The sequence below is a fragment of the Sceloporus occidentalis genome, unplaced genomic scaffold (genome assembly GCF_023333645.1).
Source record: "Sceloporus occidentalis isolate IW3139 unplaced genomic scaffold, rSceOcc1.0.p SCAF_2, whole genome shotgun sequence".
In the NCBI taxonomy this organism is placed as follows: Eukaryota; Metazoa; Chordata; class Lepidosauria; order Squamata; family Phrynosomatidae; genus Sceloporus; species Sceloporus occidentalis.
Window position 1 is genome coordinate 227,448,312 of NW_028316982.1, and position 288,358 is coordinate 227,736,669.

The window sequence follows — 288,358 nt, forward strand, 5'->3', positions numbered from 1 at the left end:
TCAGCTTGCTTTCCACCTACATACGTTTAAGGTGAACACTCACTTCAAAGCTTGTTTCCTTTTCAGAGTCAACTTTGACCTCCCTATTTGTATATAGAAACCATTTTACTGGCAGCTGGATCTTACTGCAGTGTGAATGATAAGACAATATTAGTCTCTTGTTCCCCTAGCAAAATTGCCTGTGCATCATGAAGCTTTTGGTTCTAGCAGACCAGCCCCAAATTTATTTGTTTTCTATTACTTTGTGTGGAAAAATTGAAGTAATAATATGGCATTTCTGGATATCAACATCTGAAGTGTGCCAAGTTCTATGTAACGCTACTTCAGTTTATCACACCATTTGAAACTCTGTGTTACACAAATGCAGGTTGAATTTGTAACCTAATGTAAACAGTCCCTCCATTTATCCTCCTGACATCTTCCAGGCCATTCAGATAAATGAGGCTGTGGTGTGCCCAGAAGCATAGCAGTAAGACAATATCAAAGATATGTGACCTTTTCGGTGAATAACTTATCTTGCTTTAGTGGTTCCCTGAACATCTATTCCAAGGAAGGTTGAACAAGACTATGCACTTCTTATGCAGCATGCGTACAATTTGATCTGGAAAGTCTGTTTATCTTCAGAAAATATATTTTCTAATGTATAAAAGAAGCACTGACATGAAACTTTGGTGCTGCTGGTTTATTTAGCATTATTCTGATTAGGGATGTTGATACTAACTAAAAAGCAGAGACTACAATCTGTAGCTATTCTGAATTATTACCGAAATTTGTACTTTTGAACACATTCAGTACCCATTTCATTTGGTGACATCCTTTCTTTCTTTTCTTTCTTTCTCAAATTTAAAAACTACCACCTGTCTCCAAATTAATCTATGCATACACCCAGAAACAACCTAGACAGTGTAGTGTAGTGGGTGTTATATGGTGGGACACCTTTTTATACTTAAGTGATCACCTTGAAGCAACAAGAAGCAGCAATATTTCCTTCTTATGTATATATGTAAGAAAACGTGCTCAAAATACATTAGTGACATAAGGACGGTATTCATTACAAATAGTACTGAACTTAAACCCCCAAAATGGGTTGGATCTAAGGTTTCTTGACACTCTCCCACCCCTGCTATATTGGCAGCCCTCTTGTCCAAACTCATGCTATTCTTCATCGAATCCTGGCTTTCTGGAGCAGAAGATGCAGTCCATTGCAGAGACAAGGGAAACCTCAGTCTGCAAATGGGACAGTGCTCATGGTTCTCTGGTAGCAGCCATATAAATGTGAATTTATAAAGAGAAGGAATTCATACTTCTGAAGCTTACAATTGCTATATATTACAAATAAATGAACTCTTGGTGTTTCTTCAAGGCTACTGACCTTTCTCTGGCTATCAGGCAATAATTGGCTTTATATTACTTTCTTTAAAGTTCTCGTGGAAATGTGGTGGCTTCATCTCTTTCACTACAGTGCTGGCTTGAAGGCTCATTGGCTGATAATGCCACTCACCTGAGAAATATGCTGATGGTCTTTCAGTATCCAGCTTGAGAGTTGGCAGATAATGATGGATTGCACATCCCAGCTGCCCTACCTAGCACACCTAATTGTGAGAAATGCTGGGAATTAAGGTCTAGCAGAATGCAAGATTCCTTCCACTGTGTTACACGGAAATGGAGGTAATGATGGACTCTGGAATCAAGATATTTATCCAGAAACCAGTCCCAAAAGAACAGTTCCTCTTAAATATTTCCCCAACAGAACCAGGATTTTTGACTCAGAGTTACTATTTTTGTATGACATCAACAATTTTGCATACAATTATCTGAGATTACTTCCTGTTGAACAAAATGAGACTTATTTTTGAAAAGGCAAGGCTAAGATTGAACTCTCAAATGTGGTACCCCTGCTCATGATTTTCTTGGATCTTAGAAGAGAAAAGCTAGCAATTTAACCGTTGTTTATTGCTCCATACTTCCCTTTACCATATTCGCCATCTCTGAGTGTGATATCACCTTTATTACAGTATGACATATGCTTACAATACAACTAGGTTATCTTAGCTTCTCAAACAAAATTACCTGCTGGTTTCTATTCTTTGGGAACTAAAATATCATCCTGATTCCCACTGTTCCCTTTCTATCATGCAATGCTTAAAGAAATGATAAGCTGGAATATCTGTTTCCTACAAGAGAGAAGATGTTGCTGTGGTTAAAACATTTTTCACAATTTAAATAAAAAGCAAAGATAGAGCAAGGAGCTATTATAAAGTATGATGTGCAGAGATACGACTTTCTTTTGGCAAAGCAGGTTTTATTATACAGCAGTGACATTTGATTTCTGACAATTGTTCATTTAAGGAGCATGCTGGAAATTAAACATTGCTTTGCTTCAGCGAGGGGGGAGAGAAGTAACATGGCTTCCTTGATGTTCTTAGCTGTAACATTTCTTAAGTTAGGCTTCAGTGTTCCTTTCTATATACAATCAATGCTCTATATGCATAGATCCACAGATTTAAACATTCATGGCTTGAAAATATTCAAAAAATAAATAAATTCCAAAGAGAAAATGTTTGTCATTTTATATAAGAGGCCACCATTTTACTATGCCTCTGTATATAATGGGACTTGAGCATCCACAAATTTTTTGGTATCCACAAGAGTTCCTGGAACCAAACCCCAGCACATACCAAGAGCCCACTGTACATAAATATGATATGGTGTAAGTGTTGCACTGCACTGTTTGGTGGGATGATGATGATGATGATGATGATGATGATGATGATGATACTAAATAGTGTGGAGATGTGCTCCTTCTGTGAAATGTATCCAGCTCTGCGTTTAAATCCATGAGTTGCCAACTGTTGCTGTTTTTCAAATCTGCAGGAGGCAATTTTTTCACCCATCCACAATTAAGAAGCAAAAATAACAATCCCCAAAAGACATTATAGAAAAATTGTGAAGAACATTTGTAGCCCATGTGTGATATTGTGCTAGCATTAAAGTAATGTTAATTCCCATGTTGTCCGTTCTCTTATTTGATTTGCTAAAAAGAAAAATACTTGAAAGTGATTTACAAATTGCAGCAGGTGAACGCCTCCAAATTCTGCCATTCTAGGTGTAATATTACCACTTGGATACTTGAAGCAATGCTTGGAGCACCTAGGCAGGTGTTTATTTCTTTTTACAAAATATAACTTGTGTAATCCCCAAGCTAGCATTGATCAAACTGGCTGGGAGATTCTGGAACTGTAATTTTAAACACCTAACTTTTCCAAACTCCACTTGTAACATGGAATGATGGCTTCAGTGGCCCAATAACTTCAAATATATAGAATCGGGGGGGGGGGGGGGGGTTCCAGTAGACAAATGAATCTGGGACTCTGATACTGACAGGCATCACATAATGTCAAAAACAAACGGCTCTTGTTAATTGAATCTTAATTTTGTGAAGGATATATATTCTTGAGCATGTGCAGTTTGCTGTGGAGCTTTGTAGTATGTACTAGAGAAGTGATGGACAACTGTGTGGAGAATGAGGAATATTTCCTTCCTGCACCCCCATATGTGCTACACCTGCTGTCCATATCCTAAATATCTGGCTTTTTAGCTATATATTGCCCAGAATGATGATCTAAAGTGACACATCACTTCTGATTACCATTTTAGTTGATGTGTGCCTAAAAAAAGATGTTTTGGAGGCAGTAAAGCTATGGAGGCCTCATATATTGCTGGATATTTGACAAAATATGTGGGCCAGGCAAGGAACTAAAAATAATATGAAAAACTAATTTCAGTACAATGTTTACTGACAGTCAATGGGACTTGTTGAGGGCAGCTTCATCATTTTAGACAATATTAACTCAATACAAAGAGATCACAACCCTGTACAAATAGGCTACACTGAAGGTGCTTCAAAGGTGCTACAACACTCAAATCAGACTTCAGAATTTCAAGAAGAATACAACAAATACAACTACAAGAAGAAAACAGTAAGTTAAACAGGACTGCCATCATATGTGGTAAATTGAGCAAATTAATGCAATAAGCCTTTCCACAGATCAGCGTAAGTTGTATATGCAGGAAGGGAGATACAATTTATTGAGTTAATACAATTGATGAAGGGGAACCATTTACTTTCAAGTCATCCGTTCCATTCATGTATCAAAGGATATATTTGGGAGATCAGTTTATTGATAAGGACTATGTGTCATCCCCTAGAAAACCATTGGAGATATTCTTCTCTTCACTCTATTTTGATACAATCACGCAAAGGTTTAGTTTAGGCTGAGGACAATTAGGTTCTCATGGAGAAAAAAAGCATTTACATCCATAAAAAGTGAAAGCAAGCCCAAAACAATTTTTCCCCTGCTTGTAAATATTGCTTTCAACTCATGAAAGACTTTGGAAGAGAAACTAGAAACCTTTAGGCAATGCCAGCACATGTGCATATATGAACCAAGACATCTACAGTTCCTTCAGTATTTGGGAGTTCCATGAGTATCATAATAATGAAAATGAAGGGGCATTGAAAAGTTTCTGTGTGCCATAAGGGGTATGGAGCATTTGATTCTCTGTTAGAATTGTGATTCTTATGTCCCATAGTATTGGTATTCTGGAAGGTCACTTGGACCATTCATAAATTATAGGATTTCACTGACTTTGTTATCCACTGCTGAATGAGCGAATGTCAACAGAAGCACAAAAGACAAAACTCTGATTAAAAATGCTATTACATGCAGTGAATCCTGAAGGTGGTCTGCATCATGAAGCGTAAATTTTAATACCGATTGGTGATTAAAATTTCAAGAAATTTAGCATTTCTCTTAAAATATCCAGATTTCTGAAATCATTTTTATGTTTAAAAAAACCCTCCCTTTGGAATAAATCCCTGTTAAATTTATAAGCAGATATAAGATCTGATAGCCTGACATTTATTGATTGGTATATCCTGGCAGCCAATCAGTGTAGTACCAAAAATAGCTTCATTCCCCCTGACTACTGGAAATAATATCTCAGCATGCTTGAGCTAGCTCCCTCTCCTTCACTCAGCTAACTAGCTTATGTACAGAAAATGACAGTATGAAGTAAGGTGCTCTGGGGTTTGTAGTTTTTGAGCATAATGCCATTCAAGAAAAGAACTGTATTTCAAACCTATTTGAATTCACTCCTGGCCAGTATGATTAATCCAATCTACACAGACAGAAAGAGAAATTAAGAAAGGTCATGAATATTTATTTAGAAAAGGATGTGTGGATAGAAAACAAACATTTCCTCTTCTTTTTGTGGCAGTGCACTAGAACTCTTGGCTACAAATTCTAAATACCCCTGCCTGGTTTGATCAAGTATGGCTCTCCCTATATTCTTTTGTTCTCAATCACTTTAACAGAAAATGAGATCAGTGACCATACCAGCCTATTCTTGGAGGGGAGCACTGGGGGGTATTTGTCAATTGGCCCCTCATAGTGATGATCCTGGACTGATGTGAAGTGATTGCACTCCCCGTCTTTGTTGGAATTACCCTTATTTATACATTACTGCAATTCAGTGAATATTGCAGGGTGAATTAAAACAGGAAACAACAATCATCATGTTAACTCAAACTCTACAGAAATAATGGCCTGAGTAGGAGGAAAAAACTATCATTTCTTGGTTCTATATATAAAGAGCACTTGCATTATTAATTTGTATCAATAATTAAAAAAGCACTTGCCACCTACATATTAAATACACAAACACATGTGCGTGTGTGCACACACCTACACAACCTCACAGAAATTATGAAGTCTAGTCCTCTGAGATCAGGCTCTCTAAAAGCAACCAATGTGTACTTCAATGGGTTCAGTTTCTCAGGAAATAAGAAAACACAATGGTATTTTCCTATCTTTGCATTTTTCAGGTGTCAGATTGCATCAAGTTTTCAAAGGCATCCTCTTTAGGTACTAAAGATGTCAAGGTTTGTTTGTTTCTCAGATAACTATGGAAAAAATAGTTGGAAACCACCTATATAGGTTTTTTAGAAGACTGTCAATTGCCCTTCTCTGACACAATGTTCCCCACTAACCCTCAAGCTCAAAAAGCAACTTCATTCATCATGTTTTGTAACTCCTTCTATTGTTGGAATAGAAGTGTTATCCAGACACTAAAGCATAGAATTAAAAAAAGAGACAGACTACATACATTTCAAGGATGCCTTTGGAATGGAAAGAATATTTGAAAAATGGAAGAAAAATATGCCTTTGAGTATCTAGAAACCTAATGAAAAGCACACGGTCTCAAAATGGCTGCCAAGCAGCTCCTCTCCTTCTCCTCTCTCTGGCCGGACTGTTCTGGAAGGCTCTGGAAGTTGGTATATAAAGCTAGTCTGCTAGCTCCGCCCCCTTGTGACTCACAGATGTGACTCACAGAAGCTCCTCCCCTTCAGCAACGAGCACACGGTCTCAAGCACACGGTCTCAAAATGGCTGCCAAGCAGCTCCTCTCCTTCTCCTCTCTCTGGCCGGACTGTTCTGGAAGGCTCTGGAAGTTGGTATATAAAGCTAGTCTGCTAGCTCCGCCCCCTTGTGACTCACAGATGTGACTCACAGAAGCTCCTCCCCTTCAGCAACGAGCACACGGTCTCAAGCACACGGTCTCAAAATGGCTGCCAAGCAGCTCCTCTCCTTCTCCTCTCTCTGGCCGGACTTCTATTTTGTTTTGTTTTATTTGTAACAAATGGAATAATAATCTCCTGAACTTTGGTTTTGCTAGTTTATATGGAGGAGGCAAAAATCCCATGAAGAAATCACAATATTTGTAACAAAAAAAAAACCTTATATTTTCTCTTCACGGTATCAATTTGTGAAAATTTCCTTGGAATACAAAACCAGTAAATCTCACAACCTAGTACAGAGCAAGGACACAAAGAAAATGCAACTAGGATTTGGAGAAATTCAATGCAATCCAAATTTTCACATCTCTATCTGTAATGATGACTGATACATTTTTGGGGGGGGGGGGGGCAGGGGGAATTGCATGACTTTTTTTTCCTGACTCATTCCTCTCATCCAGCCCTGCAAGCCATATTTCTCTGCATCCCTGAAAAAACTATCTGAGTGTGGAGGAGATGAAGGGGGGGGGGGGGGGAGAGAGGAAGAGAAATATCTGTCCAGTAAGTAGCCTTCCGTTCACAAGCTGTTGGAAAGCATGTTTGATGTGATAATAGAGATAGAAAAGACGTCTTGTTTAAAGTAGCCTCTTCACATCTCCAGAGACTCATTGTGAGAAAAACATGCCTTGCCTGAAGAATTCACACACTTGCAAGGCTTAGAGGAAGTTTTGGAGAAATAAAGCATACATAAAAGAATATGAACTTTTAAAAAATGCAGTCAGCCAAAAATACATACAATTGAAAAAAATACATGTGAGCCTGCATTCATGGGGAAAATGCATATATTATGTAGTATGTGTAAATAAATTCATATGGTAGGAAAATGCATTAATACTTGCCCAGATTTCCATGCAAGGCTCTTTCAGCTGCCATGACCAAAATCTCACAACTTGATATGAAATGACAACGGGAAAAAAGTTCAGGTGCTATCTGTAGAAACTGAACAATATCAAAACAAGGACATTTTCTTATCTTTATGCACTGATGAATAAATAATTATGTTACTGAACAAGACATGCAATCAGAAAACTATACAATTGGGCTTTAAAGGATTATCTTCTTCTTTCAGTTCAAACCTGACATCTCCCAGAATCAAGCAAACATGCTTAATGTATCATGTTACTGCCAAGAAAGCATTAAGCTACTAATTGGGCATACCTGTAGAAACTACACAGCTTCAGAATGTGGAATGATGAATGCCTCTGTTGTTCTAGGTCATTACTGGCCTAGGTAATTTCATTGCCTTGTGCTTGTCACTTTAGACTGGAGAAAAGAATTTAAATGAGATGAATTGGAGAGAAATGAATAGACATAATTGGCACAATAGGCTATTACACTCTTGAATTTGAAAATTAACCTGTAATGATTTGCACCAGATGTGAAGAGGAGTGGTTGATCATATTGATATATCTAGCGTGGTGACAGTGAAGCTTTGGGGCACAGGCAGAGATCCTTTTTTATGGGGTAGAGTCCTCTTTATCTACCACTGAGTCATATTGAAACTACTGGCTTAAAATATAAACTCCTGTTCTCTAATCACAATCTCCCTCTCTCCTTTTTTTTTTTTTAAAAAAAAGGAAGAAAGCATTGCAATAATGTCAACCAATGTGATCCTCAAACCATTCTTGCAGCTCCCAGTCAATCCTTGATTATGATTATTGTGCTAGCATATTCGTTTGGGGATAAGAGTGAATGTTAGTAATTTGGTATTCTCAAAGCCTGTCTGCCAAACAACCCCTTGTAAACCAACAATACTTTAAAGTGAGTGGTTCCAAATTACTGACAGGTAAAACAAGACATTTGTTGAAAAGCAACAGCATCATAAAGAAAGCACTCGGCACCAATTATTGCATTCACATCTACTTGGGTTTCACATGCTTGAATGTAAAACAGGTGTTCAGTAAACTGACAAGTATTTGGCGAACGTATTATTCAACATGAGCGTCATAGAGGAAAGAACAGCTTTTTCATCTCTCATTAGACTCAGCAGGCAGACTTTGCTTTGCTTCTCCTTTAATCCATGACAAAAATTTAAAATAACAAGACACACATAGAGAGAAACAAGCTTTAAAAATATACTGTCTCTGTCTAAGCTGATAGCAATTACTCATGCTGGTAAAAGTTTGGTGTTTTTACTTTAGAATATGAATGAAGGCCACCCTACACCAGTGATGTTACTTTTCAGTTTACCAATTCTATGACTTTGCCATTTCTCACCTGTATGGGGAAAAGGTAACATGACATAAGTATGAAAACACACAGCTAGAATGGAGGAGACCTCTGTTTGAATGAAACTCATTTTGGCTGGTTTCTTTTGGTGCACTATACTGGTGTATCTAAGCTGGCATCAGCAATGGTAGTAGGAAGAAAGGGGTAACAGATACAATAGTCATGAAAGAAGTATCGCATTGGATAATTGGGTGTAGCCAACATGACACAATGGTTTCAATGTTGGACTATAAGTCTGGATGCCAGGGTTTGATTCCCTGCTCATCCATGAAGCCCACTGGGTGACTTTGGGCAAGTCACATGCTCTCAGGCTCGAGGGAGAGCAATGGTAAATCACCTCTGAACAAATCTTCCCAAGAAAACCTCATGATTCATCTTAGGAGCACCATACATTGGAAACAATTTGAAGGCAAACAGTAACAACAAGCCACAATGCAGAATTAAAGCAGTTTGACACCACTTTAACTGCCATGACTCTGTCCTACAATAATGGGATTTGTGGTTTGGTGAGGTATTCAGCATGATCTGTCAGAGAGCTCTGGTGCCACACCAAACTGCAAGTCTCAGGATCCTATAGAATAGTTATGGTAGTTAAAGTGATGTCAAACTACTTTAATTATGCATTGTGGGAACACCGATAGGATGCTTGGAGGCACTGGATTGTGCTCACTTTCCCCCATCACTACTGTACAGGCCATGAATGATACACGCATGTTAGGTTTGCACAGAAACCTTCTACTCAGAAAATATTGCTTACTGAATAGGGAATTCTGTTTTCTGCATAAAATGTGAATTTTAATTTTTCACACCATAAATAAAATTGCTAAAATTATCCATTGCTTCCATTAAGAAGAAAATTCATGAAGAATTATATCCCTAATCTCTACACAGCTCCATTACAATGATAAAATGGGGAGGCAAGGAAGAATCATATATGCCACCTTGACCCCAAGGGGTATATCAGAGGTGGGTCCACTTCCCTTCCAAATGAGAATTATGCACCCCTTATCAATTATTCTCTCACTCATTTCTGGCATTGCAGAGCAGAAGACATTGAAAACCACGCAAACATATTGTTCATATATTTCTTATATTTCCTGTGTTTGATTTCCTTAGGAACTTTGCCTGTCTCTTTTCTTTGGATTTGTCTCATTTAAATTAGGTTTTTCCCTGTTGAGATTTTATAGTTTTTGTGTATGTCTTCAAATCACTTCTAATTTATGGCCAGGCTATTATTGGGTTTTATTGACAAGATGTATTCAGAGAGGGTGTGTCATTGCCTTCCTCTGAGGATGAGAGTGTGTGAGGTTTCCATGGCCAAGTGGGGATTCAAACCCTGGTTTTCCAGAATCCTAGTCCAACTCTCAAACCACTACCTATTTCTCTTCCATACATTTATCTTATACTTGTAAATCTGTTAAAAAGTGCCTGTTTTCTCTTATAGGTGGAAAGCTTTGATAAAGATATACCTTCCAGGACCTTCTGTATTTCATTGGGGAGGGATGAGTACCAGATCCAGAAAATGTGTGGTAATAATGGAGTTTTAGTGAAATTGGGGCACATTCTCTATACATTTATGTAACATTCTGCTCACAAAATGAGTACAGTATTTGCCCTGTATTGCTAATACTGTTAAACTATTATTTACTCTACTGAAGCTAGACTTACCAGTCGCTGATTCAGCTGGTAGGCTCCAATAACCTCTCAGGGTATTCTTGGTTTGTAATCCAAAAAGTACCTTTTTGCAGATTGTGCCCATTATCACTCCTTCCATGGAGGAAAAGTTTTGTCATGTGATGAAAACAAGTCCAGGGCAGCATAATGTTTAATTACCAGTTGAACAGGTCACACAAAAATGGCTTCATTGGCATTCTTTTAAGGCAAAATTTGTCAAGGTTATATCCACAAGAGTTTGGGGCCAGGACTGTACAGACGTACATCCATTACTCAAGCAGGTGTGATTTTGAATGATTACACCAGCCGACAGCAAAAATACAAAGTTGCCAAGAAGGTAGCTAGCTGGCTAGCACAGACCAGCTGATGCTATTCAGCGGTCCCTTTGGAAAAAGTGCTCTGGAATGCAGATGGATGTTCTTGCCTGCCAAAAGATAAAGAAGAGTAATGTGCAGCTATTTGACATAATGGGAGCAGTGAGCTTATCTGAAATATTCACAGCATGGCTGCACTCCACGGAGGTTTGTGAGGAGCCAAGAAGGAAACAAACCAGTCCAAACACTTGCCACTATACAGACGAGGCTGCCTGCCAAAGAGCTAAAGGTTAACTGCTCTGGGCAAAGGCTGTGATGCCCATGTCTATACCCACAGTAAATGTACCAAAATTATCTATCAGAGAGTTTATGACAGCTTTCCCTATAGATTAGAACTCCCTTTCTCCCAGAAAGCATGGTAAATCATAGTTTGGCATGATGGAAATTACAGTCTAATATGCCATGTTGGATGACACCAGGAATATGAGTAGCGTATCAGCAGATCTAATAGAATGGCCCTGTTTTTCACCTTGTCTCCCTCCAATGGTGGGAGAGATGAAGGGGAAGCAATGGAGGTGGTCTTTCAGCAGCCATGGTTGATTTCCTCCCATCCCATCAGCCTCTGGATACATCTATGGGAAAGGTGCAGTGGGAGACCCGAATCTCTGTCTTGTTTGGGTTATTGCTTTTGAAAGAGATTATCATCTGATCACACCTTTATATTATGATCACAAATTTAATTACATCCAGGATACAGGATTTTGGGAGCTGTGTCTCAGAAAAGTGATATTCCCAAGCTGTACTTATGATAAACCCATATAATTGTGCATATTTTTCTTTTTAAAAAGAAAAATAAACAACAGTGTCTGAAAATGCAAATTGTGTCAGTCTCCAGTTTTCAAGTGCACAGTAGAAAAAAAAAAAGAACTTAACAATGTATGTCTTCCCCATCCCCCATCCCCAAGTCTCCACTTATATTTCCCAACTCCCCTCTTGGGGGGATATAATTAAAAGGTTTAGGAGGCTGTAGGGATGTAGTAATCCAAAACAAAAGGCAGTGATGAATGTGATGGGTTTTTTAAAATATTCTTTTGTCAATAAAGGCATGGCAAGGCCAAGAAGAGGATTCCAGGCTAAGTGGGTCATGCTTTAGACCCATTGAAATCAAAGGGTTGAGTGAGTCAAGACTAAAATCCCATTCATTTTTACAGCACTAAAGCATGACTAATATATTCTGGACCCATGTCAGTGCTGTCTAATCAAGAGCAACACTAACATGGATGAGATTCTCTTTTGAGATGAAACCTTCCCTAGTTGCTGCCATTCACTACCCTTATATTTTATGAAGCAGCAGAACAATGTACTGATTTTTAGACAGATTTCAAGATCTGTCTAGTACTGCCAAGAAAACTAATTAACATCTTCATTGCTCATATAAGAGCTCAGAACAGAGAGAATAAGAGAATGTTTGGAGGAAAAACAGTTTCATATGATTGGACATAAGTGCAGATTTGAAGCATGTTGAATGGGGCAACATCTTCCACTGGATGCTGGAATCTACTTTGTGATGAGGAGAGGGGGAGAGGAGAGGAGGAAAGAAAAATATGAGAGAGAAATTTGTAGCTTTCATTCTGATTGCAAATATAGCACCATGCAGCACCATTATGAGAACATTCTCTTTGGAGCTTATCACATGACACTGTTATACCACAAATACACTGTGTTAGATCCATCTTTGCCTATTACATGATGCCATGGCTCTCCCATGCTGTACTGCTGTCATATCTTTGGAAATTGTTTCCCAGTGGAAATAATCAATTAATGACCCTTTATCACACTACTTTTTAGTAACTATTTGGGAGTAAATGCCTCTTTCTACTTCATTGCAATATTGGGAACATAATAGGCATAGTGTAGGTGTGGTTTCATTGCTGCTCTGTTACTCCAAGGTCTGGCCTCCCTCTACACCCCCTCTTTTTGACATCAGTTTAATATTAAAGGGATGTTTGAGGCACGTAGCTGACACAACAAACTATAATTTCCAGAATTCCACAGCATTGAGCCATGCCACCTAAACCAGATGTGAATATAACAACTTTCTGTCTAATTATTGTATATGTGTGGGATTGTGTTTTTGTGTGAAAGTTGAGTTTCCATTTGCTGTTATAAATACTACTACTCTTGCTTTCTGGAGTTCTGTTTCTTGGAACTGGAATACACAGGCTTGACCCCAGCTTTTAGTTGCCCAAAGCTTTCTCAGCAGCTTCACATAAGCTAATAAAATCCCCACTATTAAATATTAGGGACCCTGGCACTTTGGGTAACAGTTCCTTGGGGGATTTCTGAACAATCTCCAGCAGGAAAACACCAGACTACTTCTTGTGGCTGATTCACAAGAGTTCCCAAGAGAACTGCTATACTTCAATTTCTGATCTTTGGCATTTTTTTTACATTATTTCTTTTTTTTTTTTTTTAAAGGAAGTAGCACAATAGTGCAATTATTGTTCAAATGCACAATTACAGCTTCCTGTTTTGTTTTGTTTTGTTTTTAAAAGCATGAGTCATGGAGCAGAAGGTGGAGCAAATGGTATTGTGTTTCAAGTGTGAGAAAGGGTACTAACAGCATTGAAGTACAAATGCAGTGATTGTGCAAAAGACTGCATTTCCATTCCACAACCTTTCTACATATTGGAGAAATGACTTGCAAGCAGAACAACCCAAAACAACTGACTAGTATGATAAGCACCATTATCATCTGCCGGTGTTGCCTTGGACTGCCCCTGCTGCCTCAACCTATGTCAGCTATCTTTGACATAGTGGGCTTTTTACTCTACACACAGTGTTTGGTGACATAACAGCTTTCCAGCTGCACTTAAGGTGCATCTACACTGCAGTAATAATGCAGTTTGACATGACTTTAACTGCCATTGCTCCATTCTACAGAATCCTGGGATTTGTAGTTTTGTGAGGCACCAGCATTCTTTGGCAGAAAAGGCTTATGAAACTACAAATCCCAGGATGCCATAGGATGGAGTTTCACCACTTAGAATGTCAGACTGCTTTATTTCTACAGGGTTGATGCAGCATCAGTCAACCACCAGTTCCAAATCCATTAAAATCTATGGATGTCCTGTGTGGTGTTGAAAGCGCAAGAATCCTCACACAAGAATAATAGACCTGTCTGTCATGATCCCTTATCTAAAGAAAGATAAAGAACAGTTTGTGGAGTATTTGTTATATATAAATGCACAATACATCTATAAATCTCTCCTTATCAGAATGAGCTTCAGCTAGAAAGCCTTACCACTGGGATGGATGTTACTAACTATTTCAAAAGACTGAGATGAAGGAACAATTATGAGGTGTCATTATTAAAGTCTATTTTATTCACATATTACTTTTTAAGGTATACCATCATGAAATTTTAAGAGTATAGCTAAACATGTAAAGTGTGAATGTGTGAATGTGATGAACAAATGTTTGCCGAGAGAGAGAGAGAGATTTAAAGAGACAGAGAGAGTGAGAAATATACAGGAACATTTATCACAAAGTCAGTATTAACTTGATACCTATATAGTTTCCCTGGGGTTTCAGGGACCTAACTGAGGGCCATTAACACCCATAAGCTCCATGTCTCTTTGTTTGCTTGGTTCCCTGCTGTTGTGGTGTCTACTGCCACCAACATTTTATGCAAATCATGATGGCTTTCATCCCTTTCATCTTTTCTTATCCTTTACTGTTGCTTAGAGAAAGCAAGTAAATACCCACCAGTTCTGATGTAGCAGGATATTGTATCATCTACCTCCACTATTGGAGCTATGGCAATTGTCACCAAAATTATTTAGGGGGGAAAAAACATGGCATGCGGGATCAGGAGAGGCAGCTTTCTTGATGGTCACCTCCAGCCTCGGGCATAAGGATGAAAGAATATGTGAAAATTTTTCTTGCCTTCAGTGAGAAAAGATGACCCTGCAACAAAGTAAAAATTCCTTTTTGAATTTCGTGTGGGCATTTTTGTGCAAAACATTGTATTTTTGCACAAAAACACCATAACAGACTTTTCACACAAAAAGGAATGCGAGAGAGAGAGAGAGAGAGAGAGAGAGAATCAGAAATGAGCAAGAACTCTTGTAATCTTACCTAGCACAGAGAGAACTGCATCCCTATATTTTTAACTGTTTTTATATGATGTTTTAACCTAATATACTTCTGATTGTATTTTATATTGTAAACCATGTGCTGTATAGATGCTTTGAATTTGTAAACCGCTTTGATCCCAGGAAAAGAGGTATAGAAATAAAGAAATTATTATTATTATTATTATTATTATTATTATTATTATTATTATTTCCCTATATGCAAAAATGAGACAAAAATTTACATTGTGACTCACCTTTAGTCCATCCTGCAGGTTTTCTGGCTGAATGAATATTCTGATCCAGTCCAGCTTGTTACTCTTATGGGCCCCCTTTCCCCCCAACCTTGGATTTTAAGTGAAGTTCATAATATTTATGAACTTATACTTTATGAACATATACCTAGCATAATGGGGAGCTATGTGTGTGTATGTTTTTGGGAAATGGGAAAGGAGTGTAGTTTGGGGACTTCTGTTTTAACCTTTACCATTACTACTACTGCTTAGAGAACTATATTGGTTAGTTTAGTATGCCTTTCTCTTTCTCTTTCTTGATTGCTCATAATGCCTTTGTAGGCCCTCAAGATAAGCCAAACAAAGTAGAGACAGCATTATCTAAACATATTTGCAATTGGTGCAAAGCTGTATTAACCTTTCAACTGATAAGAACGCCCTTTTCCATGAGAACTGGACTCTTATTTTCTTGTAGTCCCAGAATCACAAGGAGTGGTGAGATTTCCTCTTCCACCTGTGGGTTTTACTGTACCTTCTAGAAAATAAGCTCTACAGGGGTATATAACCCTTCCACCTGTTGGGGTACCTTTTGTCTCAGTCCAAAAAGGAGGAAACCAACAGGAGATAAAGAAGGAAATAAATTTCTTTGTTTTCATTTCAGTTACTGTATCCATTTACCATCTACTTTTGTCAATAAAACTGTATTTTTTATCACCAATAACTTTTTTTTACTTCATTCTACTCAGAATTTGCAAGGACCTGAATAGATTAGCCCTCCAAACTAATTACACCTGCCACCCAGTGTCTACAGACTGCTGAGCACACACATGGGTTCACCACACACTCACACACTTACAAAGGAGGAGGGTTCTGAAGAGGAACCTCTACATATCTGAGAGGAAGTGTGTGTGGGTGCACCCATTCCAAATGGGTTCTATGAACCTATTGAATTCAATGGAACATATTTTCTGAAACTACAAAAGAACAGGAAGTAAATCAAGAATACAGCTTAACTGCCAACGAATGCTAGAATTTGGTCTTCACTAACATTTTGTTAGAGATGTGCAGTGTCACTGACTCCCATCAACTTCTCCATCTGTATCACATCTGCTTACAGCTTTAATTCAATCCAAACCACAAGCCATCTAACCCAAATCAAACCACTCCAAACTAACAATCCGCATGTGACCTATCTCCTGGTCCACTTATATATAGTATTGGTTATGTGTCATCGCCTGGTGCCACATAACATGATGCAACCTCAGCACAGTTTGCATCATGCCATGTGCTCTGACTCAATATTCTATGGCAGTCCCACAGGATATGATGTTACCTGTCAATCAAAATATTTTCATAATTATTTAAAGGAATATTTTTCTAACAGTGTGCACTGTAGTTTATTTAAGAAAGAGGCACTGCCACTGGACTGGCTTAGAAATCGGATTGGATGCAACAGGACTCCCATTTATAACAAAGTGGCCCCAGAAATAAGGTACAGTGTTCCATTCTGAAGAGATGCATGCTTATGCACTTTCTTTTCAGAAATGGCCAGAAAAGAGGTCTCAGTGGAAAAGAGGTAGGGAGCAGTGGAAAGCAAATTATCTCAGTGCCAACTAGATGGATGTGTGAGTTTCTACATTGAATGAAATTCTACATTGTCTCTATTTAGAATAGCCAAAGACAGAGCCTCACTATGCTTCCACTGCAAAATCCCTATACTGAATACCATCATAGGACAATGTATAAGAAATCATAAATGTGTATAGCTGTAATTTCATTGCAAATTCTGCAATGCAAATGCAGAAAGGCATTGCATAATGCTCATTCACACACTGTTATAGGTGTAGTATTGTGCATTTGCAATAGTTCCACATGTATAACTCCTCTCCCATGACCATCAGTTGGACCCATCCATTCTGCATGGTCAGAAAAGTCACTTCATATGCATAGCACAATTTGCACAGGCAAACATTACCAAGTTATGGCCTTTTTTATCTCACCCAGCTGGCTCAGGAATCCCTTCACTCCAGAACAAAGTATGGACAGTTTTGAAAGCATTGTAACCACTGGCAGAAATGTTTCCATAACTTTTTGTGAATATTTTGATGGCTTGCATTTCTAGTCACCTGTCCATGGATACCATACCACAAGCATCCCTTCATTCCATGTTACATAACTTCCAATTTGTCAAACATCAAATATATGAGTAATGAAATCATTTCAGATTCCTCTGGCATTCCTGCTCTGGAACACCTTATCAGGGAAATCTAGGCTGGCTGTCAATGTTGTTCATCTGATGGCATTCAAAAACCCTTTTGTTCAGACAGATATTTGGCACTTAAGTTGTATCACTGTTGATGGGACTCTGAATTTGTTGGGTGTTGTTGTTTATTACTTCATGTATTGATGTGGTTTAAACAGTATTTTTAATCTGTTTGCTATTTTGACTATTTGTTTCTATTTGAATTTTCTTTGTCCTAGTTGTTTCAGAAAACTGATATAAATTAAATAAATATTAAAGGAATAATAAGTCCTGGTTTTATTTAAATCCTTGAAACATAACCATTTTCATTTTATTATGTAACAAGAATGGTCAGACATATTACTAAAGCCTGTTGCTGCACTGAGCTAGTGGTTACACATTTTTCAGGATTGCATAGTGGTGGTGAGGCAAAACAAATCTGGTGCTTCTGAGCAGGCTATTTCTACATGTGCACTACACCCACAGTCTGTTCCTCTCATTGCCACTGCCAAAGCATTAATATAGTCACACTGACAATGTGCATTGATAAGAGTCCAAACTAAGGGCATGTCTGCACAAGTCAATTACACTGGCTTCCCCCTGCCCTCATTACAACCTGTCTATACAACATATGCAATACAATTTGATGTCTTCATAAGGGAAGACCAGTTCCATACCAATTCTGCCCTATTCCTGGCTGAATCAGATTTTAAAAACTCACCATTTGCCCCAGACTTTCCTGAATCACTCCAGAATGATGCCAGAAGGCTGTTTACATTTATCCCACTGCACCATCCGGTACCACTGCTGCTGCTACAAGTCATTCCCTCTGAGGTCACAGTGAGGTGGCCAGCCATGTGATCAATCCTGGGTGCCTTGTTTCTGACCTCAGAGGAAGACTTGCATCAGCAGCAGCAGCAGCAATGGGTGGCACAGCAGGATGGGTGTAGACAGTTGGCCAGCATCATTCCAGAATACAGAGGTATTGAGGGGAAAACAGACTCACAATATTCTAGGAGCAGCCAGGAGTATTCTGGCTTGTGTAGACCAGCTTTGGGTGTCTCAATACTTTTAAGGGATCTTGTATGTGGGGCAGGAGACAACTGTATCAGATAGTAAAATGGAGTAATGTAAGGATGCCCATTGCTTTTATACTTCAACTAGAATGTCACATTGTAATAATTTCTAGAGTACAGGTGACTCTAGTTTTGGAAAGTATCACAACAGTGGGCTTGTCATAAGAAGATCAATTTTCTTCCAATCAGAGCATATGTATAGATACAATAACATAGAACTTAATTTCTCATTTGCATTTTCTGTAGGCAATAATATGCTCTCACTATGCGCCACAGCCAGCAAAGCCAAATAAATGTCATTCTTGGTATTTCTATTGCTTTAACCTTCTAGGGCTATAGCAGAAATTGGTGTCATGATTAATATTTGCCTTGGGTCCCCTCTCTTTAAGTGGCTCCCCATGCTGGACATTGATGACTATTGTGTTCCCCTTACATATGCATGGAGTTTCACCTTGCTTAAGACAGAAAGTATACAGTATATCACAAAACCAGATAGGAATGCTGTGTAGGCCCATTCTGTGGAAAGTATTTATATTTGAGCTTTGACTAATACATCAAGGTCATCAATTTCAGAAGGAAGGATCAGACTGTAGGGGGAACAAAATATATTTTATTAATATCAGGAATGCAGACCACAGCAAAACCAAATGGAAGAAGTAAGAGAGAACTGGAAATGATGTGAAAGCAATTGAGCACATGGGAGAAATGTAACTTGTTCCACAATGCAAAATTAATGGTCACCTCCTAGCAATAAATTTACTTGAAGCCACTTTAAAAATAGAACTGAGGAAAAAGTTTTATTTTCCCTGGGACATAGAACCAAGCAAGACAGGATTTTGAGGACACAGATTAGGCTCTGGCTATCTGCTCTATCTGTTTAATCTAAAGAATTTAGTAGGGTCTCTTAGGAGAGATGAGTCAGATATTGCTCGGGTTTCAGCTTTGGTGGAACTATGTTCTTTTCTTTATGTTGCTCTGCCTGACAGAGGATTGATTGAAAATGACGGCCTTACACTTTCCTTATTAGCATCCCACTGCAACAAGGAAATAATAATATTACACTATGTATTTAGTCAACACTAGCCCAGCAACTAACTTACTTGCTTAATTTCTATAATGAAAATTCTGCTCTGGTCCATTCCCATGGGCTCACCACACAGCAGGATTTTGTTTTGCTTTGTTTTTTTCTCCTGTGTCAATAGCTGCCTCTCTTTCCCCCAAGAGGCTCCACATCTAGGGAAATGAAACAGTCTTAAGGATAAAAGAGGTTAAATAAAATTAAACCTGATGTTACTCAGCATGAAATCTATTTCATAAAAAAACCACAGGGTTATCCCAAGATGAACTGAAGGGCAATATGACATCCTTCCCCGTGCCATGTATGTAACCTTACTGGGACTGGCAGTTTAATCTTATTTCAACAATGGTGATGAATAACTGATGTATCAGTCTAATTTTAGAGAGGACATGTGTTGCAGAGGGTAATAATAGCAAAAAGGCTGCCACTGTCATCCTTCAACATCTTCAACATCTTACATCAGAACAATCATCTCATTCTTCCTAATGGAAGGGCTGGTTACACCACATAACCACCCAGCTAAAACCCATCAAAGGACATTGTTTTTTGCAGACAGACATTTGTTAACTTTGGTTATGAGGTGCTGCCATGCTGCAAACTGATCATGCAGTTAGTCTGTGCTTGTTGGCTGAGTAGAACTTGGTGGTTCCAAATATAGTAATGATGATGGTGTACAAGACATGAGGGTATCTTCCATTTCAGATTCTGGAATGTTCCTCCTCTTCAAATGCAGCATCAGTCTAATCAGTTTGTGACCTTTGGAGAAGGTGTAGCTTTGTTGGATTGGGAGAGAGCTAATGCTAACTTCTAGGCATGGTGATGATGGGGTTTTTGAATAATGTTTCTTTCCCAGAGGGGGAGTAAATTTTAACTTCCGAGACACGGGACACTCCTCTGTTCCTGTAGCAACACAACCTTGGCATATGGTGTATTAAATATGCACAAACTTTTCAACCAGGCTGTGATCCATGTTAATGTACTAGCAACTGAAATTTATGTGGCACTGTCAATCCAGTCCTTTGAACCAGATCAAAAAGGAGTGGATTAAATCTGCCTCCTGGCAGCACCAGTTTGGGATCATGGCAACAGCCTGCTTCAGAAGTGGGCTGTGGTCACTGTCATCCTAGCCTGATCCTGGCCAGAGCAACCTCTGGCCACTCGTTACCAGCCATGTGCTTCAGTGCATACACTCTGAACCATTTGCCATCATTTCATAGAAATCCTTAAGAGCAAATGAGGTACCAGAGAACTAGAGAAGAGCAAACATTGTGCATCTCTTCAAAAACAGCTAAAAAGAAGATCCGGAAAACTACAGACCACTCAGCCCGACTTAACACTAGGAAAAATATTATAAAAATATTATAAAGGCATCTGTAAGTGTCTAGATGACAAGTAGTAGAAGCCAGCAAGTGTTTGTAAAAAAATAGTCCTGACAAACTAAAGTTACATCCTTTTTTCATTGGACCAACCTATGTTAGACCAACCTGTGCTAATAGTTTATTAACAACTCTTTTACAAAGATAGGAAGGGAAAGGAAGGGAAAGGAAAGGAAAGGAAAGTTGTCAATAACAAACACCTTACCACTTCCAGACCCAGTAAAGGCATGAACATGCCAAGTCCTGCCATGAAATACTTAAACTGCTGTGTAAGACACAGCTTGCCAAAGATACCTTGAATATTATACAGCTCCTCAGATCTTCCAGACAGTATGACGATTGATTGAGGGATTATAGAAGTCATAGTCCCCTAAAATTGCATTTCCAAACTATGAGATAGACCTGGTTTTTGCTGCAAGAAGCATCAACTGGTACAGGGTTTTTTCATTCCTATTTCTGTTCCACCATGAAGAGAACATGACACATCAGAATAGAAATAGCAACCTCACACCACTTTTTGTTCCTGTATGAGCCATAGAAATCCAAATGTATCAGAAGGTAACATCTATACTTAAGTAAAGGAACTACAGCTAGGACAAAATCAGGCTACAAATTGAAATGTATCTTAAGAAGATGAGAAGAACCCTGCTGAATCAAACTAAACAGACATCTACTCCACATAATGTTTTCCACAATGGTCATCCTGTTTACCATGGGATCCAAATACTGGTTAGATGGTAAGAGGTTATAGGAGTAGAGCATATACCTTACATACAAGAGTTTCCAGCACCTGGTGTCTCCCATAAAATGAATCAAGCACTCAGTGATAGGAACAACTCTACATATTATCCCAGAGAATTCTGGGGGTTGTAGTCCAAACAAAAGGCATTTCCTAATCTATGCATTATACGGAGCCAAAGCATCTAAGAATATAAGAAGTTGTCTCAGACCAGGTCAAGTAATTTGTCCAGTTAGACCAACATTGTTCATTCTACTACAGAATGAACAACAGCAATCTAACTGGACAAATTAATAATAATTTTTTTAAAAAAAATGAATTTTTAAAATCTTTAAAGTCTTTTTAAATTTTCTTCAAAAATGTGAAGTCGAAGGCTTTCATGGCCGGCATCCATAGTTTTTTGTGGGTTTTTTCAGACTATGTGGCCATGTTCTAGAAGAATTTATTCCTGATGTTTCGCCGGCATCTTCAGAGAATGCTGACTTGGAAGAGAGTGGGTATATATATATATACTGTGTGATCCTGGGTAAGGAGGAGTGGTTCCCATGTTAATCTGTGTATTGTTCTGTTGATGGCCAGGCCTCAGGGTAGGAGGATATGCAAAACAGGATTAGTGTCTGCTAATTGGTGATCATTGTCTGCTGGGAAAGCCTCTGACCCTGAGTGATTTCTCATTTGCATTTGCTGAGTCCTGGTTTTGGTGCTAAAATGAGTACCTAGCTTGTTGGGGGCAATTAGCTTACAGTTGTAAATGGCTTAGAGACTGCTTAGTACATAAATGAAGCTGCTATTGCTACTGCTATTGCATCACTGGAGGTGCAGGGGCTGTGGACCACACCAGATGACACCCGAAGAGGAGGTGACACCACTGATCCTCAAACATCTGCCTTTTGGCAGAAACAGGCTGTAGCATTCAGCTGGGTTCCATTAAAATGTTGAAGAGACTGTGTGAGTGGGTGAGCCTCAGTGGGAGGAGAAAGGAGGGGCTCCAGATATTTTTTTTAATATAAAATTAAAACTTCGAATTTCAAAAAATTATTTTTTATTTTAAGAAAATTAAATATTTAAAAACATCACATTTAACAGATTTTTACTTTAAACACATGGTATTATGTATATGTAAATATATTTAGGCTGTGCATATTATACTGTAATTTAAAAGTATGATTTTAATTATGCTAACTGTTTATGCCACAACTATTACATTCAGTGATATATGGGAATTACAATTGAGGAGCAGCATTAGTACAAAACCTTTACTAAGGATTCTGTATGATATGATATGTGAGAAGGTCCCTCTGGACTCCCAAGAGTACTCTTTTTCTGATCAAATCAAAAGTATGAATGGCAACTCCTGGACATCTTTGGGAAAAACAGTTCACTGTTCAAAAGGTAGCTGGTACCAGCTATACCATTTAAAACCAAAATCTCCTCTTTTTCAAAACCAGAAGTAAATTTGCCACTTCTGAGTTGGAGTTATTTTCATTTATTTATTTATTTTTGACATTTTTGGCAGCCTGTGTGGCTTCTTGAGGGAACAAAAAAAATTGTTGCCCTGACCCACTGAGGTTGCCCACTTCATCTTATAATTTTGAAGTATTCCAATAACTGTGCAATTACATTTTTCACCCTGTAAAAATCTCACTAATGCATTGTTTTCCTTCCCCTCTTTCCCTGTTTCCAGTTACTTCACCAAAAGTCTGGCCTAATTGGGTGAAACCTGTGCTCAGCAAGGTTGATTATCATGGACTAATTTTGATAATGTAGTATATAAATGTATTTCACCTTTTTTTTCTTAGAATGCTTGTGTATAGTAATTAATTATGATAAGGAAGCAACACACTACTACCAGAAAGTGACAAATATATAGCAAATGAGTGATTTGGAGTTCCAGTGTAACAGTTATATTCATGTTTGCATTATTTGGCGATTTTAATATTGTATTTTATTCTTTAATTTATAAATGGTTTCCTTTGCATAAGTCACTTTGGAAATTTATTGGTAGACTGATAAAAACAATAACAATGAATTAAAGTATTTCGTTTCTTCTTATCTTCTATACTTCATATTCACCAAGTATAATATAGAAGAACTAATCAAGATCTAGATTAAATCTTTAAGAAAGGCAGTTTTTAAGAACCAGGTAATCTTTAATTTTATTGCTTTCTCAGATATAATGTGAAAGAAATTGTCAATCTTTAACAGCAGTGGATGCAAAACCAAGGGGCCTGAACCTATAATTCAGCTGAACAATTGATTGCGCCCTATTCTGTCAATCTGATTCTATTTTATACTGAGAAATGCTTCTGATAAATAATCAGCATCTGTGCAGCCAAAAGAGAACTCTCAAATTCTGCCTGGTACCCAAGTCAAGTGTCATTCCTGCTACCCCATATGCTTCAATTAAATATCCGTGTCTTTTTCCATTAATATGTGCTGGCAAATAGTCACATCTGTTGGGATTTATTCTGGAAATGTGATAAATAAAGCAAGTGCTAATGAAAAACCTGTGTATGTTTTTTTTCCCTACTAAACCATTCATGTGTAAGAAATCACAGTGTTATATAATCTTCGATGATGAATAGACTCTCTTCTGTTCTTCTGCCTCTTTGTTGAATCAAAGCTCTTCCAATACTTGTTTGTTACTAGGAGGAAGTAATGAGGGACACAAGGGAACATTGAATTGAATCTTCATTCACTAAGGGCATATCTTCACTAAAGACAAAAACTAGTTTAATCATACTTCCTTCTTCACAAGGATCCCTGAAATCTGCAGTTCTGTTATGTAGAATTAATGGATAATTCCCAGTATCCTCCTAGGATTTTCCCCCAGCCCTGCTCTCTTACACCTTTTTTTCACTAGAAATACTACTTACTGATCCTAGGACACTCTGCATGTAAAGCATGGATGGGCAACCTCCACAGGTTTCTGGGCCAATTCTCCACCACCTGATCCTGTTGTGGCTCTTGAACACACACTAAAAGTTGCCATCGTTTGGCAGTATGGTTTGCTGCTGAATTATGCTTATGTCATGGTGAGAGCTGGAAGACACTAAAACAGTCTTGTGATGGATGGCATGTATTTAGCCCTTTACTTATTTTAATTATTATTTAAAATAGTTCAGAAACATAGCTGTGTTAGTCTGGAATATCAATATGCAAAAGTACGCTACACTGGGCAAACAGGCCAGTCTCTGGCCAGAGGATAAATGGATATAAATCAGAGTTCAATGATGGGAATACAAGAAGCGTGTTGAAGAGCACTTCAGTCTTCCTGGGAGTTTTGTCTCTTGACCCCAGGATAGTGGTCCTTGAACAGAAAAACTACAAAGGAAGATTGGAAAGAAAAACAGCAGAATTAGAATGTATTCAGCAATTCCAATCCATTAGCAGTGGCTTGAACAAAGACAATGGTTTCCTGGTACACTACACATAGTATAACACTGGATACCCTTAGCCAGATTAACATATCTCTTTTCTGGTTCCCAGGCTATACAAGCCACAATCCAAAACTCCTCCCAGCATTCATATAGTCATCCACCCACCCTGACCTTAGACTTCATCTTTCCTCCTGCCTTTATCCCTCACTGACCACAGGTGAAGCTAAACTTATCATCATCATACCCACAAATTTTTCATTCCCATGGCTATTCATACAGTGTAATTATAAAGATCCTTCCTGGGCATTAGTTCACTCCATGAATGAGACCAAAGCTTATGCTACAAAGTTCATACAATTAGTCTCAACGGTGCTACAAGTTCCCTTTGATTATATTTAAAACTGTGTTAGAGGTAAATAAAAACAGAGCGGCGAGCATAAAAGCCGGGCGTCCCGGACCTTCCTGCCACGCCCCCTCCGCCTCCTCACCGGACTTCGCAGCCAGAGCCGCGCCTCTGCCGGGCGGCCTCCTCCCAGGGTGTCGGAGGTGCGCAACTGCGCACCGCCCCGGGAGTGCCGCCCACGGACTGGAAGGGCTCCGTTGCGGGACTCTTTTTTCAGGCTGCTTTGGCGTTTTGCGGCAGCCGGGAGTGGGCCCTTTAAGGACACCTGGGGGGAAGACAGGGAGAGTGCTCGCCAGGTGAGTGCCGCCCATGGACTGGAAGGGCTCCGTTGCGGGACTCCGCAGCGGTACCATTGCGCAGCTGCGCAGCTGCGCAGTTTTACTGGCTTTGGGAGGTTGTGGGTTAGCCTAGAGCAGAGGATGCCTGAGGTGGCTAACCTCTGCTCTTTAAATTGCTGGAGAAGGGTGGGGGGAGGTCATGGATGCGGGGGATGCATGGGCTGGGGAGGAGGGGGATAACATCGTTTTGAGCGGAGCTCCCATTGAGGTGGTGTGGGGCAGGGGGAGGTATGGCGGTGGGAGGAGGGACTTGCGTTCCAGGGGAAGGCGAGATCGATGCCTCATATCTATCTCCCCTTCCTGTCCCTCTCCCAACTTTAGGGACCTGAGGGTCACTCCAACCGTGCCACAAACCCTGTCGCTGCTCCTATGCAATGCCAGATCGATCAACAACAAGTCCCACATCCTCCACGATCTGTTGGAGGACCAAGGTTGCGATCTGGCTTGCATTACCGAGACCTGGCTTGGGCCTGAAGGGGATGCTGTGTGGGCTCAGGCCCTGCCTGCCGGGTTCTCGGTGAAGGACCAGCCCAGGTTAGGTGGGCGGGGGGGGGGGTGTGGCCTTGATACATAGGAACACCTTGTCCCTCACTAGGAACCACATCCGACAGACGTCCTATATCGAGTGTATTTACCTGACCCTAAAAGCTAGGAACAGTCTAGGGATTCTGTTGGTGTATCGGCCACCCCGTGCGCTAACGGACTCCCTTAACGAGCTGACACAGCTGGTCGCTGAACTGATGCTGGAGACGCCCAGGCTACTTGTCCTGGGCGACTTCAACATCTCCCTCACGGCCAGCTATGTTCCACCCGGTGCAGCTCGCGATTTCATGGATACCATGGCGGCCATGGGCCTGTCCCAGCTGATTTTGGGTCCCACGCATTGTGCGGGTAATACTCTCGATTTGGTCTTTTGTTCTGATGCGGAAAATCCGTGGGCGGAAATAACTAATATTTCCCCCCTGCCATGGACGGATCACTTCCTGGTTGAGGCAAAAATCAAGGTCTCTACCCAGATCCCCCCCGGGGGTGGTGGACCTATTAGGATGGTCCACCCTCGAAGGCTAATGGAACCCAAAAGGTTCCAGGAAGCCCTAGAGGGACACATGGTTGGAAGTGACGGCAACTCTGTTGATGCCCTGACTGGTATCTGGAATACCGGTCTCTCGAGGGCTATACACAGTATCGCTCCCAAGCGCCCTCTCAGACCTGCTTCCAAACGTAAGCCCTGGTATACGGAAGACCTCCGGGCAAGGAAGCGGGAGCTGCGACGGCTAGAGTACCGTTGGCGGAAACACTGTCGCTTACACGACAAGACTCTCCTAGCCCAACTGTTAGAGGACTACGGAGAGGCGATACGAGCAGCAAAGAATTTGTTCTATGGTGCTCGTATCGCGTCCGCGGAGTCGCGTCCAGCAGAGTTGTTCAGGGTAGTCAGGGAGCTAACTCAGCTCCCTCCTGCCCTGAACCAGATCCTTGAACCTTCTAAGGCCTGCTGCGACCAATTTAATAACTTCTTCGCGGATAAAACTTCTCGGATAAGCGAGGGTCTTAACGCCGACATTCAAGCAGAACCTAGGGTAGAGGCATCCAGAGCCTCCGTGGACTTAGTTAGACTGGATCGGTTTGAGTTGGTAAGTACCGATGATGTGGACAAGATCCTCGGAAGTGTTCGGAAGACAACCTGTTCTCTTGATCCCTGTCCCTCGTGGCTAGCAGCCCAGGGGGGACCGGCTGTGACTTCTTTGTTACGCCGGATTATTAACACATCTTTGAGGGAAGGGCAATTTCCATCTGATCTTAAATTGGCCATTGTAAAACCTTTATTAAAAAAGCCCTCCCTCGACCCCCTGGTATATAATAATTATCGGCCAGTTTCACTGCTGCCATTTTTGGGGAAGGTGATCGAGAGGGCGGTTGCACTCCAGCTTCAGGCGGTCTTGGATGAAACGGATTATCTGGACCCATTTCAAACTGGCTTTCAAGTGGGTTACGGGGTTGCGACGGCCATGGTCGCCTTGGTCGATGATCTCCGTCTGGGCATCGACAGGGGAAGCGTGTCCCTGTTGGTGCTCTTGGACATCTCAGCGGCTTTCGATACCATAGACCATGGTATCCTTCTGGGGCGTCTAGCAGAGGTAGGAGTCGGTGGCACTGCGCTCCAGTGGTTCCGCTCCTATCTCTCTGGAAGGTCCCAGATGGTGCAGCTGGGAGACGTGTGCTCCGATGAGAGGGCCCTTAAAACTGGGGTCCCTCAAGGAGCCATTCTGTCTCCTATGCTATTTAACATTTACATGAAACCGCTGGGAGAGATTATCCGGAGACATGGGGCGCGGGGTTATCAGTACGCTGATGACACCCAAATAATCTTCTCTATATCTCCGACTGATGCAGTGACTGAGGATGGCGTCTCTCCTCTCGTGGCCTGTCTGGAGTCAGTAATGGGCTGGATGAGGGAAAACCGACTCAAGCTGAATCCAGAGAAAACGGAGGTACTCGTGATAGGTTCCCCTGGTCCAGGAATGGTGGTGGTTCCACCTGTCCTGAACGGGGTCACGCTCCCTGTGAAGGACTCCGTGCGCAGTCTGGGGGTGCTTCTTGACTCGTCCCTTCGCTTGACTACTCAGGTGAATGCAACGGTCAAGAGCACCTGTCATCAACTTCGGCTCATTCGCCAGCTGCGCCCATACCTGGCCCAGAGGGACCTTGAAACTGTGGTACATGCTCTGGTAACCTCGAGACTGGATTTCTGCAATGTACTCTACATGGGGCAACCCTTATACCAAACCCGGAAGCTACAAATGGTGCAGAACATGGCAGCCAGGCTGGTCACTGGTACTTCCAGGGCCAGCCATATAACTCCGGTGTTAAAAGATCTCCATTGGCTGCCCATTCGCTTCCGGGCGCAATATAAGGTGTTGGTGATGACCTATAAAGCCCTAAATGGCTTGGGCCCAGGATACCTGAAGGACCACCTCTCCCCATACATTCCGCCCCGCACCCTCAGAACATCTGGGCAGCAACTACTTAGGGTTCCCGGGGCGAGGTTTGTCTCCACTACTAGGAGGACATTTTCCATCGCCGCCCCGGCCCTTTGGAACACGCTGCCCATAGAGCTCCGCTCGGCCACCTCCCTGGCCCAATTTAGACGGGATTTAAAGACCTTCCTGTTTGGGATTGCATTCCCTGATTAAAGTCCTCTGGGCCACCTTCCTCCACACTGGCAAAAAGGATTGGCTGACCCGGGGCTTTTCTGTTTTTGTTTTTATGAAATTGTGTATGAATTTTATTGGCTGTTGTATTGCTTTTAATCTGATGTGAACCGCCCTGATCTATTGGAAGGGCGCTATATAAATAAAAATTTTATTATTTATTATTTATTTAACATATAAGCAACTTTTAATTCAAAACTTGTTACAATGGCTAAAATATTGGTTCTTCAGATGCACACACAGACACATTGACCAAAGAATTCAAGTGTGATGAAGTGGAGGGCCATTCCTTTTTATTCCCCCAATTGGAGAGGGGGGCTTCTCTTCTCTGGCACCCTAGTTGTGCAATGCCCTCCACTTAGAAATCTGATTAAGTGCCAATATTGACTTCATTTAAGTTATAACATAGCATTTTATTAAATCCTTTCAGGTCTAATTATTTTATTGCATGTGCTTGGTTACAGCTGTTTGAATTTGTTAGATAGTTTATTAAGGTTTTAGACTCTAAATTGTTTAAATTGGTTTTATTGTACACCACCCTGAGATCTTTGGCTATATGGCATCAGTTATCATACATAGGACTAATGGCATCACTACACGAGTAACACTGCAATCGCATTAGTTAATTAAAATGGAAACATACCAGTTTCAGAACAGCCATTAGCACACCTCTTCGCAATAGTGTGACCGTGGTTGTTTCTGCCGTGGCACTCTCTTTCTTATCCCCCCCTTAACCCTGCCTGCCACCCTATGCCCTGGCCAGCATATCTTTCAGGTTTTTAAATATTTCATTTTATTTTAATTTCCAATTTTTAATGCTGTTCCAGAGTTATACTAATGAAATTTAAGTTTTTAAAAAGAAAATAAATAGAAAATAAAATAAAACAATGAAAATCAGTCTCTTTGAGGGGGAGTGGGGAGAGGAGGAGACACTGACAGCACTTGACTGTCAATAATGGAAATGCTATGGCAGAGATATTTCATATCTGTGGAGTAATGGAAAAGAAACATGATTGGGAGCTTATTGATAAATTTCCTCCGTAAATGAAAAGGGATGTCCTAACTCATAGTATCTATGAGTTGAAGGCAAAGTTATGTGATAGGTATTGCCAAAGGCATTATTTTTGAACTGTAATTGCCATTTAAATCTTCATGTAGTAATATCCTAAGACTCTATAAAAATCCAAAAGACTGTGAGTTGTATTGACATGTCAGCAAAGTTCTTTAAATCTAGAATGTGGATTTATCTGGCAGAATGCAACTTTTGCCAGTTCTCCTACTCCCTTCTAATACTACCTCACATATGTATTTTGGTGGGTCCTTCCAGATGTTCAGTGCATGCAAAGACCTGAAAGCAGATATGCATTTGTCCTGAGCAAATCTGCCTTTCCCATTCATGGGGGAAAAGTCTAGTGACATGCCTTATTGGCTTTATCTACTCTGATTATTTAGATATTACTGAAATGGAGAAAAGGAAATGAGAATAGCAAACATTCTTTCCATCCTATTACAAAGCATAATGCACAATATTTATAAAACCATTGTTCAGGAGTCATGGAAGATTTCTTACTTGCTGTCTTCTTTATTTATGACAGGCTGTTCTTGTTCCTTTAGCAAGCTATATTAAGTTGACTTGTTTTAAACTGATACAAGTATATTAAAATTGAAATGTCAACCTCGGGTTCATTCCTCAGTCTCCCCAAAGTATTCAGAAAAGTGTTTTTCTTCATGGTGTAGTTGCTTGAACTGAGTATTTTAGTCTACCAACAAACACTTTATATTTCCCTAGACATGCCTGGTTTTGTAAAATTCAGGTGAAAATTTGGACAAATAATATTATAGCAGTTCTGCTGCACTGAGATCACACAGTAAGTTCAATGCAATGGCCCAGACTCAATTATCAACAGACTTTAATACAGAAGGGTTTTTCTCCCACTACAATAGCGTTATTTCTAAAAATGCAATCCAGTCGTGGTCTCTCCTAACACCATTCTGGAATTAGAGTGTTCATTTGTCCTAAAAGCTTATTGCACACTGCCAAGACATTATCCCTGCCCCTTTTGGTACACAGGCACACATACACACACACTCACATGCAGATACCACACTGTCCCCCCTCCGATATGACAGAAATGAAATATAAATTAAAACATGTCTACATGTAAAAAGACCTTTTTTCCCCTAAATGCTGGAAGATGAAAGCAAGCAGCAACTGATCTATCTATCTGGTATGTCTGCCAGTGCTTAGTCTGATCAAACCAATCAGAAAGCCCCCTGTATTTTTAAATGTAGGACTGTTCATATTTTATTTATATTTGAAGGTACTGTAGTCTGAAGGAAGGCTTTTTTAAAAAATATATATTTCTTACCAAAAAAAAGGCAGAAAACAATAAGGAAGTCTTGAATCCATTTTGGGAGAAATCCAATAAATTAAAAAAAAAAAGTTTGAAGGTAGAATAAAAGCAAGAAAGATGCTGAGAGTTAATGAAATAATGTTTTGTTTAGCTCTTATATTTCCGTGTGAGAGAGAGAGTGTGTGTGTGTGTGAGAGAGAGAGAGAGAGAGAGAGAGAGAGAGTCCAGAACAGAACTGGAAAAGGGGGCATGTGGGGCAGTGACCAAAGTTTTGGCTTCCCTTCCCTTCTCCTTCACACCTTATCACTAGAGTCCCACACCCAAAGCATTCAAAGCACACCCACTGACCACCCCAACATCACCCATGATCACCATTAAAGCAGAATTGAACTATCACTTTATAAAGTGAAACACAACAGTAGTAGCAAGGGGGGTCATTAGCAGAGGTTTTGTGTAAATGAAAATAAACTCTTTCCAAGCAGATAGCCACTGGAAGAACAATGAGGGCCAATTTGATATGACAATCCCTGGCCCAAAACATAATTATCCATCTCCAGTTATGATTATTTGCTTTGTGTGATAAAGTCTGAGTTATGGGGATAATGTGAGGAGGGACTTGAAATCTATAAGCCATGACCCAGATATCCCTAATGTTATCCACCCTGAGGATCACAGCCTTCTTATAAAAGTTGTATCTAAAAGGAGTAAAACAAAATGGAAAGGACATGGTGGAACCCTATAACCTGAGCACTGGTAGGCATGTGAGGTTACTGATGTGGCACTCACAGCTGGGCTGGATTGAGACAGGGGTAATGTTACCCAGTGCCCATGTTTACTAAGCATTATGATTTATATCAATATTGCCACAGTAAAGTTTTTGAAATCTCCACAATTATGCACGTAGGGCCTGTGCAGACTGGTCATTAAGGCCAGCCGGGGGGCAGAGTTGGGGCATGGCATCCATACGATGCATGCCATAACTCTGCCCCCATGGCAGCGTGATGCCACACACCACTCTACATAATGCATGGTGTCACGGCACTCATCTGGTGCTGTATTTACACAGTGCAGCACCAAAGGAGCGCCTTAAAGCAGTAGTGCCATGGGTATCACACCCTTTCCAGGGTGCAAAAAGGAATCACTTTTTGTGGCTCCATTTTGTGCCCTGGAAAGGCCAGATCAGAGCTGTGGCATGCAATTGCCAAGGCCCCGAACCAAGACAGCTGGAGACAGCTGCAGGCTGCCCCTTACAGGTGGTCTCCACAGCCCCTTTGTGATGGCCAAAATTATGGCAAATTGCAATGGTCAGTGACAAGGAAATAAAAGAAGTAGTAGCTGGGAAGTATCCAGTAAAAACCAAATATGAAATGGAACATTCCTGGTCTACAAATTTCTGAAGTTTGAAATTTGAAATAAATACCTCCCTTAGGAAGGACTTAAGAATACACACAGGCCAAAAGATGTTAGGCATCTTTAATAATAAAATAACCATCTTTTGATCATGTTGGGATGTATCACCAGTTGTTCAAGAGACACAAAATAGTGAGGACAAGAAAGTGGTCTACTGAAAACTTATCAGCCTCATTTACTGCTATGGTGGTGGGTTGTAGAGTGTGTGCTATCACAATTAATAGGTTATATCAGAAATAGACAACTTGCTATCCTACAGATTTTTTGAATTACAAATCCTATAAACCCTAATCACTATGGCCAATGAACAGAGTTAATGAAAGCGTAGGAGGTATTAGTTTTCATAGCGATTTGAGTGTTGGACTACAACTCTGGAGACCAGGGTTTGATTCCCCACTTTGCCATGATACCCACTGGGGGATCTTGGGCAAGTACATGCTCTCAGCCTCAGGGGAAGGCAATGGCAAACCTTCTGTGTACAAATCTTGCCAAGAAATCCCTATGATAAGTTCACCTTAAGGTCACCATAAGTCAGAAATGACTTGGGGCACATAAAAACAACAAACACATCAATTTTATGTTAATGGTCCTTATTGTCTTTACTTCTTCCCTTCCTCTTCCCATCAGACCCACTATCTTGCTATCCATAACTGAACCTAGGTAACACTCAACCTCCATTACTCATATATAGATATAGATTTGATTGTTGTAATTTTAGATAAATTTGTGCTTATTGTAATAGTAATTTTATCTGAAGTACTCCCGCCTTGATCCATGGGGAGAGGTGGGAAATATAAATAAAGATATTTATTAATAATAATAATAATAATAATAATAATAATAATAATATCTTTCCTTTGTAAGCAGTTATGAGGTTCCAGACCCATGCAGTGCACATCACTGTGGGGGAGTGGGCACCTGTGATGGCCTCCATGGAGAGACCAAGGCTTTTGTGTTGGGTGCAATGCACCCATAAACTGTGCATGGGGAGTGAATTTGATGCAATAAAAGGTCTGTCCCCCTCTCTTTCCAGCAGGGGGCGATCATAGGAGTTTGGATGTTCACACTGGCACCTTTTAGTGTAGGTTACGGCTCTGGGACTGCCTCTCTAGGGTTCTGTAACCTGGGAGTGGGAAAAGGGTCTCCACTTGAGGTGTTCCATAGGATTTCATTCTCAGTTGTAGTCCTGCAGTTTGCCTTACAGTAGAAGGCCAGTCAGGGAGCAACTCAGTTATTAGATTGCAACCAGGGTCAGGTATTTCACCCAAGGGAAGGCTGAGGAGGTAGTCAACGGATGACACCTGGCCTCAGCTGAATCCACATCAGGTTGCTCCCTGCTCTTGCTTCTTCCAGGATCATCACAATGTGAATAAATTCTAGGTCAATAAAGTGGTCCAATACAACTCAGGTCTGGGGGTGGGCTGGTAGCAGCCTGTTTCCCTCTGAAGGGACACCGCAGCAGCCAAATGGCACGGCGTCCCTCTGGAACAAAAAGAACCCAAAAAGAAAAGTGTGTCTCATGTTTATGCTGTGCATCGCTTATGCCAAGATGGCAGCCCCCGTGTAGACAGGATGCTGGCATTAGGCTGCCGCCATGCCATCCACAGTCCCTAACCCTAGAATTGGCAACGGCACGACACTTCAGGACTATCTGTCCCACACCTCAGTTTATGTGGTCGCATTATTCCATGGTAGATCATTAATTCCTAGTAGCAGAAGTACATGAGGCACAGCAGAGCTGGAAAACAAGAGGGGGACTCTAATTAAATTAAGCATTTTGTACTTACTTAAGCATTTTACTTAAGACAACTGCTGTACAGTCAAAGCCCAGCCTAACATGGAAAACTGTCTTCCTATATCCTTGAGGAATTCCAAATTGTTAAAAGAAAAAGCCCAATCGCAAGGTATCCGTCTGGAACTGAATTGTTATATAGCTTTATATGCCATTGCATTAAAAAGAAAAATCCACCTGGTAGTGAATAAGCAATGTGAGCAGTTCCCTCATCAAGAAGGTTATAATGCAAGAACAAATTGGGAATCGCTCTCCCACAAGGCCTCTAGCTTGGATGCAGGATTGTGATGAATGAAATATTTTAAGTATGCATAGATAAGGATAACATTGTGCAAGGAATTACCTGAAAGCCACATTGGCCTCAATGGGATTTATCAGCAGACTGATAGATTTATCACATTGAATGATTTCATGATGAATTTCCTTTAGATGACAAAACATTAAGGATACAGGAAGACAGTTTTCCATGTTAGAGCATTAAAGAATTATAGTATCTTTGTAGTTTACAAATATGCAAACAGTGCCTGTTCAAATGTAGCTACAAACAGGTACCTACAGCCGGGGGAATGACAGATTGTTAGAAAATGTTCCTGAATTCTCAAAGGTGTTTCATCAACAAAGTCAGAAGACTTTCTTTCTTCTCTCCCTGTGTCCTAGTTTAAGCTGAAAACTATCTCCAAACTGCTTTTCTGCTCTTCCCTTCAACTTTTGTATGCCTTCTTCCAAAGACCACGGGAAAGGTTCCCCTTTCAGGGGAACATTCTTTAATTCTATTTAATCACTTTCTTAATTCTGTTTAATCGCTAAGGAAATGTATTTAACACTTATACAAAGGTTGTTCATCCATAAACCTTAATAGTACGCATGTAACAAAACTGCACTTATGCAAATATTTAGGCTTCCTTTTTCAGAAAAACCATCTTTATACTACATGATTATTATTTTCAGCCCATATATTATGGCCATTTCCCTTTCAGAAACAAAAAATAAAATCAACTGACAGTTTAACCATTTCTGCAAAAAGATGGGAAATAGTATTAGTGCTCCCTCTAGTGAACTGTGCCTAGACACAAAACTGTACTCATTGTTCATGCTGTTAACTGTGCCTGTTTATTAACTCTTTTCACTTTGTGGTTAATAGAGCTATTATGGAGCAGAAACATTTTCAAGAGAGCTATTCAGAAAAACTTGGGCAGGCAAGTCATATTTTATTTAAATCAGTGGGATATAAATTAAATGCTGACATTTCTTCATTTGCTTTTTTTCCCCATCAGCAAGAGCATGGTTTGAATGAATATGAGACAGATGTCATGTGCTGCTAAGAAGACCTGGCTGTAGCTAATGCCTGGATGGGAGACTTTTGAATAGAATGAAGCTGGTATAGAAATGTACTAAAGGCAGCGACTCTCTGACTTCACCCATATCTAGGATTAATGGTAATAGTTGCAAATTATCTGTCCTGGTTTTGAGCTGGAACTATGTAGAGTTAACTGAACCATTTTAAAGCAGCCCAGTAAGGGGTGGCTCTATGCCACCCCTGGAAGCACTGGGTTGGAGATACAGCAACCACACGCCATGCCCCAATCTGATGTAAAAAGGAGCTGCAAAATGTGGCTCCTATTTGTACCATAGAAGGGGCGCCCTGGCATGGCATTATGATGCCCCTCATGTGCAGTGTCATTTGAGCACTGCACATGAGGGACATCCTCATGGTGTGTGCCATCTGGACAGGTGAGCATCATGATGGCAGTTGAGCGGCGAAAGTAGGGCTCTGAGCATGTGAACACTCAGCCCTATCGCAGTCCTAGTTGGGGTGCAGGCTGGCATAAAGTGCTGGTCTGTACACCCTCTAGGTTATGTCTGAGCACAATTACAAGCTCTCCACAGATCACCAACACACGCTAATTCATATCCCTGGGAGTATGGCATGGCTTGAATTCTTTCCTCACATTTTCCCATGGAAATTCATTGCTCACTTCAAGTTCCTCAGGCCTCTCTACCTTCATGCCCATTACCAGATGGTGGCGACAACATTAACAAAAGAACAGAAGAACTATTCCTCATTTCTCTTCTTTTGCCATAGTGCTTGTAGCTGTGGCAACAGTGGGGCATAGCCCCCTCTCTCTCTGTCTCAAACATCTGTGCTGTTGTGGAGTACTGGCTCAGGTGCCATTAGTGATGGAAAGGACTTGCTAACTCTTTACCAGAGCTCTGGAAAGTTGTTTTGGTATGTTGTTGTTGTTGTCGGTGGTGTTGTTTAAAAAAGACTACAACTTCCAATCCCCCATCAGCATGGTTAAAGGCCATAATGGCTGGAAGATTTTGGGAAGCTGTGATCCAAAAAAAAAGGGGGGGGGCTTTTTCCAAACACTGCCAGGTTCAAGGAATGGAAATGTAGAATGCCAAGTCATGTGTGTATGTTGAAGCTGAAACTGAATGAATTGAAGTATGGAGGGGAACAAACACTTCCATAGCATATATTGCAATCTGAGAGGTCATCCAAACTCTGGGTGTCATTATGATGCTTATCTAAGGTTGGTGGTTAGCAATACACATAGGTTTTGAGCAGGATTGTGGCCAGAATTATGTAGTGATTAAACTGGCTTTATTAATGGAAAATATCTTTGCAAATTTTAAGAAAGTCTCTTTGCTACTGTCAACATCATTCATGCTATATTCTACAATTAAAACATAGATCTGCCACTGTCACTAAAAATGGTAATGAATTCTGAATCTGGTAGCAGTATACTTGAATGTTAGTGGATAGACTCCACCTCTTGTGAGCCTAGACAGAATAACTTGTCAGGGATGATGAGAGTTGTAGCTCTTCACCTCTGGCTCGAACTCACCACCTTGTTACGCACCGGCGCTGACCAGTTTTGGCCAGTGGTTAAAGCTTTGCTCTAAAGCAGCAGAGTTACAGAGAATAGGCTGAAGACCCTGACAAACTCTCCAAGCCTTCTCACTCTTGCTTCCACAGAAGTCTTCACACTTCTTCAGGATCCTGCTGGCTCTTGTATCTTCACCCAAGACACCTGACAACTCAGTAGTCTTATATAAAAGATCTACTTTATTCTACTATATACAGCTCCAAAACTATCCAACACAACTCCAATACTCCACAACTACTACCCACAAAATACATTGGGACTCATAGCCATTATTATAGCCCTTGGAAAACACCACCCACTCTTGTCAGTTTCCACCCAGTGGGTGTGTACATCCATTTTCATTGGTTCTCTTGGTTCATCCCACAATTAATGATTTCATCATCTCACCTTGTCCACTTAACAATTCTCAGGTGTGTTCAATTATCCACTTTGCATTTCTGTCCTTGGCATTTAGGACTTGCTAATTACATTACCTTTTACACCTGTGTGGCTCCTAATTGCTTTTGCTGAGTCATCCTGACTCTCACATACATGTTTTATTTCTTTCACTGTATATCCCATGTTGCTTTTTCCTTAACATAACTAGTGGTCAAGGTTAATGAAAATTGCAGTATAACAACATAGGGAGGTACACAGGTTCTCCACCCCGGACAGAATCCTAGATGATGGTGGTGATGACAATGATCCTCACTATGATTGCAATTAAAATATTTTCAGTGTTATGTGATAATTCCCAGAATTCCTCCATGACTATACTGGAAATTAGAAGCAAGCATGGTCTAGTAGTTTGAGGTTTGGACTGGGACTCCAAAAGATCAATGTCTGAATTCTCTCATAGCCATGGAAACCCACTAGATTACCTTAGCCAAGTCACAAACTTTCAGCATGAGAGAATGGCAATGACAGAAGTCCTCTGAATAAATCTTGCCAAGAAAACCCTATGACAGAGTCACCATAATTCAAAAGTAGACTTCAAGGCACATAACAGTAACAGCAAAATGGGGATTGTTGGTACTATCTTCCAAAAATTATAACTTTTTGAATACACATGATCACATTGTTGAATGTGCTGATTTTTCACATTCAAACACATCTTGTGCATTTGGAGCGGGTGAGTATTTGTGAAATACAGTTTTTACAGATAAATTGAGTTTTTGATCAAGGTCACAGCATTTTATGAAACAAGCACAGCCTTTAAAACACATGGGATTAAAGATCATGCAAGTCAGATAATAGATATGAAAGTTGTGGGTGTTAAAAGGCCATATTCAACACACACACAACAAAGCATTTCAAAGGCATGAAGATGTCATCTGACAAATAGTACTGTGGTAGCAGAATCCAGATTTACTCACGGAAAGGAAATATTACCAGAATGACTCCTTTTGTTCCTAAGTGTCATATGCGATCAGCTGTCGCTGGCACGCCAGGCATCTATTTTCTCTGTCAAAAGGGAAGGGGTGCACCCATTCTTTTTTTGTCTCTTGTTTCATCGTTCCTGATTACTGATGCCAAACACAAGCCCCTTGATGTTCCCAGAAGTGAAGGCAGTTTTAAAATCTTTTTTTCATATCAAAATGGGTTTTTTTTTTAATTTAAGAATGAGGTTCCTCCTGTTAAGAATGAAAGAACTATATCTGCCTAAACAGGCCAGAAGGCTGCCTGCTTGATCCAATACAAACACTTTGGGGATTTTTAAATATCTGTCTTATGGATAAACAACCAAAAGTATTGTGGCTTTTTGAAGACTAACAAATTTTAATTGGCATATGATTTTGTGAACTACAGCCAACTTCATATGAAGAGTGGATCTAATGAAGTAGCTCTCATCCAGAAAAACTTATGCCAAAAACATTGTTTCCACTGTTAAGATGCCATGAGGCTGTTGTATTTACTCTAATAGATTAATACAGCTGACCAACACCCACACAATGGAAATTGCCTTATGGAAGTCAGTTCTTTAACAAAAAGATGTGACACAGTTTCATAAAATCCTCGGTCAAGCTCCCTCCTCCTCCAAATCCATTTGATCTAAAACTGATGTGCTAAAGAAGACTCTTTCTTACTTTCCCTGAAAATGTTTTCAGAAGATTTAGTTTTGTAGCCTACAGTTTTCCCTCTCTTCCCTCTATGTTTTAAGAGTAGGTATTAGCTGAAGCTCTTGTTATGAGAGATTACAGCCTGGTACAGACTGATGCTGTGCGCTGGCCTGGGGCCAAAATTAGGCCTCAGGAAAGCAGAGCGTCTACATGCTCCTGAGCCCTACCACGCTGTCTGGGTGCCATTTTTGCACACCATCATTTACAGAGCACACATCACAATGACATGCCTCATGCACCACGTCCAAATGGCGCAATGCACAAGGGACATCACCGCATTGCTTCAAGGCATTAATGGTGCCTCAGCAGTGGCGGAGAAAGGAGCTGCATTTCGCGGCTCCTTTTTCCAGGTGCATCGTAGCCACGCTGTTTGGTTGGCGCAGCCACAATCTGGGGATTGTGAGCCACTATCAATAAGAAAAATGGCTATTTCCAGTTCCTCCCCTTTTTGAACTGCTTCTCTTCCAGCTGCTAGTAAAAGAAGGCCAATGATATCTTACTCCATTACAATTCTCTCACAAGTGATCATTATAAGAAACCTGATGGCACACAACAAAACAGACCAGCATAAAAAGCCAGCTTCTAGCCAGCTTGGAGGACGTACAGACAACACATGCCCCCAAGATGCCCATAAATTGGCTTCAATCTGCCTGACACTCCAAACATGGACTGACTTCCAGATGCTCCGACAGCATGGCATTTACACACTGCACACCACCGGAGTGCCTTAAAGCCAGCTTCCAGCCACAGTAAGCAGGAAAAGCCACCTTTTTGCAGTCCAAAAAAGGAGTGGTTCTTTGCCGTTAATTTTTTATTATTATAATATTTATTAAAATTTAAACAAAATATAAAAGTTCTCATATGTACATATAAATAAAAACAAAAGAAGATTTGGAACAAGAGGGGACAAGAGTTAATTAGTTACATTATGAACAATTGAAACAACAATTTAATAAAGATTTGAAAAATAAAGGAATAGAAACGAAAAGAACGGAATTTGACAAAATCATAATGAGAAAAGAAAAAGGATTTATTTAAAAAATTTACAAAGTACTCTTAGACAATGAGTTGAAAGAAGAAACTGTGAAAGAAACCATGATAAAATGGATGGAAAATATAGGAAGAACAATACCTTTAGCAATGTGGATACAATTGTAGAAAAATAACCAGAAATGTACAAAATGTAACATATTAAAAGAAAACTACTTCAAAATCCTACACAGATGGTACCTGGCCCCCTCAAGACTAGCTAAAATGAAAAAAAAAATGTGGATGGTAATTGTTGGAAGTGTAGGAGGAAAGTAGGAACAATGTATCATGTATGGTGGGAATGTGAAGAAATTCAAAAATACTGGAAGAAGATACATCATAATAATAATAATAATAATATGTTTTATTTATAAACCGCTATTCCAAATAGATCATAGCGGTGTACAAGAAAATTATAAAACAGTACAAGAAAAAATCTACAATAGATATATAAAACTAATAAAACATTACAATTATGGATAAAATACACATTAAGATACACTGTGTCTTCAGGCTAGCCCCTGATGACGCTGGGCCAGCCTGTTCTCTCCCTCAACGGCCGAAAGATAACAGTTATGGAGGGAGGGCACTCTGAAAAAGAAGTAATACAAGAAGTAGTAAAGATAAACATACCCCTATCCCCTGAATTATTTTTACTAAATATTGTAGGCGTGATTCAACAAAAACTGGACAGTAATCAGATTAGTATAATATTGTACTTGATCACGGCAGCACAAATGGTTTTTGCCAGACACTGGAAAACAAGGACAATACCAGACATAACAGAATGGAAAATAAAGGTTCATGAGTTTAAAGAAATGTATAAACTGACAATGTATACTGCAGGGAAAACAAAGCAAGAATTATTGGCTTTTCCTACCATCTGTATGCCGATGACACCCAGCGGTATCTTTCTGCCCCTGACCTTTCTCCAAGGCTTGAACAGCAAGTCTCGTCTTGCCTTACAGCTGTCTCACAGTGGATGCGCCATCGGCGTTTGAAGCTCAACATGTCCAAGACGGAGCTTCTTGTCTTTCCTCCTAAGCCCAACCTTCAACACTCCTTTTCTGTCTCTGTGGACAACATTTCCATTCAACCAGTCCAGCAAGCCCGCAGTCTTGGCTTTATCTTTGACTCTTCTCTGTCGTGTATCCCTCAGATCCAGACCACAGCCAAGGCTTGTAGATTCTTTTTGTACAATATTGCCAAAATCCGACCTTATCTCTCCGCCTCTTCTGCCAAGATCCTGGTCCATGCCCTAGTGATCTCACGACTTGATTACTGTAACGTCCTCCTGGCTGGACTTCCTCTTTCTCACCTCCGTCCTTTAATCTCTGCCCAGCATTCAGCTGCACGCATTATCACTTCCACCCACCGCTCTGACCACATCTCTCCTGTGTTGGCATCCCTTCACTGGCTCCCTCTCCCTTTCCGCATTCAGTATAAGCTCCTGCTGTCGACATTCAAAACCCTCCATGGACTGGCCCCTCCTTACTTATCAGACCTTCTTTCTCCTCACCTTCCCACCAGGGCCCTCCATTCTGGTAGTCAAGGTCTTCTGTTCCAGCCCAGGATTTCCTCTGCCCCATCCTGGATTCGCCCCTTTTCACTTGCTGCCCCTCACTCCTGGAACCTTCTTCCTCCACAAGCAAGAGTCATCACTTCTTTAACCAGCTTCAAAACAGAGTTGAAAACCATCCTGTTCAGAGAAGCCTTCCCAGACATCGCATAATTGTCGCTTACTATCTGATGTTCTGTTGTTGACTGTTTATTGATCCATTTCCTGTATTGCTATGTACTGTATATGTATTATCCTACTTGTGAGTATGTATTTTCCCTGGATAATGATTAACCTTCCATTTTGGAGCCAAGCCCTCCCTCCAGTCCATCTGCCTTGGTCCAGGCCTCGGAGGTTGAGAGGAACTGCTGGACCTCTTACCCTTTCCCGTCACCACTCCCTTCTCCTTCTGTGTCATGTCTTTTTAGATTGTAAGCCTGAGGGCAGGGAACCGTCTAACTAAAAAAATTGCATGTACAGCGCTGTGTAAATTTACAGCGCTTCATAAATAAAGGTTAATAATAATAATAATAATAATATGAGAGGAAATGGGGAAAAATTAGGGAAATGTGGTATTAATAGAGAATGACAGATAAGATCACAGGGGCAGAAAAGTCAAATCCGATTCTTGTAGAATTCTTTTAATTGGCTGTATTTCTCTTTTTTACATTCTGGTACCAATAGTTACAAGCTTAAAAGAACCACCATGTTTATATAAATACATACAAAAAAAGTATGTTGCTGACAATCTAGTGGTCTTCTTTGTTTTCATATTTAATTTTTTTATATAATTTTCTCTTTTTCTATCTTTCTTCTTTTTTGCTATGATATATATCTTTTTTTTCTTTTTCCTTTTTCTTTTCACTTGTAAATTTGCCATTAATTTTTGGGGTGGATTCAAGATGGATTGGGGCTGCAGCATAGAGTCAGCCTGCAAAAGGGGCAGCCTGTTCCCCCCCCCCCAGATTTTTTGGGATTGTAACTCCCAGATTTCCTCAGCCACCATAGCCAATTTCACACCAAGGTTCCTTTAATTACCATGGAAACATTCTGTGGAATCCTAGGGTTAGTAGTTTGGTAGAGCTCTCTGACTGAGAATTGTAAATGTTCCTCTTGTGTGCACTCAGGTCATTTCTGAACTGTCACGACCCTAAGGTGAACCTATTATGGAGTTTTATTGGCAAGATTTGTTCAAAGGGCTTTACCACTTCCTTAACATCAGCATAAGAGTGTGTGACTTGCCAAAGGTCACTCTGGTTTTTCATGGCTAAGTGGAGATTCAAACCCTGGTCTCCACAGTCATAGTCCAACGCTCAAACAACTAAATTATGCTTGCTCTCTGAGCCCCTTTCTAAACTTCAGATTCCAGGATTCCATAGGATGATACCAGTGCAGTTAAAGTGGAATCATAGCACTATACTTGTGCAGTATGAAAAGGCCCATTACTGTATCTAAGAGATTAATATTTTTCATGCTATGTATAGAATTGGTGCCTGATTTTTAAAATATTTTTCTTCTCCTTCCCCATATCTTTTTCTTTTGATATTAACAGTGAACCCTACTTAGCAGAAACTTTTAAAGAATTTTCAAGCTTGGAGAGATATAGTTAAATGCTCCATCCGATTCATTGGCTCCCAAACAGGACAGACAATTTTGAGAGGGTGTTCTAGGAGGAACTCTATTACAGATTATGAAGCACATTTCAAATGTGTCATTTAATTTTTTTAAAAACCTGTTCAGTCACTTTAATCAGGCAGTTTTAATTTCAACTTCATTTATTTCATTCTAATGCCATGCTAGAGAAATATTATATACAAAATAAATCAACGCACATATTTTAACTTCTTACAATTTTTCAGAAAAGGGATTAGTAGTAAAACTGTAGATTTGCCTATTTCAGTGATTGCTCAAGAACATCATGATTCAGTTTATAGAACTTGCTTCATATTTATCTTATTGCATATGTATTTAAATGCTATTTTGAAATAAGAAAATGACCTTTAATAATATTTTACTACTTTAAATAAAGAGCTATTATGTTTCAGTGAAAAAAGTAGCCCAGAGTATTCTGGTCCCACAGCTGACACTAACTACCCCTTCCAATTACCTGGGACCCTCCAATCTTTTTGCTAGCAATTGTTTGCATATGCATCCTGCTATTCCACCCAGCACAGCAATAGAGGTGGTACATCACTTGCTCTGAGGTCAGAACAAGGCACCCAGCATTGATCACATGGCTGGGTGCCTCATTCTGACCTCAGAGTAAGCAGTGTGCAGCTGCGGTGGCCATGCCAGGCAGCACAGCAGGAGAAATTTTAAACAGCACCTGGCAATCTAATAGAGGGCTCCAGATCTTCCCGGAAGATCCAGAGCAAATAGAGCCTTGTTTACTCCATTTTAAGAGGAGTTTACCCCATCGGGCCGGACATCATGTGGACTGTTCATGTCACATTTAAGGATTGGGTCCTGCATCATCCAGACTCCCCACTGTGAGGACAAGGGGAGACCAGTTTATTTGGCCTGTGAACAGGTCCCAAATGTCAGCAGTTAAATCACTGTGGATGGAGGCATTAGGGAGTTAGACCTTTTCAGCATGTGATCACTGTTTATCTTGCAGTGCCCTGGTCGCTCATTTGTTTTCAGTCCCAAGTCAAAGTGTTAATGTTAAACCCTAAATCCCAAAAACAACATAACACATGGATATTTTAAGGATTTCCTTCTTCCATTCATTTATCCCTTTGTACCTTGGTTATCGTTAGAGGCACTTGTTCAGATCACCTGAGCTCATGAAGCTGAGTGAGTAGTCACTCTAGACCAAATCCCCTCTACCACAGCCTCCCAGCAAAAACTGCTTCAGTTGTGTATTCCAGCATGGCAGGGAGTTGTATTAGATGGTCCTTGTGGTTCCTTCCAGTTCTAAGCTTCTATCTACATGACAGCATTAATGCAGTTTAACACTGCTTTAACTACCATGACTCAATACTATGGTATTCTGGGATTTGTAGTTTTCTGATATATTTAGCCTTCTCTGTCAAACAGTTCTGGTGCCACTACAAACTACAAATCCCAGGTTTTCATAGGATGGATCCATGACAGTTAAAGCAGTGTCGAAGTGCATTAATTCTGCAGGATGGCAGCACCTGCAATTCTTTGATTCTATTATTCTAATAATTTTTCCAGATTCCTACAGGTAGTATTGCTGGATGGAAGATTTTTGGAGTTATAGGTGAAAAAGTAATTTTCTAAGCTCTGGTTATGTGTTGCAGGTAGACTGCAGGTAGCCAAACATTCTGCAACAGCTGAGGACTACATACTGTTGAAATCCGACCCCCCCCCCCCCAAACTTTTTCTACTATGAACTACAAAAGGAATGACTACCCTTGCAGCACGGAGAACTATTTCTTGTTACCTGCCAATGGGAACCTTGCAAATGCAATGTGAACCACGCAGCTTTTTTCTTCTTTTTGGTTATACGTGCAAGACTCTCTAATCTGCTGTTGCATCTGTTTGCTTGCTCTTTAAATGGTCAGCTTAAATGAGACACAATTATGCCTAATTGGACTAGCTGGGAAATAATAGTATCGAATCTAACTCTTTCCCTCTCCCCCAGGGTGTAGTGAGGATTAATTAGTTAATGCTTGTAGAAAGAAAGAGAAAAAGCTTTGAAGATGAAAGAGCTAAGCACAGTTAAGTAGAAAAGCCTGTAGTATCATTCCTGCTGGTTTTGCTAGTAAGCATCTCGTTGTGGTTAACAAGTAGAGCTGTTGCTCTCTAAGAGTGGTTCACATAAGAATGAGCAGGAAGCTGTTTTGTGGCTTATCTCAGATGGAGGAGGGTGACAGGGTTGGGCATGTGCTGGGTAGGATCAGCCCAAGATATTTTTCAGACTGAGACAGAGTAGGAAATGTGTCCATTCTCTTCAACCCTCTAAATCATAAACTATAGTACCCAAAAGCCAGTCACGTTATTTAAATATGTAAGGCAAATACATGATACACAAGGCAAAATATCAGTCCCTTTTCTCTACCTCTGGGAGTAAAAGATACAAGAAAAACAAAATAAGGCCCAGTACACACAGCAACCAAACCACACAGCAATGATATGCCAGCAGGACAAAGCTGCCCAGAGCAGCTTCTTCTTTAGGACGTCCTAAGGGCTTCGATGCAGCCTTAGGACGGCCCTTCCTGGCACTGGCATTTGGGCACTCAGATGCCCGTACGTCATGGATACATCTCCTGTGTGGGCGATGCCGCTCAATAATGGCGCCGCCAGCACGTACTTGGGCTCAGGATCATGCGGTTGCTGCGCTCTCCTGAGCCCTAGTTTTGGGCCCATGATGGTGCTTCCCATCCGTCTGTACTGGGCCTAAATGAACAATTTGCTGCTTATTCATGACTCCCAACAAAGCTGCCTTCCTCTTTCTAACATTAGTACTATGGCTTACTGTTAAGGGAAAAGGAGGCTGAGACTCCATCCTTCCCAACTCTTCTCTCTCTAATTTTGTGTATGTACGGTTGCCTGTTGACTTATTGTAAGCCCATAAATTCCTTAGAGTTTTTTTTAGACAAGGAGAGATGGTTTTGCCAGTTTCTTCCTCTGAAATATAGCCTACAGCACCTGGTATTCACTAGTGTCTCCATCCAAGTAGTAATCAGAGCTGACCCTGCTTTGTTTCCAAGATCAGACCAGTTCTGGTGCCTCTAGGGTATTTAAGACCAGATCTTCTCTACTTTTAGATCTTTCGAATTCCTACAATGCTTTGGAAGGTCAGGGAAGAAGGAGCAACCTTTGCTGCTTGTATAACTCACTAGGTCCAGCATGGTATAGTGGTTTGACTACAACTCTGGAGACCAGGTTTTGAATTCCCACTCAACCCCATGATATGGTTACCCTAGAGCCACTATAATTCAGAAATAATAATAATAATAATAATAATAATAATAATAATAAATTTTATTTATATACCGTTTTTCCCTAGATCAAAACAGTTTACAGACTATAAACTATTAAAAACATCTCATAAAAATAGATAAAAACAAGTAATACAATTATACAAATACAATCATTCATAGGGTAAGGCAGAGAATCAATGGCATCAAGAGTGCTCAACTTCATTCCTCGGCGGGGGGGAGAGGCTTGGCAAAAAAAAAAAAGGTTTTAAGTCTTTTTTAAAATGTTTCTAGCGGGGTCATGAGACGGAGCTCCTCAGGGAGACTGTTCCAAATCCGCGGGGCCGCCACTGAAAAAGCCATCTGGGATGTGGAGACATATTTGGAAGATGGAACCTCCAACAGATTCTTCCCGGATGTTCTGAGTGTGCGGGGCGAATTGTGTGGGGGGATGCGGTTCCTCAAGTAACTCGGGCCCAAGCCAGGTAGGGCTTTATAGGTAATAACCAACACCTTGTATTGCGCTTGGAAGCGAATGGCAGCCAGGGAAGATTTTTCAGAATAGGTGTTATGTGGTCAAACCTGGATGCACTGGTGACCAGTCTGGCTGCCATGTTTTGTAATAACTGAAGATTCCGGGCTTGGTACAAGGGTAGCCCCATGTAGAGTGCATTACAGAAATCTAAGCGAGAGGTTACCAGAGCATGTACCACCGTTTCAAGGTCCCTTTGGCCCAGGTAGGGTCGCAGTTGGCATATCAACCAAAGTTGATAGCAAGCACTTCTGACCGTCGCATCTACTTGAGATGTCAACTGCAGGGACAAGTCCAGAAGTACTCCTAAACTGCGAACTTCATCCTTCAGGGGAAGTGTGACCCCATTCAGGACAGGTGGATAAATTTCCTTCCCCAGGCCTGGGGAACCTATCACAAGTACTTCCGTTTTCTCTGGATTCAGGCTGAGTTTGTTTTCCCTCATCCAGCCCATTACCGACTCCAGGCGGGTATTCAGAGAAGAGACACCATCCTTAGTCACTGCAGCAGTCGGAGACACAGAGAAGCATATTTGGGTGTCATCAGCGTACTGATAACACCACGCCCCGTGTCTCCGGATGATCTCTCCAAGCGGTTTCATGTAAATGTTAAACAAAGTGGGGGACAAAATAGCTCCCTGAGGGACCCCAGATGTTAGTTCCCTCTTAGAGGAGCAAGTGTCCCCCAACTGCACCATCTGGAATCTTCCCGAGAGGTAGGAACAGAACCACTGGAGCACAGTGCCCCCGATACCCAACTCCCTCAGGCGTTCCAGAAGGATACCGTGGTCAATGGTATCAAAAGCCACTGAGATGTCCAAAAGCACCAACAATGTCACACTTCCCCTGTCGATGCCCAGACGGAGATCATCAACTAAGGCGACCATGGCAGTCTCAACTCCATATCCCGATCTGAAGCCAGTTTGAAATGGGTCCAGATAATCGGCTTCATCCAAGATTGCTTGGAGTTGGAAGGCAACCGCCCTCTCAATCACCTTACCTAAAAATGGCAATAATGAGACCGGTCTATAGTTATTTCTCACCAGGGGGTCCAGGTGAGAAATGATTGAAGTCACGTAACAACAACCCAAAAACAGATTATTTACAGCAAGAGGAGAAATGGGTGGATTTTTGTGTGTGCTGGCAACACAATTTCCATCTGCAGTTGCATAAAGCACACACCAACTACAAGGACAAGGTATGGGGGGAAATATTTATTTGTTCATTTATACATTCAAATAGTCTTATCCCACCCTATTATCATGAGATGTCAATGCAGTAAATAGATAAAATAAACAATTTAACCAATTCCAAATTAAAATCAATAAATAATTTAAAACATATACAATTCAAAAACCTATACAATTCAAATAAGTTAAAAGGTTGGAACAGTTAAAAGGCTGAACATGCTCAGAAGTAAATTAGGTCCCACGAGTTTTAATAAAACATCATTTCTTGACCTGGCACTGAAAATAAACCAATGAGCTCAAATGGGAGAGCATTTTATAAGTAGGTGCCACAATTGAGATGGCCTTCTCACATGTCCTTCCCCATCACATTGCCCCCTATAGTGTGACACAAATGTAAGTCCCCAGGCAAGCATATCTAAAGAGAGAGATTCCTTCAAGTATCGAGGTCCCACACTGTGCTATGGTTTCATTTCCATCTAAACGTTAGGAATAATTTCCTAACAGTAAGAGCTGTTTGACAGTGGAATATGCTGCCTCAGAGTGCGGTAGTTTCCTTCTCTGGAGGTTTTTAAACAGAGGCATGATAGTCATCTGTCAGGAATGCTTTGATTGTGTATTTCTGCATGACAGAGTGTTGACCTGGATAGTTCTTGTGGTGTCTTCCAACTCTATGAGTCTATGAAGGAGTAAGTAACTGCATAAGCTAGTTGCTTACATAATAAATATATCCTCTAAAATTATAAAGCTAAATGTTTACTGTCCTATAGTATAAGCCTCCTGAAATTTCAAATATAAGATATTCCAAGATTTAGAAAATTTACCTCCAACACAATTTTCCTGAGAACTCTGCAGATCTAAAATTAAACAGCAACTCTAGGATATTAGCTAACTGGCATAGGATGTTATTTATTAAAGCTACCTGTATTAATCATAATAATACTTTGATTACAGGAGGCAGGTGGATGGTCCCAATGTCAATCAAGTGAAGGGTCTGGAAACCATGCCTTATGAAGAGAGACTTAGGGAGCTGGGTATGTTTAGCCAGGAGAATAGAAGGTTAAGAGGTGAGATGATAGCCCTGTTTAAACATTTGAAGGGATGTCAGATTAAGGATGGACCAAACTTGTTTTCTGCTGCCTCAGAGGCTAGGACATAGAACAATTACTGCAAACTACAAGAAAAGAGATTCCACCTAAACATTAGGAGGAACTTCCTGACAGTAAGAGCTGTTCGGCAGTGGAACACACTCTCTTGGAGAGTGGTGGAGTCCACTTCTTTAGAGGTTTTCAAATAGAGATTGGATGGCCATCTGTCAGGGATGCTTTGATTCTGTGTTCCTGCATGGCAGGGAGTTGGAATGGAGGGCCCTTGTGGTCTCTCCCAATTCTATGATTCCAGCCGTGAATTTGCTCCAGTTTCTAGACTGCCTCTTAAATGAGATATCCAAGGTGCTGAACCTTATTTGCAAAGTAATTCAGGCTAAAACCTTGCATGGATTCACTGCCCCAATGAAATTGGAACTCCTGCCTCAAGACTGATTGGCCAGATCAAAAGAGCAGTGAGATGGCTGAGAAGCAGCTACTTTATTTACCTGCTGTTGTTCTCTTCAAACAGGGCCTTAACTGAGATGAAGGGAGGACTTTATGCTCCTTTTCTTTTTGCAAGGCAGGCAAAGACTTGACTTTGTGTATATGAAAAGAATAACTTCACTCTTAGTCCAAGTTCCATTGTCCAGCAGAGCCAACTAAACAGTTTTGTGAATATTCTGCAAGGCCAGCATTTCACACAATAGCCAGTCCTTTCTGCTTCGGCAGCCTTGCCATACTGCCAACTTGCATCTTGCTTCATTTCCAAGCTTTTAGGCCTCTCCCCTATAGAAGTATGACCCACATAGATCCATTTATACAATGAAACTTCTATGTGAAAATGTGAGCTCCACAGTCCCCTGAACAGGAGCGCATGTCTTAGAAGATGAAAATATTGCAAATATATTGCAACATTTTGGTTTGGTTTATTACTTATACCTCTTGGGAGCTGTACAAAAATAAAATATTACAAAAGCCTTGTTTTCAGACTTGCAGGCTACAGAATAAATTATTGTAGTTTCATAAACAGACAGAAACTTGACTAAATTTTCACATACATAACTAACTTCAAGTTCTGAAAATGTAAGAAGGATAATGGGTAATGCTTGACTGGGTTGGGGCAGAGCGTGCGTGGGCTTGGTCATTGTGACAGAAAACCTTTCTGCTAACTAGTTTTCCATGTTTGCATCCTTGACAATAAATATCAGCCATGGATCATGTGTACTAAAATGTCTGCATAGTCATTTTAATGCAAGTTTTATCATTACTGCACTTGGTAGCTCAGTACCATCCCGATATATATACACCTGTTGTTCAATGCCCAGTAATCTAAAAATGGGGCAAATTCCTACCAACAGAAGTGCCTTAATGTGAACATTATATACGGAAACATTTGTATGTTGCAGTATGCTACATACAACACATATAGAATCAGTAAATTATACAATTGGAAGAGACCACAGGGGACATCCAGTCAAACCCCCTGCCATGCAGGAAGACACAATCAAAGCACTCCCAACAGATGGCCATCCAGCCTCTGTTTAAAAACCTCCAAAGAAGGAGACACCACCACTGTATGTTTCACAGCTCTTACCATCAGGAAGTTATTCCTAAAGTTCAGATGGAATTTCTTTTTCTGCAGTTTGAATCCATTGCTCAGTGTCCTAGTCTCTGAAGCAGCAGAAAAGAGAATACTAAAAAGCACGTTAGAAGCAGAAAACAGTAAGAGGACAAGTTCCATCTGCTCTGAGGTGGTCTACTGTTTGTTTGTTTGCTTGCTTGCTTGCTTGCTTGTTTTAAAGCCTAATGTATTTTGGCCTCAATAAGAAAAGGTCTTCTTCAGGGGCCTCCTATAAATCACTGGGGATGAGAACACTCTCCAAAATACAGGACCAGTGAGTCTCTGTGTGTGTGTGTGTGTGTACTCAGCCCAATTCAGAGCAAGCAGAGCTTGTCTCCCTACTATTTTCTAGTCTCTGGAGCATCAGAAAACAAACATGTTCCATCTTTAATATGATACGCCTTCAAATAATTAAACATGGCTGTTATGTTACCTCTTAGGAGTTTAGGTCACAACTAAATATTTCATCTTTCTTTGCCCGGTTTGAATCCTCTTCCAGGATGCAGGCGGATATTATCATATGCATTTCGCCACCGATGCTCCCAACCACGCTCAGCCAGCCGGATTGCAAATCAGCCAGCTTCCCAGCTTTGTAAATCAGCTGGCTGAGCTCAGATTCCAGTTGGGATTTATGCGGGGTTTGGGCAAAATTCATATGATAATATCTGGCTGCATCCCAGAAGAGGATTCAAACCTGGCAGTGTAAAATGGATTATTTATCTGTGCGCTAAACTCCATTATCTCCTCTTGTCCGGACTAAACATACCCAGCTCCCTAAGCTGCTCCTCATAGGGCACTCTGGTGACTCATGTTCAGTTTGTAGCCCATTAAGACTCCTAGATCTCTTTCATATGTACTGTTGTCAAGCCAGGTGTAACCCATCCTATGTTTTTGCATTTCATTTTTCTCTAGAGTGTAGTACTTTACATTTCTCTTCATTGGAATCCATTTTGTTAGTTTTGCCTTAGCTCTGTAATCTACTATAGTCATTTTAAATCCTGATCCTAACCTCTGGGGTATAAACTATCCATCCTAATTTGGAGTCATCTGCAATCTTGATAAGTATGCCCTCTCTTCTAACATTCAGGTCATCAATAAAGATGTTGAATAGAACTGAGCGCAGGACAGAAGCCTGTGGCACCCCACTAGTCACTTTTCTCCAGGATAAAGAGAAGACATTGATGAGCACATTTTGTAGACATGTTAACATATGTACAATAGATGTATGTCAAATGCAGGGGGACACAAAACAGTCTGGTCTTTAAAGTTACAGTTTGATCAACAACTTCAACCCATCAGTTATCAAAACAAACACACCAGTAGCAATCTTAGAGGGAGGGATGATGCTCAGTGACAAAGTTCATACTTTATATACTGAAGACCTCCGGTTCTTTCCAAGGGTTTCCAGTTATAAAGATCTCAAGGTGAAGTGAAAGACCACTGCAGGAAGTGTCAGGAACGCTGGTATATCAGCTCTTTCCTAGACAATAAAACAGCTCCTGAACTTTGTCAGACAGGACAGTTTATTGAAAGGAAAAGGAAAACAGAACATAGCAGGACTGTGGCTCTTTGGACAGATCTGAAATTACAGTTGTAACCATAAATATATATACAGTTCATTTAGGTTCCCATCTCCAAATTCTAAAGGCAGTCACCATTCATCACTTTATTTCAAAAATTCCCACACACTCAACTTTGTCACCAAAATGTTGTTGACAGTAGTATTCCAAAACATCAAATTCTTTGGAATTTGAATCGTGTTATTCCCTATATTCCCTTTCACACTGAGGCTAAATGGCCTTCAAATATTTTGAACCATAAACATGTCTCTCTTCTCAGGCTAACAGTTTTCTACACCTGGCTGTATTTTATAATATTTTATAATCCCATAAACTCACTAACAATCAAACAAAACAAAACATTCTTATCACATTTATATAATACTTAACTTCAAATGAAACTAATTGGAAACAATACATCATGTCAGCCAAATCCATACAGTCATACAAATATCTCAACAAATACATTCTCAACCATAACAACTTATCTCACAACTATACAATAACACTATATCCATAAAACGTAACTATTAATAAACTCTTTTCATAGCTCATCACTCATGGCTTGGCATAAAACAATCCTCACCAGGCCAGTTGTCCCAGAGCTGTTCTAAGGCCAACCATGTCCAACATTCCCTTTGACTCCTCTATTCAGCTTTGGCTGCAGTGTCCATCAATACAATCACATTATAACAAAATTAATCAAATAAAATCCAAACATAACCCTGGGTTCCAGAACCCAAAAACACAGTCAAAACATGATAGCAAAAATTATCAGATTTATTTGTGACAGAAGGTTTACCTTTGCCTTCTTAAGATCAGAGGATGTAACTTGCTCAAGGTCACCCAATGGGTTTCCATGGTCAAGTGTGGATTCAAATGCAGTCTCCAGAGTTGTAGATGATGCTCAAACTATTACACAGTGCTGGTTCTTCCTTGTAACCATACTAGTAATTCAAACATTACAATTACATCACAAAAGGGGTAGAGGTATCCCTCATTAAATCACACTCATAATGTAACATATTTGTGCCTTAATTATTGCAAAAAATAATTAATTATTTCTAAATAACTATCTCCAAGCTCTGCAGAAGAATAACTGCTAACACCTGCCCTTTTCAGTCTCAGGCAGTCATTCACTGCAGTTTTGGCCACATAAGCTCTTTTTGGCTCATTTCTTATTTGCCATTCTTCCAAAAGGACTTATGTAAAGACAGCACTGGAGCTTTGTGAGCTATTCATCCTATGACTTATCTTCAGCTTCTCTTGCCCACTGAGACAGTGATCACCTACAGCAACTTTTGTTTAGATTTCCAGTTAAATGGAGCTGAATTCTATGCCAGATGCTTCCCAGTTGGAAAACTGCTTAGCTAGTACAGTGACAATCTGTGCATTGTTCTCTTAATCTCAGTGTTTTATTGACCACAGCTTGTTTCTTTGAGTAAAATAGTTTCACACTATTTCTTTGTCATGTCTACAGCTGGCTAGCTGTATGCCTTGTTTACTCTTTTGCATGAAAGAGTAGAGCAGTGTAGTATTCACATACTACTGGGGACAGTTCAGGTTCAAATTCCCATTTGGCCATGAAATTCACTTGGTAGTCTTGGGCCATTGGTTATCACTTACCCTAATCTACAACACTGTGTCTAGACTGTTCAACATGCTAGGGCCCTGTCTGCATGGACCAAATAAAATGTCCTCCCCTCGTCCTCTTGGTGGATGATGTAGAGCTCAATCCCCAATCTTGGTATGAACAGTTCAGTACCAAAACTAAGGTATAACACACATAGCATGAATTAAAGTAACTCATTGTTTGCTCCAGATCTTCCTGGGTGACCCAGAGTCCTCCATGCTGTGTGGCTGTTTGCAATCACATTCCACTGTGCCAGCCTCTGCCACCACCATGGTGAGTTGCTCGCCCTGTGGTCAGAATGAGGCACCCAACCATGTGATCGATGCTAAGCACCTTGTTCAGACTTCAGAGTAAGTGACTCACCACAGTGGTGGCTGTGTCAGAAGCACAGCAGGATGCATGTGTGAACAGCTGCTCGACCTCACAATGAAGGACCCCAGGTAACAGGAGGAGGACAGGACAGCTTTTGAACCAGAATACTCTGGGCTGCTCCAACATTATTCTGGTGCATGCAGACACCACCTGAGACCCTGAAGAGTAGAATGAAATATATTAGATGAATGACTAGAATAGATCTCAAATGGGCTTGGAAAAGTTACTTTTTGGCCATGTTGGCTATAGGAACCCGGGAAAATGAATAAAATAAACTCTTAACTTTTCCAAGCTCTGATGTCAAATGAATAAAAATATGTAGGCTATTGTGGGGATTCTAAGAAATAGTAATCTCCACAGTGAGCCCAACAAATCATTATTGAAATGTAACTTTCAAAGTTTTATATACTGCACCTTGTTCATCACAAATGACTGTGAAATGGGGAAAAATCTACAGCAAGAGTTTAGAGTTTATTGACTTTAAAGGTGATATTGTGTAAGGCTTTGATGAAATATGTTATATTGCTCTTCTCACTCAGCTTTAACATATATACTTTGCTATCTGTATTTAATCTGGTGGGCTGTGAGCTCAAGTGGCAAATTGGCTAAAGTAGTATCACCTTTTATTTTTATTTTAAAATGAGATGGTGTATGAGACAGCAAGAAATCCATTTACTGCCCTGTGCAGCAGGATAAAGAATGATTTGTCTTGTAGCTGACTTCATTTCACTCACACATAAATATAAAATTTACATTTCAAAGACCATATATTTATTTATAAGTGTTTTTCTATCATACAGAATAAAAACCTTTAGGATTTTTGGGAATGATTATACAAATTAAGATGAAAATTAACACTGATTAGCTATATTTTTATCCTGCTACCAACTTATGTTGGTACTGCTCAAAGGCAATGTATAGGGAATAATTAGATGCTGTTCTTTAGTTATACAGGGAACAAAGATAATTTACAGACACATCCTAACCCAACAAAGCCATAGTTTGGGCAGATTTCCTTTGGTCCAGGACTGAGCAACCATGCTGGATCTGGGGGCTAATCTCCCCCACTCCCCATGTAATCATCCATTCCAAGATTTCACAGATGAAAACCAGAACACATCCAATCAAGATGGCCAAAGTTATTAATCAGAAAGAACACACAAGCTAGCAGAGGCTAGTTTCCTTTTCCCTGATCCTTGAGGAAAGGACAAAATTCCATCATCTTTCTCCTCTTTCACTTGCTGAGTAATTTATTTTTGTGCTTTGAACTCAATTTGCAGCAACTGCAGTAACAGGAAGGCAAAGGGGAAAGTAGGAAGAAAAGACAGAAACTGGGACATTTTAAAAGTAGCTAAAAAGTGGAATGTCAGAGAATTAATCAGGATTGTCCCTGCCAATTCAGGACACCTGGAAGGTACGTGCAATGACTCTGGCAGATCTATTCCTTGATCAAGGTGAGATATTTTTTTTTATTGTTCTGGACTAAATATAGATAGTTTTTTGTGGGTTTTTCAGACTATGTTCTAGAAGAGTTTCTTCCTGACGTTTTGCCAGCATCTGTGGCTGGCATCTTCAGAGCCACAGATGCCAGCCAAAGATGGTGGTGAGACATCAGGAATAAACTCTTCTAGAACATTGCCACATAGTCCGAAAAACCCACAAAAAACTATGGATGCCGGCCATGAAAGCCTTCGACTTCACATTAAATACAGGTAGTCAACTCAGTTTTTCAAGTGGGTGGCTGGGCAGACTAGGGAGATTATCGCACAGCCAAAATAAGTGTCCTATCCCAGAAGGGATAAGGTCTTGTTGCTCTTACTTCTGAATAAGTTTCTATAGGAGTGAACTAGTTCCTTAGTCCAATTTCAAGAGACCTCTAGAAACAATGATTTAACACCAATAACAGAAACAACCTTTCTCTGCTGACCAGAGAAGATAAGGAAAACAGTATGTGAGAGGTAACATGGCTCTGTTCACTGCTAGTTTTGTCCCTGTCCAACACTGGCATGAGGTCTTGGATAGGCCCAGACAAAGGGCATGCCTACACAGGCCATTTACACCAGTCTCCTCCTGCCCTCATGTTGTCCTGCCCAGATGACACAGTACCAAAGCCCCAATTTGGGTTCAAACTGTCTTCACATGTGAAAGCCAGTTCCACATTGAATCTCGGCCACCCCTACCTAGCCTGTGCTCTGAATTTTCCAGGAAAATCCAGATTGATGCTGAGCGACTGTTTACACAGCGTCCCACTGTGTTGCCTACCACTGCCATCATTAGCATGGGTCATTCCCTGTGAGTTCTCCTCCAGCACATGCTGGAACACTGAATATGGAATCCAACCAGGCTTCAGTTTGGTTTTAACATACATCCATTAGCATAACACAATGTAAATTAAAATGTAACACTGTTTAGGGAGTTTTTACTATATATATATATATATATATATATATATATATATATATATGCATATTGCATCTTCTATTTATACTTAGTCCCTGATATTCTATCACTGCATAAATAATATGTTCTCTGTACTAGTGGATTATGTGAACAAACAAATCCCTTCCATTACTTATAATTATCATTTTTGCTTTTGAAGTAGGAAAGGCAGGGAAGTTTTGGTCTTACATAAAATGGTTCCCTGGAGAAGACTCTAAAGCCTGGTGCGATAGCTATAGAGAAGTCGCAGATGTATCGAACAATTTCTTCATTTCAAAAAGCAACTGAAGAAAGTGAGCACAGATGTAATTTTATGTTTATTCATATGCTAGATTGGGTATTTGTTCATTTTAGATTAAAATCCTAAAGACCAGCACTTCTCTTTGTTTAGGGAACATCTATTTCAAATGATGCCTTCCTTGCTCAGTCCCATGGGATGTGTTGCTTGCTTCAGAAAGCAGAATGTCTACCACGGCCAATTTGACATATAGAGGAGAGATCATTCCTTAATTGTTGTCCAGATTTAGTACTTAAAAATCACTAGGAGAGCGCTTTATTTTCTAGACTCTCATTTTCCTGAAGTTGTTGCACAGAAATGTTTTAAAGTATTCTTAGGATTGAAACTGGAGTACAGCAAAAGCAGGATTGAAGACTATGCACCTCCAGGAGGCAATAGTGGTTCAGAAAGATAGTCAGGGCCACATGGATGATCTACATTTTATTTTCCCAGATCTGTCTCCTCTTCATGTAAATTGATATTTTCAGGGTAACTGTATTTCCTTCCTCTCAGTCCCATCCTCTCCCTCCCAAGCATATAACTAATATTAATATCTCAGGAAGAACACACTACGGATGCATTGATTCACCCATGGCACTGAGTTTGCAAGATCTGAGCAGGCTGCAGGATACTTGATGACCAGGAGTCTTGGTGGTCTCTCATAAGGTCATAAGTTAAAGTCAACTTGATGGTAAATAGCAAAAACAAATAAAACCCCTCAAGGGAGGAGGGAAAGGCCTTTAATGTACTGTGTCATTTATTTCTTCCTTTTAATGGTTATGACGCAACATGCTTTATTTATTAAAGCCTTCTGGGCCTAACTGATGTTATCCCATTTGTACGTATGCTATGGTCTACGTTACTTTAAATTGTTTTCATTGGGTTTAAATGGTCTTCTTTTCAGTGATACACAAGTTAATACACTTTTACTCTGTCAAAATTGCTGTTATTGATTAGAATTGATATTATTATTATTATTATTATTATTATTATTATTATTATTGGTTGCCCTGAGATCTTCAAGCTTGGATACCAATGTGAAGTCAAAGGCTTTCATGGATTGGGCCTGTGGCATGCAGTTGCCACAGCCCCGATCTGGCACTGAAAGGGGTGGCAGGATGCCACTCTATTGAGGTAGTCTGTTTTGCCCCATTGTCACTGAGCTGCCTTGATTCTGTTTGAAAAAGTCCAGTTATATAATAATAAATTATCAGGTTTTAACAAATTGCTCCATGACCTGGAATGGCATTGGGATCCATAGTTTTTTGTGGGGTTTTCAGGCTATGTGGCAATGTTCTGGAAGAATTTAAACATCAGGAATAAACTCTTGCAGAACATGGCCACCTAGCCCAAAAAACACACCAAAAAAAACCCCTTTGAATCCCAATGCCATTCCAGGTCATGGAACAATTTGATAAAACCTGTTAATTTATTGTATATATAACCTGACCTTTTCAAACAGAATCAAGGCAGCTCAATGACAATGGGGCAAAACAGACCACCGCAATAGAGTGGCATCCTGCCACCCCTTTCAGTGCCAGATCGGGGCTGTGGCAACTGCACACCACAGGCCTGATCCAGTGCTTTGCTGGTTCTAAAGGAAATTGCAAAATGCTGCTCCTTTTAGAGCCAGCAAAAAGGCACCCTTACCGCCACAACACTTTCCTGTGCTCCTTTTGGTGTGTGTCATCTGAACATGCAGTTGGTCAGGCGACATGATGATGGCATGGAGGCATGTATCGTGCAGTTGACCCCACTCCACCCCAATGCCGCGATTTCCAGCTGGTCTGTTTTGCCCCATTGTTTTTTCTTCCCACATCACTATGGCAGCTCATTCATTGTAACTCATTCCTTCATTGTATGAATGCACCTTGTGAGTGATTATTTAAAAATTATATTTCAACAGAAACTTTTAATTTTTTCTGCTCTGTAAGCAATACACATGGTATAGTGGTTTCAATGTTAGATTATACTCTGGAGACCAACATTTGAATTCCAGCTCAGCCATGTAAACCCACTGGGTGACCCTGGGAAAGTCACAGCTTCAGAGGATGGCAATGGCAAACACCCTCTGAAAAAACTTGCCAAGGGTTGCTGTAAGTCAGAAACAACTTGAAAGCACACAGAAACAAAAGCAACACACATACTTCAAGCTGATAGCAACTTCTGAAAATGAGTCTCCCCTCACATTAAGTAATAGTTTACAAGATGTTCACCAATGGCATTAGTTAAATTAAGCAAAAGAAATCAGTGTAACAAACTGTATTTCATTATTCGTTAACAGAGAAAACGGACCACCATATCTTAGTTATGCAGATTGTCATTTTAAATAAACTTCTCTGTAGGGATTCCCAAAGAATTTAATCTTTAAAAGAAGAAAAGAAAGGGTTTGTTTAGAAATGCTTTAAGTTAAAAATAGACAGCCTGCTAAAAATATCCAAGACTGAAGAATGTAAAGTTTCCAATTTAGCCGTGTCTGCCAGGTAGCATTAAAGCAAACTCCTTGTATTCATAAGTTTTAATTTAGTATGGCCATTACATCTCATGCTCACACTGTGTGAAAAACTCCTGAAGGGCAGAAAATGATGATTTGCAAAAAGTAAAGTTAAAGAAAGCAGGGTGGAAAAGGCAACTTCTTCAGGCTATCTAATGAATTAAGTGGGGGGACACTTCCTATTAGCATAGCTAGTGGCTGAAAAATGGCAGAACATTGTATGGATAACTTACGTGTTTTTTTTAATGTCAGTAGAGGAAAATCTTTGAATTGGTGACATTTTTTAAAAAAAATCTGAGTTGTGAATATAGTAATCTCTTTTTAAAAAATGCATACACAGAGAGATAAAATAAGAGTACCTAAATACCTGCCTAAATAGCCTAAATATGCCATTTTCTGCCTGATCTTGCAAGCTAAGTAGGGGCAGCTCTGGTTAGTGCTCGGATGAGAGACCATCAACAAATATCAGGTACCACAGGGTATATTTCAGAGGAAGAAACTGGCAAAACCCTACACAGAGGTTTTAGCTGAAGCTAGCCAGGGCAAGTATGCCCTTATTCAGCACTAACGGTGGTCCCATTCAACTCAGAGAAGCTACAGGAAGAGCTGTGGGAAAGTCCAGGGAGGATTTGTCACACCCACATCAGTGGATCCAGTGGTTTCCCCTGAAGTTCAGTTACTGCTGCTATTTCTATCTTTCAGCATGTGTGCTTCAAGCTCTCATCCTTATGAACACACAGGCAGGGAGAACCACGGGTAACAAGCATGCTTAACAGTGATAAGTGACTTGGATAGAATGAGCTGGAAATAGGCTGATTCTGTTTTCAGAGCAAGATATTTCACAATATGTCGGTTATCTGTTCCTTTCCAAACTTACAAGCACAGAGGTAAAATCAACATTTTCAGGGTAGAAATTGACCATCGTAGCATCAGATATCTTAATGCCTGGGGAAGGGATTTGGGAAAAGCTCAAAGAAGAAGCAATAGGTCTTTCACTACCTACAGACATGCTCTTAGATCGGTCTTCCTTGTTTTTTGTTTCTTATGTGAAAACTTCTCAAGTTTCACCATTTGTATCCAATCACAGAGCAAAGCACAAAATGCTAGTTTTAATCACAAGATACCAGCAGGTGTGTTCTAGAATAAAAACATTGCAGGAACATACCTGCTGGTATCATCTAATATTTCTTTGCTTACTACAGTAGTGTTTACATTAAAAGAAGAGATGCTGCTTCTTTTTACTGTTTACAATAGTCGAAGAAACTGCAGGGTTTGGCTTAAGCATTGATCCCAACAGTCTCTCTCTTCATATCTGAAAAAAGGAGCATGTTTTTACAAACCTCTGCACCACTTGGATACCGAAGACCTAAGACACTTGTGATTAACATCTGTAATGTTTGGCATGGCTTTCCTCTTCAGCAACACATTTTCAATGCAATTGTTAGGTGTTTTTGAAAAACAATTACATGTGCTTTTTCTTTTTGCCTAAGTCAAAGATGTCCCAGCACTGGATCATGAGGGAATGAAGTTCTAATGGGAGATTGCCAAGCTGATGGAAGTAGAAGCCAAAGACTATTTAAAAACAAAATAAAACAGGGCTGTTCAGAGCATTAGCTTTTATCAACATAAATCTTCACATCAATATCAGTGGGTTGGTTGTTGTTGTGTGTCTTCTTTTTGCTATACTTTGGTGCTGGCCATGTGCCTTAAATAAATTCATTCATCCGTTGTGTGTCTTCAAAGTGTTTTCAATTTATAGCTACCTTAAGGTGAATCAATCACATGGTTTTCTTGGCAACATTTGCTTTTGCCTTTCTCTGAGGCAGAGAGAATGTGACTTGCCCAAGGACATCCAGTGGTTTTTAGGGCTGAACTGGGATTCAAACCCTGATCTCCAGAGCTGTAGTCCAATGCTCTAATCACTATCATAAGGCTACCCACTTCTTATTTCAAAAAATGTACTGACATTTTGCAGTTGTTTGCAGCAATATCTTCATTAGCTTGTTGCTACAAGATGAAAAATGTCTTCTGACACTTTGCCATATCCTAAGCCCACATCCTGCCTTAGCCTAATGTTATGTAGCCATCTTCTAGTCATCAGTTGAGACCTGTAGCAAGAAAAATCTATTCTGTTCTTGGCAACTTACTTAGCAGGGAGGAACAAAGGAGAGATTGGTGCATCAGAAAGAGAAAAGCTGGTGGAAAAAAGAGGGGGGAAGGGGGGAGCTCTGCCAACTTTTGGTTCTAGTTCAACCTATTTAGGGGCTAAACAGATCACCCTGATAGAGCAGCATCCCGCCACCCCTTTCAGCACTGGATCAGGGTCACAAAAACCACACATCATGGCCCTGATCCAGCACTTTGCCAGCTCTAAAAGAAACGGAAAAATGCCGCTCCTTTTAGAGCCAGCAAAAAGCCACCCCTGACACTGTGGCAGAACTTTTCAACACTCTTTGTAGTGTGCGGTTTATAAACACTGCACCAAAGGAGCACTGTGACACTGCCTGCCCAGTGGGCAGGTGGAAAGGGGGCATGACATCGGCATGGGAGTGGCATGGGGGCATGAGTTGGCCAAATGCCATGCCCCCATGTCATCTTCATGCCAGCACTTCAAGCCAGTCTGTACAGCCCCTTAGTCATCATCAGCCCCTTAGTCATCACTATGGTCTTCCTGATGTCTTCCCTTTTTACTGTAATAGTTATGTTTGGAGACACAGAAAATCAATGCAATTCTATGTCTGTTAAGCCATTTCCCCTTTTTTTGAGATCTTCAAACAAAGGCTTCATGGTCTTTTAAAGGGGGAACATTGTAGTTCTGCATCAAGCAGAAATCTACAATCTTCCTCCAGCTCTTGTCTAAAAATTCCCTGATGCAGATATTCAAAATGCATTGGAAGCCATTACTAAACTACAGCTGTGCCTAAAAGCAACAAATGAGTAAAATGACACAAATTCCATATACTATATATTTTTTCCTAAACAAGTGATGATTCAAGATAAAAATGGTTACTGTTCTTCAAAGAGTTTTTCAATAGATGGTAGTTAGACAGACAGACTAAGATATTGTACAAGAATAGCCAGGCAAAAGTCTTGAAACAGGCCCTGAAGCCCGGGAGGATCTGGCTGCACTTGAGAAAGATTATGAAGAAGTGGGCACAGACTCCCTGGATGGTGAAGATGAATGCGAGGAGTATTAAACTTCACAAAGCTCTGTTGTGTAGCTGTGACCATTTACTGCATTGCTTGTAATAAAAAATAAAAAGTAAACAGATCTTTGTATAGTTTTTGCTTAATGCTTATTTGAATAGTCTTTCATACTGTATTTCACAATCTTGCCAGAATTAGGACAGGAGATTCCAGGCTTGTACTTTCAAAAAGGTAATGAATATTGTACTGCTGCTAAAAGGATCTGCCCCTTCCAGTGATGCATGCTGGAAATTAACTGGGAGACATCACTTATCAGTCATATTCCTATCTCCATATCTTCAGCAATTTTCAAGCAGTCACAAATTGAAGAGCTGGTTCTCATTCAAGTAAGTCGCTGCTGTGCAAAGAAGACATGTTTAGTACAAGTAGGTTTTACTACACTTTTAAATTAAAACAAACTTGAGGACACACAGATATATATACTCACACACAATGTGCAAGAAATTAAGATTGCTTTACATGCTCATGTTTTAAATATATCAGAGGAGAAAGTAATTACCTTTGCAATGAAAGCTCATTTTATTATTATTATTATTTATATTTCCCGCCTCTCCCAAGTGGATCGAGGTGGGATTACAGCCCAACACTAACAATAAAATACAAAAATAAAACATATAATTTCAAACATTAAAACAGTTAAAAACAATGCAGTCAACTTTTATAAGATAAAATGTTCTGGTAGAAGAGTGAATGATGTCTTTACAGAACATTGGGTGGATAGGCTTGCAAGAAGAGATCCGTCTTAATTGCCCTCTTGAAACCCTCCAAGGAGGTAATAAGACGGATCTCCTCCAGGAGGTTGTTCTATAGTTTAGAAGCTACTGAGGTAAAGGTTCTTTGGGAAGTTGAGACCAATCTGGTTGGATGTGCTTCCAGCAGATTTTTCCCGGAGGTTCTGAGAGGGCAGGGCAGATTATACAGGGAGAGGCATTCCTTGAAGTAATAATAATAATAATAATAAATTTTATTTGTATGCCGCCCTTCCTTCGATCAGGGCGGCTCACAACAGTAAAAACAGACAATTTTAAAATACAGATCGATAAAAAAATTATCATAAAAATACAAAAAACATCCAATACACCATAAACAGCTTAAATCCAACAAATAGAAAAAAAAAGTCAAAAGAAAACCCCATGACCCAACCTCATGGCCACGAAAAGAGGAGGGAGGCCCGCAGGATAACTATTCGGGGAATGCCTGTTGAAACAGGAAGGTTTTTAAGTCCTTCCTGAATTGGGCCAGGGTGGTAGACGAGCGGAGCTCTATGGGCAGCTCATTTCAAAGGGCTGGGGCAGCTGTGGAAAACGTCCTCCGCGAAGTGGAGGCTAACCTAGCCCCAGGCACCTTCAGTAGCTGCTGCCCAGTCGATCTGAGGGTGCAAGGCGGAATATACGGGGAGAGGCGGTCCTTTAGGTATCCTGGGCCCAAGCCATTTAGGGCTTTATAGGTAATTACCAACGCCTTATATTGAGCTCGGAAACGGATGGGCAGCCAATGGAGGTCCTTTAAGACCGGTGTTATATGGCTGGTCCTGGAAGCGCCAGTGACCAGCCGAGCAGCCATGTTCTGCACCATCTGCAGTTTCCGAGTTTGGTATAAGGGTTGCCCCATGTAGAGTACGTTGCAGAAATCCAATCTCGAAGTTACCAGAGAGTGTACAACAGTTTCTAGGTCCCTCTGGGCCAGGTATGGGCGCAGCTGGCGAATCAGCCGAAGCTGATAACAGGTGCTCCTGACCGTCGCACTCACCTGAGCAGTCAGGTGAAGCGACGAATCAAGGAGCACCCCCAGACTGCGCACGGAGTCCTTCACAGGGAGCGTGACCCCGTTCAGGACAGGTGGAACCACCGCCATTCCCGGACCAGAAGAACCTACCACAAGTACCTCCGTTTTCTCTGGATTCAGCTTGAGTCGGTTTTCCCTCATCCAGCCCATTACTGACTCCAGACAGGCCACGAGAGGAGAGACGCCATCCCCAGTCACTGCATCAGTCGGAGACATAGAGAAGATTATTTGGGTGTCATCAGCGTACTGATAACCCCGCGCCCCATGTCTCCGGATGATCTCTCCCAGCGGTTTCATGTAAATGTTAAATAGCATGGGAGACAGAATGGCTCCTTGAGGGACCCCAGTTTTAAGGGGCCTCTCGTCGGAGCACACGTCTCCCAGCTGCACCATCTGGGACCTCCCAGAGAGGTAGGAGCGGAACCACTGGAGCGCAGTGCCCCCAATTCCCACCTCTGCCAGGCGTCCCAGAAGGATACCATGGTCTATGGTATCGAAAGCCGCTGAGATGTCCAAGAGCACCAACAGGGACACGCTTCCCCTGTCGATGCCCAGACGGAGATCATCGACCAAGGCGACCATGGCCGTCTCAACCCCGTAACCCGCCCGGAAGCCAGTTTGAAATGGGTCCAGATAATCCGTTTCATCCAAGACCGCCTGAAGCTGGATAGCAAGCTGGATAGTAACTCTTTATCCTGCTGTGCTTTCTGTTTTAATGAAGGGATAATGAGAGCAGTGACACAAAGACTCTAGGTGAGGGGAAATATTTGTACAGTATCAGCCTATTCACCATCAAATAGGGTGTGACAATGTTAAAAAGAATGGGAAGGCCATGTCCTATAGGTTGAATCTTCCTTTTCTAGAATTCCAAAATCCAAAATATTCCAAAATCCAAAATATTAAAAATCCAAAATGATTTTCATAGGTGGCACCTTTGCTTTCTGAGGGTTCAATGTATACAAACCTTATTTCATGCACAAAATATTTAAAGTCCTTTTAAAGGTATTTAGCAGCATCTTCAGGCTATGTGTATAAGGTGTATATGAATCATAAATGAATTTTGTGTTTAGACTTGGGTCCCATCTCCAAGATATCATATGATGTGCATACAGTGGACCCTTGTTATACACTGGAGTTTGGTTCCAATAACAAATGAATAACAAAATCTGTGGATGCTCAAGTCCCATTAAATATAATGACATAGCAAAATGATGTCCCTTATAAAAAATGGAAAATCAAGGTTTGATATTTGAAATGTATACTTTTTTTAACATTTTCAAACCATGGATGTTTGAATCCGTGTATAAAAAATCTGTGTATAAGAAGGGCCAACTATGTATGCAAATACAGGTATTCCACAATAAATTTTAAAAAATGAAATCCCAAATGTCCCTGGTACCAAGCATTTCAGATAAGCGAGATGCAAGATGTACCTTAATTTGTCATTTCCAGTTTGTAAGAGGTTCTGAGACTTCCAGAATGGAGCATTGGTTCTATCATTTGTTCCACTTCAGTTCAAATTGGAGGTCCTAGTATGATCCATACTGAAGCCCATTTCATTATGAGGCTGGTATCTTTCCCAGACACAACTGTTACTCTGGAGACACATTCATGAATACAGAGCAGCATCTGCTATGGTTATGACACCATAAATTGCCGCCATACAAATACATAGTACTGCAATTGTAGAAGAACCCACAATCCACTTCCACCCTGTGCATGCAACTTTTAGTAATAGCAAGATCTAGTATCCTTGAAGGAAGATCTAGCGTCCCATAGCTGCCCAGGTAGAAAGACAGACTGTTAGTGCCTGCATAGCCTGCCCACCATTCTTTTTAAAAATAGGTACTGCACTATTTTGGTTTTCTACAATGTCCCCCTCCACTCAGGTCCACCATTTTAATTTTAATTCACTACAATATCCTACAACAGCATTATGTCAGGGATATTGTGGGAAATATACATGGTTAGTTTATGTATTTATGGCATTTATTTATCACCTCTCCACCCACCAGGGCCACCAGATTAATGCCTAGCCCTGATTCAGAGCACTGCCACTGAGTCTTCTCACCACAGCCTTCTGAGGTCTAAAGAGCCCAGCCCAAATATACCTTGCTGACGGTTTCCAGATGCAGTTTACCTGGAGGTAATAAGCTCAGGGCTAGTCTTACATATCACTGGGTAAAACAGTTAGGAATACAGTGCAGTATTTGAAGTGATGAAGAAAAGAAGGGTAGAAGGGCTGGAATTGTAGAATTTTTCAGTACAAGTGACTTTGTGTTATAGTAGTTTTATATGTGTGTTGCAGAAGTGGTTTATGAATTGTGTGAAAATACTTGCTTTCACAGTGTCATTAGCTAGTGTTGCGCAAGGCAGCACATTAGGCAGAGTGTTAAGCTTGGCTACAGGAAGTCTTCATGTGAGTCCTGTATGTCAGACACAGTCTAGCTTCCTAACAATACAGTCCTATACATCATGTTTAAATAAATAATAATAAATAAAAATTTTATTTATACCCCGCCCTTCCGAATGATCAGGGCGGCTAACAAAATGCACCGAAGCGCAGACAGAATACAGAATTAAAAACATACACAACAATATCAATCCATAAAAACAATAAAAAAACCCCTTAGCCCAACCTCACGGCCACGAGAGAGGAGGGAGGCCCACAGGATGTGTTTAGTCGGGGAATGCCTGATTAAATAGGAAGGTTTTTAGGCCCTTCCTAAATTGGGCCAGGGTGGTGGATGAGCGGAGCTCCGTGGGCAGCGTGTTCCAGAGGGCTGGGGCAGCTATGGAAAAAGATCTTCTGGCCGTAGCAGCCAGCCTAGCCCCAGGCACCTTCAGGAGTTGCTGCCCAGATGTTCTGAGGGTGCGAGGCGGAATGTACGGGGAGGTTTCTCCACAGAACTGACTCAGAACATTACTAAGATTTTGTTTTCTTCATTAATACCTTCCACTTCAATGAAGGATATTTTGCAGAAGAAGAAGAAGAAGAAGAAGAAGAAGAAGAAGAAGAAGAAGAAGAGGAGGAGGAGGAGGAGGAGGAGAAAGAAAAAATAAAATTTAAAAAATCTGAATACTTTCCACTTCTTGTGTGTGGCAATTGTCATTCCTCTTGCCCCATATTGGAAAAATGCTATTTCTGAAGTACTGCAGAGAATACAAAATTGTTCCAATTGCAGCAGCAATACCCTCAGCACACATGGACTCACGTACACTCTTAATACCTTAGGAGAGAGAGAAAGAATTGCATAACTGTCACTTCTAATGGTGAGAGTCATATCCCAAGAAGCAACTGAAAAAAAATTCTAGTTAGAATTTTGCAAAGCTATTTACACAGTTCCTAAGTGCATCCCTTTTAGAAAAGTAGTCTAATGTAGAATATTTAGAGTAGATTGTCACATCCTTGACATTTTTAAGGCTTAGCTACATGCTATGGTAAATATCTAGTGTGCATTTAAAATCCCTCACTGTTCTATTATACATTAAGCATGTGCAGTCCTGCTCTCACATGGACCAATAGAGGAGGGGGCAAAACCTTCACCTTCATGTGGTTTTAATTTCAGAAACCCAACCCGCTTGGCTTGATGACTGAAAAAGGAAAAAAATCCATTAGTGTCAACAAAGGTTTCTCTTCTCTTTGATTGTCCTCTCTGTGTCCTGGGTGGTGATGATGGTGGTGTATTTGTGAAATAAAGAACTGACTGGGAATTCATGTGTTTTGGTCCCAATCCAGATTGGGACTAGAGATTTTACCTTAGTTTAAAAAACAGGGGGGGGGGGGGGTCTTAAGAAGGCAACACTACATTTTTAATATATTTAATTTAATAAATTGCTTTTTTTAAACTCCTTTCCATATAATCTACATTTGAGGAAACAATGAGCATAACCATTCACAGACTGGACTATTGATACAAGAAGCCTCCACTTATCTGACAGGTTAGGGATTAGAGGACTGTCAAAATGTCGAACTGGTTGCAAAACTGAACATAGACTGCATCCATAGTGTAGAAATAATCCAGTGTCACAACAAACTACAGTTCCTAGAATTCCATAGCATTGAGCCATGGCAGTTAAAGTGGTGTCAAACTGAATTATTTCTACAGTGCATACACAGTCTTTTTTTTTTTTTAGCTTGCAAATATAAGCCTGAACACTAGATGTCATTATCAACCAAGAGGAAAAAAACAGCATGTCCATCATCACTGAGAGAAAAACAACAACAGTATGCTAAGTCAACTAAAAGCTTTATCACTTTATTAAACAAACCCAGCCGGCAAATGAAAAGACACATTTTTTCTCCCCCCGCATGACTTTCATTCTCTTCAGGTTTTAAAAGCATCTAAGAACATTGCAAAAGAATCATTTTTGCCAAACGGATTATTCCAGCTTGGCAAATGGGACACTTTTACAACACTTTTATGATCCTCTCCCACTGTTTTAGAAACAGAAGGAAAAAAAAAAGAGAGAAAAACTGGATTTGTTTAATTATACGATAAGACTCTGAGAGAGAGAGAGAGAGAGAGAGAGAGAGAGAGAGAGAGAGAGAGATGGCAGCAGCAGTGGTCAAAAGAGCAGACCAGGAGTCAAAAGTATGGTATGTGGCTAAAATTTAGATGTGTTGAAACAGTGGAAAATCCAAACCATCAAAACCATGGGGCTTCCTGTATATCGTAACCCTGTAATAGAAAAAGAAGAAAGAAAAAAGAAATTGTCCCAGACTTAAGTTGACAGTTTGCAATCTGCAGCAGGGAAGGGGAAATGGAGCCTCAGAACTAATTCCCCCCCTCATCGTCAGTGTTTCCTTGCAAGCATCTCATGTATTTTTTGTCTGCTTCTTGCAGCAGCAGGAATAACTAGTCAAACAGATTTGGAGTGGTTATTCCAGGGTCATTTGTCATGGGATCAGATCCATTTTGAGAGCAGACAAAGCTTCAGGAGTTCCCTTATAGGACCTTGATGGTGAAGGTGAACTGAGTCACGTCCATCTTGAGAGCAGGAGAATCTGCCTCACCCCACAGGGTGGAGGATAAAACACAGGTTTTCACTCACATGGCTTCCCATTTCCATTACTCTAGCAGCACCCAGCACACTATCTGAATTTTGGTGTTCATCAGTTGACAGGCAGGTGGCTGATGTAGGGATCCAATCCCATACAAGTCAAGCCTTCTACTGGTGTAACCAAATAAAAGTTGTGGCATTTCTCTATTTCAGCTCATGGCTGTTAAGTGTATTAATTTGCCTAACATCACCCCTCACCGTTTCACTGCTGAACACCACAATAATGTTTGGTCAAAATCATCATCATCAGTTTTCAGTCTATCAGGTATGACTCTCTGGAATTTTGGATCATCAGTTATTTTGATTCTGTCCAAGAATCTAGGAATGAGTGAAGTATCATAAGAGTAGTGTCACTTTTTGTAGTTGTGCTGTTGTGATTCCAGCTATGCCAATTTCATTCAAATGCTTTGCAATCCATTTGGAATTGTTCTCAAAGCAGCTATCACAACTGGAAGCAAATGTGATTTCCATTCCCAGAGGAATGGAAATATTTCATAATATTTGCTGAGCAAATAACAATAATAATTTTCAAAAAACATTATTTATAGTCTACCTTTTCTTCAAAACTAATAGCTGTTACACATTTATTGCTAATTCAGTTCCAGACTTATCATTACGACAAGATCCTGTGCCTGTGAAAAATGTAAGCTACAAACAAGATGCTTTACTCCACATTGTCATCATATTATAATAAAAATCCCATAAATATAGAATGAAAATCTCAGTCTCTGTGCAAGAATATTTCCCAGATGAAGAAAACTGAGTGGAGACAGCATGCTGCATTACATTTCATAAGTAGATATAGAAAGGATGGACTGTCCCATAAAGACAATGTACAAGACTTTTCCTTAAATTAATGGATATTTTCTGATATGCTCTTAATTGTTTGCAGTCACGTGGAACCATCCCAACTGCTTTCCACATCCACAAGGAGATAGAAGGAAAGAGAGAGAAGCAGGTTTATTTTGCTGTGTCCACAATTAAATCATAGGCCAGACATTAAAATTATGCTAAGCATAATTTTAAAAGGACTAAATGGCAAGTTAAATATATATATAATACCATAATGCAAGAACCCCACAAATTTCTACAACACTCTTTATTAAGAAACCAAATATTGCCAAAGCACATATGCATAGTGAGTAAAATCATTCATGCAGTTAACATTGAAAGCTCTTAGCTCAATATGTTACATTGGAACTGTTATTTTGTTATTTGAGAGGCTGTTCAGACTGCCCCTAACGGGTGGAGCTGCATCCAGCTGGATTGGATCAGGGCCGCAGCAACTGCATGCCATTGCCCCGATTTGTTCAAGTTCCAAACAGATGATAGACTCTATCACATATGATATGACTGGAATTATATGTGTTTTCAGCAGCCCATAAACAGCACTCGTATGCAACAAATCTTGTCATTGTTTGTAGTTTGTAGTCCACTGTATATTTGTGTATGGTCCGCTAAATAAACTGAATACAGGTACCATTATTAATTAAGAATTGGGGAGGGGAGCAATGCTCAAATATTTAATATTCAGCAGAGCCAAGAAGTCCTGGAAGAACGTCAACAAGACCCTTAGTGCTCTCCTCATAAGCCAGAAAGGTAAGGAAGCATGACAGTAATTTAATGCATAGAGTGTCTGAAGTAGAATAATAATGTCAAAAGCTGCCACTGTTGATGAATTGGACACCTTTGTAATTTGGATTGGGTTGCAGCGTTGACAGGCGACATGCGTTCTCCTTGCAGGGGTTGGCCTGCAGAGTTTTAAATCCATAATTAATGTGGCAATGAAGCAAGTGTTATCTATAGTATTAAAATTTATCATGGCATTACGTGCAAAAACGAGTTCCTAACAAGTTGTGGCCCATCAGTAAAAATTAGGTTTTCTGCAATGAGCTCTGTAATAGAAAGTACTGTGTGATTTAGCTTCATGGTATTTTATTAGCAGTTTTTAATTGCTATGGCAGATAAGTAGCTGTGGCTATTATCTTGGCAAAACATTTGTATTAATAATGTCACATCAGTTGCAGAAATTACTAAAGTATATTTCAACCATATTAAAGGGTGCATTGAGACTCAAAGCCTATTTTTCCTGTGTGACACATATTATAGAGAAGGCTATAATAATATGCCTTTGCCACCAGGCTTCCTTGGCAGAAATAATAACCCTTTATCAAGTTTCTCTACAGAAAGTCATGTAAGTTACAAATTACCCCATCTGGTTTTTGTTTTTATTTTTTTGTCAGTATTTATACTTTTGATTTATACAATAATTTTTAAGATGAGAAAGCCAGTTATAGAACCACAGTGTGTAGCAATGCAGGGAGTAACTGATTTTGCTGGGCCCACGGTGGAGGAGACCTAGGAGAATCAGAGAATCATAGAGTTGGAAGATACCCCAAAGGCCATCCAGTCCAACCCCCTGCTGTGCAGGAATACACAATCAAAGCAGATGCCTATACACACTCTGTTTAAAAACTCCCGAAGAAGGAGACTCCACCACACTCTGAAGCATCATATTTCACGGTGCACAGCACCACGATGTTGAGCATATCACGGACCAGGATCTGCAGGACTGGGACCTAGAGGAAGAGTCTGATGGGGAGGTTGAAGAAGGGACCCAGGCAAGTCTCTCAGGCAGAGAACAGCCTACAGCTCTCCCTGTTACAGAGCAGCCTCAGCCAGCTCCCCCTGATAAAGAGCTGTTGTCCAAAATGCTGGGGGTCCTGAGAAGACACCCACAAATTAATATGTTTAGAGGAATTTTAATCGCTCCAATATTCTGGCTGGAGCAACAGTCGACCTTGGGATCTTAACCCTGTTTCTACCAGTTCCAAATAATACAGAACTCCAGAGGCAATCTCAAATAGTTTTTGTAGTTTTATTAACAAAATAATCAGCACACAGACTCATGCACAAGAATTAATGAATTCAAAGGCAGTAGCTGCTGGTAGCGAGATTAAGGGAGGGCATGTCGTTTACCAGACCAGAAGAGGAACTCCAGTCAGGGGATGATGGGAGTGACAGTGGTTCAACCAGGCTGCCTGGAACATGGGGGGGGGAGGGCGGTCAGCCTGTGTTGAGGGGACAGTATGAAATTCAGCAGCTTCCCTGCCTCATTTCAGACAGAGCCAATGTGTGAGTGCAGGCTTTTTTTACAGTCTATGGATTCCCAAAACAATGGCATTTCCAATGTGAAGTCGAAGGCTTTCATGGCCGGCATCCATAGTTTTTTGTGGGTTTTTCAGGCTATGTGGCCATGTTGTACAACAGAGGAGATGGTCTCATGTTGTTTTCAACTGGGAATACAACCCTGCTCTTATTTCTAGTCAGTGATCAGAGATAACAAGGGAATTCCCCAAGAACAGAAAAGGCTGAGAACTCTGTGCCCTTCTCTGTATGACGAAATATAAATGGGCACTGGTGAAATGGAAATATCAGGTGAGGGGTGGAGTTAAGAGTAGAGCACCACCATTCCCTCACAATGCCATTTGACCCACTAGTTTGGTCAGAGGGACTTTCACACACACACACAGAGTTGTATACATATGTGCACACACACACATCTCAGCACACAAGAATGAGGAGGTTTAAAGTATTCCTGCATTCCTGCTGCAATGTAAGAAATATTGGGAGCATACCCTCTAAAATTTCACCAATTAAAATGTGTGGCCAAGCAACATTAGCGTATGGTCAAGATGGGAAAAGCTATTAATGAGGAGTGACACACAATGGGGGAGCAACTGAAGTTGTTTGCTTTTGCCTTAGCCACTTGGAAGGTTAAGATTCTGCTCTCTCATCTCCCCCCCCCCCACAGAGTTAATGGAGTACAAGCTACTTTTGTACATTGAAATTACTTTGCAGCAATTGAAATAAGCTGAGGATAGAGGGGGAAGTGAGGAAAGGAGAAAGAAACTGGGACATATTAGAAACCATTGAAAAAGTGGGATGACAGAGACTGTTCTTCCCAAATAAAGACAGTGGGAGGGTATGGGGGAAGCAGCAGAGGCAGAAGTCTTTTCCATCTCTCCCTTGATCACAGTGCTACTGTTATAAGCAGGAGGGAGAACTGAGATATCAGCTCCCACCACAACCACCTTTAGTGTACACAGACTGTGGGTCAATCCTGAATCTGTATGGAAAGAAAGTTATCCTTGATCAAGGGACTCCTCTCCCCTCCCAAACAGAACAGCCCGGCAGTCTATGAGAGCAGAGAAAGCAACTTTACTGATAGGATTCCAACATTTATAAGTTTGCAAGGAGACATTATAGATGACTAGAAATTTGCGTGTACATTATCGGGATTCCCATGACTTCATTTAGTATATATTATAACAATCAACAATAGAGCATTTATTTCTCTTTAGTTAGCCTTTGTACATAAAATGTATTAAAAGGGATACATCTCATACTGGGAACTTCAGTCTTCAACAGTCCTGCAGCTTTAACTGTATCTTTCTCAGTTCCCCTGCTCAAGGTTGTTTCTCAACGGTCAAGACTGTACTTGGGGACCCATTCTACAAATATTAATATCTTTCTCTATTGATTATAATTAGGGAAGGGGATCAAGTTTCTACTTTCACTGTTAACCAGAATGCAGGGATTTGAGAAGCCACAAACAACTGGTCTTCAGGAAAAAAGGGTGCAAAGTCCTTCCACCTTTGGGAACAGCACGGGAAGCAATCGAAGGCTAAATGACTCTTGTAATTTGTGCAACCTTGGGATACAGAATACAGGGTTGTACCATGAAGAAACAAAAGTGCTAGAGGAGCTTTGTTCTCTTGGGGAAGGTCCTATCACTTCTAGAAGGGCTTGGACAACTTCCCGGCATCTTGTGTCTTTGTTATTATTTGAGGCAGGATAGATATATTTCTGTGGAGGCTAATGGATGCTGGATGTCCATTAGATAACACTCTTTGCCTGCAGTACTAATATTCCAGGGAGTGCTCAACAGATATAAGAAGTGTCTGGACAAGGTTCAGTTTCTGTTGGAAGTCTCTGTATATGATGTTGCCTTCTTTCCCGCTGAAGACCTGCTTCAGATTGGTGTAACATATCCATATAAGAGCTAATGTGGTTCCTGTGAATAGAATAATTACTGTGGTCAGAATCCTTCTCTTACATTGTGGAATGACATGGCTGAAGGGCTCTGTATGCTTTTTTTTTTTTTTTTTGCATTTTTTAAATTTTAAATCTGCATAAAGTTACCATGATCCAGTAAGAGCCAAAATAGTGTCAGATACATAAAACTGAAGTTATTTCATTTCTGCCGGCCACTTAGCCTCCAACATTTCACAGATGAAAACTGATCAAGCAATGTCAACTGGTCAAGATGACAAAAGTTATTAATAAGGAAGGACAGACAATCCAGGAGAGGCTGCAGCAGTTTGCTTTTGTCTGAACCTATTGGAAAGAGCAAGATTCCCCCTTTGTAAGCTCAGGACATAGGGGAAGTAGGAGGAGAAGAAAGAAACTTGGATATTTTAAAAGCAGCTTAAAAGTGGGATAACAGAAGGGTAATTAGAACTGTCTCTGCTCCATCCAGGGTAGGTTGCTTATCCAGTTCCTGGACTTGAGCAGCACTTCTATCCTACTGGTTTTCAGCTTCACTTTATTGGTCCTTATCCTGCCCATTGTAGCATTCATGCACAGATCCAGCACTTGTACAGTCTGAGTGGACTCTGATGACAAGGAGAAGCAGAGCTGGGAATCACCCCTCATGAGCTCCTCCAGCAGCTTCGTATACATGTTGGATAATGTTGACAAACTGGAGCCCTGTGGCACCCTACAGCTTAATGGTTGTGAGGCTGAACAAGAACCCCTAATGCAGTGGCTCTCAAATGGTGGGGTGGGAGCCCCAGGAGGTGCACAAGAGTTGCTCAAGGGGTGTGTGAGACATGGAGGCTCTGATCCTGCCTCCTCCTCTTCTTTCCAAGCATTTTTATGTGTAAATTTTACACATGCTTTGAGTTAAATACTGAATTTATTTAAACAAAATTGTTCTAGTTTCAGTGATATTGTTTCCTTATAAAACTGTTAAAATATGAATATACATGAATATGCGAATGAAAATACGCACACCAAATAATCAAAATATTTTTATTCATATACTATGCTGAGTTTAGGGGGGAGCAATGTCCACATATAGGTGTAAAGGAGGGGTCCTAAGGGTAAAACGTTTGAGTACCACTGCCTTAATACTACTCTTTGCAGACAGAAATGGAAACACTGTGGAGTTTATTGCATTGGCTTTGCTCCCATGATAGATGTGGGGTGTAGCTTAAAGAAGTTGGATCTTCAGAGGGTGAGAAAGACAAGCCAGCTCCATCAGGCCTTGCCTGGAAAGAAGAAAGCCCTCCATCATCCAGAGGGAGAGAAGGACAGGCCAGCTCCATCTGGCCTAATCAGAGTAAGAAGAAGGGCCTTCCCTCCAGTCCATCTGCCGTGGTCCAGACCTCTAAGGGAGAGAAGATCTGCTGGACTTTCCCCCTTCCCCACTGCCATTCCCTTCTCCTTTTGTGCCTTGTCTTTTCAGATTGTAAGCCTGAGGGCAGGGAAATGTCTAATTAACGATTTGTAAGACACTCTGATAGCCTTTTGGCTGAAGAACAGGAAATAAATTATTATTATTATTATTATTATTATTATTATTATTATCATCGCATTTCCCTGTCACTGGGGAGTAAGCAGCCCATGGGATTTTCCTGTCCTTGAAAAGATGCGGCAGAAGCCCGGGTTGTATATGGGCTGCATACTCCCCAGTGATGGGGAAATGTGATAAGATCCGCCTTCTTAAAGTTATATCCCACATCTATCGAGGGAACAAAGCCAATACAATAAACTCCTAGAATGCAATGCCTTCTTATCTAATAGAGCCCGTCCAGTAAGATATCATGATCAATTGTATCAAAATCTGCTGACAGATCCAGAAAGATTAAAATGATAGTATCCCCACACACACACACCTTTCACCCAGAGTAAGATTTCAGTCAGAGTGACTGAGGTCAATTCAGTTCTGTTCTCTGATCTGAAACTAGACTGAAATGGGTGTTGGAATGTGGTGGTAGCAACACCAAGAAAGGATATCATCTCAATGGCATGTGAGGACTATTAGAACTGGCACAACTATTGATGCCAATTAAGTGTTGCCACACTGAAAAACTGGAGGAGGCTTCTACACCTTTAATGGCTGTAAAGAAGGAGGAAATTTCAATAGGTGTTGCTTGTCATGCAACACTTGTTGAAATACCACTGGACAGAAGCCTTCTCCAGTTTTTACTCTGGCATCTCTGGTGCCATCTTTCTGTCCTCTTCTGTCCATGCTGTGAAGGCGCAGAAGAGTGTGCATGTTCATAGATGAGGAGTAGCTATTATGTCTGTTTTTTGTTTTGTTTTGTTTTGTTTTGTTTTAAAAAAGCAGGCCTTCCTGGGGAGTAGTGACAGCAGCAGCAGAATCCCCTGCTGCATCCCTGGAAGAGTCAGTCTTTAAATGTAAATTACCTGGCTGTAGTCAGTATCAAATGTAAACAATCGCAAATCCATGTAATGCTGTGCTGATCTCTTCAGTGCAGTCCAGGTTTCACTAACCTATTTAGAACACAATGTGCATTTGTTTAGCCAGGAAACCTATTCAGTACAACATTTATAAATAATTCCCTCCCCGCAAGAGTAGTCAAAAAGTATATTTTTATAGCAGCAGCTAAAAGCAGTAAGTAACAACCAGTGTGGTGTAGTAGTTTGAATGTTTTCTGGACTGGGACTCCAGAAAAACGGGGTCTGACTTCCCACACAACCATGGAAAGCATTGGGTTGTCTTGGGCAAGTCAGAGGACCTTATCGCACACACAATTTTCAATGTTTTGGGGATTGAAGGAGGACGCTTGTGTGCACACGCGCTCTGCAGAAAATGGAGTTTACCACACACGAAGACGCCCTCCAAGAGCCCCCATTCCATCCCCTGGCGCACACCCGTTCGCGTCCAGTCCTGACGGGCGTGATTTTTGCCTGACGGATTACCTTCCATCAGCAAAAAATCACGCCCATCAGGACTGGATGCGAACGGGTGCGTGCCAGGGGACGGAACAGGGCCTCTTGGAGGACATATTCGTGTGCGATAAACTCCGTTTTCTGAAGCACGCGCACGTACACAAGCATCCTCCTTCCATCCCCAGAACGTTTAAAATTGTGTGTGCGATAAGGTCCTAACTCACTAATCCATAGGAGACACATATTTCATATTAAAAATCACATTGTGGCTACTTTTCTTGAGATGATGGCTTGGTAAAGCTGGCTTCTAGCCGACTTGGGGGCATGGTGTTTAGGCACACCTCGCCCCCGAGTCATTTGGAAGCCATGTCAGCAATTATATGCTGACTTCTGGGTGACTTGGGAGCATGGTGTTCAGACGCCACTTGCCCCAGAGCTGGCAAAAAGCCGGCAATAGAGCCGAATGGGCAGTTTTTTTCTGCCCCAAATAGGAAGTGACTTTTCCCATTCCTATTTGGGGTGGAAGCTGGCTGGATTGGGGCCATGCCATGCAGTTTCCGCATCCCCAATTCAGCTATCTCGGGGTGGTGGTGAAGCCATCTGTTTTGCCCCTTAGTTTCTGAAACCTGCTGTTGTTCACAGATGTGCCATTTGGGGTGCTTAAAGAACTGACACATGAAGTTATCTGTTATTATTATTTAGAATATCCTGTCAAATGACTATTTGCATTGTTTCTTTAATGATGCAACTGCTTTTTAAGACTTGTTTCATTCATCTGGTAGGTAAATTGCTAGCTAATTTCAAGTATTTAGAACACAGAAAATGCTCTTACAAATGGGGAGGAGCCCCTTACTTACTATTTTCCAGATCTTTAAAAAGATACTCTGTTAAACTAAAAATCCCAAAATCCTCCAGCCATAATAACCACTGGCCAATTTGGCTTAGAGATTCTAGAACAGTGGTTCTCAACCTTACTAAGGCTGTGACCTTTCAATACAGTTCCTCATGTTGTGGTGACCCCTAACCATAACATTAACCCATACTTCCTCATTAATATGTGTTTTCCGGTGGTCTTAGGCAACCCCTATGAAAAGGTTGTTCAACCCCCAAAGGGATCACGACCCACAGGTTGAGAACTGCTGTTCTAAAAGTTCTAGTCCAAAAAATAATAACTTTTCAGAGGTTTGCAATGATCATTCCAATATTTCTGGCAAAGAAAGATGTATCTTCTGCCTTCCAAACCACACTAGTTATCTGAAAGCTTTAGTATGGGATCTTAAAACGATCAATACCTGTTCAGCCAAGGTATTCTGGCTGCTAGTTAGTTGCCAATAGTCCAGATAAGGTGTTTGTCTCTTTAGTCCTAAAAACTGATTGGCTTCTTCTTCAGAAGCAAACGGTAGTCCCAGGACCCCTGAAAGGCAAATAACTGGAATCAAAGATTTATAGACTATGCAAATTCCAAACATGTTTAACAAGCAGCTATTGTTATATATCCTAAATGTCCTCTCACGCGATAGTAAATTGTTAGGTACTATCCACGGATATGTTTAAAATTACAGTTTGGCAAGCTACGGGTGTTTCAAAGCATGCCATTAAACCTAACAGAAAGTAATGCATTATAAAAATCATGTTTTACAAGAAAAGCAAGTCACTCCAATATATAGGCAATCTGAGTTGCTTTCTTTATTCATCTGAGGGCTCCTCTGGAGTGGCCAAATGTGTTCAGAAATTGCTAGAGATTTCAGTACTTGAGAGATGCATTAGGTCTCTCTGGGCCCAGGGTACAAACCTCCACTCTGCCATAGAAACCCACTGGATGACCTAGGGCAAATCACACTCTCTCAGCCTCAGAGGAAGGCAATGGAAAACCCGTTCAAAACAAATCTGGCCAAGAAAACCCCATGAAGTATTTACCTTAGTGTCCCTATAGTTGAAAATGACACAACAACATTTTGAACACAGGTTAACAATCCCGACTTAAGTGTTTATGAAAACTAGAACTGAATAACAAGTGAAACACACCACCTAGAACCTATTTCTACGCAGATGGATGGATTTCAGCTGTTGCTATCAAGTTAGTCTTGCTCCTGCAATGTATGATCATCCCGTGACTGACTCAGGCTAATCCCTGCAGTATAAATTGTGTGAAAAACTAAGTATTTCACAAGAAAACAGTAGCAGAATGAATAGCTAAACCTGACTGAAAGGAAAGAATGAAACAGTCACACTATAAGAGAAGGGCATTTGTCTGCCCTGATGGAATTGCTCTCCTGTCAAATATTAGAACTGGTGAGGCTCAGTCTATGGAGTCTATCACACAGGGCAAATCCTCTGCAAAAATGGAAGTTTAAATTGGAAAAACCTGCAAAAGCAGGTTTATTTTAACACAATATCATTGTTAAACTAATGTTAACCCGAACAGAAAGTGGAGGGGAAAGTAGTCAAAAGCCACTCTTTTTTACTTTTGGAAAATCCCAAAAGTAAAAAGGATCAGCTTTTGTTTACTTTCTGTTTGGGTTTAACAATGCTTTTGTGGGTTTTTTCTACCTTTTAAATCCCGTTTTTTCACAGGATTTCCCCCATGTGATAAACTCCTATGAACACATGCAAGGTCTAATCAGTGATGACGAACCTTTTAGAAGCCAAGTGCCCAAACTGCAACCCAAAACCCACTTATTTATTGCAAAGTGCCACGTCCCTCTGGCTTTCTAGTAACAAACCCTGGCAAACTCTGTGCTGGGGCGACAGCACATGTGCCCACAGAGAGGGCTTTGAGTGCCACCTCTGTCACATGTGCCATAGGTTCGCCATCACTGGTTGTTGGGTACAACATGAAGAAGAGCTTGATAAAGCTTTTTCACTCTTATCACAAAAGTGTTTCAATGAAAAGAAAAAGCCTTACCAAATAATACAATGAATGTCGCATGACATTCTTGCTGCTTTGTAGCAAGATTATTTTGCCCCTTTTTTGAGTGACAATTCTTTCCTTTCTTTTTTGAACTGATATTCCTAGTATCTCCCAGCTGGTTGGGGCATTCTGAGAATGGTAATCCAAAAATGTAACTTCCCTAAACTCTAGATTTAGTAGACCATTAAATGCACCCCATTGAAATTGCATCAAGTAATTGTATGTCCAGTCATAGATTTGGGCAGTCTACTTGACAGAAATGATTTAACTGACAAGCTGTGTGTTTATATTTAATAGCAAATGTGTTTAGTTAAATAGGCCTCTAAAAGCTTACCTTTCAGTAACACAGCACACATAACCAGGTGGAATGTTGTCATTGTCATGGTGTGTATTCTGTGGGGAAATGTTGCACAGTACAGCTGCAAAAATTGGTTGCTTTCTGTACTTTATATTCTCTTTGCTTCATAAATGATTTACTACATCCAAGTTGCAGGCAGAGGGCACAGTCCACCATTGCATAGACATGTTTCATTGACCTCTTTCTACCCTTTGGACTTTTGACAAGGACGTTTTGATACTTGCCAGAAATGTTTTTCTCCCAAAGAACAGATGCTTAAACGCTAAGCTGCGCTAATGCAAAATATAAAATATACTCCCATTTTTGGCTATGTGAGTGAAGAGGTGACACAATGGGTCTGAGCATAAAGAGGACATGTGAATAAGCATTTTCAGGATTGGATTAATTAATTAATTAATCAATACACCACTTTCCCATTAAAAAAAATAAAAAGATGCTCAAGACAGCTTGTGTGTAGACAGATATACACACACATGCATACACACATGCATAGGGACATCTGTAGTAAACTGCCTTCGAATCATCCTTGACTCATGGTGACCCTATGGATGAGACGTCTCCAAGCCCCCCTGTCCTCCACTGCTCTGCTTAGCTCCTGCAAATTCATACTTGTGGCCTCCTTAATAGAGTCCATCCATCTAGCTTGTAGTCTTCTTCTCTTTCTATTTCCCTCCACTTTTCCTAGCATCATTGCCTTTTCCAATGAGTCATGCCTTCTTATGATGTGGCCAAAGTATGGCAGCCTCAGTTTGATCATCTTGGCTTCCAAGGAGGATTCAGCCTAGATCTGTTCAAGGACCCATGTGTTTTTTTGGCCATCCACGATATTCTCATCACTCTTCCCCAGCACCACAGCTCAAATGAGTTGATTTTCTTCCTATCCGCTGTATTCACTGTCCAGCTCTCACATCCATACACAATGATGGAGAATACAGTGACATATTCTCATATTTCCCCAGTGATGTCATGGATTTGTATGGAAAATATGGCTTAAATACCATAAAATATGGTATTGAGTGTATATTAGAAAATAAAGTAAGGATTTGCATAAGGCTGGTGAATGACAGTTGGGAGCTCCGTTACACAAAAGTTTGGTGCTACACAAGGTAGTTTTTGTTAGATTAGAGTTGGAGTGAGGGGAGAGAGTTTTGGTCAGGGGGTGGGTATGGTTGGTCTGAGTTAGCTTGAGAGGAGTATGAGAAAAGGTATGTGGTATTTCCAATGTAATTAATAATTAATCTGCTATGCTGTGATTCACGTCCATAAACAAAAAATAGTTTTTGTATTTATACACTTTGGGCTTCTGGAAATACTATCTGAGAGCTTGGATTAAGGCAAGTCTGTAGTGGCAGCAATGGCCCTTATCAGACGGAGGGTTTTGCAGCTCTGATCCGAAGCCACTGCGGGGTTTGGTTCCAGGATCCCCCGCGGATAACAAAATCTGTGGATGCTCAAGTGCTATTAAATATAATGGCATAGCAAAATGGTTTTCCTTATAGAAAATGGCAAAATCAAGATTTGATATTTGGAATTTATACATTTCTTTCAGCATTTTCAAGCTGTGGATGCTTGAATCCGTGGATAAAAAAATCTGTGGATAAGCAGGGCCGACTGTATTCTGAAAGCCAGCCTGGTGTAGTGGTTTGAGGACTCTGGAGGCCAGGGTTTGAATCCTGGCTCAAGCATGAAAAAACCACTAGGTGATACACACACACACACACACACACACACACACTTATACTGTATCTATAGGTATGTCTCTGTGTGTGGTCTGTTACAGTCAGCCTTCCTTCTCCACAGATTTTTTTATCCACAGATTCAAGCATCCACGGTTTGAAAATATTCCAGAAAAGTATAAATTCCAAATAGCAAACCTTGATTTTCCATTTTATATAAGGGACACCATTTTGCTCCACCATTATATTTAATGGGATTTGACCATCGTAGGGTTTTGTTACCAACAGGGGATTCTGGAACCAAACCCCAGCAGATAAGAAGATCATTCCCACTGTACTTCTGAGAGCCATGGAAAACCTCCCACCCCAACAACATATAGAATATAGTTGTTGGGGTAGGAGGTTTGCCATGGCTCTCAGAAGTAATATATGGGCAAGTCACACACTCTCAGCCTCAAAGGATGGCCATGGCAAACCCCCTACCCCAACAACTCTCTCTCTCTCTCTCTCTCTCTATATATATATATATATATATATGTTGTTATTGTTTTTTTTTAATTTTTACATATATATATATATATATATATAGCCAGTGTGGCTTAGGGGTTTGAGTGTTGGACTGCCACTCTGGAGAGCAGGGTTCCATTCCCAGCTCGACCACAGAAACCCACTGGGAGAGAGATAGAATATATATATATATATATATATATATATATAAATATTGAAATATATATATATCAGTAGGTTTTATATGTGTGTGTGTGTGTGTGTGTGTGTGTATACACACATACACACACACACACACATATACTTCAGTGGGAGATATCTATCTATCTCTCTCTCTATCTGGGGGCGGGGCGTTCCACCGTCCCTCCCAACGGCCGTTTGTTTCCCTCCTGGCGCCGCCACTTCGCTCTCCCTGCCGCTAGGGGACGCAGCGGGACTGGGGCGTGCGGCCTCGGCAGCGAGGCTTGAGAGAGAGAGAGAGAGAGAGGAGGGCGTGGCTTCTGGGCCTTGGGCGCCTGAGGCGGGCCAGGCTGAGGGAGGATGTCTGAGGAGCCCCAGCAGCCCTATGGCTCCCTTTGCCGGGCAGAGCTGCGCCTGGAGTACCTCCACGCCAACTCGTGAGTGGGGCCGCCTCAGGGAGCCTCAGGGACAGCCATGGAAGTAGTGGCTCCTTTCGCCACGCTTCTGGCTTCTAGATTCCAGGCTGCGTCCACATTGGAGAAATAACCTGGTTTGGAAGCGCTTTAACTCTTTCTCTGCCTTCTTGCTATGGAATTCTGGGAGTTGGAGTTTGTTGTGCCCCACAACGAACTCCAACTCCCAGAATTCCATAGCCATGAGCCAGACAAAGACCTAAAGCGCTTCCAAACCGGGTTGTTTTTCCAGTGTGGACGCAGCAGAGTTTGGGGATCAATGTTTCCCAAACCTAAGTCCTCCAGAGGTTTTGGACTTCAGTTCCCAGAGTTCCTGACTGTTGGCCAATCTGGCTGGGGCTTCTGGGAGCTGAAGTCCCAAAACACCTGAAGGACCAGAGTTTGGGGATCATTAGCTATGGCATCTACATTGAAAGAAATAATGATGCAGTTTGATGCAGGTTTAAGCATCCTGTGGCATCCTGGGATTTATAGTTTTACAAGGCCCTCCTCCCAGGATGGAGCCATGGCAGCTAAAGAGGTGCCAAAACTGCCTTGTTTCTGTGGTGTATGCCCAGTGTGGCATAGAGGTCTCAGCATTGGACTATGACTGGAGAACAAGGTTCGAATCAAAGGAAAAGGTCTGGGGCCATGGCATCCTACGGTTCCCAGAATCCCATAGCACTGAGTCATGGCAGTTAAAGCGAAGTCAAGACGGATCACTTCTCCAGTGCATATGTTTCCTTTTCCCATTCAAACTCTTCCATCAGTGGTTTTGTTACTGGGCTGGTCCCAGCATTGCCTGTTTCATCTTAAAAAGCATGGGGAAACTGGGTCTCCCGATCAGGAAAAACAGCAACAACAGACAGAACCACTGATGGAAGAGTTTGGATGGAAAAGCCAAATACTGAAGCCAGGGGTGGCGGCGGCGTGAAGCAGGCAGGGGCCGCAATCCTATAGCCATTGACTTTGGATCCAGAACACTGGCAAAAAAGACAGGAGCATAGAGGTATGTGTCTGTCAATATCGTGCAATCATGCAATGATTATCACACAATGTCTCACAACATTGCGGTTATCCTGTGAATAAAGAGGACTTCTAGCACCACTTTTTATTTGTGGGGATTTTCCATGAATAAACACCGGCACTACAATTCCTCTTTATGTTGTGTGATAATCATTACATTATCGCACAATATTGACAGGAGCATACCACTATGTTCCCGTCTCTTTTTTCTGGTGTGATAGTCTCCTAAAGTGCAAATCACACCACAGAAATAATCCAGTTTGACGGAGTCTCCTTCCTTAGAGGTCTTTAAGCAGAGGCTGGATGTCCATCTGTCAGGGATGTTTGATTGAGATTTCCTGCATGGCAGATGAAGGGGGTTGGACTGGATGGCTCTTGCAATCTCTTCCAACTCTATCATTCTGTGACACTTGAACTGCTCTGGCTTAAGGCTAGGGAATTGTGGTTTTGTGGGACATAGCCTTCTCTGTCACACAGCTCTGGTGCCACAAGGAACTACAATTCCCAGGATTCCCTGGCACTGAGCCGGGGAATTTCAAGTGGGCTGAAACTGGATTATTTCTGCAGTGTGTTTTTGACCTAAGGCTGGACTGCAGGAGGCTCCAGCCTATTGCTATCAAGGGTCTTGTTCAGCAGAAACAATCGCTGGTAAGTGGTAAATTAGTATCCACTCGCTTATAGTGTGTGAAACCAGAACTTGAAAGTCTGTTTGAATTGGAGGGCATCCAAAGGGGTAATTTTTTTCCAGGCTGCGGACAAAAGCACCTTAAAACAAGAGTGGGATTCCTGGGCTTCCCTTGCGTTGTTGGGCTGGAATTACCAGCAGTCCTCATCCTTGGTTATACTAGCTAAGGCTGCTGGGATGGGGGTCCAAAACACACTGCAGAAATAATCCAGTTTGAGACCACTTTAACTGTCATGTCTCCATGCTAGGGAATTCTGGAAACTAAATATCTCTGTCAGATTGCTCTGGTGCTACAATTAACTACAATTCTTAAGATTCCCTAGCACTCAGTCAGGGCAGTTAAAGCGATCTCTTACGGGATTGTTTCTACAGTGTATTTTGGACCTTAGTCAAAATCTGGAGAGCCACAAGAATCCTAACCATGCCTTAAAGCACATCTAGATCAATTCACATTCTGTAATTACAAAGAGGATGTACATCTCACAAACACAGACTAGTGCTTAAAATTGTTTACTTCTGTTACGATTTTTGACTTTGTCTTTCAAAATGGCCTTAGTATGTCCCTGTTTTCTTTCTAGCACAACACACGACTTCCTGTTTGGAGCCGTGGCTGAACTGATTGACAATTCCCGGTAAGCATTACCCCATTTATGAATTAGATTTAATAGAAGTTACAGAACTTTGTAGACTGGAGAGTGCTTTGTGGCTAGATCCATCTAGGGAGATTATCACATTACAAAAAAATGTGTCTTATTCCCAATGGGATACAGTCATGTTTTGGACTGCAAGTGTTTTTTTATCACACTCAAAACACTGCCACTGCTGACAGGCGACTGCAACCCACATGCAGCCCGGGTCCCAGCTGCGCATAGCTGGCTTAGACAGGTGCTTTCTGTGTTGGAAAATCAGCTGGGCTGCATGCCGGTTGCAGTTGCCTGGCGGCAGTGGTGAAAATTACAATGCGATTAAACCAATTTACAATCTGAAATGCAACTGTATCTGGTCGGGGATAAGATGTGTTTTTTTTGTAATGTCTCTGCTGCAGCTTCTCCAAAGGCCACAACTCCCATTCTCCCCATTCAATATGAGACAAAGATTATGGGAGTTGCTTTCCAGGATGCATGGAAGACATCAAGACAAGAAAATCCACTTTCTTATGACACCTGCACTTGAATTGGAAGGAAGACTCGTTGAGTGCTTCACGGTTCTAATCTAGGGTCATTGTTGTAATAGTTGTGTGCCTTCAAGTTATTTCCAACTTATGATAACTCTAAGTGGAAACCTATCAGGGGGTTTCCTGGGCTAAGAGTGTGTGACTCATCAAGGTCACCCAGTTGGTTTCCATGGCCAAGTGGGGAATTGAACCCTGATTTCTAGAGTTGTAGACCAACATTCAGAACACTACACCCCACTAAGGCCTTCAATGTTTTGATTAGATAATGGGATGGACAAAATCTTTATTAGGTCTGCAGATGGCACAAAAGTAATGGAATCTTTGATGTTCTGGAGTTTCAAAGCCTAGATCAGTGATGGCGAACCTTTTAGAGCTCGACGGCCCAAATGTAGTGATGGTCCACCACCAGATGTCACCAGGTGCTGTGGGTGGCACTTCCAGAGGCAGGACTTCTGGGGGCAAAACACACAAGGAAAAAATGGAGGACCTGACCAAATAAAAGTTTAAAATAAAAACAAAACAAAAAAAATCACTCATAGAAATAGTAAATCCATCCTTCTCACCGCTGCTCAAAATGGAGGACCTTTTGGAATCCTGCATGGACAGGAGATTGAAATGGAGGCCAGGTCCTGAAAAGGAGGAGGACCATGTCTGGTAGCCCTGAGCTAGAAACAGCCATATAGATATAAATCCATGCTTCTCAGCCATGCTCAAAATTTGAGACCTTTCCAAATCCTTCCTGGGCAGTTCCTGTTTTCCTTGCAGCAGCAGCAGCAGCAGCAGCAGATAAGCCTCACACCCAGAGCTCAGGGTGTGTTTGTTTCTGAGAGGGAAAGAAGACAGCAACCATGTTAGGCAGTGAGCTTAAGGACACTGCAAATGTTAAGTAGGTTTTTTCCCTTACTTTCAGCACAATGGACAAATGAAAGGAATGATTTAAATATAAAATAATATTAATATAATAAAAAATTTATAGACTCAGTCAAGAATTTGTGGCTAGTAAGTTACAATTTTAAGTCTGTATCTTGCTCAGTTCTAGAAGTATACTGCAAGCCAACAAGACATCTTAGCGTTCATAAAAAAAATGCAACTGCATACACAATAAAGTGAGAACCAGCATGGTTTAATGGTTTGAGTGTTGGACTATGACTCTGGAGGCCTGGGTTCCATTCCCAGCTCAGCCATGAAATCAACTGGATGACCTTGTGCAAGTCACACAGACTCAGCCTCAAATGATGGCAATGGCAGAAATCCCTTCTGAACGAATCTTGAAAACCTGAAGGCACAACAACTACATTTAATGTAGATGTAAATAAACCTGATGAACTGAATTTATATTTCTGACTGGTTTTAGCTTTTATGTTGTCATATCTTCCATTTTTCTTGAATGTCCCCCAGTGGCTAAGAAGCATGAATTTACATTTATATATTAATGTTTTTAGCTTTTATTTTGAATGAATGAATGAATCTTTATTTGTATACCGCTATTCCCATGATCACAGCGGTTTACAACAGTAATAAAAACATACCGAAACTACAAAATCCAATAGAAAGAAATTCCCCCACACACACACATTAAACAATACAGTACAGCAATAAAAATATCCATCATTCAATCACAGTTAAAAACCAAAGCACCAATTACATCCAATACAATAGAGCAACACAAGGGGAGAAGAATGGAATTAGGGAACACGGGGGAAAGCTTGACGAAAGAGGTGAGTCTTTTGTCATGTCCTGAGGTTTTCTTGAATGTCCTCCATTTTTACCAAGACTAAAAAGTATAGATTTATATTTATAGAAGTGTTTTTCAACATTTATTTTGTAACGTTCTCCATTTTGAGCATGGCTAAGCATGAACTGACATTTCTAGGAGTGTTTTTAGCTAATATTCCAGACTAACAGGGCTTGTTCTCTGAATTCATACCCAAGTCACAAGCCTCCCATCTGGCAATGGCATCTACAGCCCTTCCACCCACCGGGTTTTAAAAACTCAGCTCTGTGCCTCTTTCCTGCCAATACTAAATCTTGTGACGGTAACTCCATGGTAGTTTCTCCTTAGGGTCTCCAGGAACAACTTGAAGGCACCATACACCCCCAAGGCACACTCTCTCAGCCTCAGGTTATGAAACCCACTTGGGCAAGTCACTCTCTCTGAACCTTAGGGGAAAGCAATAGCAAAAATCCTCTCTGAACAAACATTGCCAAAAAAAGCCCAGGATAGGTTCTCTTTAAAGACACCATAATTTGGAAACAAGGAGTCACACTCTGTCAGCCTCAAAGGAAGACAATGGGAAACCTCTTCTGAAGCAATCTTGCCAAAAAAATGTTAAAAAATTAAATTTTAAAAAAACCTGGGACCCCCAGCTACTCTGAAGGAACCTGGAGCCCTAAGCTATGAGGCCCAGGCAGGCTGAGCAGAAGTCCCTTTCCCCACAGGGGAGCCCCACTGGACTCACATCCCTCTCTCAGAGGAGTCCCCCCCTCCATTAGATCGTGCCCTGAAGGGAGCCAGACTGGGGTGCAGAGGTAGCCAGCCTTTAGCTCTGGGAACCATAGTTCGAATCACTGTTCAGCCACCGAGGCCTCGAGCACCAAATTACACTCTCTTAGCCTTAGGGGGAGGCAAGGACAAACCCCCTCTCCGGCCCATCCTTGCCAAAGAAGCCCTTGCCTTGGGACTGCCACAGCTCGGTGGGGGCTTGGAGACCCCCAGCAGCCCAGACCCCCAAGAAGCGCCTTGGCCAGAGAGCCCTGGAAACGTCCTCTAGGAGGAAAAGGCGAGGGAGCCGAGGGGAGCTCCCCTTTCCTGCCCTGCCAGTGCCTACCTGGGAAAGGATGTTCTCCTGGTTGTCTCTCCCTCGTCCTGGACCAGAGGGGCACCGGAGGGGCTGAAGGAGTCCCCCCCCCCCCCAGCCGCAGAGGCAGAGGTGGAAAAGAAACACCAGCAGCCCACCAGCACCAGCAGCAGGACCCTCTCTGGCCCAGTCCACACCATGGGGGGTTATTGTGCAGTGGGAGGTGCAAAAGGCATGGGCTGGGGAGAACAGAAGAGGAGAACAAATGGCCTTGGCACTTACCCACTCACAGGTACCAAAGAGAAGGACTGGCCACCAGGAGAGGGAGGGAGGGAGCCTTGGGGGAATGGGGGCAGTGGGCATAACTGGAACGACTTGAAGGCCTACAACAACAATTAAAAAATGACATACGTATATCTGCTAGTAACCACCCTGCTGCCAGTGCCAGTTCCCTGCTCTTCCTACCTTCCTCTTCCTCCTCTCCATGCTCCCTTGCCACAAACTTCCTCTGGACAAACCTTGACAAGTAACCATTATGATAAGTTTGCCTTAAGATTGTCATATGTTGGAAACAACTTGGCACACAGCAACAAACTACAGTTCACAGAACCCCAATCACAAGGGTGGGATTTTCATTCAGAATGCTGGCGCTGCTGGCCGGCTCCTTGCGGCTCTGTTGTCCCAGGGCAAACTGGCCCAAGACGAGCCGGGCCACGCTCAAGTACTCACACCCCGACCCCTCCTCTTCCACAGGTGGCTGCTATGCCCTGGCGGACCAAGCTGCATGCTAGAACCAGCATGTGTGCCATGGGTTTGCCAAGATGGGCCTAAATGAAGGGCTGAGGAATGTATGGCCCTCCAGATGTAGCTATTCTGGCTAAGGATGGTGTGAGCTGCAATCTGTGGAGTCACACATTTCCCCCAATTGTCCCAGAACCTGGGTTTCCACACATAGCTCATTGTAACTGTATTACCAGTGTTGTGTTGTAACTAGTGCTAACACTAAAGCCTGGTATGTTGTATTGAAGCATGTTGCATTGACTTGCTTATTAGTACATTATATTGGAACAAAGTGACCTTGGAGATGGAGAGAATTAGATATGCAAAATACCATATTAGAGTGTCTCTCTCTCTCTCTCTCTCTCTCTCTATATATATATATATATATATATATTTGCAATGACTTGATTTTTGTCCCGTTGGCCTGTTCATCTTTGTTTTACCTTAAACTTTGAAGCTAGTCTTGGGCGAGTTGATATTACAGTAAATTTGGGTAAGAATCATGGAGACCTCCAGATGTAGTTGAACTACAATTCACAACAACTCTAGTCTGCGTAGTCAGCAATGAAGACTGCTAGGAGAGGCAATCCAACAATATCTGCAGGGCTACATGATTCTCACTTCTGCACTAAAGTGACTTATGAATACTTTATACTTATATTTATGTGTATTGTGATGTGAAAACTTCTTAAATACAGAATGAATTCTCACTAATGACTAAGAAGAATTTGCTTGTGCTAATTTTACAGTGTTTTATTTTTGTCTATACTTGTGTTAAACAATATGTTTTAGGGATGCTGGTGCAACCAGATTGGACATACTTACTGGTGAGTTCTATTTAAATAGTGTTTTGAAAGCATCTTTGCTTGAGTATATTAATTATCTCATTTGTCTATTTACTTTGAAAACAAATTGAATATTTATTCCTGTGTGAAAATGTTCCTTGGGCAAATTTAAGATGGCTGTGACATAAGCAAATTTTGACCTTTCTGTTAAAGTCTGTGGAGAAATACACCTGAATAGAAGTCACTGGTTTTTCTGTCTTATATGACAATGAACCTGTCAGTGTAGGTGAAAACAGTGGCATATGGAGAGTTCTGTAATACAATCCCTGTTAAAAGGAATTAGTCACGGCTTTGGCCCATTTCCATGCATGCAAATTGTACAAATCTTCAAGTGTCCATTGGCTGCTTGCATCTAACACAACAGTTTGCTGTTCATTAGCTCTGTAAAGTGGCTATCCTTTGTTATTAATGATTCTAAAATGATGCGACTACCACTGTTTTACTGCAAGTGATTTCAGACTGGAAATATGTAAAAGTATTAGTTATAAGTAAGACTTCCAACCAAGTGGTGTAGTGTGTAGAGGATACCAACCAACAGTGTCCTCTTTTGGGATATCTCCCACTCCAGTTTTCCATTTCCCCAAACTGTCAAGTCAGTATTCCCTGCTAGTGAGGTTGGGTTTGGAAGGGAGGGGTGCCCTGTCCCCACCACTTGCACCTTTACGGGTTTTTGGTTTGGTTTTTTTTGTAGGTAATTCATAGAATCACAGAGTTGGGAGACACTGCAAAGGCCATCCAGGCCAACCCCCGGCCATACAGGAATACGCAATCAAAACACCCCTGACATATGACCATTCAACCACTATTTAAAAGCCTCCAAAGAAGGAGACTCCACCACGCTCTGAGGCAGCATGTTTCACTGTCAAACAGATCTTCCGGTCAGGAAGTTCTTCCTAGTGTTGAGGTTGAATCTCTTCTTGTAGCTTGAATCCATTGCTCTGAAACGTTCAGCAGAAACAAGCTTGTTCCATTCTCAATATGACATTTTTTCAAATATTTAAACATGGCTATCATGTCATCTCTTAACCTTCTCTTCTCCAGGCTAAACACACATCTCCCTAAAGCCACTTCTCATAGGGCATGGTTTCCAGACCTTTTACCATTTGGGGCATCCTTCTCTGGACATGATTTCTTGTGCTTTTAACAGACCCTTGAATTTCCCAGGCTTGCTGATACATCCCTTTTGTATGTGGATGGTGCCACTTTGATATGTAGTTAATAGTGAACTAATTGTGAATAGTGCATAGGGTACTTCAGGATTAATGAGTTTTTATTACAAAAACCCAGGATCTAGAAGGCCCACAATTAGGGGATGACATGTTGCTGAATTTTAAAAGTGTTCATATGACTACATATTGACATAAGTAGTGGGCTAATGGAATAATGTAGTTACTCACTACTTCTTTAATTTTCAGATGCCTTCCCAAGTCTGGCTACCTCAGATGTTTTGGGTTGCCATGCTCATCTCCCGAATCATTGCTCATGATTACTGTAGCTGATGAGAATTGTAGCCCAAAGCACTCAGGAGGAACCAGGGTGGTGTCTGCATAGATTCTATGTGTATGTTAGCCTGTTGGAGTCTCCTGTACGTATGATCAAAAACTCTGATTTACATGGCACCTGATTATAGTCGATCCTCCATATCCAAAGATTCTGCATCCATGGATACCACCATCAATGGCTTGAAACTATCCCCCGTCCCGAAGAAAACCTTCCAGAAAGTAAAAATTGATTTTGCCATTTTGTATAAGTGACACCATTTAACTATGCCATAGTATGTAATGGGACTTAACCATAATAAAATGCATTAAAGTAGTGGGGCTAAACTGCTGTAACTGTAGTTACACAGCAGAAAGAGTGAAATTATTCAGTCACTTCATAACATAGTTACTGCAAAAAGGAGCTAGGTACAAGGGACTTCCATGTTCCTGTCAAATATTTTCACTTTAATTATGACTTGAAAATTTTTATTAACAGCTGTTTATTAAGTACTTTTGTGTTTTTTTATAGTGGATAATGTTAATCTACAAGGAGGATTTACGTTGTGCTTTTTGGATGATGGATGTGGCATGACCCCACGTAAGTTAATACCTGTATGCATTGTGTTGAGTGTTGATGTCGTCTAATGCTTAAAGTACTGAACTAGGACTGGGAAAACCAGCATTAATATTTCCATGCAGCCAGTGTGGCTAATGGTTCTTATGCTGTTAGGGTAAGGAATCTGCTGCAGGTTTTAATCTAGACCAGTGGTTCCTAACCTTTTCTTTACTAGGAATCTCATTTAAATATATTTTGTTGCCACAGATTCCACCTCCCCCTGACTTAACTCAAGATTTAAAACCCTAACAACAACAACACATTGAATCACCATTAGATTCTGGACTTGAACACTGAATCATTAACAAATACAGTTAAATTTTACCTCAGAGGTGCCAGAGAGGGAAGGAAGATTTTTCTCTTGCTTCTTCCCAGCTGTTTGCAGCTAGAGTGGGTTGAATGGCAGTGTGCAGACCCATCAAGCCTTTGCCTTGGCTCCTGTCATATGGCTGCTCTTCTGAGGAGAGGAGGTGGGCTGAGCAGACTTCATGGGTCCGCTGTGAGAATACTGTGGCCCCCTAGGGGGTCTATAGCTCACATGTTAAGAACCATTGGTCCAGACTTCAAAGGAATTCTCTTTAAAGGGTGCTGAATCACATTCCTAAATAGGTTCTTTGCCTTGGGTAGCTCTTATAAATCTATATAAAATCTGGAGTGACTTCACCACCCCACTGACCTGGACGGCACCATCCACCACTGCATGCAGCCATGAAGTTCATGTGTGCCCTTAGGCCTCAATGTCTTTCACTTTTACTTATTTCACAGGTTTGTTGTGAATGTAAAATGGGGGTGACCATGGATCTGCCTTGAGCCTCTTAGTGGAAAGTTAGGTTCTACATGCAATAAATAATAATTGTCAATATGTAAGTCCGAGCAAAGACATATATATGCAACAAGCATGAACCTGAAGGAATCAAGCCCTGCCACAAATCTTGGCAGCATCTCTATCTCCCAGTTTCTGTTAAGAGTTACTGGACTTCCAGTTCGCAACGTTCTGATAGGAGCCTGTTGATCTGAACTCCCATTAATGGTGTGTCTGTGTGCATGTGTGCATATAATGCTGCCAATCAAAATCTCAGTTTAGCTTAAAAAGAGGATTGTTTGCCATCTTTATTATCCTGAACACATCCACCTTATCCAATTTTGGAAGCTAAACTGGTCTGGGCATAATTAGAATTTAAGCAAGAAGAAACCATCAGTGATCTCCAGGTAGGGCTAGGAAAGAATTTTGCCTGAAATATTAGACATTTTCAACCAGTCAGAGTTGATTAAAGGAGGTTAATAATAATAATAATAATAATAATAATAATAATTTGTTTTATTTATATACCGATATTTGTTTTATTTATATACCGCTATTCCAAAGATCATGAACAGCAAGTAAGCTAATTAGCAAGCAAGCTAATTAGCAAGTAGCTAATTTGCTCCCAACAGTCTGGGTACTCATTTTAGCGACCTCGGAAGGATGCAAGCCTGAGTCGAGCTTGGGCCCTTTGTTGGTCTTGAACTCGCAACCTTGTGGTTTTGAGTGAATGGCTGCAGTACAGGCATTTAACCACTGCGCCACCAGGGCTTAGATGGACTAAAAGTATGACACAGTGCAAACCTGCTGCCTATATCCTTATGAGTAAGACTAAAGGCCTATTTAGTCCAACATGCCACCACCACTACCACACTGGACAAGTAGAAGTCTGTAGAAAACTCATAACCCATAGGTCATCAGGGCATTTCCACTCTTTCCCAGAGTGACATGTTGACTCTGACCCTGAATGATGCAAGAAGCCATAGTGTATGCACCATACATTTATCAAATTCTCTTTTGTATTGGTGGATACAACCACATTTTGCGGTAATGGATTCCACTGTTGAACTATTTATTTAGTTTAAACATATCTGTACTACCTTTTGTCAGATCAAATTTCTGCATAGTGTAAAACATCTGTAGAGAATGCATTTTTAAAATCCTAAAACAAAAAACCATAATGGAGTGAGCTTGTTTTCTGCTGCTGCAGAGAATAGGGCCCAGAACAATGGATGCAAGCTACAGGAAAAGAGATTTCACCTAAACATTAGGAGGAACTTTCTGACAGTAAGAGCTGTTAGACAGGGGAAACACTCCCTCAGAGTGTGGTGGAATCTCCTTTGGAGGTTTTTAAACAGAGGCTGGATTGCCATCTGTCTGTGATGCCTTGATTTTGAGTTCCTGCATGGCAGGGGGTTGGACTGGATGGCCCTTGTGGTCTCTTCTAATTCTATGATTCTGTGTATTTCTTAATCCAGTGATGTTCTCTATCCATTGTCAGCAGAATCAGGAATTCCTTTCTTTCACACTCCCACTCCAGTCTTCTGTGTGCTCACAGCCGCACTGAGCTGTCTTATAAGAGTGCATGGGGTGAGGCTACAGTAGGGAACGGGGGGCATCAACTCTAGTATTGGCAGTGGAATCCAGTAGAAGTACATCCTTGGATTCTGGACAATTCCATTAATAACCATGATAAAAAACAACAGATGAAAAAAATCACAAGACTGGCTAAGATATTATACAGATTAAAATATTTGGGTAGATACAAATGTATTGCTGAGAATGTTTGCACACTTGTTCAGGATATAGGCATAGTCATGGTCACAATACAGTTGTCCCTTCCCTTACGCGGAGGATCCGTTCCAGCCTCTCCCCCCCCCCCCACGTAAGGGAAAAAACACGGATGCTCAAACCCCATTCAAATGAATGGGGCTTGTGCCCGCAGTAACGCGCGGCGTGCACGCCACAAGAGCGCACATCACTGTTTTCTTCTGGCGTGCACCTCCCTTCCTTGCGGCGTTGACCTTAATATGCGGGAAAGGCAGTACTGAAGAAGGCATTCCCTTAAGTATTCTGGATCCAAGCCATGTAGTGCTTTAAAGGTAATCACCAACACTTTGTACCTTGCCCAGAAACTCATTGGCAGGGACTTCAGAAGGGACTTCAGAACAGGTGTTATATGATTGTTCTGGGAAGTACCTGTGATTAGTCTTGCTGCCATATTTTGTACCATCTGAAGTTTCTGAAATTGGCACAGAGGTAGTCCCAAGTAAAGCACATTACAGAAGTCTAAGTGAGAGGCTACCTGTGTATGTACTACTGTTTCAAGATCCCCTGGCTCCAGGAATGGGTGCAGCTGATGTATCAACCAAAGCTGGTAGCAAGTGCTCCTGACTGTCACATCCACCTGCGCTGACAGCTGGAGTGACAAGTCAAGGAGCATCCCCCAAGCTGTGGACAGAGTTCTTCAGGGGAACTGTGACCCCATCTAGAACTGGCTGACATAACTCCATTCCGGGGTTCGAGTTTCCAATAACAAGTACCTCCGTCTTATCTGGATTCAGCTTGAGTTGCTTTTCCCTCATCCAGTTCATTACCGCCCCAAGACAGGCATTCAGAGGAGAGATGCCATCCTTAGTTACTGCATCAGTCGGAGACATAGAGAAATATATTTGGGTGTCATCGGCATACTAATAACACCCCACCTCATGACTGGACAGTCTCACCCAGCGGCTTTATGTAAATGTTAAACAGCATGGGAGACAGGATGGCGCCCTGAGAGATGCCAAATTTTAGCTCTCTATTAGAGGAGCAACTGTCTCCCAGTGCCACCATCTGGAATCTTCTCGAGAGGTAGGAACAGAACCACTGAGCTTCTTCAGCTATATATAAGTTCTCCTCCCATTTGAAATCGGTTATCTGAACTTGTGGAAGATTAGCACAGTCATGGATTTTTTTTTCCAATCTGGAGTGTATATTATATGCATTTGAGAGACACACATGTGATCCAAAAGATAATACTTTGGTCTGTTGCTGCCATTTCTAGTTTTAGAAGTCATGGGTTATGAATTGCTTGAAGGCTGCAACTGAAGGGAGGGACATTTAACCTTTTCCCATATGCTGTTTGTTTGTTTTTTGTTTTTTTTCAAAATACTGTCTTCCTTTTCTCCTAGAGGATACAGTTAACCCCCTCACCCACCACCCTCAAGCAGGTGTTGAGTGGGTGATAGGTACCTGTGCTATGCCTCTACCTGCCCTACTCTACCCTGTTTAGCTTCAGGGGACCAGTTCTGATTGAGGAAACAGCAAGAGAGGAAAAGGTTAAGGAAAAAACAATAAGGGGTAGACAACCTTTGACTTGATGTTTTGGACTATAGCTCCTCAAATCCCTGGATTGGGCTTCTAGAAGCTGATGTCCACAGTTTCTGGAATTCCCAGTCCCTAGATTAAGTCTTCCTCCCTTCAATGCTAGGGCCCAAGCCAACTCAGCATACCCATGCAGTTTTGTATAAATGTTAAAAAAGAGAGAGAGACACTAGTTACTTGTATAGGATGGAGCTTGGATCTTAGCACCAATTTTGAAAGATCAGGTTAATATGCCCTGGATGTCAGGTCTGTGTCACATTTGTACCATTGGGAGCTCCTTTGCAGTGTCCATTTGTGTTTTCAGGAAACTTTTTGCTGCAGTGAAAGTAACTTGGCACAAAATGCCCTTTTGCTTCATCTAATTGTTTCCAGGAGAGAACATCCCTCCCTCTTCTTTTTGGGTGTTAAGTACAAACAGCTTATAGGGTAAGACGGGATCATGGCTGCTTCAAGCTGGTGCCAAGAAGATAACTGCGAAGCATGTCTCCTGCAGCTTAGGTTAACCAGTGCTTAAAATAAACTCTTCACATAATGTGTGTATCAGGTGTTCTTAGAATCCCCACTGTGCCAAATTAATTCTTTGAAACTTGGTGTGCCAGCTTCCTTCGCTGGAGGAGAAGGCAGCTTTGCACAGGCAGCAGTGATCAGCATGTGGGTCCTGGGGCTTCATTATGTTAAACATTTAAAGCAGATGCAAAAAAGATGGAGACTGGGGCTCACTATTTTTAGCAACCTAGGCTTGAAGGGGGTGGTTCTATTTCAAGCCTTGCCAGACAAATGCCTCCAACCCTAAGCAGAACATCTTAACAGCTTCTGGTTGCTCTGGGTGTGACTGGATCTGATGGTGACACCTGGCCTAATCTGACTTGTCACTACAATCACTACAAAATGCAAGGAGGAGATTTAAAGCACAGCCTGGACAAACATTGTGTGAGAGAGAACTCTTCCTCTATTGGTGCCAGTGTCCTCCTGTCCCTTCATAAGACAAATATCTTTAAAGAGTTGAGTCAGGGGGAAAACAGTGATCACCTGCTAACCACAAAAGTTACAATTTAAATCTCCAACTGTAATCCTTCTCTGTGATTCAGCAGTATCCCAGATCAGATCAGATCAGATTGTACTCTTAAAAGACATTATTACATCAACTTCAATATCAGCATGATTCACCTGATTATATTTCAATATAAAACCAAACTGAAGGGTTCTACCAAAGCAAATATTTATGTATGTAAAATATAACCTACCTCCAATTACCAAAACACACAACTGTGAAGAAATAAGGGATAAATTACGCCCTCAAATAGAAAAGCCAGTAAAATTTCTAAAAAGGTATAAATACCCCACTGAAAAATGAGCAGTAGTAAAGAATGAATAAAATGTCCAAACTCAAATTCAGACCCTGGAACAAAAAAGCCAGTAAAGGTGTCTAAAAGGGTAACAATACCCCACTAAGAATTATATAAATGCAAAATAAATCAAAACATAAAATGATATAAAACACTAGAGGCCAGACGCGTTTCGACAACTGTCTTCCTCAGTGGCCTGCAATTGTTTAAAATATAATATATCTAATAAACACAATGTGTCTGTGCTCAACTCAGAAGATTGTTGCTGGGAGAGGTGACCAATCACCCTGCAGCCTCTCCCCAGCCAGGCTGCCTCCATTGGGGAAATCCCAGTTGGGGACAGGCTTCCAAGGGCAAGAGATCGCCAGCAGCCTCTCCCCAGCTGGGCTGCCCCTTAAGTCGGGCCCACGACATATCCACGGGTCATATAAAAAGCCACATTTTTGGCCCCAAAAGTTGCCCTCGACATATAAACTAGGTCAACTTACAGATGAGTATATATGGTAACTAGAGGATTCTAACAAGCACCTCAGATAGAAATATTATTGTAAATCTGTTACAGGAGAAGCTACAGATCTTGTGTATTTTGGAAGATCTTCTAAGCGGTCCAACCCTACAATGATTGGACGCTATGGGAATGGCCTGAAATCGTAAGAGTTTTTTGTACAGTTTGGTTGTTTAGATTGTTGTATTTTAAATGTTTTTCAAATTTAGTCATTGAAGAAGATTTTGTGCTCCTTGGTGTTCAAAGGAAAAGAGTTCCCAAGTACTATTATAAAAGATGGTGTGGGATGTATTACTTATTAGTGTATTAAATTAGTATTCCCCCTTTTCACTAAATGGTACTCAGAGCAGTTTAATAGCAATGAAATACAAATACAATGAAATAATAATCTCTGATAATATAGTAATAACATTCTGAAGAAAAATTCATAAAAGTAAGGAAGGTAAAACAGATTAGTACAACTAATAAACAGGTTAAACCAATTGCACAGTTTCTGCTTTATATTGCTACTTCAGACTCATCGACAATTCTTTTGGCTGGGATGATAACATATTTGCAGATCAGTCTCAATGCTGTGGGTGTACACATGGTGACAAAATATGCAACCTAATATGACAATCTTAGAACAACACTGTTTTAGCTCCTGTCCCCAAAGCCCTCTTCTCCAACTGAGATTTATTACATTTGTCTTTGATTAGTGCGATTTTTTTTTTTTTTTTTTTTTTTTTGTTTTTGTTTTTGGTTACAGTATTTTAGTCAGTACCTTGTATTACTTTAGATATTTACAATTTTGGGTGTATGGTTTAGTGATACAGTAGAGTCTTGATTATCCGACATAAACGGGCGGGCTGATAGTTGGATAGCCGAAAATGTTGGATAATCCAGAGGGTCCAAGAAAAGCCTTGAAATCACTATGAATTGCAAACGTATTGAAGTTTTATTGCAGTAACAGTAAAAGTAACGTTGCAGTAACGTTATAGGAATAACATTGTAATGTATAAACAGTCCTCTAAAATGTAAAGAAATCACTGATCAACATTGTGATGTACAATATGTACTGTATAAACAGTTCAGTCCTCTGAAAATGTAAAGAAATCACTGAGCAGCGACATTGGATAATCCGGAATGTTGGATAATTGAAGGTTGGAAAATCGAGACTCTACTGTATTTGGATTGGTGCATTTAAGTATTTTCAGTAATTTGTTATTTTAACTAGGTTTTTAATGTTAAGATTGTTAATGTCCTAAACTCATCTAAGATTGTATACGTATATAACAAGTAAACATAGATAAATAACATAGATAAATAAAAATCGTATCAGGTTTATAGTGTCCATAATAAGTGAGCTTATAAAATAAAGGTCTGCATGTGGAAAGCCATTAAAAAAAGTTTAGATGGGCCTTGCGTGACAAGGAGCCTAGGAGCAGTGTTCTGGCTCTCTTCTGCCTATGTTAATATGCAGACAATGCACCTCTTTTAAAAATAGACTTTTCCTGTGTCTTTACTGCAGAGGTTCTATGCGTATAGGGAAAGACTTCATATTATTCACCAAGAAAGAGACAACAATGACATGCCTTCTTTTCTCTCAGACTTTCTGTGAAATGGAAGGTCTGAATGAGGTATGTATATTTATTCAGCTTAAAGAAACTTTCAACACAATGTAATAATAGTGCTTGGAAAAACTACTTTTAGCAAGATGTAACACACACACACATTCCCACCCAGAATTCCTTGTGAGAGTTTTGGATTCTGGTATTGTAGTCCAAAAAGTAACTCTTCCAAGTTTTACTTAATAGCCATTATTAATTAACTGATTGATGTTATGAGCATTATTTGTTTGAAACATAACAAACTTGTTTCATTCCACGCTTTTCATTTTCATTCCCTTGCCTTCTGAAAGATTCCTGATAACATATTTCATTTGTAACCCTTCTGTGTTTTCCTTTCTATTTTCTTACCACAGAAAACCTGTTAAAGAGTAGAAGGTGGAAAAGCTACACATTGTCTTTTATTTGGCAGAATCATCCAATTGGAAGAACCCAAATGAAAGACCTAAAACGTAGTAAAACTAGAAACAAGAAGCAGGAAAAATATTATTTATTGTGCATTTCTGGTATCCCTGCACTCAGTAAGGTATTCAAGACAGCTTCTATGATTCCCAACCCCACTTACAATTTGACAACAACAACTCTGGAAGAAAAGCATGGCCCCATTCATCCAGGGAGATTTACATCCCTTGTTTCAATTAATTGAGCATGTTGACATTTTGATGACCTGGCCACAGTGGCAGAGAATAAGAATAAGAATAAGAATAAGAATAATTTATTTATAGCCACCCAATCACAAGGAATCCAGGCGGGTTACAGCAATAAAAATATAAAAAATAAAAAATAGAGAATAAAATAAAATAAAATACAAAAAATAAATAAAATACAATAAAATTAAAGAGAACGATGTTAGTTACAGTAAATTTACAGTTAGGCCTGATGGAAATCGGTCGGGCCTGTCTTTTTTACTCCCTCCCAGGTCTGATGATGACAGTTGGGATAGAGGGAGGGCTCTTCATCTTGAGGCAAGAATATAATTTCATTAATTTTAATTTAATTCTTCTCATTAATTCAAGAGAAGAATTGATGGACAGAGTGACGTAAGTAAATGAGGAGAGGAACTAGGTAGGAAAGGCCTGCTGGAAGAGATCCGTCTTAAGAGCCTTCTTAAAGGCTGTAAGAGTAGAAATGTCACGGATCTCCTTCGGCAGGTCATTCCATAGCTTTGGAGCTGCGATGGAAAAGGCCCTCTGGGTGACTGAAGTTAGCCTAGGTTTTATTGGCTGAAGTAGATTCTTCCCCGAGGACCTTAGAGTGCGGGACGGACTGTATGGAAGAAGGCGTTCCCTTAAGTATTCTGGACCCAAGCCATGTAGGGCTCTGAAGGTAATCACCAATACCTTGTACCTTGCCCGGAAACTAATTGGCAGCCAGTGAAGGGATTTCAAAACTGATGTTATGTGATCGTTACGACGAGAACCTGTAATTAACCTGGCTGCCATACGTTGTACAAGTTGACATTTCTGAACTTGGCACAAGGGTAGCCCCATGTAGCGCATTACAGAAGTCCATTCGAGAGGTGACCAGCGCATGTACAACTGTTTCAAGGTCTCCCTGTTCCAGGAAGGGGCGCAGCTGGCGTATCGCTCCTGACTGTCGCATTCACCTGAGCTGTCAGGTGAAGCGATGAGTCAAGGAACCACCCCCAAGCTGCGGACAGAGTCTTTCAGGGGAAGTGTGACCCCATCCAGAACTGGCTGACATAATTCCATACCCGGGCTTGGGTTTCCTATAACGAGTACCTCTGTCTTACCTGGATTCAGCTTGAATCGGTTTTCCCTCATCCAGTCCATTACCAACCCAAGACAGGCATTCAGAGGAGAGATGCCATCCTTAGTCACTGCATCAGCCTGAGACATAGAGAAATAAATTTGGGTGTCATCAGCGTACTGATGACATTCTGCCCCATGTCTCTGAATGATTTCTCCCAGCGGCTTCATGTAAATGTTAAACAGCATGGGAGACATTATGGCACCCTGGGGGACACCAAATTTTAGCTCTCTTAGTAGAGCAACTGTCTCCCAGTGCCACCATCTGGAATCTGCCTGAGAGGTAGGACCGGAACCACTGTAGAACAGTGCCACTGATACCTAACTTTCTCAGGCGTTCCAGAAGGATACCATAGAATACTATAAGAAGTGAAATATCTCACAAAATTATAAATCCCAGGAGTCCATAGCATTGAGTCAAGGCAGTTAAAGTGGTTTCAAACTTCATTAATTCTGTATAGATGCATCCTAGTTTACCAAATGTGTTCCATGACTCAGGGTGTGGAACCAAACCTGAAACTGCTAGGTTTCCATTCAGAATTCTAACCACAATAGCTTTCTTCTTCATTTGAACATGTCTGAACTAGAAGCACTATTTCCCCCTGCATTTGTAGGTCGTAGTCCCAATTCCTTCATGGTCAAGTAATACAAGAAAGCCAATGGACAACTCTGAGAAATTCGCCACACAAGTGTCAATAATTTACAAATATTCTCCTTTCAAGAATGAAAAGGAACTGATGAAGCAGTTTGATGGCATTTATGGGAAAACAGGTGAGCTTATATATATATCCCATCAACATTACTTACCCAATCCATATATACTAATGTCATATATATTAAAGTCAAAGTTCAGGGGCAGAGTTCTTTGCTTTAGGTAGCCACTTGAGAAGGATAATTAAGCAAATCTTAGGAGAATAGTGATACTGGGATTAGGAAGGATGCAGAAATAGCCCAGTGGATTGGCTGAAGTGAAACTGAGGAGAAATGGAAATGGAATGGAGTGGAATATATGCAATCCTGAGAGAACTCCATTTTGGCCTCAAACAGACAGCCCAAAAGGGCTGCATGGGGGTGGGGGTGCATATGACGCACACTGACTGGAGGAAAACTGCGCCTAAAAAGGCCTTGCCTCAGCCAAAGTGGCCTTTCTCCAGCCGGCACAGCCATTTTCTCAGCTAGCATAAGCTTGCTCCTTCTGAGGCAGGGCCACTATGGCCTAAGGAAGGCTTTGCATCAGCCGATGTAACCTTCCAGCTAGTACAGCCATTTTCCCAGCCGGCACAACCTTGCTTCTGGCAAGGCAAGGCTATGCCTACCAGAGCAAGATCGCTCTGGCGAGCTGAAGGCTGCGCTGGCCGGAAGAAGGCCATGCCAGCTGAGACAAGGCCTTCCTTAGGATGGAATGGTTTTCTTCCAGCCAGCCTAGCCTTGCCTCGCCAGCTGGGAAGGCAACTGTACCAACTTGAAGGAAGCCGTGCTGGCCAGAGGAAGACTGCGCTGGCTGGGAAAATGGCTGACCGGGAAGACCATTCTAGCTGAGGCAAAGCCTTTCTTAGGCTGATGCTCCCTTGCTTTGGTAGGCACAGTCTTCCGGCCAGTGCGGCAAGGCTGCACCAACTGGAGGAAGGCTGCACTGACCGAGGCCAGGCTGTGCTCAGTAAAGTAAGGAGGGAGGGAGGGAGGAGTTGTTCCTTGGGCTTGCCATTTGCAAATAATCAAAACTGCGAATGGCAAGTCCACAGATACGGAAGGACGACTGTAGTCCTAGAGCAGATGTAGCATATTTTCTTCTTTCCCTATAATGTATGTAACCCACATGTCTTACCTTCATTGAGGTCAGCTGTGCAAATTTCACCCTTGTGAAACTATTAGAGTTCCTGTTTCACACATTATGATAGATGCACGAAAAGAAGCAGTAAAATGTATTCATGCATTTTCTGCTAGTGTTTCTTTGATCATCATGTCTCACCCTGGGCAAAGAACTGCATTCTGTTCTTTGCACTATTGGAATAATTGAACAGTGTTTATTCATGGGTGAGTGTGTCATTCTTTCAGTGATGGGAGGATTTGTGATTTTGAATGTAACTCTAGTGGTTTTGGATGCACTCTAGCTGATTTAAGGGCAGAATCTGATCTCATGAACAGTCCTTGTTTGCTGAATTGCAGTTACTGTAGATTCTTCCATTTTATTGGTTTCTGTGAGATTTTTAAAAAGAAAAGCTGCCTTTTTAATAATATCTTCTAACTTTCCTATTAGGGACTTTGCTGGTGATATATAATTTGAAACTCACAATCAGCGGGGAGGCAGAACTTGACATTCAAACAGACCAGATGGACATATTGATTACTGAAAGCACAGAGATGTAAGTTTGTTAGGCATGAGAATGAAAATAATTATTATTATTATTATTATTATTATTATTATTTCTTACCCGCCTCACCCCATGAATCAAGGCTGGGAACAACAACAGTGAACAGATAAACAACATCAGTGAAAAGACATCAGTTAAAATACACAGCAGAATATCTAAAATAGGTATGAATAAATGTTTTGGAGAATGTTTTGTACAAGCAAGCTGATTTGTTTGGATGCCAAGAACTAGAAAGTGCCTATCCATTAAATAGGTCAGTGATAGAATCTGACCACAATATGATTTGTACAACATATTTACAATCTCACATTATTTCTTTAAATGTCATTTTTAGTCTCCATAACACCAGATATGTATTAGAAAGTAAGTTCATTAAAAAAAAAACTAGAGGATGGGGAGGAAAACCTAAAAGAAACTACAAATAATGGGCATAATTAAACTTGTTCCTTGCATGTTGAGAGGACAAGATGTAGTGGCCTTTGTACATACACATAGGTCTCAGTGCACTTTTGTCTCTGAATCTGTGATAGCTAGATCCAGAGGAGCCAAAGTATTCCTTTGTTTGACTCCATCCTCCCAAGTATAGAGCACATCTTTCTTCCTTGCTTGTGGTCTCCCAGGTTGAGCACACCCGAAGCTACTTTGCATAGCAGCACAAAATGCAGCAGTAGTGATGTGATGTGGTCACTGACAGACTGGGAGAGGAAAATGCACTTGCAGAATTTGGCTTATTAATACTTTTGAATTCATAATAGTCACAAAAATAATGGTGGTAATTCATTGCTAATCCATGTTACATTATATTGTACTGTCTTATTTTTCCTAAATATAAAGAGAGTTTACCTGGATTTCTCAGTGAACAAATGGCAGTGTCATCCAGAACCAAAAAATTGATCCATGTAGCTCAGTTTTTAAAAGCCTTCTGCAGTACCTAGAGAGTATTCATAGCACATACTATTTTAACAAGTCTGTTTTCATGCTTCCAGATATTTATTCATATGTTCACTTTGGGAAAAGAATTGGATAGCATGTTATGGATTTTCAAGAACATTTAGCAAGAGCCTAAGAGTATGTTTGTGTTGTTGTTGTTCAAGCTAATTATGCACATAATTTCCTCAAACCAGTAGTTTTCCTTTGTGGTCTTAAAATAATTCTGCCTTAAACACTTTCCTGAACCAGCCTTCCAGAACAGTGGTCGCTGAGAGCCTATATAACTATATTATACTTTGACCCACGTATGAGGATATTCATTCAAGGCAAGAAAGTAGAAACCAAGCGCTTGCCTTATTGCTTTTACAGACCCAGGTGAGTCAGCCTCTCTTATGATTACAAAGCCAGATATTCACATTTCCAAAGCAGTGTGCTCAAAAGCAGTGGCAACACTTTTTGAGGCCATGGTGTGAAATTGATTTTGATGGCAGAACAATTTATAATATGAGCCAAGTTCAAATCACACTGGTAGGCTGGACCATTAAAAGGTAATCAGTTGTGACCAAACCCTTTGACCCAAAATATAGAACACTTTACATAAAATAATCACTAGACAGCTCAGGGGCTGATGTGTGTTTTGTTTTGTCTTGTTTCTGTGCATTTTCACTGGAGTGAAAGTTACTCAGGCAGTTCTGAAAAAGTGCCAATGAATAATTGCAGGCTATGTACGGAGTTCACTTTTTAATGGACTCCTAATCTTGTAATATGTAGCATGAATTTAAGGTTCAGTTGAGCAAGCCAAATTAATGTTCTGATAGAAGCTGTAATAAAGCTAGGAACTTGTCCAGCACAGTGCACCCTTTCCTTACGCAGGGGATCCGTCCCGGATCCCCCCCCCCAACGTAAGGAAAAAATGCATATACTGGAGCCCCATTGGAAGTAATGGGGCTCGTACTCGCAGCGCGTGCCCCATTACTTCTTCCGGGCACACTGAGGCTACTTCCAGCGCAAGCTTCTCGCATATGTTGGAAGCCGCGTATAGCACGGCCGTATATAACACAGGTGCACTGTACTAACTGCACTAAATAGTGGGAGGTCTATAAAGTGGGTGCTGTGTGAGGGGGGAGTTTATATATATACTGTAGTAGTCAAGTTCATTGTACTACATGTATGAAAAATAGATGACATGTATGAAAAATAGATGACTAGACCTTTTGTGTATTCCAGTGATTTGTTAACCAGAAACACTCAGGACAGGTTCATTGGGCCACAGACAACATTTTAAAAAGTGAATTTACCTAAACAGTGATACAGGCAGATACCACTTTGGTGATGAAAACAAACAAAATCTTACAAACTGTGCTTAATAATGCCATAAATAAGGAATGGTAAAAGAGAAGGTAGTTCAGGACAGATGAGAGTTTCTCAAAAGGGAGATATTGAAGGCATAATTTCAAACAGTTCCAGTGAGAAGGAAAAATGGGTCCATGTCTCAGGAAACCAGGATGGATAACTAAGGCCCAATACAAACGGGTGCCTTATAGCGCCCTCGGGCCAAAACTAGGGCTTGGGAGTGCGCAGCAACCGCAGGCTTCTGAGCCCTAGTTCGTATTGTGCCAAACAAGCTGGTAAAATGTGGGTTAAACAATGCAACTGTTAGATGGATTTGTATCTGGTTGTCCAGCTGAACCCAAAGTGTACTCAGCAGTGGCTCCTCTTCATCCTGAAGAGAAATGCCCAGTGGGGTGCCATAGGATTCTGTCCTGGGCCCAGTGCTGTTCAACATCTTTGTCAATGACTTGGCTGAAAAAATAGAGGGCATGCTTATGAAATTTGCAGATGACACCAAATCATGAGGTGTAGCTAATACCCCAGAAGAGAGAATTCAAATTCAAAATGATCTTAATAGATTAGAAATATGGGCCAAAACTAAGAAAATGAATTTCAGAAGGGAGAATTGTAAGGTAGTACACTTAGGGAGAAAAAAAATGAAATGCATAGATACAGGATAAGGGACAACTGGCTTGACAAGACTGCATGTAAAAGGGATGTAGGAGTCGCGCAACACCACCCTTTCCTAGCCAGATTGGGGGCCTGGCAACTGCACACCATGGCCCCAATCCCGTCTTTCCAGGCCACAAAAAAGAGCTGCAAAAAGTGGCTCCTTTTTGTACCCTAGAAAGGGTGCCATAGTAGCATTGCCGCAGCTTGGCAGCACTCCTTCAGCGCTGTGACATATGGACACAGCACTGGAGGAGCACCATAACGCCGCATGCTATGTAGAGTAGTGTGTGGCATCATGGCGCCCTGGGGGGTGGAGTCATGGTATGCATCATGTGGATGTGATGCCCCCACTCCGCTCCCAGGCCGGCCTTAATGGCCAGTTTGAACAGGGCCCTAGTAGACTAAAGTTGAACATGAATCAACAGTGTGATGCAGCAGCTTTTTTCCAGCCTTTGTACTCTGAAAATGCACTGAAGATGCTAAAAACAATAATGTCTTTGTTATATGGTGAGTGCAGATTTAAACTAAAGCAAGATTATTTTAAATATCCTATGTAAGTCAGAGGATTCTGTTTTTAATGGAACTCTGTGTGCCTCTAGGTCTATCTGATAAATGTAATGAAGCAAAAAAAAAAAAAAAAATACCAGCCCTGGTGGTGCAGTGGTTAAATGCCTGTACTGCAGCCATTCACTCACAAACCATAAGGTTGCGAGTTCAATACTAGCAAAAGGGCTGAAGCTCGACTCAGGCTTGCATCCTTCCAAGGTCACTAAAATGAGTACCCAGATTGTTGGGTGCAATTAGCTTACAATTTGTAAACCGTTTAGGGAGTGCTTAAGTTCACTGGTAAGCGGTATAGAAATGTACTTGCTATTGCTATAAAGCCAATGCTATTCTAGGCTGCCTCAATAGAAGTTTAGTGTCTATATTGAGGGAAGTAATAATACTGCTCTATTCTGCTTCGGTCTGACAGTGGAACACACTCCCTCGGAGTGTAGTGGAATCTCCCTCCTTGGAGGTCTTTAAACAGAGGCTGGATGGCCATCTGTTGGGGATGCTTTGATTTGGATTTCCGGCATGGCAGGGGATTGGACTGGATGGCCCTTGCGGTCTCTTCCAACTCTATTATTCTATGGTCAGGCCTCACCTGGAATACTGTATCCAGTTCTGAGCACTACAGTTTAAAAAGGAACAAATAGGAATACTGAATTAAATTTAATTATGTGTATTGTGTTTCCACTGTTTGCTGTCTTGCAAATGTGAAACCATGGATTTAAGAGATTACAACACTCCATCCTGAAACTCCAAATGTCACTATATCTTAGTCTTTTTGAGCCCGTTGAAGTGCCTGGTAGACAAGTCCTGTGTGGGCTTTGAGAACCTGGAGTCCAATTTTATGCATACTTACTAAGAAGTAAATTGCACCAAGTTTCATGGCTTTTACTCCCAAGAAGATGCGCAGAGGATTGCATCTTTAATGAGAACCAATACCCAGATCGTCTATCTCAGGAAGGGTTTAGAAATGGAAATGGGGGGGGGGGGGGGGGGGAGTGACTTTTCACCACCAGTTATTACAGGGAAAAACCACAATGAATTTACAAGTTCCTACATGGGGCTTGTCTGCCAGGCACTTCAACTGGCTCAAACACCGGAAACACAATACACATAATTAAACATAATTCAGTATTCCTACTAGTTCCTTTGTTCTTTGCCACAATAACTTGATACATGTTATGTAAAAGTTCTATGTTATATGTAACGTACACCTTAATGAACTAAGCCACAATATAAAGTAAATTCAAAATCTACCTCAGCTGGGGAAAGTGTGACTAGCTTTGGGGCAGTTTTTTATTCCTGAAAGTTGTGGAAGCTCTGCTTGCTTTGAGGCACAGGAATCATGTATATTCTGCCTTTACTTCCATCTGCGTATCTGATGTATGTACACCTCGAAGTCATCGGTCACATTATGGGGACCCCATGAATTTCAGAGCCTTTTCTAAGGCAAGGAATACTCAGGCATGGTTTACCATTGCCTTCCTTTGAAATACAGGCTAAAGCACCTGGTATTCTTTCGCATTCCCCCATCCAAGTACTAACCAGGGACCCTGATTCCAAAATATGATGCTATTTAAAGCGCCGTGCGCACACACATTTCTCTATGGGGGAGTTGGGCATCGGAGGCACTGCTTTGAAGTGGTTCCGTTCCTACCTCTCAGGCAGATTCCAGATGGTGGAGCTGGGGGACTGTCGCTCCGATAAGAGGGCCCTTACATCTGGGGTCCCTCAGGGAGCGATTTTGTCCCCTATGCTATTTAACATTTACATGAAGCCGCTGGGAGAGATCATCCGGAGACACGGGGCGTGGTGTTATCAGTACGCTGATGACACCCAAATAGTCTTCTCTGTGTCTCCGACTGATGCAGTGACTAAGGAAGGCATCTCTCCGCTCAACGCCTGTCTGGAGTCGGTAATGGGCTGGATGAGGGAAAATAGACTCAGCCTGAATCCAGAGAAAACGGAAGTACTTGTGATAGGCTCCCCCAGTCCCGGGAAGGAAATTTGTCCACCTGTCCTGAACGGGGTCACGCTCCCCGTGAAGGACACAGTTCGCAGTCTGGGGGTGCTTCTGGACTTGTCACTTCACCTGGCTTCCCAGGTGGATGCGACAGTCAGAGGTGCCTGTTATCAGCTTCGGCTGATATGCCAGCTGTGACCCTTCCTGGGCCGGGGTGACCTTGAAACAGTGGTACATGCACTGGTAACCTCTCGACTTGATTTCTGTAATGCGCTCTACATGGGGCAACCCTTGTACCAAACTCGGAAGCTACAGTTGGTTCAGAATATGGCAGCAAGGCTGGTCACTGGCAGCTCCAGAGCCAGCCACATAACACCTATATTGAAAGATCTGCATTGGCTGCCAATTCGCTTCCGGGTGCAATACAAGGTGTTGGTTGTTACCTATATAGCCCTAAATGGCTTGGGCCCAGAGTACTTGGAGGACCGCCCCTCCCCATATAATCCGCCCCGCACTCTCAGGTCAGGTGGGAGACAACTTTTGAGAGTTCCTAAGGTGAGATATACAGCGTCTGCGCATAGAGCTTTTTCTGTCTCGGCCCCGCGGACTTGGAACTCTCTCCTTGACGAGCTCCACGTGGCCCCCTCCCTCGAGTCTTTTAAGAAAAATCTCAAGACTTACCTCTTCCGCCAAGCTTTTCCTCACATGTCCTAATCGATATTTTCTCCTATGTATTGTGTGATTTGTTTGATCGGAATTGTTTTATTTCTTTTTTTTTTTTTTACTGGTTTTAATTATATGATTGAATGATGGATTTTAATCGATGTATTGTACTGTTTTTAATATGGGGGATTGTTGTTGGTATATTTTATATCTGGTATCTTTGTACTTTGTATTTTTACTATGTTGTAAACTGCCGTGATCGAAGGAACGGCGGTATATAAATAAAGTCTCATTCATTCATTCATTCTACATATCTCCTAATAGACAAGTCTTGCAAGATCGGGATCCCATACTCATAGGCATCTGTATATCTGCCATTGAGAAATTATTTTAAAATTGTGTGGACATTGGGTCTTTAGGAAATAAAGTATGCAGTATTGTGAATGTGCAAGTAAATATCCCTGTCTGTAAAATGGGAAAATAGCGTCTTCGTGATAGGATTGCTATTCAGATTCGTCTTCATGTGCTGTTACATAAATATAATACATCTGTATGTTATATGCCCTAACAGGATGTATCCATATATATCATCTTCATTCAAGCAAGTTGCTATAAATGAATTACGAAAGACAGAACTGGAAGTAAAGGCTGGTAGGAAGTCTCCTATAGCCTTAATAACACCATTTTAACGTTTATATATTGAAGTGTTACCCATGGTTAGTTATGCATAATTAGAAATATACAGGTTTTGTGGTTTAGTTCTTGATTTGATTTTGCTAAACAACAAATAACTTCTTGGACTTACGGAGAAAATTGAACTGCTGGAATGGGGAGGTTTTTATTTTTTTCATCTATTCCATGGGGACCTTTATCATAGAACTTGGAGAATCACCTACTGAATATATGGTCGTAAGGAGTCCATCACACAGTGAAGAACTTGAGCATCACACAGTGTATAGGCTACACAGATATAATGTGATATAAGTGTGCTGTCTTCCTAGATTTGGTTTCTTTCAGAAAGCCTGTGAAGAGTATAAACATTGCTGCACTTTCATTAAAATTGGTATGAGTTCCGCTCATGATATGGTTTATCTATTGAAAGTTGGATTAACAGAGTTTGGACAGTTATTCTCTTAGAAAAGCTAATACACAAACACATAAGTTTACATGGATTAGAATAACTGAAACATTTTTATTATATCTGGGACCCATTTATTTTCTTCTTAACAAAGGATCCATGACACTGGACCATCCTATCACAAATGGCTAGGTTTTGGTGAAACACATTTAATTAAAATTGACTGAATATATGCTGAAATGTTCTTACCCAATACCTGCTCAAATGTGATTATCATTGTTAAATATTGTATATTTTTTATATATTCAGTGTTCAAATATCTGTAAAGAAAGCTTTTTAAAATAAGATGAAAAGCTCTCTCTCTCTCTCGCTCTCTCTCTCTATATATATATATAGAATGGATTTGAGAAGAGCCTAAAATAAGAGTGAGTGGGTTGGAAAGAAAATAACACCATCGAAATATTACAGTGGGAAGGTTTGAACTAAAAGTGTCTTTGAATTAGTTTCAGACATTTTCAAAAGTCCCAATTAAAACTGGACTTACTTACTCAAGTCCTTTTAGCCCCTACCTTTCTCAATTGAGTGGCGGTGGCTGAGAATGCATGTGATAAAAGCATGATCGTGTGTTTGTCACCTAGTACTATATCCATTTCTAGTCTCAATTTAAATATACCCATTGAATCAATGGGAATTTGGCAAGTCAACACTTTGTAAGTTCCATTGATTCAGTGGATTTACTCTAGTCAACACTACTAATTGGATTTAGGCCCTGGACGTAACATTAAGTGTCTCATGGAGTCACTTTTAGTATTTTTACTTAATGGTGCAGTACACTAGTTAAATCTGTCCCTAGAATGGTTTGACAAAAACTTTTGTTTATCCTTGTAGCTGAAGAGGCTGTGAAGGAAGCAAAGTGCACAGTAAAATATTTGCAAGACTCTCCCTTCTGTGAAGACAGTGAGGTATTGTAACAAAGATAAACACTTTCTCAATGGATGGCTCTATTAAGTCTGTTACAGGAGAAACAACAGTCCTGTGGCACATTAAAGGCTAACAACTGTATGATAGCATAAGCTGTCCTGAACTTTACTATTTCATCAGGTGCATAAAGTGATCTCCAGGACACTTAGGCACAGGGTTACTGGGAGGACTGTAGACTGTCAGGAAAATTAAATGTATAATTAACCCTAAAACGGTTAGGAAAACTAAGTATAGAAAGTGACAGCAACAGCATTAGCATTGGCCATTCATAAAACTAATGTTGGTAACATAAACAGCACAGCACTGGGTAAACTAATTTACATATACAAGCCCTCTTCAAGTGTTCTATTTTATGTTAAACTGTATACGTGTGAGGAAATGTGCCTGCTCCGCCCCGATCATTGCTTTGGTCAAGCAAAAAGTTTCAAGTCAAGCAGAGAGTCTCCAGTATGCATGGACACTTTCAGTAAATTCTGTACTGTTTTCCAAGGTTCTGGCTCATATGAAGAGCTTCTGTGGGTCAAAAGGACTGTACTTTTCAGATCAGTTACATTTCCTGTAAGCAACATGGCAAAGGAGATAGCAGGACTAGTGCATATCTCTCCCTGCATGTTTTAGTAACCCTAAAATTTAATGCATGAATAGGGCTGATATTTCACTAAGAATCCTGGCCTGTGCCAATTTACGCCTCCTGTGGTAAACCTGTCAAATTGTTTTTTAGCCAGCATGGTGTGGTGCCTGGAGCATTAGCCTACAACCCTGGAGACCAGGGTTCGAATCCCCACTCGGCCACAGAAACCCTTGGTGACCACTCAGCCTGAGAGGAAGACAAAGACAAACACTCTCTGAACAAATCTTCCCAATAAAATCCCATGATAGGTTCACTTTAGATTTGCTATATGTCAATAATGATTTGAAGTCACAGAACAACAACAATCATCTTTAGAAGTATTCTTTTAGTCCACCCTAAACATCTCATGTGCAGATCTCAATGAAATAAATGGAAACTGCAATATGGAAAGAATCAATTTGAGTTGAAAGTTCCTTGGGGCACCTTCGGAGTTCCCAGGATCACTGGTTCAAACAGAATGCAGAGAAAGATGGGGGGAAATGCAGTTGCAGAATGTTAAGAGCAAGGTCAGTGAAGAGGGGTCAAAAAGTGACTGTGAGGCCTAAGCAGGATAGAGCTATGCTGAAGAAAATGTCTGCTTAGATGTAGAAAATGTTGTTAGCACTAGGAGACTTTAAGTCATGTTAACCATGGATAAGGCATTCTGAAATATATCTTGAAACATTTTACCATGTTCTGGTAAAGATACCAGTTAGAACACAAAGAGCAAATGTGGCATACATAGTTTGGAAATAGTGTTTGTTCATTATTAGTGAGTTTGTATCATTGTCAAAGCATTTTGTTACTCAGCTGCTGCCAATACATGGTTTTATCAGAATTCTGTATAAATTTAGTATAATTACATGGTAGCCAATAAACTCGAGCATGCATGCCAGACTGTGCATCTAAGTAAATTGGTGTATTGAGTCTTAAAGACTCTATTCATGGAGCCTGACATGTTAATTTCCCCCTACATCTAGTATTTTATTTTACTGTTACAATACTTGGCCAATACAGAGGGTTCGTATTGCCTACCAATCATAGCAATTGATGTTGCAAAAGTTGTTCTTTATATGCTTGTAGAGCCTTCTGAGGTAGGCTGGCTCTCCACCTGGACTCCTGTGCTCCTGAAATCCCTAATACCCTTTCTGTTCATTTAAGTGGCCTTGGAACAGATAATTTTCTTATGAATGCTGCCTCAAGCCCATATTTTACATAGCAAGCCACTTCTGTAGACCTACAACTCCCAGGACAAAGCATCAACATTTGCCACATTTGTCCTTGTTACCTGATTAGACTTATAAGTTAATTGCTTGAAAATATAGACCATGAACATTGATAATGCTAGGCTTTTGAAAGTTTTGCCTAGTATGACCTTTTAACAGTAGGGAAGATTTTCAAATCCTGTTAATTGCCTATTTACTATTGCTGAGGATTCTTAAAAGTCATTATTAAGCTGCCTTGACTTCAGGTTCAATTATTTCTGCAAGAATGTTTTGGAAGGCACTTTTCACTTCAGAGGGCTTACAACCTGATAATTATAACCTTAATTGTACCTGCACAAATTATCATTAATATTCATAGGGAAATGTTCACATCACTAATCCTCCAAACACTGAATTACCAAACTCCCATACATATGACTGTTATTAATACTTTGGAACAAGGGTGGAAAACCTCAAGCCTTGAGGCCAAATCCAGCTCTCCTACAGGCCTCTGGAGTTTCGCAGGTAGCCATGCCTCCCCAGCAACAGTGTTATTTGGTGGATATCCAGCTTTTTAGGTTTCCCCTCCCACCATTTTAAATTATTGAATTGTTTGTTACTTTAAGAGATTTACATAATAAATGTGCTTGTATTTTGAATCTCTACATCTTTGACCACATCCAGCATTGGAATATGGCCCACAAAAACCTTTCTGAAATTGAATTTGGCTCGTGGGCTGAAAGAGGTTCCCCATCCTTGCTGTAGAAGCCATTTGTTGTTGTGTGCCTTCATATAATTTCTGACTTATGGCAATACTAATACATCTCGAGCCAGTATGTTGTAGTGATTTCAGTGTTGGATTATGACTGGAGACCAGGACTGAAATTTCTGCTCAGCCATGGAAACCCACTGGGTGACATTGGGCAAGTCTTACTTTCTCAGCCTCAGAAGAAGGAAGTGGTAAAAAAAAACCTGAACAAATCTTGCCAAGAAAACCCTGCAATAGGGTTGTCTTAGGGTTACCATGGCGGGTTATAGACCACCCATTTGGGGCGGTCTGGACCCGCCCCTTTCCCCGGAGTATCGGGGCTTCAGCGGCTACACCGGCAGCCGCTGAGGCCCCGATCCGCCGCTTTTCAGGCTGCGGGGAAGCAGCAAAACGCTGCTTCCCCACAGCCTGAAAAGGGGTGTCCTTGGGACTTCAAGCCCCAAGGACACCCCGCGGCGGCGGGGAGGGGGAGAAGCCCCTTTCTCCCTTGCTTCGCTGGGCGCAGCCATCTGAAAGCTGCGCCCAGCGAAGCAAAGCGGCGCCACGGACCAGGAAGGAGCTCTGAAACGGAGCTCCTTCATGGTCCGCGGAAAGGGCGCCCTAGGCACCCTGCTGCGGATTGAGGACGTCACGTCCGCACCGCCCCATCTAGAGGCGGCGTGGCCGTGACGTCCTCATGGCGGCGGCCATATGGAAGGGCCGCCGCCATTTAGTGCGTGATGAGCACGCACTAGGGTTAGGGCGGTGCGGAAGCACCACCCTTTTGTAACCCTAGTGCGTGCTTGTCACACACTAAAGTGCCAGTGTGTAACCGGCCCATAGGTCAATAAAAAGATGATGGATACAATATACAGAAGAGTTACAGAAAAGTGATGACAGCATGAAGGACACATGGAATGAAGAGCCATATGAAGATGAACCCCCAAATTCTAAAAACTGAGGTGAAAGCTGCAATAAAGGAAATGTCAAATAACAAGAACATCTGATATTCCAATATAACTCTTGTAATCCAGATTGACAGAGTCCACTCTGTGCTAACCAATATATGTCAACAGATAGGGGAAACACAGTGATGGTCAACAGATTGGAAGCAATCAATATACATCCACAAAAAGAGGCACAAGAGACTACAGCAACTATAGAACCATAGCACTAATCTCCCATCCAGCAAAATCATGCTCTAAATTCTGCAACATAGGATCCGACCATACATAGAGAGAGAAATCCTAGAGGTCCAAGCAGAATTCAGAAAAGGAAGAGGCACCAGGGATCACATTGCAAATATACGATGGTGAATGTAGCATAGTAAGGAGTTCCAAAAGAAAATCAGCATGTGCTTTGTAGACTATAGCAATAGATCAGGTTATGGATCACCGTTAAAGACATGGGAGTGCCAACACATCTGATAGTCCTAATGAAGAATCTGTACTTAGGACAAGAGGCTACTATCAGACAGAACACGGAGAAACAGAAAGGTTCTCAGTTGGCAAAGGAGTCAGACAAGGCTGCATCCTTTCACCCTACCTATTCAACTGACATGCAGAACATATTGTAAGGAAAGCAGGCTTGGACATGGAAGAAGGAGGAGTGAAAATAGAAGGAAGAAATATCAATAATTTGAGATATGCTGATGACACCATAATACTAGCAGAGAACCTCACAGACCTGGAACAACTACTAAGGAAGATCAAAGAACAAACTGCAAAGACAGGCTTACTGTTCAGCATAAAGAAAACAAAAATAATGACTACAGAGAACTTACACACTTTCAAACTAGACAATGAGGAAATAGAAATAGTAAAAGGGTTCTCAAATCTGGGATCAAATATTGATTGGAACAAGGGACTGCAGCCAGGAAGTCAGAAGAAGATTAAGAATGGGGAGGGCAACTATGAAAGAACTAGAAAAGATCCTAAAATGCAAAGACATACAGCTCAGCACAAAAGTCAGAATCATACAAGCCACCATATTCCCTGTTACCATGTATGAATGTGAGAGCTGGACAGTCAAGAAGATAGGAGGGGAATCAACTCATTTGAGATGTGGTGCTGAAGAGTCCTGAGGATTCCATGGACAGCCAAAAGGACAAACAAATGGGCCCTAGAGCAGATCAAGACATAAATATCTCTAGAAGGCAAGATGACAAGACTTAGACTATCATAGTTTGGACGCATCATGAGAAGGCATGAATCGCTGGAAAAGACAATAATGTTAGGAAAGGTGGAGGGAAGTAGAAAGAAAGGAAGTCCACATGCCAGATGGATGGGACCCTATTAAAGAGACCACAAATATGATTTTGCAGGAGCTGGGCAGAGCAGTAGAGGACAAGGGTGCCTGGAGATGTCTCATCCATAGGGTCACCATGGGTCAAGATCAATGAGAATGTAGTTAAAAATAACAAAAGGGTCAGTGTGAAGGTGGACAACAAGTTCATATCATACAAAAGTTTAAAATATAATTAAAATACCATTTTTCTTCTTAAGCAGAGTGTAAAAGGCCTGTTTCCCTTGAGGTTGAAATAAAAAAAAAAGCATACCTATGGCAGGATAAAAAGAAGGGTGCACAACAAGGGGACCACTCCACCTCCTGGATGCCGCATTGTTTGTTTAATTATTGTTTGTTTTATTGTTTTCATACACTGAAAGCTGTGTCGAAAAAAGCGGCAGCATGCGCCAGGAGAAACAATGGTGTGTGTGCCCATGGTGCGTGTGCGCAGCCACACACCACCGCAAGCACAAGCCCCATTGCTTGTAATGGGGCTTGAGCATATGCACTTTTTCTTTTATGCGGGGGGGGGGGGGGGTCTGGAACAGATCCCCCGCGTAAAAGAAGGGTGCACTGTATTTAGCTGCTCTTAGTCCATCAGGGGTGCAAAGATTGTGTAAACATATAAAATATATGAGTGCTAAACATTTTAAAATATTTTTTTAAGCACAGATAGTTGAAACAGCCAGAACAGTGACCCCAAAGGTCATAACCTATTATGTATAGTGTTGGCTGTCTATTAGAAGATTAAGCCAGCTGACTTTCCTTGTATAGGGAGTTCCATAGCTGAGGTGTTCTCAGAGAGAAAGCCCTGGCCAAAATCTAATTTCCAAAGTTCCAGTAAATAAGAATGCTGTTAGAATGAGACTGGAGAACTTGGGTTTCTCCTGCAGCCCCAGGGCTGTGCTGTTTTGTGCCCCCCCAATCCCCTCCCCCAGAAGTCAAAAATATTTTTTTCCAAAATATATATTTTTAAAAGTTCCCCTCAAATGCTCCACATATGTGTGGGGGGCATTTTCACCACATGTAGGCAGGGCCTGGACCATTTTAGGGCCAGGAGAGGTCTTTTTCTGAAAAACAAAGTGATCAGGAAGTTATTTCCAGTTACTTTGTGCAGTTAAAAGAGACTCTAAGCCCCCTGATACCCTTGGACCCCAAAACATGGCAAAAATGCCTCCAAAAGGCGTTTGGGAGCAAAGAATCATCATCATCATTGTGGAGGGTACAGACAAAGGCATGGCCATCCAAGACCCCCTTGCTTCATACAGTTGCCTACCTCTTCCCTAACACAACCACTATCTATTTTATAGAATGTTCACATTTATGATAAAATAATGTGTTCTACTGTTTCTGTTTTTTGTTTTGATGCTGGGCTGGAAGTATGCTCAGCTTGCATTGCAGGATGCTCAGGAGAAAGAAAAGAGAATGAAGGAAAAACTGGAAGAAAAGCAAAGGCAAGTTAAGACTTGGAGTGATTTAGTTCTGTGATCTAGTGATGGATAAAATCGTGTGCCCACACACAGAGGAAAAATACTGTGACTGTCTACCTTAAATGACCAATGACAGCTGAAACATATAATCCAGTGGTGAAACAGCTGTGGATGTTATATTTCTGTCATGGTTTTTCAGATTCTGCAAATATACAGTAGTGCTTCTAATACCATGCTTCCTCTTTGCCTCTTTAGTGGACTGATTATAATAAAGAATAGACAGAACCAGCAGTTAGGAAATCATTTTCCAATAAAATACTCCAAAAGAACCTATTTGGATATAAGCGTGAAAACTAAAAGTTGGTATGATGGTGTGGTTTTCACTACTGAGTAGCTTTTACAAATTTGTATTTAAAATAATTTTCAAAATAATTTTAGTATCATAATGAAATATGGATATAAATCCCACTGCATTTGGTGGCGTTTATTGCCAAGTATGTGTGCATAAGATTGCAGTCCTGGCTGCAGTCTTATACACACGTCTGAGTAGAGAGGGAGAGGACAACCTCTAGTAGAGATTTCACGATCATGCATAAAATGAACCAGATTAAAGGAAGAGCTTCTTCAAATGCATAAACACAAAGAAGGTTGATCTGGAATAGTGAACCAGTTGTGTGTGCGTGCGTGTGCGTGTAAGTAAACAAAAATAGCCACAAAATGACAAACACATAAAATGTATTAGGACCAAAGGGTAAATACCTAAAGAAACAAAGAAGCATTCATATGTATAGCAAATAGCTGTTATGAACAAAAATAGATCTAGGGATGGAAAAATGATATAGGCAGTCCAAATATATTACAGTTTGTACTGAGTTTATAAACCCAAGGGAAATTCACTGCATAACCTGTGATACAAACAGTCCAATTATCTACAAGCAAATGAATCCAAACATGGTCACCAAACGACATATAATGCAATCAATTCCAATATCCAGATAATTAAAGCACTTCAGATCCAAGTGGGGATGATAACTCCACAAGGTTTTGATACCATTTCAGAAAGAAGTAAAATTACACAGGCAACAGCAGAGAATCTCAGTTAGTGGCACTGTAACACAGTTGAAGAACATTTGTGCAGACTAATAACTTTATGAAGCTCTACTAAAATAGCAAAACAGCAATTTGTAATGAAAGGTTTTTGCTCCATAAACTAAAAATAATCACTCCTAAAACTATACAGATATCCTGGGTTCTAATATATGTTCATACGCTCATTATTTTGTGTTGTTAGTTTTTGCTTATATATACTGTATTCTGGTTCTTTTTCTTATTCTTTTTCCAAGATTAGTCATGAGCCAGATTCCTGAAACCTAGAGGTGTATGTGGATTTTTCATTTTAACCTTAAAATATTGGTAGTGGTTTGCTCATTTCATCATTTAAATCTGTAATAATAAGAGCTTGGAAATAGTATCTTTGGACTACAGTGTCCATAATCCCCCACCCATAATGACCACTATGTACATGATAGTTAATTATGGCAGATTCTAGCCTCTAAATGATGACATCTACAGCTGGAAATTTTATTACTTTTTTAAAATGTTGCTTGTTTTCTTTGTGCAGAAACCTGAAAAGACCAAAAAAACTCTTTTTAATATTTGGAATCAACATTCAAAACAGAAGTCAAGATGGGATGCTTATCTATAGCAATAATCGCTTGATCAGGTTCTTTGAGAAAGTGGGAACCCAAACAAATATGGGATCATAGTAAGTTTTCTTCCTTTCTGCAAAAAAAGAAAATTTGACACCACTTTCTGGTTGTTTGGAAATTTCTTTGTTCTAGATGAGAGCAGGCTCCATAGTGCACTTTAAATGTCCAAACCTAGCTGCATAATTATGAGCATTTGTTACTCTTGTTATTGTTGTGTGCCTTCAAGATGTTTCCAACTTATGGCAACTCTGAAGCAAACCTGTCACAGGGTTGGCAAAATGTATACAGAGGGGGGTTGCCACAGCCTTCCTCTGGAACTAAGGCGCGTTACAGACCGCCCCTTTGGGGCGGCCTGTAGGCGCACCTTTCCCCGCCGGATCGGGGCCTCAGCGGCCAGAACGGCAGCCGCTGAAGCCCCGATCCGCCGCTTTCCGGGCTGTGGGGAAGCAGCAAAAGGCCCCTGCGCGATGGCAACCACAGCGGCAGGCCAGAGGAGGCCTGGCCACACTGGAGTAGGAGGTGGAGGCGTCAACAGCTCTGCATGATGGCGTCGGCGGCAGCAGGCCAGAGGAGGCCTGGCTGCGTTGGAGGAGGGAGGCAGTGGTAGCAGCCCTGTGCAATGGCACCAGTGGTGGCAGAAACCCTGCTTGATTGCGGTGGGGCTCCCAGAGGCCTTTGCAGCTGGATGTTCCACCCCTTCTTCCGGCTGACTGCCTCCCTGATTGGTTGGGAGGCTGCGAAGGGGTGGGATTTCTGGCCACAATGGCTGCTGGTGCTTGTAGGTGTCCAGAAGTCCCGCCCCTTCTTGGCCGCCGGCTGGAAGAAGGGGCAGATCTTCCGGTGGCAAGGAGGTCGCAGCCCTGCAAAGGCTGGGAACCGCTAAGCTAGAGGGAATTGTTTGATTAGATTAGCGATTACAAAACTAAAAACCTAAACTTGACTACAAATCATTTGGCTACCCCTTTGGATTGTGTATTGGAGATTGTTTATTGATCAGTTGACCTTTGGCTTGTTTACGACCTCAGCTTTTCTTACCGGACTAAAATTTACTCAAACAAGTCTCTTGGTGGGTTGAAAATGGTGTCCAGCTCGGCCTCTTTCAACCGGTGCGTTAAATGGGGGGGGGGGGGAGGGGGGCTCCCCAGGCCAAGATCCTCATGACTCTTGTCTCCTCTGCCTTAGTGATGGCCATAATATTTCCTCCTGTGCCTTGTGCAAGTCCCTCACACTGCAGGCCTGCAAGAATTGGGACACCCGCCTTAAGGCGGCTTTATATCAGCAGGCCCTTCAGCAGGTTAATCTGCCCAAATCCAGGGAAGCCTCCACTTCTAAGGATCACCCCCAAAAACCTAAATTTGGAGAGACTACATCCCAAAAATCAAGGGATCGCTCCTCGAAGGCTAAGGACAAAACCACTAAGGAAAAGTCCTCCAAAAAATCACAAAAGCCTGATCGGGATCGGGGCTCCAACCATGAGGCTACAACTCAGCTCTCCTCAAAGTGCAAACACCATGCAGAAGATGATTCTCTTTCAAAAAAAGGAGAAATTTTTGGAGCACTCATCTTCTAAGAAGTGGCGCTCCTCTTCACCACAACATTCGGGAAAAGTTGATTGACCAACAAAAACAAAAAAGCACCCCACCAGCATTGGGCTCCAACCCAGCACAGCACCGTGCCATGGTTGGTGCAGATCCTTTCAATCCAGTAGCTACCAAATCACGGGAACAATCTCCCGCTTAATCTCTCCATAATGTACAGATGGATCTGGGCTTGGAATCAAAGGAGGAAATCTGTGACACAGAACCCTTGATCCTTACTCTGAATCCAGAGGTCATGGCTTGAGCCCGAGGATCTCGGAACCGTCCTTCTACCTCTCCAGAGCCCCAACAGGCAGGTGCCACCATGGGCTATGTTGGCTACCACCATGACGGTCCTTGTGGCCACAAAACTGACGACCACTTCCATAATGACCCATTGTTCCATCAGTACCTGGAACTGGTATACAATGATGAAACTGATTGCTACTATCTGCCCTGGAGGCACCGATCCGCCGCTTTTCCTGGCCTCAGAGAAGCGGCAAAATGCCGCTTCCCCACGGCCTGGAAAGGGGTGTCCTTGGGGCTCCATGCCCCAAAGACACCCCGACAGTGGCGGGGAAAGGGAGAAAGGGGCTACTCAGCCCCTTTCTCTCTGTATCACTGGTGTGGCCATTTAAAGGCCGCACCAGCAATACGTGCAGCGGAAGGAGCTCCAAAACACAAGTGTCCTGCAGCGGCGCCAGGGCATCACGTCCATGCCACGCCGTTTGGCTACGGTGCAGCCGTGATGTAATGGCAGCGCCCATGTAGACAGGGCGCCGCCATTACAACACCATGGTTATGTGCTAGGGTTGCAGGGCATCTGGAAAGGACACCCCAAGGCAACCCTAGCATGTATCTAGGCCGGCGCTTTGCGCCAGTCTAGATACCGCCATAGCAATCATTTGCAGCTCAGCTAAGTTGTATTGTTAATAAGAAAATACTTATTTCAGATTGCACTGGGTTTCATGACAATCCCTCCTCCACTGACCAAAGCTTCTCTGTCTAACCCATTTGTGTAATTCACAGAGACCACAAAGAAGGACAGGTTGCTTACCTATAACTGTAGTTCTTATAGTAGTCATCTGCGAATTCACATGAATCCCACTCATCCTCCCCTCAGTTGTGTCCTAATCACTTTATTCCTTGTGATACCGCTACACGGCATCCTTATGGAATTGAGAAAGGCTGGGAATACTGGGGCTTTAGGGGGTGGATGAAACTACCGCCAAAAAGTCTTCCCTAGTGATTCCAGAAAATTCCTGAGCTAACTGCGCAAGCACAAAATAACCTGTTTATGTGAATTTGCAGATTACCATTCACAGAACTATAGTCACGAGTAAGCGACCTGTCCTTTTTGCACAAAACCCAATGCACTTTGTTTCTGTACATATTTTTGCATTTTACAACACTCTCTTAAATTATATAGCTCTCTTAAACTATATTTTGACAGTCAAACAAAAAAAGAAGTTGTTTTGCACAAACAAGTGTTTTACAAAGGGTTCTAAAGTGCAAAACCCCTTGTAAACATAGCTCCAGGGTAGGAAAAAAGACTTTTGAAATGGCTTGTTCTGGCATCTGGGAATGGAATAAGATATTTGTATCTCTAAATGTTTTCCTCACTGCAGTTTCGGAGCTGGAGCTGTGGGGATTGTGGATGTGCCCTTAGAAGTCATGGAACCAACGCACAACAAGCAAGCCTTTGCAAATGTTAAGGAATACAACCACTTGCTGAAAGCCATGGGAAACTGCCTTGTTCAGTATTGGAAAGATATAGGAATCAGTAAGTTTTTCTAGGAGCTGGTTCAAACAACTAACAGGCTTGTCACCATGTCCAGACATTCTATCTTAACAGGTTCCTTAAATCCATGTAGGGATGCACACTGATTCACCTCCAAAATCCTATCTTACAGCAGCCCTATCCTTTCAATCCCTGATTTTACCCACATTGGATAGGAAGGTCTAGAATGGGAATTTCTTTGACTAAGAGTGGATCCCTCTGTACATCTAGGAGCCTTGCTTACATAGAAGCAAGGAAGTGTTCTCTGACAGTCTTGTGGCACATGGTATCTGGAGTACTGGGCTGGATTCCACAAAAGCCTTGCCAAATAAAACTTGTTAGTCTTGAGTAATCTGTCACCAGAGTCTTTGTTGTTTTTGCTCCTGCAGGCTCACACGGCTACCCCTATTCAAAGCTGTTAAACCAGAGTTCCAATTTTGATCTAGGCTTCTACTAAGATGCAAATAACTGCATCAGAAGCTCTTTCCCAGTCAATGGGAAAGCCACAAAATAAGAGAGCACATGGCTTATCACTTCTGACACTTTTGAAGTATGTTGTTTAAGAGTCTCTTTGAAAACATAGGTGCTAGTCTGTGTAATGAATGGATCTTCTACTTTTTATTAGACTTTATTATTCTCCCTTCTTGGGAAGAATCTTTAGCATACTGGAAATAATGGATTTGTTTCTTGTAAACAACTGCTGTTTCATAAGGAGCTCTATTAATGAAAAAACTTTCCACACAAATAGCACCCCCCCCCCAAATCCAGACAAAAATCCTTACCTGTGCAGCAGATTTGAAGTCAGAATGGGGTTGAATACTTAGCTTTCCAACCTTGGCTAGCTTGGGCCTATCGAGCTAGGAAAAAATACTTTTATGGACAGAAACTCTCTGTAGTGGGTGGGAGAGTTTAGGAGGTGCAATCCAAAAAAAGTAACTCTTTCATTCTCTATTTCTGACATGACTGTGTTCAAGCATGGTTGTGTATGTAGGACCTCATGTACTAGAGTAGCTGCATGTATGTAGAGACCAGGCCTATGGAGGTTTTCCAGAGAGCCTGTTCATCTTTTTACCAGAAAAATCCAGAAAGTCTAGAGGGCGTGAGGGTCACACAAAGAGATTTGGGAGTCACGTGTAGCCCTGGGCCAACTCCTGATATAGAAAGTGGTATAGGATTTTTTTTTTCTTAATCTACTATTGGTGCTCTTCTGATGTGTTGGATTACATCTCCCAACCCTTTCCCTCCAACCAATGTGGTTATGGATGATATGGAGCTGTAGTTCCTCACATCTGGAAGACAATGAGTTGGCAAAGTCTGGAGTAGACATTAATTCAGAAAAGGACACTGAATCCTTGGTTTAAAAAAAAAGAAATTGTATAAATTCGACTGCTTCAGTAGTTGTACTCTAATTGTGACTAACTACAGGGATCTGGATCTGAGATTGCAGTGGTGGTAGTAATTTTTACATATTGGTAGAGGGACCAAAATATTGTAAAGACCAGCTTGGTTGGAGCACTATGAATGGTAACCTAAATTAGCATCTCCAAACTGGAGAAGCAAACATTGTGCCATGTGAACAAGAGGAGAATAAAGGGGGGGTGATATCAAGTTACTTCTTGTTCATAAAATTTGACAAGCAGCTATTATTTGCCTAGAGGAAAGAGTGGAACAGGCAAACATGTTTATGCATTCTTTTTGTTAAATTGCATTTGTGTGCATATGCAAATGTAAATTGTATGCTGCATTTTGGAATTTGAATGCTATTGTACTAATGCACATTTTTTTTAAATAGCTTTTAATCAGGGCATTCACAATATGCTAATTACTAATATTTAATACTTTAAGCAAGGTAGTGAAGTGTTTTGAGTTTGTGCCCTCCCAAAGGTTTGGTGGTTTTTGTATTCTCAGTTTTGAAAGTGAACATACAGCAGTCTCTCTTCCAGTGAAAGCCAGAGTGTATTATAATGTGTCCTTGTAAGAAATGGCATGTGAATAGTTGGGTGACCATAGCAAGATATCCACCTGGGGGGGGGGACTTCTAAAGCACTGGATGTTTGCTACCCAGAGCTGGTACTGTATATGGCTCTCGTAGATCACAAAAACCATATTCAGACTTCACAGCAAGTCATGGTGTGGTTTATTAAAACCTGGCAGCCAGTCTGTTAACCAGTCATGGCTTATTAACCAGCCATAGATCACAGTCTGAGTCCATGGTTTGTTGTTGGCTTAAGAACTGCAGCTTTTTAAAACTATATTTTGACAGTCAAACCTGAAACTGGCATACTTCTAGTGTATTTTATCCTAAAACGAAAAAGAGCAACAGAGAAACAAGTTAAAGTGTAAGCTAAGTAGGATTGGCCATGTTTAGTACCCAACTAGAAGGCTACCAAGAAAATATCAGAGACCAAGGTCTCCAGTTTGGGCTAGAGAAGATTATTCCCTGACATCTGACTGTCAACTCTGCCAAACAGAGTTGACAGTGCAGAGCTAGATAGGACAGGTCAAATTCCATAAAATTCGCCCTCCTATTCCATGGGGGATCCATTACAGACCCTCCCCCTCGTGCGAAAACAGAGGCTCACGCTTATTCAAGCCCCACAGACTTGAAAGGAGTGTGCCCCTGTGCATGTGGCAAGGGAACACGCACCATTGCAAATAGCGGAGGTAGCCCTTCCGCGTATATTCAAGGGTGTGGATCTCAGATCCCTGCATTAGGAGGGTAGACTGTATATGACAACTTTCTATGTTTCTAATATGAGTTTGCAATTGTCCTTCTAAGGTCAAAAAGGAGAAGCCTTGTTCTGGAATGACTTTGGATATCTGAGTGACAAGTGGTGTGAAAGACCTTCTGACACAATTCAGTACAAAAGAAGACGGGCAGTGGAGATTCCAGACATTGTTCAGTGTGGTGAGTTCCTACAGATTTAAAAAGAGAAGGGAGGGAAAGTAGGATTCAACAGGATGAAACGAGGACTCTGTTTTCTTTAGCACCAAATGTGTTAACTTGGGCTTTCCTCCTCATGAATGCTTTGTCTTTCTGTGTTTCTTACTTCTTTCTTCTTTGAAATAATCTTCTTGTAAATAACGTCTTTGTTTCTCCTTTTATTACTCTTAAAAGCAGATTGTGGACCAGCAAATGTATCAAATCTTCTTCATGTTTTTTTTTTAATAAAAGCTGTCAGTGGATATCTTAAGTGCCTTGTAGACCTCAGTGTGGGATAATGTGGATCATTGTCAAGTTGTTTAATGTTTCTTTCTATAGCTCAAGATAGAAGACATCTTTAAAACAATTGTTTTTGATGCCTCTGCATGAAGTTATCATGTGTGTGGACTGTTGGAGAAGAAATGTACAAATACAGAGTTTGATCATGAAAGCTAGAATGAAATTCTGGAAATACTCAAGGCCTTTCTCAAATGAAAGTGGCCAAGCCCTTGTTCAGTTTTCCTATAATCAAATGTAGACTTAAGACTTTCTTAACATATTTTTCCCCATTGAACATCATACCAGCTGAAACGTGGACAAGAAATCTGAGTGGTATTCCTTTTAAAGAGAAGATACTTTGCTAAAGTGACTCTGTCCAATTATCTATTGATGCTGTCAAGGCAGTGATAATTAAAAATAAATGATGCAGGCAATCAGTCACAGTGCCATATAAAATTAATTGTGTCATTACGATTTGTAATAATTAATTTTGATTTAACTCTATTAATTTCATTAGATATTTGCCTGAAATGGAGACTCTTGTCCCTTGACACTGATATAAATCATGGAGGACATCATGGCATCTGGAAATGTTCAGACAGTCCAAACCCTCTTGAGAAGAAGTAAGCTTTGATGTTTCAACAAAATCAGCCTTTGGCATCCAAGAGAGGTCCTTCATCTGTCACAGTTATTTTAGATTAGTGTGGGCAAATTGTGTCACTCCAGGTATTGCTGTATTAAGCCCCAGTTGGCATCCTAAGCTGTAATGAGAGTTGCAGCCTACTAGCATATGGAAGATCACACACTGCCTACATTGACTTTTAGATACATAGTAGAATATGATTTTAAAAGAAGAGGTATAGTTAGCAAGTATGTTGTGATCATAATAACTTTTTATGGTTTTTAATAATTTTAGCATGTGTTTTATTAACAATTCAAAACACATAAAATCACTGCTGGATCAGACCAAAGGCCCATTTAATCCACTGACTGGTTCCCACAATGTCCAGCCACATCTACAAGCAGGACATCGGTGCATATAATGGAAGAAATGTTTAGCCATTTTGAACAGTAGCCAGCAGTAGTCACATTCCCCAAAGAGACTTCCCTGCATTTGCACATTTACAGATTGAAATACAATGTTGGGGATGTAACAGCTTGAGTGTGTTTAATAGAAAAGGACGATAACCTGTAGAGTCGTGTACAGAATTGAACACCTATGTACATCTTACATTGCAAATGTTCGTCATTCCTAGTTCTGAAGACAGAAGCATTTGAAGTTTTTCCTTTCATAGTTCTGTGATACCAAATTATTCCACAGAAGGGTACCACTCTTAACCAGCAACAACCACAAATCATTGTCAGTGATGTCCATGCAATATGCCTAGGGGCTACTTTGTTCTCTTCTGTAAGTAGGGACAGAGTAATTACTTTAAAAGTCAGAACTCCAGGACTCCAGTGTTCAGCCATGGAAACTCATTTGGTGACCTTGGGCAAGTCACACTGTTTCAGACTTACAGGAAGGCAGTAGTAATCATCTTCTGATTAAATCTTGCCAAGAAACCCCCAGGATAGAGTTGCCATAAATTAAAGCTGACTTGAAGGCACATTACAAAAACCAGTCATGAGATAGGTCAGAGCACCCTCCACACACCTTTAGCACTGAATTTAGGGATGATTGTTTTTGTCCAAAATATAGCCTTCCTGGGCTTCACCCTCATCTGGCCTTGCAACTGGTAACTTTTAGTTCTCTGTATTAGTCATAGAAGAAGAGTATAGAAAGAGTATAGAAACCCACTGAATGACGGTTTTGATTGTGTGAAGAATAGTATGGCATATGCAGTAGATGTTGCAGTTATTGTTGAGAACTTTGAAGTCATTTCCAGCTTACGGGGACAAGGTGAACCTCAGATTTTCTTAGAAGAAAACTCATCTGAGATGTGGTGCTGGAGAAGGGTGCTGAGGATACTGTTGACAGCCAGAAAGATAAACGATGGGTCCTTAAACAGATCAAGACTGAAATATCCCAAGACTAAATATCCTAAATGACTAAATTGAAATTGTTATGCTTTGGACACATCATGAAAAAGTATGAATCATTACAAAAGACAATAATCCTGGGAAAGGTTATTGGTAGAAGAGAGGAAGACTACACACTAGATGGCTGGACTCAGTTAGGGAAGTCACAGGCATGAGTCTGCAGGACTTGAGCAGAGCAGTGGAGGACAGGGAGTCTTGGCAGTATCTCATCCACAGAATCATGAGTCAAGGTCAACCTAAGGGCAGTTAATAACAACGTGAACCTATCATGCTTTTTTCTTGGTGAGATTTGTTCAGAGGAGGTTTGCCATGGCCTTCCTCTTGGACAGAGAGGAGATGACTTTGACCAAGGTTACCCAGTAGGTTCCACAACTGAATGTGGATTCAAACTCTGTCCTCCCAGAGTCTTAGTCAAACACTCAAACCACTACACCACACTGTCTCTTAAACATTGCCAAATAGGAAAGCTTAGAGATCCCAGCAAAGATAGCTTCAAGATTGGAGCTTTTAAGTATACCAAGGGCTACTGCATACATCATATTATACATCCCATTCCCATCCTCGCCATGGTAGGAATTCATAATAGAATGTGCAGTGCCTCATTTAAGCCATAAGGAATTGGAAGGGACTAGAGATAAATGCATAAGAGTCTGAGAGCTCAATTAAGTTTGTTGCTATGTCTCAGTAGAAGGCACAATCATTAGCTGTGTAAGCATGAGTCAGCAAGTTACATTGCAGCCTATGATTGAAAAATGGCATATAGTGACTCCCAGAGAGCCTTGCCATCTGAATTATAAGACCCCATGGAGCAGGCCAAGTGACTTGTCTGTTGCTGTAAGGAGTTCCCAGAAACTTAACTGACATCTCTATATTTGCCTTCCCCCTTTCTTTGCACATTATGTTCCCTGTCCCTCTGAATAAAATCTGCTGATATTCTCGTTCGTTGTCTTGTTTGAATGCACATGCATATCCTTCCTGGCAGAACAGGGTGACTGACAGGGTGGTATTTGCACGGATCATTAGGACAAGATGGTGCTGCTTGGGTGCAATCAGTGTTTTAAAATTGCTAATATGCAGTGCAGATTTCTGGCATTATGTTGGAGGTTTCTAATACACTCAAGTCATGAGAATATCTGCTAGGAACAGATATACACATGCAGAGAGGAGTCATGGGCTTAGCCTTTTGGCATGGCCATCTTAAATGTCTGCATGCACATGGACACATTTAGCTATTTTTTTTTAACTTAGTCTCAGGCAGCACACATAAGTGTACACACATAGTCTTCACACATAGAAGGACCTGGTCTTGGAAGAGACTAAAAAAGAGAGTAATTTATTTTTCTGCCACTGATCAATATTCCTTGGTAGATGTGATGCACCAGAACATTTGCCTTCCATCCCTCTGGGAACTTTCAACCTGACAAAGTCATTGGATGAAAAACAAAAGCAACTCATAGAATCCATTCAAGAACGTAAAAGGAAGTTGGAAAACCTCCAGTCTCAGGTGAACTCTTTTCTTATCACTGGGAATCCGAGTGGTTTACAACAGAGGGGATAATAGACGGTTCCCTGCCCTCAGGCTTACAATCTAAAAAGACACGACACAAAAGGAGAAGGGAGTGGTGGGGGGGAGGGGATCAGGTCCAGCATTATTCTCTCCCTCTGAGGCCTGGACCAAGGCAGAAGGACCAGAGGGAGGGCTCTGCTTCTTCCAGGCAGGCCTGGTGGAGCTAGCCTGCCTCTCTCTCCCTCAAGATGGTGGATGAAGGGAGGGCTTGTCTTCTTCCAGGTCATAACCAACTGTAGGGGGTGGTTCTCATCATGGTTACTAAGCCAGTGTTGTCTGAGGACTGCTCTGGTGGTCATATGGCCAGCATGACTTCACCAAACGCTGTTACTTTCTTACTGAAGTGGTACCTCACTGAAGTAGTACCTATTTATCTACAGTCCTCCATACATTCTCACAGTCTTGAGACTCGTGTCCTTCACCTATGTACGAGAGACGAACGGAGGGGGGAAACAATGGAGTGCGTGCCAACAGCCAATGGGGCTTGAATTTAAGCGAAGCTCCATTTTCATGGAGGGGTCCGGAATGGATCCTCCGCAAAAAAGGAGAGGCAACTGTACTTGCATTTGCATTCTTTCAAACTTCTAGGTTGCAGAAACTAGGACTAGTGACAGGAGCTCACCCCATCATGCAGCACTCAGGCTTCAAACAGCCAACCTTCCAGTCTTATGATCATCTACTTCCTAGACCCGATAATACATTTACTTCCACACCAAAGGTGGATGACTAAGTTTTAGGTGAAATTTGTGGTGTAAACTTTCAGAATCCCTGGACTGTGGCTTAATTGTGGGATGGGACTGCAAAATTCTTCAAATTTGTGTGTGCATTCTAGTATAGTTTCAATACTGAACATACATGGAAACAAAAAGTATGCGTAGTATTGGGCAAAAGAACCATATTGGATCAGACCCAAAGCCCATATTCTGTTTACAAAGTGCCCAAATGTTGGCCTGCAGAAAGCTGACCAGTAGGAGATGAGTGCAACTGTGCCCTCCACCTAAATTTCTCTAGGAATTAATATGCAGAGACACAGTGCCTGTGGTACTGGAGCTAATATGTAGCCATCCTAACTAATAGCCAGGGATAGCCTGCATAATTTGTTCAATTCCCTTTTAAAGCCATCCAAGTTGACGCCCATAATTGCATCATGTGGTAGTGAATTACACTGTAATTATGAATGATGTGAAGAAAAGTGTTGCAGTGGATTGATCTGGGAATGCATCTGCATCCTGGATTCCTCAATGTACAATGGATTGTATGAATATCAGTAAATGTCTAAGTAGCTTGTGAATGGTGCTCAAACTTGTGTTACGTTTCTATATTTGGTAGTGAACAAATTGCATCATTTTATATACAAATTGTATATAAATAGTTTTTGTGGGTTTTTCAGGCTATAAGACTGTGTTCCAGAAGAGTTTATTCCTGACGTTTCACCAACAGATGCCAGCCACAGCTGCTGGCGAAACATCAGGAATAAACTTCTAGAACACGGCCTTATAGCCTGAAAGACCCACAAAACACTATGGATGCCAGCCGTGAAAGCCTTCAACTTGTATATATAAATGTTAGCAATACTTTTTTTATAAAAAAAAATACCATCTATTTTGAGAATCAACCTGGGATTTTCTTAAACAGAATTTAGCAAAACTTCTTCTTTACTGAAAACTATCTTTTTAGTAGGATGACTTCTCATCATTTTCTAAAGTTTCAGCAATAATGACTGCATTTTGTTTCATATTTTTTACCCTTTTTCTCCCCATATACTTTTGAGATTTGAACGCTCATTTTTCTGGCTTATATGGCCCAATACAGACCGCCAGGACATAACGTCTTGGCGGCGATAGTAGGGCTCAGGAGTGCGCACCAACTACACGCTTCCGAGCCCTACTACATGCAGGTGGTGCCATTTTTGAGCGGCACTGCCCACATGGGGGCCTTTGGGATGACGTGTGGGCATCTGAGCACGCACACGTCTCCGACAGGAAGCAACTTCATAAGGGCTCCAAGTACAACACCGCAGTAAAGAAGCCGCTCTAGGTGGCTTCTTTTTTACTGCGCAGCTGCACTGCACAGTTTGGGTGCTGTGGTGCAGTTGCACAGTACAAAGAACAGGAGTTTCCCTACTGGTCTGTACCACGCCAAAGTTACATAAGCATTTTCTTGGGAATTAGGGAAGTACTTGTGCTCAGAAAGTTTTTTCAGAAAATTCTCTTCTGAAAAAGGTAAACTAATACAGGATAAAAACACAGTATATAGAAAATATAAAAAGTGATTATATTAGTGGATGAAGGGCACACAGGATAGCATAGCTGTCATAGCTGCATTCAAAGTTTTTCACCGTGCAGATGGAATAGGGGGGATTTGCTGAATGTATTGCAGGCATGGGGCCAAGGGGCCAAACTTTTCCAACGGTTCCAATGGAGCTCAAAAAATATTGTTTTATGAGTAAATTATTTTATCAGCTATCTGTTTTCTGAGAAATTCTGCAGTTCCAGGATTGCACAAACATGCACATACTAATAGCATTACAGCTTCTGTTTGGGAAACTATCAAGGAATACAAATGTCCATTCCTCCCTCTTCTTTTTTTATTTTTACAGAAACTTCACTTGATAGAGCCACATACCGCTGCTGTTAAAAGTCCAAAATATGTGAGTAATTTGGATTATAGTGTGGCACATACTTTCTTGGGAATGAGTATCTTTGAAATTAGTGACAGCTTGAGAGGAGGTCCTTACCATTCTTTAGTACTATAACATTAAATTTCAGCAGAGAATTCTAAGTGCCCTGCCAGAAAATACAAATTCCAGGATTCCATAAGGTGGAGTCATGGCTTTTAAAACATAATGAAACTACCATAATTGTACAGTGCAGATACCCCCATAGTCAGAATAATTTAGCAACAGGAGGAGATCCCATTGGCAGAAGTGGAGATTCATCCTGTGCAGTGCACAGAATGGGATTTCACACAGCCGGTGAGCTTTTTTTTTTTTTTTTTATGAAAGTAGATTTCTTAGAAAACAGTTTTCATTGTGGCAGTGTGCTTCCATTTGTATCTGTGGGATTACATAAAAAACTAGAATATGGGATCTATTGCTTTGTATTCACGTAATATTTTTCTAAATCCATTTGCTACACTGGACTAGAGTAAGCCTATTGAATTATCTACTAAATAGATAGGCCAACACATAAATTCCACAGATTCAGTGAGTCTAATTTAGGTGGGATTGATGCTTGGGTTTAAGCCATTATATTTTCTGTCTTTCTCTTCTTCGGTAACATAGTGTAATTGCTTATGTTACTAGTATGGTGACACCCAAATACCAGAAGGAAAGTATCAGCAGACACAGGGAACCCCCAGCCCCCTTGTTTCAAGGCATACAAAAGAAATTTACAATGGGATGTACACATCAGCACACAGGTTGTTGACAATAATTTATGATTCTTCGGTGACACATGGCCAGTATGTCAGTCACTAAACCCTAAACCAAGGCTAGAATCTATGGTCCATACCACACATATGATTTTGTCTGAGTTTGGAAGTAGGGTTGGCCCTGGTTAATACTTGCATAAGAGACCATCAAGTGAATATCAAGGTTCTCTAGATATGATTGAAAAAGAATCCTGCCTGAAAGCCTATACAGCAACTGCCAGTCAAAAGTAAGAATACTGATCTGGATGACCCAATAATCTGACTATTTTCATAGTAATCTTCCTATATTCATATATATGGTCTGTGATCACATTTCTTCCAACAAATGCTCACTACATATGAACTGCCACAAAGTAAAGCAAAGTAATTAATTTGGCAAGCTATGGACTTTAGGATTACTTCTAAGGAGAGATTAGAGAATATACAAAATTTGAACAGTTGATTAGGCAAAGAGAAAGTATAGAGGCAAATGAAACTTTGAAAGGGGTCACAAGTGAAATATATAAATTATTATTAAAATATAATGAGAAAGAAGATTATCTTAGGACAACATGGGAGGAGGACTTAGCACAAAAAATAAACGTCCACGAATGGGGGAAAATTTGGAATCAACGCCATTTAAAATTTTATTCTATACGAATAAAGGAGAATTATTATAAAATAATTTGGAAATGGTATTTAACGCCTGTAAGGTTAAGTCATATAAATAAGAATTATTCAAGGTTATGTTGGAGAGGGTGTCAAGAGATAGGCACTTATATGCATATGTGGTGGGGTTGTAAAAGTGTAAGGAAATTTTGGCAAATGGTATTTGAAGAGATAAAAGAAATAACAAAAATTGATTTAGAATTTTGTCCAAAGATAGCTTTATTATCTTTATATGATAAAACTAACTGCACCCAAGTTATAAAGGATCTAATTACAAATTTATTAACAGCGGCGAGATTAATGATAGCAAAAAAGTGGAAAGACCAGGGAGATTTACAAATACAAGATTGGTATAGAGAGATATGGCAAATAGCAATTAATGATAAGTTAACTAGTGAAATTAAGTTTAGAAGAGGAATAATCAAGAGAAATGATTTCGAAGCAATATGGAAAACATTTGTACAAAAAGTTTTAGGAAAAGAAGGAGGTGTTTTACCACCAGAGGAAGAGTTACAATTCTGGAGATAGAGTAATAAGAAGATAGGCTCGGGTGATGGGGAGCACTTGGGGGAAGGGGGGAATTATGAAAAATATATGATGAAAAGAAATATGAATTAAAGTTAGATAAAGTAGTAAAGAATGGAATATAAAGGTATATATTATATGTATGGGGAATATAATGTAAAAGTTTTTTTATATATTATTGTAAGGTGAATTTAATCAATATTTTGTTTTATCAATTTATTATAATAACATTTATTAATTTCATTCTACCAATAAAATTATAAAATATATATATAAAAAAAGGACATCAGATTTGTCCTTGAGCAAATCATGCTGCACATTAGTTCATAAGTCAAGCCATCAGGCAGCTATATTTATTTTCCAAATGAAGAGTTCTCTTGAAGCTAAAAAAAGTGATGCCAGTTTTTCTCTCTTTCAAAAAAAAATAATAATAATGAAAATGTCAAGAAGACAGCGTACCAGAGGAAAATTTCTAATAAAGATCCATCTCCAGCCTGCAGACATTTGATTAAGAATAGAACAAATAAAGGACATGTACAACACAGGAGCCATCAAAAGCAGTCACCTGCAAAGCAAAAACCTCACTCTGAAAGGAGTCAGCAGCCTTGTCAGAAAGAAAAATATTTCCTCTCAGTGCTGGAAGAAAGGAACGATCACAGTTTGCCAACGGTATGGTATATTGTGGAATGTGCTGAAAGCAGTTAATGGGTCTCACAATATTTGGTATGCTTTCTCACTCTAATTCATATGTTACTTTCTAACTGCGTCATTTTGTTCAGGTAAATATGTTATTTGGATCGGGGATGGGAAACATCCCTAGTTCTGGGGGCCACACAGGTCTGACAGCCGTACCTCCTCCTATGCCTGGCTTTTAAAAAAAGTTACTAGAAAAGGCTCTTGCACTCTCAGGAAGGCATGGGAGCAATTTCACCAGGTTTGGAGGGCTTTGTTTTAGTTTTATGGCCCTTTTTACACTACATGATTTTATAGCACTATGATTCCACTTTAACTGCCACAGCAATATCCTATGGAATACTGGAAGCTGCTGTTCAGAGAGGCATATTTAGAATTCTCAACCAGAGAGCTCTAATGCCTCATGAAACTAGAAACTCCAGGACTCCTTAGGATACAGCCATGACAGTTAAAAGTGGAATCACTGGGCTGGTTTACATGTAAGTGTATTATGCAAATTACTGTTGATTTTTGCACATTCACATCAACAGTTAATTGTCTTCACTTTCCTGTGCAAATTTGCATCTATTCACATCTGTTCACTCTCCCTCTGTTGAAAATGTGCAGTCATCTGAACACATACAAAGCAGATGTATAGCTGCACGTGTGATAATGCACATTTCTTTGGATTTCCACATGTACTCTGTTAAAAACCATGAAGACATTTTCTACAAAGTTTAAGAAGTCCTCCATCACAAAAAGCCCAAACTCCTGTAAATCATGTGTGGCTAGATCACATTCTGTTCGACTGGAATGAGGAGTATTTTATTTGTGTAGAGAATTCCATAGTGCTATAATGGTACAGTATAGTGTTGAAAAGGCACCTTCCCCACCAAAAAGTCCCCCTAGAAAAAAACAGATTGGAGTGTTGCTTGTGGTCCCCCGGCACACTTTGCCCACCTTGCTTAGATGAACAAGCACACCCACATTCTGCTCTGGATCATAGCCTAGTTTTCAGTAACTACAGGGAAGTAATTATTCTAGTGTCACCTTGAGAGGACACAATATAGGTTTTATGGTGAAAGTTACATTAGGACTATGTTGTCGTTAAATGTGTGGGACAGAGCAAAATAGAAACCAAAGTGGAACATTTACAACCTGTGGTATCCTGCCCCTGATTCCGACCTGGGTCAGTTCCCAGGCCGGCACAATGACAGGTAGGTGTTCATATACCCACTCACTGCTGCACCATGGATCCACTGCCACTGCATGCCCCCTACCTGCCGCTGCTGCCATCATGTCTTCTTAGAAGGCCTCAATTTAGCCATAAGGGCAGAAATGAGGTGCTTGGCTACACCCATGTGTCCTGTCACCCCCTTTTGATATCAGAGGCTGTGGCGGGAGCCTTCTGACAAGACGTGGTGAAAGTGGCAGTTAAAGGCACATAGTGTGATGTGGTTTGGAGAGTTTCCACAAAACTCCATAGAAAATAGTGTTCTTTTTGATATGCACTCTTTTTGACATGCCCCTTTGAGCTGGGATAGGACCAGGATCATTGGATCACTGTCCCGATTGGCTGATCCCAGCCAGGGACATTGGCTTGCATCATCCAGACAGGATGATGCCAGGGAAGCATGGACCTTTGGGCCCGAGCATTACGGCAGAGAATCTAACTAGCATGGTCACTCCAAAAAGTAACCATTCTGAGCTCAAAACAGGGTAGTGTGTAGGTCTATAAGTTCAGAGAAAATGGCATATATCTAATAGAAAGGGAGTAAATTGAGTGGGTCTTCAGCTGTTTGATACATCCAGGTCACCTCTTGATCACAGTGATCATTCAGTGGCACTTGCATGTATAAGTGAGTATCACATACCTAATAGTGCAGCTGCTATTATACAGTACCATCCTTTAGATGTCATGCTCTTTCAGTTAATGTGGTTCTCACATTCTGGGTCCATTTATCAAGTGACTACCATGTCTAGAGAAATCAGCTTGATGTATCCAAGTGTGTGAGCCAATACTTATTTTTGTACATTCAGTGTATTAAGAATCCATTCCCCCATCCACCAAAAAGAAATATTTAGCAAGCAGTGCCTACATAGCATTGTTACTGTTGTTTTTTATAATCGCCAGTGCTAGAAAGCTGGGACCTAAACCAGATGAAAAGGTGCATTTTGAAGTTCAGTGAATTTCTCCACTGATATCAAGAACCTTAAAGGGATGAAAGAGTAGATACTTCGTTCTTGATTTATTTCAGAGATATTAGTGTATCCTCTTCTTGTTGCTATCTACACCAGAGTACTCTGGTATGAAATTACAGCCATACAATTGCCTAGCTTTTGTAACAGCAGACAATACATACAATTGTTAATCATGAGGTTGCTATGTTGATTCAATTAGCAAGTTATCTTGAGGAAGGCATTTCCTTTATTAATATGCTAAACACTTATGTGATTGATCTTTAATTAATTACTATCATTATTTTAATTCTAATGCAGGTGCTACCCTTTGAAATACAAGATGAACAGTCATATAATGAAGAGCCTCTGATCATCAAAATTGAATCGGATAGCGAGCCAGAAATCATTTCTGTATGACCCAGTTTGTTATTTTCTTGGGCCAATCAGTTGGTCAGTAGCTAGATGTGCAATGCTCAAACAGAGGCCCGGTACATACGGACCCTTACTGATGCCCTCATCATGAGCTAGGGTTGCCTGGGGCGGAGCACCCACACGCCCCGCAACCCTAGCACGTGGCGGGGGCGTAACAATGGTGGCGCCCTGTATACATGGGCACCGCCATTGTTACATAAGCACCATGCAGCACCATGCAGAGCTTACATAATGAGTGCACCAGTGGCACACTTGTTACGCCACCACCCGGTTTGAGAAGAACCCGCTTTTCACGGGTTCTTTTTCCACTGGCGGGAAGCAGCACGGTTTGGCGGCTGCAGCTTCCCTCTGTCAGAAAAAACAGGCGCTGGCAGGCCGCCCTTTTTGGGCGGTCTGTCTCGCACTAGAGTTTGAAAAAGTTCCTGTTTTGGATTATACATCCCACAACCCTCACTTGTCATGGTGGTTGAGTGATTCTTGTAGTTGTAGTCCTACAAAGTAGTTTTTCAAAATTGTAGTTTCTAGTTTTGGGTTCAATTTTAAAAACTATTGGTGCATATGCAGATGAAAAAGAAAATGTACCTTGTTTCTGACACATATTGCTTTCTTTTCACAGACAGATTCTGATAGGATATGATAGATTTGTCTGGTCACTATCACATGAGTGAGAGAGATCCAAGTTTAAACAAACCAGATCTGTCAGTACTTAAGCTAAATTTGTATTGAAATTCAGCACGGAACAATGCACACATATCATGCTTCTTGGATAATATCTGATTTTTAAAAGTATGTAATGTACAGTTGGCAAGAGGTTGTTGCTGTTGTTAAAAATGTCCTTGTGTGTCATTACAATAAATACCCTGGCACCGAAAACAATTTTGAAAATGGAGAGAAGATGGAAATTAAATTAGCTGACATCTCTAATACTCCTCTGGCTGCCAAAACCTCTGTTTTGAAATACTCTTTACCTTAATTACTTGTGGCTCATCTGCTCAACTCTTGGGTTTGTCTAGAAATACACAGTGCCTATGAAAAGGTTTTTTAAAAAGGCAAGGGAATCCAGAAACTATAAGGTGCTGTTATAATTAATAGATATTTATAAGTTTGCCATTCTCCATTAATTGTGCTCCTGCCACTTGTGTAAATAGCAGGTGGTTTATCCATAACAAAAGGAATGGTAGTGAGTGAGATTCCACTTAACATATGTCAGATCTTACCATTCTACAATTAGAGAGACTATGGTGATAGCAAATAGCATAATGAAAAGAATGGGAAAGTAATGCAAAACAAACATCTTAGACTCGCTTAAGATTAGACCACTGAGGGCTATGTAAGGGGTGTAATAATAAAAGATTAAAATCAATTTTGTTAGGGTTGCCAAAGAGACAGTTTGAAAGGTACTTAGGATTTTAACAAATCCTCTGTTGTTTTCTGTACTTAGTGTAGCTCAGGAAATTTACCTTGTTATTTGAGTGAAGCATTCCCCTACAAGAATAATAATTGATCATTATTAAAATGGAGGTGTCAGCAGGCACTCTTTAACATATTTATTAATGACTTTGGAAATCAATGAATAGATGATATCCTTGCAAAAATATACACATAACATTGTTATGTAGCAGATAACCTCCACCTGTAAGTCTTATGGAGTAAGAGATAGCTTCTGAAGAAGCTGCAGTTCCCCTAGCAACTGATGATGCATCCCAAAAGAAGTCAGTCTGGAAAGTCACTTAGTAGAGAGCAGCTACAACAGACTGAGATGGATATTATCTAGGATGAATGTGTTGAATACCACAAAAATAACTTTTAAAAAACATGCAAATACTAAAAATGGGATGGTGTGCAGAGTGTTTCCCAATGACTAGCTCTAGCATATGAAAAAGAAACAAGATAAGTGGCTTGGAACAGAGATAGACTCTACCAGCATATAGCAACAAAGAGCTGGAAAAGACCACAAGGCCAACTCCCTACCATGTAGGAAGTCACAACCAAAGCATTCCGAACAGATGGCCATTCCAAAGGAGGAGACTCCAGCACTCTCCAAGGCATGACATGGTAAGCCAGAGTAGGAATTGTGCAGCTCCCAGAGATTGCTGGACTGCAGTTCCCATCAGCCATAGCCAGCATAGACAATGGTGAGAGTTTCAATTTCACATCATCTGGAGGACTGCATAATTCTCACGCTTGTGAGACACTTATGAGGCACAGTAGTGCTTGAAGTGATCTCCCCCCAACCCCATTTCCTGAATAGCCAAAATCTTCCATTTTAGAATAATGATAGTTTGTTGTATTGTCTGGACCAGAAAATTGTGGTTAACACTTCTACATGGCTTGTTTAAAATAACCATAGTTCACATTAATCACAATTCTTAGTCTGAATAACCAAACAAAAGCATATGGGAAAGAGAGGAAAGGGAAACAAACATTGTAACAATGTCATACAACTCCTGTCCAATGGAGGGCAAAGCAGGGTGGCACTGCCTCTTCTCACTATAGGTTCCGAGGAAAGCGTAACAATGCTTGTCTTGACTTTCCATAACCCTGAAGAAGAATACTGATCTATGGTAAATCACACCAGCATGTAAAGAGTTTAATTTGGAGATAGTGGCATCAGATACCAACAAAAGATAAAGTAAAATGGGTAACGTACATATTAAGAAATAAAGAGAGGGCATTCAGAGGCTAACCTTTACAGCTCAAACTAAGTATTTATTGGAAACCCCCATGCGTGCTCTTCTAGGCATTTTAAGGAAAGACCTGTTTATAACCCAAATGCTATTATTTTACAGTTCATTTTATCTGACAGTGAGTCTGAAGATTTGTCAAATTATGAAGACAGTAAAGATGTTTCTTTCATGCAGAAAGGTAAATACTGTCATTTTTACATATTTCTGGATCAAAGCCAATATTTGCACCTGTAACTGACTTTCAGTGGGTATTAAAGACAAAAGTACCCCCAGTAAAGCTGGTCCATTAGGGCAGTGTTATTCAAAGTGGTAGTTTGTGGACATATTTAGTCTGTATGCCATTGGCTGCTGATCAGTGAAGTTTCCAAGGAAAAAGGGAAGTACAGTACTATAACCATTGGGGAAATATATAGTACTGGTGCCAGGCAGATTGGGGGACAAAATTGTCAGTCCCCTATATCAGGTAGTCTGGGAAGCACTGCATTAGGGTATGTGAGGCACCTCAGAGGTTCAGGTTCAGGCTACCTCTAATCAGCACAGTCCTACTTGATTTATTGTTTATTTACAGTCATGCAGTGACATTGGATGTTAGCTTCCACTCTCAGTCTGGTCTTTACAGACCTCGGGAGGGAAGTTCCTCCCTACAAAGGTAATACCCACAGGTTTTTTTTTTTAATCCATTGTAGGTATAGGAACACTGTCATTAGGAGAAGCCTTAAAAAAACAAGGATTTGGGAAAGCCAGGAGTTTGTCAAGAGATTCTTATAGAATAGGTGCCCAATCAGGGATTCATAAGGTCTGCCCAAGACCAATGAACTGTTGTCTGGACTGGGTGAATTGCTTTTTTCTTAAACATTTCTATTAATGATTGCCAGAGTCCTGCAGCTAAGTTCTGGAAAAGTGTGGAAAAGAAAAGTTTTGGTTTGTTTTATTTTCCTGTTTATTTCAAGGGCACAGACAGAAGGAAAGATGCTTTGAAGAACAAGCTTGTTTTATTGTTTTTGGTATGAGGACCTGCATATGCTTAGAACAGAAGCAAGCTAAAATTTGCACTGGGACTCAAGGTCTCACAAACCTGGCTTGCTTTGTTTGGTGTCCAGACACAGCTGCAGCAGACAAGAGTTTACAATTAGTGTGCATTTGATTGTTTTGCAGGGACTGGATGATTCTGGTCAGTATGTAATTTAACCAGCTTCCCAAGAGACTATTTGTATTCAGCGGGTCAGAAACGATACTGGGAAGGTCTGAGGGTGCTGTAAGAGAAAGTTGGGAGAAAGTGGTAGTGATTTTAATTCCAAGCAAATCTGCATGAGGGTGGCTCCTGCCCTGTATTTAGTTTAAACAGAAAATGGAGTTCAAGAGTTGAAAGCAAATGTCAATTTGAAAAGTTGCTTAATATGCCTGCCCTATCTCTTAACTTAGAGTGTTTTGTTTTATTGATATGTCACTGACCCTTTAAGAGAAGTTGCAACTAGGACTTTGTGAAAAGGCAAATCCTAGGGGAGTATTGCACTACAAGTTGAATCTCCTCTATCCATTTTTACTCAAATTCCAAAAGGCTGAAACTCAAGCCATGTGCTAGCTCAGGCTAACGTCCTGTTAGCATTGGATCCATGCATACAATCACCTTACCCTCTTCTTTTCACAATACCATAGTAGCATGGATGGCATTCCCTCTGTCCGATCCATATGTTTGCTGAAATCCATACCAAATAATTTTACTTGTTGTTATTGTAGTGTTTGATCCACATGAAGAAGAACAAGAGTACTCTGGTGAAAAGGGAGACAGTCATCTTAGTCTAATGAGTTCCTTGCCTTTAGAGGAAAACTTTACAAAAACAGTTTGGGAAGGGTGAGTACAATGGAACCTTCAACAAACATTTGAGTTCTTCTGAATTTATATTATCTATGACTTTACATGGTGTTACTGATAAAGAAATATGATATGGTTTTTTGTGGGTTTTTCAGGCTATGTGGCCATGTTCTAGAAGATTTTCTTCCTGATGTTTCGCCAGCATCTGTGGCTGGCATCTTCTGATTCTGAAGATGCCAGCCACAGATGCTGGAGAAACGTCAGGAAGAAAATCTTCTAGAACATGGTCACATATTTATTTTATTTATTTATTTAGGTATTTATATCCCGCCCTTCAGCCCTAATGGCTCTCAGGGCGGCTTACAATTCTTATTTTTAATCAGACAGTCCCCTGCCCTCAGGCTTACAATCTAAAAGACACGACACAAAAGGAGAAGGGAATGATGGAGGGAAAGGGGATGAGGTCCAGTGGTTCTTCTCTCCCTCTGAGGCCTGGACCAAGGCAGATGGATTGGAGGGAGGGCTCTTCCTTCTTCCAGGCTAGTCCTGATGGAGCTGGACCTGCCTGGTGAACTCCCTCTCAGGCCAGCCCGAAAAACCCACAAAAAACCATGGATGCCGGCCATGAAAGCCTTTGAATTCAAATATGATATGCTTTTTGGGGTCAGGCTAGAGAGCCATACAAGACTCAAAGGCCTGTTACAGACAGCCAAAATAAAGCTGCTTCAAGTCAGAGTGGAGGTATGGTGTTTCAATGATGCATGCATCCTAAGAGTCCAGAAGCCACACCAAAGTCACGCTCCAGTCCTTAGGCTGGAACGTGGCTTTGGTGTGACTTCTGGACTCTTAGGACGCATGCATCATTGAAACACCATACCTCCACTGTGACTCGAAGCAGCTTTATTTTGGCTGTCTGTAACAGGCCAAAGTTAGCATATTAGAAATCTTCCCTCTGACTAACTTGCGTCATGGTACTGTACTATGTGCTTCGTGTTCCTTCGAAAACCACAGCATCCTCAATCTTCCAAAAACATTCCTTGAACAGGCTGTGCTGTGCTTCTTGGAACACAAACAAGTTGCTTAAACTATAGAATGTTTTTGTAAAATTATTCATTGGAACAGCTAACTAAGGGGAAGGGGTGAAATAGGAGGAGAATTTGTTTCCTGTCTTTGTAAAAATTTCTATAAATGTTTGACAATATCTGGGGTGGGGGTTCTCTTGGCACCTTTTGCTACTAGAGGCCCGGCCGAAAATCGATAAATCCGTGTCTTCTGAACTTCAGTCGGTCTCTGTGGTTATTCTTGCCTGCCATTTTCTACAACACTATTTTAATGGAAATTATCATGATCACCCTCTAAAAGAACTACCAGGGTGCATGCCCATATCATTGCACATTACATTTTAAGACCAGTGTGGTAGGAGTGAGCAAGCATTCATAACTCTGGCTAGCTGGAAGCACTGGAGACCTATTTCTATCCTTACCTAAAGCAGTCCCTCTCAGGCTAGTCAGAGAGTTATGAATGCTTGCTCATGCCTACCACACTAGTCATCAAATGTAATGTGCAATGATATGGACATGCTCCCTTGTAACTTTGACAAAAGGTGAAATACAGATAAATTGGGGGTGGACAGCTGCATGGTGGCAGGGAGGAGCAAATTTCAGATCAGATCATGCTTCCCATAAGCCTGCTTCAACACACCAAAATATCTTTTTCCCTCCATTTCTCCTTCAAAATGGCAAAAGGTACATAATAACATTTCTTGTCATCATTTTGAAAGAGGAAAGGAGGGAAAATAAGATATTTTAGAAACGTGGAGGTTCTTCAGGGATTGGCATCTTTGCACATGTTGAGAAGAGATTTGGATGTGATTTTGGGGTGATTGTTGCCCCAATTTCACTATTATTTTAAATTGGGGGTTTCATGTGCTGTGGAAGACTCTTGGGGGACATCAGAGGCCAGGAACCAAGTGAGTTCTGGAGTCAAGAGAAGTCCAGGAATCTGCATGTGTCATATACTCTATTTTCTCTATCCCCGATGTACGCAGATACATCTAAAAAGGAGAGAGAGAAAAAAAAAAAACTAAGAGCAGCATTTAATTTAGTCTAAAGCTAAATTAGTCTTATGACTAAACTAAATTAAGTTTATTCTTGGTCCAGGAATCCAAACTTTCTTACAAAGAAATAGCAAACATCCTTGTGGAAGGGAAGGGAATGCAGCTCATAGGCTCCATACAGCCTTTAACCCACCGTTTCGTGTTTGGGAAAAGTTGCTGAATCCAATTCCCCCATGTTCACTCTTTCTCCAAAATAATATTTTTCAAGTGAGAAAATGCACCCATGGGCAAGAGTTCACCAGAATGCATTGGTTTTCCTTTTATGCAGCTCACTATCACAACCCTCAAACTCTAAGAAAGCTTGAAAATCAGTTTAAAATACAAGAAGTCTTAAGTAGAATTCAAGACAGTCTGTGTTTTCAACAAAACAAACAAACAAACAACAGTAGTTTACCTTCTGGCATGAATATTGACACTTGTCATAGTTGCCCAACCTGATATTCAGCACATCTTTCCCTTCCCACAGTGTACCGTAACAGATACTAGGGCCAAAAGTAGCCAAGTTCATATCTGATACTTCCAAGAAGCCTTATGTTAGATGCTTTCCCCTGAAACATTAACCAGTCATGGAAATATTTAATTTTGGATACAGCTCCCAAAATGCCCCCACTCAGCTTGCCCAGCAAGCTCTGAATAAACTCTTTGAAGTTTAACTGGTCAGGTCATATAGGTTGAACCACTTTCCCCTGCCTAATGAAGTTTTTACAAGCTAAGCACAAATTAAAGCTACTAAGGCAGTATCCAGACCGGCACTTTGCACCGGCCTGGATACATGCTAGGGTTGCCTTGGGGCGTCCTTTTCAGACGTCCCTCAACCCTAGCACGTACCTGCAGCATTGTAATGGTGGTGCCCTGTCTATATGGGCGCCACCATTATGATGCCACGGCTGTGCCATCTCCAAACGGAGCGGCGCGGGCCATGCGCGCCGCTGTAGGGTGCTTGTGGCGCCCTTTCAGCGGCACTGGAAGGAGCTCCGTTTTGGAGCTCCTTTCGCCATTTGTGTCACTGGCGCAGCGGCCCCTTTCTCTGCCTCCCCGCCGCTCTTGGGGTGTCCTTGGGGCATGAAGCCTAAAAGACACCCCTTTCCAGGCCACTTCCCCGAGGCCAGAAAAAGTGGCGGATCGGGGCCTTTGGGGCTGCCGCTGTGGCAGCTCAGGCCCCAGTCTGTTGGGGAAAGGGGCAGGTGCAGGCCGCCCCAAAGGGGCAGTCTGTATCCCGCCTAAGAAAGCCTTAATGTACTGCAGTATAGCTTCCTTGAAAAAAATAAACTACATAACTTTCCAAGCTATTTCAAAGTATATTCTGTTAATTTTAGTGAATTCACCAAGGGTCTTTGGGTGAACAAGTCCCACTGACATCATTGACCTTCCCGTATAATCTCACCAAGTTGATAAAGGTCTGAGCCCCTTTCACACTATACTGTTATAGGGTTATGATTCTATTTTAATTATCTTGGCTGGATCCTATGGAATCTTGAGGTTTGGAGTTCGGGGGTGCTATAATTGGGTAGTGTGAAAAAGCCCATGATGACATATTCATACCTAAACATATGCTGGGGACTTTTAACACTACACAGTTATAGCGCTGCAATTCCACTTTTAACTGCCTTGGCAACATCCTAATCAATCTTGGTATTTGAAGTTTAGGATGGAATTCTCAGCCGGAGAGCTCCAGTATTTCAAACTACAGATCCCTTAAGAGGCATCTGTGGCACTTAAAGTGGTATCGTAGCACTATTAATTATGCAGTGTGAAAGGGACCATCTGTCCAGTGGTGTTTACCATACATGGCAGCAAGTTTCCATGTGTTAGAAGCCTAAATCCAATTGTTAGTGCCAACTAAACTAGAACCATTATAACCATTATATGTCTACTAATTTACATTCAGCATTTAATTCATACTTTTGTTATATTAGTCTTTTAAGAGAGATTACATACCAAAAATTGAACATGGGATCTCACGCATTCAAAGTAAGGTGAGAAACCTTCAAGCTTTTGGATTTTGATTAATTGCTTTCACCATACCTCACTATTCTCTTGGCTGATTAGGTTTAACGGGAATTCAATTTCCACAGTATCTGAAGGGCTACAGCTTCCTGTGATCCCTCCCTCCCTCCCCTCATTGTAATACTTGAAATGAATTTTATGGTATCTCTTTTCAGTTGCTCCACAGAGGCTTCAAAAGAAACCAATAAAGAGCCAGTTCTTGTTGCTGTGGAGGAGTCTGCTGCTGGCTCCTCACATACACAGGAAGATTCTGAACGCATTCCTAAAACTAAAATGATAGAAACATTAACGTCTCGCATCAAGTAAGTATTCATAAAGGTGCAGCCATGCAGCAAAATGTGTGTCCTTGTAATCTAACAAGGACTTTTTGGAAGCCTAATTTCATGCTAAATATGAATCAAGACAGGAATTGATGGACTTCTTCAACTGTGAAATATTTAATAAATTATATACACTATATGGAATCAACATTCAAATAATCCAGTCTAAGATTCTCCTGCAGCTAGTGTAGAGGTTAGGCGGGTCTCAGAGGTCTGAGAAAAAGTAGTTGTGGGGAGCATAGAGCCAGTCTGGATCATGAGCGAAGTATAAGGTTGGTGGGTGAACTCTCCCAGATAGGATTCACCACCATCCCATCTGTCATTTCTGCCTCCCTCCTGTACCACTTTTTGTATATAGCTCCTTTGTCACAAAATGGCAGCTTCAGCAGGGGTTATTTTTGCAAAGTTTAGTGAGAAAAAGCCAAACATGGTGCTGTTGCTTCAGTATAGTGGCTCATATAGGAATGGATCATAAGGCTGTTCTCCTTTAAACTTACCTGAGTGGACAGATCCTTGAATTACAAGAGAATTTACCTTGTGAATTTACCACATGTGAATAAGCACACTGAGGATTGCTTTGCTTCTGTTCAGTTTTAAAACCATACACTTGGATGTGTGTTATACTGGTTTCAACAAGTAATCTTGTGTCACCTTAACAATTAACAATTTTATTCTGGCATAAGCTTTTATGGACAATCCCTTGTATCAACTGCATAAAATGGATTCTAGTGTATTGGTTTTTAGCCTTTCGGATCTTGTACTTAATTGCACTGGCTTCCAGGCTGCTTTCATATTCAATCCAGGGGGTTAGTTTTGACCTACAAAGACCTAAAAAACCTGGGACTATGATATCTGAAAGACTGACAGTTCCCTAATGGAGCATCTTAGAATTTGAGATCCTTGGTGAAGGATATGATGTGTGTCCTTCCTGAAAGGTTAGGTTCGTAAGTAAAGTATACAAGACAATACTTTCTCAGTAGCAGCACCTTGCTTTTGTCATTTGTTGACTCTACAAGGGGAATCAAGACGGCTCAGTCCCTGCTGAGCTTCTGGCTACTTCTGGCTCCCTCCAGTGGCATGTACAACTGGATCAAAATCACTGCTCTAGTCTATGAGAACTTATTCTATAACAGTTTAAGCTTGGAACTCTGTTATACCTGTTACAGACTGCCAAAATAAAGCTGCTTTGGGTCTCTTTGGAGGTATGCTGTTTAAATGATGCATGCATCTTAAGAGTCCAGAAGTCGCTCCAAAACCACACTCCATTCCTAAGCACTGGAGTGCAGCTTTGGCACAGCTTCCGGATTCTTAGGATGCATGCATCATTTAAACAGCATATCTCCAAAGAGACCCGAAGCAGCTTTATTTTGGCAGTCTGTAACAGGTTAGGTTCCAGTGAAAAGAACTCTAATATAACGGGAACAGTCCTACTGGTGAATGTGGATGATCTTTCCTTCTGCAGCTTTCTGTAATTCTGCTCAGAACAATTCAAGGAGTCTCTGGAACTGGAGAGAAGCCACACAGAAAGATCAGTTTTTGTGCATGACTTTTACTGTCTTTTTTTCCCAGGGAGATCCTCCTGTATTTTCTTCCTGAATGTAGTAATTCAAGAGAACATCTTACATCTATGTGTCCTGAAGATATTTTATCTATGTTCAAGGTAAGCATATTAAAAATAACACAGAATTATATGCCTAGATGTTTATAATTAGTCAGTGCAGAAAAGGGTTGCGTGATACAGACACGCCAAAATAAAGCTGCTTTGAGTCACTTTGGAGGTATGCTGTTTAAATGATACATGTGTCCTAAGAGTCCAGAAGCCATACCAAAGCCACACTCCAGTCCTAAAGACTGGAGTGCAGCTTTGGTGCAGCTTCCAGACTCTTAGGATGCATACATCATTGAAACACCATACCTTCAAAGTGACCTGAAGCAGCGTTATTTTGGCCTGTCTGTATAGGGCCACTGGCGTTTTACAGACCGCCCAAAGGGCAGTCTGCCTCCGCCCTTGTTTGCTGCGCGAGGAAGTTGCAGCGGAGAAACCGTGCGGCTCCCCCGTGCAGAAATAAGAACCCGCAGAAAGCGGTTTCTTCTTGCAGCGTAATTATGATGCTGCAAGGTGTCAATGGCACCCTTGCGGCGTCACAACTGCGCCACAACATGGAGACGCTAAGCGTTTGTCACATCAAAATGGCAACACCCATCTGTATAGGGCGCCACCATTTTGATGCCCTCATTACGTGCGAGGGGCAAGGCGCGCCAGGAAGTGCCGCCCCTCGCACGTAACGACGGTGCCCAATAGAGCCCGTCTGTAAAGCACCACAATCATACTAATTTCAGTTATATGGCAGAAGTAAATGCTAATTATGTTGTTAGCAGAACAAGATTCTGGTTACTGTCCTAACTGCCTGACTCACTCCCTAGTGGTATTTTATTCACTCCTTGGATTTCACCATTGCATTATCAACTTGGCAAATATTGGTAAATAGATTTTTGAAATGAATTTTTATCAGGTAAATTCTGAGATAGGTGCAATTTTAGATAACAGTGTGCTTATTTTGGCTTCTGCGTTTAGTTTCCTTGATGGGTTTTCTTAGCTGTTCAGAGGGGGATTTGGCATTCTTCTGAGATTGAAAGAATGTGACTTGCCCGAGATCACTCAGTGGCTTCCCATAGTAGAGTCTCACGACTTGATTACTGTAACGTCCTCCTGGCTGGGCTTCCTCTTTCTCACCTCTGTCCTTTAATCTCTGTTCAGCATTCAGGTGCACGCATTATCACTTCCACCCACCGCGCTGACCACATCTCTCCTGTGTTGGCATCCCTTCACTGGCTCCCCCTCCCTTTCCGCATTCAGTATAAGCTCCTGCTGTCGACATTTAAAGCCCTCCATGGACTGGCCCCTCCTTACTTATCAGACCTTCTTTCTCCTCACCTTCCCACCAGGGCCCTCCGTTCTGGTAGTCAAGGTCTGCTGTCCCAGCCCAGGATTTCCTCTGCCCCATCCCGGATTCGCCCCTTTTCACTTGCTGCCCCTCACTCCTGGAACCTTCTTCCCCCACAAGCAAGAGCCATCACTTCTTTAACCAGCTTCAAATCAGAGTTGAAAACCATCCTGTTCAGAGAAGCCTTCCCAGGCATTGCATAATTGTTGCTTACTGCCTGTTTATCAAACCATTTCCTATATTGCTATGTACTGTATATGCATTATCCTACTTGAGAGTATGTATTTTCCCTGGAAGATTAACCATCCATTATGAAACCAAGCCCTCCCTCCAGTCCATCTGCCTTGGTCCAGGCCTCGAAGGTAGAGAGGAACTGCTGGACCTCTTACCCTTTCCCTCCACCACTCCCTTCTCCTTCTGTGTCATGTCTTTTTAGATTGTAAGCCCGAGGGCAGGGATCCGTCTAGCTAAAAAGATTGCATGTACAGCGCTGTGTAAATTTACAGCGCTTCATAAATAAAGGTTAATAATAATAAATAATAATAATAGAGTGGGTTTTGGAACCCTGGTCTCCCAGAGTACTAACACAGCTCAAATCACTATACCGCATTGATTCTCACATTATGAGTCTCCATATTCTGTTCATCAGTGATACCTTTATTGGCCAACCAAAATGCAAATATAGTTGTTGCAACAAGTATATTGTGCATTTCGGTTGGCCAGTGAAGGTATCACTGATGGATCTTTGTTTGTATTTGTTAAATGGCCAACACAGCTACCCCTGAATGTTTTATTTATTCTGTTGCTGCTGTTTAGCTTTTTAACTACTTTCTAAGGATCCCTGGCAAGCTATTGATGTGTGAGATATAAATCAGAACATGGAAATGGGTGATCCATTTAACACTCATACGACTAGTCTCTTTGGTAGGAATAGGGAAAATGTAGCCTGCAGGCCACATGCAACCCCCATGTTGTTTTTGTGGCCCCAAAAAACAGCTGCTGATCAGCAACAGTAGTGGAGGGCAACATTGCCATTGTATTTCCAATTTATGTGCATGTTTGTGAAAGCTGAACAGTGAAGAAAGCTGATAGGAAGAAAGTAAACTCATTTGAAATGTGATGCTGGAGAAGATCTACAGATACTGTGGACTGCTGAAACGACATATAAATGGGTCCTACAGCAAATCATTCCTGAACTGTCCCTAGGAGCCAAGATAACTAAAACGAGACTCATATTTTGGTCCTTTCATGAGAAGACATGACTTGTTAGAAAAGAGAATAATGCTTGATAAGGTAGGAGTTAGTAGTAAAGTTGGAGGGACTCAATCAAGGAAGCCACAACTCTGAGTTTGCAAGACCTGAGTAGGGTTATTGATAATAGCATAACTTGGAACTTTATCACACGGGGACGGGCATCTTTATCTCATCCAGAAAGTGCAATTGAATGTGATCACGTGAAAGGCTTTCTCACTACATCTTGCTGATCCCATGAATGCCCCATCAATGAAGTGGAATTGTGTTATCGGGATCCTCTGATAATAACAAAATTAGAGGAAATGAAGGGACAATTCCACTTCTTTCACAAGACATTCATGGGATCAGTGCAATATAGTGAGAAAGCCTTTCACACAGTCACATTCAGTCGTGCTTTCTAGATGGGACAATGTCCCAATAAGTGCGATTTTGTGTGAAAGTGCTTCCCATGATCACGCGATAAGCATAGGGCAGGGATGAGACAATGACATCCCATGCCCCAAGTGATAATGTCCTTGGAGGTCTCTCATTCATAGGGTCGCTGTAAGCTGAAGATGAATTTACAGCACTTAACAACAGGATTCTTACCAACCCCCATTTCCCCCTAGAAATTTAGTTTTGCACCCAGTGCACCTTATTGTTCCTTATTTTGCCACATTTTGTAATGCGCGCACACGCACACACATATCTGTTTTCAGCCCAGGACATGCTTCCCCCCCCCCCCCCCCAATATGAAGTAACCTGAATTTGATTGTCTCATGACTTCATGTTGAAAAATGCTCTTTCTTGGATTCAGAATGGCCCCAAGGAACCCTAAGAATGGTGAAATTGCCCCAACCCCCATAGGGAGCATTGGAGGCATTTCTTTCAGAGGATGGGTGACAGAAGAGGTGGGGTTCCCAAGGTTCTCTTGGGTGGGCAGGTGTAACCCTCTCATTTCCAAGAATTGCCCACCACTGCTTTATTTTTATATATATATATATATATATATATATATATATATATGAGTTGGAATCCTGGGTTAGAGTTGAAAATGACAGGTTAATGAATTCAGACTGGTGCACCATTTGAAAGTAAAATTGCACTCTGCATTAAATCCTTGAGGTGTGTGAGAAGAGAGGAATTTAAATCAGCACACATAGCCCAAGTTCAGATTGAGATGACTGCCGATAGATGTGGGAGACCTTTTGAGAAGAAGTTGGGACAGTTGAAAGAAAGGGCCCACAACTGGAAGGTTAAAAATAGGCTATATATCCAGTTGAACTGAAAAATTTGGAGAAAACATGAATGGGCAGAGAAAAACATTAATAGATTTTAAAATTTTTATATTTTTATTTCTTCTTCGTGGTCTCTGCGAATCATACAAATGGGTTATTCTGCGCCTGCGCAGCAATGCTCAGAAACTTCTAGAATCTCTGGGCAAAAGTTAGTTTGCAACTTTTTGGCGGTAGCTCCGCCCATCCCATGTATAGCCCCTAACGTTCCCACTCTTCCTCAGTTCCTTCATTCTGCCACACTTAGCAGCTCGAGGAACTTCGCTAGCTCGGTTTATCCTTGCTATCGGCCTTTTCTCACATCTCTGGACTTTGACCAATGGAATTGTCCTTGACCACTCTCAACAGATTAATCCTACGGACCTTGTTTGTTAACTTCAGATTGACTACGGTATTGTTAGACCATTCTTTGTACGATGGCTTCTTTCAAGAGATGTTCTGAGTGCAGGGTTAAAATCCCAATCTTGGATTGACATGATAAATGTGTCCTGTGTTTGGGGGAGACCCATATTCCTAAAGATTGTCCTCATTGTAAGGGCATGACTACACAGGGCTTGAAGAACTGAAATCAAAAATTGAACGCCTCCCTTTATGAGAAAGTCCTTCAACCGTCACCAGCCTCTACTTCAGTTTCTCACTAAGAGCCTTTTACGAGGCCGTCCACTTCACTTGCTCATGAAGACAGATCCCTTAGATCAGGGAAAGAACATGGTGAAGCGACTAAAAAATCATCCAAGAGGAAGCAGGGAGACAAGCGGGAAAAGTCCCGTGCTCTAGGCTCGCTAGGAGATGCCTTCCAGTTCGAGTGGTCAGAAGGGCTGATTTACATGTTTCCTCCCTTCCCACTTATCATGAGGGCCATGGCAAAGATGACATGGCCAAGACAACCCTGGTTCGCTCTTCTATTCCATCTCTCCCAAAGGACTTACCTCCAGCTGGCATTCGATCCCATCCTCCTGTCTCTGCACAGAGGCCTTGTTCTCCATCCTAACATGGAGACCCTCTCATTGGTTGCATGGAGGATTTCTCCTTGACATCTTTACCAGATCCTATCAAAGATGTTATCTTGGTGTCACAGAAGCCTTCAACACAAAAGTCTTACCAATACAAATGGGACAAGTTCTTTGCTTTTCTTCTGGACAGACACATTCCTCCATCCCGAGCGACGGTTTTGGAGTTCCTAATGCCCCTAGCAGATGCTGGGCTCTGTTTGACTTCTATCAAGTGTTACCTGTCAGCCACCTGTTCTCATTACCATTTCGAGGGCAGACATTCCCTCTTCAAAAACCCTTTGATACAGAGATTCCTCAGAGGATTCAACAATCTCCATCCTCCATCCTTGGTACTGACACCGGCATGGAGTTTAGACCTTGTGCTTTCCTGTTTGGCATCCAAGCCCTTTGAACCCATGGCCACTATAGACATGAGATTACTGATCTGGAAAAAAGCTTTCCTTGTGGCTATCACATCTGCTTGCTAGGCAAGCGAACTCTGTGCCTTACGGGTGGACCAACCTTACCTCCAGTTTCACAGGAACAAAGTGGTCCTCCGTACCGATATCACCTTTCTACCAAAGGTGGTGTCAGCCTTTCACATGAACCAAATCCTATCAAAGATGTATTGCCGCCACTGGCCCCAAACCCAACCACCGACATCGAACGCCAGTTCCATGCTTTGGATGTTTGGAGGGCATTGGCCTTCTACCTGGACAGAACCTCGAGTTCAAGGTGCTCCAAGCGGCTGTTTGTGTGCTACTTGGAGGCCAAAAAAGGACTACCTGTGACTGAGCAGAGGTTTTCTAAATGGGTGGCCAGTACCATCCATCTCTGCTACAAACTCTCAGGTAGACCTCTTCCATTTCGGGTTTGGACCCATGGAACTCGGGTGGTAGCTGCATCCTCCGCTTTTCTGACTGGGGTTCCCTTGGAGGATGTCTGCAAAGTTGCTGTCTGGTTCCAGTCATTGACTTTCATCAAACATTACAGGCTGGACACCAGAGCCAGACAAGATGCAGCTTTTGGGAGCACAGTGTTGCTTTAGTGTCTACACTGACTAGTTTTTCACTTCAGTTTCAACTGAGTTTGCACTGAATTTCATTGATTGCATGTTTTGGTATTGATTACATGTATTGTTTTCTTGCTATTCACTTTTGGAGTGAATTTGACAATTCAACTGAACAGTTTGATTGATTGACTATTGCACTGCATATGATTCATTTGCCTTTCACTTGAACTATAGAGTTTGATAAATAACAGTGACAAGTGCACTTTGATATTCATGACTTTATTGTAGTTAATAAATTCAGTTGTTTGACTTACAAACTTATGTCATGACACTCCCTCCTGAAGCTTGTCAGTATAACCCATTTGTGTGATTCGCAGAGACCACGAAGAAGGACAGGTTGCTACCCTGTAATGGTATTTCTTTGAGTGGTCATCTGCGAATTCACACAAATCCTGCCCATCCTCCCCTCAGTGTCCTGCTTACTTTGCTATCTTTACTGTCGCATTTTGCATGGCGTACTTTGAACTGAGAAAGAGCGGGACCATTAGGGGATATATATGGGATAGGCGAAGCTACTGCCAAAAAGTTGCAGAAAGTTGCAAACTAGCTTTTGCCCAGAGATTCTAGAAGTTTCTGAGCATTGCTGCGCAGGTGCAGAATAACCCATTTGTGTGAATTCGCAGATGACCACTCGAAGAAATACTGTTACAGGTGAGCAACCTGTCCATGCATATAATGAGACATCCTGGAGATGGAACCCAAATCTAAACATGAAAATAATTTATCTTTCTTATATACCTCATAAACATAGCCTGAAGCCGATTTTACACATAATATTTTTAAATAATTTTATGTGAGAAATAAAGTTTGTATACACAGAACTCGCTTGAGTTCAGGATTTTGGATTTTCGGAGTATTTCAGATTTTGGAATTCCACATAAGGGATACTTAACCTTTAATAAAAAAAACCTGAAATCTTAAACTGCGAGCAGTGTAAACTTAATGTAATGTCATTCAGTCCTCAGATTATTCACGCATAGGCTATTTATTATTTCTCAATTCACTGTGTATACAGTAGGATAAAGGAACTGTTTGCACAGACTAAGGGATTGCTTATGATAATGTAGATCAAAGGTACAGGACCCTGAAGGAGACAAATGGTTCAGTGCTCTAGATCATGGTCCTGTCAGGAATATGCCTGCTATACTAACAATTAAAAAAAAATCACTAAAAAGTAGAATCACCTGATGAAATTAACATAGTTTGTCTCTTAACTGCAAAAGATGTTCGCACCTGTGCATTTTCTAAGACTTCCTATTGTTTCATTTAAAAAAAACAGCTGAATGAACATTGGGAGAAGAACAAGGCTGTTACTTTATACATCGATGAGGTAAAACCTATTTAATATGGCTCATATTTTCTGACCTGATCCCATTAGATCAAAGTATTCTTTATTGAATAAGTCTCCATATGATTTCAAAATGGCAAAAGCAATACCGGAAGTTATATACAAGTAAAACAAATGATCATAAAGAGATCACTCAATTGCTTTTTGCAAGAGAAGACTAGGCTAACCCTTTTCCTACTTCCTGCTTCCTCAAGGAAGCTGCTTTGACAGCAGAGAGGGCAACCCTATGAGTCACAAGAAGGTTGGCTTTTTTTTCTTAGTGGTGTATACAGAAAAAAGAATTGTTGCAGGATTTGTTGGAAATCTGGTGCTACCTCTTCTCACTGATTGTTGTATTTTAAGCATGCTCTTTCATTACAGAATGCATATAAAATGTCTAAATTTGTACAAATTACCTTTTAGATACTTATAAGCAACTGCTGTTGCTAATTCCAGTATACAGTATTTGTAATTTCAGGAGCAGGATGTAGCTATACACATTATAGAGGTATTTATCTCACCCCATAGCTTTTCATATTTTGTTGTGTTACAGCCTGCTATCGAAATGGATTTAACTGGAATTGTGATTACATGATACTCAATACTATTAATGCAAAGTATTTTTATTAAGGCACAAAAGTTAAGTGAACACAAATAAAGTGATACTTGCTCGTTACAGAATTTTTCACTCCCTTTGCTGAGTGGCATGTTAGAATAGGCTCTGATGTAACCTACTGGCCATTGAATTCACACTTGACATTGTACTTAGGACAAGAGGTTACTGTTAGAACAGGCTTGGACACAGAAGAGTGTGAGGAGTGAAGATAGGAAGTGTTACCACAACAAAATGTAAAGCATCAAAAGGGGCGAGAAGGTGTTGTAGGCTGGTTTGTGGGGGAGCCTTGGGCTGTTGGACACCACCTTTACCACAGGACTTGCCATAAAAGGATGAAAAGGGGAGAACGATGAATACTATGAGCTCTGGAAGTCCTCATATGATCTGAAGAATTTCTCTCTCATCAGTGTGCAAGGGTTCTTAGAATTTTTGCTTCATCCCTTTCTCCTTAGAGCAAAGTGTAGAAGTTAAATGTTTGATAATCACATAACCTTTGCCTATGGAACTAGCATTAGGGGGAATAACCAACATGATCAAGGATTGCTCTTCAGTTCAAGGTGCCTACCAACATCTCATTTGCGGTGTCAGCCATCAAGCCATCATCTATAATGACCATTACTGCTGTTCGTTTGTTTTTTAAGTGGGTCCTTCTGTGGTGGGAGACATGGGTATTTTTTCTTGTTTCTGTGCTCTCTCTCTTTCTCTCTCTCTCTCTCTCTCTCTCTCACACACACACACACACACACACGTAAGTCCCTGTTCAGGAGCAGAGCTTTCTGCTGCAGATGGTGGCAAAAATGTTTTGAAAAGCATTATCCCCACCTCTTGAGAATATCAGCCCTAGTTTTTAAAAGAAAGTCACCAAGGCCACATTGAAGTGGAAGAAAACTAGTCTTCATCAAGAATGGTACATGTGGGCTTGAAGCCCTTCCTCTCATGTTCTGTTTTCCCACCAAGATTCAGACACACACACACTGCAAAGGTAACATTGGAGAAAATGGTTTCTTCTTTGTGGTCTCTGCGAATCACACAAATGGGTTTATTCTGCGCCTGCGCAGCAATCTCCGGAAACTTCTAGAATCTCTAGGCAGAATGCAATGTATCTTTCTGCAACTGCCATTCATTAAAGTTTATTTTGGTATAATAAACACAACAGTTCTTGATTTCAAATTGTTTATTGATTGATTATCATATTGAACTGATATTTAACAGGTGACGCTCCCTCCTCCACTGACTTTAGCTTGCTAGTCTAAACCCATTTGTGTGATTCGCAGAGACCACGAAGAAGGAGGACAGGTTACCTACCTGTAACTGTGTTTCTTCGAGTGGTCATCTGCGAATTCACACAAACCCGCCCATCCTTCCCCTCAGTGTCCTGCTATTACCAACGCTTGTTGCCGCGCTGTTTGCGGCTCATTCGGAACTGGAGAGCAGCGGGCTGCTAGGGGGCTTATATAAGGATGGGCGGAGTTACCGCCAAAAAGTTGCAGAAAGATACATTGCATTCTGCCTAGAGATTCTAGAAGTTTCCAGAGATTGCTGCGCAGGCGCAGAATAAACCCATTTGTGTGAATTCACAGATGACCACTCGAAGAAACACAGTTACAGGTAGGTAACCTGCCCATTTTCACCAGAAAAAAGCACTGGGAGGAATGCGGTTTTTACTAGGAAAATCGTGGTGAGATTGCTTCCATGTGTCCCCTACTCAATCCCCACTTTAACTGGTAATGTGAGGAACTGAACCTTTTGTATCAAAGCAAATGGTGTGAGCACCAGTCTGTGCCTCCCCTTCGCCCACCTGGCCCTAAGGTTTAGACAGTAGTTTCACTGTCCCCACATAAAAACAACAAAAAATACTCTTAAGTTTCAAAAAGTAAGCCTTTCTAAATATTAGGCACACTGTAGCATCTGCATTAGGCAGTGGAAGGTGGCAGTGAGGAGAGGAAGCAAGAGCAAATGAAAGGAGGATGGATCTGCTTTGATACGAAGAACAGGGTGGTAACATTTTGTTCACCTCTGACAGCAGCCAACTCTGGCCATCCTGTTATTTGGCTATAGAAAAAGAGAGCTCCTTTTGGAGAAGGCTTAAACAACATTTTAAAAAGAGAATAGCACCTTCTATTTTTAATTTGAGAGGGGGAATTGAATAACAGAATGTAAAAGATTTAAATTATGTAATAAATATCAAGGATGTAAATATATATTTCAGTATTTTCTGCAATATGAACAGCAACTTACCAAAAAACTCCAGTCTGAAACTGTACGTGGCATTGAAACAGAGACTAATCTGTGCAAAAGACAGGTAAAGGCTGCAGAAGAAAAACTTGAGCATCTTCGGAAGAAAGTAGCACAGCTGCTATTGAAAATTAATCCAGTAAGTGCTATTACTCTGTTTTAATGTTAGATTCAATTAAGTGGTTTCCACTATTTTAGTGTTTTGGGGCAGGAGAAGGATTCTCTGTCCCTGCTGACACATCCTCCTCTATTAGAGAATATAGAATTTATTTGAATATCTAACAGGGTTTCAGCTGATTATATTGCCAAGTAGAAATCAGTTTTAATTAGTGAAGCTAAGGAAACAGTATAGTTAAGGTCAGTTTTGTTCTGTGCATGGCACGCTGATAGAGAGTGGAGGTGGTGGGGAAGTTTCCATTCCACAAGTAATAACATTTGTTTGCTAAGTTATAAATGTTACACTTCCTTTGAAATTCCAGACAAATAAAATATGTATTTTATATGCAAATTTATTTAAATAGTAATTTAAATAATGTATCAGTTAAAATGCAAATGTTTAAATAACCAAAAAAAACCAAACAAATTTCTAATTAGTAGACACTGGTATACTGATTCATAGCTTGGCACAAATTCAAGTTAACTTTTAATTTGTGCATTTGAATCTTGAAACTTCTTGATATAAAGCCTAGGACAACTGAACTGAATTAGATGGCAAGATTATTTTATACTTTTAAGTTAAATACCATTATTATTTGATCAAGATGGGATTTTTAGATGCAACATCCTGCTTGTAGAGAGATACACCCTTTACTGACATCAGCATCATATGGAAGTAGTAGGGAAAATATGTCATAAACTTTTCCTTTAAGCCCACTGCGTTTGATAGAAAGGAATTATGATAATAAATTTTGAAATGGAGTTGAGTTTAGAATGTAAACATCCCAGTGCGAAAATCTGTGCCACATTATCAGTCAAACCAAGTTTAAACCCAGATCATAATGAGTTCAGCATTGTTAGACAAACTTGCTTTTCAATATACCTGCTCAGCCAGTTAGCATTTAAAGTGACAGTTTTGATACTTTGCCAGTTACTTCATAGTTTCTTCAGATCCTCCTCTGTCATTATGAGGCTTTTTTGCAAAATACTGATAGTTGCTTTACTAGATTGCATTGTTTTGACTGTTTGCTTTGTGCATTTATTTTTAATCTTAATAAGAACATAATTTTCTTCAATATGAAATCCTATTGATATATTTGTTATTCATTCATTTATTTGCTTGTTTATGTATTAACATATTTATACCCTGCCCTATATAAAAGATCTCAGGGCAGCTTCAAAAAAGCATTAGAACAAGTTATGCAATTTAAAATAGTAAAACTAAAAACATATTAAACTGCAATGGTATGTCAAGAACAGATTTTTAAAGATTTTTTTAAAAATTAAAACTTTGTACACTGTATTTGGCATGAGCTAATAAGGCTTTGATGAACAGTCAAGTTTTAACTTGGTGCCTAAATGACATGGGTGTTGATGTCAGTCATGTCTCCAGTGGGAAGGTATTCCACTATTGTGATGTAACTGCTGAGAAGGTCCTCTTTCATGTCTTAACCAAGTTTATTAATCACACTGGTGGGAAATGGAGGAGCGCTCCCCCAGCATATTTTAATCCCCAGGCAGACATACATGGGGAGAAGTGTTCCTTCAAATTTGGAAGTCCTATGCTCTTTAGGGCTTTGAATGTCATCACAAGCACCTTGAATTTGGATCAAAAACGTAGTGGCAGCCGGTGCAGTGCTTTTAATATTGGCATGGTAAGGTGTCTATATGGTACTCCAGTCAACAGTCAATCTGCTGCATTTTTCAGCGCCACAAAAAGCACATTACAGTAGTCTAACCGGGAGGTTATCAGTGCATGGACTACTATGGCTATGTTAGCTCTGTCCAGGAAATACCATCACTGGCACACCAGTTGAAGCTGTCACCAAGCCCTCCATGTCACAGAGTGTATTTGGACTTCCAATGACAAGAATAAATCTAAGAGCACTCCTAGGCTACACACCTGTTCCTTCAGGAGGAGTGCAGCCCCATCCAGGACAGACTGTATGCCCAATACCCAGACCCAGGAACCACCAGTCCACAAAGACTCCATCTTATTGGATTCAGTTTCAGTTTATTGGCCTTCATCCAACACATTACAGCATCCAGGCAGTGGTCCAGCATCTGCACATCCCAGCTGACTCCAGTGACAAGGAGAAATGTTGCAGAGCATTATTAGCATATTGATGGCACCCCATTTCAACCCCCCCCCCCCTTTATGACTTCTCCCAATATCTGTCTTGATATTGAACAGCATGGGGGATAAGATGGAATCCCAGGGCATCCCACAACTTAATAGGCATGGGGCTGAACAAATTCCCCAGTGCTGCTCTGGAACTGGCCCTCTAGATAGGAACGGAACCACTGCAGAATGGTGCTTCCTACTCCCATCTCACAGAGCTGGCCACTGAGACATCCAGGAATATCAACAGGGTAGCATTTCTTCTGTCTTTCCCCTGGAGTAGGTTGTCAGTTAGAATAAGCAAGTCTTTTTCAGTGCTGTACTGAGACCTGAAACTAGACTGAAATGGTTCCAGATAATCTGTTACTCCAAGAATGCCTGAAGTTGCCCATCCAACATATTTGAAAAATTATATGACACTAGGGTCTAAAGTATTTGCGATTTCACTGTCTAGCCTAGCTTACACACGCACACACATTTCAGCCCTTATTTCTTTTCATCAGCCTGCTTGAGATCTGTTTTCTAGGAATTCCAGGCTTCCCAACCAACCAAAGGTTTTCTCTTCCTTGGCTTGGCTTCATCCTTTTTCACATGCTCTTCCATACTCCTGGAGTTACTTACCGACTGTTCCTTTCCTCATTATTTTTAAATTTTCCAAAGCTTTTGGAATGTTAGTTTAATTTTTTTCATAATCTTGTATATTTTGCATACATTTATGTTTCAGTTTGTTTTATATTATATTTTTGTATTTTATCTGGATAATTTGTTTCACAATTGTATTGTAAAGTTTTATATTTTTATTATTCCTTCCTTTAGATTGTGTTCCATTAACAAGAACTACTGTTTATGGTTGTTTTACATGTAAAGTGTCATGTGCATTGATAGCTCTATATAAATAAACAATAACATTATCATTATTATTATTATTATGCTTTATTTATATAGTGCTGTAGATTTGCACAGCGCTGTACATACAAACAGTAAAATAGATAAGAGTAAACCTGCCCATGGCGTACAATCTAAGAAATAATAGCATAATGCATATAAATAATATATAACAATACAGAAAAGGGTTCAATAAAACAGGCAACAAATTAAAAACGTTAAATAGCAAATAATATCCTCAATGAATGTTCCTCCCATCCCATGTAGTTTGCAGTGTGTATGTTTCTCCCAGTATGCATCTTCTAACAATGCTCATGTGGTCATATTATATACAGTTGCCTATGATGTGGAGTTTGGACCTAAAAATCTAGTTACATTGTAATAATGTCTTTTTGTTGCCTTCTTTTTCAGCATCTTCTTATAAATAAGCTGGAAGACATTGATAGCTTCCTAGAAGAGAATCTGAACTCTGAAAATCACTGTACAGTTGCTACTGGAAAAGTCAACACCAGTGAAACAAGTGTCTCTGTCTTACAGGATGAAGATACTGAGAAAAACTTTTAACACTCTATGTATAAATAAATAAATAAATAACAGAAGTATCCTGCAGAAAGTTTACATGTTAAAGGATGCTTGGAGAAGAAATATGGATAACTGGAACATTCTCAGATACATTTTGGTTTTTGCATTTTTACTTTCATCTACATTACTGCCTTGCAAAATCCTTGAATTTCACTGCAGTCCACTGATGTGTATGGATGTAGTGGAGGAGGGGGGTAATCAAAATGATGCCTGTGCTCTTGTAAACAGGCTCTTGTGGAATTACAAACATGTTGAAATTGAGGCTTTTTAAAAGTAGTAACTGTTTTGTTGGAAAAAATGGACCTTGGCTGCATCCACACTGGAGAAATAGCCCAGTTTGGCACCGCTTTAACTGCCCTAGCTCAAGGCTATGGAATTCTGGGAGTTTCCGCTCTGGGACCCATAACAAACTCCAACTCCCAGAATTCCATAGCCTTGAGCCAGAAAGAGTTAAAGCAGTGCCAAACCAGGTTATTTCTCCAGTGTGGATGCAGTCCTTATTTATTATAATGTGTTAAACTTGTAGCAATATAAAAACTAAGTTTTTCATTTTAAGTTAACTGTTTGTAGAGATTGCCTTGCCTAATAAAGGAAAATAATTCAGAGACATAGCCATGTTAGTCTGGAATATCAGTAAGCAAAGGGATTTTGCAGCACCTTTGAGATTAACTGCAAAAAAACAACAGCAATAAAAGCATGTGCTTTTATAGACTTGATCTACTTCCTCAGATGCAAGTTGTTGCATCAGGAGAGGGACACTTGCCCACCAGCTGCTCACTTGTTGTGCTTTTTGGCCATAGAGATCTAATTCGCATATACTAAACCAACAATCTGTGGAGGGTTAGCTGCAGTATTATTTTAGAATTGCAAGGTAAACTGTGTCACCATGAACATTTAGGGTAAGACATCATAACTAAGAACTCAAATTTCCCCACTATGCTGAGTAACAGATTCACTGTGACTTTGGCATGCCAGAGGAAATAATTTCAACTGAGATGCCAATTCATTTTCTCGCCATTGTCTCATGTTTCAATAGAGGTGCATGCTTTTGTTTTTGCTTTACTTTTGCTTGCTCACTTGCTTTTTAGTACAGACCATTTTTCATAGTTCAGTCAGTCACTTTTAAAAAATCATTTTTTAAAAAATTGTTTTAGAAACAGTGGAAGCTCTTTTGTAAGCTGCTTTTCACAAGTCAGCTCACTGATGTATTTAGCTCACTATCATCCACATCGACCACCTAGAGTTCTTAAGAGTTTCAGACAGATAATATTGGCTCCTTGCAAATCGGGTTTTTAAAAAAAGTTTGGATCCAACTTTAGGATCCTGCTTTCTCTAGAACACATTCCCTATTCCTTCCCTTGTTCATTATAACAATATTTTTTTAAATTGTGGTTATGTCTGAAACACCTCTAACTATGTTTGATTATAAATGGGCTTTCCAACTGAACCAGAGTCTAAAACCCTGGGTTTAAAATAAGTTTGCAAAACCTGGGGAAGATGAAAGCTTGTGTGAACATGAGTGCAGATATCAACGTTTAATCAGACTGACAAGAAGGGAAAGGAAATAATTAGTGTGGGAGAAGGTAGGGAGAACAAACAACCAATGACCGTTCACATTTTTTAAAGCCATGGTGTTCAGGAAGCCAGTACCATGGCTTCAGCAGACTGAAATGGCACACTTTGCAGCATTACTAACCTTGAATTGGAACTACTGCTGAAATCTACAATTTCTTCTAATTTCCTAAAGTTTTCTCCACTTCTCAATCTCTAGAATGTTATTCTTTTATCTCAGCACCATATTAGCTATTTATAGAACTGATTTTAAATACAATATCTAATGCTGTTGCACAATCATCCGCCATCTCTGGAAAAATCTCATCATCTCAATGATACCAAATACAAATTGTAATTGCTGTTTATTTCACCTGCTTACTTCCACAGTTCTTGAGGATATTCATCTGTGTTAAATAGCTTTTATAGGCTTACAGTCTATTAAAACCACACAGCTTGCATGATGGAGTGCTTTTTTCAAAAGGATTTCGAGGTCAAGCAGCAAAGAAAGGCATCTTTCCCTTTTTTAACAACTCTGCTTCCTACAGCGAAAACATAAGAGGGAATTATGCTTGATGCTTAATTTGAGGAAAATATTTCACCTCAGTCTCCTTTTTAAAGTCTATTGAGGTATACTGAAGTCTACTGAAATGTGAAGGACAACTATATTTGTTTTCTATCATGCATAGATAGTTTGGGGGCATACGTATGTACATATGTATTTCATCATGCTATTCAGAGGAGCATAGAAGGGATGGGTACAAAATTTTCAAGTATGCTGCTTGAGCGTTGTAAACATCTCACAAAGAAGAGGGCAGGTAATAGTGCCTATGTTTTTGTATTTCTCAGTTTCTTAACTGAATTTGTTTGACTATTGGTAGCCTATCTTTTGCCTGAAAAGGTATTACAAGGCAACAGAACAGGAAAATTAAATGTAACCATTGCAGATTTAATCCCAGTCAGTTATGTATAACAGCATTAAAACTACTTGTAAAAAATCCAGTACAGCATCACCCAAAGATCAGTCCTCTTCACAGGGCCACAGTGTCTACTTTTGCTTGGCATTGGAACTTCAAAGAGTTGTAGGCATTCCTCCAAAGGGAATGTTAAAGTCAAGTGTGTGAATCTTTTGACTGTCCAGAAGTGGTGGACTATAATTCCTGTAACTATTTACCAAGTCCAAAAAGATGGCAGTTGTGGTTTACAAATGGACAATGGCATTCAGACTCCTTTACACCAGTGGTGTCATTAGGGTTGCCATCACCTGGTGCATAACTCATGGTGCCACTCTCCACATTGACCTCCTAGGCCACACCATAGAGAATCCTTCATAATATTTTTTTAATTAATGTTACTCATGTATCATAATTCCCATATATCAATCTAATGCCAATAGTTGTAACATAAACATTTTGCAAAATTAAAATTATATCTTTAGATTATAATATTATACATGCAAGCTAAATGTATTTACGTGTACATAGTTGCATGGGGTTAAAATGAAAATTTGGTAAGAAGCAATGTAATTCTTCACTAATTTCCTTCTCAAAAGAAGCAACAAGCAATTTTATCAGTTTTCTTCCCAGTGTGCAGTGGGAATAGATTGAAGAGTATGCAGAAATGCAGAAATATTCATTGAAAATTCTGTTGCTGGGACATTTTGTGCAAAATTCACACATGGGTGTGTGAGGTGGGTTGAATGTGTTTCCTGTGTACAAAGTCCTATTTTCTGTGCAAAGCCAACGTGTGTGAATTTAACACAGAGTAAGACCAAAACTAAAGATTTTTGCTAGTCCAAGATTGTCCTACTCAGGGTTTCCCACTTAAGATACACATATTTTTTCAAATATTTTCAAATATTCTTTCCAAGTCTATCTGTGAAAATTGCATGTTGAATACAATAGCATAATAGTTACTGAAATTAACAGTTGTTCAAAATGAAAAGGAAAATAGCTGGTCTAACCTTAGTCACTGAATGTGCTCTTTTTGCACAGATCAACTCAGCCTTCAAGCTTGCAGCTTTAAGCAGGGCTGGATAAAGTGTGGCCCACAAGGTTTTTCTGAATCACAACATGCACAGTCTCAAATTCACTCATTCACTCTGTATCTCTGCCCTTTTTTGGGCTAAAGAGAATAAACTTTCACTCTTTAAAATAGGCTGTTTAACATTTTGTAAAAAAACAACACATTTTCAAAACCTGAAGTACTTCAGTTATGGGGCTGGGGATTGGCAGTACTTGTAGTCCTTGGAGTGGAACCCATCACAGTTGCTCAATCCTGATCTAAATGTTAAATTTTATTCAACAAATTTATTGTGAGCATCTGAGAAGAAAGTAGCCACTTTCCTTCCTTAGTCAGGAAAGCAAACATGCTTTAAAAACAGATATTGCCCCATCGACCAGTGTGGACCCCAACAGATTCCCACCCACCCCCTATCATCTCTTCAAAGAAAAGGGGTTCCTTGGCCAGGGCTTAGACTTTCAAGAATCAAAGTCTACCAATTGATAAAAACATAGGTCCTAATGATTTTGTTGTCTGTAAAACATTCCAATATTGAAGTCAAAGGCTTTTACAGCTGGCATCCATAGTTTTTTGTGGGCTTTCTGGGCTACGTGGCCACATTCTGGAAGAATTTATTCCTGACGTTTTCCCTGCATCTGTGGCTGGCATCTTCAGAGGATGGTGGCATGGAAGTATGTAGTGTATATATATACATGTGGGATCCTTGGTTGGAGGAAGTGGTTTGCATGTTAACCACTTCCTCCCAACCAAGTGTCCCACAGGTGTAAATACTCCACACAATTCCATGCCACCAGCCTCTGAAGATGCCAGCCACAGATGCAGGCAAAACGTCAGGAATAAATTCTTCCAGAATGTGGTCACAGTCTGGAAAACACACAAATATATCTAGGTTTCAATACGTTACTTGCCATCAAATTAGTTTCAATTACCCCCCCCCAAAAAAAATAAAAATAAATGGGAGACCTCCAAGAGACTTTGTGTGGCACCAAAAGAAGTAGTAAGCATTTTGGGATAAGAGATTTCACATACAGCCATTACTGAGACAGTCCTTTACACTTCTTTTCAAAAGTCTCACTTCTAAATGAAACCAGGTTCAAAAACTGCCACAGCTATTCAAAACTCAACTAAGCAACATCCACCACCACCCCAAAAAAGTTGATATTGCTGTACAATACGGTGCCATAACTAACATCCAGAGGCATCTTTCTGTTTTGTACAGGCTGAGAGAAGACTGCCACCCACTGATAAAACCTTTCTGCATTTAAACTCTGCCCGGAAGGTAATCTTGCTAGGAAGCTATATATACATAGCCTATTTCTGCAGTGATCTGTAAAGAGGTTTATGATAGCTCTTTCTTTATATGGCAAGGTAGCGTTTGAATGGTGCTTGCAAGCAAAACCATTACCACTGGACAAATCAATCATTTGGATGAAAATATACTGGAGAAAAAAGGATATTTGGAATGTTGATCATCATGGGTGCCGGCGGGTCAGCAGATGACATTAATGCTATGGAGATCCACCACTGGTATACAAAGTTTATGAGGGAATGTCCATCTGGACAGCTTTGTCTACATGAATTTAAATCAGTGTTGGGTCTACAGGGGCTCAGTCCAGAAGCCAATAAATATGTTGAGCAAGTCTTTGAAACATTTGACATGAATAAGGTAAGGAGTCGTTTTCTTCTATATTTGCTGTATTCACGTTAGCACGGTAATTTCAAGTCAACTTTAAACATTACCGTAATACATCTTAATATATTTTCAATGTACTTCAGCTATTACCATGTTGTGGGATGCAGTACTTGAAAGGAATTGACAAAATGCCAATTTATAAGCATATTTTCCTGAAGTCCTTAGTTGATAACTGAATTTCTATGGCTTAGTCTTCTATGGCTTTCTAATCAGATCACTTCTGCTTTGTTCATTAATCCCTATGATGTTGTTTCATTTGAATGACTAGAAGATTTAGAGTGCAAAATACATGTAGTTCTGTCAGTTTTTTCTGGAACTTTTTTTTACCATAGTAATAAATTAAACTGTCAATATTGGTTACTTATTCATGTGTTCTGTAGCAATTAGGATATGAATGTGTGTGTATATGTCTTCATGTCACCTGTCAATTTATGGTAATCTTGTGAATTTCATAGGGTTTTCTTGGGGAAGGAATCCTCCAAAGAACTTTGTAGGCAAGTGTTACTCTAATAGAGGAATGGAGGCAAAAAGATAGCAATGTGTCCAAGGTGACACAAAGAATTCCTGGCCTAAGTGAGACTGATATCCATATCTATAGAGCCACTATAGAAGAGGCAGTGCTGTATAATGGTTACGTTAGGTCTAAGACTTGAAAATCCCACTTTTAAATTGACATTCACTGAATGATGTTCGATTCGGTCAGGAGAGAGAGAAGTTATGTTTGTGATGCTGTGATTGGGACAGAAAATTTTTAAAATATAATGATAATATTTATTTCCCATCTTTCTTCATGGATCAAGGGTGGGAAACAACAACAATCAACAGACAAACAACATCAGTTAAAACACATCAGTTAAAAGAACAAATAAGATATGCACATATTAAAACAATCCACATTTAACATTCACAATTTAAAAATCATCTGGATAAGCCTGCTGGAAGAGACTGCTTTTTAATGCTCTTTTAAACTCAGACAGCATATTCAGCTGTCAAATCTCTTCCAGCAGATCATTCCACAATTTAGGGGAGACTGAAAGAAAAAGTCCTCTGGCAGACTTGTAGGTCACTGTTCCCTTTTGTGTGCTTCTAAATATGAACATCTAGAAAGCAATGCCATAATCACAAAAAGTCAACATGGGTTTCAGACAAGAAGTCATACCAGACAAACCCGATCTCTTTTTTTGATAAAATTACCAGTTTGTTAGATGAAGGGAATGCTGTGGATATAGTATATCTTGATTTCAGTAAGGCTTTTGACAGGGTTCCCCATGACATTCTTGCAAACAAGCTTGTAAAATGTGGGCTAGACAAAATAACTGTTACATGGATTTGTAATTGGTTGACCGGCTGGACCCAAAGGGTGCTCAACAATGGCTCCTTTTCATCCTGGAGAGAAGTGACCAGTGGGTTCCTGGGCCCAGTGCTATTCAACATCTTTATCAATGACTTGGAGGACAAAATTGGGGGCATACTTATCAAATTTGCAGATGACACAAAATTAGGAGGAGTAGCTAATACCCCAGAGGACAGGATCAAGATTCAAAATGACCTGAACAGACTAGAAAACTGGGCCAAAGCTAACAAAATGAAATTCAACATGGAGAAATGTAAGGTACTGCACTGAGGGCGGAAAAATGAAATGCACAGATATAGGATGGGGGACACTTGGCTGAATGAAACTACATGTGAAAGGGATCTGGGAGTCCAAGTAGACCATAAATTGAACATGAGTCAACAGTGCGATGCGGCAGCTAACAAGGCCAATGCGATTTTAGGCTGCATCAGTAGAAGTATAGTGTCTATATCAAGTGAAGTAATAGTGCCACTGTATTCTGCTTTGGTCAGGCCCCACCTGGAATACTGTGTCCAGTTCTGGGCACCACAATTAAAAAAGAACATTGAGAAACTGGAGCGTGTCCAAATGAGAGCGACTAAAATGGTGAAGGGTCTGGAAGCCATGCCCCACGAGGAACAACTCAGGGAGCTGGGGATGTTTAGCCTGGAGAAGAGAAGGTTAAGAGGTGATATGATATCCCTGTTTAAACATTTGAAGGGATGTCATATTGAAGAGGGAGTAAGCTTGTTTTCTGCTGATCCAGAGAGTAGAACGCGGAACAATGGATGCAAACTAAAGGAAAAGAGATTCCACCTCAACATTAGAAAGGAACTTCCTGACAAAGGGCTGTTCGACAGTGGAACAAATTCCCTCAGAATGTAGTGGAGTCTCCTCCCTTAGAGGTCTTCAAACAAGAGGCTGGATGGCCATCTGTCAGGGATGATTTGATTTAGATTTCCTGCATAGCAGGAGGTTGGACTGGATGGCCCTTGTGGTCTCTTCCAACTCTATGATTGTATGATTTTATGCCCCATGTATCTGCCCTGCAAGGAGGTGCAGTGGGACCTAAATCTCCAAGGGTGCTTGGCTAAACCATAACCATCCATAACTGTCATTTTCCGGCCTTCGAGGGAGTTGACCAGGCAGGCCCAGCTCCATCAGGGCTAGCCTGAAGAAGAAGAGCCCTCCCTCCAGTCCATCTCCCTTGGTCCAGGCCTCGGAGGGAGAGAAGAATGCTGGACCTGATCCCCTCCCCCCCTCACCATTCCCTTCTCCTTTTGTGTTGTGTCTTTTTAGATCAGGGGTCGGCAACCTCCGGCCTGCGGGCCGGATGCAGCCCGCGGAGGCCTTTCGGCCGGCCCCTGCCCACTCCTGCCGCCGCTGCCAATTGCGGCTTTTCACCGCTCCGGGCACCTCCATTTTATTTCTCAAAATGGCGGTGAAGTCTCGCCAGACCTTTCCCGTGGTCGCACAAGACTTTGCCGCCATTTTGAGAAACAAAATGGTGGCGGCCTAGAGGCGAAGTCTCAGCCTCTAGGAGGTCCATTGCGGTCGCCGGGCCCCTGCTACAGGGCTCCGACAGCGGCAGCGGGCCTCTGGGAGGCCCGATGCCATCACTGGGGCCTTCCAACAGGGCTCCGGCGGCGGCAGCGAGCCTCTAGGACTTTTTTGCCGGCCTCTGATGGGCCCTGGGGCCCTGTAAGGGGCCGACAAAGAGGAGGAGGCCTCCAGCACTGGCGGCCCCCGGCGGCTTTTTTCCCGGCCTCTGACAGGGCCTGGGGCCCCGTCAGGGGCTGGCAAAGAGGAGGAGGCCTCCAGCGCTGGCAGCCCCTGCAGGCTTTTTTGCCAGAGGAGGCCTCCAGCACTGACGGCCCCCACTGGCTTTTTTGATGGCCTCTGACGGGGCCTGGGGCTCCGTCAGGGGCCGGCAAAGAGGGGGAGGCCTCCAGCGCTGGCGGCCCCCACCGGCTTTTTAGCCAGAGGAGGCCTCCAGCACTGGCGGGCCCCACTGGCTTTTTTGCCAGCCTCTGACCGGGCCTGGGGCCCTGTCAGGGGCCGGCAAACAGGGGGAGGCCTCCAGCGCTGACGGCCCCCGCCGGCTCTTTCTCGGCCTCTGACAGGGCCTGGGGCCCCATCAAGGTCTGACAAAGAGGAGGAGGCCTGGCCCCCGGAGGGTGGAAGCTCCACCCCCGGCACGCGGCCCCGCCCCCCGGAGGGTGGAAACTCCACACACCCCCGGCTTTGGCCCCCCAGTTGTCTGAGGGACAGCAACCCGGCCCCCGGCTCAAAAAGGTTGCCTACCCCTGTTTTAGATTGTAAGTCTGAGGGCAGGGAACCGTCTATTATCCCCTCTGTTGTAAGCCGCCCGGATTCCCAATGATTGGGCGGCATATAAATAAATCCTATTGTTATTATTGTTGTTGTTGTTGTTACCTATCAGTGTCCTGCATTTATCGTATAGATCTGGTACTGGTAAATAATGGGGGGTGTATGAAAAGGTTTCCCACTGGGGCCCAAACCGACTCCTGAGACTCTTGGGGTACACTTTCCTCTGGTGGGCCCTTGGTCACCATCCTTTGGTGGTTTTATGCCAAATGGGAATGGGGCTCTCAGCTGTACTTGAATAGGAAATTACTGAGGAAAAGGCTGTTCTTCTGCTCACCTTCCTACTGACTTCTAGTGGGCTAGGAAGAGGATCTGTGACATCATGGATGTGCTTAGAGCACTTCTGGTGGCAAAGAAGGAAAGTGGGCAGACGGACAGGATGGGGAAAGAGTGAGAAAGCCATTTGCTATGACTCAAGGAGAAACAGGAGCGTGCTAGAGCAGCCTAGAGGCAGGAGGACTTTCTTCTTTTGCTCCCACAGCCAGGCCACTTCTCTTGACAGTTGCAGAAGTGACTCCAAGGAATCCCATTATCATTTTCTGGCCCATCTGGCAGTAGTCTGAGCCACTGGCAGACAGGCTAGAAATATTTATATGCAGTTTCACATTTTGTTTATCGTTATTACAGATTAACCTGAGTTAATTGAATAGATTACTTACTTAACAGAAAATTTGGTACTAGAGGCAGAAACAACATGGAGATAAATAGGGAAGAGCAGTTCAAAAATGTTCCACCAAACCATTTATTCAAAACTAACAATATGTACATGTGAAATGAAACAATTGGGTCAGGTAAGCTTCCCTTGAGGTCCTCTTCCAAAATGCATCCAGGGAAACTTTTTTCTTTCATCACCCTTTGCCAAACATATATCTTAATGGGGGTAGCTGGTAACAGAGGTTTATCTGCTTCCCTCTTTTCTCTCTGGTGCCGTTCCCACTGGCCTAAAACGTGGATTAGGATGCGAATTAAGGGGGCATCATTCCCATTTAACCCCAAATCTGATCTGCCTTGCCCCGGAATCATTCCCATTCAGTTTTGAATCTGATTCGGGTTTTATTGTGTAATCTGGATTATATGCCTATAAACCAGTTTAAAAAAACAGTAGGTTTTAACGCGGATTATTTTTGCTCCCAGGGTCCGATTCGCGGTATCCGAATGGTAACGACAAAGGTGTCTGATTCAGGAACCTGGAGATGGGAGGAGCAGTGCTCAAGGGGCTGGCCTGGGGGTGTCACCCTCTTTGTTCTCTTTCTGCATCGCCAGCACCATTTTCTTCCATTCGCATAGCCTTTACCCCAGTGGATTGCAACCTCCCCTCTGCTCCTCATTCATAGACTGACATGTGAGGAGAGCCATTGAACACCATTTTAAACTATTATTTTTTCTTTTTTCACCTCTGCCTGAGCACCTGAGCAGCAGATGGGCTTTGCAGTACATACCTGCTTGATCGTCCCCCAGACAGCCCAGGGAGCAATGGGGCAGGCAAAGGGATTTGGGGGAATGGAGACTCCTTCTCTCTTTCCAGAGGAACTATGGGAAGACACAGGAGAGCCTGGGCACCCAGGGATCTGGGGGGGGGGGGGGGGGGTCGAGCCTTCTCTTCTCTCTTCCCCAAAGAGTCTCTCCCCATTGAAGCCCGCTGCCTTTCCCCCTTGAACCGATTTGCCAAGCCTGGGCTTTGAATGCAGCCTCTCCCCACTGAAACCCACTGTCTTCTCCCCCTTGATCCAATTTTCCAACCCTGGGCTTTGGATGCAGAGTCTCTCTCCACTGAAACAGTAGGTTTTATATTTGTGTGTGTGTGTGTGTGTGTGTGTGTGTGTGTGTGTGTTTCTAAAATAAATTATAAAGTAACACTTTTTTAATTAACGAAAAAAAACTCATCTGTAGTTCAAAACCCACTGTAGAAATAATACAGAACCTTCCCTGGCTCAGTACTAAGGAATTATGGGAACTGTTGTGTTTGTGAGACATTTATCCTCCTCTGCCAGAGAGTGCTGGTGCCATAATAAACTACCATTGCCGGGATTCCCTAGCACTGAGTTATGGCAGTTAATATGGGGAGACACAGAAGAGGACAAATAGAGGCTCCTTCTAGTCTGGGGAGACACAAGAGAAGAGCCTTGGATGCAGCCAATTTTCATTGGCTGCCCCCCCAAAAAAACCCCAAGTCTTGTGACGTCTGAAGCCTAGGCGCTTGATTGACAGCTTGCGGACACAAATGGGAATGAGGAGCAAATTAATCCGCTTTAAAATAAAGCGATTTAAAATAAATGGGAACGAAAACAGGGTCTAAATGAATCGAGGCAATTTGCCCCTTTTCGTAATGGAAATGATGGGAAAAATTTGAATTATTCCCGGAACATAATCTGAATCAGAATCGCGCCAATATAATCCGTTTTATCTGCCAAGTGGGAACGCCCCCTCTGTTTTGGTCTTCAAGCATGTTGGGTGCAGGCTCATGCAGTTACAGTATGATCAGCTAGAGCAGAAGCTCAGTCTCCCTGCACAAGGTTTGTTTATTATGCCATTTGCTGCAGACACACTGCTGCAACCCAACACTAGAAGTCTGTTTCTCCAACCCTCTTTCATCATCATCCTGATGCTAATACTGTTAAAAACTTTCCAACTAGCAAAGAACAAGGGATAAAAGGGGAAATATGGCAGGCATAGACACATTTTGAAGCTCTACTGTAAGAGGCTTTGTTAACTGAATATTGACCATATTTTCTTTGAAACTGACTAGTTTTACAAAGGATGTCAAAAACAATGAACAAAAAATATTACCAAATAAGAGGAAACATACACAGTATTTGAAGAATTTACACAACACTTTGCAGATAAAATCATTCAGATTATCTCCAGTTTGGATGCTATAGCTGATACAGTCCCAGTGGGTATAACTTTGGCCTCTGCTTGTCCAATAATAATGGATTATTTTCAATTTATGCAGCCCAGGGGTGTGGACAAGATCCTTGAAGAGGTAACAGCCACCACATCTATGCTAGACCCTCTTGGTGCATTAAACAGGCCAAAGGGGAACAAAGCAAAGTTCCAACTTGCCTAAATCAGGCAGTTGTAAGGCCTCTGTGAAAAATCCTATACACAATCGTGTCCGACATTCCACTTTTGAGCAAAGTAATGGAGCACAGAGTTTCTGAGTGGAACAGATTATTTTGATCTGTTTCAATGTGGTTTCAGGCCTGGTTGTGAAACAGAGATGTATGTTGATACTTGGTGGATGACATACAGCAACTAGAAAAGGAGAGGGTGTCTCTGTTGCTTCTTCTGGACATTTCAGCAACTTCCAGTACTATTGACTATGGTATTCTTCACTGAGAGCCAATGTGGTGTAGTGGTTTGAGTGTTGGACTATGATACTGGAGACCTGAGTGTGAATCATCACTCGGCTATGGAAACCCACTAGGTGACCTTGGGCAAGTCACGTGCTTTCAGCCTCAGGGGAAGGCAATGGAAAATGTGCTCTGAACAAAACTTGCTAAGAAAACCCAGTATAGGTTTGTCTCAGGGTCGCCATAAGTTGGAAATGATTTGAAGGTATACAACAACAAATAATGGTATCCTTCTGTGGCACTTGGTTAAGATGGAACTTGGAGGCACTTTTTTTTTACAGTGGCTGTGTTCCTTCATGGAGGGATGAGCCCAGAAGGTGATGCATAGGGATTCCTGCTCAATTCCTTGACCCTTGACCTATCCTTCCAGGTTTTGTTCGTGCTCCCATGCTGTTCAACATTTACATGAAATTACTGGTTGTCCAAAGGACTGGGGTTCAGTGCTCTCAGTGTTTATGACTGCCAACATATTTCTGTTCTCTGACTGACTCAAAAGAAACTGTTTCCATTCTAAACCAGTTTCTTACCTTGGTAACAGATTGGATGAGGGCAAACAATTTGAAGCTTTATCTAGACAAAGCAGGTGTACTCCTTATCAATCAAAAGACAAACTAGGGAATAGGGATTCAGCCTGTTCTGGTTGAAGTTACACTCTCCCAGAAGATGCAGAGTCACAGTTTGGGGGTACTCCTGGATTCAGTCTTGAGCCTGGAGGACCAGGTTTCTATGGTAGCCAAGAGTGTTTTTGCACATTTAAGGCTCCAGTGCTAACTGCAGCCATTCATAAAGATGCCTGATAAGGTCATGATATACAATTCTTAGTTACATTCCATTTGGATTACTGTAACTTTTTGTGTATGTGGCTGCCCTTGAAGAGTGTTTGGAAACATCCTCTGGTAGAGTATTAATTGGGGAGAAATACAAAGACCATGTAGCTCGCCTATTACAGCAGCTCCACTGGCTGCCAGTTGTTTCCAGACACAATTTAAAATGCTGTTTTTGACCTATTTGCTCTAGGTCCAGGCTGTCTAACATACCATATCTGCTTGTATGAGCTTATATAAAATGGCAAAATGAAGATTTGCTTTTTGGAAACATAGAATCGTAGAGTTGGAAGAGACTGCAAGGGCCATCCAGTCCAACCTCCTGCCATGCAGGAAATCCCAATCAAAGCATCCCTGACAGATGGCCATCCAGCCTCTCTGCTTGAAGACCTCCAAAGAAGGAGACTCCACCACTCTCTGAGGGAGTGTGTTCCACTGTCTAACAGCTCTTCCTGTCTATAAGTCCCTTCTAATGAGGTGGAATCTTTTTTCCTGTAGCTTGCATTCATTGTTCTGTGTTCTAGTCTCTGGAGCAGCAGAAAACAAGCTTACTTCAGCCTCAATGTGATACCCCTTTAAATACTTAAACAGGGCTATCATATAAACCCTTAACCGTCTCTTCTCCAGGCTAAACATACCCAGCTCCCTAAGTCTTTACTCACAAGGCATGGTTTCCAAACCCTTCCCCAGTTTGGTCACCCTCCTCTGGACATGCTCCAATTTGTCAACATCCTTTTTCAATTGTGGCGCCCAGAACTGTACACAGTGAAGATTGTCCCACTTGCCTGCATCGCTGGTAAATCACTTTCCAAAAGTTGCTAAAAGGGAAAAAACGGCCTCTCTGTCTGAATGCTGGGAGCGCTCATTAATTGTCATGGAAATGGAGCTCCCTGTAGCGCTCTTCAATTGTTGTAAGGAAAGCAGGGAAGCAGGGAGATTCTTGGTGGTGCAGTGGTTAAATGCCTGTACTGCAGCCATTCACTCAAAACCACAAGGTTGCAAGTTCAAGACCAGCAAAAGGGCCCAAGCTCAACTCAGGCTTGCATCCTTCCGAGGTCGCTAAAATGAGTACCCAGACTGTTGGGGGCAAATTAGCTTACTTGCTAATTAGCTTACTTGCTGTTCACTGCTATGATCTTTAGAATAGCGGTATATAAATAAAACAAATTATTATTATTATTATTATTATTATTAACACAAATTTTGCATTAAGAGGAAAACGAAGAAATCTTCTCTTATTTCAGTTAATTCCCCCTTCCCCTCAGTTTACCTCTTTTTCTTCTTACCTAACATTTGAAATAATTACCTGGAGAGGGTGTTTCCATCTCATTTCCTTCCAGCACTTCTTGGGTTGCCAGATTCCTATCAACCCAAGCTCTGACATAAGCCAAAACCTGAGACCAAGGGCAGCCCTTGAGGATGACACAAGGTTTGCTCTTGATGGTGACATACGAGGGGGACCCTGGTAATGTCATTTAAGCATGAGACATTAAGCATGAGACATCAACCATGGCTGGTTAGGGCGCACCATTTGATTTTTTAAAAATAGCTAAAGCCTAAAAAAGGAGAATATATAGAGGAGTGCATACTTTTCAAGACAATGCTTCATTAAGATCTAGACTGGTTCATGCAGATCGTACTAACTATATTAGTTTATGGATTGAAATCTCAATATGAGATGGCTGAATTTTCTTGGGAAAACAGACCCAGAACTAATTGATTTAATCAAATAAATGTGGTGCTATAAAACATAAAGATTAAACTCCCTGCTGTGTATTCTTCATGATTTCTTTGACAAATTACAGAATCTTAAGAAGTTATATTTTTAATATCTTCTGTATTAACGGGAAACTAAGCATATATGATATCCACATTTAGAAATAGCACAATGAATTATTGTGAATTAAAATATCAGAAACACAGTTAAAAATGCAAGTAATGGACACATTCCAGCCAGAGGTATGTACTTTTAAATCCCTTTGAGATCAATGGAACAGTGAAAAGTACACCAGTGGAGGAAATAATCTCAGGGCAAGTAAAAGAGTGACTTAGGTGTGGAAAGGCTGCGCCAGCGACACAAACAAAGGAAGGAGCTCCATTTTGAAGCTCCTTCTGGTGCCGCTGAAAGGGTGCCACAGGCGCCCTTCAGCGGCGCAAAGACGTCACGTCCACGCCGCCCCATTTGGAGGCGGCGCGGTCGTGACGTCATAATGGCGGTGCCTATGTAGAATGGGTGCTGCCATTACAATGTACTAGGGTTGCGAGGAGTCTGGAAAGGATGCCCCAAGGCAAACCTAGTATTTGTACAGGCCGGCGCAAACCGCTGGTCTGTACAGCGCCATAATTTGATGTGAAAAACAGCTGGAATTGTTGGAACAGGTGAACATATACATGGAAAAGTTTTCTAATTTAAATTTTAATGCACACCTTTCAAAATTTGCTGCAATTGTTAATTTTCTTTTATTTCATGACACATGTCTTAGAATATATTTACAACACAATCCTATAGTCCTAGTAGTTTACTTCTAGGTATGTAAGTATAGAGGTTCACCCCTGAAGCAAGCAGGAGCTGGATAAAAACAGTCATTTTCTAAGACTGTCTGCATTCCTGATCGTCTGTGTCCTTAACATTTTTTCATCCAGGTCACAATGGGGAAAAAATTGTTGGCTTAATGAATGCTGAACATACACTAGATAACATTATCTCAGATGCTGATGTTTCAGGAAGTGTCAAGTTGACACATCAGTGACAGCAGACCCTTTGTATGGGAAATGTGCTTGAAATAGCAAAGTTAAACAAGGTAGGGCAAGGGAAGAGCCAGATTTTGCTCTCCTCTTTTGTATGTTCTTACCATATAAATGCTAGAGAAATACTTCTCCCACCTGGAGACTTCCAAGTATGTTGAATGACAACTAACATATTCACAAGCAACATGGCCTAAATATTTGACTCTAATATTAAAGGAACCACTTTATGCACTGGAATTGCAGAAACAGCCACTGTACATGCCTCATTGTCCAACAGGATAATAAGAAAGCACAAGAGGAGATACACAAGCAGTTGACCAGTCCCTGTATTCAGCAGAAGGGTGCTGTAGGCAACCATCATGTAACTATGTGGTGTAGGATTTCAGCTATAGTTTGAAAAGAGAGGTAGGGATGAGGAAGGAGGGATGTTTAGTTTGCATTTGCTTGTGAATTTCTCCAATCCCACTCCCACTTCATGAACAAAATACATGAATTTGATGAAAATATTCAGGGGTAGCGATGTTGGCCATACAGCAAATCCAGTAAAAAATCCACCAAACAGTGATACCTTTATTGGCCAACCCAAATGCACAATATATATATTGAAAACTTTCGAAGCTTCACTGGCTTCTTCATCAAGAAGCATGTTACAAACCAAACAGGAGAGAAAAGAATTGAAAATGTTAGTCATGGGCCTGCATTTTGCATAAAATTCTTAGTAAGATGGTATGGAGGGGCACATCTTGCAGATTGGCATCTCCTCCTTCTGGCCATGTGGCAACTGGGAGATTCTTAAAGTCCAGGCAATTTAATAACCATTTGCATCGCAATAAAGACACTTCCATTGCAATCCAATATGTCTCCATACTTGTGAGCCCACAGGCCCCTTTGTTGGGCAGAGGATACTCTGCGTCCAGTCTCCTGTGTCCAGTCTGCCTAACAAAGGGTATATTAAAAAGGGTGTATATTTAAATGTCTGTATACAAATGTGTGTAGTAGAAGAAAGCTACATGGAAATGTATATGTTTTATGCAGATTTTTAAAAAATAAAAGTTGGTAAACTGAGGTTTGTGAAATGAAGCATTTTGGGAGGGGGGGAATAAAGAAGGAAAGACAAGATGGATAACTTTTTAGTGGCCCGTATAGGTTATTTGCCTCCTCTGTGTTTAAAAAGAACCCCTAACTTACATACAAAACCTCTGTTACAAGGCAGATTTCATGGTATGGTGAAGATGTGGGCTTGAATGACTAGAAGGACCACCATGCATACGGATAAAACCTATGTTCAAAGGTCTGCTCTTCCACATTTAGCTTCCATGGAGCAGAACTTAAAGTAGCATTCCCCATTCTTCTCTCGACCCACTTCCCAACACATTATTATTATTATTAACCTTTATTTATAAAGTGCTGTAAATTTACACAGCGCTGTACATACACTCTTTTAATTGGATGGTTCCCTGTCCTCAGGCTTACAATCTAAAAAGACATGACACAAAAGGAGAAGGGAGTGGTGGTGGGGAAGGGGATGAGGGCCAGCAGTTCTTCTCTACCTCCGAGGCCTGGACTGAGGCAGATGGACTGGAGGGAGGACATATTAAATGACTTTAAATTCATTTTGAAAGTGTCATAATTGTGTGTGTGAGTGTGTGTGTGCACACGCGCATATACACATGCGCTTGTGTCCATGCACATCTGCCTTCAAATAGCCTGTCGACTTATGGTAACCACAAAAAATTCACAGTTTTCTTAGGCAAGGAAAGCTCAAAGGTGGTTTTGCCAATTTATTTCTTTGTGCCAAAGAGATGTTCTTTTGTTAGAGGCACACAGTCTCCCCTAGAAATGGCTTTTGATTTAACCTCTTAAACCAGAAATTTCTTCTAGACTGGATTCCTGACAGTGCAAGGGGTTTTCCATTCATCATGGGGTTTTCCTCAGTCCTTATTCAGACTGTATTTATAAGCCTGCAGGAGACAGGGAGAATGTATCTATTCTTAGCACTAAAATGCTACTTAATTTGTAATGCATGATGTGGAAATGACTGGGTTCGAATGGCTCTGAGAAGCCATAGTATGTCTCACAAAATCATGAAAGAAACTATGACTAGCCCTAGCTGTACTATAGAGTACAAAAGCTGTACTTTTACCTTAGCTATACAATAAAGCAGGCAAACAGAGGGAAATGGCAGATGTCATTATTATTATTATTATTGCTATTATTGTTGTTTCTGCTATTAGTCTATTAATAAAAAATCAATTGTTATAAAAATGCAACTTTTCAAGTTACCACCTTGAAAAATTTGCCAGCTCACATGTGGTAACTTGTGAGATGATAAACTAAAGAATCAAATAATGCTATGAAAAGTGCATCAAGAAAGGTTGATCCCCTTCCCTGGCACCATTTTTGAGTGAGGATTCCAGTCTATCATAATGACTGCAGTGAAGATCAGGCAACATGGAACAGAAATGGTTTAGTCCAAAATCAATGAAATATCATAATTAATGTGTTCTTATATAACCACCTATTCTTGCTGCAAGATCAAACGGGGATATTTGGTCCACTCTGGCTGGCATTCTGTTGCTTAGAGTAAAGGGGAGTAGCCCCACTAAATCCATTATTGAATCATGAGTCAACACATAGATTTATTATTATCATTATCATTATTATTATTATTAAACAAAAAATAAAATCATCTAAAACCTGCCCATGGTGTACAATATATCTAATTGATTCAGTAGATCTACTCTAACAGTAGTATTTAGGCTTTCTATGACCTATGATAGAATAATGAGACCAGACATGGAGAGTTGGGTTAAATAAGAGCTACTTCATTGACCTAGAATCTATTTCCATAGTGATGATTCTGGAAGAAACAAGAAGGGGGAGCATCCTGAGGCCAGGTGCCACCTCTTGACTACCTCTTCAGTCTTCCCTTGGATGACACACTTGACCCTGGGTAATCCAATAACTCAGTTGCCCCCGGGCCAGCCTTGTACTGGAAGATAAACCAAGGACACTCCCACCCAAGCCACAGGACTTTATGAGAGCAAAAACCCCAGTTTAACCCCCCAGGCCACAGGACCCTAGAGAGACAATTCCACAGCCCCACCTTACACCAAAAGGGTGCCACAGAATACACTGAAACTCTTGCAATCTCTCCCCACTGGCCTTTTATTGCCTCTAATTCTGCTCCTCATGAAGAGTTTCCAGGTGCATGGTGCCCAATGCAGAGTTCTCCCTCCACCTACACCAAGAAAGGTGGCCTATCTCCCACAGTGATGTCTGCTGTGTGGGTCCAGAACTCCATTGATGATCTACCATAAAATAATGAGACCAGACAGAGAGTTGAGTTAAATAAGGGCCAAATTATTGAGCTAGGAACCAAAAATGGCCCAAACTACCTCAAACTCACCCCCAAGACCTCCCAAACACTTGAGTGCTTGACTGACTGATGGATTGATTGGTTGGTTGATGACTTGTTGGGCACAGTTGACCAAAACTGCACCAAAACCTTTGCAAAGTTCAGTGCGTTTGCTCTTCCCAGCTCCCCTTAAAATCAGCTGAAACTGTATGTGACATGACATCATGTGCTGAGAGCACCACTGTGGCCCTTGGAGGAAGTGCAAGGGTGAAAACTGCCCCCCTCCAACCCTGTTCATCTGTGCTTTACATACATTTCAATACATTGGAACAGCAAAGAAGAGCTCTGCCAAGCATTTTTGCCCCCACCCCCAGATTTCAGGATGACATTACATTTAATGCCTTCCTTTCCCAAAGAATTTAGTAAAATTGTTGTAGATGGGATGAAAGGTTCTTGCACTTACCTTAACTACTGCATTGTAGGTAGGAGAATGGAAAAAGGGAGAGGGTGTCCTTTTTTTTCTTGTACAATTTCTGACCATCTGCAGCCTCTTCAACTACCCACTATTCAATTAACATCCAGAGGAAGAGATTATAAGGTAACCAAGGGGCTCGACAAACCACCCCAAAGGGGTGGTCTGGAGCCGCCCGTTTTTCCTCTGGAGGGAGTCTGCAGCAATCAAACCATGCGGACTCCCTCTACCCCAAAAAGAACCTGCTAAAAGCAGGTTCTTTTTGGTGCGTGTGGGCACCGCCATCAGTGTACCATTGCACACTGTGTCACATCAATGATGCAAGTGTAGCAACCCAAAGTGTGGATGCAGCACCACGCTTGCGTCATCATGGTGGACCCCGTATGTACGAGAGGCCGCTATGATGGCAGCATCCATATGGACTATGAGTCAGGAGTTTGTGGTTGCTGTGCACTCCTGAACCCTAGAATCGGCACGGACACACCCCTTCCTGCCCGTCTGTCTGTCTCAGGCCTGAGACAGGTGTAGCATGTGTAATGATCCTGTTTCCTGTAAGGTGCACACTATTTTTTTAAAAACCAACAAAACAGTAATAAAAGAATGCTAGCTTGTTTATGACAGGATACAAGGCCTTTGAGATGGCCTAAAGGCTGATCAATAAAGACTGATTGATTGATTGATTGATTGACAGGATACAAGGGAGCTTTCAAGTGGACTTCGGGCTCAAACAGACAGGCCAAAATAAAGCTGCTTCAGGTCACTTTGGAGATATACTGTTTAAATGACACACACATCTTAAGAGGCCAGAAGCTGCTCCAAAGTTGTGCTTCTGTCCTTAGCACTGGAGCTTGGCTTTGGTGCGGCTTCCAGTATTTAAACAGCATACCTCCAAAGTGACCTGAAGCAGATTTATTTTGGCCTGTCTGTACAGGCCCATAGAAAAGGTTGATGGGTCCTGTGTTAGACCATTGAGTCATCTGGTTACAAGTTACTTGTTACTTTTAAAACTTACTTTTAAGGGGAATTTTGACCAGTGACAGCTGGTAGGGCAAAAGCTGAATCCACTTCAGGTTTTCATCAGAACTTTAAAGAAGCTATGTTGTGTTATTGTGTGCCTTTCAAATCATTTCTGATGTACAGCCACCCTAAGGCAAACCTAAAATTGGGGTGTTCTTGGCAAGATTTGGTCAAAGGAGGTTTGCCATTACTTCCCCCAGAGGCTGAGAGCATGTGATTTGCCCAGGTTCACCCAGGCTGAATTCTGCACTGCAGAAATCTGGTTTGACACCACTTTAACTGCCATGGCTCAGTGCTATGGCACTGTAGGATTTGTAATTTTGTGAGATTTTTAGCTTTCTCTGTCAGAGAGTTCTGGTGCCACAACAAACTACAATTCCCAGAATTCCATAGCGCTGGGCTGTGGAAGTTAAATCGGTGTCAAACTGCATTATTTCTACAATGCGGATGCAGCCCCAGTGGGTTTCATGGCCAAGCAGGGAATCTGGTTTCTAGCATCATAGGACTTCGTCACAGAGAGGAGGCAAGCATCCTCCTCCTGTCATTAAATCACCATTAAATCCTGTTAATAACGCAATCGGGGTGAAGATTATCACACACCCCTGCACTTCTCCCATTCTTGTCCCATCTGCAAACAGTAATGGAAGCGTCATTTGGTATTAACTGAAACTCCCATTAATACCAAATGATGCCTCCATTACTGTTTACAGATGGGACAAGAATGGGAGAAGCACACATGGGAGTGTGATAATCTCCCCCTCCCCCCAGTCGTGCTATTAACAGGATTTAATGTCAATTTAATGATGGGAAGAAGACACTTGCCTTCTCCATATGATGATCTTCAGAGTCCAGCACTCAAACCACTATGCCACACTGGCTGTCCAATAACCTCTTGGGAGGATCGGATTTAATGCCTTGGCAAGCTCCACTACTCCAGAGTGGGTTTAGTGCTCACTGACATCTCAGCCACCAGCCTCCATTTGCTTTGCTTTCTGCTGTCATTCACAGAACATTATGGGGAGAAATGTTTGGGAGTAAGAAGTACCCAGGGATAAAATTTAAGAAGAACTAACTTGTATCCTATTTAACTACTCCAGCTGATGTGCATGTATTGTAAAAATGATTAAGTTCCCCAGAGGCTTTTAATACCAAAAATATCAGCCAACAAGAATAAAAATGTGAGCAAGAATGGGAGGGAGATCAAAATGTAATCTGACAACCAGACAACTCTTCTATGTTGTGACATATTAGGGAAAGTGGTGGAGAAAGAAGTTTCAATGTGGATTTTAGAAGTGGGGCATGAACTATAGTTTAATGGAAGGGAACAGGACATTAAAGGAATGATTCAGTTTTATGTAACCAGCAAGTAATCCTAGTGGTGCCAACAGCAGCTCATTCCATTACTCCATTATAAACAATTAGGAAGCCAGATGAAAGATTTACTGCAGTAAAGCTTTGAATTAAAGGCTTGATTTCTCCTTCTGAAAACTGAGGGATTGCAAAATCAGTAGAATAGGATGGCAGTCGATTCCCATTAACCTCTGTTTTCCTTATGAAGTCTCAAGCAAATAAAAAAACAATATAGTTAAGATTTCGTTGAATTTTTTCTGGATCAGTCAGATCGTGTTCTCTGAGCTTACAAAACATAATGCAATAATACCTTTAATGGCCATCAAAGATAGGGCATCTTTTCCTTTCAGTCAGAACTATGCCACTATTAAGAAGAAAATGTTTAACCTGCATATGGAAAAACAATAGATAGTACTGTAACCCAGCAGGGTTCAAGCTATTAACAAAATCCATCCATGTTAAAATGGAGTACTGGAGATAATCTCTCTTGTTTTCTATTTTTACTTAGCCTAGCCCACATCCATAATGATCTGTAAGAGGTTTACAATTGTGATATGGTCTGTAGTTTGTGTTGGATGTGAGCCATTGGTAGTGAGGGTGGATGCCTTTTGTGAAGCACACTTGAGCAAAGGAAAAGGCAAAGTAATTTCAACAAGATGGGTGCCAATGAATCAATGGAAGAGATTGCTGCTATGGAAAACCACCACTGGTATGCAAAATTCATGAAGACATGCCCATCTGGACAACTCAGCATGTATGAATGCAAGATGTTCCTTGGTCTCGACAATGCAACTGCAGAAGCAATTAGCTGTGTTGAGCAAGTGTTTAATATCTTTGACACAAATAAGGTAAGGGCTCATTCTAGAGTGCATTTTTTGTTGTTAAATTGTGCATCATGTACATCTCATCTTCCAATTATTTGCACAGACAATATCTCAACAGTTCAATTTTCAACTGTATTTCATTTTACAATTTCATTTTGGAAATAACGGCGTTTCACAGACAATAAATGCAGGCACTGAAGAATGTGTGCTCTTTCAAAACATTTTAAACATGCTGTTCTTTAAAAAGAAATACTTTATAGCCATGAGATATTTCTGTGGATACTTTGTGTGTCTTTGTGTGTTGAAAAATGACTTGCTGAGCATTAACCTTTGTACTGATATGCTTAGAGTAACATTTTGTAGCAACACAATGCTACAAAATATCTCAAGCAAAAACATGTGTGTCAGCAAAGATCTCGAGGAAATATTTACTAAAACACTAATTTTCAATTGTGCTTTCTGACACTGTACCTAGTAGATAGGAACCTGATGGCTATGACCAACACCCCATCAGTTCATTGCCAAATGCCTATAGGAAATGCCTGCAAATGAATGAACAAATAAATGATGAGCATTTCCTATAGGCATTTGGCAAGGCTAATGACATATTTAATTTTTGATGTAATTTTTAAGTGATCCTCGAACATAAAGTTCTCCGGGAGGTAAGCAAGTCTGTCCCAACTAAAGACCATTAAAAGCCTTATTCATTTCAATGGGGTCTGCTCTAGTTGGGATCCGCAAGTAATACCCCTTTTCATTGTCATTTCCCAACAACCGATACACATAGCATTTTGCTTCTGATCCTGGATGTAATATAGTCACCGTGATTAGTAGCCCCTGAAAACCTTATCCTCCCCCTCCCCCTGGGCATCTTTTTAATCCCTGCATTCCATGGCTATCACCCATCCATGCCTTGGGAGAACAAGTTTTAACTTTCCACTGTATGTAGAACAACTTTCTTTTCTCTGGCCTTGATTTCTGGTTGTTCAGTTTTATTTTGGGGGGGGGGGGGGACCTATGAGGAATGGCAGAAAACATTTCCCTAATGGTTTGTCCACACCACGCATATGCCTTCCATCCTCATTTTTCCCCCTAACCAAACAATCCTCAATTGTTTTCACCGTTTCTCACAGGGTAATTGCTCCAGCCCCCTATTCATCTTCATTACCTCTTTCTGCCCTTTTTCAAGCGCTACGTACAATCTTTTTAGAACTAGAATAGAGAGTATTCCCAATTTGGTTGCATAGATTTGTATAAAGGTATTGCAATAACAGTTCCAGTTTCTGTCCTGTTCCTAATGACCCCTAGCATGGAATTTGTCTCTTTTTTTCAGTTGCTTCTCTTAACTACCAAGCCCCCCCCCTCTCCCTCTCCCTCCCTCTCTCTCTCTCTCTCTCTATATATATATATATATATACACACGCACACACACACACACACACACACACGTGTGTGTGTGTGTGTGTGTGTTCATTATTTATAGATTACTATTTTCTACCCAATTTTCTTTCCACACAAATGGCTGTCATTTTGTTAGGGACCTAACATGTGTCCCTTACATATGTGAATGTCCTTTTTTGAGCATTGCATGGGTTGGTATTCTTTTCCACAGTGCCCAAAGCCCCTTCCCCCAACTTACTGTAAAGCCCCTGAACTGACAAGCAGACAAGCTTGGAGAAGCATCTGGCTACATCCTCATAGGCAGGTAGAAAAATCCCCATAGCCAGACAGAAAATGGTGACATCAGTACTCAGATCAGTTGTCATCTCCAGGGGGTCTCAGCACTGCTGTAATAATTTTGCATCTGGCTGCAAGGATGTAGCCAGATGCTTCTGCAATTTTGTATGCTCACTGTGACACACAGGAGGGCTGTACAGAGCAAATTTGGGGTTTTTGTTTATTGGTTTGTTTTTAGGAGGAATGCATATGGCACAGCATACACAGGTCCACATGCAGATACTGTATTTAAGATGGATCTCTTCTGGCAGGCCTTTCCTGAATAGATACCCGGCCACCAAAAAGAAAACCTAACTGCGGGGCCCTGATTTTTTTTCCTTTTTTGCTGCAGTTACTGTTGTTTGTTGTTATTCATTTAAGTTATGTTTTATACTGTAAATCATTTAATTGTATTTTAAGGGGAGGCGGGATTGGGGGTGTATATTTTAATGTTGTATGCCACACCGATTGTGTTGTTGTTATTATTGTTATTATTATTATGCTATGCTAAAGGGTCACTGGATGGAGGCCTGTGTTTGAGACACTTTAAAATCATAAAAATAACATTCTCAGCTTGGGAAAACAGATGCACCAAACTTGTAAGACTCAATCAAGACTTTCTGGAACTGCTATATGGCTGTGTTGGCATATTCCATGCTTGCAAATTGTATCTATTCCTGTTTTAGGATTTTAAAGGCATGTATGTTTTACAAGTGAAAATATTTCCAAGCTAATAGGCTACTCAAAAGGCTACACAAAACCCCACTGACTGAACATACAAAAGAGCCATTGCTTTTGATAGGTCTTCCCTCCATGTGACCAGATTGTGGAAAGTGTGATAATTGAAATAGATACTACACTTGATCTCAGTAGATAATGTTGTATAACAGGTCAAAGCTTAAAGAGAAACACAATGACATCAGCAGAAGGACTAGTAGGAGTAATCCATGGACGTGTCAAGATAATGTGACACGTGAGATCCATGATTGGATTTTAGATTTAATGCAGCAGCAGCAGCTGGAGAGGAACACTTAGGTTATTAGTGGACAAGCAGCGCTCGGTGAAGGTGTGTTTAATACCTACCCAAAGCTGGGAAAGATCTTATTTTAAAGCAATTCATTCCCATAACTGTGCTTGAAAAGTAATCTGTTCTAATTACTGACTGTGACACTAGGAAAGTTGTAATTCTTCTTACATTTTTGTAATAATCTCTGCTACTTTTTTTTCCTTTTTTTGCAAGGAAGCAAAATTTATGACTGGTAAAAAGAATGGCATAAATCTTGGAAAATACCTTCTAAAATCAGCCTTGTGTTGGTAGGGTGGTGAATTTACTCTTGGTTTTAGTTTGACCTTTAAAGAAATTACCCAATGTGCTGTACCTATTTGGAGGGATTGTTTTCAGTACTTTGGATAGGTCTTTCAAAATTGCAGTTAAAACCTGGAATAGGTTCATCACCCCTCTGCCAAGGGTGCCACCGGCTGCCACGGGAATTTTAAAAGTAATTTTCAAAGTAACGATAAATGGCTACTTGTCACCTTCACTCTTGTGCATTATGTTCCTTGGGGAGTGCAGTTTTGCTCTGCCTACTTTACCTGAAATACAGTATATCTAATTTCAGGACACAATTATTTGTTTTTGATGTGTTGCTTTCAGGTTCTGCACTTATCCTGATTATTTGTTTACTTTGCTATGGAAGTATCTATAAGGAATTTTTGTGGGTTGGTTGTTTTTATTTTGTTTTGTGTAGGATTTTTTTTGTGGGGGGGAGATTAGGTACTATTACAAATTAAAAAATAAAATTTAGATAAAGTAAAAGGCTGAACTCCTACTCCCACAGAATTACTATTGTGAGCATAAACTAAACCCAATCCCTTTTAAATCTATTTACATGGATTTAATTAATTAAGTAATTAATTACTAGTGAAGCATAATGTGTTAAATGTGCTGACAATCTCTGTTGTGAGAATGAAATGATGCTTCAATGAAAATGAAAGGAAAAAGGGAATCAAAATACAGTAGTATCAGTTATTAGGTGTCAGCATGTAGACATCTTTTGCTCTTGCTCTCTTTCAGTCTCTAATATACAGTGTTACAGACACAGGCTTCATTCAGCCTGAGTTAGTTTAACTGTGTTGTCCTTCATTAGGAATGGAAAGAGTATTCAAGAAATGATTGAAAAATGTAGGGGTTTTTTTTAGTGTTGAAAAATCCTGAAAAGGAGATTCCTGAATCGTTGCAGTTCAGAAATTATTTTGTGCAAAATTTACACTTGGATGTTTTGCAAAGCAAATAGCATTGTCTGTGCAGGAAACACAGAATCTCTTGCACAGAAAATACCATAACTGGGAACTTATTCTGCACAAATTTTGCACATGGTTGTTTTGGCAGAAAACTGCTATTATTTTCTGCACACAAAATGCTGCTTCTTGTGCAAAACAGATTAAGGCTCAATTTGCAAATAGCCTGCAAAAAATGTGTGGTTTTTGAAGACTTTTTTGCAGTGGGAAAGAAAATGGCTAAAATTACCCATTGTTTCCTTAGAGAAGAAACTTAGTGAAAAACTACATTCCTATCCTGCATCAAAATGACTATGTGAACAAGGGACTAACACCTTATGTATGTTAGTCAGAGTTGATAGCGCAATAGATGACCTAATGGTCTGACTCATTATAAGGTTGCTTCTGATGTTGCTTCTTTCAAACTGAAATAAACTGGTTAGTTTTAATTAATATTTCTTCAAGTCAGCATCAGGCTGTGCTGTCTGTACCTATCCTGTCCAGATAAAATATAATTCAAACTAATCACAGTTCTCAGTTTGAGGAAACAACTGTAGTTACCTGAAAATGGAAGCAAATGGTTTCCATCTCTTTCTTGCAGCCACACCAGAGAAGGAGAGGGAGAATGGGATGCAGGCTCATGTACATAACATCACACTATGATTTAGTCTTTTGCCTGAAGTCTGAATCAGTCCTAAAATGCCAAACAAGATTTATCTTGTCCAAGAATCCTGATATGTTTTGAATGCAAAGCTCTTTCTTCACAGGGAGAATTTAGGAGGAAAATCAAGCATATTCTAAATATCTGCACTGTATTATAGAAACTTTGAATAACAAGATGGTGTGTGTGTGTGTGGTTTTTTTTCTCACAGGTATTGATGCAAATAATCTAAAAGTTCTTCTCATTGCAACATGCCAAAAACCGAACGTAGTCAATTTAGCACACATTTTGCAGTACTCATGTTTTCCCCTAGCTGTCACACTTTAAAAAGAAGAGAACAATGAAGCGTAGGAGAGCTATAAAAGCTGTAAAAGAGATATCATGCTCTTACAAGAGCTTCCTACACATAATATCTGGGATCCTGTTCTCTAATTATGCAGACAATTAATAATAATAATAATAATAATAATAATAATAATAACAACTTTATTTATATACCGCCTTTCCACAGTGATCAAAGCGGTTCACAATACTATCAAATACAATTATACAATACATCAAATACAAAATACGTAAAAGCGTAAGTACATATAATTAAAGAAACATCCTTAAAATCACAAGTAAGAACATTAATAACATCTGCCAGTCATAAAGAGCATCTATCAGCAAGCAATAATTTCTAATGGGAATCAGAAGGATATGCTGACCGGAAAAGATGGGTCTTTAAGGCTTTCTTAAAGGCATCTAAAGAGGAACTAAGCCTTATCTCCTCCGGGAGGTTGTTCCAGTATATGGAAGCTACAGATGAAAATGCTTTTTGGCGAGTTGATGCCAATCTCGTCTTAGGATATTCAAGTAAGCATTTCCCTGTAGTTCTGAGAGTGCAGGGCGGATTGTATGGGGAGAGGCGTTCCCTCAAGTAACACGGGCCCAAGCCATGTAGGGCTTTATAGGTAATAACCAACACTTTGTATTGAGCTCGGAAGCTGATAGGCAGCCAGTGGAGAGATCTTAATACCGGAGTTATAGGATCTGATCTAGAAGTTCCGGCGACCAATCTGGCTGCAGCATTTTGAACTAACTGAAGCTTCCAAACCTGGTACAAAGGTAGCCCATGTAGAGCGCATTACAGAAATCTAATCGAGAGGTTACCAGTGCGTGTACTACTGTTTCAAGGTCCTTTCAGTCGAGGCAGGGTCGCAGTTGGCGTATCAGCCGAAGCTGGTACCAAGCACTCTTGGCCATCACATCTACTTGAGATGATAACTGTAGAGATGAGTCCAAGAGTACTCCCAAACTGCGAACTTTGTCCTTTAGGGGAAGCGTAACCCCATCCAGGACTGGATGACAAATTTCCCTGTCAGGACTTGGGGAACCCATCATGAGTACGTCTGTTTTCTCTGTATTCAGCTTGAGTTTGTTTTCCCTCATCCAGCCCATTACTGACCCCAGGCAGGCATCCAGAGGAGAGGTGCCATCCTTAGTCACTGTATCAGTCGGAGACATGGAGAGATAGATCTGGGTGTCATCAGTGTACTGATAACTGTGAATGCATTCTTAAGGTCATTGGAGAAGGAAACATCCAGCATCTCCTTCACGCATGAACAAGTGGACAATCAACTTTTCTGCTACCTAGCAGTGCCATACACAACCGTTTAGTAGCTTGGGGTGGGTGGCACAGCCAGGCTGCTTTTTCTCCTTCCAGATGCACAAAGAGTACACTATTTTCTCAGAGGATCTTTCCCAGACCTACAAATAGTAGGGATATAAAGTATATTAGAAAATATTTTTAAGAGTAAAAAAATCCAGTTTCTAAAGTGTTGGAAAACTCTGATTAGGAAAATCCTAAATGGGTGAGAATCTTCCTTGCTTATAATATGGGGGAAATGCACATAGCTGTTTCCTACATAGAAAACAAAAATTTTAATAACATTTCTTCACACACACACAAAAGCTTTCTGTACAGGAAAGTTGTTTTTGTGCAGAAAATGCTGGTTTGTGTGCAAAACCACCCCCCTGGCATGCTTTATTTATTTATTTGCACAGAATAAGTCTTGAGCTGGGATTTTCCCCTCAGTCTTCTTGCAATGAAGAGAAAAATGGTAAAATTATTTGTTATTAACACATGCCCTCAGGGCCAATTAATAGCTGGAAAGGGGTTGGGTGCACCTGGCTGCAGTTCCACAGTTGGGAATACAGAGAGGAGATCATCCTTTTGGCTCCCCAAAATCAAAAGAATGTTATCATATCTGTGTTCCTGGCTGCAGAAACACTGTGGATATTGCCTGGGCACCCTGCCACTAAATGGCCATGGGGGTGTTTGCAAACATGGGTTGTGTGGGGGGGTATGTTTGCAGAGCAATCTGCCACACTTGTGGAGGATCATAACCTTTGTTTCTGATGGATCCAGTGATAAAACATCCACACAAGCATGGATTTGGGGTAGGCTTGCCATATCCCACCTGGGGGCAGGACTTTCCCGGTTTGGGGTGGGTCCGCACGGCCCCACCCCGGTTTGGCCCCGCCCCCGGGATTCCCCCCCAGCAAGGCCCTGGAGGTGGCTCCACAATCGTGCTGCCAAAAACCGGGCCGCGCAGCCTGGGGTGGAGAAGGTGAAGGGGAAGCCCCGCCCCGCCCTCCCCGCCTCCCAGTGCAGCCCCACCCCACCCTCCCCGCCGTCCTGCGCGGCTGTGCACCACCCTCCCCGCCTCCCTGCGTGGCGTAGCCTAGAGAGCAGGTCTTCAGGACACCTGCCACTCAGAGCTTTTGCCCGCCCACGTTGGTATATATGCCCTGCAAGAGGCCTTACTTTCCAGGTTACAGTGAGAAAAGAAAAAAAAGGTCATAAATCGTTCATGTTTCACTGGGAGTCTAAATGCCTCATCTTTTAAATGTATACTGCGTCAGTATTCTTGTAATTCTTTATCACAGGATTGTTTTTGAGGCCCTAAACACCTTTACTTGTAATATGCAAATTTCTCCCAAAGCTGACCAATGGGAAAGAAGCAATCAGCCCTCCACTTGGGTTGGTTTTCAATGGCTTGGTGAAGGAAGAGATTTTGCCTTGCTTGTAAATAGGAAGGGCTTTGGGGTAGCAAAAGGCTGCAGAAATAGTTTGACCCCCCCCCTTAAACATCCATGGCTCAGTGCTATAGGATCCTGGGAATTGTAGTTTCTTGTGGCACCAGAGCTCTCTTGACAAAAGGAGGCTGAATAGTCCACAGAGCTACAGTTCCCAGGATTCCATAGCCTTGAGGAGGAGGAGGAGGAGGAGGAGGAGGAGGGAGCCAGAGGAAGGGAACCTTGAAGGGCAGAATTGGGGCAGAGGAGGAGGAGGAAGAAGCCGGAGGAAGGGTGCCTTGAAGGGCAGAATTGGGGCAGAGGAGGAGGAGGAGGAGGAGGAGGAGGAGGAAGGAGCCGGAGGAAGGGAGCCTTGAAGGGCAGAATTGGGGCGGAGGAGGAGGAGGAGGAGGAAGGAGCCGGAGGAAGGGAGCCTTGAAGGGCAGAATTGGGGTGGAGGAGGAGGAGGAGGAGAAAGGAGCCAGAGGAAGGGTGCCTTGAAGGGCAGAATTGGGGCGGAGGAGGAGGAGGAGGAGGAAAGAGCCGGAGGAAGGGTGCCTTGAAGGGCAGAATTGGGGCGGAGGAGGAGGAGGAGGAGGAGGAAGGAGCCAGAGGAAGCGTGCCTTGAAGGGCAGAATTGGGGCAGAGGAGGAGGAGGAGGAGGAGGAAAGCTGAGTCAGTGGCCATTAGGTCTGCCTTGGTTTTTTGGGTTTTTTAAATTATTTTTAAAAATATAAAATACTTATTTTATTTTATTTTATTTTATTTTATTAATTTTTATTATTGCTTTTTATTTTTTATTTTATTAATTTTTATTATTGCTTGTTTTATTTTATTTCATTAATTTTTATTATTGCTTGTTTTATTTTATTTCATTAATTTTTATTATTGCTTGTTTTTATTTTATTTTATTAATTTTTATTATTGCTTGTTTTTATTTTATTTTATTAATTTTTATTATTGCTTGTTTTATTTTATTTTATTAATTTTTATTATTGCTTGTTTTATTTTATTTCATTAATTTTTATTATTGCTTGTTTTATTTTATTTTATTAATTTTTATTATTGCTTGTTTTATTTTATTTCATTAATTTTTATTATTGCTTGTTTTTGTTTTATTTTATTAATTTTTATTATTGCTTGTTTTTTATTTTATTACATTAATTTTTATTATTAAATTTATACACCCCTGCCTTGTTTTTTTAATTTTTTTTTCATTGTTTTTTATTATTAAATATATTCAAGTGCATTTTCTGTGTATTTATGGCGCTTTGAATGCTAATAAGTCTGTGCCTTTCTTGGACAATGATGATGATGATGATGATGATGATGATGATGATGATGATGATGATGATGGTGATATTGATATCAACAAGCCTCTGAAGCACGGCCATTGTAACTTGCTGTGATTTTTACAAACTCATGCGCAGTGAAGAAAAACCACAGTCCCTTGACCAAGTACGCACTTCTGAGAAGTACTGTTGAACCCGAGGGCAAATACATTTCTGCCATCTGTCTAGGAATAATGCCAAAATGTCCTCCATTTTGATCATGCCTAAAAAACATGCATTTATATTAACATTTTTTAAAAACCCTCATTTTTTTTGCACATCCTCCATTTTTAAAAATGTGTCCTACATTTGAAAATGTTGCCCTACATTTGTCCTACGTTTGTCCCGGTTTGGAGGTCCTGACTTATGGCAACCCTAATTTGGGGTTATTATTTTACTTTACTACATGGCTAACACGGCAACCCCCTGGATATGTAAGCTGCACTCTTGTGTGCTATATTTCAAGTAGTACTTTTAGTGGATGGTGTGTTACTATTAAAATCCAAATTTCCTGGTCTATAAAATACAAATTCCACTTATTCTAGAACCAGAAATAATCCTGCAGCACTTACTAACACTTTTAAAGGTGTTCACTGTTGTTCTATAATTGTATAGCAAGTAGATACAAATCATATCACACTGAGCAAAAGCAAAAAAAGTGGCTCAGATCTTTTGTGAACTTCCCGTCCTCCCTTTTTGACTTTGTGATCTTGGTGTTTATTACGAAGATTCCAGAACAAGAATAGATTCCATAAAAATAATATTCTCTACATATCACAGCCAATGTATCATCTTTTCTAAAGATGACAGCATTCTTTTGGAAGGCATCTTCTTCTTGAGAGTGCAGTTCATCTGGAAAGCAAGAGACATGCCTCTTGTGTGTCTTGTTTTTTGTTTTTGTTTTTTAGTAAATTGTATGCTTTTTTGCTACTGCCTTGTGTGTACAACCAAATCCAGCAGCAGCCCTTAGGAGGCATCTTTAGGCATAAATAGCCCTTTAGGCATTGGTATGGGGCTTATTCTGTTAATGCTTAAATGCCTAGCATGACATTGGTAGATTTCCTTCTCTGACCAAGATCAAGAACAGTAATCAAGGTAGAAGGACCCTTGACTTGGCCAGGCTCATGTGCTGGTGGACCTTTAAGCATTGAGGCAGCCATGTGGAGTGCTACTAATATGATCAATGAAGCGGGGATGCTGTTAAAATATTTAATTGTCTTTGGGGGGAAAAATCAGCTCACTTGATGCTGGAGAAGAGGTATGGATACTGTGGACTGCTAAAAAGACAAATATATGAGTCCTAGAGCAAATCATGCCTGAACTTTCCCTAGAAGCCAAGGTGACTAAACTGGGACTGTTGTACTTTGGTCATATCATGAGAAGACATGACTCACTAGAAAAGACAATGATGGTAGAAGGCAGTAGAAAAATAGGAAGATCATATTGCATATGAATCAACTCAATAAAGGAAGCCCTGAGTGTGTAAGAACTGAGCAGGGCTATTGATAAAAGGGTGAACTGGAGATCTCTCATTAATGGATCACTATGAGTTGAAATTGACAGCAGTACACAACAACAGCTGAGTGGTCTTCAACACATAAAGTGCCCTCTACTGGCAACATGGGAATGGGTCTTCTCCATGATGGTCCTACCATTGGGACTGCTCTCGTCCTGGTATTTAGAGGCAACAACTGTGGCATACATTAAGTGCTGGTAAAAACTCAGCTGTGTTTCCAGGCATTTCTGAAACATTTAAGAATTGTGGTTTGAGCTGAAGATTTTAAACATTTCAGTAATTATTGTTTGAACTGATCAGTGTTCTGTATTTTGAAGCTTGCATTTTCACGAGTTCTTGCAGGCTTTTATCTGTTTTGCTTTAAGATAACATTACATATGATGATAAGTGGTATAGAAACTGAATTATAAATAAATGAAGTGTGAAAGGATATTTATTGAAAAATAATATTCAGCTCCACAGTTGGTTAGATCTCCAGGGTACCAGGTAACATAGTGTAAAACCGGTTGCTTATCTGGGCTTGCTTGGTGGTCATGGTGGTGTGCTTTCAAGGCATTTCTGAATTATGGTGACCTTAAGGCAACCCTATCATGGGGTTTTACTGGCAGATTTGTTCAGAGGGGAGCTGTTTTCACCTTCCTTTGAGACTGAGAGAATGTGACTTTACCAAGGTCACCCAGTGGGTTTCCATGGCTGAGTGGGTATTTGAACCCTAGTCTCTAGAGCCAAAGTCCAACGTTTAAACCACCAGGCCATGCAGACTTTCAGGGGTTGTTGTTGTGTGCCTTCAAGTCATTTCAAATTTATGTCGGCCCTAAGGTGAATATCATGGGATTTTCGTAGCAAGATTTGTTCAGAGGAGGTTTGCCATTGTCTTGTTCTGAGGCTGAGAGCATATGAACTGCCCAAGGTCACCCACTGAATTTCATTTCATCCAGTATAATAAGCTTCTAATAAATACATAGGATTGCTAGCTCAAGTTTTCTTCATTCTTCTCCTACCACTAGAATTCATTTTTGGACACTTCATTATAAAAGAAAAGGAATCTTGTGGGCCCTTTAAGACCATCAGATTTATTTTAGCATGTATTTTCATAACTGCACTCTACATCCCCCAGACCTTGTATATACATGATATTTCAAATGCTTCTACTGTATATACACTAACTTACAAAGGCTCAAACAGTGTATTCCAAGCATCTGAGAAAGAAGATACTATCATAATTGATGACAGCCATGCTAATCTAAAACTGTCAGTCTTCAAGATGCACAAGACTCCTTTATTTCTCCTTTTGATTGTGAAACTGACTACTGGAAAATACACTTTAAAAACATTCTAGGTTCTTATTTAGACCATTATTGAAAATGAAAATAAAAGAATTTCTCCAGGCAGATACACTCTGAATCCCAGGTATCTTTCTCCTCGCCTCTATTTATCGTATACAGTTTTAGAGTGTAAACTAGTGGGACGATCTTTGATTGTTAGCTTTATGTGGGGCCTGCCTATCTTTGAGTAGGCAAAGATTTGAGTGTAGCTGTCATAGTTATAGACTGAAGCAAATCTATACTTGGAAGAAAACAGGGCTGTATAAAAATAAAGCAGACATTGCACTTAGTGGAGTCCAGAAATGCAGAGAAGTGTACAATTTAGTTAAAAATAATCTTGTAAAATGAAAAGGAAATCCATTAAACCTCCTGGGAACATGTGCCGGACCAAGGGATTTTTTTGCCTAAGGCAAAGAACTACACAGTGCCCTGTCCCATTCCATATGCAAAAGCCTCCAGACTGGCTGCTCAATCTATCTTCAACACACTGATAGTGAGGCAGCCTCCCCCACTGCCTATGAGAATAAAACAGCAGGTTAGGAGGCACAGGGTAGGTCATGAAAGCGCACAGCTCTCTCCTCCAACACTTCACTGCCACCTCCCGGCTGCTTGAAGTGACTGCCTCACTTTTTACAACAAAATCCAAAATACACAAAAAAGTGATATCTTTATTGGCCAAGCAAAAGGCACAAAATACATCATGTGTGCACGCACAAGTGTTGTATGTCTTCAAGTTGTTTCCAATTTATGGTGACCCTAAAGGGAACTTATAATGGGATTTTCTTGGCAAGATTTATTCAGAAGAGGTCTGCCATTGCCTTTCTTTGAGGAGTTAGGGATTATGTTAATTTTTGTATTGTGATATGGTTGTTACCCGCCTCGATCCTTCAGGGAGAGGCAGGCTATAAATATATTATTATTATTTATTATTGCCTTTCTTTGAGGCTGAGAAAGTGTGACTCACTCCATGTCACCCAGTTGGTTTCCATGGCTGAGCTGGGAATCAAACTCTGGTCTGCAGAGTCGTAGTCCAACTTTTAAACCACTACATCACTTTCAAAGTGTTCTGTGGAAAGGCTTCTTCATCAGAAAAAGATATTAAAAATCATACAGGGGAAGAAAAGCAATGATGTTAGAGTTACAGGCCTACCTTTTCTCTGAGCTATTATTTTTGTTGTTAGTTAAGATGGTCTAGAGAGATATCAGTGCATTTGATGATACCAAATTTTGACAAAAAAGGGGGATATTAGCATCACCTGTTCAGCACTGACCTGCACAAGGGCTGGTTTTCAAAGGCCACCATTATCAAGGAACTCAGTTTGTCTACTTATTCAGCATTCTTAGCCATCCTTCACCACAGAACCCACTGGAAATGCTTCTTCCATGCCTACATGATACCCAGTTTGAGGAACAGCTGTCTCTTTAGCTTTCACTGAATATAACAAATGCATCCAATAATCAAAGCCCAACAAACCAACTAACTGTAAAGCATGCTTCTAGGTGAGGCTTTGATTGTCCTGCTGCATCCATAGAATTTTACAGGGAGCCCATAAAATACCATTTTCCATTGGTCACCTTCTTGTTACAATCATAGAACCGGAAATGGAAGGGACCACAAGAGTTATGTAGTCCACTACGTCATGCAAGAACCTGCAGTTAAAGCATTACCGCAAGATAGCTGTCCAGCCTCTGTTTAAAATCTTCGAAAGAAGGGCCACTACCTCCTTAGGTAGACATTGGCTGCAACCACACTGCAGAAATAATCCAGGTTGACACCACTTTAACTGTCATGGCTCAATGCTATGGAATCCTGGGAACTTTTGTTTTGTGACATTTAGCCTTCTTTGTCAAAGAGCTCTGATGCCACATGAAACTACAGTTCCCAGAATTCCACAGCATGAAGCCATGGCAGTTAAAGTCATTGCAGCCTGGATTATTTCTGTAGTGTGGATGCAGCCATACTGTTTGCATGTCTATGCTTGCTGATTGCTAGTTTGAATGTTATTGCAGTTTGGGGGGGGGGGGCATGCCACAAAGCAAGAACCACACAGAGGCTTATGTGGAAGGAAAAAGACCACAACTTTATTAATTACATCTGACGGGTTGGCCTGAGGCATGGGTCCAGATCTGGCATCGATCAACCTGACTGTTGAATGATGATAAAAGGGAGGTAACCTGATAATCGCATGTACATATCTCCACTCTTTGTAATGTTTACATATCTATGCTTACTGATTGCTAGTTTGAATGTTATTCTCTAGAAGTTTAGGCACAGCATATATTTCATGCAACTTCCTGTTTGCTAACTTTGTTCCACATCCTCTCTCTTCCTGCCTGACTCTTACCTGGAGCTATTCTTCTCTTCTTCCCTCTGTCGCCTCTATTAACTATGTATGTGTGCACAACTACTGTTAAGTACAGCTACTTCATATGTTTTGCAAAAAAGAGTCAACTTTTTAATTTTCTCTTGCTTTGTCAATATTACTCTTCTTCAGAAATCCAGTACTATTTCTCCAGTTTCCTAACACTATTCTACTGTCAAACAGCTCTTACCATCAGGAAGTTCTTCTTGATGTATAGGCGAATTTCTCTTCTTCTAATTTAATCCAGTGATTTGTTTTCTAATCTCTGTAACAGTAATACTCCCTCTTGACATGACAACCCTTCTGATGTTTAAAGATAGGACTATCATGTCACCTCTCAACCATCTATTATCCAGGTTAAGCATAGCTCAGGCCTTTTACCATCATAGCCATACTCCTCTGGACACATTCCTGCTTGTCAATATCCTTCTTCAATAGCTTCTTGCTGTTACATTTATATTCCACTCTCCTCCAGTGAGTTTAAGTGGGCATATATGCCTCTTTCTTTTATCCTTAGAGCTCTATTATGAGATAGGTCAGGTTGAGAAATATTGATGTTCTTGAGGTCATTGAGTCAGTTTCATGGCCCAATGAGGTGTAGACCATGATCCCACAAGGCCCCACCCAGCAGCCTGACCACTACACCACACTGATCCTCTCATATTTTCCCTTGATTTCCTCCATTTTTTTTCTTTCTACAGAAAATTCATTAAAGAAGTCAAAACTTAGTTTCTCTTGATGAATGGACAATTCTATTTGATGCAAGGCATGGAGAGCAGTCCATATGAAAGTACTCAACAAGTGTATAGACACAACACGGTTATATCAGTTTCTTTTCAATTAAGTTGTCATGGGTGCATGCTACAGAATATTGGAATTTGTAGTTTGGTGAAGGACTTAAACCTCTCTAAAAAAGGACCCTAACACTGCAGTTCAAGGGAGTAGTCTACAACTCTCTGAGAGAATTCTGACTTCTTCACCAAACTACAAATCCCAGGTTTCTATAGGAGCCATGAAACTTAAAAGGGTATCAGACTGTTATAACTCTGTATAGAGTAGACACATTCATAGATTTTAAATGTCCACCCACAGTTTTGCTGTGCTTCAGCATCTCACTTTATCATGTCTTCCCTTATCACTACCTTATCATCCTCCTTATTCTCTTGATCTTTCTTCTTAATTACCTCATACAAAGTACCTATTAGCTGCAACCTCTTAGAGGTCAGATTTTGGCCAGGAATAGTTTCAGAGACCATCTGAGAACTGACCACTTGCTTCAAAACAATATCAGTTGAAGTTGGTGACTGGAGGGGCAGAGATGTATTCACCAAAATATAGGGCACAATAATTTGAGGAACCTCCAGAAAGGATGAACGTTTCTTTCCATATATAAGATAATTTTTCCCCAAGAGGAATTCCTATTTGCTTTCAACATGTTATAAAACCCTTCTATTTTAAAACTGGTGGCTGGAGATAATCTCTCCGTTAGGAGCCTGTTCTTACTTAGCCTGTCTTTGGCCCCATCTTTTAAGAGGTTTAGAGCTGTTGTTGGTCTGTCAGTGGACAGGAGCCAGTGGAGATGAGAACTGAGGTGCATCAATAAAACGCTGGAACTGAGGATACTTTCTGTGCTGTACAATGGGTAGTAATCAATCAGTATTTGGGGATAAAATCACTGACCAAGATACTCACCAGTTGTATACCAAATTTATGAAGGAATGTCCATCAGGTCAACTGAGCTTGCATGAATTCAAGACCCTTCTGGGTCTCCGTGATCTGAATTCAGAGGCAAATCAGTATGTAAATCAAGTATTCAATACCTTTGACTTGAACAAGGTAAGCTCAGTTTTATTCATTGCTTTTGTACTTAGCTACGCTAGCTCACTTTCAAATGTATTTTAAAAGGAGTGCTTTGTTTTGAATAGTTCATATACTTATTCTGTGAAAATAATATTTTACTGTGTTTAAACTGGCTGCATCTAAAACCATTACTGCTTAGGGTAATTACCCCTTTGTTAGGGTCATTTGACTTTTTAATATAAAAATTGTATTTCTCAAGACTTTTTAAATATTAGTTAGGCTGAGGGGCTTATATGCACTACACTGAAATGTGTGTGTCTGTAAAGTCAGAAATAATAATGCTCCAAAAAGCCTGAAAATTATGTTAACAGTTTTCTCACCAGTTAATTTAAAACATTTAAGTAACTAATTAATAAATAAATTAGTTAATTAATCAATTCCCACCTTAGTTTATGCCACTGGCTGGCTTACAGGTGGACAGTTCTCACAGAAAATCAGATTTCTCTGGGTCTTCACTGGGTTTACTCTGGTTTGTCAGAGTAATCAGATTGGGTATTCAGTAGGTTTACTCTGGTTTAAGACTCAATCCAATCCATAGTTTTAAGGCACTTAAAATTTTAAAAGAACATATTATAGTATTACAATTTTAATCCATGAAGATAAAGAGAGAATTGTTATGGTTGTGATTGTTGCTTGTACTCCAAAAACACTCACTTATATCAGGCCTGCTCTAAATAAAATAATTTTCTATCCTGGTGGTTAATGGCAAATTCACTATTGCCTGAGATCTTAACAGTAACAATGAAATTCTACTTGAAAAAAAATCTTTTTTGATGTTCTAATTCCTTCCTAATTTCAGGACATTATCATCTTATGTGAGATAATCAAATTCTTAATAGGTTGTTAAACTACAAAAATATGGCATTCTCAATGAGCTTTTCACAGTTTATATTTATGTATTTAATTAATTAATTTTAATTTTTTTATTTTTTTTTCTTGACTGTAAGCTTTCTTTTTTGCCAGTAGTTATGCCTGTTTACTCCCGGTGCAAAAATATCAAAATGAAAATAAGATGTTTGCTAAATACTAGTGGTTTGAATTAAACAAAGCAAAACAGAGTAATAATAAAACTGTACATTTCTTCTTCAGAATGATTTGCATAATGGGCACCACACATACAAATAAAATCACATGTGTTTGGTTTTCTTAGACATCAGCCTACTGACTCCAGTGGCCTTCAATTGACAGATAGATGATTATATATAATCTGTCTGTCTGTTTGTTGTCTACAGACAGATGAGTAAGATTCCTAAACAACTCATAATAGGACATCACTTGAGAACAAAATGTATCCATACATGAGCAAGAGCAAGTATGCTTCTTCTGTTCTATATAAAAAGATGGTGTGTCTGTAGCAAAATTTGCAGTGTGGAGTGCTCTTTGTTCATTATTCCAGCTACTTCCTTCCCCCCAAATTTTTAGAGGCCACTACAATTTCATGGTCAAAGAGATGACTGCACTGTTTTGAGAGGTTCTTTGCCCTATTTAACTATTTATATTCTGAAAATATTTTTTTGCTTCTGCAACCATTGGAGTCCTCCTAAGTCTGGAGTCCTAAGCCCTTGCTATTTTGGTTGCATTAACAATAGCACTCAAAGTTTCTATCTGTTGTCTGAACACATTTTGTTACCTAAGCTAGAAGACAAATTGTACCCCTCTTGCTGCTGTTAGGCTGTCCATTAAATTTTGTTAAAATATTGGCAATTGAATAACATTTCCCCACCACACCTGAGGGCTGCATGATAGCTTAGGGGTTATGGATAGGCACATGGCCTTTCCCCTCCAAGACAGGGAAATGAGCAAGGGACACAGGAGAAACATCTAGGGGCCACCATTGTTGACCCACAGCATCTGTGCCTGAAGTGGCTGCTTCACTCTGTCTAATGGTAGAGCAAGCTCTGAAATTTGGAGGGTGGGTGAGGAGGAAATATATTCCACAGGAAAAAATGGAAATAAAATGTTAAATAGGCAATGGTGGTACTGTATATACTCAACTATATGTCGACCTCATGTATAAGTCGAGGGTAGGTTTTTGGGGCCAAAATTATGGATTTTGATATGACCTGTGGATACATCAAGGGTACAACTTAGGAGTATGTAACAAAGGATCATAGAATCATAGAATCATAGAGTTGGACGAGACCACAAGGGCCATCCAGTCCAACCCCCTGCCATGCAGGAAATCCAAATCAAAGCATCCCTGACAGATGGCCATCCAGCCTCCGTTTGAAAACCTCCAAGGAGGGAGACTCCACTACACTCCGAGGGAGTTGTTCCACTGTTGAACAGCCCTTACTGTCAAGAAGTTCATCCTAATGTTGAGATGGAATCTCTTTTCCTGCAGCTTGCATCCATTGCTCCAGGTCCTAGTCTCTGGAGCAGCAGAAAACAAGCCTGCTCCCTCCTCAATATGATATCCCTTCAAATATTTAAACAGGGCTATCATATCACTTCTTAACCTTCTTTTCTCCAGGCTAAACATCCCCAGCTCCCTAAGGCGTTCCTCATAGGGCAAGGTTTCCAGACCTTTCACCATTTTAGTCGCCCTCCTTTGGACACGCTCCAGTTTCTCAATGTCCTTTTTGAATTGTGGCGCCCAGAACTGGACACAATATTCCAGGTGGGGCCTAACCAGAGCAGAATATAGTGGCACTATTACTTCCCTTGATCTAGACACTATACTTCTATTGATGCAGCCTAAAATCACATTGGCCTTGTTAGCTGCCGCATCGCACTGTTGACTCATGTTCAACTTGTGGTCTACTTGGACTCCTAGATCCCTTTCACATGTTGTCTCCTTAAGCCAGGTGTCCCCCATCCTATATCTGTGCATTTCACTTTTTCACCCTAAGTGCAGTACCTTACATTTCTCCCTGTTGAAGTTCATTTTCTTAGCTGTGGCCCAGCTTTCTAGTCTATTCAGGTCATTTTGAATTTTGATCCTGTCCTCTGGAGTATTAGCTATTCCTCCTAATTTGGTGTCATCTGCAAATTTGATAAGTATTCCCCCAATTTTTTCCTCCAAGTCATTGATAAAGATGTTGAACAGTACTGGGCCCAGGACAGAGCCCTGTGGAACACCACTGGTTACTTCTCTCCAGGATGAAAAGGTGCCATTGTTGAGCACCTTTTGGGTTCGGCCGGTCAACCAATTACAGATCCACGTATGTAAAGGATGATGCAAAGGAAAATGATGCCAAAGAACTTAGAACATTCTGGCAGGCTTAACTGTTTGTGCTCATCCTAAAGGCCGGATGGATGAGAGAGTAGAGGGGCTCCTTGCTTTTTTTTTTTTTTTTTTTTTTTTTTTTTTTTTTTTGGTGCTCCCAGGATGGACTAAGTTCTTGCCTTTTACCATTCTATTCAGAGAAAGAGGATGGCTCCTTTTTATGTATATACAAGTTAAAGTACAGTACTTACATTGACCGATGGATAAATCGGCCCAGGTTTTTTGGGGGTCAATTTCTTGACTTCAGTTTCTAGACTTATACATGAGTATATGCAGTAATTCAAGATCCTGTGCTTATTAAAGAAGAAGAAGAAGTAGTAGTAGTAGTTGGAGGTTATAAAACGAAATTACCGATGTAAGAGTTTTACTTAATATGGAACCCTGTGGTGCCCCTGACTTCTTAATGCTTCCTGAATTAAACATGGCATTCAGGCTCATGGCATACTTTCACCTTTTAAAATGGTTTAGAAGATTTCAAGAGTGAGTCATCACTGCAGCTGCTTCAGTTTTGGGGGAGTAATCCAGGTATTAACATGTAGAAATATTTTGCTGATATTGAAAGAAATGCTTTAACTCAATCATGATTCAAAGAAGGCCCGGTGATTTCTTTCTCCAAATAAATTGTGGACAGAAAGGCCAGGATAATTGGAGATCAAAGATATATATGAAGAAATCCAAGCTAATTACAGTGGAGTTATCATTTCAGTCACCACTCAGCATAGAAGTGCTCCAATTCAATTGAGAGCTTTGAATGGGGCTATAAACTAGTGTATGTTTGTTTTCCTTGTTTAGAAGCTAGGGGCTTTGTCGTGTTTCTTCCAACCAGAAATTCACTGGAGCCGTGTGGCTAGAACATTAAACACAGAAAGTTAATGGCTAAGAAAGATAATATATTTGGAATCTGGGTAGTCCTTAGTTCAAATGTTATGTCAACCACATACTCACTAGGTCATGGTGGGTGTAGACGAGCCACTAATTCTCAGTCCTTAATCTACAAACTGCAATATGGGACTAATAGTGCTGGTTTACTTTGGAGGATTATTGTATTTCAGTGGCCCTGACTAGCTGGCAGCCTGTTTTTCCCAGTCTAGTGTCCATAGAAACAAATAGGGGATGAACTGGGGAAAGATTCAATCATAGGTGTAACTGTGGGTGGCTACATGAAGACATTGCTCTCACATAATGCTGCACTCCCAGTGAAATTTCCCTCAGTTCCCAAATTTCTAACACTACAGAGAGGGAGACAATGAAAATTGTTCCCAGCTTGAACAGTTACATTTGCTGTTGTCACTTTTCCCAGGTAAAGTGTCTGAAGCTGTTCTGTGGATTAATTAAACTGTGTTTCTAAATGCTCAACTAAGGTCCAAAACACACTGAAGAAATAATCCAGTTTGAGGCCGCTTTAACTGCCCTGGTTCAGTGCTATGGAATCCTGGGAATTGTAGTTTATTGTAGCACCAGAGAACTCTCCCACAAAACTACAGTTCCCAGACTTCCTTAGCGCTCAGCCAGTGCAGTTCAAGCAGATTCGAACCAAATTATTTCTGGAGTGTGTTTTGGACCTATGTTTTAAGTTACTTTGTCATTTGGGACTGAAGGAAAATTTCAGTGAATCAGCATGGTGTAGAGCAGTGGTTCTCAACCTTCCTAATGCCATGACCCTTTAATACAGTTCCTCATGTTGTGGTGACCCGCAACCATGGAGGAGCGGTATCTCGGTTTCTGAGACCATCAGAAATAAGTATTTTCCGATCATCTTAGGTGACACCTGAGAAAGGGTCATTTGACCCCCAAAGGGGTCGTGACCCACAGGTTGAGATCTTCTGGTGTAGAGGTTTGAGTGTTGGACTTAGGGCTGGAACAGATGGCCCTAAAGGGGAGGCTTGATGTTGCCCCTTTGATTAGGGCTGCAGCAACTGCACACCGGAGCCCCGATCTGACGTTTTTCCGCCCCTCAAAAAAGCAGCAAAATGCGCCCCCCTTTTTGGGTGGAAAAAAGCCACCCTTTCCACTGCCACTGCACTTTTTCAGCACTCCTGCAGCATGCCATGTATAAATGCCACACTGCCAGAGGGCCGCCACACTACTCACCATTTGGTTGGAAGGGCAACATGAAACCAGCTTGGTGGCGGCGTTGGGGCATGCGTCATCTAAACGCCTCACCCCCATGCTGGCATATTATACCAGTCTGTTTTGCCCCTAAGACTCTGGCAGACCAGGGTTCAAATCCCTGCTCAGCCGTGCAAACCGACTAGATGTCCTTGGGCAAGTCATACTCTCTCAGCCTCAGGGAAAAGTAATGGCAAACCATTACTTGAATTATCTTGCCAAGAAAACCCAGCTTCAGTGTTGATATTAATCAAAACTGACCTGAAAGCACACAACAATATTAGACATCTGAGGACTGATGTCCTGACATTTGGGGGGATTCATATTTGGGGGAATGCCTTCATCTTCCCCCACTGTAGCTACACCCCTGTCTACCACATTCCCTACATAAATCTTGGACACTGAGTGTAGGGTGGGAGAAATGTGCACCAGTCGTTCCAAAGGAAGGGAGTCTGTGATGTAGTTCCAGTGAGAGAGGAACTGTCAAAAGGGGAGGGAAACCCACAAAAAGCATGGGGGGATGCCCCAAGCAGCAGCTCCTTTCCCCCTGAAGCTATAAGCATCTTTAAGCATGCCATCTTCCCATTATTTCTGGTAGTATTGCTCTGCCAATCAATGTGTTCTGACTGTTTCATATCATTTGTCTTTACAACATCCCTGCCAAGCAGACCAGGATTGTTTTTCCTATATCATGAGATGGGGTGGGAACCAAAGATGAAAGAACAGTAGTTTGTCCAAAATCAGCTATAAAGTTCATGGCACAGTGAGAATTGACAGAGACTTTCTATTTTATCCCTGACACATTTTCTCACCCGCAGTTAAGATACATAATTATTTGTTGATGTTTAATACATCCCTGGAAGGAACTAATTGTAGGAAAAGAAACTGTCAGATAATTGCATGAATGGGAGGGGGAAACCTTCCCACATAATGCTGTCATGTTGAATTCAGAGAAACCCAAAAGCTATCTTAATAGGACACTTCTGTGTAACAATGCCTTTCCTATTTATTTCAATTAGCTTTCTGTTGCTTTGCTGTAATTATGTGAAACCACTCTGGGACAATTTTTGCTTGAATTACCTGCTGCTTGCAATTAGAGGTGCTTAGTACAATAAGAAATGCTACATATGGTTCATGAGCTGTACTGTCTACCGTAACCAGCACTCCACAGCTTTCTATGCTTATTTTTCCCCATATCACTATCTTCACCCATATCAAACATTTCAGACAATAATAAGCAGGACAATGTAATAAATTTGCACTGAATAAAATTATTAAAATGTCTCTCTACTGCTGATCTAATTTGGATAGTGTTTTGCTGTCTTAACTATTTAATTAATTTTGTCATTATTTGCCATCAAGTCAGCTTCAGGTTATGGCAACCCTGTGAGTGTGAAACCTCTGAGAACTATTCATTCAGTGCCTCTCCCAGACCCTGGTTTCCTTTATTGCATTAAAACATCTGTATTGTGATTTTACGTACCCTTGTTTTACTGCCTTCCACTTTACCAAGCATTACTGTCTTTTCCACTGAGTCATGTTGGCTCACATTGACTAGCATCCTTTTCATGGCACACACAGGATGGTACTACATTCTTCCCTCTGGTGTAAACAAACACTCCCTTGATTTACTGTATAGAGCTGCTCCCTCCAGGGGAAGCATGGAAGCATCTGGCTATGTCCCCACAGCCAGATATGAAATGATCACATCAGCCACTGAAACTCAGGCAGTCCTCAGCACATGATGTAATTATTTCATATCGACCAACAGGGATAGAGCCAGATGCTTCTGAGAGCCCCTCCACTCCTTTACATCAAGCACTGAATGGCCATGGGGAGGGCTTCAGTAGCTCTATAGCAACTCTGGCTGTTGGTGGTAAATGGCTCAGTACAGATTCTTTAGGATTCTAGTGAGAGTTCAGGTTTGATTTGCTCTAGAACCCATTTATTTGTTCTTCTTGAAATCTTATTTATTTGATATACGATATTGTTATTAGAGAAAGCATGTGTTGACAGAAGAAACTCAACTAGGAATCTTTTGTGTTTGTAATATTTTGAAGAAGTTTATGGTGGGATCATTTTTACACAGGCATGTATGTTAATTAAACATATTACTGACATTGCTGGTTCTTCTAGTGCCATTTTCTCCAAACTTCTACTGTCTTGAATAGATGAAATCTCTCTCTCTCTCTCTCTCTCTCTCTCTCTCTCTCTCTCACACACACACACACACACAGATTTCACATTTCACATTCCATTGACCAAAACTGGTAGTGGATTCAAGGTGCTATCTAAAAAAGTAACTTTTCTGAAGTTCTGTCATTCATACACTCTTATCTGGAAACAAGCTTACCAGAAAACAGAGTAACAATGCACTGTCTCATCTTAGCATCATAGAATCATGGAATTAGAAGGGGTTACAAGGTTCTTCTAGTCCATCCCAAACCCCTGCCATCAGGAATATGCAACTGAAGCACTTCTGAAAGATGACCATCCAACCAATCTCTGTTTAAAAACCTCCAAACAAGGAGATTTCACCAACCCTCTGTTCCACTGTCCACTTAGTATCAGGAAGGCCTTGCTAATGAAAGCTGTTCTTGCAATTTGAATCCATTGGTCTTGGAGTAGCAGGAAACAAACTTGCTCCATTTTCTACATAATAGCCTTTCAAATGTTTAAAGTCAGATATCCTATCACTTCACAGTCTTCTCTTGTCCAAACTAAGTATACCCAGGTTCCTAAATCAGTCATCATAGGACTTGATTTCCAGACCTTTTACCATCTTGGTTACTCTCCTCTGGACTCATTCCAACTTGTCAATATCCTTCTTGAACTGAGGTGCCCAGAAATGGACACAGTATTCCAGATTATACCAAAGCAGAAGAGACTGTGACTGTATTCCTGCTGAAGCAGTCTAGAATTGCATTGGGTTTGTTGGTTGCTGCATCACATTTTTGCCTTATGTTTAGCTTGCAGTCCAATAATACCACTAGATCTGTTTCATGTGTACTGTTGTCAAGCCAGGTATGACCAACCCTGTTGAAATCCATGTTGTATCATTCAAGAAGCATGCCCTCTATTCCATTATCAAAGTCAGTGGTTACCAAACTTTAGTCTTTCAGCTTTTCAACTTCGACTTCCTGACGCCTCAGTCAGCTTGGCCAACAGTCAGGATGAAGAAAAGTAATTGGTGAGCATGCTTTAGTTCTTCTCAGTCAGCCAGTTACAAATACACCTAACAGTAGCATTGTGTAGCCCCCATTTTACCTGCTTGTTTGCAAAAATATCATGGGAAAACTTGTCATAATAATAATAATAATAATAATGATAATAATAATTTATTTATATCTCCCACCTCTCCCTTCGGATCAAAGCAGGATTACAACAGTAAAAACATCATAAAATACATAGATAATACAAAATACATCAATCAGAAATAAAAAGGGAAAAGTTGTTACAGTATTGCTCACAGTTGTGAAAATCGAGTCATTGTATTCAGATGTTCAAAATCAGATTAGAGGAGATCCATTAGATAGGCCCGCCGGAAGAGATCCGTCTTCAATGCCCTCTTGAAGGCTTCCAAAAAAGGTATAAGACGGATCTCTTCCGGTAGATTGTTCCAGAGTCTAGGGGCCATCGCAGAAAATGTTTTATAAGAGGTGGTTTTCAACCTGGTTTGGGGGTGTTCTAATATTTTTTTGCCAGATGTCCCGAGAGTGTGGGGAGGATTATGGAGGGAGAGGCGTCCCCTTAAGTAACTCGGGCCCAGGACATGTAGGGCTTTATAGGTAATAACCGACACTTTGTATTGTGCCCAGAAGCTACGCCTTGCTAAGATCAAGATATAGTGCATCTTCAGCATTCCTATGATCTACCAAACTTGTAATGCTTTCAAAAAGTAATTGACTATATCTCCCATCATTGCCAGCAGAGTAACTGGCCATGTTGTCTGGGGATGATAGAGATTACAGTCTAACATATCCTCAGGGAACTGGGTTGGGGAAAGCAAGAGTCCTGTGGCACCTCAAAGACTAGCCAATTTATTATAGTACTTTGAACTGTTGTGTTTAACAGCCAGTTTCCACATCCCTTCCCTGTAATCTTATAAATCCCCATTAATTTACAATGCACATATAGACATGAGGTGTTAATTGTCAGTGACAATTAATTCATTGTCAATTAATAGTAGCAATTAGATTATTAACAACAGTCACAACAAAACTATGGTCAATTGTCAAACATCCTATCAATAAGGGATCAACATCTGTTTTTGGAAGTTTCTTCATACTGTAAAGCATTAAAAAGTCATGTATTCAATGGGGTGGTTGTGTTGTTCTGTTGGGCTATAATCACAAGAGTTCTGTTGCCCCTTGAAAACATATAAATACTGGCACTACCCAAAATTATTATTGATAGCGCAACACAGCCTGGCAGTATGTGAACTAATTAATAGATGAAGGCTATTATAATAAAAAGATTAAAACTTTTAGTGATGGTCAGAACTCGATGATTGTGTTGCAGTTCATCCATTTCTTGCTCTAATCTTCACCTAAGTTCCTCTGTCCACAAGACCCACTTAGGTAGAATACTCTGAGATATGGAAATGTTCTGCATCTTGTTTTTGTGTATTGACATTTCTTATGTTGGATTTGTGCCCATTTATGTATCCAGATTTTCCTGTTTGTTCTATGTAGAATGCTGAAATTTATTTCTGGCAGAGAATAGTAAATATCCAAGTTGTTTTATCTTATGCCAAGAAGACTAATGTGTGTTCACCTTATAGGATTTCACCAGTCCAAACATTTACTGCATCATTGCATTAAGTATACAGCAACTTGAGTTGTCAGAGCTCAGTCTAAATGGTCACTACGATAGGATTGCTTTCTGGGCTGGAGCCTGGATGACTTTCAGCCTTAACAAGGCTGGGTCACTTTTGTCCTCTGATCTCTTGGTCCTCTTAGAACACGGTTAGGGCACTAATTTAGTGGGACTGGCTTGTCTGCCAGAGGCCCAACATGCAATTTTATCATGTTCCTTGTTATTTCTTATCCGCTGTATTCTGTTATTGTTAATTAAATGCATTGAGCAATGTGGTTAGTGGCACACAACATTTAAAAATAAAATAAGCTGTTTGCTCGCTTTCCCCCTGTACATACTCTGGGGCTATCATTCATCATCCTGACAATGTTTGTGTGCCATTAAGAGCTTGGGGAGGAGGGAGCAGAAAATTCAGCAATTTCAGATTGCAATTCAGAGTGTAAGTTCTGCATAGACAGTGGTCTTCTGTTCATTTTGCTCAGTACACTGATGGTGCTAGGGAAGAAAGAATGAAAGATTCTTATTTTACACTAAAGAGAGGAGGGGAAAGTCCTAACCAATCCTATTTGCCATTTTTCTCTCATTTCATCTTGTTCTCATAGACAGAGAAAAAGGGAACATAGTAATCTATTCTTAGACAAGTAGGGGAAGAGGCAGAAATATTAACCATGTGAAGAAATTATTTTCTCTAAGGACGTCATCACACGGAGGAAATTGTTAGGTCAATGCAGTGTGATCCCAGGTGCAATCATGGGGTTTCACGTTTTCGTACAAGAGGTTATCACATGTAATCAAAGGCAATGCTAAGTCAATTCAGACCTAAGTCAATTCGGACCCAATCCAGGGTGAACCGAGAGATGTGTAAAGTCAGGGAAATATAGAATTTACAAATCCTGTTCCACTTCAAAGTTGCATTTAATTCGAATTTGCCAGGTATGGAACGCATGTCTCAGTCACCCTTGGATTGCCTTCGAATCAGACTACAATTCCCAAGCTCCTTTACTGGCAGCATTTTCTCTCCTGTGCTACCTGGCTGCTACCTCTGGGAGCACAGGGGCCGGAAAAGTGAAGGTGATTGTGCTGCCCAGGGAGGGAGAGGGAATGCTCTCACCTCCCCAAAAAGCTAAAAGACCAGGCACCAAAGTCCGCCTTTCCTTTCTGCCTCCCTCCAGGTGTGGGGGGCTATTCTCTCAGCCTCGCAAAGTTCCTCTTAGAGTACTTCTGGAGCTGTTCTGGGGATGAAGCAGCCCTCCCCACAGAGACACACACACACTGCCTCCCTCCCTCCTCCTCTCAACCTTTTCCAGCTCTTTCCCTTTGCAAACTCATCCTCTATAACTGGAGGGAAGGGATTGGCCAGGGCTCTTTCTTTCTCTCTTGTGCCCTGTCACAGGGTGTTCTTGGCAGGTTTATTCAGATGAGGTTTGCCATTGCTATTTTCTGAGGAGGCTGAGAGAGTGTGACTTGCACCAGATCACCCAGTGGGATTCAATCCCAGCCTTCTAGAGTCATAGTCCAATGCTCAAACCAAGTGGTTGCTTTGGGCTGATTTTGAATTAGTAAATTGCCTAAATAACAGGGAAATAAAGGGTAACGAATGAACAAATAACGTGAATTACCTAAATAATGTGAAATAAAGGGTAATGAATGAACAAATAACGTGAATTGCCTAAATAACATGAAATAAAGGGTAATGAATGAACAAATAACATGAAACAAGGCAAAACCACAGGAATTGGAAGCAAGCCCCACCAGAAGTGTAAAAAGGTCCCTCACTGCACATGTGCAGGGATACTAATTCGAATTCTAGACTACAAAGGGTACGTACTCATATGATAATTTATTTTGCATTCACACTACTTTGGCTTTGGGATGGGCGCTGTGTTCTTCTGTGGTGTGATAACCATCCACATACTTGTGTTCGTTTCTGAATTGGCCCCACTTTCTTTTCTTTCGAAATTGAGAGACATTCCTCTCGTGTGATAATGTCCTAAGTGATTGTGTGTTTAAATAAAAATGCAGTCTCAACACAGTAAGAAATGGCATGCTAGAGCAGAAAGCATAATAACCACAACCCCCAAACCTCTATATTTTCTTTTCAACCCAATTACTCTGCAGTTTGTATTAATCAGTAGTGAATTACTTGTCAGATTTGTATGACATGTGGGCAAAATAAAGTACCTTTTCCAAATTTTTAATTTCAGTGTAGACTCTTCTCTGGTTTTGCTATTAAGTTTCATCTTTTTCTGTTGGATCTGGATATTATTGTTAATTGCTGTATTTTGTTCTAATTTTCTTTTATACTTGATTGTGTAAATCACTTACAAAAGGTATTTTATCCTGTGTAAAATAAATGTATGTATGAATGAATGAATATGAATAGTGCCTACCAAACAGCCATGTACATGAAATCCACAGTCCTCTGCTTACTGTCCCAGGAGTAAGCCCCAATGAACTAAATGGGACTTCAGAGCAAATTTGTATAAAATAGCACAGTATGTGTGCCTTTTCCAAATACAAAATCTCCAACATCAGGCATTTGATAATTGGTTGCCTCTTTTCGTTCCCACCACATGTTTATACAACATTTTCTGGATACTAGAGTGAATTAACTTTGAATGCCAATGTCCTCTCTGTGTGACACATAATGTGCCATACAGATATCACCATGACACTGGGAGCCCTCTTACCCTTCAGCTTGCTCATTTATGAGCAGTGAGAGAGAGAAAATGTTTAGCAATAAAATGGACAATTTAACTAACCTGTTATAAGAACCACTTGCACTAGTGACACAGATGGATCAAACAAAGACTATCAAATGCTAGACTTGCCAGATGTTATCTGGCATTTCAGCCTTCTCAGTTACATGTTAAGTGTAGGGCAAGAAGGGAACATAAATGTGTCAATTGTGTTTCCAGGTAGAGAGCAAAAGGTATGGAAACTACTCTCCATTTTCAAAGGGTAGAAGACAAGATAGAGAAGATAGCTAAAGGGCCTTGGAGCACAAGAGAGAGAATTAGATGCGAACAACTGATTGAAGATGATGCCATTGGGAAAGATTTGGCTTCTTTTACCATGGTCTGCAAGTTAACAAAGATGGACTTCTGGCAAGTTCTTGACTTGAGGGGTGGAGAACTCTCACTGAGTTCTATAAACAGAGACCGAATGGTGATCTTTAGGAGAGCTTTAGTTGTAAATTCCCACATGGCAGGGGACTGGACTAGTTGGACCTTGCAGTCCCTTCCATCTCCATGATTCTATGATTCTAAGATGGGACACTATCATTGATTTGTTGGGGGTATCTTGGTCATCTTGGAAGAGTGTATCAATGGTAGAACTTCAGAAAAGTTACCTTTTTTGGACTACTGCTCCTTGAATCCCACACCAGCCCCCATCAAAAGCTGTGCTTGTGTGTGTGAGAGGGGGGGGGGAGGTTTGAAAGAAACAGCATGGTGGCAGCTATCTCCTCATCTTCCATCTATGCATGTTCTCCAAGGATTCCCATCTGCCTTTTAGCAAAGCTTGAAAGAGTTACTCTTTTAGACTACAATTACTAGAATTACTAGAAACCTGCACTGGCCAGACGGGCTGTGGGACTGCAATCTAGGATTTACAGTCCAGTAAAGTTTTTTTTCTTTTTTCTGAGCTTTGCTTCGTTGTGTAGACCTAAAAAATTCAGGTAAAGAGGGTACAGAACTCTTCCTGTTTTAAACTGCACATATCAGGAAAAGGCATGGTTGCATTTTTGTTACATTTATATGTACTGTGGCTTGTTTTTATGTTGTACTTCACAAATGACTTATACAACGTTGACAAGCTTCAATATATTATTGAGAACCCAAGAATTTATTGAGAACTTCTAATGTAATCTATTCCCATCGCCTTACATCAATGTCCAAACTAAGACCCTGTCAGCAGACATTATGTTTTTATCCACTTTTTTCCTAAATTGGTAGTTTCATATTGATACCTGACCTTCCTTGCTTCCAATTTGTAGCCCATCATTATAGTCTCTGTTAATAGTTCAAAGTATTGTCTCTCCAGCTTGTTTTAAGCTATTATGGTTAACAAGAACACCTTTTTCTATCTGTCCAATGAAGGCTGCACTCTAACATCATGTACATCAAGGAGAACCTCACCTCACTTCTCTCTGAAGCCTATCAAAAGAGCATTCCAAGCAAAATAAAGATCTTGAAAGCCAGCTGTGACAAGATTGCTCAGGGTGCCTTCATGTTTTTCCTGTGCCACATTTCCCAGCATGATAAGGAAATCACACAGATATGTCACACACACACACACACACACACACACACACACACACACACACACTGTCCAGCCCTGGAAAACTGCTTAGCTCCTTGAGTTAAACAGAATACACTTGCATTTCTCCTTTGGTTTGAACAGATCACAAGTATATAACTTTAGTAAGTTTAAATGCTTTCTGAAACATTAGCTGTAAATAAACAAGACTGATAAAAATAGTGCACTTAGAATGCCTTCATGTCATTTCCGATTTATGGTGAATCTATCACAGGGTTTTCTGAGGCTGAGAGTGTGTGGTTCACAGAGTTACCCGGGGGGGGGGGGGGGTTCCATGTCTGAGAGGGGAATTGATCTCCAGAGTCATATTCCAGTGCTCAAAGCATTACACCACTCTGCCTAAATTTCTACTCAAAAATAAATCTCATTAATTTAGCATTGCCAGATGTCACTGATTATAAGGTATGACCTTTATTTGAAGACCAGAAACCTTGTCTCTTAAAGGAATTGCAAGTGTCTCTCCTTATTTTTTTTTTAAAAAAGTCTCCTATGGTGCCAAAAAATATTGTATTTTGGAATGAGGGCCTTTCATAAACACAAAAATGTCTGTTATCACCTAATTTATAAATGTTGACAATATGTTAATTTGCAGAGAAATATATGTCTAGTTTTACTGAAATGAATATTTTCCTTTGATGTTTTGGTATTTGACAGAACACAAACTTGGCAACAGCTATTTCCTAATTATCCACCCTGCATATCATAAATTTCTGCTGTGCTTATTGGTATTTTGAACATCTGTCAATCCTATATTAATTTCTGTAAGGCTTGCATCCAGGTAAACAAAAATAGGTTGCTTACATTTTTCTATCACTGTCCATACTCTTTTTATTTATAATATAATTCCACAAAAGGGCAAAAACTAGATGGCAAGACTCTAGCTAATTTTAAAATTGTCATTGTATAGAATGTTTACATTCATTTCAGCTATTGCCTTGTTCGTCTTTGGATAAATTTAGTAAGGAACATTTGGATTACTTTATTTAAGCTGTTGGAATCCACCACTTGGCCAGACCCAATATTAGCCTATTCTTCCTATCATACTAAGGCTACTTAAGAAGTGTTTTAAAAGGCAAAGGGGATGGATGGTTTAGTCGCCTTAAGCTTTGAGCCTAAAACACTGTCTAGGCTAACAGATTTATAATCTTTGTGCAACTGTGAATTAGTTGTTGGTTATAGATAAATGATATTTCATGTTGAAATATAGAGATCATTTATCAAGTTTATTCCTTTTTTATATTTAAAAAGCAAGAGTAACTTGGATGCCTAGATTGGAAGCTACTGTGATTCTGCTTATGAGTTCCTCCTTGTTCATGAACACAAATAGAGTGACCCCTTAATTATCACCCACCAGAAAGGAAACACATCTTTCCCTCTGCACACCCCCAAAAGCACAGATTTGCATAAATTCATGTATGTTAATCATAGGACTGCAATGTAATGCTGTGTTAAGTGAGACCAACTGCACTCCAGCATTTATTCCAAGAAATCCATGCCACAGGAGCAGAAGGAAAGCCTGTGCAGTTTGAGTATTGGACTATGCCTCTGGAGACCAGGGTTCAAATCTCTACTAAGCTATGGAATTCCAATGGGTGATCACACTCTCTCCACCTCAAAGGAAGGCAAAGGCAAGGAAACCCCATGATACCTTTACCTGAGGATTACCGTAAGTCAGATATGACTTCACGTTACACAACTACAGTCAGCCCTCGGTATCTGCGGGGGATCCATTCCAGCCCCCCCCCCCCCCGATAACAAAATCTGTGGATGCTCAAGTTCCTTTGTTCCTTTGTGAGAGAGCCTTTTCAGTGGCTGCTCCCAGGCTACGAAGCTCCCTTCCATAAGAGGTTCAGTTGGCCCTTGCTCTCTTTCTACCTGCATGCAGAGTCCTTTTTATTTAAGTAGATCTTTGGTGCCTCCATTATTTGGCAGAAGTCAATTTTGAATATGGTGTGTTGTGCTTTTTTCCCCCTTTTAGTTATGTTTTCAAAAAACATAATAGTCTTAAACTATGTGTTTTTAAATAGAATTAGCTGTTTTTTTTAACTTTTGTAAAATAAGATTTTAGCTGGACTTAGTTTTCAAATTTTTATATGCCACTTTGAGTCCTTTGTCAGGAGAAAGGCAAGGTATATATAAATAAAATAAAATAAAATAAAGAACAGGCCCAATCTGTACTACCCTAGAAATAGAAGATCTGAGAAGAAATGTGAAATTGCTCCACTGCCTCCCTGGGAGGTGGAGAGAGAATCTTTTTAAAACAACAATAGCAACAACAACGGGAAAATATTACCTGTGCACAAACAACTCATTTATGCCATTATTTTTATATTGGACTGTCTGCATACCTCCTATTTATCCTGAATATTTCAGTTCAGTTATTACTGAAAGAAACTCTATTCCTGTTGTTGTTTAATGCCATAGAATCAGTAGCCAGTCCACAACCTTGTTGAGAATGGTAACTAACAGCTGGACTTACAATCAGGTTAATCCTAAAGTCACAGGCTCTTGAAAATGTACAATATGTAATTGTTTTTCTGTTTCTTGTTACATATTTTGTGAAACTCAGTTTTGCCCAGATCCCAGCGTTTTACGGCTAGTTGAATTTTAATGACGTTGTGTTTAGATAATAGGTAGCTATGTAATTCTAAAATTATAGTCAGTATTTTAATGCAATGCTTATTCTAGAGCTGCAGTTAATTTACGCTGATGATATTTGTATGTCACAGAGAGACCGAATTCAAAGGAAACATAGATTGTCATTGATGACTCACTATTCCATGACACGCCAGGTAATAGCTCTTATTTGGCATTCCAGCTTATGTCTCACCTAACACATTAGGGAAATAACGCAGGGTTTGCTATAGTGTTAATTCTCTGCCTTGCCATGGAGGTGAGGGGACAAAAATGAAAGGAGCCTCGGTATCCACGGACTTGCCATCCGCACATTCAACCATCCACAGACAGCAAGCCCAAGTTCTTCCCACTGGCAGCGCAGCCATGTGGCTGCGCCACCATTAGGGACAGCCTCCATTATTCCCAGTTGCAATGCTTGCATGTGGCCATGCCCCCATTAGGGACAACAAGTCCCATTATCTCTAATGGCAGTGTGATCATGCACATGTGCCACCACTGGGCACAATGGGGGCTGTCCCTAATGACAGCATGGCCTTGTGCATGTGCAACCATTGAGGACAACAGGACTCAAGCATTCACAGATTTTGGAATCCATGGGGGTGTCCAGAATGATCCACCATTGATACCAAGTCTGTATAAACAACATAAGTAGAATGCCAAGCAAAGAAAGAGGTAAAGAATTGTTCAAAACCCAAAGGCAAGGGAGTAAGGGACTGCTGTTCCTGCTTTCCTGCATCTTTCCATCACATTTCCAGTGTGCTATTTGCTAACAGCACCTTGTGTGTGTTGTGTGCCTTCATGTTATTTCTGAATTATGGGGACCATAAAGCAAACCTATCATGGGATTTTCTTGGCAAGATTTGTTCAGAGGAGGTTTGCCATTGCTGTCTCCTAAGTCTGAGAGCATATGACTTGCCCAAAGTGACTCAGTGGGTTTCATGGCTGAGCTGGGAATTGAACCCTGGTTTCCAGAGTCGTAGTCCAACACTCAAAGCACAATCCCACTCTAGTCTCCAACAGCACTTTAGTAGAGGGATTTTGGTCCTCATGACATGTTAAATTATCCATTTTAGTATGTAGTTTTGCTATTTTGTGTCATCACTTTTATTTGAGAGTAAGAGGAGAGATTCTCTCTCTCTCTCTCTCTCTCTCGGTCTTTTATTTTTAAAATAGTACGCATGCAAAAGATCCTTCCCAGTCCTCTATGGCTAATATTATAGATTTAGGAAGCTTCTCAGAACTAGAGATCTAATACAAGTCTAAAAACAAGGCATCTGTGTACCTTCTAACCCCTGCTCAATTGTGTAACTTCAGAGAACTGAGACACATTAAATATCTCTGTTTATTTGTTGACATGAGCCAGGACAGAAATTTATGGGCTCTGTTGCTGTCCCACAGGAGAAGGCAACAACTTTTTGTGCTGCCCTTATTTAAATGTTTAAAAATAGGAGATAAATCATTTTTCGGTCACCTTGTGTTTAAAGCTAGTAAAGCATCGACATTCTCATGCTTCTTGTTGTAAGTTCCGCATATAAACAATTATTCAGTTGGTTGTAAAGGTCTAGCTATGGGAGGGAGAGCTAGGTGTTGGCTTTCTAATAAGAATTCGGCCTACCCTATGAATTTTTTCTAGCATTGCATTAAACATAGGTTGAACATTTAGAAACACAGCCTTGGTGTCCAAAGGAAAGGGGCAAGGAAATGTGAACACAAAAGATATAAGAGTCTGAAGTATAAAAGATTTTCAGGGTTGCACTCTCTGGAAAGCTAGAAATTTGAGGACTAAAGAAAATTTTCATTTGGGTGAAAGAATTCTTATTTGGGAGCAATAACCTCATCCCACCCCCAGCAGCTACATCTCTGACATGGATGCAAATTTAAATTCATTCTCCTCAACTGGATCCTGTACAAGGAGAAAGGATATTAATTAAATTAATTAATTAACTCCTTCAGCTTAATTAATTAAATTAAATAACTCCTTCAGCTTTCCAAAAGTAATTCATTAAACATAACTGTCATTAATATAATGAATTACATATATCGGCTATATCGCAGTTCTTCAAGACACCCCTATGAGGTTCTCAAAAGGAAAAACAAGAAAGAGCATAGCAAAGCTCCCTCTTGTGTCTAGTTGGACTCACAGGAGCAACTGCCCACGCGATACGTGGGAAACTGCTATTCAAAACAATCCTGAGAAAATACCAGTTGCACATCTCAGGACTAGGCCCTTGGAAACAGTCACTATATGAAGAGGCTACAAATGTCCAGGAATTAGTTTCATTTGTAAAGGCAAAGCACTGGCATTTGGGTTTTACCATTCCAGTATGAACATGTTGAGATTTCCCCCCCTAAAAAAGGATTTCTGGAATGATTTCTATCGCGACCCCTTAAAGAATTCTGGGGATTATCAACACTGTTCTAAATATAAAGGGATAATGGTCTTGTTAAGCTTGTTAGCTTATTACGTTATCCTTGCATAATGTCCTCATGCTTTCCATGTCCCATTCGACATTTAGTGGATGCAACACACTCTGGTGGCTGTGTGCAAGGACTTGGTTTTTGATCAAAAATGTAAATCTTCACTGATTTTGTTATCACATATAAGAATAAGTACGTTCAATATATTTCTGCCCACTATGCAAGAATATGGAGGTTTCTCCATACTGTTTGATTATTATTCATGCTATAGGACTTTTTAAAAACAGATTTATGCAAAAAACAAAACAAAAAACACAGAAAAATATGGGCTGGCATCCTATTCAACAGTTATGAGAACATGTACAAAACAGCATCTGATACTTTTCAAACCATTATATTTTCTTTCAAGTAAAATTATTTTCAGGTTTTGCAAGGTGTTTTTATTAAATAAATTAACAGGAAAAACATCCAGCTGGAACCCCCACCCACAAAAAAACAATGTTCCTAGAGGTATCCATTTAAAAGTAGAGTGAGTATACATGAAATTACACACTGTGATCTTATATTTTAACAAGTCTGCTTCAGTCACTGGTTTGTCATATACTTACAACTGCTAAAATCTGTTAAGCATCCCTGCATGCCCTGCACTGTTTTTTTGAGTTCTCGAGGCAGCGCGAGCATATCACTGCTCCATTGCTCCATTCGGACGCAGTGCTGCAGTGACGTCATCACTGCGCATGCCATCTATACAGCACTGTGCAGCGATAACACCCTAGTTACGTGCTAGGGTTGCGGGGCATGTGGGCACTCCGCCCCAAGGCAACCCTAGCACATGACAAGGCCATCATTCAGGGCCCGTCTGTATTGGGCCCATGACATGAAAACCACCAGGTAAATTTAGCCATCAACCGTATGCCAAGAAATCATTCAGTCACTGATTTCACAAGCAGAGTTTCCACACATTATAAGGGAAAAGGTTCTTCAGTACCTTTCATAGCCCTTTGCCCTAAATTTCTAGATTTATACATGAGTATATACAGTACTTGAGCTATGTTTGTACTTTATCATATTTGCAAAATAAGTACTGGTCACTGAATTTCAAATGGGTCTAGTGGATTTGTGTCCCTTCGCTACTGAATTTGGAATATTTATTGGATAATTTGCTAGCAATAAGAGTGTTCTATTGGTTTCAACTCAAAAGAGTTGGGAAGCATTTTGTACACTATAAACTTGGTATGTTTGATTCCTCATTATATGGTTAAATTCCTAAATAGGCATAACTGTATTTTAAAACATTACATTTGGACACACATCACATGCAGGATTCCTGTTCATGTTTTACACGTGCATATGTTCCCCTATGGAAATCTTTTGCCCAATGTACAACATCTGCATTTAGTTCAAGGTTACAGAAGCTGAGTTGCATCTATGGTGCCACTGCAGATGTAGAGGCACATTTGGTTGTGTTTTACTTGCACATCCAGTTGTCATTTAAGACAACAGTTGCTTAACATCACAAGGGAGGCTTATCATGAGTAAATCGCTATGAAATGGTCCAAAATCGTGAAAAAAGCGCGATTGGGGTTCACACCCCCGCACACTTCTCATGAAGATCCTGTTATTGCCAAATGGCGGCTCCGAGGACAAGCAAGTGCCGACACCTCCATGACAATCTACTGACAGGAGAAGTGCACTTGGGTGTGAATCTCCATCCCACTTTTTTCACGATTTTGGATGATTTCATGGAGATTTACTCATGGAAGCCTCCCATGTGATATTCAATGCATAACTCCAGAAGCAGAGATTTATATTACAAAACTCTAATGTAGGATTGTGATTTATATTGTATATATATATATATTTAAAAATCACAGTATCTTAGAATATTAGAGTTGGGAGGGACCACAAGGGCCAGTTAGTCCATCTAGTGATGTTGTCTAATCACTAGATGGCACTACAGTTAGTGGTATAAACATACAAAGTTTCTATAACATAATATCTTAGTGGAGGACATTTTATTCCTTCATGATATGCAGTAGAGCAGAGCATATTGTGACCATCACTGTCTCTCAAATACAATTTGTTTCTTTTTTTTTTACTAAGTAATAATTTTCTGCACATTTGTTCAATGAGGCATTAAGCTGGAATTTATGATATGACACTCATTACTCAAGATTATATAGGCCTAAACTGAATTGTCAGTCCACACTACAGTAGATCCACTATATTGATTTGTGAATGTTAAATCAACACTTATTTAATTCTATTGATTCAGTAGATCAGCTTTAGTTGGGCTTAGTAAAGGGATTTAGATTGGATTGTGTTGTAAACCCTTCCAGATATTAAGTGCAACTCCCAGCAGTCCTACCCAGCACAGTCAATGGTGATGAAAGTTGGGAGTTGCAACTCCACAACACCTAGGGGGAAATGATTCCCACCCCAATTCAGACCATCACCTAACTAATTATAATGAAGCTTGGATTGCTCAGCTAGGCTGCAAGCTTGTGCACCGTCACCTGGGAATAAGCCTCAATTTAATACAGTGATATGTTCCTCTGAGTAAACAATGTAAGATTGCAAAGAAAAATATTTATGAAGAAAACCAATCTCAAGGTGCAAGAGTTAATGTGACTTCTTAATGTGAACAGCCTATTAAAAGAAAGATATGAACAGCTTATTTTTTTTCCTCCTTCACAAAAAGTTTGCTTTTATGTGTGCACCAAATCCTCATCTTCATGGTATTAATCAGTTTTTGCAGATTTTTTTTAAAATCTTGAATATGTAATTGTGAGTTTCTACAATAGCAGATTGCTTCAGTGTCTTTCCCTGGATTTAACTAATTAGAATAATAAAAGCAGCAATGCTTGGATTAAAAGCACCAAAACATAGATTGCCAAATTACAGTGTGCTCGCCCCATATACAGCTTTCATCTTATGCTGAAGCTGCGCTGTAATAAAAAGAATGGAACGTGCGCCCGTGAGGCTTGAGCATACACTTTTTTGCCTTATGTGTGGGGGTCCAGAATGGATCCCCCACATAAGGGAAGGGGCCACTGTATATCAAAAGTGTCCATAACTTGGTCGGCACATACTGTTTCGGAATTATTGTGGTTAAATATCTTAATAAGAAACTTGGTGTAATTAAAACTTTCTAGATTCAGACTATGAAATTATTGAGATTGGTGTGAATTATTTATGTCTGTTTTTCCAACAGGTATTGGAACTGATTAATGTTACACACATAGCTGGAATTTTTAAAAAAGCATGAACAATCTTACAAAGAAGTTCTTCTGTGACTAAGCTGTCTATACATATGGCTGTGCCCATATTATTCAGATATTTACATTTTTGTTTTCATGTACTCTAGAAGTTTTCTTTTCAGTGATTGCTGAGCATCCCTGTCTTAAAATTGTCATATCATTTTTCTTCATACTTTAAACTTCTCAATTTAAATTGCACTAATGTTTAAAGACTAACGTGTTTCTTCCCCACTCCATTCACCACTTCTTTTCTTTTTGTCAAAGCATAACATGTCAATAGAACTTGCAAACCATGGCCTGAAACCTTCGGGTAGTCTGAACTGGAGTAAGCCCATTTAATCAATTGGATTTACCTATTTTTATTTATTTTATTTATTACCAAAGTTATAAATGCCCTGTACCTGAATGTCTCAGTGTGACCTACAATGAAATCCATTCAAGCAATTTAAAGTAATTTACAAGTAATTAATGCAGTAACAGATAAACCCTTTAAAAACATATTAAACAAGATGGCAATATAAAATGTACACACTGAAAGAGTAAATGAATAAAATAATTAGATCCCAAAGGCTTTTTTACTTTAAAAAAAAAAAACAATGTTTCAACGTGGTGCCAGAATGAAGCCATCACTGTTACCAATTGGGCTTCTAAGTGAACAGTATTCTACAACCAGTGTGCCACAGCATATAAAACTTTCTCCTGTGTCCTCCCATAGTATTAAGATCCCAAGACATTTAGGATTTTAAATGCCACAAGCACCTTGAGTTTAGACAACTACAGTATGTGTTGATTCACCATTCAGCCATTGATTCAATGAGTCTATCTAGCTGGAACTAATAAAATTCAGTACCATGTCATCTAGGTAAACTACTGTAAGTATGTTAAAGAAATTTCTTACACATCCATAGTCATGGCATAAATTTTCTCCTTCTCCCTCCCCCCATCTCCCTCTCTCTTTCTCTCTCTCTTTCACATACACATGTAGAATTTTTTTTCTTTGACAGCAGCACAAGTTGCTATTGATCCAGCATTTCTCCACATGAAATGTCATATAAGGGGCAACCCTTATACCAAACCCGGAAGCTACAAATGGTACAAAACATGGCAGCCAGGCTGGTCACTGGCATCTCCAGGGCCAGCCACATTACACCGCTGCTAAAAGATCTGCATTGGCTGCCGATTCGCTTCCGGGCGCAATATAAGGTGTTGGTGATGACCTATAAAGCCCTAAATGGCTTGGGCCCAGGATACCTGAAGGACCACCTCTCCCCGTATATTCCGTCCCGCACCCTCAGAACATCTGGGCAGCAACTACTTAGGGTTCCCGGGGCTAGGCTTGTCTCCACTTCTAGGAAGACATTCTCCATCGCCGCCCCGGCCCTTTGGAATACGCTGCCCATAGAGCTCCGCTCGGCCGCCTCCCTGGCCCAATTCAAAAAGGACCTGAAGACCTTCCTTTTTGGCAACGCATTCCCCGACTAAGAGTCCTATGGACCTCCTTCCTCCTCACTGGCAAAAGGACTGGCTAACTCGGGGCTTTTTTGTTTTTATGGTAATTGTTTTAATGGTGTGATATGTTTTTAATGTGTATTGTATTGTGGTTTTGGAAAGATGTAAACCGCCCTGATCTGAGGAAGGGCGGTATATAAATAAAATTTTTATTATTTTATTTATATGTTTTCTAAGCCTTCCTTATCCACAGATTTTTTATCCACAGATTCAAGCATCCACGGCTTGGGAATATTCAAAAAAGTATAAATTCCAAATAGCAAACCTTGATTTCCCATTTTATATAAGGTGCATCATTTTGCTATGCCATTATATTTAATGGGACTTGGTCATCCAAAGATTTTGTTATCCAGGAGGATCCTGGAACCAAACACCAGCGGATAACAAGGACCCACTGTATTTCAAAAACTTAAACAATAAATGTTGTTCCGTTTTGATTGTCCTTACAAAGGGCCACCAAAATACAGACTTTTGAATCATGCTTTCTAAATAACTGTACTCTTTTTTACAGATAATGGTGCACTTATTAATGTTATTGCCTGAATAAATAAAAGACTATACAGGTTACAAAATACCTTTCCTTTCTTTTTCAGGATGGATTTATTGACTTCTTGGAATTTATAGCTGCAATAAATCTGGTCTTACGAGGCAAAATTGACCAGAAATTGAAATGGTATTTTAAGCTATATGATGCTGATGGAAATGGAACTATTGACAAAAAAGAACTCGTAAGCATATTTTCGGTAAGTAAATACAGTGGACCCACCACATTAGCAGTTTAAGCATTTATGGATTTGATTATTCAGATTACTGTATTTGCCACTGCCTCTGCTACTGCCCTATGCCACATTTAACATGGGCTTTGATAACATTCGTGTCACTGGAAGAAAATCAAATTGGTGGGGTGGCTGAGCCTGGCCGTGTACATGTTCCCTTGCTTGCTCACTCATGTAGATGGGTGGAGATGGGATGCACAATGATGAAGCATGTGTGCATTCCCTCACTCACTTGTATAGGTAGGCAAAGGAAAAGGGATATGTTGAATCTCCCTTTTCTCCACTGCCCACCCTGTCCCATACCCTTCCCACACAAGTGAGTGATTGAGTGAGCAAGGGAATTTGCACACAGCCAAGCCCAGCCACCCCACCTGGGAAGATATTTGTGGATTTTCCACTTTCACAGGGTCCTGCATTCCTAACTCCCACAAATGGTGAAGGGTGACTATGGCCCAGTACAGACCACAGAAAAGGGGCGGTCCGCAGCCCCTCTTTCCATGGTGGATTGGAGCCAGGGCAGCCTCACCAGCAGCCCAGATGCCCCAATCTGACACTTTTCCAGGCCAGGCCTGGAAAGAGGTGTCCATGGGGCTTCATGCCCCTGGACACCCCGACAGATGCGGCAAAGAGGAGAAAGGGGACACCCGGCCCTTTTCTCTTTTACATGGCTGGCGCCCCATGTACCAGCAATGCGCACGTGCAAAAGTAGCTCTGTTTGGGAGTTTCCTTTCCATGACGTTGAAAGGGCGCCCCAAGCGCCCTGCAACGTCTCGGTGATGTCAGGTGTATGCCAGTCCATTTGGACACAGTGCATGCTTGTCAACATGAGTGTGTCGCGCGTATGGACGGTGCACCTCCAAAATGGCACCGTCCATATGAACTAGGGCTGGGGAGCATGCAGTTGCTGCACGCTCCCCAGTCCTAGTTTTGGCCCTAGGACGGAACTTCTGCACTGTCTATATTGGGCCTATAGTACAGGTTAAGTCTCCCTTATCCAAAATGCTGGGGACCAGAAGTGTTTGGGATTTCAGATTCTTTTTGACTTTTGAATAGCTGTATTTGCATATACATACATAATGAGCTATATCAGAGTTGGGACTCAAATCTAAACACAAAATTCTTTTATGTTTCATTTACACCTTATACTCTTACATCATCTTTCACCATAGGGCAAAGAGTTTCCTGTTTAGGGAAAGCATTTGGTTCTTGGATTTTATGTGATGTTGTATTACATTACACAGGCCCGCTATGAAAAAAAATTTTTTTTCAGTAATATAGTTGTTTTTAATGTATTTTTCAGTGCTGAATTTTTTTAAAAAAACAAAAAATTGTAACATACACAGTTCTTTCATAAATTCAATATTAGGTTGTCAACTCAGCTTTGATTAAGTGTGGACACTAATGTTCCCAGTGCAATTCCTTTTACTGCTTTGGAGCAGATTTTTGCACTTTATATCAGCAAATTGAAGTGATTTAAAAGTCTCTTATCGAAGACTTTAACCCCTTTCTTACCATTTGCAAGACCATTTCATTCAGTCACATATTACAAGACAGAAACGTCAGAACAAACTGTGAAAAAGCTGTATGTGATGCAACAAATCTGAGGTTATTTTTGGATCTGGACTGCCAAATTTTTATAAAACTAGCATGCATTTTTAAAAAAAGATTTTATGATCCTCAGTTTGTAGGCCTATGTTATCTAGCTGTTTGTCTAGAGAGCCTGAGTGGTGCAAAGGTTTGACTGCTGGCTTCAGAGGAAGGCGCTAGCAAAACTCCTCTAAACAAATCTTGCTAAGTAAACCCTGTGAAATGGTTGCCTTAAGGTCTCTGTAAGTCAGAGATGACTTGAAAACACACTACAACCACCACCTCTGTCTTTACTATGTTTTATAGTTTTATTGTATTTCATTTCTGTTAGCCACACTGTATGGCATGTAAATATTAGAAAATGGGAATATGATGTTTTATATAATTAAATAAACGCTACACTCCAGGTCTTATTATAACATCTAACATTCCCTTTACAATAGCCTTTACAAACTTTCTGAAAAAGCATATAATAGTGTATGGGATGGTGTGATTTCTTAAATGTAGTCTTCTTTCTGATGTGCTCATTTATTTTTTGAATGGCTCATTTGATTATGTTTTACATGATGCATAACTTCATCTGTAGTACATCTGTAAAACCTGTATTAGTGAGAATGTATATTCTTTATTTAAATTGCTCCCTTCTACTTCTCTCCCACATAAGCAGAGCAAGTTGCTCAAAGGTACTTTTAGGGTGCTGGTGCTTAATTTATTATGATGTTCACTTCATTAGAAGGATTAACTCAAACATAATTTTATTTGTGATGAGAAAAGTTGTGTAAGCTTTGTCACCGTGTATGTACAGCTGTACAAGTTAATCCTGAAATTAAATAGCACTGATCATAGTGCAAATCCTGAAAGACCTAATTCTCTAGGGTATGATAAAAATGTAGTTGTGTTTCAGAATAAATTGCATGGGCTGATAGGGCCTTCAATGATATGCAAATTAGATCCTAATCCCTTAGGCTCTGTTGTATGTATTTAATTTCCAGATTTCATTGCTGGAGATTTTACTGGAAATCATATCTGCTACCCCACTCATATGCTGCAAATGCTGAGTGGCAGAACCACTGTCATTTATATTTGTAATATGAAGACATGTTGACATGTTTGCTCTGTTATGTCTTCAGGCTATTCAAGCCCTCAATGGCAACCAAGAATTGACACCTGAAGAATTCTCAAACATAGTATTCCAGAAGATAGATGTAAACAATGATGGTAAGATTGTATGCAGGGGTGAGGCTTCCCCCTTTGGGTCTAAAATCTCTGTGCACACAGCACAAGATTCAGAAATACTTCAAATATATCTCCATATCAGTTCTGTATAGATCTTCCCTAAGTGAAAGGAGTTTTAGATTTGGTAACAGTCATGGACTCCCTTTCATATGAAGGAACTCTATGAATCCATATAGAAATCTTTCATTAACCAACTGAATGCAAGGGATCAACGTCCTACATCATCTCAGTGTGGTGTAAATAGCCACTGTCAGAGTTACACTCTACTAGTGTTACCCAGTCATTATACTGAGTACCACCATAGCACACCATATGAAAAATGCTGAATGTGCATAGCGGTCATCTGACAGTGCAAAGTGAAATGCACTGAAACAGTATAGAATTCATATTGATGCACTGGTGCATTATTCCACATCTATGACAGTTCCAGTTTATGGAACTACAGAGCTAAGTACAGTATGTCCATTCTACATTGTCCAAAAGCCACTCTACATGTAACCACAATTTATACTAATGTATGTCACCACCAGGATTCTGGCCATGCACAGGAGACAGGATATGACCCATGGTGCCTCATGACATGCTACTTTTCATGTGGAAAGTGATTTCATCTTATAGGCCATGCAAAATTTAAAGGATGGAATTCCATGAAACATTTTACCTTGAAACAGTCGAATGTAGTAAGGCAGTGATTTTCCCAAGCACAATGGATGCTTTATAATTGTTACAATAATATAATGTTGTATCTCCCATCCAGTTCTGAATTTCCCAAAGGCATGATATTTTGGAACATTGCTGTCTCTAACCATGATGTCAGTCTTTGATCCTCTAGATGTTTGGGACTTCAGCTCCCAGAGGTCCCAGCCAATATGACCAATGCTTAGGAATTCAGGGAGCTGAAGTCCAAAACATATAGAGAACCAAAGGTTGAGAAGCACAGGACTTGTAATCACTTGTTTTAATTCCTAAATCTTTATGCTTTCATTTTAGGGGAACTGTCTTTAGATGAGTTCATTAATGGAGTGGAAAGTGATGAACAACTCCTGGAAATGATTTCAAAGAGCTTTGACCTTTCTAATGTACTGAAAGTTATACAAAGTGGGAGAAGACACAGCATCTGATACTTTCATACTGCAAAGAGGACTTGCAGTAAAAGAACAATGCAAGAAACCTATTCAGTATTAACACAAAATGTTACATTTCCTATCTACTGTTCAACACGTAAGAAGTTCCAGGTGGAATTATCAATTCAGACATGTCCGTCATCTGTTTTCCCCTACCTCCAAGTGGATGTGGCAGCCACTGCAAGAACACAAAACTTTGTCTACTTACATCACAAAAATTATTTAGTTTAATACAAATAAAGCACTGTCTATCAGCACCTGTAATGGGGGAAAACCTTCTGGTTTGGAAAAAGTGGACTCCGGAAGATAGAACTGACAAATTGTTTCTTTTAAGTGCTGCTTGTTTAACTTGCAATTTACAATGTGCTGATAAACCAGTAGATAAGATTGGCTTCCTTCTAGATCAATTAAGGATGAGGGATGGTTTGCATTAACTTAACATTTGAACTAATCAGTGCTTTAAAAAAGGAATGGATTATCTGGGAAACACCTCAATCAGCTTATGGGTCCAAAGATAAAAATCCAGTTGGGAAAGCTGTTTATCACTTTGGTATAATTATTATTACATCTGTAAATTAATGTGACTTAAGGCTTTGATGTTTCAACTCATTTACATTTTTTCTTTTTTCTTTTAAAGGTTTATGATACAGGGTTTTTTGTTTGTTTTTTTAAAGTAAGGTTTAACCTTTTTAGAAAAAGCTTTACATTTGTCATGCTGTGACATCATAGGTGGAGAAAATAATTAAAACTGCAGAGGAAGCATGTAAAAACATGAGGAGTTTAGTGATCAAAGATTAATTCTATTACTTTAAAAGAAAATTATGCTTATTTGGTTCAAAAGGAGCCTAGTTTGCACAGGCTCCATTCCCCTAGTGTTTATAACACACACACACACACACACACACACACACACACACATATATATATATATATATATATTTGCTTTTAAATTCCTAATCACTTGATCATACTTTGCAGTGGGACTGAATACATAAATTTTGCTTTGATTACAACATCCCAGGATCCAAGATTTGACAATTCTGGAAGAAAGGCAGGTAATTTTTCCATAAACATTTTTGTCTGGCTGGATCGCATCAGTCTTAAATAATTCCTCTGGAAGTGGTAAACATTTGCTATGAAAACTGAAGGTGTTTGCTAGATTGGGCTAGATGCCATTGGATAGAGCTAATGCACAATGCATAAGCAAACATCTTTCCCCTTAAATATCTATAGGAAATCAGCCTCACTTTCACCGTTTTTTTAAAAATTAATTTTAACATAAACTTTCTAATTTACAAGCAAAGTAAATGTACATTCAGAAAATAACAAGACGGAAAAGGGGGAAGAAAAAGTTGAAGGGAGACATAAAACTAATACACAATAGAGCTCTGCCCCCTCAATCCTGACTGTAATGAAAAGGAGGGAGGGGGAATCCACCATTACAGATCTAACTGAACAATCCCACTGCAATTACTAAAACCACAAATTATTACATCTTTAGATTTCTTATTGCTCAAAAAGTCCAGAAACTGTTTCTAATATTTCAAAAAGTCTTACAGGCCCCATACAGACAGGCCAAAATAAAGCTGCTTCAGGTCACTTTGGAGGTATGCCACAATCCACTCCTAAAGACTGGAGTGCAGCTTTGGTGCAGCTTCCAGACTTTTAGTATGCGTGCATCATTTAAACAACATAACTTCAAAGTGACCTGAAGCAGCTTTATTTTGGCCTGTCTTTATGGGGCCCAATTGACGTATCCTTTCAAACCCACATTAATTTGAACATTTGGGCTAACCCAGCCATTTTAACAATCCATTTTTCCATCATCAGTGTTTCAGTCCATTTCTAAGATTGAGTAAACAATATTCTTGCTGCTGTTGTCATATTGAAGAAGTAATCTATGGCAGGATACAGACCACCCATTTGGGGAGGCCTGCAGCCGCCCCTTTGCACCATGTATTGAGGGCAGGGCAGCCACAGGACAGCCACAGCGGCAGTCCAGCGCTTTTCGGGACCAGGAGAAGCAGCAAAATGCCGCTTCTCCCTGGTCCCAAAAAGGGGTGTCCTTGGAGCTTCATGCCCCAGGACACTCTGGGGAGCTGCTGCCAGGAGAGAAAGGGGCCGCTCGGCCCCTTTCCCTCAGCTATGTTCCCGCAGCCGTTTTGTGGCTGTGGGAACGAGGCGCTCCCCAAGAAGGAGCTCCGTTTCAGAACTCCTCCCGGCGCCGCTGAAAGGGCACCCCAAGTGCCCTGCAGCATCATAGGGATGTCATGCCCATGCTGTGCTTTCTGGCTGCAGCACGGCCGTGACATCATAATGGCGACACCTGTGTATACGGGGTGCCGCCATTATCATGGCGCTGTGATGTGCTAGGGTTGTGGGGCATGCGGTGGCAACCCTAGCACATATCCAGACCAGCGCAAAGCGCCGGTCTGGAAAGCACCTATATTTACTTTCAGTTACTTCTCCATAACACCTAACAAAAATATTTCTGGTGACATTACAAAATCTACATTTAACATTTTCAGGATTAAGATATAAATATTAGACCAGCGACTTATTTGCCTTGTTACGTGTCTATCACATATGAAAAAAGGAGCTCTTGTTATCTTGACATTCCCAACATCAGTTTGAACAATTCTGATATATTTTCAACAGGTTTTTTTTTTTAGGTTAGATACCATCTGCACATTATCTTACAGTACATAGATTTTCTTTTAAATCACTACACAGAATAAATTTTAATATTTGGACCACATTTCCCCCATACAACCATATGGACATTATACCCAAAACTTTGAACCCACCTTATCATGTACTCTTTTATAGGCTCCTCCTCTGTCTCTAATTTCAAAAGCTGTTTATACACTTTTTTAATTACAAGGTAATTGTCTTTATACAACTCTAAATAAAACTCATTTTCTCTAAATTCTATGGCTGCATTTCTCTTGTCTTGGTTAAATCTATCCTCAAGTTGCATTTAGGCAAATTAATTAAGATCTTTGTCTTAAGAATCATCTCTTGATTTAAGCTTCCAGCTGTTTTGTTCAGGTTATAAAAGATCATCATAAAGCAACCATCTCCAATTTTAATCTTTCTTTAATCATTCTTTCTTTTAAAAAGGCTTCCTATCTTAGGAAAAAGTCTCCATTTATACTTATAGCAAACCTCTAGAAGAATCTTTCTAATTTAATGGTTTTTGAATTCAGCATAAACATTGATTTTATCATATGAAAAATAGCCATGTTCAAATCTTAAATCATGAATTTCAGGTTCCAAGAGTCTCATATCTCTAAGCAATATCTATTCCTTTAACCATACAAAAACAAAACAAAAAAACCAACAACAAACCTTATAATACTCTTTGACGTTAGGGATTCCCAAGCCACCTCTTAACTTTCACAGATTTGATGATCAGGTGATGATAGATTTGATAATAATATGTGGGGAAATAAACAGAGACATACCTCAAGACTAAACATTGATTAAAAGTCACACTGAAAAATGGGACAATGAAAACAGCATAATAAAATAAAAAAGAGACCTTGCTTTACATTTTGGCAAGCCCAGATAAAAACTTATTAATTGGATAAATTTTGCAGAGGCTCAAAGGTCTCAATGGTAGCATCTCCAACTGACACCACATTTTATGTCCTTGTTTAAAAGTGCTGAAATTCTATTGCAATTAGCTGGAGTTTATGCAAACCAGTCTTCTGATAGATTATTAAAACTGAGAAATAAAAGGGAAAAGACCACATTATTAACCTCTGTTGCTGTTCCTTCAGATTCACTTGGTCTCTGTGTTTAGCTGCACATGAACTATACCATATCATCTATAATAACTTGTATTTGGATCCAGTTAGCAGGCAGTCATTGTATATGGTGTATCACTTGATAGTAAAAAAGTAGGTCCAACATTACATCTTTCCACTCCTCAACCCTTTTTGCCTTGTTGTAGCTTACTAATCTTTTCCAAGTTAGCTCACCAAAATGGAATACTGGATAGGGACTTTTACATTGTTCTGCTTATTCAATACATATACATTATTAGGGTCTGGATTTTTACAACGGAATATACCCATTGTAGAAAAAGAAGGTTACCAAAGGGATTAAATAAATGGGAGTTTTCTCTAGCCACAATGCCTATTCCATTCAAATGAATGGTGATTTTATAGCAGAAGAAGCTGCTAAATTGTATCCCTTGTGAGAAAGGTTTTGGGATTTCCAAAGTTTTTATGGTTCAGTTTTTATGGTTAGTGTAAAAAGAAAATATATAGACTAGGAACAGTTCTGTTAGTGATCTAGATACGTAACTTGAGTGAAATGAAATTATATTATTTTTGAACTTTCATAAATCAGACAGAGGAAGAAGACCTTAAAACTAAAGGAAGGGAGGGGAAAGAGATATGGTCAACTGATAAAAACTTATTTATTTATTTTAAGTTTGTATACATGACTTTTCACATATGCAGCTTTTATAAGCAGATTACAAAGTGTTTGAAAATGATATAGCATCAGTAAAGACATATGCAGCAATACAGGATAAAACAATAGAATTTGATGCCAGATAAATACATCAATTAAAACTTATCATCCTAAAAACCTCAGGTGGAAAAAAGGACTGCACTTAGTGCCAAAAAAATAAATAAATGACAGAGAAGATGCCAGGAGATTTCCAAGGGACAAACCCACAAGAGACCACTGATGTTCAGTGTATGACATTTTTATATTTATTTTTATAGAATATATCCCTCTTTGAGGAGTGAGTATACTTTTCAGTATGATAATGCCACATCTGCGGAGGTTCTCTGGCATTTTCAGAGCAGGCAGATGTGCTTTGGATCAGTACTGATGCAAAGTAAAGGTTAGTGAAAAAAAATTAGTGGAGCACTTTATATCTTTCTCACACAATTTCTATACCAGATAAGTACCAGGGTGAAGCTGCAACCCTACACACACTTACCCAGGAGTAAGTCCCACTCACCTCCACAGTGGGTTGTTTTGTATACTGTGTTTACTTATGAGTAGAGAAGTATAGGATTTAAATGGAAGCTTTGTTTGGCAAAACAAATGGCAAGCAGAGGACACGTGCTAGATCAAAACTATATGGAGGGATGGCAAGAATTTGAAGATCCTTGCCTCTACCATCCTTGGTTCCTGAACCAAATTGTGACCCTGCTATGCTTATTTGTAAAAACAACACGCAACAACAAAATGAATACACTCCGGGCCAAAACTCCACATCTTACAATAGCTACAGTCTGGCTGCTACAGTATTAGACTGGAAAATGCAAGGTATTATTAATCACCTTTGTCAAATGGATACTGTATCTTTTCAGCATTGTTCTAAAAATACATTTTGATGTTTTCATATTTTGATGTCAATATTTTTTTTGAAACAGCTGAAAGGCAACTAGCACAGGCAAGAAGGATGGCCTTGTCCCCTGCTGAACGCTCCTTCATCCTTCTATAAAACAGTTCCATCATTTTATTGTTGTTATAAGCATAACTCAGTGAATAATAAATGTATTATTCTCTAAGGATGGTCTAATCATTGAGGTTATTACTTAAGAACCTGCGTGTTAATTTGACAGTCACATATTGTATCATTACAAATTGCTAGTGCAAAAGAGGAAAGGGAGAGGAACTTCAGCATTGCATAGAAAATCGAATTAGCAAAACGTAGGTTGAATTTCTGTATTTCAGCCAACCTTTCCAATGAATGGAATGTCATTGTCTTTTCTTTTTCCAGAATACATCCAAGGGTAGCTGTGTGGCCATTTAGCAAATTCAAACAAAAATCCACCAAACAGTGATACCGTTATTGGCCAACCAAAACGCACAATATACATGTTGCATACTTTTGAAGCTTCACCAGCTTCTTCATCAGGCAAGGTGTTACAAACCAAACAGGAGGAAAAAATTGAAGAGGTTACTCATAGGCCTACATTCTGCTGTTTCTGTTATTCCTGATGCAAAAGCACGGTAACTTACTGAGAAATCCATTGCTCTTTGCCTATAAAGAGGCCTGTGGCCTCACAAGGATGGACACATATTGGATTCCAAAGGAAGAATCTTTGTTGTGATGCAAATGGATGTTAAATTTCCTGGACTTTGAAAATCTCCCAGTTTCCACATGGCCAGAAGGAGGAGGTGCCAGCCTACAAGAGATGTGCCCCCCCATACCATCTAAACTAAGAAGAGAAACAGCACAATGCAGGCCTATGACTAACATCTTCATTTTATTCTCCTGTTTGCTTTGTAACACCTTGCCTGATGAAGAAGCCAGTGAAGCTTTGAAAGCTTGCAACACATATATTGTGCATTTTGTTTGGCCAATAATGGTATCACTGTTTGGTGGATTTTTATTTGAATTCTCTTATTCCTAGTGCTACCAATCAAATGTCATATTGGAGCTATTCTGTTTTTGACTTGGTAATTTTTTTGGGGGGTGGGGGTGGAGGGAATGACAAAAAGATGAAAAAAGTTGGAACAAAAAAGAGTGGAAATGTTCCCATCTATACACATCACTCACCCAAAATTATGTGGTTGAAATGGCAACTCATTTGGTGGAAGAAACCCAGATCATGTGTCTCTTGACAATCAGCAAAAATCCAATCCTAAGTGTCCAGCCTTGTTTGTTGAACAGATTCTCCTGTTTTTGTAAGGCAAAGAATGAACCAGAAACCACATTTTCATATGACAATTGCTTGGATAAAGACACTGGAAAGAATTTAAGAACAAATGAGGTTCTGAAAAACCTCTGGAAGATGCCAGATATTTTTCTGGTATGCTTTCAACAATAAAGATAGCCTTGTTTTTAAAAATTTACCTTGGCATTATAGGTACGAGGAATTTCATGCTCAATTCTTCCTCTGTGTTGACCATTGAGAAACTGTGGAACTACACTGACTGCCTGACATCATACCCTCCCTCTGCCACATCCCCCTCTTTTTACTACACTTTATTTCCATAGTACCCTTCTTCCATAGTCACCATGGAAAAATACCCTAAAGGCACCCGATCCAGTCTGATATTGGAAGCTAAGCAGGGTTGTTGAGCAAATCTGAAAGGTCAGATTGCCACCCCTCCCAAGAGATGCAAAGCTAGGAAAAAGCCCTGTAAATTCTGTCAGAAAGATATCATTCAATTATTTCTTTGCTCAAAGGGTTGCAGTTTCACCTCTCAAGCCGCTTGCACAACAAGGAGGAGGAAAGGACCGTTTTTCTGCAAACATTGTTATTGTTGTTTTGTGCCTTCAAGTTGTTTCTGCCTTATGACAGCCGCATCACAAGGTATCCTGGGGCTGAGAGTGTGTGACTCACCAGTGGAGTTTCCATGGCCAAATGGGGAATTGAACCCTGATTTCCAGAGTCATAGTGCAATGCTCAGACCACTATACCAGGCTGGCTCTCAAAATTTTTATAGGGAGGCAAAAGTAAGCGACCAACGGTTTTACTGCGTAACCCTTAAACTATACACAAGGCGATCAGACATCCTCCGTTTTCAGGACATGAACTACGTTTCAACCTTCTGTTCAGCATGAGCATGACTAAGAGGCATGCATTTATATTAATATTTGCATTTTTGGCTTTTATTTTTCTTGAATGTCCTATGTTTTGCTGTCCCTTACCCTCCTTTGTGCTTAGGATATCTGGTCACCCTGACTATACAGTACTATGGGTTTTTCAGCTATGATAGGCTTGCTACATTTCTGACTTGGTTTTTATGTCTTTTCAGTGAGCCTAGGAAAAAAGCAAGGCAACATTAGTCCTTGATTCTCACAAGTATCTGCTGGAGTTCCCTAAAGCTAAGCTGCAACTTCTCCCTCTTTCAGGGTTTAATCATGATGACAGCTATTAGCACTTTCTCCAAGCATGTGAGCTAAGCAACAGCCTGGTTTCCTAAGTGCAATAAAAATGGCATTGTTTTAGGTAAAGCAGTAGGATGCAAACTTATAATAATAATAATAACTTTATTACGGCCATTTGGCCAGCACAAGGATGCAAACTTAAAGCTTTAAGGGTTTTGCCTTCTTTGTCAGAGAGCTCAGATGCTACAAGAGACTGCAGTTCCTAGAATCCCACAACATTGAGCCATGGCAGTTAAACTGGTGTCAAACTGGATTATATCTGCCTTGCGGATGCAGCTAAAGCGGGGTCCATTCATTCTGAATTAGATATTTGCTTCATAGATTCATGTATTTCTTTTGGAGTTTTCTTCGCCAGGGACAGGAACTTCACGACAGCCCAGAGTTCAGCACTTGAAAATTTCACACTTTTTGTTGATATGGTTCTATCGATTATCTGGAGGGAAAATAATAAATTAGAGCTGTGATCTTGCAAATTAGCAATTTACAATACAAAAGGGCCTTCTTTTGAGCTACAATGACAAAGTTACATTTAAATATCAGGAAATGTGTTGGGTCAAGAACTTTTCGGCACCCTCTCCTATTTGGATGGGAGACTGCTAACAAATACCAGGTCCTGAAGGCTATATTTCAGAGAAAGGAACTGGAAAACCCACCCCTGAGTATTCCTTGCCTAAGAAAACCCTATGAAATGCATGGGGTCACCATAGGTAAGCAGGGTGAGCCCTGGCTAATATTTGGATGGGAGACCATCAAGGAATACCGGGTCTTGTATGGAATGTGTAAGATGGTGAGAGTAAGTGAAAAGATAATAAGAGACAGAAGGAGGGAGAATTAGTTGTGTAGGGGAAAAGGGAAGAGAATGGAAGAAATGGAAAGGAAAGGAAAGGAAAGGATGATAAAGAAGGTATTGGATAAGTAGTAAAGAAAAAGAAATTAAAAAATAGAAGGGGTAGAAGAAGGGTATAAAGTTGAAGGATAAAATGAACATGGGAGAAATTGAAAGATCATCAATATCGATTGGAATTTTAAGATAAGAAATATAGATCAATGTTAGTAATGTGTGTTGTAGGTTTATAAATATGTAAGCTCTATATTGTTATGTTGATATGAGTGTAATTATTTTATGAAATATGTGTGTGTTTAAATATGTTTAATAAAATTTGTGTGTTTAAAAAAGGAAATACCAAGTCTTGTCAGATATATTTCAGAGGAAGGAACTGGCAAATCCACCTCCTTCCCTAAGAAAACCCTATGAAATTCATGGGGGTCACCATATGTTAACAAGTGAATTGAAGGCAAATACACACATACAACTTTTGGTGGCTTTATCCATGTAAGGTCTCAAGAAAGACTAAAGCAAACAGGAAGAAGTCAAGGGGAAAGGGAAATGTGTTCTTATTGTCGATACCTATGCTAATGGTCTATGATTATAGGTCCAAAACACACTGCAGACATCATCCAGTTTGAGACCGCTTAAAGTGCCCTGGCTCAGTGCTATGGAATCCTGGGAATTGTAGTTTATTGTGGCACCAGAGCTCTCTGACAGAGAAGGCTAAATGTCTGACAAAACTCCAGTTTTGGAGTCAAACTGGAATTATTTCTCCAGTGTGTTTTGGACCTAACTCAATAAATGCTAGTTGTTGTTATTATTTTCTTATTATTAGTGTCTAAGCTGTGTGGTACATTTTGAAGGAGGAATCCTTCCTTAAGGGCTGTATCTAATTTGGCACTATTATTGTTATTATTATTATTATCCTTTATTTATAGAACACCATCACTGTCCATGGCATGATATAACTTATTGTTTCCCACTTGCATTTTACTTGAATAATGTAAACCACTTCAGTAGTGGTTTGAGCGTTGGACTATAGAGATCGGGGTTCGATTCTCTGCTCGAGTATAAAAACCCATTATTATTATTGGACTCATTGGACTCTGTGGCTGATTTTGACATTAAGGAGACATTAAAGTGAATTTAAAGCATCCTGGAAATGAAGTGGAAATGGCAACCTTGGTGGGCAGGTCACACTCTCTCAGCCTCAGAGGAGGGCAAAGGCAAAGCCTCTTTGAATAAACTTGCCATGAAAAGCCTATGGAGTTTATCACACTGGGGCTGATTTTGACATTAAAGATTAAAGCGCATTTAAAGCGTCCTGCAAATAAAGTGGAAATGGCAAGTAATTGCCCCAATGATTATCGCACACAATTGTTCAAAGAAAGCAATATTTGGTTTATCTATATTTGATATCGGAAACGCATTGTCTCTGAAATCCCGGAGGTAAAAAGATGTGTTAATGCTTCTTTGTGACCACTTTAATGGTGGGTTTTGTGAGATGTCGTGTGAAACCGTTAGGCGTAATTGTGCAATTTTTCTGGGATATTTGCGGGACAAACTCCCAATCTTCTTCATGTGATAAACCCCCGTGATAGGTTTGCCTTAAGGTCGCTATAAGTCAAAAAGGACTTGGAGGCATACAAGAATGAGTAGATAAATTTTAAAAAACTTGGTTTGATGGCCATACAGCTTCATCTGAATTTTTAATTTGTCATCTCTGATTCTGACACTAATTTTAAAACAAGATGTTTATTAGGAGATAGAAAGACACCGATCTAATGTTGTGTAAAAAGGGGGAGTTTTTGCCATTGCCGTCCTCTGAGGCTGAGAGAGTGTGACTCGCCCAAGCAGGATTCGAACCCTGGCCTGGCTCAGCGGAAGGCAAACCTCAACAAAACCTGCCAAGAAAATCACTGTAATATTAATATTACTTATTATTATTAGTCATTATATTGTTATTTTAATATTTTAAAATATTAATATTATTTTATACATAATATAAAATATTAAGGCTGCTTGCAGTTTGACATCACTTTTTAACTTCCATGGGTGAGTGCTGGGATTTGTAGTTTGGTGAGGCGGGAGGGTGCAACAGAACTCTCTCTGACTCAATATCCCACAAAACTACAAATCCCACAATTCCGCGGGCCTTCAGCCATGACGGTTAAAAAAGACTATCAAACGGCCTCGTCTGCGGCGAGGGAGGCTTTTACACGAAGGCGGGAACCCAATGGAAGGGAAAGGTCCTGCCTTTCCTTGCCGCTGATTGGACGCTCTGAGTAAAAACGACGTGAGCGGCGACCTATCAGATTGTGGAAAGGGAGACACGCTACGACGCGATTGGAGGAGCGCCGGATTTGAATCGCGGGAGGAGGATACAACAAAGGCAACGAGGGCTCCTTGCTCTGGGTGTGTTTCACCCTCTCCACCCCTCAGCCATTGCTTTGATTGACGGAAGAGACCAATGACGTCACTCCGGTGGGGGCGCGCGGAGCGAACCAGGTGGGCTCAAGAAATAGGGGGAGCCGAAGCCCAATGAGGCCGTGAACCCCGGAGGAAGCAGCGGCGCCATGGAGCGGAGGGTGAAGCGGAGCCGAGAGCGGTTCGCCGCCACCATGAACGGCATTATGGAGAAGGTGAGTTCCCAGAATTCCCAGCCACGGAGCCAGGGCAGCTGCAGTGCCAGAACACGCACTGCAGAAACAATATCCCGCTTTAACTGCCCTGGCTCGGTGCTAGGGAATCCTGGGAACTGTAGTCTTGTGACAAACTACAGTTCCCAGAATTCCTTAGCACTGAGCCATGGCAGATATAGTGACAAAACACACACTGCGGAAATAGCAATCCAGGTTGAGACCGCTTTAACTGCCTTGGCTGCGTGCTACGGAATCCTGGGAACTGTAGTTTATTGTGGCACCAGAGGTTTCTCCGGCAGAGGAGGCTCACTGTCTCACAAAACTACAGTTCCCAGGATTCCATAGCACTCAGCCAGGGCAGTTAAAGCGGTCTCAAACTGGGTTGTTATTTCTGGAGTGTGTGTTTTGGGAGATCTGGGATCTGTAGTTTCATGAGACATTTAGCCTTCTCTGTCAGGGAGCTCTGGTGCCACAACAAACTAGTTCCCAGAATCCCATAGCATCCAGCCAGGGCAGTTAAAGGACTTGAAAACACACAACAACAAAAGCTTTCTGACTCTTTATTTATTTCCTTCATAGAATGGAGCCACAGAACCAGAGGGACCCAAGGCGGCATACACATAAAATGATTATACAATTCAAACAGCCAAAATGTCTACATATAAAATCACATGACAATATAAAATATAATATAAAATTGAGTAAAATACGCTCATGTTAAAAAGAGTCTAAAAACCCACCTGCTCCATAAAACCACCGTACAGAAACAAGGCAGGAGTTCAACAGGTGACTCCTTTTCTGAGCCATGATGATGATGATAAGACTAATGCTAGTAAGAAACCTATACAGTCAGAGGATTTAGCAAGATCCCTAACACATTTCTTAGACTACAAAACACTAGCCAAGAAGACTTGACCTAACTGAGTCTGCATTTTCAAGATCCTTTCTGTGGCTAGTTACACTCACACTGACATCTAAGTGATGCTAATCTTATTATGGAAAGCGGTGGTCTCCAAACTGAGCTCTTTCAGGGATTTTGGACTTCAGCTCCCAGAATCCCAGACTATTGCCCAACATGGCTAAGTCCAAAATCTCTTAAAGGGCACACAGTTTAGGGACCACTGCCTTACAGAAGTACATAGTTGACATAGCGCCATGAGTGTAAACTAGTGAGGGGAAAGCTCCTTAAGAAGCAGGGTTTATTATATAGCATCTTTTTATTGGCTCGAGTTCTGTTGTTGTTAGCTGACCTGGACTCTACCTTGACTCATGGGGACCCTGTGAATGGGATATCTCCATATATTCCCACTATCCTCCACTACTCTGATTAGGCTCTGCAAATCCATGTCCTAGTCATCTCTCTAGTAATCTGGTGTCCAGTCTTCCTCTCTTTCTCCCTCAGCCTATCCCAGTATTATTGCCCGCCCCAATGATTCATGTCTTCTCATGATGTGACCAAAGTACAATAGCTTCAGTTTTGTCACCTTGGCTTCCAGGGAGAGTCCTGGCTTGATCTGTTTAAGGACCCATGTTGTGTATCCTCAGCACCTCATCGCAAATGAGTTTCTTTCTGCTTTTTTCACAGTCCAGCTCTCACACCCGAGATGCATAGTGACTGGGAATAACACGGCTTGGACGATTCTAACTTTCATGCTTTACTCTTTGGGATCTTCTCTAGCTCTTTTGTGGCTGCCCTTCCCTTCCTTATTCTTCTTATCTCTTGACTGCAGACTCCATTCTGGGAGATCTTTGACCCCAGGTATGAGAAGGCTTTGACGATTTCAGTTTCCTGATTGTCTAATTCACATTTTTGTAGGTCCTCCGTTGTAGTTATTGTTTGTTTTCTTTATGTTCAGCTGCAGGACTACCTTTACGCTTTCTTCCTTGACCTTTTTTAGTAACTGTTCCAAGTTGTTGATGCTTTCCGCTATTCATATTGTGTTGCCTACATATCCTAGATTGGTGATGTTCCTTCCTTCTATCTTCATTGCTCCTTCTGAGCTTAGCCTTCTATAGTTTGATAAATATGCTAGGAACCTTGCTAAATAGAAGAGTTTATCTGTTGTATGAGTTTTGGATTTCTTATTAGCCAGCAGTAGTCTTATTATTATAACACCCAATAAAACAAAGTTATGCTAACCTTAATAATAATAATCATAATACGTTTTATTTATAGCCCACCTCTCCCTGCAAATTGAGGCGGGTTACAACAAACAAGCATAACAGTAAGATACAATATAAAATTAAAACCCATATTTCTAATTAGTCCCCTACCCCAACCTCCTTCCCAATCCTAAAAAGAACAAACTTTATGGACTGTCATGCAAAAATGAATAGTTAAAATACTTCAGGAATATGGGGAGCTTTTTTTCTTGTGGCAAATGGACTTGGGTTGGTCTTGGAAGTTGATCTGGCACTGACAAATCTCAGAGTTTAAACTGGGGCTTGACTGTCAAAGAAAATAATTGCTGATTATCATGATTAGATACAGAGTAAGAGGTTGTCTGTGAGAATTATAGTCCAGTATCAACAGGAGATACTTTATTGTAAGATACCTACAATGTCTGTTGTAGATACTTAGCATCCCTCCAGAATAGTGTCCCTAGCAGTTTAGATCTAATACTACCGTATACGTGAGGTCGACTTATACATGAGTATATACAGTAAGTTGTCTACATTGTGCTTTACAACGAACAGTCCTGCAACTGCAGGTATATGTGTTTAGTACTTGAAATTCTATGGTGATCAGAGTTTATTTTATCAAAGTTTAACCCTGGCAGGTATAATCTGTCTGGGTCGTCAGAATCAACATAGGTTGAAATGAGGTGTAGGAAGAAATGTCCTTTTAATTTGATGTGATCATAATTGTCAGCATTGGAGGACCCAGTTCCCAATAACCAAGACTGCATCGCAGTGTAGTAGAAACAAGAGATTTATTCTGGTTATCAAGACAGAAAGTTCCCCGTTCTGGGTTCAGTGTCAGAATTGAAACGTTCCCCCTTGTACTATCACAAATACATTCCCATCCTCTAGCCCCCTTTTCCAATCCCAATCACACCTCTTTGATCCTGATCAACGAGCATGTTTCTCTCCTTTTCCTCCTATGATATCATTTGATCTCCCTTCAGGAAGAAGATCATCCCAACAACAACTCCTTTCCTTGTTTCCTAGGCTTGGATTTAACATAATTGATATCCCCTTCTCAATAGCCAACATACTATGCAGTGTTAAATCACCATATCACCATGCCCTCATATCTTCATCCCCGAATGTCATCATGCCAACATGATAGAACGTTGCGTATGGATTCTGACAATACTATGGTATGAATTAGTTATATGAATCTTTAGCAGTGATTCCCAATCTCTGGTCCTCCAAGTGTTTTGGACTTCAATTCCCAGGAGCCCCAGCCAATTTGGCCATCAGTCAGGAATTCAGGGAGCTGAAGTCCAAAACATCTGGAGGACAAATGTTTGGGAACCACTGCTTTAGAGGCTGAATCAAGTGAAACATGAAGAAAGGCTTGAGGGAATTAGTGGGCATATCCTGCCTCCTGAAGAGAAGGCTGTGAAATGTCATGATTGCATTCTTTAAATATCTAAAAGGCTGTCACAGGGAGGATGATACAGGTTTGTTCTATGCGGCCACAGAAGGTAGGACCAGGTCTAATTGTTTTAGGTTACGGGAATATGGATTTCGACTGAACATTAAATGGATCTTCTCGATGGTAAGAGTGGTTTGGCAGTGGAACCCATTATGAATGGCAGAGTCTCTCTGGAAGTCTTCAAAAGAGTCTGGACAGCTACCTGTAGCTGTAGCTGAGGTTCCTGCATTGAGCAGAGGGTTGGACTCAATGGCCTGTGATTCTACATGGAAAACATTATTATATTGGTTATTATAGATGGGATGCTCCTTAACTTAAAAAGCAAAACCTGGAGGAAGGATAATAGAAGTAAAGTCACATTGCAGTGTTAAGAAACATAAGGATTTCTAGATACTGTACTTGATCCAAAGCTGAGTAGACATTTTTAACTGAGAGGGGACTGCACACTGTAATTTTGGGAAATGGAAATAGATTTGACAAAACAGCACAGAGGTTTAAAAACTCTGGTCCACAATATTGCTGCTTTGATTGGATTCAGACACACAGATTTTAGGAGGTGCAGTCAAAGAACCCGTGTCCATGTATTGTTGGCCCTATGTAATTCAGATCAACATCACATCAGACAGGACTACCGTAACTTATAAATTGGGCATGTCCTTATTCTGGTTAAATCCATCTGGACTAGCAGCTTGTTGAAGTTATGATCTCAGTATAATGCACACTTTACTCTTCCTCTGAAAACGTTTCCATATATCTGAATTTTTAGCAGCAAGCTGACCTGTAACAATGGCATGTCTTTGTTTTCTAAACCTAGTACAATTTCCCCTTCAACGATGATATGATTGTCTCTATCAAATCCTTGACTTATAGTACACCTGATGGTAAGCACGTTTTTACTAGAAGTTACTATATTTTAATTTTAATTTGATTTTAAATTTATACAATACAATAATATTCTGAAATATGTGCAGACAATGTGTGAATGGAATTTACCCAGGCAAAAATCCATTAAGTTTTGTGAACTCATATATTGAATATTATTGCATTGCAAAGGTCTCATTCCAGTATAACAATATGTGTAGCCTTGAAGATCCTTGTTTTCCAACCCATTGTGTAATGTTACAGCTGAGCAGCTGGAAATAAAAGAACAGCAAAAATTCTTCATTCTCCTATATAAAAAACATTTCTATAGCAACATGTTTTCATGTACAAGCTTGAGGCAAAGAATGGAAAAGAAGTCAAATGCAAAGCAGAATGGAAAGGATACCACTCTTTGTGGAGTTATGCTAATTATCTTATTATGATGTGCTTTTTAAATAAATGTAAATTAAATGGGTAATATACAGTTGGCCATAATATTTTCAACAATTCAACCACTGATTTCAACCATTTCAACCTTGATTTTATATTAAGGGATGATTTTGGTATCCAGGGGGAGTCCTGAAACCAAGGGCTCACTGGGGGCTTCCCCTCCCCTTGTTGATGATAACGATGGTGATAAAGAAGTAATGGAAAGCAGATCCCCAAAACTACAGACCTATTTCTCTATTAAATTGCGATTATAAAATCTTCGCATCTATCTTAGCAAATCGAATTAAAAATTGGCTAAAAATTTGGATACACAAAGACCAAGTGGGTTTTTTTGCCTAATAGGTCTATAAAAGACAACATAAGAATATTAATAAATTTATTAGAACTCCATGGCAAAAATATTGATAGGAAATTGGCTCTATACTTTATAGATGCAGAGAAAGCATTTGACAACTTAAATTGGAATCTCATAATTTCGGTTTTACAAAGATTGGATATTGAGTCAAATTTAACAAATTGGATCAAAGTAATATATCAAAACCAAGAGGCCTTTCTGTTAATAAATAGGGAAAAGGGGTTAGACAGGGATGCCCACTTTCACCTCTATTGTTTATAATATCATTGGAGATCCTAAATAATAAAGCAGTCACAATCCTGACAATTAGAGACCGAGCTCATGATCTTGTACAATCCTTTCCAACTATGAGGAGTCTGAGTTTAAATTTATTAATGTTCTTTTTTAATAGACCTATTAGGCAAAAAAAAAAAACCCAAAAAACACCTGGTCTTTGTGTATCCAATTAGAGATGAAACCAGTATCTGATATGATCCTGGTTTCTGGTTTGAGATTAAACCACATTTCCCTGGTTCAGATATGATAGGAAATTTGTTACATATATTTTCAATTGTGGAGCAACTGAAAATCAAGGAGGAGGTAAGGCAGAATGCTGGGCACAAGACTCAAGCTTGTTCTAAAAAAGTATTCATGATTCTGTGGTGCAGAAGAAGTGAACCTAAACCCAAATTTAGTAATCTAGTAAAGAGGAAGCTTTTGGTTTTGCCTAGTCTAGAGGTAGAAGAGTCAGCTTGCGATTTTTCCTTCTTTTTTTCTATAGGAAGAAGAAGGGACAACACATGCTGTATTTAGTAGAGGCATTTCACAGTCTCACAAACTGCAAAATATACTTTCCAAATGCTGTTTTGTTTTTTGTATCTCTGTTTTTTCTTTATCTCATCAACCATCTGCCTCCATATGAAAGCCTAAGTTCTGCCACAGTATGGAATCATCCAAGAAAGGAAAATCTTAATGACCTTACAGAGATAGGATCAGGGTTTTTTTTTCCAGTGGTATGAATCAATTATGTTGTTAAGTGTATATTTTGTCTTATATAAGTCAGTGTTTGCTATATTCTCCTAGATGAAAAATTATAACATTACATTTCAATAATTTCCTGATACAGGAAGCCACTGCCTTTCTACTCCCTGTTATCTGACAACTTGCGCTTTTGACGCTTGCAAATTACTTTCCAAACCAGAGGTCTGGTTTTTCATCAGTTCTTGCCTATGAAGGCTTGCTTGGGAATGATGACACTGCTTGCAAAGCAAGCTGAGGGGGAAAGGGGCACTAAGCTGACTGAGAAATTTTGCAAGCAGCATGCACATGTGTGCATTCAGGCACTCCCAAACAAGTCACCATAATTCCCTCTACAAGGGTTCAGCTTTTCAATCAGTTCCAATCTCTTACAGTTATTATAAGTAAGGGTTTCCTGTATTGGGTGGTCTGACTTCCTTGAGGGGGAAGCAAACAGGCATGCTTCACCCAAGCACTCCACCTGTCGATATTTGGGCCTGTCTGTTTTATACCACATTTATGATGATAAAAGTTGGTTTCTAGTATTGTATCATACACTTCAGTGAAAAAGAAAGAGAACATAGGGTAAAACTAAATAAGAAAAAATAGACATTTTCAGTAGTGTGCAGAACTTGAATGGTATCACTTATTTAACACTACTGTACTGTCTCTTGTCACTCATATTCATCATAACACCATATAAGTTTAAAAAATTTTTATGCATGTGGCAATATTGTAATGATTTTTGTATCATTTCTAGGACAAAAAAATTGGGGAGAAGAGTCAAGCTCTGAAATTATAGATCGCTCTTACCAGGTATTTAAAAAATGTGTAACTGGCAATAAGTATATTCTTATGCTTTCAGTTTCTAGGTAACATTGTGTTCTATGCTGTGCTCAGGTTGAAAAATCAAGAAATGTGTCTGGAACGATACATCTTGGCCCAGATGGCCTTTGGTATCCTTCCAGCTTTTATGATCCCTGAAAACTGCAGCATGCCTCCAGAGCAAAATTAGGGTTTTCTGTTATCTTTAAGATGAAAATTGTGGGTTTTTGTTTTCAGTACTTTGCCCAGTGTATTCATAATGGAAATATGTTAATAACATGTAATAAAGTAAAAAGTAAAATTTTCCCCTTTGACAAAATTGTCAAGTTATGTCCGACTGTAGGAGGCAGTGCTCATTTCCATTACTAAGCCAAAGAGCCAGCATTGTCAAAGACAACTCTCTGATCATGTGGCCAGCATGACTGCACAGAATGCTGTTACCTTCTCACCAAAGTGGTACTTATTTATCTACTTGCACTTTTACATGCTTTCGAAGTGCTAGGTTGGCAGAAGCTGGGACTAGTGATTGGAGCTCACTCCATTACATGGCACTTGGGCCTCAAACTGCCAACCTGGTGATCTACTTCCCACCTTTTATCTGAAGATCTCAGGGCAACTTACAATTAAAATAAATTTAAAACATAGAATCATAGAGTTGGAAGAGACCACAAGGGCCATCCAGTCCAACCCCCTGCCATGCAGGAAATCTCAATCAAAGCATCCCCGACAGATGGCCATCCAGCCTCTGTTTAAAGACCTCTAAGGAAGGAGACTCCACTACACTCTGAGGGAGTGTGCTCCACTGTTGAACAGCCCTTACTGTCAGGAAGTTCCTCCTAATGTTGAGGTGGAATCTTTTCCTGGAGCTTGCATCATTGCAAAAGTTTAAAAGATTAAAAATATACGTAATAGTTTCTCAATTAAAAACTGATAGTTTAAAACAGGTTGAAACAGTCTTGAATAATATAAACATTAAACATATTATGCAGTCTGGGTAAAATCATTTTGGCCAGAAGACTAATAAAAAGCCAAGTTTTAACTTGGTGTTGAAATGATTCCAACATTGGGGTCAACCAGACCTCTGGGCAAGGGAATTCCATGACTAGAGTTCCACCACAGAAAGAGCCCTCTCCTGTGTCCTCTAACAATGTGCTGACATGGAGTGAGCCTCTCCAATAGATCTCAGTTCTCAGGCAAGCATCTATAGAGAGAGGTACCCTCTCAAGTATAGAGCTCCCAGGCTGTTTAGAGCTTTAAATGTTATTGCCAGCACATTGAATACAGAATGGAAATGTATTGGCAACCAGAATTGGTGCTATATGGTATCTGAATGGAATTCCAGTGATCTTTCTAGCTGCTGCATTTTGCATTAACTGCAGTTTCCCAGTCATCTTCAAGGGCAGTGCCACATAGAGTGCATTGCAGTCATCCAATCGGGTAGTGCATGGTCTACTGCGGCTAAGTTATCCCTGGCTAATGGTCCCAAGTTAAAACTTTGACAAGGCCACTGTGTGTCTAAACTAGCAAATGTACCCTATGTAATATTAAGTTAATATTCAAGATGTTATTGTCTATGAATATGAAGATTTTCCAAGCAAAGAATGCCATCGGTGCCTTTGAAAAATGAGATATACTTTTTGGACTTTTTGTAGAGCAAATAATTAATTGAAACCTCCCTTTCAATTTGCAGATCACTGTACAACGTCAAGAAAACATAGGTAAGAAAAGTTTTGGAATGTAGCCAGCTTGAGTCCTGGTTTGGGGGAAAGAGGAGTATAATTAATCATCATCATTTTCTTCTTCTTCAGTGTCTGTTTCCAAACTGAACAAAAGTTGTACTTTTAACTATTTTTATTGAGTAGAGGAAAAGATTGATTGCAAATTTGGGGATATTCTACAATCATTTTTATGGTCTAGCTAGAAATCAATGAAGCATGAGTTTGATTCCTAACTTCTCATGTAACTACTTTTAATGAGTTGTATGAATTGCTCATCAGAATATACTTGTGTAGTACAGACATTAATTGTGAAAAAGCTATATCTGGACATGATGCATTTCATCAGTAAAACTGGCTGGCCTCTGTTTAAGATTAGATTAATGACACATGATTGGTGACAAAATGGAGTTTTATGCATGAAGTACATGGGGACCTGAAAGCAACTGCTTGATTTGTAGTCTTGACATGGAGGTTGCTGTAATTACGCATTTACTTAAAACCTGCCATTAAAATTGATTGAATTATTCACTTGCGCTATATGTGTTGTTGTAAGAGGTGCATAATATCTGTTCCTCAAGATGTAGAGAGATCTTGTAGCACCTTTGAGATTAACTGAAAGAAAGAAGTTGGCAGCATAAGCTTTCGTAGACGTCAGTCTACTTCCTCAGGTGCTGAAGTCTATGAAAGCTGATGCTGCCAACTTCTTTATTTCCATTAGTCTGAAAGGTGCTACAAAATCTCTCTACATAATGATTCTACATACTAACACAGTTATACCTTTGAATTATTCCTCAAGATGTTGAATGACAGTTACCTTCAACCCTAGCCAGACTAACTAATGAATGCCAATGGGAGTTAAACTTGAACTGCATCTGAAAGGCCTAATGTCTCTAACCTTCATGTACAGTCTTGATTTCCTTCTTCCAGAGTTAAAGCTTATTTAATAAATAATATAATGGATGGCACCAGCTACCATTTCTAGAATTACATAGACAATCTCCCCTTTCATTCATCCACCGAAAAAGGTTTGGGCTGATGTATAGTCCAGTTCATACAATTTAGCATAATGGAAGATATAAAAGTCTAATTTGCATGTGTAAACTGGCCTTGAAGGAACATTTCTTTTCACTTTCAAAATGTAATCAAGAATTCTCCTTTCTCGTCTAATTAAGAAATACAGAAGCAGCGGGCCTCTAACTTTGAAAATGAGGAGCATGCAACTTATGAGGTATGTGTCTTTAAATGGTTTCACACTAGGAAATTGTACTCTTCCTCTGTAGAGCCTGAGTTCCATGCAACAGACTAAATGGGTATCTGAGCCAGAAGAGGTCGTATTGTTGTTTATCATCCACATATCCCCAGAACTGGAACTAAAGGAAGCTTACACGTTTAAGAAAAAGTATAATATAATTAAAAATATAAAAATCAACATTAAGATGGAATTAAACTTTTAACAACATTAAATGTTATTTAAAATATACAGTTAAAATGTTTTAAAACAGGTTTTTAAAGTACTTTTAAAACAGTAGAGCACAGTCTTAGAAGTCATTTTCTTCAAAAGGGCAATGTCCAATTAAAAATTCTTGTTAAGAGTGCAGCATATGGTTCTTGTTTGTGTAGTCTGTGTATTATATCATTGCTCTTGGAGTTTGCTTGTGTTCAAGAGCAAACCTAAAATTGTGACTGCAGTTATGTGCGAAAGATTTTTCCTTCTGGCATTTTTGTTGTCAGTGTTTGCTTGCTTACCTTGTAAATCTAATTGTTCCACCAATTTCTAGTTTACACAAGGAAAGGACATGGGAGGCAAAATCTTCTCCCCTGGGAAATAATAATAATAATAATAATAACAACAACCACAACCATCATACCACATAGAAGCTCCTTGGAGAACTGATGCTGATTTTATTGTTGTTGCTGCTTGTCGTGGTCCTGAATATAAATTGATAAATCTGTCAACTTTATATATAACCCAACCCACCCCGATTTTTATAATAATAATATAATAATAAAATTTTATTTATATACCGCTATTCCAAATTCGATCACAGCGGTGTACAACAAAAGTGATACAATATAACATTTAACTAACAAGTATCACCAACAACATGTTAAAAACATCCCAATGCAATTTAAAAAACTATAAAACGTACAACCTCTTAAAAGACACACACAAAAGCTAGCTGGATAAACATCTGTTTATCAGGGGGGAGAACCGCATAACATCAGAACATATGGGGGAAAGCTTGTCGGAAGAGAAAGGTCTTTAGTTTCTTCCTAAAAAGATCAAGAGAGGCGACGGAGTGGAGCTCGTTGGGAAGGGAGTTCCAGGTCTGCGGGGCCAAGAAGGAGAAAGCCCTTTGCGAAGACGAGATATATTTATGATGTATATATGTGCACATAATGATTATGGACAAAGAGCCAAGCCTATGCCCCCATTATTTTGGATATGTTGTTATATGTATTTATATCCCGCTTTCCCACAGAATTGGGAATACAATTAAACATAGAAAAAGGGAGTATTAAAATATAATTTGCAGTATTAAAACAAGTCAACTTCAATAAAAGAATAAAATGCAGCTAAAAAGATAAGAAAACTCTTAAACAGTTGCTTTTAATTATTTTAATTAATTAAATTTGTTTTCTATATTACATGAGTGTATTCCTCCCCTTCTCCTAGTGTCATCTCCACAGCTTTTGTGATATATAAAAGAATGTGAATGGCCTCACATCCTTCCTAGGACAATACTACTCAGTGCACTGCCCCATGGACAGGTCCTAGTCTGTGAGCCATCAGCTGCCTGTCTGGAGCTAGTTTTCAGGAAACTATGTGAACATAGTAATAATTTGGCACAAACAGGGTATTGTTCCCTAACATATTAGTCCATCACATTAGAAGACTTGAGAAGCACTAACCTAGAAAGTTTACAGCTGCATGGGGATTTGAAACAAAAAGAGAGCTAGGAATGATTATTGTATGTCTTTATTTAAACATTTTAAAATAAGGGCATTTAGTTTCTAACTTAATTTTTCCCTGCAGGTTCAAAACTTTTGAAAATGTCTTAATGTGGCTTCAGTCAAGCTATTTTTAAAGGAATGTGCAGCAAAAAAATCTTTTTGTTTAATTTTTCATGTATTTTAGTATATATTTTTAAGATGATGTCCCCATTGTTTAGAAATTACTTGCACTGAAATATACGTATATCTGCTATTTCAAAGCCGATGAGTTTGTTCAGTTAACAGTATCTAAAGAAACTCCTATCTTGTCAAAAATTGCATTTCCATACTTGTGAAGTTTTAAAGCATTTAATAAAATTTTTATTTAATACAATGTAACCTTTGGATTTTTAAGCCTATATTTAAGTGCTGATCAGGGAAATTGATAAAAGCTGGTCAGTGAAATGAAAAATAAATGCCAACCCTACATTATGGTTGGAGCACGTGTATGCTTTTTGATGAATAGTGAAATTTATTTACTTTGCTACTATAAAATAACTGTTTAGATATTCAGAATAAAAATTTGAAAGCATTTTTTTCCTTCATACCATACCTGTATTATAGTCTAAATTTAATCTAATAGCATTTGTTTTGTGGGGATTCTTTACAGCCATTTGAAACAAACCTGTGTGGAGAGAGTCAAATTGATACAGGTATGGCAAACTTAAAAGAAAAATTTGTAGCTGTAAAAATTTGTCTTTATAAATACTTTCTCATAATCCTTGTGCTTTCACAGGCTATTTGTAGGCTACTAAGAAACAGAATCTTAATTAGAAAATATAATTTCTCATTATTCTTTTGAAAACTGTGCTTGCTTGTTCAGATAACCATTTAGTAAGTTTTATCTGTGAGCGAATTATCTACCGCTAGTATTCTACATTGCCTATGTAGTTAAGTATACTTAACTAAGGGGCAAAACAAACTGCCTAAAAAGGCAGATTGGGGCTGCCCTGGAGTGGCAGCAACCACATGCCTATCCGGCCCAACACAGCTGTTTCAAACCAGCCTCTGAAAAGGAGTGGGTTTTTATAAATCCCATTGTGGGAGAATGGCGGGATATAAATCATAGAGATAAACAAACAAACATATAAGGCCTGCGTTCTCAGTCATTGCTCTTTCTAGATGAGAGTGACAGTCTGAAAAGGAGAGCTTGTGCTTTAAATGGAGGCTCTCCATTTTTCTGGAAAGCCGGGAAAAAAGTAGGATTGCTAATCTAATAGAGATGCGCCATTCATAGATGATAATGTTGTTTTCAGATTGTCACTGTTCAAATGTAGGGAGCAGTGATGAAAGAGACAAAGATATAGCACTACAATTATCTTGTATTGATTTTAACTTTTTGTTTTTGTTTTTGTTTTTTGAATGCCTGGATAGAGCTGTCTAATATTACATAAAGGGCATTTACCTCAAGTTCTTTTAGGGAGTTAATTCTCCTGTAAATATAGAATTTTCCTAAACAGTTTGGAAAAAAACCCTTAAAATCACCATAACCTACAGGTATTAGTTATCCTGAATCTTGAATTGTTATCTTGAATTGCAGATCACAAAGGCAAAGTTGAGCTGGCATCCATTAAAAGACACTTGGATAATATACATATAAAGGTAACATTTCAGCATATATCAAAGTGAATGAATGTTTTGCTAAATGTATTTAAAAATTCAAGGTATTTGTGCTTCAGGAAAAATATGATTTAAGAAAAGAAATGGACTGAGAATTAATTGGTGCTGCTTGATTCCTTTACCTTCTTTCCTCCCTTTTTATGCTGTTCTTTGAAAACTGACAGGAAGTAAGGCCATCTGGAGAGATTCTGAATTATTTGGCAATAGAAATTCCTTTAACTTCAAGGACTGATTACAAAAGCTTTCTGTACATGTTTTTAATATTTTATAATGTCTAGAGTCTTTGTTTACTCAGTAAAATCCCGGCCTCGAGTGTTTCATTAGCACAGATTCCCCCCCCTCCCGGAATCTTGAAATTTGAACCATTTGTTAGGAACCTCACCTCCTTCTGAATGCATTGTGTGTCTGTCATAGTTCCTGTTCAGTTCCTTTCTAACCATTACACAAGTAATTTTAATAGGAACTTTTTCTGTCTTTACAGTAGTTTCTGACTTTTCTTAGAAATCTAGGTATAACCTGTACCTAAATGAGAGTTCACTACATAGTACGGATCAAACCCTTTGTTTACTCTGAATAGCTGAATGTTATTTCTTTTATAATTTAGGAGAATGTTCTTCCCATATACTCTTCTGCAACACCTGTAAAGAATAAATGCAGAGTTGAAGTGGACCTGCTGTTGGAGGATGGTTCCAGTTCTATTCCAAAAGTGCTTACGGTAACAGCTGTTTAGGCAATCATATTACAATTTCTTTCCACATATAGCTGCAATATAGTTGGTATTATTTTGTCCGCATAACTGCAGCATATACTGTATGGGTTTCCCATTTATTCCTACTGAATAGATATGATATCCACATGCACATTTCAAGTGCACACGCATATCATGTCTTGAAATGGATGGAAAAGCTTTACATATAACAGGTATATGTAGAGAAATTGCTAAGCAGTAAACAGTTACTAAATTGAAGTAACTTCAGTTTACTTGAAGTGAAATCCAGTTCAATCTTAATCATATGCATGGTTTAGACACATCAATTTAAATGGAAATTAACTATGGTATTTTAGTCTTAAGAGACTAAAGCTGCTGCCACATTGTAGAATTAATTGCAATTGGACATCACTTTAGCTGTCATGGCCCCATCCTATGGAATCCTGAGATTTGCAGTTTGTTATGGCACCAGAGGTCTCTGACAGAGAAAGGTACTGTATATACTCATGTATAAGTCTAGACATTTTGGTCAAAAAATTGAACCCAAAAAACTGACTCGACTTATCCATGGGTCAATATAAGCACTGTATCTTAACTCTTATTTAAAAGAAGGAAACGTCTCCTAGTGTAAAGCAAGAGTATAATATGGGAAGCACCGATCCCCTCTATTCTCTCATCCATTCATTCTTAAGAATAAGCACAAAAAGTTATGTCTGATGGAATTTTATAAGTTCTTTGACATTGTTTTGTTTTGCTTCATCCTTTAGATCCTTTGCTATATGCCCCTAAATTTTACCCTTGACTTATCCACGGGTCATAGCAAAATCCATAATTTTGGCCCCAAAACTTGCCGTCGACTTATACATGAGGTCGACTTATAGTCGAGTATATACAGATAAATATCTCAAAGAATTACTTATCATATAATTCCATAACGTTAAATCATGGCAATTAAAGCGGTGTCAAATTGCATTAATTTTGTAGTGTAGATGCAGTCTAATATTAAGAACTAAGATTTTTGAGATTTGTCCTATGTTAACAAACAGCTGGTGGTAATTAATAAGGTACCGTATATTCCGGCATATAAGACAACCGGGCGTATAAGACGATCCCCAACTTTACAAATTAAAATAGAGTATTTGGGATATACTCACTGTATAAGACCACCCCTCTCTTCCACGATAAGTCAGAAAGGAGCTGAAGGCACACGACAACAACAACAGCAGCAGCAGCGGCAGAAGAGAAAGAGGGGGGAGGAGAAAAAAGGAGAAGGAGAAAGAAGAATAGGAAAAAGAGGATAAAAAGAAAAGGAGGAGGAGGAAGAGGGAAAGAAGAAGCGGAGGAGGAAGAGGGGGAGAAGAGGAGGAGGTGGAGAAAGAATAAGAGTAAGAGGGGAAGAAAAAGTAGAGGAGGAGGAGGAGAAAAAGAAGGGGAAGAAAAAGAGGAGGAGGAGAAAGCAGAAGATTAAGGGGAAGAAAAAGAGGAGGAGGAGGAGGAGAAGAAGAAGGGAAGAAGAGGAGGAGGAGAAAGAAGAAGAGGAAGAGGGGAAGAAAAAGAAGAAGGGGAGGAGAAGAAGAAGAAAAAGAAGAGGGGAAGAGGAGGAGAAAGAGGAAGGGCCCAGCTAGCTGGCTGCCTTCTCCCGAGGCAGGGGAGCCGCGAGGCATGTCCTCCGCCTCGGAGAAGGCCTTGCAACCATAGGCTCTCTTTAGGACCCAACCAGCTGGCTTGGCCTTCTGATAATGTCCCTAGAGTTGGAAGAGACCCCAAGGGCCATCTAGTCCAACCCCATTCTGCCATGCAGCAAATCACAATCAAAGCATCCCCAACAGATGGTCATCCAGCCTCTGCTTAACGACCTCCAAAGAAGGAGACTCCAGTACACTCCGAGGAAAGAGTGTGTTCCACTTCTGAAATAACAGCATACATAACATTATTTCACTTGCCTCGACAACTCTTCTCGCCCTTCCTCTTGGTGCATCTACACTGTAAAATTAATGCAATTTGAAGCCACTTTAAGAGCCGCTGCTCCATCCTATTGGAATCCTAGGATTTGTAGTTTTATAAGGTCTTTTGCCTTCTCTACCCAAAGAATGCGGCCGGGGGGGGGGGGGCTGCTCCAAACTACAAATCCCAGGGATTCTGTATGGATGGAGCCGTGGCAGTTCAAGTGGCTCCTATTGGAATCCTAGGATTTGTAGTTTTATAAAACTTATAAAAACTACAAATCCTATGCTTCTGTGTGGATGGAGCCATGACAATTAAAGTGGATGGCGCATTCTACCTCTACAATGTAGATACACCGTGAGAGGCATGTGAGAAAGAAAGAAAGCGGGAAGCCTGGAAAAAGCCTCCAGACAGACTCCTAAGGAGCAGCCTGGCAAGTTTCTCCGCGCGCCAAGAGGAGTTTTTCTTTTTCTCTCCAGTTAGCAAAAGAAAAGAAACAAAGGTCCAAAACACAGGGCAGCAATAGTCCAGTTTGAGAGGACTTTAACTGCCCTGGCCCAGTGCTAGGGAATCCTGGGAACTGGAGTTTATTGTGGCACCAGAGCTCTCTGACAGAGAAGGCTCAATCTCTCACAAAACTACATTTCCCAGAATTCCCTAGCACTGAGCCAGAGCAGTTAAAGCAGTCTCAGACTAGATTATTGCTGCAGTGTGTTTTGGACTATAGTCTCCAGCCTGCCAACAAAAAGTGGGTCCTTGCTTCCTCCTTCCCAACTGACTGGGGAGCTCTCTCTTTCCCCCAACAAGGCTCCATCCTTCACAAGAGAAGGGAAGCGGAGAAGCAGAGGCAGAGTGCGGGAAACCCTCTGCTCCTTCTCTTGGGAAGGACTGAGCCTCAGGAGGGAAGGTAGAAAGACCTCCTGCCGCCCCTCCCCAGAGAGGAATGCCATCACTTTCCCCCTGGGCGCCCGGGAAAAGGAGGACAGGAGGGGAAGGAAGAGGAGGGAGCAAGGAAGGAAGGAAGAGAAGGAAGCAAAAGGGGAGGGAGAGAAGGAGGGAAGGAAGGAAGGAAGGAAGGAAGGAAGGAAGGAAGGGGGAAAAGCGAAGGAAGGAAGGAAAGGAAAAGTAGTGGAGAAAGAGAGAGAAACCTGGGAAGGGAAGGAAGAAGGGAAGGAAGGAAGGAAGGAAAGGGAGGGGAGGGAGGGAGGGAGGGGAAGGGGAGGGGAGGGAAGGAAGGAGGGAGGGGGGAAGGAAGGGAAGGGGGAGGGGAAGGAAGGAAGGGGAGGGGGAGGGAGGGAGGGACGCGGGCTCTCTAGGACCTAGCCGGCTGGCTTGGCCTTCTCTGAGGCCGAGAACATGCCGCGCAGCTCCTCTGCCTTTGGGAGAAGGCTAAGCCAGCCGGCTGGGTCCTAAAGAGAGCCTGCAGCGGCAAAGCCTTCTCCCGAAGGCAAAGGAGCCGCGCAGTGTGTCCTCCGCCTTGGGAGAAGGCTTTGCTGCCATGGGCTCTCTTTAGGACCCAGCCGGTTGGCTTGGCCTTTTTTTCCCCGGCATACAAGACGACCCCCGACTTTTGGGAAGATTTTCCTGGGCTAAAAAGTCGTCTTATACACCGGAAAATACGGTACATGTCACAAATAAAAGAAAATAGCATTTTGGAAATCCCTGTATACTAACTGCCTGTTTTGGGGATTTGGACTTAGGTTGCAAGAACAAAAGCAAGGGATGATCACCAGTGGCTTCCTTTGCAAGAGCTGGGCACTGATTCCTTAAGTGGTGAGCATAATAACAAAGTGTAAATGTTTTGGTGAAAAACACGTTCTTAAAGGGAAAGTGAATAGTTCTACAGGTTACACAAAAAAGCCTGAATCATATTGTTAGTCATGACTAGAATAGAACCACTGAATCAGCTGGATTTACTTACATGTTGACTCACTCTTTCAGAACTGATTCAGCGGGTCTGTTCTAGCTGGGATTAACCAAAGAATGACAAAGCCAATTTAACAGTTGAGAGACATGTTAAGACTATCCCATGATACAACTTTATTTAGCAACATTTAGATCTGGATTAGATGTGGACTGCATATATTTGGGATTTGGGCTGTAGTTATAGGGATTTGTAGAGAAAAGGGCCAGCTGGACGAGCATGTATTTTTCTGGTCCACTGATCAACCCATGACTGAGAATGTATTTATCAAAGTTGTATCCACTTGTCTACTCAATTTCTCTGTTGATATAAATATAAATATTGTAAATATAAAATCCCCTTTGATTATTTCCTCTGGCCCCTCTGTGCCATCTGAGTAGAAACAAATGTATGCTCAAATACATCCTAAGTAGTCAGATAGCTGCAGGGGTGAGAAATTGTCAAGAGTTGTGCATTGGACCCCAGAGGATCTTAATCATACATCCGCAATAATTTATTCTATTACTCTAGTCTGTTCTCTTCCCTTCCATTACTCTATTAATACTGCCTACAAACTGTTAACTGTGTAACATACTTGTGACAACAGCAAGACTCTTAAAACTAAACAATATTAAATACAGTGTGTTATAACCTCCTTTTAAAAAATTTGATCTAATAGGTCATCCTGATGTGGTCCCAAGGAAGCAAGTCTTGACTACAAATGTACATTCTTCATTGCTGTGTCACCAGCCATTTAACTCACATGCTCCACATTTAGCCAACGGGACTATGGTACCTAGAAATCCGTTCCTTTGGAGTAATAATGAAACTGGCTTCAGTAGCTTTTTGGAAATGTATGAATCTGCAGATGAACATTGTTCTTGGAATAACGTCACAATAGCAGATTTGTACCCAAAAATGGTGAAGACACTTAGCAGACTGTTGCACAAAGCTTCTTCCAGTTCATTAATCAGGTGGAATAAATACGGGTATTGGCACCCTAAAAAAACAAAGCTTAATACTAGTAAAGAGAGAATAAGGAACTTCAGGTCATTAAATGTGAAATCTAGCTTGACAATGACAGATGATAATCAGAAGAAACATAAACTGTCCATGACAAATATGAGAAATAACAGTTCTTTTGATGATGATGAGCTTCAAACTGAATATTCAGTGAACAATGTGACTAGTGTGGTGTCTTCTGTGAACTGTGATACGGACAACATGGAAGTAAACTCTTCTGGCATTGTTAAATATCATTCATTTGATGAGAAAGTGGGACAAAATAGCCTGGAAACCACAACTTTTCATAGTATTGTTTCTTCAGATGAAACCTTTCTGGTCAGAAGTCCAACATGTACTCCATTATCTTCAGACTGTGTAGAGAATAGTCATACTTTTGAAGAGTCCTTTTCTCCAATGGACACTGCAGATTCAGGAGCAGTATTTAATCTAACAGTAGAAGAGAAACCTGGGGAAATGGACACTGTTGCTTTCAAGCCTGCCTCATGTTTAAACGTGCCCTTGAATAGTAGCACAAATTCTTATTTGCAAAATAAGAAGCTTTCTCCAGTAAAAACTTCAAATACATTACTGGAGAATCATGAGACTAAAATGTTCAATAATGCTATTTTGTTACAGCGGAGTTATTCACTATCATCTCTTCCTGTTAATCAAAGTCCCATGAAAGTTCGCCAGAAATGTGAAGATGCATTTGAAAAAATGTATAAGGAACTGTGTTCCCCAGTGTTGCAGAAATCGTTTAAGTTTTCAAATATGTGTACAAGTCCTCAGAAGTCTACAAAATTATGCACATCTAGTTTTAATGGTGTATCTTCAAGGTATCAGAAATGTAACAGTACATTTGACAGCATATACCAGCAATTGTGTTCTGAAGGATTTCCAAAAAGTCCTACATTTCTGAGAGCAGCAAGCCTAAAAAGAAAGTATGAAGGAGTGCACATGTCTGAAACTGTAAATGCTCTAGTTAATTCCCCAGTAAGAACTTTACCTGTAGTTTCCAGGATTAAAGGAGCAGCAAGTTTCTTCAGTGAGGACTCCTGGTGTTCACCCATAAAAAGATTAAAAAACTTATCTGAGAACTATTATAGAGTTCATGAAAAACTGCCTTCCTGGAAAAATAATCTTCAGAAAACTGACATGACTTTCACACTGTATACTCCTAATGTAAACTATTGGACCTCACACATGGTAAGAATGCTCTAGTATAAAAAGTATTCAAACCTGAAAATTTCTGAAAGTACCTTAACGTGTCTGTTCAACAAACTTTCAGGGGTAGGTTTGAATTGAACCCAATTTATGTTTCTGAGTAAACCTTTATATGATGGAAGTAGACATCTCACTAATTGAGATGCCTCCTAATATGTACACCCAAACTTGTTTGTTTATTTTTTTAAAAAGTTTTTTTTTTTTTTGTCTAGCTAAAATTGGACAGCATTAGTATTTGAATACAGAGGGTGAAGTATCCCTTATCCAAAATGCTTGGAAACAATGTTTCATATTTTGGAATATTTTTGGAATAGTTGCATGTGCATTATGAGATATGTTGGAGTTAGGCACCAATTCTGAACATAAAATTCATTTATATTTCATATATACAGTAGAGTCTCGGTTATCCGACATTCCGGATTATCCAACTGTCGGATAAATTGGCGTGGCTGTGGGCCTTTCCGCACCCCCAGACATGCCCCCAAACAGAAAAGGCTCCAAGCAGAGTGCTGCGAAGGAGAGGAATGGGTGCTCGGCCCAGTCCCCTCCTCCGCGCCTTGGGTTTCCTCAGCCTGTGGAGAGTGTGCACACTCCCCGCAGGCTGAGGAAAAGGAAGCCGGGAAGGGGAAGACTGCACTCCCCGCAGGCTGAAGAAATCCAAACGCCCAGTCCTCTCCTTCCCAGCTTAGTTTTCCTCAGCCTGCGAGGAGTGCCTGCACTCCCTTTGAGCTGAGGAAAACGAAGCTGGGAAGGAGGAAGGGAGGAGGGGAAGGGAGGCAAGGGTCTTTTGTCCTCAATGACGGTGCGAGGTGCGCAAGCGCCGTCATTGGAGACTGTCTGGATTATCCAACATATTCAGTTATCCGACTATCAGCCAGCCCATTTATGTTGGATAACTGAGACTCTACTGTATACCTTATAGACATAGCCTGCATGTAATTTTATACAATATTTAATAGTTTTGTGCATGAAACAAAGTTTGTGTACACTGAACCAACCGAAAGCAAAAAGTGTCACTGCTGGCCACCCATAAAATAAATAAATAAATATATATATATATATATATATATATATATATATATATATTGGATTTTCAGTTAATGGATACTCCACCTGTACTAGTACTTGAATAAAATAACACCTTTTAGCTAAATAACAACACAATTCAGATGTATGTCCAGTGCTTGGCATGTTATTTTAAAAAAAAAAGAATTAGTAAGTTTACTCATTCTGATCACCCAACAGGTCATTATAATGTTACAATAATCCAAAACAAGATGGATTGCTTGTTACGGATTAGTTACTGCCCTTATTACTATTGTGCAATGGGGGACATTCAAGAAAGTGTTCTCTAGTTGCCCAAGCCCCATCAGACAACAAGTGAACTATTCTGCCTGGATTCCTTCTCCTTCCCCATACAGGCACACTGAGGTACAACACGTGGCTGGTGTGTCACTGCACACATGGCACAAGCCTGATTTGGGCAGATAGGTAGATGTAGTGATCCACTCACTTTTTCTTGGTTCTTTATCTTATTCTTTTCCAAACAGTTGCTTTAAATTTCATGCCTCCCTCAGTCTCAGGCATACAGACAAACATCCTTCAAACTTGCTCAATTCACACTAAACCAGCCAGTTTGCATATGTGCCTTGTGCCACTGTTTTGAGCAGCCAGCCTAGCAAGACAGGCCCCTTTCCCATTCACCCACATTGACTCTTTCTTTTTGACAGTGACAACATGTCAGAAGGGAGCAAGGTGGAACAGGCATGCTGGTTTTTTTAAACATTTTCAAGTGAAGCTCAAGTTGTCAATATATCTCATACTCTTTGCCTCCCTCCTTGGTAGTTTCTCTGCTCCTCATTAGCTGCTCCACACACATGGGGAAGCAGCAAAAGACAGCTACCCACATCACCCTGAATTCTCCCATTCCCGTTGTTTATTGGGAAAGTAACCAGTAATAGAAACCTTTTATGCTACATCGAAAAGTAGTGAATTACATCTCTGGCTGTTACTGGTGAAACTAATCCTGTACCAGCTCACTAATGCAAAAGGAAGCCGTTACCAACGTTATTTGCTTCACATAGTATTTTATTTCCAATCTCTGCTTGTATAGCATAAAAGAAAAGGTAATAAATGTTCAATGGATTTATCTGTTTTCCAGTCTGCTATACTCACTGCAACTATAAAGCACTGAAAATTCAGAAAAAGAATAGCAGTCTGCTAATATTGGTCAATACTAATCCTTGGCTATTCATATTATAATTTTACTTAATTTTAATGACTGAATGCTTAATTTCCAGGATTCTGGATATTCTTTATCTTCAAATCACAGCTTTCTGGCTTCTTCAAGTGCTAATATAACAGGTAGGCTCTTTGATGCTCAGTAGATGTTGTTTTGAGGCTGGATCAAGCAATTTTCTTTACATCTTTCATGGTTAAAACTATTCTTTTTGGGGCATATCTGGTTAATTGCAAGAATCATGCAGTTTTCCGTTGCTACAGGAACTCTGGTTTTAAAAATCATTTGACATTTGAAATATGGAAGAACTGTAAAAGTATAATTGTGTGGAGGTATTCTCCCCAGCAGAAAAGAATATACACTGGTTGATGGTTGAATAACTATTCCCTGTTTCCCAGATTTTCATTTGTTCCGTTGTCTCCCTTTTCACAAGGAAAATGGGAATCACAGCAATGCAGGTTGGCAGTTCTATTAAAAATAGCTTTGAACAAGAAATTGTTGTTGACTAAACAAATCAGAAGAAACTAACTCAAAAACATAACTGTATTAGTCTGGGAAACCGGTATGCAAAGGGATCTTGTAGCACGTTTGATATTAACTGAAAGAAAGAAGTTAGTAGCATGAGCTTTCATAGACTTGAGCCTACTTCATGTAGGCACAACATGCATCTCAAGAAGTAGGCTCAAGTCTGTGAAAGCTCATGCTACCAACTTCTTTCTTTCAGTTAGTCTCAAAGGGGTTAAAAGATCCTTTTGCATACAGAAGAAGCTAAGATATTAATAGAAATTATTGTAGTGTTTTTGCAAATTTTAATAATGATTTTCTGTTTACATGGTCTGCTTATTTTAAACCTAACAATACAAACCAAAGCATGGCCATACACATATGTCTGCGCACTGTTAAATATTTCAAATGGAAACTACACGCAATTAGCAGTTAACATACCATTGATTCAGCAGTAAAAGTGAGCTAAACAAGCAAGGGGGATTTCCAGATTTGGAAGTAAAATCACTTAGAGATAAATTTACTACATTCCAGTTAGAATATCTTTGGACTAGAATCATAGAATCATATAAAGTATGTTGCTTACAAACACAAAATATGTCATAACACGTTGCTCTGCAACATGTGCTCTTCAGAGCACAAAATGTTGGACAAATACTGACTGCATCCTGACACATGAAAAGAAAGGGTTTGATTAATGTAGTTAAGACCAACAAACAGGAAATGACTATGTCTAACCTAGAAAAAAATGCAGACAAGTTGCTAATTAGTTTAGGGATGCTAAGGTTTCTACCTCTAACATGACATTACCGTATATATTCGGCTATAAGTCAGCCTCATGTTTAAGTCAAAGGCAGGTTTTGTGGCTAAAATTATGGATTTTGATATGGCCCATGGAAAAGTGAGGGTAAAATGTTGGGGCATGTAACAAAGCAAAGTTTCTGACAGAAATACAAAGGAAAACAATGTCAAAGAATTTCAGCAGGCATAACTGGTTGTCCTTATACTAAAGGCAGGATTAATGAGAGAATAGAGGGGGAGTCAGTGATTTCAGGACAGATTACACCCTTACCTTTTACCAGGGGATGGTCCCCTTTTTTGGTAAGAGTTAATGTACAGTATTTACATTGACCCATGGATAGGTTGACTCAGGTATTTTGGGTCAATTTTACGATTTAAATTTCTAGACTTATATGTGAGTATATACAGTAAACATAACTTAAATTTATAGATGTACTACTTATAAAAGAGTTGTTAAAATCTTGTGCTAGAGAAGAGACAGAAAATGTGTGGCCTGTGAGCCATGTGTAATCCTCGGGGTTATTATTACAACTGCAAGGGTCTTTTCCAAGGGCCTGCTTCACAAACTGTTACAGCCCTGGTTCTTTCCAGTGAACAGAATGAATCAACAAGTCTCATTTTTATAAGAAAAGGTTTCAGTCTTGTTAGTAAGTATATGCAGATGATAAAAATGGAGAACTGTTGCAGCATAACATCAAAGTATTACGTGTCCATGAAAGGCACTCAGTAGAAACAATTTCCCTGTCAGAGATCTCACATGCTGTAAAGAGAATCAGCAGTGAAGACAAGGTGTATATGACCTTCATATCACTGGTGATTTCTCTCTCTTTTTAATTTGCAAATTGGTATCAGAGTAAAACCTTTATTTATTATTGAAATGTGAACAAGGAAACAAGCACATATGTCTATAGTTTGCCCCAATAATGCTGTTACTGTTCCTTTTAGAAGGTTTATACCATAATAAGCCAAGATACGGACATACCTTTTTCCATGCGCATGTACCCCCCTTTGTCTTCTATTCATGTAAAATAGAATAAAACCAGAAATCCTTTATTAGCCTTATAGTTTTGTGTTTCATTCTAAGCATGAAACTGTGATTATCACGTGTGGAACAAAACCAGAATATTAATTTATGGTTTGAATTTGGTTTAATATTCTGTCTTGTAAAGCTAGCTGCGGGAATAATGGTTCATGAGTAATTTCCTAGTTTACTTTTGATTGGTGAATGACACCATCCTTTAAAAAACAGTGTATCTCAGTTTCATAAGCTGATATGTGGTTATCCCAAATGTGGCTCAACTATTTTTGTTTTTGCTTGCTTATATAGTAAAGCAAACTTATAGAAGGACATAGATTTTGTTCTTAAAAGCCTTTTAAGTATGGGCTTGAACACATTTATGTATTAATTTTGTAAGGACACAAAGAAACATTTATTTTTTAAAAAAATCAGGTTTTGATTTACTTTTATTTATACATTTTGCTAAGTGGAAAGGCTTCATCTGCTTTTTTATTGTTTGCCTTGTATAAGGTAGATTGATTTGTTTTGTCATTTTCATCCTTTGCTTCCCAAGTTCTTAGATGAGTATTTATTTTATTCATCATGTGTGTCTTTTTAACAGAATCCATGATAGCAGATGAGAATGACAATAAGAGTATTTCCATGTGTTTGCAAAATTATGTCTTTCCTGGAGGATCACAAAACTGTACAGTAGAGTAAGTGCCACCTGATTTTCTTTTCACTATCCCTTTGTCCATTTCTGGGAGAATGTGGAGAAGAGATAATGTTTAAGAGGTTCCTATTAGCCAGCACACTGGAAATACAGATTTTGTCTTGTGCTGAGAGTTGCCTTAAAATGTATTTAATACAAATCAGAAAATCATTAGTCTTACATGTTCACAGATACTCATGCAACTGACTGGTTATTTTTTGTTAATAATTCTAGGACAGGGATAGGAGTCTTTTTCAGCCTAAGCTTCTCATAATTGCTTCAGAATCTTACAAAGGCCATGGACTAAAAGGGGTAGTGAATCCAAGTAGGTGGAACCAAGGCCTCAAACAGATGGCCCAAAAGGTCCATCCTGGGACAGCCTCCACTCATGCGGGGACCATGCACGCATGGTCTCGAACTAGGCCACCAAAAAGGAACAGTTTTTTTCCTCTCCTTTTGGCCTGGCTCTTCTGGGCTCGGCTCAACCTCCAGCTGTGTTTAGAGCAGCCTTTTTGGCCCACCTGTTTGAGGTCTGTATCAGCATTCTCTGTTTCTCCATTTTTTTCCCTCACTCTGTTCTTTTTCTACCTTTACTAGTTTCTCTCCCTTTCTTTCTCCCCTGTCATTTTCCTCTCTGCACTGAAATGGATGCCCCCTTTTTCAGTACCCAGAAATGGGTCTACTCTAGAGACCTCTGTGTGGTCAAATCATTGCATTTTCTCTTCTGTATACTTAGGAACAGCCTCTCCTTTATCAATACCTGGAAATGAAAACAGTACAGTCAGCCCTCAATATCCGTGGAGGATCCTTTTCGGAACTCCCCACAGATACCCAAATTCTTGGATGATCAAGTCCCATTGTCCCTAATGGCAGGGCAGCCACATGGCTTGCAACTTGGAGCCTGGATGTTCCATTCCAGGTATTTAACCTGGGGGGGGGGGGGGGGGGCTCTGATACCCAAGCCCCAGGTCTGTCTCCCTCTGGCCGATGGGACTCCAACCTCCACTTCCAATCTGAAGCCAAGCCCAGGGAAGAAGCCTCGGAAGGGGGGGAGAGGAAGGGAGGGAGGACTTCAGTGCAGTTGTCCCCAGTGGTGGTATAGCTGCATGCACACGCTGCCATTGAGGACAACATGAGATTGCCATCCACAGATGCTCAAGTACGCAGATGGCATGTCCACTGAGGTCCCACTGTAGTCTGATGATGCAGGAGTTAGTTTCAAAGGTTGCATCTTCACTGCAGAAACAGTCCAGCTTGCAACCACTTTAACTGCCATGGGTCAATGCTATGGAATCCTCGAATTTCTTGTTTGTTATGGCACCAGAGTCCTCTGACAGAGAAGGCTAAATGTTGCACTATACTATAATTACCAGAATTGCATAGCATTGAGCCATGGCAGTTAAAGTGATTACAAACTGAATTATTTCTGCTGGGTGAATGTAGCCAAAGGTGCTTCAAGATCCCTTTGCGCACTGATGATACTGGAGTTGCCCGTTCTCTATGCTGTCTCATTCTTGTGAATGACCAGGGGTATGGCCTAGTGAGGAAAAGTGCAGTCTTTATGGAGAGCCTTGAGAGAGAGTACCCTGTATTGTTCTAGGCAGCTTTATATCATTCTTTCTAGAATTCAAGTAAGAAAATAGGACAGAGAAGCCGTTACATTCTTTCAGGGTTCTTATTGGCAGTTTAATTGTTTTTATAAAGTAAGAGTAATTATATCTGAATTAATATACAGTACAATCCCAGAATTCGCAGGACTGGTATCTGCAGTTTCACTTACCTGTGATCATGATGGCCAAAGTCCTTCATGACCTTTTGCTTGTCTTCTTGCTCGTGGCAGGCTGCCAGCTTCTACACAATCTGGGCACTAGGGCCTCCATGGACAAAGGAGAGGAGAGTGGGGGATAAGGCTGCCCACACTGAGCTCCCCAAACCAGCCCCTTCTGCACATGCTAAATGGGGTGGGAGGCCCTGCTGTCACTACACTTCTCTCAGTCAAAGAAACAGACAGATTGTTTCTTCAACTGAGAGAAGGGAGGCATACTTCTCCCAGCTGAGGAAAAGGGCAAACCACTTATTTGGCTGAGAACTGAATAGGAGCTGCCCCTTCTCTCAGCTGAAGAAAAAGAAAAAAAAATCTTCAGAAAATGGGGGGGGGGGGGGGATATGATGGTCGTACTTAGTGTAAGAAAGTGGTTCTCAAGCTTTCTGGTATGATAAACCAGCAGGGTTTTTCCCCAGCATCTCAGGGATGAGCACTGTATAGTCGGCCCTTGGTATCCACAGGGGATTTGTTCCTGACCCCCTCCCATGGATACCAAAATCCGCATATGCTCAATTCTCATTGACCCCAGTGGCAGGGCAGCCACACAGCCATGCTGCCATTGGGGACAATGGGACTGAAGTATGGAAGTAAGGAAAGGAGGAGGGACTCCTTCTTCCTTTCCTTACCTCCTTCCTTCCCCCTCCGAGGCTTCTGCCATGGGCTTGGCTTCAGGACTGGAGGCTGGAGCGCAGTCGGCTGGAGGGAGCCAGAACTGGGGCTTGGGTCTTAGAGCCTGGAGGTTCCATCCTGGGTGTTGGGCCTGGGGGCAGGGGGGGCTCCGAGACCCAAGCCACGGTTCCAGCTCCTTCCAGCTGATGGGGTTGCAGCCTCCACCCCCAAAGCCAAACCTGGGGCAGAAGCCTTGGAGGAGGAGGTAGGGGGTAAGAGAGGAAGGAAGGAAGGAGGGAGGGAAGGAGGGAGGACTTCAATCCCATCGTCCCAGTGGTGGCACAGCTGTGTGCTGTCTGCGGATGCTTAAATCCGCAGATGGCAAGACAGCAGATACCAAAGTTCTGCTGTATTTGTACCAAGCAATTGTTTCTTTCTTCCCTGGAAATGTGCTGTGGACTGGCAGCCAATGGATTGCAGACTGGCACTAATTCATGGCCTTTGAATACCACTGATCAAACGAAGCGATCATACCATACTCTAGCTGGAAAAACATACAATTCACACCCAATACATTATATATAACCAGTATTAATATATTCTGACTGGTTCACCATGACTTCAAAAAGAAATTTCTCCCAGTCCTGGTAGGAGGAGCAGGAGATGTACCTGAATTTTCTACATGCTGTACTGCTAAGCTGTGTTCTATGCCTTGCTTCAGATCACAGATCAATATTGTTAATGTTCTAGATAAACTCAACTCTATTAAAGTATGCAGGATTACAATTTTACAATGTTAGTGCAATAATGGCTTTAAAATTATTAGCTTTGGTGTTAAGGTTGTATATTCTCATTGTACACCTTATGTAATATACAGTGGATTTGATTATCTTATCTTTGTTTATGGATTTCTTTGTCAAGCTGTAGCCATGCATTAGTGCATTAATTAGGTACGGAAATGGTGCAACATGGTGGAAGGTTTTTTTCTCCAACCTGTACAAAAGTGCAAAAAGCCCCCGTCTTCAGGTGAAAGAGCTTGTTTATTGACAGCACATGTTCAGATGCCTACACTCTAGGATTGTCACTCCTTTTTATTTCTTACTGATAAAATTCTTTTTTCCAGTGTTTCCAGATGCTTGAACTACAATGATGGGAAAATGAGAAGTAAAAATGTCCATGTGGAAGAACTTGCATGTAAAGACTATGAAGGGTCATCTCTGGAAGAATATGCCAAGGGACTTCATAACTTTTAAATAAAAAGATAACTTGCTTAGATCCAAAGTGTCTTTTCATCCAGGAAAGGAACATTGTCCCAATGGACTTTTCATGAATGAAAATAGAAAAACACTTCACCAGCTCTCCTTAATCTTACAACCCAAAAACTTCACTTTGAATACAGAGTCACAGACTTTAAAAGCATGCTGAGACTGCAAAGGAAGAGAGAGCTGTGAATACTCTTGTTTTATCAGCAGACCTTGGCTCATGTGGCACTGAATCCAACCCATTATACTTATGCTTTGCCACCCAAGAATTGAATAGCCTTCCAGAAGTTAAATAGGGACCACATCTCTAAAAACAAACTAATCTTGCTTTTTTGCAGAGATCATTTGGCTTATTAAGAGAAAGTTCTCTTCCTCCTTGAAAGCTCATCAAGCTTAAATGTTCCTTATTAGGAACAAATCATTTTATGGTGACTAAGTGTTTGCTTGGCTAATCAAGATATACTCTTAATCCATGATGTTCTGTAAAAGGCTGTTCAAATGCATTTAATTTACCATTTGGTGAGCATCAACATTATTCTGTTGCTGAAAATACTAAATTTGGAAAGATTGTGTATTTCAAATATGATTTTAACATGTTACATGTGTACACCAAAGTGCTCGGCACTTTTATATCTTTATTGCATAATAAACCTTTATATATGGTTGAATTTAGGTTGCTTAACTGAGTTTTTCAATTATATCTGGGAGTTTTCTGTTTGAAAAGAAGAGGCAAGCTAGACTTTTGCTCTCAGCTTCTAGTATAGTATTTTACTTCCTGTCCATTTCCTAATACCTACCTCCTCCGTTTCTTGCCTACTATGCTGTTGGGTGGGCAGGGGGAATTAATGTTACAGCAAATCCCCACTTCTCTGACAGGGTAGGGTCCAGAGAACTATCAAAAAGTGGAATTGGTTGAAAAGTTGAATCAAGGGTTTTTTTTTAGCTTGCAAATGCATTTTGGCCACTGAAAATGTAAATAACACATGATATATCACTTTTGGATATGTGCAAAGAACACCTAAAAAATAGGAATTTAATTTGTGCTTCAGACAGTTGCCTTTGCAGAAGGACTTTCATGTTGTAATGTTTATCTAGTCCTGGAGTTCTCATTCTGAAATGGTTATTATGCGAAGTTCTATCATAACTAACAGATAACTCAACTATATTACTCCAGTCAATAACATCACACGAGTTTCAACATAAAACATCTAACAGCATTTTAACTTCTGATGTAAAGTTTCAGTCCTAAACTCACTAAGGAGTAAGTTACATTGAGAACCAGCATGACACAGTGCTGGAAACCAGCATTCAAATTTCCACTCACCCTAAGAAACACAGCGGGTGACCTTGGGTAAATCACACACGTTCAGGCTCAGAGGAGGACAATGGCAAGCCTCCTTGGAACAAACCTTGCAAAGAAAAGCCCATAATAGGGTCACCATAAATTTGAAACTACTTGAAGTCATACAATAAGTTGCATTGAATTTCTGAGGAAGCTTCTGTTGAATAGAATATAGGTAGCCAGTAGAATTGCTGTAACTAGGGAGTTGTGTGCTTACTGTAACAAGCCCCAGTGAACACTAGCTATAGTTTTCCAGCAGAGAAGGGGGTGAGCATCCTGACTTTGGGTGGCTCTGCCCACTTGGCTCCTGATAGGCAGGTAGAGATGAAAACACAATCCAAGGCCCTGCCCCCCCCCCCCCCCGCGGGCAGAGCTACCCCAGGAACTCCAGTCTTCTTCTTCCTGCCTCGCTCCTGGTAGGACGTTTTTCTCCTTCTCTCGTCGCTCCTTTGAGATTTTGGATTTTGCTCTTCTACAGCTCCCCCTGGCTCGCCTGGCTTCCTCACTTCCTCTTTCCTTTACCTCCCAATCTATTTTTTTTAAAAAAAAAAAACTTTTTCTTCTCTTTCCTCTTCCCACTTCCCTCCTCTGAGCTAGAGCCATGGCCAGTGACAAAGAGTCCAAGCCCACAGGGGAGCTCACTTCAGGCCAGGCCAGCCCCGGCTTTACCGGCTGCTCCCCGTGTAGCCTCTCCGCCGCGGACTTCCCTGTAGGGGAAGCGCGCCCACAGCCACCGGAGGAGCTCACCCTCCCTTCCGCTGCTGAGGCAAGGGTCTCCCAGACGACCCGGTCAGGGTCAGAACAGGGAGATCCTGCACCGGGGACGTCGAATTCCAACGAGGAGGACGTGAGTAATTCCCTCCTCCACCGCAGATGCTGCAGTGGTTCCGGTCCTTCTTCACAAGGGAAGCCCCGACCTTAGTCAGGGCCCCCCAGGAAGAGGGCAATCGCGCAGGATTGCACTCCCTCGGACCCAATATGCCACTCTGGGGTGGCGGCCCGTTTCTGGGGGGTTCCCCCTTCTTCGTGTGGCCGGGGCCCTTCCTACCGCAGGCCCCCTTCTCTCCTGGTGACCGCAAGGTGCCTTTCCCCCCGTGGACTGCCGACACCCACCGCGGCAGCACCGGGCCCACGCCAACTCCTCATGGGGCGGCCATGTTGACCACATGGTCAGCAATGGGGGCCGCCATTTTGGAGCCAACCCAGAAGTGCACCATCCTGGCCACGCGGCCGTCGATGGGCGCCACCATCATGGGCCCGCCCAACAACTAGAACGGGCTGAGCCCGCGGCCTCACATGGGGGCCGCCATCTTGGGGATGATGGGGGGATTTCCTCTTCAGAAACGAAGTGGGATGACGAGGGAGCTTCATGATCATACTCTGACTCCAAATGCTCCTACTGCCCCCCAGCCAAACAGGCCAGGTATACTAGGAGTTCTACCAAACGCAAGCGAGTCCGCGCCCCTCACTCCTCTGATGAAGATGTCTCAGAGGGGAACTGTGGCTCCTCAGCTTCTGAGACTGAGGAGGGGGAATTGTCACAAGATGAGGGTGAAGTCCATGGAGATTCTCAAGTATCCTCTTGCTTATTCAAGCCAGAGGACTATGCTCCGCTTATAAAAAAAGACAACCAAAACCTTAGGCATTAGTCTGCCCCCTGGGCAGCCACCCCCACTAGATTCCAACCTCCCCAAGGTCAGTGAGGAACTGTTTCCAGTCACAACGTCTTCGGTCCAACAAATTCCCTGTCCTCTTAACATCATGCAAATCGTTAGGGACGAGTGGGTGAGACCAGCCTCTGGCAGACCCAATCACAGCATTACCCGTAAACACTATATTCTTCAGCCAGCCATCATAGATAAGTATAAGGTCCCATTGGTGGATGCTCCCGTGTTGGCGCTAGTTTTGTCCACTATTCAGCAGGGATGGTGAAGACACCCTCAGAAACCTGGAGGACCGAAGGGCTGAAGGGGCGCTCAAAAAAGCCCACAAAGCCATGTCCATTGCCATTAGGGCGGTGACTACTATCTCCATGGTAATGCATGCCAGCCTCCAGTGGTCCCGACAACTTGACATACTACCAAACCCTGATACCAAGGTCAAACAGACGATCAACAAGATGGCCAAAGCTGTCACCTTCGCAGCTGACGGCACCCTTGATGCTATCCAACAGTGCGCCAGGGCCCAAGCAGCGACTGGTGGTTCGTAGACAGTTTTGGCTAAAAAACTGGAATGTAGATTCCAGGTCCAAACAGGCCTTCACTCCCTTCTTTGGGTCTAAACTGTTTGGAATCCTTAGAATCCGTGTTGGTCGAGGGAAAGGATAAAAAGAAAGCACTTCCCTTGGCTAAGAAAAGGGACGATAAGAGACCGCTCTTCCTTTCGCTCCTCTCAATCTTACTATTCTTCCAATTCCAACTCTTTCCGAGCCAGGGAGTCCAGGCCCAGCAAACCAAAATGGGGAGACTCCAAGTTCACCAAACAAAATAAATCCTCTTTCCCCTGCAAGGAGGGAGGAGAACCAAACAAACCTGCAAAAATACCCCGCAATGATGGGGTCCCTCCAGTAGGAGGCAGGCTTCAGGGATTCAGCCACATCTGGGAGAGATCCATCTCAGACAGGTGGGTCCTAGACACCGTTCGTCAAGGCTACAAAATTCAGTTCCATCATATGCCCGGCGACATGTTAACACCATCTCCCAGGTCGAAAGATCCCCACAAGCATCAACTCCTACTGGAAGCCATCAAATGCCTGCTGACCATTCAGGCCATCGAACCTGTCCTGAGAAAACAAAGGGGACAAGGATGTTATTCAACCTTCTTCCTAGTGCCCAAGAAAAACCGCGCTTGGAGAACCATCTTAAACCTGAGAGGGGTCAACTGGTTCATCCTCAAGAAAAAGTTCAAAATGGAGACGTTAAAGACCACACTAGACAGCCTCCAACCTGGAGACTTCCTCTCCTCGCTGGACCTAGGGGATGCTTATTTGCATATCTTGATTCATCCTTCCTCGCAGCGATTCCTACACTTCAGATATGGCAAGTGCCATTTTCAATACAGGGCACTCCCCTTTGGACTGGCTTTGGCGTCCCGGGTCTTTACCAAGGTCATGGTGTCTTTGGTCGCCCATTGGAGGTCTCTCCATTTACATGTTTACCCATACCTCAACAACCTGTCTATCCGGTCACCCTCCAGAGGTCAGGGGATTCTAGACACCAACTAGATTCTCACATCTCTACAAGATCACGGATTCCTGATAAATCGGGAGAAAAGTACTCTTCACCCAGATCAACAGATCCACCATCTAGGGGCCCTCATAGACACCTGGTCGGGGACAGTGCGCCTCCCACCAGACCAGATCCAGTCCATCCAACAACTGTCCTAAAAGCCCTAGACACTCTACAAGCCAGCCTGAAACTCCTGGCTCACCTCCAAGGCCTCATGATTGCAGCCATCGAATGCCTGCCTTGGGCAAGGTTCCACGCCAGACCACTACAATGGCTTCTCTTCCCTCACCAGCAAGCCATCACCCTCAAGAGATCCAAGAAGGTTTCTCTTACCAACATCGTATGCGAGACGCTTCATTGGTGGACTTCCAAAGCAATCCACAGGGGTCAACCGATTTGGAAACGACAAAAGGTCCAGATCACCACGGACGCCAGCCTCCGGGGCTGGGGGGCCGTCTGCGGGATGCAGTTAGCTCAAGGCCGCTGGAACCCGATGGAGCGAACACAGAGCATCAACTGGCTAGAGCTGCAAGCGATCCGCTTGTCACTTCAGACTTTCAAACAAATAATTTGTCACAAACCTGTCCTAATAAGGACAAACAACATCACAGCCAAGGCTCATGTCAACCGCAGGGGAGACCAGGTCCCGGTCCCTGATGGAAGAAGCCCAGTCCCTTCTGACCTGGGCCAAGGCCAACCTCACATCTCAGGAGGCCGAGCACCTTCAAGGATCCCTAAACTCCAAAGCCGATTGGCTAAGCCGAACCGACATAGACCAAGGACAGTGGAGTCGACACCCAGAAATGTTCCAAAACATCACCCAAAGGCTCAGCCATCCACTGCTAGATCTGTTTGCCTCACCGTCCAATGCCAAGACTCCAAGATTTTTCTCCAGATTCCAGACAGAGGGATCTGAAGACATAGATGCTCTCAACTGCCCCTGGCTGGAGGGCCTTCTCCCTCCAATTCCTTTGCTCACAAAACTTCTGTCCAGGATCCGCAGGACCAGGGCAAGGGTCATCCTGGTGGCCCCAGCATGGCCCAGACAGCCCTGGTTCTCCGAGATCCTCAGCATGTCAACTCAGAGTTTTCCCCTGCCAATCAGACTGGACCTGCTGACTCAAGGCCAGATCCACCATCCGGACCCAGCCTGGCTTCAGCTTCACGCCTGGAAATCGAATGACACATGCTAATGGGCTACGGCTACTCTCCAGAGGTAGTCGATCTATCTTAGCATCTAGACGTCAATCTACGATCAGAATCTATGAATACACCTTCAGGGCATTTAAAAGATGGTGTAAATGCAAGAAGAAAGATTTCATCAAGTTTTCAGTCTCTACAGTCCTTCAGTTCCTCCAGGATGGCTTCCACCAGGGCCTGCGTCCTAACACCATAAAAAGACAGGTGGCAGCAATCACCTCCATCCTTCCTCATGAAGAGGCGGCCAAGATATCTCACCACCCCCATATTCGCAGGTTGCTTAAAGGGGTTGCTAACAAGGCGCCTCCAACCAGACATCGGTTCCCCTCATGGGACCTCCACGAGATCCTGAAGGCCTTGACCATCCACCCGTTCGAGCCATTGAGGGAGGTGCCTCTCAAGTTCCTCACTCTTAAGATGTTGATGTTGCCGGCGCTCACGTCGGCGAGGAGAGTGTCCGAGATCGGCACCCTATCCGTCCGTAAGGAATTATGCATCATCAGACCAGACTCTATCCTCCTGCGACCAGATCCGACCTTCATCCCCAAAGTCAACTCTGTTTTCCACACATCCCAAGACATTGTCCTTCCCTCCTTCTGCCCACGTCCCTCAAAGGACTTGGAGAAGATCTGGCATACCCTTGACGTCCGAAGGGCCATAAAGGTTTACCTCAAGAACAGCCACCTTCAGAAAATCAGAAGCCCTCTTCGTTTCCTTTCGACCAAACTCAAAAGGAAGGAAGGTAGGTGTCGGTTTCCACTCTGTCAAGATGGATTAGAGAATGTATCGTCATCTGCTACAAGACGGTCAACTTACAACCGCCAGGGGGCATCACCACCCACTCAACCAGGAGTGCGGCTGCTTCGGCGGCGTTAACCACCAATGCCCCCCTGGCTGAGATTTGCAGAGCAGCCACGTGGAAGACACCCTCTACCTTTGTCAGACACTATAAGCTTGACCTTTTCCAGGCAGCCTTTGACCGAAGGGTGTTACAGCATGTTCTTCCTCATCTGCACCAGCCGGCCCTCCCTAAATTTGGCCTGCTTTTGTAAATCCCAAAGTCAGGATGCTCGTCCCCTTCTCTGCTGGGAAACGGAACGTTGGGCTTACCTGATATACATCCCTTTCCAGCAGAGAAGGTACGGGCATCCTCCCCATCCTGTTCTTGCCTACTGGCGCGAGTGGGCGGCCACACTAAAAAAATTTTTTTCATAGCCAAGACTTTCCAATACATCTTAGATTCAAATACATGAGAGACTTTTTCCTTGACTTGTCATCGACTGGGGTTCCTGGGGTAGCTCTGCCCGCGGGGGCGGGGCCAGGGCCCTGGATTGTGTTTTCATCTCTACCTGCCTATCAGGAGCCAAGTGGGTGGAGCCACCTGAAGTCAGGATGCTCGGACCTTCTCTGCTGGAAAGGTAAGTCCAACGTTCCGTTCTTTGTACCACCAGAAGTTTTTCAACACTTCAAAGAGAGGCCCATGTAAATCATGTTGTGTGCCTTCAAGTTGTTTCTGACTTAAGTGACCCTGACGTAAATCTATCATGGGGTTTTCTTGGCAAGATCTGTTCAGCACAGATTGACTTCCCCTGAAGGCTGAGAACATGTGACTTGCCCAATGTCACCCTGTGGATTTCATGGCCAAGCTGGGACTTACAGCCTGGTATTCAGAGTCATAGGTCAACACTCAAACCTACAATAATCCAAATGGGAGGTAACGTGTGTCACTGGCCAGATCAGGTCTCTTGAGGTAGAGGTTTGAGAGGTTTAACTTTTAAGTTTTCAAAGACATAGCTGCATTAGTCTGGAATATCAACATTTCCAGCACAGACCAGCTCCAGCAGTTCCTACGTCACAGGCAGCCTCTTTAGAAAACATGATCTGATGCACAGATGGATAAGCAACTACCAGTGTTGGTTCTAGTAATCAAATATATCTTTGCCTATTCTGTTGCCTTAATTTGCTGACTTCTGGTAGTGGCTTTTGATTCCATTTGTGCATATTTCCAGTTGGTTCTGCTTGGCTCCAAGAGACTTTTTCTGTTTCTTGACCCCTAGATTGTTCTCATTCACATTAACTGCATTCCTCAGAGAGCTATTTACAACAGCCAAATGCAGCACAGGCTCGATTCCTACTTCTTGATATACTGATCAGGAGCACATCTATCTTTTTTCAAGGTTCAATTTTGTTTTCATCCAGTCCATGGCAGGTGCCATACTCTAGAATCAAAACAAGTTCCTTGGAATTTAATGGAGAGGAGAAATAAGTTGGGTGTGATTACAATTCTACTGGCAACAAATGTCAAATTTATGGTCAACTTCTACCTGCAGTACTAGGTATATGTTGAATAGCATGGGAGACAAAATAGCCCTGAGGGACTCTGTAGGTCAGCAGCCAAGGAATCAAGAATCCTCAGCAGCACCACCTGGGCTCACCCTTCCAGGAAAGGAGACCCTGTAAAACAGTGCCCTCTAATATCATCCTAGTATGGTGTCCCAGTATGGTGTTAATGGCATCAAAAGCCACCAACGAAGTCCAGCAAAACCAACAGAGATACAGTCCCCTGATCCAGTTCTGGCAAAGTTCATCCAGCAAGACAACCAGAGTACTTTTTGTTCCATAACCAGGCCTAAAACCACAATGAAATGGATTAAGATAATCTGATTCAAACGGGCTGGAAAAAGCGTCTTGAAGCTGCCTTTTCTGAAGCCATATTGAAACCCCATCAACCACAACCATTCCCAACCACAACAACCATTCCCCTGTCATGACCTCACGGTGCAGCTTCAAGCCATGCGCTGGATACTTCTTTTTTTTACTGTTCCCCCTACCATCCCTACGCACCTTCGCAGGAGCGAACCACCGGTGACTGCCATCTCATTGGATGGCCTTCCCTGTAAACCTGCACACATTTGCATGTGCAGTGCTTCACCAAGATAGGGTATCAGAGCAGAGGTGTGCCCATGCAGATGCCAGCAAGGTACAATAATTCCCCCTTCACCCATGCCCCCTCTCTAACTGTTTTGCGTATATTGTACTCATCTTCATGAAAGGTGTCATGATTTCTCGTTTGGGCACTTTGGTACGGCAGCTCTGTCCCTTTTAAATGCACTTCTGCAACAGGGCTTTTAAATGCACAATTAGGGTTAGGGCTTGGAAAGAGCACCCGTTTAGAGCCATCCTGATTGTGGTGCATTTATATGTACATGCAAAGATGTGCGCTTTCCAGGAAGAAGCAGGAAAATCCACCTCCTTTTTAGTCCGGCTTTTCCCCTGTCGCACGGATTGAGTGCGATTTCCACCCAGCCTCAAGGCATGCGCCGTCTAAATGCACGGGTTCAAATCTGGCCGGAAACCTGCTTATTTCAACCATCTGTTTAACCCCTCATCCGGGAGCCCCAACAACAGGGAGACCACTACACATTCTGATACGTTGTTATTAGAGATAACTGTATGATTTTTCATTCCTGGTATATTTACATGTGATTGGATTACTATTTCTACTGTCATGAATGAATGTGAATGAAACGATGCTGGATTATAGTTTTATGGTGTATTCATAAAATTAAGACCTTTCCTGAACTCTTACAGAAACATAGCTGGCAGCACACTAAATGATGCCAGATGGCTCAGTGGATGTATGCTAACATTTGTGTAGTTCTTCAGTTCAAGCATGAATTAATAATGTTAAGTACTTAATTTACTTGATTAGGTCACAAGGTAAGGGTTATTTTCAATGAACATTTTGGCGCTAGAGGTTTGTTCTTGCAAAAACATTAGATCTGACTATTTGCCTTACAGTTAATTGAAAGGTCTTGGTATATGAAGGTTAATGGAAGATAATCTAGATGACATGCCTTTACATTTGCCCACTAGGAGCATAAGGCTACCATTAAACATAATTTCAAGAAGGTTAACCAACCAGGCTTTGCTTTGTAACAGCCCACACTTAAATGTCACTCACTGATTTTATAGCAGTAAAATTTGCTTAATTCAGTCTCATTTTCCTACAGTATTGGGCTTAAAATAAGGTAGGTTTATGCCAAGTTAAGGATTTGGACTGTCCTAAATGTGTATTTCTTCGGAATAATAAGGAAGAACATCTTCATCTGCAATAAATTATGAAAAAGTTGTGTGAAAGCCGATAGTAATATTTTAAATACTGAAAAATACATCAAATTCTTCTTTAGAGAATTATTTTTATACCTCATTTACCACTTTCTTTATGGACATTTGAATCTGAGTTTATAAAACATTACACACACATTAAGTAATGTGGATTGACTCTAGTAGTACTTACCAGCAGGAAACTAAACATAAGAAGACATTAAACTTGCTAACAAAGTGCTAATTAGATGAACCAAAGCACATGAGTCTCTAATTGACTTTAAATACTACATGGTGTTATTACATGAACAATGTGGCAAATACTAACTATGGAGTAAATGAGCAACATTTTGCTCTGCATGAGCATTCAGTACATTTTGTACTCAATGTTGGGCACATTCTTCATACTGGTTGTATGAAGATGATAGCACATAACAGAGAAGAGAAACTTTGACCCACAAATGTTCCCCTCTCTTGAAAGTAATGCCAGTTGTTATCTCTGATCAGTTACAGTTTTTACATATATTACAGTTTTTACACATGCATTACAGTGTGCACTACATATATGTTATGGGGAGAGTAGTGAGGAAGCAATACAGGTATCTTCACTGTACAAATAATGTCCTGTATGAATCAGTCTCTTCTGCATAAGCATCCAGTAATATAGAGTCCCAGTTCTCTTGAATGAAAAAAAAAAGTGAAATAGCATTGCTCATGGAGATAACTCTTGACACAAAAGCTTGTTTAACTTCAGAAAAGGTTCACCACACCATTTAGACACTTGCCTCCGTAAATTTTTGAACTGGGACTTGAAACTACCATGGCTTTCCTTTTTACTTTTCTTGGCTTCATGATGCTGACATCATTCATATTAAATTTATGATTGCCCTCATCTCTGAAGCATATATTAATACTAGGCATGAAACCGAGGGAAGAAGTGCACTACAAGCAACATATATCATTTGGACATACCCATAATGAGCTCCAAAGAAAAAGTACTTGCAGTTGCTTCTGGAGTTCTTCACATTCTGCCAATTATTTTTCAACTGCTAAATTCCAACTGCAGATTATCTGTTTTATTGGCCACAATTACTTGGCTGAGCAAATCTCTACTGAAATCTGCCATCATTTGTAGTGTGGATGAAACCAAATACACCAAAGGGATCTTCATGAATAGTATTATCAGTCAGTTTGTTTTCAGCAGTCAGCTGTTCACTGTTGAGATAAATGCAGGTGTCTGAGGACATAGGATTGCTTCCAGGAAGGTGGTCTTCATCCATTCCTAAGGTGGGATATTTCTTTTTATTTCTTTTCTGTTTTCTTTTGACACTGTGATCCAAGGAAGCATAGCACATCTGGTGCTCCACTACCTGCTTCAAATAAATACATATGATGACCCAATGGCAGTTGTTTTGTTACCTGTCTGTCTTTTCATACACAATAACATGCATAAAATTAAAAGCTCATTTGTATAAAACAGAAAAATGAACTGGGCAGATTGCAATCAGTTTATATTTTACCTGTATTTTTTTCTTATTTTATAAATATATACAGGTAAAACATCTAGAATAGATCATAGAAATAATATTCAAAATAAGATTAAACAAATATAATCTGTTAGGAAGTTATACAATTTGTATATATTTTTATATTTATAAAAGATTGTGTTAAATGTTAAATATAATTAAATGGATTATTATTATTATTCCTTTATTTCCCACTTTTCTTCCAAAAATAAGGTGACTTTCCAACATATTTGGATACAATATACGTTAAAAAGTATACAGAAACATTTATAAAATCTTAGGCGGGTTACAGACCGCCCATTTGGGGCGGGCTGTACCCGCCCCTTTCCCCGATGTATCGGGGCCTCAGCTGCTAGAACGGCAGCCGTTGAGGCCCCAATCCGCCGCTTTTCAGGCTGCGGGGAAGCGGCAAAAGGCCCCTTCCCCGCAGCCTGGAAAGGGGTGTCCTTGGGGCTTCAAGCCCCAAGGACACCCCGCGGCGGCGGGGAGGAGGAGAAAGGGGCCGCTTGGCCCCTTTCTCCATTGCTTCGCTGGGCGCAGCCGTCTGAAGGCTGCGCCCAGCAACACAAAGCGGCGCCGCAAACCAGGAAGGAGCTCCAAAACGGAGCTCCTTCCTGGTCCGCGCAAAGGGCGCACTAAGTGCCCTGGCGCGGACCGATGACATCATGTCCGCGCCGCCCCGTATAGAGGCGGCACGGTCGTGATGTCGTCATGGCGGCCCCCATGACCCTAGTACGGACTGACTCCGTACTTTCATGGCTGTTTATAACCCGCCTTAAATATGGAAGTTAATTTTTTTAAAAGCCCATCCTGAATAGAAAATAAAATTCGTATATTAAAACTAATACCTGTACATCACTGGCAGAGGGGTGAGGCTGAGCATTCATTTGTTCATAACAGCTTTCATCTGGAGAATATTTTGAAATAGAAAAAGTTTGGAAAAATTAGTTTCTGAGTGATTTAAACATTCATAATTAAACTTTCATTTTCAATTAATATGCAGCAAGGCAATTTTAAATATATGTCAAAAAATAGTAATACCAGGTTGAGTTTCCCTTATCCGAAATGCTTGGGACCAGCTGGATACACCCCTTGGGGTCTTGCCACAGCTGCTTTTGTTAATGTTCGCCACTAATGAGAGCATTGCAGATGTCCTTTCCTAGCACACCTAACTGCAGTATCTCAGAAACCCTTTTCTTGTGGCACTGAAAAGGTAGAGTTTGAAGTTCATGTTCAGTCATAAATTACCATAAATGTGAATCCAAATTACGAGATTATAATTCCAGTTTACAATCTTGTAATTTCCAAACAGGAAATGCTAGCCATAGACATTCTGTTTTCAAAACAAAACGAAACCAAAAAAAAGTCAAATCTTTCCTTTCATCTTTGGTTTAGTCATAGCGTTTGAAATGAGGACTGGGCAATGGGAAGAGGGCAAGGATCAGATTTTGCCCCAGTGGCAGGCCATTTTCAGCTAAAAATCAGTCCTAGAAGTGGTCTATGTCAGTTTTCACTTCTGGGTTTCTCACCCATTTTTTCAGCCGAAAACTGGAGTCAGCATATCCTGAGGGCCAGAGGGTTGCACCATGATAGTCACCATTTTGACAACTGGAAGTGGTATTGCAATGATCCCAGCTGCCTTTGGGGAAAGATTAATGGAGATCGTACTGTGTGAGGAGTCCCCCAAAACAACATATTTGAATAGTATTATTTTTAAATTACCTTAAAGTGCTTTTGATTTTTTTTTTAATTATACTGAAAAATAATTAGGAGGTTTGGGTCTGGAGGGTCAGTGGTGATCTACTTCAGATGGTAGTTTGGTGCAATGTGGGGGCTGGGGGTGGGTAATAGTTTTTGCCTGAAGAATATTGTCGTTTTCTGGGTGTTTTGGAACACTCAGGATGGATTTGGGGGAACAAAAAATGGGGTTCAGGCCACATGTGGACTAGAGTCTGAATTTTCCCCTCCCACACCACAAATGTAATAAATTGACAATCTTAAATACAACTTACTTAGCATCTCTGGGTGGCAGTGATTTAGATTGTCATAAACAGGGCATTCTTCAGTATAAAATTCACCATCGCTGTAAAAAAAGAAAAAGAAGTTTAAATTTCTAAGAATGCTGTTTAAACATAAATAATAAAATAAATAAAACTTTTATTTATATCCTGCTTTTATGTGACAGGACAATCAAAGCGGCTTACAACACGTTAAAATCCACATTTACAAATTTATATCCCAACACTCACAATTTGTTTAAAATTAATTGTTCATCATACAAAATATATTTATTATCCCTTGGGTGCTTTGTTCTTGAGTGAAAGCATTTATCTAAGGGCCCTTTGACAGTACACAATTATAGCACTATGATTCCATTTGAACTGCCATGGTTCCATCCTATGAGATTTGCAGTTTAAGAAGGAGTACTTAGGATTCTCAGCCACCAAACTCAAATGTCTCACCAAAGCACAAATCCTAGATTTTCCATAGGATGTGGCCTGGGCATTTAAAGTGAGATCATAATGCTATATAGTGAGCCCTCCACATTCACTGGGGTTAGGAGCATAGGATTCCCGTGAAAGTGGAGAATCTGTAAATAAAAAAATACCCTTTTGTTTTTAATCTGGAAGAACACTTCTCGAGGAATCTCTAGATTCTCCAGTGCAGCTCTGGCCAACATCCACCACAGAATAAAGCTGGGGGATCTTAAAATGCTTAGAGAAGTTTTCTCTAGAAATCTCTAGGTCAGGGGTAGGCAACCTTTTTGAGCCGGGGGCCGGGTTGCTGTCCCTCAGACAACTGGGGGCTGAAGCTAAAAAATAAATAATTAAATAATTTTTTAAAAAAATTATTAAATAAATAAACCAGGACAAAATTTTCAAATGGAGGACACGCAAAAAAAATGCTGATTTTTAATTTTTTTTTATTATAAATGCATGTTTCGGAGGCTTCTATAGACAATTGCCCCCCTTGCCTGCCGCTTGCCCCCCTTGCCCGCCTCCTCCTGATAGGCCAAGGGCCCCATGCCCTCACGCGAGAGGCTAAAGGCTCCAGCGGCAATTGGCGGCAGGACCGGGCTGGGGCCGGTCCCAAGGCCTTGCTGGGCCGCATCTGGCCCGCGGGCCGCAGGTTGCCTACCCGTGCTGTAGGTCCTTTATTGCAACTCTATGGTCAATTTCCAGCAGAGTCATGCTGGAGGAGCTAGAAATTCCTATATATAAAATAGTATTAAAATCCATGAATAATCAACTCTGCAAAGTCAAAGCCGCAAATGTGGAGGGTTGACTGTAACTGTGTTGTGTGAAACAGCCTCAAGACAATAAATGACACCTAAGAGCTATTTAACTAATGAACTGTATTGCAATATGCACACATGGAAAGGGTGTTGGCGGTACCCACCAATAAAAGATATGGCATATTTTGGGGTGATTTCTGCTGGTGATTGTAAACAGCATCATTGAAAAGCTGCTTGAGACAGCTGAGGAAAGGTACAAATTAACAAGGAAGATGGTATGGCATACTAAACAGGGAAAGGGAGAGCTGTGTGGGGAAATGTCTTCTCCCCTTTATTATACAATAATATATAATGTTATTCTTTCATATCAAAGGCCCTCCTGTAAAAGGGTACCTTATGACCCAGTCCACCATGTCTGTGAGTTATGAACACAAAGGAGAAGATTGTACCATACCAGTACCTTACAGGAGAGAATAAATGATCAGAAAATGAACATTGGCCATACCTTGGACTATGTTTGGGGTAATCTTCATATATTTTACCTGGAAAATATTTTGAAAAAAAGAAGTAGGAAAGCTGAAAACAAGTAGGCATTCTACATTTTATGTGATTCAGTTGTATGACCTTGTCATGTTATTTACAATACTTCTTCCCACCTTCCTCCATTTCCCATGAGAAAAAATGGCATAGTGGCGGCCTCAAAGAATAGCCCACTGAGTTTACCTAGAGCTGTATGACTCAGAGTGGTGATCCATGAACTAGTTCTCATCCAGAAGAACTGCCAGGAATGCAAGAAACAAACTGCAGCCAGTGGGCACAAATATGGTATCAGTCCCTTGGGAAAAATGTCAGTTTTCCACATCAGATAACTTAGGAAGCACTGTTTTAGGGTATGCAAAGGGGTCTTGTAGCACCTTTGAAACTAACAGTGCAAAAGGAGTTGTAGCATAAGT

General features: G+C 40.8%; 5 protein-coding genes across 12 annotated transcripts in view; 3 read left to right on the top strand and 2 right to left on the bottom strand.

The window, feature by feature from the left end:
* Positions 1-75,321: 75,321 nt before the first annotated feature.
* CUNH3orf85 (chromosome unknown C3orf85 homolog) lies at positions 75,322-83,003 on the bottom strand. The gene is made up of 4 exons (XM_089512311.1): positions 81,574-83,003; positions 79,621-79,742; positions 77,843-77,929; positions 75,322-75,422 (listed from the first exon to the last, which is right to left on the bottom strand). Exons 1-4 carry the CDS (start codon positions 81,620-81,622, stop codon positions 75,411-75,413), a joined length of 270 nt encoding a protein of 89 aa, XP_089368437.1. The 5' UTR covers positions 81,623-83,003; the 3' UTR covers positions 75,322-75,410.
* Positions 83,004-84,262: 1,259 nt separating this feature from the next.
* Positions 84,263-164,824, top strand: MORC1 (MORC family CW-type zinc finger 1). Of its 5 annotated transcripts, none has more exons than XM_089512312.1 (27): positions 84,263-84,397; positions 86,702-86,755; positions 91,668-91,702; positions 93,731-93,799; positions 99,894-99,981; positions 101,347-101,455; positions 103,827-103,983; positions 105,470-105,575; positions 106,764-106,889; positions 112,268-112,347; positions 113,663-113,736; positions 119,985-120,058; positions 121,656-121,799; positions 124,949-125,103; positions 127,880-128,008; positions 128,820-128,925; positions 131,711-131,846; positions 134,509-134,559; positions 136,962-137,183; positions 139,686-139,778; positions 142,589-142,664; positions 144,224-144,338; positions 148,578-148,724; positions 150,312-150,402; positions 157,559-157,609; positions 160,432-160,596; positions 164,032-164,823. In XM_089512312.1, the coding sequence occupies exons 1-27, from the start codon at positions 84,321-84,323 to the stop codon at positions 164,182-164,184; spliced, it is 2,883 nt and encodes a 960-aa protein (XP_089368438.1). In that variant the 5' UTR covers positions 84,263-84,320; the 3' UTR covers positions 164,185-164,823. The 5 variants fall into 5 exon arrangements, with proteins under 5 accessions (XP_089368438.1, XP_089368439.1, XP_089368441.1 ...); XM_089512313.1 differs by having other exon boundaries at positions 136,965-137,183; XM_089512315.1 differs by lacking the exon at positions 139,686-139,778 and having other exon boundaries at positions 164,032-164,824.
* Positions 164,825-169,131: 4,307 nt separating this feature from the next.
* On the top strand, positions 169,132-233,190 carry GUCA1C (guanylate cyclase activator 1C). Of its 3 annotated transcripts, none has more exons than XM_089512317.1 (4): positions 169,132-169,441; positions 228,138-228,287; positions 231,038-231,125; positions 232,134-233,190. In XM_089512317.1, exons 1-4 carry the CDS (start codon positions 169,238-169,240, stop codon positions 232,262-232,264), a joined length of 573 nt encoding a protein of 190 aa, XP_089368443.1. In that variant the 5' UTR covers positions 169,132-169,237; the 3' UTR covers positions 232,265-233,190. The 3 variants fall into 3 exon arrangements, with proteins under 3 accessions (XP_089368443.1, XP_089368445.1, XP_089368444.1); XM_089512319.1 differs by lacking the exon at positions 169,132-169,441 and adding an exon at positions 186,900-187,159; XM_089512318.1 differs by lacking the exon at positions 169,132-169,441 and adding an exon at positions 202,931-203,220.
* A 10,113-nt stretch (positions 233,191-243,303) lies between these two features.
* On the top strand, positions 243,304-273,301 carry HJURP (Holliday junction recognition protein). 2 transcript variants are annotated; one of them, XM_089512320.1, is made up of 13 exons: positions 243,307-243,611; positions 248,030-248,096; positions 250,638-250,693; positions 252,393-252,420; positions 253,593-253,648; positions 256,025-256,067; positions 256,955-257,016; positions 257,639-257,749; positions 261,388-261,460; positions 262,270-263,801; positions 266,120-266,183; positions 268,983-269,076; positions 272,630-273,301. In XM_089512320.1, the coding sequence occupies exons 1-13, from the start codon at positions 243,546-243,548 to the stop codon at positions 272,757-272,759; spliced, it is 2,382 nt and encodes a 793-aa protein (XP_089368446.1). In that variant the 5' UTR covers positions 243,307-243,545; the 3' UTR covers positions 272,760-273,301. The 2 variants fall into 2 exon arrangements, with proteins under 2 accessions (XP_089368447.1, XP_089368446.1); XM_089512321.1 differs by lacking the exon at positions 268,983-269,076 and having other exon boundaries at positions 243,304-243,611; positions 272,630-272,732.
* A 10,432-nt stretch (positions 273,302-283,733) lies between these two features.
* The window catches only part of TRAT1 (T cell receptor associated transmembrane adaptor 1), a 14,836-nt gene continuing 10,211 nt past the window's right edge, over positions 283,734-288,358 (bottom strand). The window contains 5 exon segments of the mRNA XM_089508156.1: positions 283,734-283,760; positions 283,763-284,017; positions 285,019-285,077; positions 286,183-286,253; positions 287,911-287,959. Coding sequence (XP_089364282.1) covers positions 283,734-283,760; positions 283,763-284,017; positions 285,019-285,077; positions 286,183-286,253; positions 287,911-287,959 — 461 coding nt within the window.

Bases quoted from the DNA above. Each gene is read 5' to 3' on its own strand.
- CUNH3orf85 (XM_089512311.1), bottom strand. From the start codon at position 81,622: ATGACAATGACAACATTCCACCTGGTTATGTGTGCTGTGTTACTGAAA. The intron at 79,743-81,573 runs GTAAGCTTTTAG...TTTGCCTTTCAG, and splicing joins GTGTGCTGTGTTACTGAAAG to GGGTCCTGGGACTACCGTTT. The intron at 77,930-79,620 runs GTATTGATCGTT...TGTTCTAAATAG, and splicing joins AGAATACCTTGGCTGAACAG to GTTAGTGAAACCTGGACTGC.
- HJURP (XM_089512320.1), top strand. From the start codon at position 243,546: ATGGAGCGGAGGGTGAAGCGGAGCCGAGAGCGGTTCGCCGCCACCATG. The intron at 256,068-256,954 runs GTATGGCAAACT...CTTGAATTGCAG, and splicing joins AGAGAGTCAAATTGATACAG to ATCACAAAGGCAAAGTTGAG. The intron at 261,461-262,269 runs GTGAGCATAATA...TTGATCTAATAG, and splicing joins GGGCACTGATTCCTTAAGTG to GTCATCCTGATGTGGTCCCA.
- MORC1 (XM_089512312.1), top strand. From the start codon at position 84,321: ATGTCTGAGGAGCCCCAGCAGCCCTATGGCTCCCTTTGCCGGGCAGAG. The intron at 101,456-103,826 runs GTATGTATATTT...CTGCATTTGTAG, and splicing joins AAATGGAAGGTCTGAATGAG to GTCGTAGTCCCAATTCCTTC. The intron at 134,560-136,961 runs GTGAGTAATTTG...GAAAATGTCAAG, and splicing joins CTGTTAAAAGTCCAAAATAT to AAGACAGCGTACCAGAGGAA.
- GUCA1C (XM_089512317.1), top strand. From the start codon at position 169,238: ATGTTGATCATCATGGGTGCCGGCGGGTCAGCAGATGACATTAATGCT. The intron at 169,442-228,137 runs GTAAGGAGTCGT...TTTCTTTTTCAG, and splicing joins AAACATTTGACATGAATAAG to GATGGATTTATTGACTTCTT. The intron at 231,126-232,133 runs GTAAGATTGTAT...CTTTCATTTTAG, and splicing joins GATAGATGTAAACAATGATG to GGGAACTGTCTTTAGATGAG.